Source organism: Cinclus cinclus, chromosome 4 (assembly GCF_963662255.1).
Source record: "Cinclus cinclus chromosome 4, bCinCin1.1, whole genome shotgun sequence".
NCBI lineage: Eukaryota > Metazoa > Chordata > Aves > Passeriformes > Cinclidae > Cinclus > Cinclus cinclus.
Window position 1 is genome coordinate 45,958,171 of NC_085049.1, and position 247,204 is coordinate 46,205,374.

Sequence of the window (247,204 nt, forward strand, 5' to 3'; positions counted from 1 at the left end):
AGCTGCAGTCTGTAAAAGTCACAGCCATTCATAAAATGTAGTACACAAGGTTGTTAGAAAGAGCTAAGATAAAGTCCTTTCCAAAACAAATGTACAAAGTCAAAAATTAAACAAAGATTAGTGGAAGGTAAGAGAAAGCAGAATAGAAAGCATTAATTATTTTGTGGAAGACAAAAATGTAACAACAGAAGGGAAATGAGAAGCAACATTTTGCCAGGAAAGCCATCATTTGAGCTTTTAGAAGCAGCTGTTCATAGAAATTGGCAGGGAAGGGACTTCCACGTCCATAACTCCAAGTCAGAGGTGAATGGGGTTTCAACCTTATATTTCCGAGAAAATATTTGTAAAGAGACAAGAAAGAGTTATATCCAGGGCCAAAATGAGATGAGGAAAAACATATGAGACAATATAAATCGGTTTCTTTATGATAAAACAGAAAATAACTGAACTCCTCCTTCTCGGGTGGTGCTGTACCTTAGACCCAAATAGCAGGAACATAAATTGAAAGCTGTCACAGTTATCTTTGTTTAAATTCGAGCAGCAAATGCCTCACAGAGTATATGTGTAAATATAGGTTGTAGCTGAGGTTTTCTCAAAAGATGAAAACATTACTTAGAATCTGGTAAGAAAAGAAATGCAGCAGAATGCCATTACAGAACCTGGATGCTGTGTGATAGCTGGCAGTATGGTGGATGGATACAGCAGAAACTAAACAATGTCCTGTTTATTTATGCAAAATATTTTCAAATATTAATAATACACCCAGCTACAACAGGGCCTAATTTTTTTTTGTTTGTTTGTTTGTTGGTTTTTTTTTTTGGGGGGGGGGGTTTTTTCTTTGGTGAGGAAGAAAAACATCTGAGCATCTCCAGGAGTGTGCAGCCATCTACTAACACTGTGAAAGTAGGTGGTTTCTTGCCCTCTTCTTTGAATGCCCTCTTGGTTGTCTTGCAAAAATGCTGGACATCTTACCTCATTGGGATGGATGAAGGTCCTTCCTCTACTGGAGCTAGCACCACCAGGTCAAGGTGATAAAAAAACCCAGAAAAAAACCCATTTTCTTATATAAGTGAGCTATTCTCTTTAATGCATGTATTCAGACAGGGTTGCCTAAAAGCACTTTACAGCATCTCTCCCATGAAGCATAATTACTATTGTAAACAGGTTATTTCTGACTATTTCCTGATGTATGACTGTGGTCGGATCATCTAACCTTGATCAACAGCCCACGTCCTGCTGCCGCAGACCAAAGACCTGCGCATGAGGCTGAGCTGCTCGTTCCCAGCTCGCAGTACTGCGAAGGGGCAGGAGATGGCAGAAGGAAGCCCTGAACTGGCATCCCACCGGGCCAGGTTTGGGAAAGCCCAGCAGGGAGCTACTCAGCAGAGGACAAAACAGCCGCGTCTGAACCTCCTTGTGAGGGTGGCTTTTCTTCTCGGCTTTTTTTACAGTATTTTCTTTGTGTATTACCCTTCAGCAGCTGATGGAAGGAAGAGGAAAACCCGTGTTATCAATGAGTGGCTTAAGGGCTGGTGCAATCAGCTGAGGTTTTGGGTTTTTTGATCGTAAGACAAGCTGAAAACTGAGTGGGAACATAAAGCACTTAATCCAGTAATAGACTGAGTGTGATTTTCTCTTTTTGCCCCGTCATTTCACTCTGCTTTTGTAGCTTTTGGTGAGATTAGAATCTGGCCTTTTATGGCAACCTTTGGAGAGTCATGTTCCAAAGGACAGGAGTCCGCTGAAATCTTAAAAATAGATGAAACATCAGATTTGGATCTCTTGCACAGCTTATTTTGTATGATTTTTTCCAAGTACTTAGTTTAATGAGACCTTCATACACTTTCTACTTGCAAGGGTTCATTTGCAAAGTGGTCCAAACACACCAGCAGAGAGAACACAAGCGCAGGGCCAATGCCAGTTCTGGTTACCTTCATTCAATGTAAAGCAAGCTGTCAAAGGCAATGCTCCTCCCTTTAGAGTGAAAATTTAGTGTTTCTACAAAACTCTTTCATCTATGTGGAACTTTAAAGGGGAGTTTTTGGATTTCGACAAAGCTGCAGAGATGAAGACAGAAACGTTATTGGATCCTTGAACAATGGCTGCTTTCTTGCTAGTCTCCTCACTTGATCAAAGCTTAAAATGGGAGTCAGCAGCTAAACTACTCTGTTCTGGAACAGGTCCTACAGGCAATGCCCAAGTGAGTAATGCCCACAGATAAATTTCCAAAGATCGCTGTAGGTCACAGGACAGACCTAGTGCAGAGTGGATTGACTAGGAAAATCTTTCTCTGCTTCTCTGCTCTTTTCTTTCTCCCCACTTCAATCTACCTGGAAAGCTCAGTACTCTGAATAACTAATTGCCATCACTACTTTCCTGGCAAGCTCTTCTTTGCACCCTTTTTGCCCCACATATGGAGAGGGCAAGGAGCAGGGGACTTTTACTGGGTGACTCCTATGGTGTGCCTGCTGCCTGCAGCATCCCGAGGTGATGGAAAGCCTCTGCCCCCAGGGCTCTTCATGGAGATCTGCATCACTGCAAACAGACCCATGCTCATAACAGCAGCAAGAATTGAAAACAGAAGTGCTCAAACTCAGCAGCACTTATACCATATCCCTTTACACAATCAGATTGTTCAAGAAAGAGCAGCAAGTGGCTGCTCACATTTTTAGAGGAACTGAACCTCTTTAATGAGTCTGTCCTTCCTCACAGGTCCAGGTGACCAAAACAGGAACTGCATTGCCTTGGTGCCCTCTCAAAGGCCAGCCTGAGTACAGCACCACGAAGCAGCACTGCCCTAGTGTGCCCACCCAGCATTCTGTCTGCTGACGCTCTTGTCCTTGCTCTCACTGCCTTGATAGTGTGGTAAAATTGGAGTTGTTTGGGTTGTTAAATAAGACCAGCTGTGTTAATTTTATCTCTACTCAAAACAAAGCAAAACAAACACACACAGAAAGGGTTTGACAAGGGGAAAGAGAAGAAGGAAATCAATAGGGAAATAAATAATGGGTTTTAAGCTTCTAAGAGGGTATTAATGCAGATTAAAGAGCAAACAAAAACTCCAAATCAAGCTGACGGTGTTCTTTTAAGTGAACATGTGTGGGTTTATACATTCACATATGCCCTACAGGTGCACTTGCCAGCTATCCAACCAGATTGCATAGAAAATATACATGATTTTCCCTCCTCTACCTCAACCCTCCAGACATGTTTACTGTAAAAGATGCTGAGCAAGTTTGGTCTCTTCCTAAAGAAACCTGTTAATAATTACTTCAGGTATACAAAGACTTGACTCTTTTCATTTTCTTTTAAGCCAAAAATTTTGCTAAGATGTTCTTTTTATCAGTCTTAGCACTCCAGCTATCACTCTGATTTTTAGACACTGTCAACTAGCCCCCCAATCAGTATCTGGCATATGGATATCAGCATCTGGCAGTGGAGTCAATTGGCCATGTAACTAATGCACAACCTGTTGTAGAAGTGAGAAAAACTTAACAAAATTTAGCAAATTATGTTTTTAGTAAGAAAATACTTGGTGCTGCCCATCCAGCTGGTGACTTTTCCAGCTGCCTAGACAACAGGAGAAGTCAAGAGGCAGAAAGATTTCTTTAAAGATCTTAGCTCTAATCCCATTTGTAGGTGCCCATCTCCTAAATATTTACCTCTGCAAATTCTCTCTCTTCCTCTATGTAATCCTCATTCTAAAAGTTCACTTCTATATCTCTGACAATCATTAATGTCTAAAATTAAATCTATGGTAAGTTTTTCCCAATTTTTTTTACTGCTTTTAACGTCATACTTTCTGCAGCCCATGATCAGGCAAAATTATAGATTCTCTTCCCTCTTTCAGTCACTGTATGAGCCAAGTCAGTTTGCCTTCTCTTACATAATAGTTCACAGATTCATCTTTTCTTGCAGCAGCCAGCTAAAGCTCATAGCAGCATTGCTTCTTCTTGCCTTTTGTCTGTAATAATCTGGTCTCCAGCCATGTTCCAGTACTACTGATGCCTTCCCTTCCATCTAAAATAGCAGGATTAGAACTCTGTTCCCAGCTCATTGCTTTGGCTGCATCACCACTCTCCTTGTGTCCTTGCAGTGGTTTCACATTTTTGAACACAAGCAACTTACCTTAGCCTTTAAGATCCTTCACTTTTAGCCTCACCCTATCTGTCAAATATATTAGTATATCAAGCTGTCACCTTCTGCCTGTGATCTGACAAAGATGACAGCCTTGATCACCATTTCTACCTCTTCCTTACTCACCTCTGTGCTTTCATGTGTCCATCCCCTATGCAAAAGGAATAGTTCTAAGGAAAATACTTAATTTCTCCTCTCCTGCAGGCTTCTCCATATGGGGACAGAGAAATAAACTCCATAACTCCCTTCCTGAACTGGTCGAGCAAAAACAAGGCTGGGATTTAAGCATACCTGCTAAAAACTGTTCAGTTTGTACTTTTCGTATACTTTCATCTAACTCACACTGAGGTCGTCCACCATGACTGACCTTGAGAAGAGTTGTAGCTTTTGCTACCTGCCTCTGACCTGCACATCACACGGGAGCCCTTGCTACTTCTAGAAGTGTTAGCAGAGACTCTGAGGAATCTCTCTTTGGAATTGTTAATAATGAATCCAAATAATCTTATTTTTTTAAGATAGGGGGAGGATAGGGGGCTATGTCCATGAAAGGTATTAAGTGCCTAAGCTAATGTTTACATGCCTAATCTACGGAAATCAGTAACAAATGATGGACTTCATAGAAAACAGACAGACTCCTCCCCCCAGCTCTGCAGATATGTTTTTGAGGCCTCAAGCCTCAAATGGCTTCAGCAGAGAGTGTGGGTGGTTAGCTCTGCCTACACTGAACTACAGTGCAAAGGTTTCCCTATAACTACACCTCTGCCCAGAAGGGCAGACTCAGTTTCTGGGTCAGTCCTGTGTTAGCCTCTGCTGCTTCATCCATTTTGTCTGTCTTACATATATTGTCTTTGTTTTCTCATTCCTTCTCCTGACAGTTAGTAAACACAAGCCCTAGATAATGGCAGTATCTTATAGTCATAGCAGTATTCCTTCCTACACCACTGACATGCTGGCCAGTTCCAGCTCAGATTTTCACTCATAAGGTCTTCCTTCCTTGGCCTAGTTATGAGCTAGGAAAGAATAGCTTCATGCCCTCGCATATGAGTGTTTTCATCATGGTTGCTCAGCTAACACATCGAGACCTGCCTTTAAAGTAATGACCTGGTCACAGGCTCTACCATTGCAACGATTCATTTTACTGAACAAAGGTGTTTATTCTCAGCTATCGTTATTATTCTGCTTGCTTAGGTCTTGGGAACCTCTTTGGGCTGTTGACTTGATTCACTTTAGGAGAGGTTATGGCATTGGATTCCTCAGGACTTTGAGACAGCTAAAATGGATATTAATGACAAAACTCATTGTTACGTAATTGCATAATATCAGGAGGCTGTTACACTCAAGTAGTTTTGGCCACCTCCCTGCTCTCACAGAAGCCAAAATCTTGTACCTGGACTGTTCTGCCTAACAAAACTCTGCTCTTTCTGGCCATTTTTCATTTGCTGCTTCTACTACTATGAATTCTTGGCAATGAACCATAGTGTAACAAGAGTTATGATATGGAGCTAAATGACACAATTTGGAAGAGGTTTTAACTTTATTAACTCTTAGCCACCAAAGTGGAATGCTGTTATGTTGGGACTTTTTATTCTTTTGATGTTTCTAGAAATCCCACTGAAACTTTGTTGACTAAAGTTCAGTCACTCATAAAACTTTATAGATCACTAAAATTTGTGTTTATTCCAGCTCTGAGGGAGATGTAGGTTGCACTATTTTAGATGTTGCTAACTTTTACTCCTTAATGACCAACAAAAACCAGGTCCAAATTAAATCCCAGAGATTTAGTTTAGTAGTTAATTTTGCCAGAGGACAGCCTGGAAAATAAAATTTTGTCTCAAAGAAATAATATTAATTTATTTTTAATAACACCTCCCTGGAAGTGGAAAATGGACCAAAAGTGAAATAGATGGGAATCCTTGTGTTATTCTCAATTTCTTATAGAGGAGATACTTCTTAGTCTAAAACACTGAGTTGAATTCACTTACTTCACTTTCCATTTCACAGGACTTTGTACCCTGATTGCTCACTTTAAACACACACAGGCTTACTCTGGTCCCATTTTCGAAGAACCAAGTCCCTGAAAATCAAAACCTTGGAAATTTCTGTATTACAAGTATTGTTCAAATAAATGTATAAACTGTGTTGTGCTGTTATGGCAAAAAGATCTGTCACATGCCTTGTGGGTTCTTTGGACAACCCCAAAAACGTTTCTCAGTCTAGCAAACATTTTTCAGTAGAATATCCTGAGGAGAAAAATCTGACCTCAACAAAGGGATCCATCGTAAGACAGTGAATATAATCATTGTGATTTCTCTTGCATTTTATTTTGTTTATCTTGCCTTTTTACTTCCTATCCATAATTATATGTCAGTTTGTTAGCTTCTATTTCCCATACTCCTCTGGTATACTGGCTACCATATTTATGCAGACCTTTTCCAGGACAGCACTTTCACATTAATCTTCCGCCTGTGAACTTCCTCAGCAGACTTTAGCTTGTGCTTAACTGTAATGAATCAGGATATTCAAATACTGAAATGCTGGAATATATTCAGATAGAAGTATCAGGTAATTTTCCTCAGGCTGCTGCTCTCTTGGTACAAGTGTTTCAGGGTAGTTATTTTTAGGTGCTGTCTGCATGTAAAACTGAAAAATACCAATGGTTTTCCCATGTTAAATCATCTTCGTGGTCAGTGTGCTCCTTTCTTGTTTCAGGTTTCAGTCACGACTGAGATCATAAAGAAATCTTCAGCTACTCTGAGGTCAAAAAGATCTAAATTAGAATCTCTAACATTTAGCATGCTCTGTTGATGCTGCACTTCTCTATAGAAAGCTTTCTAAAGCTTTGCATAGTAAATGAGAGATTTACACTGTCTGTAATTCACCAGTTTCAAAGGATCTCCTTCTCAGTTCAAGAGCTGCATAAATACGTGTTTTTCCTTTTTATAGGATTACTTTAGAACAAACACATTGTGTTATGATCAGTAATTAAATCAATAAATCTCTGAAACAATTCACAGCTTTTTGATTTATTTCAATGGTCAGTGCAACATCTTGTGTTCACATTGAGCTCTTTGAAAATTATATATGGCTATGCTGACAAGTTAATTTTTTCCATTCCATCTCTTTCTCACTTTGTAATGAGACTGAAGACTGCATATAGCTCAACTCTTTTTCCATAATGCACTTTCTGGAGTACTTAGCACTTATGTTTCATATCAACCTTTGTTTTGAGTAATGAATTAGCACTTCAACCCCAAAATCCCTCTGACAAGAACTTGAACGTACATGTATTTTCCCAAGTATCACAAATAATACATCCAAATGTGCACACAATATAAATGTGTGCTCATCAAGGAGAGGAAGGAAGGTCTATAAAAACATTTGGATCTTCATTTCAGGCAGGCATGCTAAAATTTGGATGATTGTTCAAAGTCTATCCAAATGTGTCTGAATCTTTTGGCTTTAGAAATCAATCGGAAATCTTGCAAGGTCAAACTTTCTCATGAGATTACCTCTAATACCTCTTCAGCTTCAGTCAGGCCAGTAAAAATACCACAAAATGCTCTCTTGTCCCCTTTTTCTCCCAGCTGAAAATGGAAAAGATGAGGAATGTGAAAATTAAACAATTAATCAAATTTTTTCCAACCCTCAGGAAAAGGCTTGGTTCAGTTCAAGTTTGGTTAGTTTTTTGTTGTTGCTTTTTTTTTTTTTTTTTTAATGAGGTTTCAGGTTTGCTCTTGTTTTATGCAAACTTATTCAGAGAACCCAAGTCTGTATGTGAATTGCATTAATTCTCATGGTCAGAATTTCTCCTGTTTGCTTTAATAGGCTTAATAACTGCTCCACAGTCTTTCAGTTTCAGAGTAAGTGTTTACTAGAGGTTTCTATCCTTACATGCAACCACATTCCCAGTTTTTTTCCCACTTCCTGATATTATAGGGTACTTTTTTCAACAATTCGCCTGACACATAAGGAAAACACTGATGCACAAATCTATTTTAACTGTGCAGAGGCTTAGTCAAGCCTATACATCATACACTTTGTACTGGGCTAATGTGGAACTTAATGTGATACAGACACACTTTTCAGGGATGTTGTATATCAATGTACCATACATGTTTTTGACCCAGTGATGATTTCCTGAAACACTATCTTCTGCTGAGAAGGAATTCCAAGAACACTTTTGCTTTGATCTTTATACAGCAAAGATCTTCTTCAAAACTGGTGAGTTCCTAAAGTTCTTTTCAGTTTCTAAAGCCTATATCTCATGCAGATTAGGAGCAGTTTTAGATGATTCATCAAACAAAATGTCTTAGAATAACTGTGAACTGTTACCTCAAAGTTGCATGTAAACATAACATAACATAACATAACATAACATAACATAACATAACATAACATAACATAACATATTTTATTAACATGCAAATATCATTCTCTCTTGTAACTGAGGAAGATTTTGAATAGCTGCTGGCTGCCACAGAATAATGAAAGTGTTTCATCAAAGAAAATGTTTCCAGGTGGAAATTCTTCTTTGCCCCTCTTCATTCTTCTTTACAATGCTAAGTGAGATGTCAAGGAAGCTATTCCAAAATTAAGTTTTTGCCAAAATGTTCTGTAATGAAAACAGAATAAACAGGCTCTTTTTGACCACTTCACAAGAAAGGAAGTTAAAAGCATGAAATTACACAAATTTTATTATTGGATTGTTTGCTTTTCTCTGTAAAAAAGTTCATGATACAATAGATGAAAGGTCTGAAATAATTAAGAAAAAATAATACATTTACAAGTATAAATTTGGATTTTCTCTTTGTTTCAACAAATGCGAGAATGCCAAACTTGCACTTGTGAAGGTGACCATGTAGCAATATGCAAAATATAATTACTTTTCTTTTGGGTTTTAATGACATTAGTTCATTTTTCCACTGGGACTGAAAATTAATTATGAAGAGTTGCATGTTTTCCAGTCTTCTTACTTTTTTCTGAACACTACTGTTAATGTAGTCTGGAGTTTGATGATTAAGTTCTTTTTAAGTCCTCACACACTGTAATAAAGAAAAAAATAAAAAGGATTTATCCAAAAAAGAAGCCTTCAATTTTCCAAGAGGTCTGCTGTATAGAAGGTGCTTTGGACACTCATGATGCAATTAAAATTACTCATTGTACTGAAGTCAATAGCTGGCATGAGGCAAGCAACTTTACTGGGATTAGTCCCAGTTGCATTTCAATTCAGCTCCCAAATTTCAGCTGTACTGAATTATTCCTGGTTAGACAAAGGAATAAAGTTATGGGAAAAAATTGAGGGATAATATTATTTCAGCAGTCTTGAGAGATGTCTATCATTTGTTTTTAAAGCTACATAGATACATTTATTCAACATTTTCAAAGGCTTGAGTTAATTTCTTAATGCTGTTCTTCCTTGTCATCACCATTTTTCCTCTGTTCCCAAACTACCACTAACTGGCAATATTGAGTGAGACCTCAGTTTAAGTCAGAAAGACCAATGAGAACTCAGATCACACTAACATTTGTGCTTGGCATACAAACCCATTCAAGTGTACTCCTTGTGTTCCGTGTTTAATGGGGTTGATTTGAGATATTTTGGAATATGTTTATACCAGTAAAACAATTACAGTCAGGACACCAGTTTGAACAATTTCCCAGGATGATCTGTTAAATGTAATTGCTATAATCCTTCCCAATTTTGACATGAGACAATTAATACTCTCCCAAATAATGTGAAGGGGTTAACACAGAGAAGAAACTTTTCCCAGGAGGAGTATAGACAAGGTTGTCTTTTCCTGAGAAGGAAACATCATCAGCGGTCACAAAGTCTGCCATGACACTTGTCCCTGAGATTGACATCTGTCCCATTTTCTCCACTGTAGGGGTCAACTGTCCATATGCAAGGCAGGGAGTCCATGTGCTTGCCCAGGATACAGTGGTGAGTGTAGCCAAAGAGGAAACTTGAGTTGCCATGAAGAGAGCAAAATCTTGAACTGCATTCTCTACCAGCAAAGATCAAGATGCATCTGAATTGGACATGTTTGGAAGAGTAGTGGCAGGTCCTTTACATGTCAGTTGTTTGAAAAGTGATCTAAGTATCTTTCCTTATGCCCAAGAACACAAATTCAATCATAGCAATTAATCTTGAACTGATGGAAATGGGATTTCTTGCATATGAAAAACAAATCTGATACTACTTTTATACTTTAAACAGTATCTATATAGAAGAGAATGAAATTACATAAGACAGCAAGTAAGAAGCTGAATTCCACATGGGGGTATTTTTTTCATCTTGAAGACTGGCATAACCTCTCTGTTACATTGTGTTAAACAGTTATGAAATTCTTCTTCCTGTAGTTTGAGCATTCCTTGGCCACAATAAATAATTCTTTTTCTTTCTTATTTTTCTTTAAGGGAATTTAATCATTATGAGTGGTTCCAGACTTATAACACTGGAAAAGGAAGATTTCAGCTTTATGGAAGGTAAGCCAGTGGGTAGTAAAAATGCAAATATATTCATGGTGCACTTCCACTTTTTAGCTTCACAAGGAAAACTGCTCTCTGGGGTATTCTGTTTTTCACACTTCATTAAGAGCTTCTACTATGCTCTAAATACATATCTTTATGTGAATAAGTGTGTGACAGAGTAGAGGATGGAAATATTTATGCAACCTTTTCTTAGGGTTTCCTTTTATTTCTTCAGACAGAATGAGTGGTTGGACAGCAGAGGAGTTGTCTCCCCAAACCAATGGCTCTCTCTCTTGGTGTTTGGGGGGTTGCACCAAAATCAAAATATTAAGCTAGAGAAACCATGGGAACTTAACATTTTTTCCCCAGTCAGATTGCAGGGAGGCTTTCTGCCACCAGGAAAGTCTCTCTGTTCTTCTCTGGAGCTTCCCTTCCTGGTTCTTCCTGGGAACCTGCACCACAAAGGTGGGAGGCAAATCTATGAGCCATGGCTATTTCAGCATCAAGCAGCTCTAAGGGTTTAAGCAATGGTTCAAATGGATCAACTAACAACCTTTATTTCATAGTCATCTGTCCTGAAACCACCTGCACAGAAGGACAGGAGGGAGGGCTGAAGACAAAGGACAGGACAGCACAGCTGACCCTCTTGTCTCTGCACATGCAGTATAACTTGTATGGCAGCCTATATCTTACACCGGGAACCATACCAAACTGCACCAGAAAAACTGAAATTTATGTGATGGGAACAAAATACAACAAATTTAAGAGCTGGACTAGAACCAGTTACATATTCTCTGGGTAATGTCAATGATAAATTACCAGATTTGGTAACTAGATTTTACAGAAGTATGAATCTTGTGTGTGTCCAGAAGAGAAGATTTAAAGTGAAATGGGATACAGTGTGGTAGGAAAGAATTCCAAATGGCTGCCACTAGTAAAAACAGAGTTTGAATCTGTTGTCTGAACAGAAACATGCAATTTTCCAGGGTATAAAGAGAGTTGGTGAATTTCTGTGTCAACAAAAGGACAAAAATGGTTTAACGTAAGTTAATAGAAAGGCTATAGTTCAGTGCCAATCATTTTAAGTCAGAGTCCTTTGACTACATATCAAATGTATACAGACTGCTCTAGTTTCAAGCTAATTGGTTTGGGATTTTCCAGTGCTCTGTACTGCTTGATCGGGAACACATGAGACTATAGAAGTGTCAAAGGATATCACTGGCAATACCCCAGTAGCAGATCTTTCCTCTTTTCTTGCATGGTCCATTTAATTGAACACTCATATCAGTGGCAGATTCATTGCAAAACACATTTTTCATTTTTATGCCTTTTTTTATGAAAGCTGTAAAGTTATATGCTTAAAAGACTTTGGCTAAAAAAAACATGTGAAAATGGATAACATTTACTTTTCCTAAGCTTGGGGTAGAGTAAGCGGTTCACATTTATGAATATTCCTGAATGTGATGCATTTTTATTAACATTTCAACTTACAAGCTATTACCATACGTCTGATTTAAAATGCATTTTGAAAGATTCAAATAAAAATACCTGCTATCTCTATGCATATGAGGAGGTCCAACAATTCATAAAATATGCATTAGGGAAGACTGAAAAAGGTCTGCTGATGACTTGTTTTCTTATTTTGCCTCTTTATGCAATCTGAGGATATCTTAAATACATTGCAGAGGCATTCTGCCCACCAATGTGTGCTTAGAATAATGGCATTATCTGAAGCAGTCCAAGCTGACAAAACAATCAGAGCCAAACCTGAGCCCCCATTTTTTTATGGAAGGAAAATTCCCATTGACGTCAATGGGAGTTTTGCCTGACTACAAAATAAGGAAATTGGCCCCAAATGATATCTCTAAAGGGGGCTTTACTCACAGCACAGCAGCTGTATCTCATGAGCCAAATCTCCAGGTTTCCATTATTTTTCTCTCAGTCATAAGTGAAATTACTAAGAGAGCCAAAGTAAGAATAATACCTCTGCTCTGGGAAGTGAGGCTAAAGCATGCACCACATATTCTGCATGTACACACACAGCTTACAGTCATGTCACTCTTCTCAGAAAGTTACAGTAACAGGCCACCATGCTTGGTACAGTAAAATGAAGGGAATTCACTGCAAGGACATCAAAGAGATAGAGCACCATGAAAGTTAGCAATGAAAAGACCTATGGTTAGATTCAAAAATACTTAGGCCCCTAAAAAGGAGGGGGTTGTTTTTTTCAATTCAGTTCTTCTTATGTAGTAACTTCTTGATATAATAAGCAGGAATAGTTATCTAGAAGTACAGATCAAAAGTCCAGGAGTCCCTCCTTCAGGAAATTGCTCAATCTCACTATTTTTCTCTGGCCTTAGCTCTCTTTTTTGCATTTACTTTGACAAAATTAACTAAGTTCATGTCCTTTTGCTTCCCCATAGCCGGGGTTAAAGGCATTCAAGTGGGAGATCTGAATCTTCATGTCTTTAATATGAAGAGGGTCTGAATCCAGATTTCCTACACCTCAAAGCTGAAGGCTTGCACCATTGCATTTCTCTGCAGAGGAGGATGTGAAGGGTGTCTTCATGCTCTAGCTTTATAATGAGGGTGGCACACACAAAAATTTTGTGAGGAATGCCTTTGTTCATATATTTTGGTTACCAGATGAAGTGTCTCAGTATGCTTTGGGTGAGGAAGTGGCTAAGTTCTGAACCCCAGGCAACCTTATGCACATCATCTGTCCAAGGCTACTTAGTTTGCTGAAGTAGTCTTCTCTCATATACTCCATTTCTGTCTCTTAGTACCCCAGACCCATGTAGCAATGTGGAGTGCCAAATGCTCAACAAGAAAATTCAAAGAGGAGTCCTTTGTCCCCAGTACAAAGCCATGAAGCCTTGGTGAATTAGCTTATTTACATGCACTCTGTTTATTAAATTGTGCTCCACAAATGGAACAAGCTAAGCCACCATACCTGCTACATGAGGTCTTCTTATCCAATATCCCCCTGACAGACCCTATAATGCAACATGTGCTCTGGACTATGCAACCTGCACACTTGTATTTCAGTAAGCAAAGTATTTAATGCAGTTTATGGGGAATGCAGCCCAGCTGAGCAACAAGTTTGCTGAGTAATGACATATGGGGTTTTTCCTGATCTTCACATCTTCTGGTATCACCAGCTAGAATAACATTAAAATAAAAGTATGGAAAAAAATGGAGAGGCAAGACTTCTTTTCAAAGGTCATCAAAAATAGCTTGTCACCATGAGTCAAAAATCCTGTAAGGAGCAGAACCCTAGTAATCCCTTTTTATGTTCCTTTGCTGTCTCCAGAAATCACTGTTGATATTTGCTGAGCACTTCTCAAGCTGTGTGTAATAAAGGTCTGACAGTCTAGTGACATGCTGACTGCATGGTCCATCCATGTACCAGCTACCTGGGAGCTAGCAGCTTGATGGCCTCTACACCTCCTTTTTAGTAACCAGGAGATGTCATCATGGATTAAAGTGCAGCATTCTATTCATTTCAGCAGCTGAATGGGCTGTACCCACAGCCATGCTGGCACTTTCCTGGTCAGGAAGTAGGCCATATGGGCACAATCCAAAGAGAAAACACTTATGTCCCACACAGACATGTTCAGCATTACTGTCAGGCCATCCTTGTAGAGAAGTCCAGTAAGCCTGGTGTATCAGTCACTCCTCCTACTGTTATGCCACGGGTGAACTTGAAGGATGCACTCTATCCCATCATCCAGATCTCCAAAGAAGTTCTCTTCATAGGGTGAAAAAACCCTGTAGTTTTTCAAACTGTGATCCAATTTTCATATTCTATTGATGAGTTCTCAACTATGGCATAAGTTTAAAATAAGTTTCTAGTCAAAGTTAGGTATCTGCCAAAGAGAAAAAGCAATTAGTATATAGAGTTATGCTTTTAAAATTGATGCAGAAATTTCCCTGACATTGAAATGAACATCAGAAGTGCTGTGATCAAATCTTAAAGACAAAGTAACAACACATGTTTCACCTTCACTAGGCTTCTTTCACAACATGCTTCTTGCAGGAAAACAACTTTTGTCAGCTTTCTGGAGTCAATGAGCCTATACTGCAGCAGGCCTGGGTGACAGCCAGAAAGTGATTGTCTTCAGGGGATCATGGGTAATGCCTTACTAATTAAATATAATGGCAACCTGTTAATGTTTAATAGTGGGTTAGGCAGTGCTTTCCCCTCCTCAGATGTTATCCGTTCAAGGAGAAAAAATATTTGTAAGGTGATTTCACTTACGGTTTCAACATATTCTAAATGAACTATCTTTGTTCTACCACAAATGGTATTGTGTTGGATAACACAGTTGACAAGTTTTCATAAATCCTTTTCCAAGTTCAGCTTAATTGCAATTCAATATTCTTTTGTTTCTATTAACCCAGGTAAATAAATAGAGTGAACTGGCAATTTTGAACTGTGATCTATGGCACAGTCCCCAGTGTACTGGCACACACTGAATTCTTGCAGATCACAAATCTGCAAGAAACATGTTTGTGTCTTCCAACAAAATGTCATCAAACCTCTAAAGGAATCCATATTTACACTTCACATGGTGTGTTACAGCTTCACATTAGAAGCAGGCAAGCAGACTCTAAAGCAGCAGGCTTGAAACAGGGAGAGGAAAGATTCTTCCTTTGAACCTTGCTCTTTCAAGTACTAGTACTGTAACATATTTAAACTAATTTATTGTATAATGAAAACAATTATCTTTTTTCCCATTCTTTCCCCTTTCCACACAATTCCTCTATTATTTATTATAAGATGATCCGTGTTTTTTCCCACTACCTAAAGCCCCAGTTTTCTGATAAAACAATGTATATTTTACAATTCATTTTATCCCTTCGTAGTAAAACCCCTTCCAGTCCCTAACTAGCAAATACTCACCATAAAATTTAACAGACTATGATGAGGTCCTCTCTTAAAGAATTTCTACAAAACCTCAGCTGTTGTAGAATAAACAACTGTTTAAAATACAAAAAGCAAGGATTGAGGCTAAGAGGTCATTTTTCATAGAAGTATATCTCTGTTTTCCTATATTAAACTGTTCTGGAATCTGTCCTGTTTAATATATTTATACAGGAACTGGATGAAGAAGAATGCAGGCAGAAATATTTGAAGACCATATAAAATAGACCAGAGTAGTCATAATCAAGATAAGTGCAAAGAAGTGCAAAAAAATTTTCTAGGGCTGAGAGAACAACTAGAAGTTGGAGTTTATTCAACAAGTGTAAATCAATGCACATAGGCAAAAAATACCTTATGGTTCATTTATTTATTAATTGCAACTATTAAGGAACCCAGTTCTGGAGTAATGGTGGATAATTACCTACAAAAATAGTGTAAAACCACAGTAGTGGTCAGAAAGACAGCTAGACCATTAGGAAATATCAGGAAAGAAACTAAGAATAAAATACATAAATATGATCCATGCTGCACATATGTGTTGAATACAATAATAGAAATAGACAAAGTACAGAGGGATTCGACTGAAACAGTTTCTGTATGTGGGCAGATGAAGAGTAGTAAAACACTTTCAATCCTGGATGAGAATTCTAGAGCCTCAGAGGACAGTTTTATGGGGAGGGCCAGTGGCATACATTAATTCACTGGTCTAAACAAATGCATAGAGGCATCATAATAAGCAGTTATTCAGAGGGAAACCTCTGGCACATGGAGACTGTAATCTGCTGACTACCAGAAGCTGGGAGAGGATAACAAAGAAAGAGAATACTTGCCTTGGTCTTGCATCATTCTTTAAGTATCTTGTCTCAGGCATCAGGCTCTGGTGGTACTAAGCTAGATGTTCTGGCCTTATGTGGTACTTTATCTCTTCTTAGCATCTCCTTATGTGAGATTCACTTCATCTCCCCTTGGATAAGGATTTCTAAAGTGAAGAAACCTACACCTGAAGTTGTCATCAGAGGCTCCTATTATGCTGAGAATCAGGCATTTTTAGGACGATTCATGCAAACTAGTTTAAACACTGTTGTGACTTAACCCCAACCAGCAGACAGCCCCACACCATCACTCCAAAGATCTCCTCATTCTTCTTCCCCCCACTTTATGCACTGAGCATGATGTCATATGGTCTGGAAATATCCCTTTGGTTGACTGGAATCACTTTTCCTGGATGTGTATCCTCCCATGCTCCCACTCATCCCCAATCTCCTTACCTGTGCAGCAGTACAAAAGGAGAAAGAAAAGGCCTTGGCTCTGTGTAAGCCCTGCTCAACAATAGCAAAAACTTCTCTCTGTTATCAGTCGTGGGTTCAGCATAAATCCAAAACACAGCCCCACACCAGCCACTGTGAAGAAAATTAACTCTACCCCACCCAAGAGCAGCACAGACACCTACCTCAGAATGAGATGAATCATACTTTATAAATATTTGTTTCTCTCCATTGACTACAAAGGCAGCCAGAAGTGATTATTTTATTGTAGATATTTATATTTAGTCAGATTAATCTCATCCATTCTTTTTCATTCTTTTTTTTCTCTCCACTGCTACTAGAATAATACTGGTTAGGAGTGCAGCAGAGCAGAAACAAGGCAAATTAAGCACTGTAGATGCACATTCATGACAATTACCCAAGCCACATTCTGATCTATGATTTCCAGGAATTCAGGAGAAGTAAATGAGCTTATATGGCAGTTCAATTCTTGTTATAGCTTAACCATGATAGGCAGCTAAGTACCATGCAGTCACTCTCTCATGCCCTCACAGCAAGGTGGAAGGAGAATCAGAAGGGTAAAGGTGAGAAAATACATGTTGAGATAGACAGTTTAATTATCTGAAAAACTGGAGGGGAAAATTGACAACTAAAAAAAATATGACACAAAAGAAAAATATTTGCACACCACCAACCTAAAAATGCCAGCTAATATCTTAGTATTGACAGCTCTCATGAAATTTTCACCCCCCCAGCTTTTATTGCTGAGGGTGATACCATATGGTCTGGAATATACCTTTGGTTGTCTGTGCTGGCTGTGTCCTTTCTCAGCTTCTTGTACTTTCCCAGTCTACTCACTAGTGGGACAGTCTGAGAAGCAGAAAAGGCCTTGACCTTGTGTAATCACTCAACAGTAACCAAAATATCCCGATGTTTTCAACACCATTTTCATCAGAAATCCAAAATAGACCCCCCCCACCCATCCTCTGTGAATAAATGTAACTCCCTCCTAACCAAACCCAGTACCAATCACAATAAGGAAAACCTCTCATAGATAACCAGTAAGCATCATCTATGTAATGCTCCAGAGAAATTTTGTAGCTGCATTTCTGATCAGGATATCTACAGTATAAGGAAGCCCTTCTTAGGATTCCAACAACAGCTGCTGGGGAAAGGATGAGAGCAGTCCGTTTTGGCAAAGCCTGTCAGCTAGCATTGGTGGAAAGCTGAGTTTTGTGACTGTCTGTCTGTCTGTCTGTCTATCTATCTATCTATCTATCTACCTACCTACCTACCTACCTATCTATTGATTCATACTATACATAAAATGCACAGAAGTGAGAAGACTTTCTTGCTGTGGACAGGTTCAAGCAGAATTTGTTTTTCACAAGGAACAAGTAATACCTGCACATACGCTGTCAACACACAGGCAAAGAGCTGTCAAAATATTTTGTCATGCAAATTTAAATGCAAACAACCAAAACTTCCCAAGTGCTGAACAGTCCTCTGTTTTAAGCAAAATACTTCACTAAAACCATTGTGTTTCTGCTAAAAAGCATGACAATAAGGTCAGGTATGTAGAATTTCCACCTTCACTGGTGGTCCAAATTTCTCTTGTGCTTGAATTTAAGGCAAAAAAGATGTGGTGCTGTTTATTCTGGTTTTGATTAAAAAATGAAAAATAAATATTTTTCATGGAGTCTTACAGGGCTTTTGGCCTTCCTGAATGACATTGCATCTAGATTTCTCCACCCTTTATTTGGGTGGGAGACCCAAATGTAACTCACAAGCACAACCTCTGGCATCTCCAAAGTCTTGGCAAACTGTTTAAATTAAACTAAATAGGTCAACAGGGTGGAGATAGCTCTTAAAGCTTCAAACTGTTCTTGAAAGTTAAAATGTTACCAGCTATTTCTTTTAACATGTAGGTTGAAATCACAACCACATGAAGCATAAGAAAAACCTTGTTTGCCAATCTACAAAGAGGTCAGCAACTCCAAATTAGAGAGAGGCTGGGGAAAGATGGCCTGTTGAAGCCTCAAAACAAACTTTAAAGGGTTTAAAAGAAGGAACTAGGAATGATAAGGAGAGTGTTCTGGACTGTAGTGTTGGCTGCACCACTAGAGGCAGGCAGGCAAAGGCAGAAGAGGTGTGGCTGAGCCCTGTAGACGTGTATGATGTGACTCCAATGTTTATGGAAAGAGAGCTGCAGCCAAATATTTGGAACCTGGTGAGCATTCTCAGCTGCAAATAGCAGTTATTTCAACAGGCAAGGGGCTTTATTCTAGACTTTCTGGACTTCAGGGTTCTCTATGCCCTGTCTTACTTCCTCATTCAGAAAATTTTCTTCCAACACTTACACTTTGTTAAACACATGCCACATACTATTGATATATGAAATTAAGGAATTTCCAGATGCAAAGGGGTAGGAGTACAACAGATAGCCTACTCTTTCCTCCATCTTTAATGTTATTCTTGCATTAATCCTGCAAGAAAAACTATTTTCTGTGCAAATTACAATTTCAGTATTTACATGTTAAAGGAAGCAATAATCCAAATCATCATGTATGCCAGTAAAATAACAACTGAGGGTAAATCACATCTGAGTATACTTCCTCCTGTAGTATTATCTTTCATCCCAAATGTCTCTTAGTTTTAATGAGTAGAATAAGGACAAGGCTACTCCAAAATTCCTCAGACCATCACAAAAACTCTTTGTACATTCATCCACAATCTTTGTTCATCAGAAAAGTGTGGTCACATGATTTATAAGTTTCATACAGCTTCTTAGAAGCTACAGCATACAGATATTTGAGCAGCAAACTATTTTAACAAAGGAGACAAATGCAGATGAATTTGGATTCTTATATTTTAAATTACTAGCAAAATTAAAAACACAGGTCATTGATATCTCTCTACATATAAATGCAAGTGTGTGCTTGAGAAAACATATTAATAGAAAAAATGAGAAATTACGGGATGGCAATTTTGTTTTAAAATGGCATATGGCTAGATATAGAAAATTTGGGATGTTCATGGGCACTATAGAATGAAGGAACTGACATTGCTGGTATTGCTTATACTTTCAATATCATCCAACATAAACATTTCCATTTTTATTTTAAAGTCTCTGGTGGTTTTTGTCCAGAATCCTGCTGAGTTTATACACTCTTAGACTTAACTTTGTTCATCTCACTTGGTTAACTCATTGTTTCAGCGCTGTCACATGTACAGAATTTGGTATTGGCTGCACATGTTTATATAAATGGATTTATATTTTTAAACTAGCAGTATGAGCTTGCATACCCCTAAATTATGTGAGAAATCCCAGCCCATAAATAACTGTCTGAGTGCATGTGTCTAGAAGTCCCAGTAGGGCATGAAAAGTGGTTAACCTACCAATATATAGGCACATACCAATTTTGTGTACTCAATACATTTGCACTAAGAGTTAGATTTTCCACTCTAACTGATCTATATTTGGAGATGGTGGAGAAAAGGGTGGAAAAAAATAAAAAATCTTATTTTAATTCCTTAATCCCAGGAGATCTGGATTTAGAAGTAGGTCCTTTTATTTTCCACTGTATGAAGAGCCTCAGCAAATATACCTAAGTGTTAGCCTGCTCTACTGTTCACATATGGCAAATGGCTTTTGTTTATTTCAGGGGTGAAAACATGACTAAGGCACAAAATGCTTCCATAATGCCATGATCTTTCTGTAGGCATTCTATTGCAACAGCAAAAGTTTTGCTGGTTACTCCAGCAATTTTAAATCACTTTGTACTCTATAAGAGGCAGAAGGATTTAGCCAAGCCTGTTCTAGATAAAACACTGAATACTAGAGTGAGCTGAGGTTAGGTGTTGCTAAGAGAGGTGGAGGCATACCCTCAGCTGACACAGACCATTTCAAAAGCTACACTTATTTAAATTATAGAAGAATCTGATATTCAGTTCATTTTAAAAATGGAAAACTGAATCAAGTGAATCCTTGTACAGGTAGTTGTGATCAGATTTTTTTAAAAATTGTAATTCAGGGAATGTACTCCCCAACACTGAGTCATACTGCCAGGGAAGCATCAACAAGAACATTAATGCTTGTAGCTCTTACTTTTAAATGCATGCAAGACACAGATGATAAGCTGTGTTGTGCAACAGGATCGATGCCTGGTTCCCATCACATGTTCTGATGGAGGTTTTGACAGTCCTTCATTACAGCACTGGAAATGAGTTTATTTCCCGAGTGCAGTGGACAGGAAAAAGTGTTACCTTCAGGAAAATGCAAAAGATATAAGCATTCTAAGGAGTTTCAGCTAAACACAGGGAATAGATTCTTTTTCTGAGACCATATAGACCAATTTGGCCATTAGCACAATGACTTATTTTTCTAAACTTTCTAAAAGATATTTTCAGTACTATAACTAGCACAAGTGTTATTATTCTTCCAATCTAGGCATTGCCATAAAAAATGGTAATCTTTTAAACTTAAATCTGATGTCACTGACAGGTTATTTAGCATGTTAGGTCCTGGACAAAGCATCAACACAGTCTTCAGATCTGGTTTTCCCACTCAAAAAAGCTACCCTGAGAAATGGAGTCTTTCTCTCAAGGCCTCTCTAAGCAGATGTTGAACAGACCCTCAGATAAGCTCCTCAGAAGGAGCTCCCTTCTGGTCCAGTTTCTTTCCCCACTTTGCTGGGTGGCTTTTGAGTTCCTGGCTGCTGTTTCTCCAACAAGAAAATATGAACATTGATACTGATCTCTTTAGAATGGCCATGAAGCCAGTGAAGTAATTATAACCAGGGCATTAGAGAAAATGCTAGCACAACCAACAGTGAATAATTCTTAATTGTCACTTTGATAAGGATTTTAAGACCTGGATCAATATTTTCATAGGCTCTGTAATACTCTTTGGGTTACATGACCACCATAGTTCTGCCTTGTTCTAGGAGTGCCCCAGAGGGTGGAATTGCCAGGGAGTAGTTGAGTGCCCACTCAAGTGAGTCAGGAGCTGCATCCACCCTGCAGGCACAGTCCAGGCAGGTGTCTTCTGCTGGGTCTTCTGCAGGTCTGCAGCCCCCAGGCAGGTTGGTGGTGGTGGCAGGGTCAGCACTGCCTCCCCCTTGACCATCACTGACCATGACGCTTCACCCTGACAGCCCCACCAGGCTGTCCAGGGCCTGGGCTGGCCACAGGGCTGCTGGCAACAGGGTGGCAGTCAGACTTGGGTCCCAGGTGGTGGACCTGGGGTGCTGGCTGGCCGCTGGGAGACAGGAATGTCTGGGTCACTGAGTCCCCTACATGACAGACATGTTTCATTCATTAAGCTCCTCTTAAAACTGTTAGCATCTTGTCTGTTGCACTAGCAGGGCTACTCCACAATCTTGCATTTTTGTGACTAAAATGCTTCTTTTTCCTTCCCAGTTTGATTTGAACACAGTGGATTTACCATGACAGTTTCTTTCAGTCTTCTTCCCCTTTATAATTTTTTAAAAATTTTCTTCTAAGCCAAATCTTGATTCCTCATCAATAAAATGTCTTCTTTTTTGGGGCAGCTCACTTCCACAGGCATGGGTGATGGCAGTTGCTCAGCCAAGGATTGCCTTGCTTCCCTTCTCAAAAAATAGCATAACCTATGTTCACATGTGTCTTCTCCAACATTTGCCTGCATTTCAGGGCAGTCCTATGATCAGACAGTTTTCCTGATTCTTCTCCGCCCTAAGGTAGCACTTCCACATCTTTGGATGTGTTTATTGCCTTCAGCTAAATGAATCCCTGGTTCATTTAAAAAATGCTTGCACGTTTCCCTTGTAACATCCACCCATTTCTATCTATCACTCTAATTCTCAAAGTATTTCAATCCTTCTCATACGATAGTCTGATCATGCTGAATATTGGCAATACCTCTTCTCTTTATAGCCTCACAAAACCTCATCCTCCAGACTTTTGTATCACTTTCTGCACAAAAACTGCAAAATAAAATCTGTCCTCAAATGTGCTGCATTGTTCCCTTCTCAGCACAACTGGTGGCCTTACAATTGCCAATAGCATTTGCTCTCCAATTTGCGTCAAGGAAATTAATGTCTCCCAACACAATGTCTAGCAAAATTATTTCTACATTAAAGTTAAAGGGAACACTTGCAACATATAAAACTGATCTTCAAGATCTGTTCATAAAATAATTTTCTTAATTTTTTCCCCAGACTGAATATCTAATGTGTGCTAATGAATATCTAGCGTATGTCTTCTACTTATGCTCCTTTATCTCATTATTTTTCAGCATGCTAAATCTCAACATGTGTCATGCCTGCCCAGTGCATTTGCTTTCTTCTCTGAGTACTGCAAATCCTCCAATAGGTATTTCTCAGTCTTTTTTGCTCTTCTATTACACTTTTTTTTCCTTAATACTTAAATTCATGTAATGTATCCATTGTTCACGTTCCTTCACTTTGATTTTTGGGCTCTTTACCTTATTTCTTTCAGTCTTTACCTGTTTCAATTCTTTCTTTCTGATTTCATTCAATTCTCTGGCTAAATTACATGACTTTAGCTGCATTGTCCATTTGACTGTGACTCTACTTATTAATAATTTCTCTTCATTCCTAAGCTTTCAACCCTTTAGTTGTATTTTTTCTGTCTTTACCTAATTTCACTACTGCTGTTAAATGAAACATGAATTTTCTTTGGAGATTAGGTAAGTGTCTCTCAATATTATCTCTGCAACATTTGTTAAAACTTTTGTTATGAATTACCAACTTATTTCCATAAACTGGTACCCAGAAACCATCTCAGTAGCCCAATTCTTTATATTATTATTGCTTCTTTCTCACTAAGAAAGATAGAACTGCTATTGAGGTTGAGGTTCCCTGGTATGCTTCTCCTAACATGCTACCTCCTCTGGCCTAGTGCAAATATAGCAGTGCTGTATTTTTCTCACAATAAAGACTTTTTGTCAATTTGTCTCTACTTCTATGCATCCCAGAGCCTAAAACCCAATATTTCTTTTTGTCCTCTGGGCCTGTTCAGGAGACAAGCCCATTGAATCTTCTTAGTGGGGAATATCAATCACACAATCCATTTTCCATGAGGGCCTAAAGAGTGTTCTTCTATTTGTTTGAACTCATTTCATCTCATCTTTAATTCTCTTTCAAATCAGATCTTTATTGTCTATTTTCTCCACTGAGTTCTAATCCACAGCCATCCCTCATACTCATATTTTATTTTCTGGCATCTCTTCCTCTCTTCTCCCTTTCTGTTCTGCCTTTGATGTTTTCTTTTCTGTAGCAGCTGAATTCTGTTGCCCTATATCTCTTGTGATATCCTGTTTTACTTCTGCTACTTGTTGTTGGATGTTTCTTGGGATCTTCCTCTCCACCAAGGTCTGTTTTTGGATCTTCCTCTCCACCAAACTCACATCTTCATTATCAGAAGTTACCTGCACCTTTGCAATTACTTGTGCCATATTCTCCTGTTCTATCGTGTCCCGTCTCTGATGTAGGACTTGATTTACAGTTGCTTTTCTAGTAGTCCCAAGTTCATTTCTAGGAGTGTGAGTAACCTTTTGGCCAAAAGTGCCTTATGCCATAAATGCTCTGGAAGATTAAATACTCATCCCACAAAATCTGCAGATGGTTATCTTTGCCCCCTCTCTTACTTGAGGCACTAACATCTTTCATTCCTAATCCCTAGCATTAGCAAAATATTAGGGCAAAATGCAGACCTCACCACATAATCTCTTCCTCTATCTTCTTTAATATTTTTGCACATTTTCCATTAGCTAAAAGAGTAAGGACATAGAGTGGTCTGTCTGCATAAATCAAAATCTGTTATTAATTTGGTCAAAGATTTCAAAAAGAGGAATTTAAACTCCCAAGCCTGTATTTAGACAATGGCTTGAATTATCCAAATGCATGGCTGTCCACATTTCCCAGTGACTGAGCTGGAACAAAATGGAAACTTCAGGGCTTCACTTTAGGCACCTCAAAATAAAACTTGACCAAAGATTATGTACTAAAATCCTTATAATTTAAAAGAACAAAAGTTGTCCATATAAAATGTGAAAGTGAGGAAGTACCTACAACAATGGACAGGTAATGACTTAGAAAATATCTGTAGATAAATCCAGATCAAAAAAAAAAAATGCAAAATTCACTTCTCTGATGTTACTGGGAAGCTTTGCATTTACAAGGACTGCAAATTAATTATGCAGTCTAGCAGTAGTTGAAACTGCAGTTATATAGGGAAATGGAATAGGATACAAACCTGATTATCACTGTTTCCTTGTGATCCTTGACCAGACAAAGGTAGAAGTGATAAATTGAGACAAACAGTGTTATATTAACAGTACCTCATTATGATGTGAAGAAGCAGTGACATTTTCAGGTGGAAGTTTACCCAATATTGGAACAGCCACCTTCAGGAATTCTCCAAGTGTAATTGGGAAGGAAGCAGTGCCAAAAAGATCATGAACACCATGATACAGATGTGAGATGTCTATGTTATATAGAGCATCCTACTAGGAAAAGAGGATAATCCTTGCTGCAGAGGTATATAGACATGGTATTTTTAGCATGTCTGGAGTTCCCAAGAAAGTTAGTGGAAATTTCCACCCAATAAGAAGACCTACTAGCTCCTTCCCCCAAAGAAAACTTAAGAATGACTTGGTAATGAGTAAATGTGTTTAAAAAATTCATTCTTAGTATTATTTTCTTTTCCCTAGTAAAGCAAAAGTTATAATTACTTGGTGAGAAATCATAGCTGCGAATAGCTAGTTATTGTTGGCATCACACCCAAGCACCACCACATTTTTCCCACCTACTGTGTAGCATAGCTGGCAAGTCCCTGAAAATTAATGACCTACTCAGAAACAGATATTTGGATAATATTTTGTGAAGGCTGGAATGGTCTTTCCTGCTAATATTGAGGTGTAAGCACCATTGCAGAACCAGGAGAACTCCAGGAAAGACTACGTAAGTGTAACAATCAATCCTTTCCATCTGTCCTTGTCCCCAGCATAGAGGAAGCAGTCAGTCATTAATTCCTGACTTCCAATGAGAGTCACTAAACTCCAGTATAAAGCTAATATTATAGTAAAACAAAACACACTTAAAATCAGATTTCTGGTGAAAAGTGGTGAAAAAGAAGCCTAAAGGCCTTTTTTTTTTTTTAGTTTTATCTGCCCACTTCTTTGTCTTTTTCTCTAACTATATCCAGAATATTTATTATTATTATTATTATTATTATTATTATTATTATTGCACACACACAGATCCTGAGAGTAAAAAATACTATTTAGCAGGGCATAATTTTTTTTTTTCTGGACAACCTATGTTCAGGAATTTGTGCTGGTTATAGCACAATGCATTAATATTGCACAATATTGCACAATAGTGTTAACCTGTCCAACATTCTTTGTGTGAATAGAATATGTGCCTTCAGTTACAAAACTCTTCACAGGAACTGTAGTGGCACAGAAACTGAGCAGAGGGATCTCCCTAAAGACAGAGTGAAACCAAGAAATTACCTTCTTTCAAGGGAAATTGTTGCCATTAACATCACCACGTCGAACATTTACTGAAAAACTATGTTAGATAGTAATGATCATGGAAAAGAACTTCACTGGAAATTCAAGTCTTCAGGTCTCATATCCAGGTAAAAATATTTCAAATTCAGTGTAACAGAGGGCCTGTGCAACTCAGAATCTGTTTGTTTACCTAATACACCCCCTTACTCCTGCGAAGCTGTAAATTACTTCATCAGTTAGCAGGAAGAGAGGACCTAGGCCCAAAAATTAAATGCAGGAACATATGAGAGTATATGCATAATCTGAAAAACTTTCAAATTTTCTGAAATCTAAGGAGTTCAAATAATTATGGTCTTGGGAAACAAATTATCAATCTGTTTTCTATCAGGAAGACAATTGCATCAAGAAGATTTTCTTGGAGACCAATGCTGAGTAATAAACCACCCATGCAGTTTCCATTTTTGACTTCTTGCTTTTGGAGGGGTGTGTGAAATAAGCTGCAGATGACAGTCAAAAGCACAGACTTTGGTAGCTTCTTTCCAATGAATGTATTTTCCTGGACACTTGCTGTTCTGGATTTTTACAGTGTGAAAGTAAAAAGAAACAGTTGTGCAGTTTAATTGAGATTTCACTTGAAGGAATTGCATGATGGTTTCATTACTGAGATGGCAAGTACAGCTCAATCTAGTCAATATGGAATTTCCTTTTTCCATTCTTTGGATATAACAGGATACAACAGGCAGTGAAATAGGCACTTAGTCACTGGCTTTTTTTACAAATCTTTTTAATTCCCTTATTGCTCAATCTTGCAGTTGTGAACTTGCCAACATTTTTCTTGACATAATTCCTGCAAAAACAGGCCCTTAAATGTGAATTATAATTAAAATAACCTTTAGCTGCTATCCACGGATTGCCAACCATAAAAGTAGAAATTATATACGTGCATGCATACATACATACATACATATATATATATATATGTATAAAGTGTCTATATATGTGCATATATATATATATATATATATATATATATATACAGAAATAATGCGACATTTTTAAAGACACCATCTAATAGGCTAACTAAATATGATAACTCTCAGCCTGGTTCATGACATTACATCATTCTATTCCTCACAAGTCTTACCACCACAAGAAAGTGCCATTGACAGAATGTGCTTTCCTATATCCAACATATGCTTTAAGTACTGCAGGAACTAACTTTTGAATACTCTCTGAAGGGTAATCAGAAATCTGGTCATAATTTCCAAGGAAATGCAGAAGCGATGAGATTTGCAGCCATAAGCTTAACTCTGGCTGCATAGAGATCATTATATGGAATTTGATTCAGTCTTGGAGTTACCTTCTTAGTGACTGGACATCTACTGTGCATAGTCAGGTCCATACACCTGTGTCCTAGGAATGGATATCTGTCTCAACTTTTCCCTTCTTCCCTGAAGAAATCTTACATTTTTTACTTGGCCTTTCACAGGTACTTTCCCACCCTCTCTTTGGAATATAAGTCTACTGAGGTTTTTGTCTTAGGTGTTTTGTCTTTTTACTTAGGTCTTTCCTGACCTTATGTAAATGTACATTTGGATGAACCCCTAACTACTACTTTTATGAGTAATAAACGCTGACGATGAATAATAGGATGAAAGAGAAATATAAATACTTAAGAAAAGACTGCAGAATTACTATATACAAATTTTCTATTGGTTATTTTGCAACATTTTCTAATATTGTGGAAACAGAATAGACCAAAGACAACTGGGGGTGGGGGGGAGCAGTTATTTTTCTCAAGTAGAACTAGCAGAATTTCACTGGTAGCATTCAAACATGAGCAATATCAATTATATTGTATGAAATTAGTAATTTGTATTTGAAATAGTGTGGCCAGTAGAACTAGGCAAGTGATAATCTCCCTGTACTCAGCACTGGTGAGGTTGCAGCTTAAGTTCTGTGTTCAGTTTTGGGCATCTCACTGCAGGAAAGAAATTGAGGTGCTGGAGGGAGTCCAGAGAAGGGCAACAGAGCTGGCAAAGGGTCTGGAGCACAAGTCTGATGAGGAGTAGGTGAGGAAGATGGGGTTGTTTAGTGTGAAGAAAAGGAGGCTGACGTAAGACCATATTGCCCTCTACACATGCTGAAAAGGAGCTTGTGTGACATGGGAGTTGGTCTCTGCTCCCAGGTAAGAAGTGACAGGATGAGAAGAAATGGTCTCAGGTTGCACAAGGAGAGGTTTATATTAGATATTAGGAAAACGCACTTCATGGAAAAGGTTTTCAAGCATTGGAACAGGTTTTCTGAGGAACTGGTTGAGTCACCATTCCTGGAAGAGCTCAAAAAACATGTGGATATGGCATTTGAGGTCTTGATTTAGTGGTGAACATGGTGGTGGTGCTAGATGACCTTATAGGTCTTTTTTAACCTTAAGAATTTTAAAATTCTAATTTTTTCCCGGAAAAAAACCCAGTTATCCCTTCAAGTTATTGGGAAATTTCATTGTGTGACTGGTACTGGATCCACAATGAGATACAATTACAATTTTTTTTAATAGGTAATATAGACTGTAATTAATTTTGTCACCAGTGTCTAGATCTTTATTTCTTATTAAAGCTTCCATCCAGTTTACTTAGTACTGCTCCATGCCTGTCCTCCTTGATGATTTGACTATCTTTTGAATCCTCTGAGGATGAAAAAAATAGGAAAGAGATTCCTCATGCAAGAAGAAACAAGACCTCATCTCTGATTGTTCCAGATCGTTCCCCCTTCCATATGTCTTTATGCTGTACTGTACCTTCTCAGGAACTTGTGTTAGTTCACTTAATGATCTACCAAAATCTGCATATTCAATGAAATCTGTACAAACACATTGCTTCCATTACTTATTCTTTTCACCCCAATGTTAATGATCAGCAAGAGCTTCATCAAGATTGCAAAAGTACTGATTCATTCTCCAAATCGAAAGCAGTATTCAATGTTTATATACTTTTAGGCCATTCTTTTTACCAGTGGCAAGTTTTCGTATGTTTGATTCTAAAGACAGATAATGTATGTGAGGATTCAAACATGTTTTGCACACTCCAAATGCAATCTAAAACATTGAGTACAGAATTGTTTCCTCTTTCACTTGCTGCAGCCCCCTCCTCTCAACCTCTTGCCTTCATACACTTTTTATTAGTGCTGTATTTTAAATATAAAATAATCATACTATTACCATTGCACTAGGCTATCAGATGTGACTACATATGAGTGCTTTTTGGGAATATGCCCTGCATGAGGACATTTGCTAACTCCCTGAGGTCATAACTTTACTGTTGAGGTTTATGATCAGGAAGACAAATCAGTTTTGTGATGCAGACTTCAGGATTTCATTATTATGTGAACAAGTTTTTTTCCTCCAGCTGTTGAAAGAAGCTAGAAGTACAACTCACTGTTTTATAACCATTTGATGGATTTTTTAATATTTGTTTTTCCTTACTCTACTTTAGGAACCAGAACTGTGTTCTAAGAAAAGAAAGAAGAAAATATTTAAAAGATTTTACAGAGTGTAGAAAGTGCTCCAGCCTTTTTAATTGTGCAACACACATGTAAGACAAGAGCATAAGCCCACAAAATTTCACAATGGTAGCACACAAGAATCCTGAAAAGTACATTAAGTGGGACAGTTTCTTGCCTGGCTACATTCTCAGGTGACCTACATGGAGAAATACTTGAAGAATCAAGTTCTTTTCAAGATACCTGACGTCCAGAGATTTCATTCATTAACTCAGATGCACAGTTTTGGAAAGAGGGAGCAAACAGCTTGCATTTTCTTTCCATACACAGTGGTTGGTCTCAATCTTCCTGAAAAATATATTTCCCTTTGTTATCATGAGTCCAGTGTCCTCTTTCTCCATCTTTTACAGTGAAAAATATACTTACTGCATAAGGTCTTGAGAGTAAAGGGCCTGAATTGATTGTACACTTTCACATCCTAGAATTTTAATGGCTTTTAAGTATAGGAAGACCTCATGGCAGTGAAGTTCTGAAATTATGCTTACTTTTAAGCAGATGTCTGATGATATAGCTTAGCACAACACATAACTATGCACTGAAACATATATTGGACTGGTTCCTAGCAATGACATGTTTTACATGCTTGAAGTGCAGTCTGCTCACATGCCTTGCTAAATCTCATTTACTCATTTTTGGGGAAAAAATATACCATGTCAGGGTGCTACCTGAAGCATCACTGGCAAAGAAAAGTAAGATATTTAGCATATGTAAGTATATGTGGTGTATCTTCTCAGGAAGTAGAATGCATGAAAAGGTTCCACTTACATTAACTTAAGTAGGAGCCGTAGCCATGGATCATGTCTGTAGAACACAACTGAAATACATTCTCTCCTCCAAAAACCTTACTCTAAAAGAATGAGAAAAATGATAGAGATTTTAAAAAGGCTTGCAAATATTTCAGTTGGTGATAAGAAGTGAAATTAATCTTTGTCTGCTACACAGTTATGGTTGTACCCTAGCAGTCTACCCACTGATGTTTTTTGCAGGCATCTTTTTGAAGAGAGTTGTGAAAGAGAAAATACAAAGTGGCTTATCTTAGCAAGTTTTACAGGGAGCTTTTCCCGATTGTATCTTGCAGCATCACTTCACAAATTTTTATTAGAAACAATAACAACTGAAAACGCCCTTTGCAGTGAAATTATGTAGGATGACTGTCAGGGATTCTTCCTTTCCTGATTAGCTATTGGTGCTGATATTCAGCACTATACAAGACTTAAATTTATTACAGTAATGAGGGAAATCAACAGAGAGGAAATAATAATTTATAAGATCCACATTACCACTGGGAAATTTCTTTCTTTTTTTTTCCTGAATCTTTCAGTAACTTCCCTAGCATTTTCCTCATTTGATATTTTTTATTTACCTTTCCTCTGTAGACTCAAGTAAAAAATCTTGAGTACTACTTCTAATCAAGTGAACAATCTAGCATTTATTTTTTTCAGTATTTTTAAGTGCAACTCAGCATGAGGTTCTTGTATAAAAATTCACAGAAGCTGTCTATAGAACATTTATTCTTCAATATTCAAATAGTTTAGCAGAAAAAAAAATGTTTCTTTCTGGGCCTAATAATACAGGCTGAATTCAGTGGCAGAAAGCAAACAGCTAAAATTGACTTCAATATATGAAATAAGTACAGTAAATGTAGCACTCTTTGTTAGTTCCAGAAATAATAATAAAATCTTTGTTCATACACATTTTTTAATTACAAACTGGTATCTCGTTCTAAAAAATATTTCAATTCCAGGCATCTCTATTTGAAATATCTCTAGGTTTATATTATGAAACACAGCTTGGCAGGTTTTTTTCTTTGGTACCTACGATTTACAGATATGTCACATCAGCTTCACACTCCTTGTTTTAAAGTTATTTGTAGTTTTACAGCTTGTACTTGCAATGCTATGCCAGTAGAAATGGCTTACACCAAAAGGCTTAATCCTCTCCATACTTATTAAGAGCTCAATGGTTCCTTGTATTTATGTATGTAAAGGCATTGAATATGTAAGTGTTCCTCACTTGAAAAGTGTTGCATAAAATTACTTGACAGAAAAGATATGTAACAGGTCGCTGTTTTGTTCCTCTCTTGGTCAGATCTGTAGTCTGTGGTGTCATGTCCAGAAGCTTTATTTGATTTGAGTGCGATTCATGTGCATGTAAGTATTAATTTTGATAATACCAGGGCTTATTCCAAAACGTTCAATTGGATTTTGCTTCAATAAGAAATATGGAGGAAAAAAATCAGGGATATCAAGAGCTGGTGCAAGAAGCCAACTTTGTATATGCAAAGCTACAAGTATAATTGAAAGTCTGGATTCAAGCTCTTTTGAGCAGCAGAGCAGCTTAATCTGGAGGAATCTTGATCACATAGTGGCAACTAATTAAAAAATGCATTCACTCCTAAGGGTTATGGTAGAGGAAATTATCTGGGGCCAAGGATCTTATAGTGTGAGATTTTATCATCATTAGTACCTATTATCTTCAGTAAGAAAAGAAGGATTTAGCAAAATACAAAGAGTCTCTCACAATGTTTTCTTAGCCAAGTTGTGGTACTTTTTAAAGGGAAAAAAGAAAAAAGTTTTGGGTACCCAAGCAGTTTTGGACAGTAATCCCCATCCCAAACTCAATTCTTAAAGTACATGGAAAGATGGACCACAGAGGCTGACAGAAAAGATTTAGACGTTCGAAGAGGAAGGTAAATTAAGCAGTTCAAGGAAAGCAAAACATTTTCCACTGACTGATCACCATATTCTAATTAGAGCAGCAGCATTGTACCCAGTTCCCTCACCTAACAGCCACTGAGGCATAACGACATTAAAGAAATACCTGAGAGAGTAGGAAAGCAGCAAGCAGTGGAAAGTTCCATGAAGTGTTCCTGATGCAGATGGCTTACAGGGATGCTCAGAAATGCACACTTCACATATATTTTGTCATAAATACATCACTCAGGAGATCTGAATTAGAGTCAATGACATCTTTATTGAATGACTTTGATAGTAATGAACTGCTTTGTATTTTTACCTTTAACATAGAAAATGATTTCCAAAGTAGTTTTTGGACACTAGCTCAAAACCTTTTAAATTGTCTGACTAAGGTATACATCTTACTGTGCATAATGCCAGTAAAACTGTTTTTCTGAAGTCAAGTCTTTGTTGCAACTGTTTCCCATTTTAATAACACGGAAAAGTTGGATTGTTTTCCAAGAATCTGTTGCTTGGCATAAGAGAGAGTAAGTTACTCAATCGTGCATTACATTTCTAAAAATGAAGGGCCTAACCCACATCATGACTTATAGCTCCAATTTGGTGTCCTAAAGAGTATCATATTTTATTAGCCTAACCTTGTCATGGTCATTCATGGTGATGGAATGTGACATTTTTAGAAGTGTATAGATACTAAACCACAGACACAGACCATACAGTGGCATTTGGCTTACAGGGAGTTGGTTAGCTGTGCCTCCTTGTCCACTGTGAAACACGAGCCCTTCATTCTCACTTCCATGTGACAATCTTTGGTTCCCCATCTGTCCTTTTAATTATTATTTTCCCCTCTTTTTTTTTTTTAATAACTATCATATCTCTGGTTTGAGTTGATGCTGCTTGCCTAGGAAAGATGTTGGGCTTAGGCACAATCATGTAGGTTGCTGTACATGGCATGAGTTGCAGGGAGTGGAAGGACAGTGTCAGGCTTACTCTTCACCTTCTCTGTATTCTTGGGAGGAGATGGGGCACTAAGAAATATCTGGGCAGAGAAAACCACCTTATTTCCTCTGTCAGCAAGGAGACCTGTAAAAAGTCAATAGCTCAATGGCTCTACCACTACTACTTGGCCCAGGTCACTTCCACTCCCCTTTGGAGCAGCAAACAGCAAAGGTGTCTGCTTTCCAGGGGCACTCTGGTCAGTGTGGTAAAAGGTATTTCAAGCCAATTCTTTCCTTGTTATGATGTTAATAGTGTTTCAGCTTCCTCTCATTTTCCATTTCATCTGTCTCCAGAGCCTTCCATTTGTGATTAGTTTTTGGGCACTGGTCTAAATGTGCCTGCCCATACAGAGCCAGCCTTGAGCTATGGTTTATAAAGAGGTGTAGTTTAGGCAGAAGCAGCTTTCATGCGATTTCTAGTTGCACTGCTGTACAGTAAAACAGATTTTAAAATGGTAGAAGTAGATAGGATTTAAATTTGAAGGCAAGATTTCTGTTTCTGCATAGCATATAGTTCTTGCTATTCTAGTTTTAACATCAGTTCATAATAACTTACTCTATTTTTAAAATTAATGTAGAATTAACTTACTGGACTTCTTTTTTAAGAAGCAATTAATTTCATTATTGAGGCTTATCATATTTAATACTAGGAATTTGCTGATATCAAGATCAAAATCTCTTAATTTTGGTGCTTTATAATGGGAGTATCTATGAAGACTTACACACATCAACACTGTTTGTTAATTATGTAAGCATAAAATATATAAAGACATTGATTGCCATGCATGTCTTCCACATATAACAAAAGGCACTGAAATATATATATGACTAATTGGTACACAAAGATATCAACAATTTTGGATCCTTACTTTGTCACCAGTAGGGTCAATTTTTAACAAAGCCAAGGAAAATACCTTTGTATCTAAGATGGCATTTTATTTTCACAACTTATTGCAAATAAACTTCCACTTAGTACAGGAATAACATTTAAGAGTAGGGTCAAACCCTCTCTCAAGGTTGATCTTTATTGCTTCATAAATAAACGAGTTGTTTAATGTGACTAAATACAAAGAAAGAGATATGAGGAATGCAGCAAGTCAAATTGAAAAGAACAAGGTTATTATCCTAAACCACAGCATCACTGGAAAATTTTTCAAAATCGTTGATTATTGACTGATGTCTGTTTCCAGTGTGGTGTAGACAGAGAATACAGTCCTTGAATAGAAGGATGTATGACAGTGTCAGGAGTGGTAATCTTTGAGTAATACAGTATTAATTAGATCATGGCTGAAACACACTGCTGCCTGCACTTCTAAAGGAATCTTGGTGGCAGGGTCTCAGAAAAGAACTACAAGAATAGTAAATGGTCTGGGAATAGTTTATTTGCAATGAGAGAGTGACAGAATCTCTATGCATTTAGTTAATGAAGAAAGTAACTGGATTATATTCTATGAATATCCATGTGGGGAAGAGATTTTTGATAACAAATCAATTTTTAGCACTGCAAAGGAAAATATATTGAAAATGGTGAATGGAGTTTTTCAGCCATCTAGTATTTTGATAAACAGAAATCAGGCTTCTCATAATCTCCATTTCTAGCTGATGACTTCTCAGCTTACAACATTTTATATTTTCTCTATAGTACCTCTCTGAAATGCTTTGCAGCTCTTACAGCTGAATCTCCTGTGTAGTTCCCTGGGTTCTCAAGGCAATGCAGTTATTTTCATTTGCTATCCCGATTATCTAAGCTCCCCAGTATTATACTATCAGGATACTCCATTCCCACTTTTCTTTTATGACTATCAGGGAAAAAATTTCTCTTAATACAGATGGGTCCTTTGCAATATTGTCCTAATTCACCCACCATGGTCATCTCACAGCTGTGCTCTTAAATTCTGCTTTCTCCAAGCAAGTAAGCAGTTTTTTTTCAGCAGCATAATGAGTGCATTGTAAAAGGGCAGAGAGAATATGCCTCCTTTATTTCCTTTCTCTAGAAAATGAAGTCGTTTTATTTAAAAGAAAAAAAGAAAAAGAAAAAAAAGGGAAAAAAGAAAGGAGAAAAATAACAGAATAGAACAGATTAAGTTAGTTTGGCATATCTTGCTTTGGAAAACCAATACTCCACTTCCCTTTTATCTGTAACTTTAATGGTCTTCCCCTTCAAAACGTGTTTTAAAACTACATGCATTACGGAGCCAGACTGACAAATTTGCAGTTGCACAAAGCAGCTTCCTCTTCTTACACACACGCAAAGATCTTGTCTTTAGACCTAGTACCATCACTAATTCAGTAATTTTGATTTAGAATAGTTATCACTAGGTCTGTATTTTGGTGCAAATTCTCTAAAAGGACAGCCACTACCATGTTTGTTGCCCTCTTATTAAAATCATCTGTGATATATTTTTTTATGTTTGTTATAGTTCTTTCCATTATTTCAATCCCATTTTTACTTCTTTTTTTTCTCCTGTTATCAGTAATCATCAACTTACTGAAAAGCAGAGCAAATTACTCTTTTCTTTTGTGTCAATAGCTATGGTTTCTTTAACCTTTTTATCATTCAGCTAATTATTTTAGGTTTTTGCTTTTCTTCATCCCTAGGTGTCTCTAGCCTTCTGTTCAGTGCATGAAAAAAGGGAAGAATTGCTGTAAAATAATCATATTTTTAACCTGTAGTTTGTCCGCTGCTTCTCTGCGGTCATCTATGCCCATCTGGTGGTTAAATGCAAGGCAACTGATTACTTCCAGTGAGGCTTGAGCTAGCATGTTTTACATGACTGAGGTGTGTTTACAGATTATTTCTGTGCTTCAGATGACAGGTGGTCACTTGTAGAGCTGTTGCTATTCACAAAAGGCATGTTCTGTACCCACAACTTACCAGACTCTGGCCTTTTGAAATACTAAATCCACCTAAAGGTCTAAATCTCTGCATCCTTCTAACGAATTTTCCAATTGCCCAGCCTAAAGCTATTTTTTATAATGCCTTCCTTAAATGCAAACTGCTCCAATTACTTGTAACTGTATTAACTCCTTCAAATGCCCTCCAGCTGTGTCAGAAATGGTTGGTGAAGGAATATGTGTGCTGTAACAGCACAGAGATGTAACTCTGTCTTCAGAGCGGTATCTTCTAAAATACAACTAAATGAAATGTAAAATGAAAGTCTCTGTCATAATGACATATCCTCACCAAAATGTCTTTCTCTAGTATCAGCAACAAACCAGATTATTTGAGAAAGCGATTATATTTTTCTACAAGTAAGAGTGATAAAAACCATGATTCCTTGCACTTTTATTTAAAACTATGGGAATTACAAAAAACCCCCTCAGACTGTTGGGGAAATGATTGGTTTACATTCAGTTTTCTAAATGTTTTGACCCCAGCAGTATTCAGGAGGTATCACAATGCACTGAATGAAGAACACAAATTATAATCCAGTCTAGGAACCTCCTCCTTTTAGTAAATACTTCCTTTTGTCACCTTTTCAGGCTTATGTGTGGAGTCTGTGGAACCCAAAACTATGAAGGTTTGAACTAAAATTCCTTGTGATCTCCTCTTGTGATCTCTCCCCACCTTTTATCTAAGTGAAGTGATTTCAGAACAAAAGCCAACCAAACGTTCCACGCTTTTCGATGGCAGAAGGTGAAACATACTTTGGGCTGCAATTTTTAAGCATGACCTTGATACCAGCTCCTGTTTATTTCCATAACTAAAAGAACTTCTAAGAAGATTAACTATAAAACTTTATTAGTTGCCTCTCAGCTATTGACTAATACTGTCCCCAGGCATACATTTTTTCATACTTTGACAAAAGTACCTACCTGAGTGAAACCATGGCCCTTTTGATGTCAAAGGCAAAGCTCAATTTCATGACTGGATTTTAGCCTCTGGTTATATTTTCAAAATACACACTTCAACAGTATAAAATGTCCTGTATATCCCATGCCAACACAACCAGCACCCCACATAGCAGGACATTTTTACATTGGCATGTATATTCCTGGCACCTCCCTTCCTGTGGGTTTGCTTTTTCTGTACATAGGCATTTAGTTTTAAATTTTTGGAGGAAATTTTATTTTTACTTCTATCTACATAATGTCTGCATCAGTACAAACAGCACCAGTAATAAATAACAACACAATTATGCTTGGTTTGCTTTTTACTTTGCCTTTATGTTAGCCCTAACCAATGCTGTATTGATTCTACATTTGTTAAGTGCTTTTCTCTTTTAAAGTCCTCTGCAGTGTGGGCCTCTCTTACAGCAGAGTGGTTCTTGACCCTCATCATAACGGGTATGCTCTCAATGCCAGCAGCCTTTCCGGCACTCTCACTGGAGTGGAGAGCTCATGATACATTCACTGTAGTGTCATGAGTAATACACATTTAGAATTTGGCTTACTCCATTATATTTCACATCACTGTAAAACCCACCAGAAATAAGTAAAGTACTTTTTAATGGGCAGCGTTGTTTCTATAATGTACATCCTCCTTGAGAAAAGATTGTTTATTTTCCCTATTAGACTGAAAAGTTCCCTTCGATCACAGTTCGCTCTTGATTTGACTGACTGCAGACTCCTACTTACCAAAAATTCTCATGGGCTTCGCTCATGATATCAGAGAACACAAGCCTTCTTCAACACATTAAAGATATAGTAACCAAAGAATAATAAAATGCAACTCAGAGGGGGAAAATTACAGGTTTTAACACAAGTATCCCATAAAGATAGACCCAGAGAATCAGGGATGATAGACCTGTGCTCTTTTTCCAGTCTTTTTTTTTTTTGACAGAATCCTTCTACTTAGCAACAGCAATACACATTTTATGAAAACAAACAAAAAAAAGCTTTTATTCTATCAGAAGGATTTATTTTCATAAATGTAAGTTGAATAACAGGCAACTATGCTTCTTAAAGAAGAAACAACATTTGAAAATTATTCTAAACTAACCTCCTGTGGTAAAAGACCCTCGTAAAACTAGACATGAAGCACAGGCATGAGAGCTTTTGCCATGGAACATACTTATAGGAATAGCAATAAAAGGGTTAGTTGGCTTTTGGGAAAACTTGTCCCTTGCAAAAACAGGTAATCCTCACCAGATTTGAATAATAGAAAATTTTATTTAATGTGCAATTGATAATTTTTGTGCTTAGAGATGTTATCTTTTTTTACAGCGTGAGCATGAATATATGGGAATTATAGATAGAAAATGTAAAAACTGAAATGGAAGATCAGACTCATCCAGTTTTTATAACAAGCAAACAAATAAATGAGCAAAAATTATGCATGAGATTTCAACATGTCTTACATGTGGAGACTGCTTGCATTTTTCCACTCCCTACAGTGTTTCTGTATGTAGTTATACTGCATTATATACATTTCTAAAATGCCAGAAAACTGTCATACACTACTCTTGTTTTCATTAGGTGAACAACCTATGCCAGAGCTCCTTGATCAAACACCATTCAACAGCCACACAAAATTCTATTAAACAGAACAGAAAAAAACTTTGCTATCAACACTCACACTTACTATAAATATTATCTTCTTACTCAACTGATCTGTTTCCTCTCTCATTATTAGGTTTGTATCAACTGACTTTATTGACATAAAAACCTTTGTTTAACTTTATTTTTATAAGCCCCACAAACCTAAAATGTGCTTATCACTACATTTACTCACATTTGTGCAAAACTAAATAGTTGCTTTTTTGCTCTAATCAGACTCATGTTTTTCAATCCTATTAAGAAAATAGAATTAAATTGAAACCACCAAGAGAGTAACTTATCCACATTTTCATAACTAGTGAGAAAATGTAGTCAAGAAATATCCCATTTTCATTGTTTGCTCTCGCAATTTGCAGTTTTGGCAGTTTACACAAGTTTGGGTTTTTTTACTTTATAAACTGAGCTCTTTTATTTTTGGACTGTTGAGACTCAGCAAACATGAAACATAAGGATATCAGCTTATTCACTTTTCAAATGAAAAGTGAGCTTTAACTGTTCTTGAAAAGCCATTCCCAGTCCTATGGTTCATGAAGTACAAACGGCCCCACCATGTGAGCTGTGCCTTCCTGCACACCTGACCTGCTCCAGTTTCCTGGCCTATCTTCACAGCTCAAAGAGAATTACAGAAGATAAGTTCTGATGCAGTAGAGTGGCTACAGAGTACTGAAAGCAACCTTAAATAAATGAACTATTGTTAGATATCAGTTTGACTCGCTGCCAACCAGCTAAATTAATCACTTTGAAAAATTAAACAAAAAGAGGTTTAATTTGACATGACTGTTGTTTGACTTTCCGCTTTTTTGTTTTAGTGGGCACCCAAGGCTGATGCCATGCTATGCTAGGGAGGGAATAAGTACCACATATTTGTGCATTACCAACCCATAACTAATGTGTTATACCCTCTTATTTTTCACTTCTATTGTTTGCTATTAGAAATCTGTAGTGCAGACACATAAGTCTACAATAAAGCCCCTAGATATTTTTTCAATTAAAACTTCACTATCCTCTTAAAATATTTAGGTGGTTTTCTTTGGCCTTAATGTAGTAAATAAGCCTGTAGGGATGCTGAATAGAGATAGCTAAACATTTCTGGGTCTTTTAGCAGTTAATGTGTGCCCTTCAATCTCTTAGAAAAGGCAAAGGGCAGGAAAGGCAATAAAATGTTCTACACAGTGAATTTGGCTTGGTTGCATAAAATGTTAATGCTGGAGTAAACCACCAGTTTGGCATATAAAGTTAGCATGAGGCCTGTTGTCTGGCCATTTACAGTTTTGTGTTTCTTCTCTTCAGTAGGTTTCTTTTCCTTGTTGCTACTTACAATAAACACTCTGGGCCAAATTTTCCACCCTTCTACAGCATGTGACCACATTGGCACTAATGCAGTAACACTGGTGTAACCAAGACAGAAGAATTTGCTCTTCACATTTATAGTTTCCCTTTCATCTGAGGATATCAAAGAACAATCCTAACCAAAATCAGGTTCCAAGATCTCAACCCTCCAAAGCTTTGTGAGAGTGTAGAGCCAGCCTTTGCAGCCAGACCCATTTCTGATCCATATTTAAGGTAATTCTGCCTTGATCTGAGAGATGTGATTAGTTACAACACACCCTACAGAATGGGAACCTGAATGGAACATTGAGAATTATTAAAACCTGTGGCTTATTTCAAAATCAACTTCTTGTTTGGAGACATAATTGTGGTTCTAGAGGGCATAAGCCCAAAACAGCTCTGAATATTTTATTTTCTGCTTAGTGAAAACCCAATTGCATGAATAGTTTTGCCTGAAAGAAAAAGAAATGCCTATCTGAGGAATTTGAAAACTTAGTTCAAGTTGCCTTGCAGAAAGAATTAAACAAAATAAACTGTTACTATGAGATACATTATTCCATGCCCTCTAATCAAAACAGCAGAAAACCATTTCAGTTCCTTCAGTCAATCAATCAATTCAGTCAATGTGATACATTTCCTGCAAGGTTCATAAGCTAAAAAGCAAAAAAATACAGAAGTATCATCACTATGGAAGAGAAATTATTCATAATTTAAAATTTATTTTTTAATTTTTTTTAATTTATCCATTATTCAAAATTTAAACCTGCAGTAGGGTTCATTTTGATTGAGTTGGCTTCCATTACAGGGGTTTCTTTAAAATATGCCCTGTACTGCTTAGCAACCCTGGTTCTGCCAGGTACACAATTCACCTGAGCAGATGGCTGAGCTGATCTGAAGACAGCACAGCTTGTCTGAGCTCGTGAGGATGGAAGTAACAGGCATAAGGAAGTAACAGGCATTTCTCTCTCCTTGCAGAGGAAACCAAGGAGGTCAGTGAAGTTTCCTATGACCTTGTTAATGAGAAGAGATTGAACTCACAATTTTTTTAGGCTACTAAAATTTGCATTTATTTTAAAAAAAGAAAAAATAAAAGGGAATTGAAAAGATGAACATAGGCCGAGGAATGATTTGGTGGAAGTAAATCTTGAACTGAATTAATGGCCTTTAATTTTTCTCACTGATTTCTAAAAGCTGGGGGGAGGGGGGGGGGGGGGAAGAACAGGGGGCAGGGGGAGGGGAAGGGAAGAAATAATTGCTAGAAAATACACAGCTAAGAAATTTAAATACCCCAGCCTTAGCATGGCATGACACCCCCTCTCTACAGAGAATTCAGCTGTGGGGCAGATGAGAGCAAAACATTTTTAAAAGCTGTAAGTCTGCTTATGTTGTTCTAAAGTATGACCAGAATGCTAATGGGGCAGAGCCAGGCTCTGTTTCATGGACCTCCCACTGAGTTTATGCTTCATGCACTACACAAAAAGACAAGCTTTGCGTGTTAGACTAAAATTAACTCTTCCTTTTCCTCCCTCCAAAATGAAGAAAAGCAGCACTATGCATGATGCTGCTGTGGGCCTGGGAATCCAGTTCCTTCATCTGCTCCCAGCACCACCAGCCAGACTGCCAGGAGCAGCGCGGCTATCAACAGCAGCTTCTCTGCCATCAGTGTTGCAAGCTGGGCAGTCCTTCCAGCAAAAGGATTTCCAGTCATAGGATTTCTATCTGCCTAGATCACTCCTGTGAACTGCTGGAAAGCCATGTCAGGGATGACTTCTCTGGCACAGGTTTTTATGGACATATAACAGGCAAGTCGACTCTTAATTCACATTGAAGTGAATTTTAATTTTGGGTTAGAAATGAATAGATGTAAACCAACATAAGTACCAGACACACTCTTCTCTCAGAATGGGTGACTAAAAAAGGTGCCAACCTATCTTTTTGCAGTCTCTTCTATGACTCAAATATCTTTTCCTATACTAATTGTATTTTACAAGCTGAAATTTTTCACTGAATAATTGCCAACAGGCAACAGCTACCTTTTTATTATCTGTGTTTTATAAAATGGCCCTGAGCTGTAAACTCTTAAACCCAAATCAGTTACTTTCACAATTTCAGCATTTAGAATTTGAGAGCAACCTAAAAGGTTGATGATAGCTGTCTAATGCTTTAGTGCTTCTGACAGAATAACTGCAAGTTCTCTGCTTTGAAAGGTGGGAGAGATTTAAAGGAAGTTTTAGAAGCAAGGATATTGTTTTCAAGTTACTGGATGTAACACATTTTCCGTTTTAGTATATATGCAGATAATTTTAAATAGTAGTAATAGAATTGTTACTTGAACTTTTCCCTGAGAAAGTACAGAACTATTGTATTCACTGTTTAGAACATTTCTACTAACAAAAGAAATACGTGTACACAGCTTCTAGGTCAACATTATTCAAAAGAGGGTCCCTGTGTATTTTTGTAACAACTGCCCTTTCTTTTAATTTCATTTGCTCTACAAATCTCAGGTTAGTAAATTCTAAGAAGTGAGGATTTTTTTGGTATTTGAGATTAGATTAATTAGCTCTGACAAATAAAATTTACATGCACAGAACACATATACTCTTCTAACTTCTACCTTGCTTCACAAAAGCAATAATGAGACCTCAGCTAAATCATATTGGAGAAACCAAAGACCTCCAAACACTTTATTTGGAGTAGCTGAGCCCTAAGCATGGAGAAAGGAGAAAACGAATTACATTTGAGATCTGCGCAGAGCACCTTGAACCTATCAGGCTTTTTTACTCAAAAATTAAAAAGAGAAAACACATACCATAGTACAGAGCCTGAGGAACACTAAAAAATATCATCTTTTCCTCAGGGCCTCCATGCAAAAACACACTTGAACAGAGGCACTAGTGTTCTCTAAAGCCTATGTGTTGTATCCAGGAAGGATGCAGACACTTACAGAAAGACTGAAGTTGGAACTGAGACCCTGAGGCTAAAATTGGAATCCAAATAAGACTCATCAACTTTTGCCTAATCTTGAAGTTGCCTAAATTTACCCAGTATACATATACATATACATATATATATATATATATACGATTGATTCCATGCTTTTTCTGATGTTTCCAGCCTATATATGGTCAGGATCCAGAAAAAACATGTTCCACTAGCTTAAAACTTTTGAGTAACTAAATTCAGAGAGATGTTTAACACATATTCATGGAACTGGGCTTTCTAGAGGCAGGAGTTGTGAGACATGACATTTATTCTTTTTTAACAACCAGAGGAGGGTGCACTCCTTTTTAAAGAAGATATTACACCATTTACCCAGGAAGGTAGAAATGCAAATTCAACAACATAAGGACATAATTGGAGAGTGCTCAGATTGTGCCCCTGGAGCTGTTGGCTAATACAGAGGCTAGCATGCAGACATAGATCAGTTGTGATACTGCAATTTACAGCATGGAGTATGTTTCTGAGGGGTAGCAATACAGACCATTTGCCAACCAGATCGAGTATTCTGGGTTCTGGTATTTGCTCCTGAGGCTGGAATAATGACAAAAATCCAGAATCATCACTGTGCCATATGTAAACAGGAAGGATGCAAACAGGTTTTGTCCTGGCTTTTTTGGATCAAATACCATGAATACTTTTCAATGATGGTGTCACAACTTCAATAGCATAGGCAGGGTGTAGTTTAAAGGCATTTTGTGGGAAGTAAGAAATTATTGTTTCCTGCCCTTGGTTATATGGAACTCTTGACTCTGAGTAAATGCCCGCCCCCCATCAACAACCCAAAGCGGAACTGCAACTCTACACCTCCATGTGCCCCTGGCAGAAAGAAACTGATGAGTACAGCCTGAACTCAAAGCCTCTGTGTGTTATGGCCAAATTCCTTATGAGATCACAAGGAGACCAAGACTGTAATGTTCATTTCAGAGTCCACTTGCCTGCATGCAGATTTGCCCCTCAAAACAATGGCTGTGATCTCAACCTTTTAAGTCCTCAGATTAGTAGTCTTTAAACTGTCAGCCAATTAAGAGAAGCAGATGACTGTCACACTATCAATAAATGTGTAATCAAATAGGCTTTTCATGAAAAGGGTTCTAGACGGGCATCCAAAGTTACAAATATAAACCCTTTGAAGCTGCAAGTCAGATTTGTTCCTTCAGCAGAAAATCAAGATGCCTAATGTTTATTTCTTGGCCCTCTGCAGAAAGCTGCCTGTGCAGGTCTCTTGCAAATGTTTTTTTGGTTTATCTTCTCGCCCCATGTTTAGCACAGCTAACCCTAGCACTTAGCATAGGATGTGGGATACAGTCTAGAGTGCCTCATTAAAAAGTGCCTACGTTTTAAGCAAGATTTAAAAGCTAGCCCTTAGTCTTTGAACTGAACCAATTATTAACTCTTATGAAAGTACAAGTGTGTTCAAAGATGCTCTTTAAATATCAGTCTATGAACAAATTCCATGCTCTTCTGTTTTGGCTCAGCTGGATAGTGTCTGCAGTACTCTGTGAGACTTCTTATGTAAAAAGCTCTGAAAACCTTGCTATTTCAGGTCAGTAAGTCAGGAACCTATCTAATACTTAAACTAAGGGAAACATCCTTACAGAGTGCTTAACTGAAATCTATTTAAAAATTTAAGTTAAACCAATGCAACTAGTTTCTACAAGCTCAGGGCATGCTGCCCTGCATTTATTCTGCATATACAGACTTCTCCAAAGGGAGCACAGGGCATAAGATCCCAGGTTTGAGAACAGTCTATTCCATATAATCCTGAATTAACTTGCAAAAAGGCCAGCCAGTGTTGGTTAATGGCATTCTGGCTGTGGGTTTAGTACATGCTGTTCCTTCTAATACCTCATTGCACTACATTCTTAATTCACTCGAGCACTGTGCGGGCTCAGTTCTGGTGCAACATCCATATTTCACCTATCATGCAAAATTCCCCCTGCCATCACTAACAGGCCTACCAGGAGATCTGGAGATATTATAACCCTTATTCATAGCTGCAACAAAAGGCAGCTTGGTATATTGTCCTGACCCTATCAAAGTTTTACATTCAATTATTCAATATAATATTATGTGCCAGAAAGCAGGTACAAAGTGGACTGTCTTTATTTCTCATGGCTGCTAAAAATCAAAGAATAGGTGGCTATATGAGAAGGGAACTAAGGTAGATATAGCAAAGGATACATCCTCTTCTATGTGTCACCAGTTGTCACTGTATGCTTGCATGATCTGAAGCCCAAATTTTAAGAAGGATGGAAGTCTAGAAATAAAAAATCTGCTCACTTTTTAACTGAAACTAAACTCAAGTTTCATGCATGGAATTAGGAGACTTTCATAAAACCTCGTCTGGCCTTGGATGATTCTGAGGTATTTTTGTTGGGCCCCAAACTCTATAAACTAGCCACTACTAACAGCTTCCTTCTGTGAAAGGCTCTGGTTCAAACTACAGTAAAACTCAGAGGCAAAGTCCAAAATAAACAGTTCCTGTAAAAGTAAATTGATAAATAGCTCCCCTGTAATCATATAATTAGTGGTACAATGTGCTAACCACTTTTGTGAAAGCAATTTTAATGCTTGCCATTCACATTGTCAAAAATATCATTGACCCAGTTGCTTAAAAACAATTGCTGAAATGAATGTTGGTCTCTACTGTGGTTGTTAATGCTGGGGCAGATCTTGCTGTATACAGACAGCAACAGATCCTTCACTGGTACACATCCATGCTAGTTTTTTTTTCTTATTTCCCAAGAAAATGTGAAATTTAGGCAGGGTGGCAAGGATCCACATCTGGCCTGCTCATTATCCCCAGTCATTGGATCCACTGGCCAAACTTCCTACATACTGAGGATCAGTACCTGGTAGGAAAAATTTTGCGACAACACATTCAAAACTTTTAATATCTAAAGCTTCAGTTATCCAATCATACTTCATAGGACATAGATGTGATCCCCTCCCTAAAGGGGATCATAGGGATAGATTCCTACACCTGCAAATCAGGTAAAACCCAGAGTAACAAGAGGGACTTTAAGGAAATTTTGTGCCCCTTACTGGGAAATAGACATCAAGATGTTTATAGCTATGTACAATCAGGTCTAAATAAATGTTGGAATTCAATCAATAGAAGCAAATACCCTCCTTTTAACTTTATCCAAGTTCATCATCAAGACTGCAAAACTTCTGCAGTCTGTAAAATGTTTCATCTTTGTAAAATCTCTAGTCCTTATGTGTGAGAAGAGTTTTCCACTTGCTTACCATTAAGTCAATAATTATAGAACAACATTTCTCAAGATGTAGACCTTTCCTTAGGAAACATGCTAACTTTGGTGGGCAACTGTCCTAACAGAGGCTAAAAAGCCATTATTAAAAATCAAAGCTCTAACTTTTGTGGTTGCTACAGGTGCCTGCAAAAAAAGGGCAATTGGCTCAGAAGGGTCTTCATACAGCTCTTACTCCTAGACATGCACTAAATCCACCAAATGCAAGAGGTGCTAATGCCAGCACTGCTCACTATTTCACTACTAATGCAAGTAAAAACAAAAAAGTGCCTTAGGTGGAATTCTTAACCTGGTGATTCTGAGTGTAAACAGTAAAATATGGCATATAATAAGGGAAAACCAGAATATACACATGCTAAAGTGTTTGAAGTAAAAAGCTCATGAAAAATCAATGTGTTCGATTGATTTGACTTTGGAAATGAGCTCAGCTTTTAAAAGACCAAGAAGTACTGTTACAGGAAGATGTAAAGATTTTACAGTAACAGCAGATCCCAAATAGCAACAAAGCACTACACACAAAAGTCCTGACTTGCAAGTAAACAGCTGTGCAGCCCATGTCTATTATTTTCAACTCTCAATTTTCAACTCCTTGCCTCCTGAGCTTAAAAGAAAATTCTTTAGCAATAAACCAATTAACCTAACTATAAATATTATCTTCCATTCAAATGTCATTTAACCATAGTTTGACCCAGATTAGTGACTCCCAAGCTTTTTTTATCAGCACACCTAGTTTCAAGACAATAAACCCAATTCTGGCTGATCACTCCCCATGAATGATACAGCTTCCCTGCCTGGGAAACATTAACCTTGATTGTAAGACTTAGAGAAGAATGACCAGAAGTGTCACCACCTTCAGAAATAGGTGTATAGTCAATATACTTTTCAATTTGAGTTCTCAGTATAAATACAGACACGCTCAATCTCATACACAGGTACACAAGGGTTCATTCAGCCAATCTATGCAATAAGGACCTTTTTCCTGGACCATGTAGAAGGAAAAAAGGAGAAACTGGTATTGTTACAGATATTTTTATTTCTAAATACTCAGGAAGAACTTTGATACTTCAGTCATGGGCTAGATGGACTGTAGAAATATTTGCGAAAAAAAAATAATATCCAGGGCAACAGCATCAGGGTTTGATGTCTAAATAAAATAGTATTCTGGCATGTGCAGCTCCTGTGATGGACTTGGAAGAAGACAAACCAAATTTCAAAGGAATAGCAAGCCAAACCTATTAAATATAAACATGGGGTGAAGCCAGTCATTCAGTCCTCACTAGTTCAAATGTTCTTCCATACTGATGGGGCTTGGAACTCAAGTCATGGCAAAGAAAGCCATTTAGCATCAGTGGTGGAAATAAGGAAAATTAAGACTGGAGCTGTAAAAGCAAATGGAAATATGTGATGTAGGATCAGGATTGTCACGTGCAGTTTGTTGTGCAAAATACCTTGAAAGTAACTTTGTCTATAAAATGGACAGCACATAAACCCTTGCAAGAAAGACACCAAAAAAATTAGCTCTAAATCAACATGAAACACTAAGAAAGGAGGAATTTGGATTAGTTTTCAGCCCTTCAATGAGTTCCATTCTTCAATTATTCTTGTTCAGAACAACTGCTTTTCTACACATCCATACTATTAAAAAGCACAATGACTTCCAAAGACCATCACCTGGAGGCTGGGTATCAGCTCCACTCACAGATCATACCATGCAAACACTATAATTCCCACCCAGTCTCAATAAATGCAGCTCAGCACAGATCTAGGAATATATGCTAAAGGCAAAACCAACACACTGCTACATAACCAGGCTTGTTTTCGTTCTACTCCTTTTCTCACTTTGAGCACATACTGCCTTCTAAAAAAGTAGAATTAGATCTACTCAAACTTCATATTTTTGTACTTTTAACAGAAAACAAGAGTTAAATCCTTTCATGACGTGGCTGTGCAGAACAGAGTAGAGGAAAACTTGATCATGTTGGGGAAGGCATGGGGGGAAGAGGAGGCAATAGACTTTCATTGCTTTGTTCCGGACATGCAGGAAGAAAGACAAGATGCAAGGGATGTGGTTTATTTTGGCTGCAGCTTTATTAACTCAGCTCCTCTGGGAAGTACCATCAATAACTTGTACAGTACAGGTCGTCATTCTTTCCATAATCATTCCCACCTGCTGGGGAGCTACAGTTGGCCTTCTTTCTACCATCACTCCTCCCCTCAATCCTCTCACCCCCACCTCCACAGCTGGCCACCAGCTCACTACTGGCCACCATATCCCCCCAAAAGAGAGTAAAGGGGCTGGAAGAGACAATTGATTCCTTGCTGTTACAGACTTTAGCAATTCTTACTCTCTCTCAGCTTTTCACCTTTCTCCAATTCTTCCTTCAGTACCATTTTATCACAGATTCAAATCTTCCTGGAACAAACACCTATTTTGCACATCTGCCTTATGGAGGAGGCAGCAACTAGCTTGGCTGAGCTTGTCCACCCTTCCATCCTATTTCCCAGAGAGTTAACAGTGCAGATTTGTCACTAAGCATAAAGCTGCTATCACACTCTGTGTATACAGAGTCAGCAGAGTGCTTCAAATAGTAGTAAATGCCTTTTATCCAGAATTCTGATTATCATGACATTTACAAATTCTGTAACAATTTGAAAATACCACTTTAAATAGCAAAGGAAGTGGGGTTTTGCACTGGTCAGAGAAAGTGAGAAGCAAAGAACAATCTAATTTCCATTATTTTTCTATACGCATCAGAAGAGCTCTTTCACTTGCACATAGTCTTTGGCTGTAAGAATGGATATGATACTTGCAAAAGGAGACCGTAGGGCTTGGAATGAGAGGGAGAATGTGTTTCACAAGTGTCAAGACTGCATCTAAGGGGGGATGTGCCTACTGACTATCTGTACACACAATCAATCCCTTGGGCTGTTCACACATCAAGTTTGTATGAAATGTGTGTCTGCATATAGACCTGCTCCCTGCGTCTCTTGGCAGGAAGATGGGCCCAGGGTGTGCAAATTCTGTGTGGAGGAATGAAGGATGAACAAATGCAGCAAGAATTACACTCACACCAAAAGTCTGTCTTTTAAGAAAATAGCAAATATACAATCAAAAGCACACACAGAAAAGGTTTTTTGATACAATGCCAACCATTTATCAGGTAAAAGCCACAAAAGTGTCTATGGAAAATTCCATCTGGTGTTCCAGTGTTATGACTGCTGCATCTTAAAAAGCAATCAGTCTATTTTTGTACTTCTGTTCGTCTCAGATTTTTTTGTTTTGGCAATGTATCTACATTTTCTATGAATTATCAGTGAATGTGGGAAAGAAAAGCTTTCTAGGACCTTCAGTGCAACAAATGTGTTTGGAAATACTTATATTTCTTAATCCATTAAAATGCAGTTGTAAGCAGTAGCTATGCTATCACTGCCATGTCATTTTAGACAGTTATCTCCCTTCTACAAATAACAGCTAGTGAAGACCCACTGACCTCCCTTCTGAACTAATTTTGTTTTCTTCTCTCTTACTGCTTCAGTAACCAAACTGAAATAATTAAAAGCTATACCAGTTTCAGAGGTAGTGTAAGACCAGAAATGGATCTATTCCCATTGACTTTAGGAAAAAAATGGGACAACAGCATGCATGACACTGGCTCCAGGAAGAAAAAATTAAAAGGACTTTGCATTTCTGCTTTCATATTCATTTATTTTTCACACAAAATTCCTTAGGCAACTGCATAAAGAAAAAAATGTATTAATAAAAATGAAATAAAACCACATTTTCATCTGGGTTTTATGTTTTCTAAATCAATTCCCTTGAAAATGAAATACATAATTGAAACAGAAATTATATATTTATTGCTCACAAAAATATATCATGCACAAGATGTTGAATGTTGAACTACTTAGAGTAATTTACTCCTTTGCATTTTTCACAGGAAATTGCATTATGGGAACTGATGGATCCTTTCTGGAATCAAGGACGTTTGTCTCTGTTCCCAAATGCAGAAGGATGGAAATATAGTATTCTATCATTATGCTGCGCTTGGTCCAGGTCCATTCAATTCTTTTCCTCATGTTTTGGAAACATACAGACATGAAAACCAATGTCTGCTTGGCCCAGCAGGAGATAGTAAAATGCTTCACAAACACCAGATGGGATTTTAACAATGTTTGTAAAACATAAAACACTTGAAGCATTCTCTGCAAACTGAAAAACTGGGCATGTTTCATCTCATAAGTCTTTTTTTTTCACCTTGTGCATTTTTAAATGTTTTTATTATAAGACTAACACTAACGAATCTGTGATATTTAAAAGAGACCCAAAAATCAATTACTTTGTAAACTAATATTGATACATATACTTGTACGATGTCATCAGTGTAAATTTAATCTCTAAAATATGACTGCATGGTCTCAATGCTGGAAAAAGAAAACAAACTATATTTTTCTTTCATTCTTCTATTAAACAACAAAGGCATTTGTGGGTTTCAAGATACTGTATTATATTTATGTTTCTAACCATCAGATAACATTTTAAAAGTACAAAAGTAGACTGCCTATCCATCATCACATCGGAAGAAATAATAATGAACTCTTACTCCTCCAGGATTAGGAATGCTGCTGAATGGAAAATTTAAGAAAGCTGCTTTTACCACAAGATAGAAAATGATTTAAACTGAAATTGTCTGGGGGAGATGAGCCAAAGGCACTAAATTTCTTATTAAAAAAGGAAAACATTTAGAAAGTACTGAGAATAGTTATTTAGACTGTTTTCTAACTAATTTTCTGTTAGTTCAGTTTTCCTTTCAAAGCTATCATTTTAAAATGTAAGGCAGCAATAGCTGAAACAATACCCTTTAAGATGGAATTAAATACTTAGAAACAACCAAAGGAACAACTCATGTCAAAGTAAAAGTTAAGTTCACAACCATTCTGTAATTTCAGCATAGTGCCCAAATAATGGATGAACAGAACCATCAAAACCTTGAAAGTCTTCCCAGGATGGAAAATCATTTTAAGCGTATGAAACTATTAAGTTAATTTTCATGCAATATAATATAATATAATATAATATAATATAATATAATATAACTCTCTAAAAGGAGAGACTAATTGTTCTCTTAAATCCAAACATAATCTGAATTAACTGAGTATCTGAAAGCATACTGTACAAAAGTATTCTTATTCTTTCTAAACATTTCTGCTTATAGATAATAATACCTGCTCTTTGCCAAACAAAGGATATGCAGCTCTTGTATAATCTGACAATTTGCTGCCTCTATCAGACAAAGCAGTTATTCCAAGCCTAGATCAATCCCTAGCATTAATCAGTGTGTGCTCTCCTGATCAAGGAGACCTGGTCTCCCGAGCTTGGTAAAAGGCAAAGTCCCACTTTATCGTTCCCCTTGGATGCATTCTCTTGCATCCCCAGCATCATAGCAATCTGGGTTTAACCAAAGACTTCTCCTTTTGTCATTCACTGAAGATGGAGCTGCTGCACTCCCAGGAGAAGTGACAGCCAATGACTCCAGAGAGCCTGGAGTTCCTCTTTCTCACCTCCTGGCAGAATACTGTGAGCAAACAGAACAGAAGCACAGGCAATGCTCTAGGAGACAAGAGGTCAGGGTGTGACCATTGAATGTAAATGGAAGGGTGGCTTTATATGAGGCAGGAATTTCAAAGTCCTGCAAGCCAGCAGAGCTCAGGTGGGGCAAACTCTTACCCACCCTGGGGGCATTTCTGCAATGGGCCTGGTGGCAACTTCAAGGGCAATCAGGGTCACTGAAGAAGTATTAAGCAGCACAAGATGTAATGGCGATAATGGTGGAAAATAGCTTTTTTGGCTGCTTCTTCTGGAACTTGACACCTCATTTAATGCAGTTTCAGCAATCTTCAGCTTAGGGAACTAAGTGGTGGCAGTGCAAAATAGCTTAGCTTAGAAAGTTTTAATTCCTGAAATGCCTATTGCCACCCGAAGGTACTTAGGAGAGTGTGGCAGTCCAGATATTTTTGCATCAGGTTTACCAGATCCTGTCAGTTGAAATGTATATTTATCATATAATTTTAAAGAGGTGTCAAAGGAATTGTGGCCCCCTAGAATATGTCCCTTTTAGTTGTGACTCTTGGATGACTTTATGCATAAAAAGGCAGGGTGTTGAATGAAGTAAAGCCACAAATGAGTTATACATGGTCATCTTTAAACCAGAATAGTATTTAGTGCCTTTAAGTTTCCCTATCCCTTTGCACTGCAGGCCAGATTTTCATAAGGTGAAGCTTGATAGCCATATATTTTATGACTCTAACTTTTGCATCAGAAAACGCCACAATTGCATCCTTAAACACGGCTTTACTTTGAGAAAACACATGGATATTTGTGTGACTGAAGTCTTATTGAAGTCAGTGAGGTCTTGCTGAATTCAGTATGAATCTTTCCACCAACTTCAGTGGGATTAATGTAAACAGTAAAATCATATTTTTATTAAGAAATGAAAGATTTCTGTACACAATTGTATAAAACAACAAAAGGATGGAGTCAGATATGTCATGATGTCTGGTTTGCTCTGTGAAAAATTCTACACTCAAGGTCATCCAAAAATGATTTCAGGACAGGCAGTGCTGGCATAACATTATCATTATATTTTTGTAGAGTTAGTTGTTCTACTAATTTCATAGCAGATGCAGCTATAGCAGCTGAAATGTTATAAATTATTAATAGATTATTTTCATTCTCTTTTCCTGTGGTGCATTATTGTATTTTCTGAGGGTTTCATGTGAAGTGCAGTTTGTGTATTTTGGTTAAATATTTTTAAACCAGTCACACTATCAGGTTAAAGAAAAGCCAAAATAAATTCTACTCACGAAAATTTTGTTTTGGTTAAGTAATGTGTATATATGTACACATGCTACACATTTGGCTGCATCCATTTACAGACAAAATCTGCCTTCATAGAAATTTATGTGCTGAAACAAGGGACAAGCTTTAAAAGCTGGAACACTTCAATAGAGATATTTTTATAACAATCCTATAATTTGAGTTACTCAGTTCCACATGTGGCACCCCCTTAACAACTACAGCAATTGTGAGTCTACAGTCACAGAATTAGGGATATAGTATATATTCCTTAGTGATAAAGATATAAACAGTCAGGGTCCTGAAGGAATTCACAGGATAAAACATATCTCACTATTCAGTCTTTACTAAAATACTCCCTGTAAAACTCTGGTCTTTGAGTGCTTTTATTTCACTCAGTGCTTTATTTTAAGACCTCATAGATTTTGTATCAATTTTATTCAGTTTACAAGTTAAAATATGTTTGTAAATGGCACCCTTTTTGTAGATGGCACCCCTCCAAATGAGGACTGAAATGTAAAAGTCAAAATACGTTTTCTCAAGTTTATACTCATGAGTATCACCAGTAGAAGATGCTTCACAGCTGAAGCTCCATTAGAAATGCTATTGTGCAAGACTGAAAATAAATCCCTCTCAATAAATTTGTTGGCTCTACGAAGAAAAAAAAAAGCAGCTAAAAGATACTGGCAAGGGCTGTGCTACCTCTGGAACAGCTGCAAGCATCTCTGCTCACACATGGCTGTGAAAGGATCTGCTACAGGCTGCTTACCAGAGCCTGCCTGGTGGTGCCTCAGCCTGTATTCTGCCCTGCTCTGGCTTGCCTTCTGTGTCACTTTAAGCTTCGGGGTTCCTTAGTTGGTGCTTCCATGCCTTCACAAACCCTGAAGAAGCCCATCACTACAGAGCATAAGTGTTGTGGCCCTCTGGCTTACATGAGAAGACCCTCTAGGAGCCACACTCATCCTTAAGGTCAGCACAGCAAGCTGGCAACACAGGCAAACAATCGGAGGAAAAATCAATATTTTTTAGTGCACAATTACTGTGAATTTGAGTTTATTCACAGTAATTTTCCTCAGAATTGCTTACATGCAGAGAATTAGGCTCTGAATTTCAGTGGGAAATGGGACACTGTGTCTCCCTTTCACTCCTTTGAAAATGGTTCTCTGTACATTAATTTTGATTCAGCAAGAAGTCAGCTTGAAAGAATATTTTTCTTCCAATTTCTTTTTGGCCTTAGAAGAGAACTGTCAATTACTTTTGCTGTGTGTGTATATGTATCCAGATGCTGCTTTTCAAGTAACACATCCTACCCAAGCTCCACATTATGACTCCATCCATGCCTAGAGCCTTCAGCTGTACTAAATTCTCATTCCCGCCTTCCCTTTCTCATCCAAAAGAGAGTATGAGGCTGCATGAGTCCTGAACTATATCACTTCTAATGAACCCAAATGCTAACTGCCCTTTCTGCATTTAAAATTTTTCATCTGGAAACAATAATAAAGTAACTTTGCCTGTAAGTAACTCTATCCATACTACTTACAACTTAAAGAACATTTTATTTGTATTTCTATTCAAACAGTTTGAGTAAGCTATCTCTGAGTTGCTGGCTGGTTCTCCTTGTCTTGGCTGAAGGATGCAGTGCGCCCTTTCAACCTCCAAATGTGGTCTTTCTGTCTCTTCTGAAAGAAGTTACTAAGGAAAGCCAGTGGTGTTGGTTCACCTGCCTTCTTCCCTAAAAGCTATTATTCATAATTTGGAGTACCTACTTGATGATTGTAAAGGCACAAGCTGCTGGCTGGGATTCAGTACATTTCAGCAAACATTATCCCATGTTATTATTACAGCAGACAAACATAATGTGCAGAAGAAATTATTTCAAAAGAATTTATGATTGCAAAGCAGATACACCTAATATAAAATGAAGCTAGAAGAAAACCTGAATTTCATAGAATGTATTCTGTATTTTAATGAACAGTACATGCTTCTCACAGGATTTTTTCAGGCAGCATATGGAATACCTTTTTCTTTTGAATTTTGTGATAGGATCAAATATGCTAAAACACAGATAGAACTGAGACTAGTGTAATTATATTCATATTTTTTACAACACATCTTGAAAATCCAGGCATTCATGTCAACAGAGTATTGTATTCTCCAGTACTTCAAAAACGTGCTAGAAAATAAAAAGTCGAATAAACCTAATGGCTAAAGCTGTGGTCCTTTTTTGTTTCAGATAGCAATGTCTTTGATTCTTCAAGTGCATGTCTACTCTGCAGAACTATTTCACACAGCCACTTGGCAATTTGCACAACTTGTAAATGTGATGTTTAGGAACATGGTTTAGTGGGACTTGGCAGTGTTAGGTTAATGGTTAGAGTCAAAGATTTTAAGAGTGTTTTGCAATCTAAATGATTCTATGATTCTATGGCATGAGCTAGCTCAGCTTTGCATTTTTCCTAAAAGATTTATCTGCTCAAAGCCAGCTCGGGTATTTCAATATAGAAATACAGAGGCATGTAAACAACCCTATTCCTCATCATAATATAGCTCTTGAGAGTTAAAATTTCCACTAACTTAAATTAAAATTACCATAATACAGTATGGCCTGAAAGATTGGCACCTACAACTATAGAGTTAAGACAACTACAAAAGGAAATTATTCCCTGAATTTATCTTTTTCTCAGTGTGAGCTCTACAATTCATAACTATATCCCACCTCAATTATTAGATTTCTTTTTCCTTTGGTGACAGAAAAACCAGACCTTGAAACCTCACCCTTCAAATTCCAGTATTTTCCATCGTGTATCTCAAAGCCAGGTATAATGGCAGAGGAGTACCTAAGGTGTGGGTGCTTTTGAGTCAGTTTTTTTTTCTCCATTCACTGCCTGCGTAGAGCATAAATGGTGCCTAAAAGTTTTAATATAAGTGAATTGTGAACAGCTATCTAATAAATGCTGCTTATAGTTTATATGGGAAGCTATATATGTATATATGTATAATATATAGACTATAGCTATATTCTGTTTTCCTGGCAACATCTGGGTGACTGCTGAAATACTGAAGATGCAGGTGGATCATTAACCTGATGAGTATTGTCTGGTTCCCGTGTACTATCTACTGCTATCATGCCAATTTAAGTATCAAAAGGACAAAAAAGCTACAGATGTGCTATTGTAACTAAAATTATTTTAAGTCCATTTACATTATACTACAAAGTGAATCTAAGAATTATATTGTGGCAGGAGTTCCAACAGTATCTGGAAATGGTTATATCAGCTGCACACCTTTCTTCACTCTTCTGATAGGCTCCATTAGGGGCCAGTACTACCATTAATCCCATGGACTACATTGTAGGTTCAGTATTTTCAACAATTATCTCTGAACAAAGCAACCTGTAAAAGGTACACTGACTTCAAAGCCAGTTTTACAAATGACATTTGTAATGGCGGATCCTACAGGTAAATAGAGGGACAACTTGCAAAAATAATCTCATGAGGTTTCTCCAAGTTACCTCTGTAGCTTCTGTTTGTGATTTTTTAAATATATTTTCTGAAAAATTATCTAGTAAATCAAGGGTATTGTGACCAGGCTATCTGAGGATACAGAGTTCTCATTAGGACTGTCCTCATAGAACTATCAGAGTGTTTTTTAACCTTCCTTCTCATATCTGCTTATAGTTGGGTTCATCACTGCTAATATGTGACAGATTTAATCACCCCATTTTTTCAAAAGTTCAGAGGGTTCCTTCAGTGTTCCCCCTTGTAGAATAGGCTTTAGTAACTCTCCAAAAAACCCATCTTGAAATATATCTCATAATAATTCTGGCAACATGTTTGTAAAGGAAGTTTTCCAGAAGATCAGTAGAAAAAGCATTTCCTTTCTTTGACAGTTACCCTTAATGGAAATCACAACACAGGCCCAAACATACCTGTAACCTGACATGTCCATGGCAGAATGATGGGAATCTGTTGCGTCAACGTGATCTCACTGCTCTTTCACATATAATTCAATGTCATCAGGTGAAAAACAAACTCCATATTCATTCATGGCCTAAAGAAATGAGAAAATCACACTTAACACTGGAGTGAGAGAAGGGAAGGAAACATTCACAAAGGTTAAGTTCAGCCTTCAAAGACCAGACTTTCAAACTAATTCCATGGTCAATAGAATGAGGCAACCTGTACTGGAGGGAAATATCAATAATACCTAAGTAATGGCTTCTACTCTGTACCATCTTCTCACTCTTGGTGTATTCTGTGTTGCCGTGCTTTCCTCTGACACTGGACACTTCTCTTTCAAACAGAAGTGCTTCTGTTAACTATTTTGGGGAAGTAAGGAGAGTTCACATTCATCTTCTCTCTCTCCCATGCAGTGAATGGTTGTGCCAAGCAGCTCTTTGATAACCGTTGCTCACAATGAAGAGAGTTAAAACCATTCCCTGTCATCTAGACTGTGATGCCTTTGCTCAGTGCAGAGTCATGTCAGAGACTACTACCTGACTTCTCTGTCTACGAGATGATGTGCAAGATTTCTTTTGAAATGAGCTGTATGTGGTTTCCCACAGCTTTATTAACATGGTAGTTAGTACAAGGGATGTGCAGCCATTTTCCTTAATGTCCAGGGAGGTGCCCGATCTGCAGCCTTGTCCTCTGCACCTGTATCACAGCTTTCCTCTAGCAAATGCCTGCTGGTACCTAAAGGGTCAAAACACAGAAAGGGACCCAGGATTCTCTCTTTACACAAGCAGAATACCTTTTTCCACCTTGGAATGTAAGAGGCCTTTCAAGATGAACATGGGGTTAAAGGCTATATTATACAAAATCTTTTTCAAAAGTTTGTTCCTTCTCTCACATATAGAACAGAAACTCCAATGTATGCTGGAAGGACTTCGAGACGTTACCTTTTTTAATTTCCAGCTCAAGGACCAACTTTAGATTAGGTGTCTCATGGCTTATTCAGCTGAGATCTAAAAAAAACCAATGGATCTTGAGACAAATTCTGACCAGAATTTGGGGGTAGCTAAGAAGAAGTGAGGGAGAGAAAATTAGTTCACTGCTGAGTTTTACAAAAGAACTACGCTTTGTTAATATGCATCTTCACTTCTCCACTTCTCGTTCCTCTCTTTTAGCACCTAAAATCGCAGAAAGTGAAAACTTGTTACTGTGTATTATTTTCTTTTCTGGTCTATCTGATGCTCTTTCACCATAAAACTACAGTTACTTCAGAGTGCCTGAGCATTTCTAATGAAATTTTTATACTTCTGATGGATTTTGAAGATTATATCTAATCTATTTTAATTCACGCTTGATTACATTTTTGCCTCGAAGTGTAATTGGTTGAAATAAGCTGCAACCCTTGTCTTCTCAATTCTACTGCCCGGAACGCCCGGAGGCGAAGGGCTCAGAGCTCCAGCAGCCACCAGGAGAGGGAGCTCATGCTTTTGGCTTGATCCTGTCTCACTGACGGCGGGAGCCGTGCGAAAAGGCAACATCCAGCATGCAGATTTTGTACAGATAAACTCAAGTTTTGATAAGAGCTGGTAGCCAAATCGCTTTTTAATTCAAGCAGAAGTATCTGTCTCTGGGGTGTGCATTCTTTTGGCAAAGCGATAAATAAAATCCGCACCTTCCAGTAATAGGCAGTTAAAAAAATTAATTGGTATGAATACACAAATATATGGGAAGCCATTAAACTTCACAGATAAGCTTGTGGATATGGTTGGAATCTATTAATTAGCCCTTGGCCTCATATGCCTTTTCATCTGTCACTTCTTTTTCAAAAGGCAAACTAATGACTTCAGCTACTGCTGCAACTTCCTCAATTCAACAACTCCAGTGCTACAAGCAAATCTGTGCACTTATTTTGTCCATATAAGGATTCCCAAAGAAGTCATAAATGTACAAGAAATAGATTTATAATATATACCTGTGACTTTCCCAAAAAACTAGTTCGTTCTTTTAATGTGTTACTGAAATCTAATTGCTTGTGTTGTTTAGTTATAAGTTGTTGAGTTCTTTTTTTTCCAAATACCTCTTTTGCAACACAGTTTTTGTGTGCAAGCAACAATAAACATTATTCATGTATTATGGGTATGCTTTTGCAAACATTTCTCTGAACAGTTTCAATTCATTTAAACACAATTCTAAACTTGCTAGGTTTTACTCTGGCAAGGTACTGAGATAGAAATAGAAAGAATAGCTTTGCACGCCAAATGTTATGGCACTACCACAAAAGCCTCTTTAATTTAGACAGACCACAGTAAATAGTAAATTGTGCTTGAGAAACATCTTGTTATAACATTTTCTTTGTATCTGTCAATTCAAAGCGATAAGAGATAACTCATTCTCACCACATTACTCCAAACTTTTACACATCATAATAATTTGATGATAAAATTAACTTACTGTTAAATTTAATGCTGTCCCTTAGACACATACTCTCAAAAAATATAAATTAAAGAGTTCTTACTGCAAAGACGAATCTTCTCTGTAAAAATGCTGTGGGAAAAACTTTGCTGATTTACTGCTGGACAACTGTAAAACAGGAGGAAATTCTAAACATTAACACTCCAAAGTAAAATATGTCATAAATAATCTAATTTAATCGGTGCAGTAAATCTGAATTTAGGATTTCAAAATACCTTCACTTAGTCTAACTTTTGAAACACTTTTTAAGTTGTTCTCAATTTGTAATTAAGCTGTTCAAAGTTAGAAAGCAAAAAGTGCTTGTGTCAAAATTAGCAGTTAGATTTTAAAAGTGCAATTAAATAGAAATAACACATTCTAAAGATTTCTGAGCAGAAATGAGCATTACTAAAGAATGGTGTCTGATTTGACACCTGTATTCACCTGCAAATTCACCTGTAAATAATATGCTTCTGCCCTAAATAAAGTTTAATACAATGTTAATATATATACATATTATAATGCATAACTGGACAATTTATCCTTGACCTCTGTGTGACCCTGTATAAAAGAAGCACATTTTGCTCTCTGTTTCAAACAAGTCAAGCTGTAAGCTGTTGAAGGATAGAAGTCTGAAGCAAAATAATAGGACAGTTGAGTTCTGTTGCAAGGCCACAAGCAACACAACATCCCTTCTGCAATCTTCCTCTCTTTCCAAATAATTTCAGTTGAGGTAAGTACCCATGTCATAAGAAATAATCCCTAAGATCATTAGCCAACAGACCTGGCATTTCTTGTTTTTTCTGTAATAAGATTTCCAAAATTGTGGATGAGGAGGAGTAGTGGTGGTGGTAGTAGTAGTAGTAGTGTTAGTAGTAGTAGTTGTTCTTGCTGTTGTTGTTGCTGTTATCATTATCATTATTATCATTAAGTGCATTAAGTGTGTGTTTGTTTTACAGATGAAGATGTGTTTCCTGAAAAGGAAAACTTATAATGGAAGTGAAAGTGGAAACATACAAATACATTGCTTTTGACTTGTTGCATTCAAAATCCATTACAAGGGGCCAAAGTGAAAAGTAATTATTTTTTCAATACCATATATTGCTCTCTTCTTTTGTAATTTTCTTTCTCTTTTTAGATTTTCAATTCCATCTGCTTTTACCATAGTCCATAGAAATATTTCAGAAAAAAATTAAACTTGACCAACTGCTCCTTTCTATACCACTGCTGCTCCTACCAGATTCCAAGTGGCATTAGACCAAATTGATAAGTACTGATTTACTTTCAGTTTTCTGTATCACCAGACTCAGGGGCTCATATATTGAGCCAAATTCAGATCAAAAAATGTACATAAACAGAACATACTAAACCAACGCTTTTCATATTAGTCCTTGTTTGCTAGTGCTTCCTGTATATAACTTCTCAGGTTCTGATCTATTGCAGCAGTAACACTAACTGTAATCAATGCCAGGATACTTTTGCATAGTGATTTAACTATCCACAAATACATGAAATCATTAATGTAGGTGCTTTGAACCACTTTCTGGAGGAGTCTATTACACTTAATCAGCTTCGGAAAGATGCCTGGGAGACTAAACTTGGGTGGTACAAACATTTTCTCCTCATATCCTACTGTCTCCATTAATTGCTAAAGAAATGTAGCCAAACCCTTAGAGGCCCAAGCTTTTAACAGAAATAAATACACTGGCTTCTATGGCCCAGGTCCATATAAATTTGGATTTCTTTCAGGCAGTCTTTTAAAACAAAACTCCTGCAACAATTAGGCATTTGGAAATTTGAGTTCTCATAACAGCAACTGGAGGGATATCTGAACCATCCAGCATGGGAAACTGTAACTGCCTTCAAGAGGCTCTAAGGTTCCCTGGGAGATCTCAATGGACAGAGAACAGGGCTATCCCAGCTCGAACCAGAAGCCAGGAACTGCCTCAAGCAGGTACCTCTTTGTCTTCAGTGATGACAGATGAAGCTGAATGAAGCCACATCCTGCTCCCTGTCTTGTAAAGGTGTTAGTGTCATGGGTCTGTGCTGGCGCTCTGTTGAGATAGGTTTTATAAATAGAGAACTCTCTCAAATCAGTAGCTTGCTTCAGAGACAAACACATCCCAAAACAAATGTGCCTGCCCTAGAGTCAGCTAAAAAACCTTGCCAAGGAACAGAACAACAACGAAATGCAATGCATGTTATAAGCATATTGATGTTGTGTAAGGCCCTATTTCTGACTTTCAAAAAAGTTTAGCACAAATACATAGCAATTCACAGAGTATTAACACTATTAAAAACTATAGTTTTTGTAGAAGAAAGAGCATAGACACTTGAGAATTGTGTATTTCAGCTGAATTTATTGCATGTGCCAAGGCCTCTTGTCTCTTTGCCTTGAAATTTTTTTGTAGGCCACCTTCCCTTCTCTTCTCTGTAAAGACCTCCCTGTCATTCCCCTGCTCTAAAACTCCAGTTTGCTCTGTGTGTCCCCATTCTCTTTTTTCCAAATACAAGGGACCATCCAACTCACTCTCATCTTTCTATAAAAATCTGTGCTGCAATCATTCTTCCTCCCTTTGCTTCATGTCCCCCTGCACAAGACTTCTTCTCTCTTCAGTTCCTTGGCTGCTGTAGCAATCCCATTTTTCCTTTCTGATGGCTCATCTATCCAAATTCTTCTGACCGGTTCCCTTCCTCCACCTACAACAAGGGCTTTGCATGATTGCCAGCCATGCAGAAGAAATAGCATTTCTTGTACATTCATGTATCTCTGGCAGGCACTGGTGGAGGCTTTGTGGATGTGTTGAAGGTCACAGATATATTTTGCTCCTTCCCTCCCTTTGTGTCATTTTACATTACTGCAGATGGGGCTGGATCAACTTCAGAGACTTGGCAGAAGTGGATAATGTATCCTGACAGTTTATCACCAGGGCACAAAGTGTGGATGAAGCACATGAGCCGCAGAAACAAGGACACTTCAACAGTTGTTCTGGTTAACTTTAAAGATTTGAGAATTAATTTTGCACTAGGCAGTATGCAAATAGTTTTCGAAAACTCCTTGGAAAATCGAGTCACATAAGGCATTTCCCATCCAATTTATTCCAGAGTTCCAGTCAATGATAGAAAAAACTCTGCGGTCAAGAGTACAGAGATGTTTGAAATCTTTTGGTCTTACTCATCAACAAAAAAATCTTGACTTCCCTCTCTGCAAAGAAGTTTGCTTTTCCTGTGCTTACACCTCAGATGACAAATACACAGAGAAAGAAATAAAAATACGGGCCTCTCCCTCCTTCTGGAGGGGAATTTACAGGAAAACATGGTATTACACCACATCTAAAGCTTTCTGACAATTTGTCACAATTAGATGATTTTTTCTTCCATACATTTCTTCCTTTTGCATAGCAGTTGATCACAGAATGACTAAAGCTATTATAACCACAATAAAAAAGAAAAAGCACAAAAAAATATTATTGTGACCTCCTTCAAGCAACTACAAAACAATGTAATCACTCATTATACAGTATCATGCAAATACACTTTAAAACCACAAGAACCCCAGGGTGTTTGCCACACAGACACAGTGGGAGAAGGAGGAAAGAATTGGATGGAATTTCTATAGGTGCTGCTAAATTTAAAAATTACTCTATTCATGTAGATGTACTTAGATGTACTCTTGTCTTTCACCCAGAACATAATGCAGATTAACACATCACATACAGAGCACAGAAATACATCATGCCTTTCCACATGCACACATATTCAAAGGTTTGACATTTTACAAGTGTTTAAGGAAAACAAAAACAACCCTGCAACCCTCTGTGAACTGGAGTTAACTTCCTCACAGAAAGTGGAGGTACTGACTTTCCATGGGAGTGATGAACTTTTGTTGCATTAAGTGAGCACTAAATAAGATTTAGTGATCCAAAAAGGGAGGTCTTGCTTGTTTTCAAAGATTAGTTGCTCTGGTAAAAATCTTGTTCCTCATTTAATGCCTGCCATTATTCATGCATCTTTAGACGTAGGTTGCATGTTCTCCTTTCTTCTTCTGGCTTTACCTGAGACATACAAGCATAAGGCAGCAGACCAGTAGGTGTTAGAGTTTAAAAGCTTCATTTAAAGTAAAGACTAAAGCACATTGTTTCTGTGTTGGTGAAATATTCATTTAATGCTTTTGTAGTCTGGCTGTGGTTCTCTGAATGATGTCACATCCACCCCAAATCAAAATAATAGGAGGTTCTCTTCATATAACACCTTATTTTCACATTTTCACCTTAACACACAGATTCTATTTTCTAAATAGAAATAGAGAGTTACTGTAACAACCAGCTTTCATTTCATTCAAAAAAAAAAAATCAGTAAATCTTCAGCCTACATATTTACATTTTTCCCTTGTTTCTTTCCCAAATTTCTAATTATTAAAATGTGCCTGGGTAATACTGACTTTTGCACTAACATTGCAAACCTTACTATCAGATATTTTCAGACTAAAAATAATGTTCATTACAGCATTTGCTTAAAACTTATACATATAAGTCAACTGTCACCACATGAATTGTAACAGTAATAATATCTTTTTTCTAGTTTTGTCCCTTCTTCCCATTAGAAACTTGACTATTGAAGCATATTTCAGATGAATCCATGTAAATCTTAGCTGTCAGATGTTTCACCTCAGTCCTACCACCACACAGACTACAGAACTGCTGAGGGAAGTGTGCAGCTAGATGGCAGTGTGCCAAACTAAAGAATCATTATGAAATGGATTATTTCTAATAAGGCGTGACATAATATGCCTTAAATAGCATGAAAATCTAAAAAACTAAATCCATAATGATAAAATAAAACCATCCATAATTTTATTGTGGCTGAAAAGCTGTAGCCAGGTGGTAAATTGATCCAGGGCAATTAAAAATCCTGTATTTCGTTCTGGTTCAAAGAGTGACTCTACCCTAACCACCTTATATTTCAGGCACCAGCTCTTATCACTATGTAAAACAGAAACAGTGCCATCTGCCTTGGTTTGAAGAACGCTTTATGGTTTAATAAAGGGATGTAAATACTTGTGTTTGTTCAAGGTCCTCCACGAAATGGGACAGACAACGTGATGCAAATGAGCAGGAACATGGTCCAACAGGTAAATACGGAACCAAGTGAACACAACTCACAAATAGTCTTCTGCTGCATGTATAAAATGCCTATATAGCAATAAATCTTAAGGCATGCTCCATTCTCCAAGGCTAGCTGGGATAAAATGACAAATGAGGTGTCCTGCAAGGAGGAAAGGATGTTTCTGCTCAGATCACAGGGCAATTGCTGTACTGTTCTCCAGCAGAGCAGCCTCAGGGCTGTGGAGCTGCACACTTGCTCACTGAACCCTTTCAGTGTAAGGATTTCAACACATTCAATGAAGAATTTCTTATCCTAATAGGCAGAAAAAGAATTCCCACCCTGCACAGGACCTTTGTTATCTCCACAGACTAAACACACAGTTGTACTTACTGCCTTCTAGGAACCTACCCTTCATCCATAGGCAGAAAACAAAAAAAAACATGCTACAGTCAGCTATAAACTGTTGTGTTCTCTGCTGTTGTGCTTTTTACTTTGGCTCTGTATTGGACCTGCCTTAATGTTTAAACAAGCTGCTACCTTTGCTAGTGCACGATCTGTTAACACTTCTGCTTTAAACTCCATTTTGGCTGGGACAACTGATCATTTCAGGATTAAGCATAATTTTACATTGTCAAATGTTTTATCCACACTTCTAAAAAATAACTTTATTGAATTTAAGTTTACAAAATGGAAATAGCTGTGAATAATTTAGACAGACAATTTTCTTTTTACAGTCCTATATTTTAAACCCAAATTCCACATAAAGTCTAAAATCTGTCATGCTGTAAGTAATGATGTTAAATATATATACACATTATATATATATATATATATATATATATGCTGTGCATTCTTAACATATGAATTGTTAGACATTTTGCATGCTAAGAATATATAACACAATATATAATTTTGTTTACTTGTAGGTAATATCTCAGAAATACATCTTTTATACTGGTAAACCTTAGGCTGAAGTATTATCACCATTTCATATCATATTCAAAAGATCAGGGTTTTTGCCTGAGTATCTGGAAGACAGATTCAAGAGAACATTCTGCTGAGATCCCTGTGGGATTTTGCCATGATGAAAGCTGAAGACCATTGATGGCTGTACCATGGATGTCACTTCAAGTGACCAGGACATTATGGTGAGGTGTTAGAACCTGCAGGAAATCTTACAGTCGCAATGGCCTTTTGAAGCAGTAACAGCACCTCCCAGAGATGTCACCAAACAGACACTTGTTTTTCTTTTTCCCTTTATGAAGAACCAGAGACCTGTGAGAAGCATGAAAAGGAAAAAACTGTACAGTCTAGTTTAAATGTACAAAGGTAGGAATCATTCATATCCATTCCTAAAAAATCCTTTTAATCATCAAGATACTTTACTTTCAAAAAATCTTTAAGCAAAATTTGTATAAAAGTACATTAAGTATTTTAAAGAAAGCCACTGGCTCAACAAATCTATATATGCAAAATAACATACAGAGGATAACTTTTACAGTTGAGCCCTCACTACTAATTAATCTATGTCTGTCTAACTTCAGATATGTTGTACAAGCTGATAAATCCTCAATAGAAAATGAAAAAACTATGGCTTTCTAGAAAACAAAACAAAACACCAAAACAAAAAAAAAAAACACACACAAAAAAACCAAAACCAAAAACAAACAAAAAAAAGCCTCAAGTTACGTAAGTACTGTTTCACTACACTCATGAAAAATATAAACTTATAGACATGGGCAAAAGACAGAACTTTTGGGGAAAGAGATCACCTGGACACATATCATGACATAGAATAAAAAATCCTATTCCTGGAGAATTTGTCTCTTCAGGCATTTCTCACATGCACTTTATGTTTTCAGCCACTGTTGTGATTATCTTAGGACAAGGTGATGGTTGGGGAAAAGTTTCAAAGCAGTCCCATAGGTCAAAAATATCTATCTAAAATGTCTAACTAGCCAGACAGAAGATTCCTTTTTTATTATTTCAAATAAAACTCTTGAGTTCCAGTACAAGATCATTCTGCTGCTCAGATTATACCAAATTATGGTCCAGAGGTGAAAACAGGTGTTATAAACTGAGTAGAATATAAAAGCATATATTTTGCTGGCCTTTTCATTAGGCTTTCATTTCAGACTTAATTGTAGATCCAAAGAGACTGTAGCCGAAAACCTTTAACTAATGTTCTCCAACCCATATTGAGTAGACTGACCAACAATTTAGTTACCAGTCTAAACAGGAATTGGGCTGGGACTGGGTTCTTAAACTCACAGCTAGTCTCAAATTTGGAATTTGTGGCCAACTTTGGCACACTGAAAACTGATTTGGAGGGAAAAGGTTTTAAAAGCCTCGCCATGCTCACCTTTGCTTCACTCACAGACATGGAGCACAAAGGCAAGTTTGTGCTTGAGAACCTGATGAGAACCTCTGGCAAGAAGCTGGGTGAGGGATATCTCGAGAGCTTTCAATGGCAGCCTCTCTGTGCACTCAGTTTCCCTCAGCAGGGAGTTTCCTTCAGAAACTTGTTGCCTGTTGGCAAGCCTGTGATTTAACCATGTGGTGAGAGAAGAGAGTGGATCCCCATCATTGACCTGGACCATGGTCAGCAGCTGGGATTGCTGACCAGATAAATAAGGCCTTAGAGGTTAGATGGCCCTATCATCACCCCAGAGACCCACTCCTCACCCCATGGCCTCAGGACCACACCCCTCCTTCCACAACTGCCTGTTCTCCCACCTTCTAGAAATGTCCACCATGTGCAACCCTACCCTGAGGGGGGATTCCCCCTCAAGAAGAAAGGACTGAGAGGGCACCTCATAAATGTGTGTCAATACACAATGGGCATGAGGGAGTGCCAAGAAATCAAAGGCAGGCTTTCCTCCGTAGCGCCTACCGCTAGGACACAAGGCAAGGGACAGAAATTGGACAACACTCTCATGCACTGGGTGATTCTTGGGGTGTCTTGTGCAAGGTCAGATTTTGGCCTCAGTGACCCTGATGGGTCCTTCCAACTCATCTTATTCTGTGGTTCTGTGATTGTATGATGCACGGGAAGTTCCACCTGACGATGAAGAAGAGCTTCTTTACTGAGCAGGTGACTACTCATTAGAACAGGTTGTGATACCTCGCTGGAGGTATCCAGGAGCTGCCTGGATGCGATCCTGCGCCACGTACTCTGGGATGACTGCTTGGGCACGGAGGTTGGCCCAGAAGACCCACGGCCGTCCCCTCCATCCTGACCCGCTCTGCGAACAGGGGATGCCGGCCCCAGGCGAGCGCCGAGGCGCGGCGGGCCCGGCGGGCAGGCGGAGGGAGGGCAGGCGGAGGGAGGGCAGGCGGAGGGAGGGCGGCATTCCCCCGCTCCCTCCTCCCGCCTGCCCGCCGGGCCCGCGGCCGCCCCCGCCCGCCCGCTCTCTCGCACGGCGGCGCGGGCAGGGCCCGCTGCGCTGCGGCGGGCAAGGCTGGGGCGGCGTCAGCGGGCGCGCGGTGCCGGCTCCAGGGCTTTAAAGCAGCGTGTAAGCTGAGATGCTACCACAGACAGCGGCGCGGCGGCGGCGGCCGCAGGAGCTCCTCGAGCCCGGACGGGCGCCCGCCTTTCGCCCCCGCCGCGCCCCGGGGCATGAGAGCGGCCGCCCCGCGGCTCTAGGTACCCCTCGGGCCCCATGGCGACGACCCGCGCTGCCCGTGCCCTCCTGCTGCCGCTCCTCCTGCTGCTGCTGTGCCCGCCGGGGCTGCGGCGGGGGGCGCGGGGCGGCGGGCAGCGCCCGCGGGGCTGTCCGGCTCCGTGCCGCTGCGAGCTGGACGGAGTGCTGCTCCGCGCCGACTGCTCCGACCGCGGGCTCACCTCCGTGCCCGCCAACCTCAGCGTCTTCACCTCCTACCTGTAAGTGCGGGCGGACCGGGCAGGGCGCGCTGGAGGCGGCGGGAGGGCTCGGGCCGGCCCCGGCTCTGACAGGAGGCGCTCCGTGCCCGGAGAGAACGCCCGACTTCAAATAAGTTTCTAATCGCTTTTTAATCAGCGGGCGCGCTGTAAAGTGTTTGTAGGTGTCTGGCTATCGCGGTGGCCGGTCGGGCGCCCGGAGGATCTCTGTGTGATGTGCCGTTTGGAGGGTAATTAAAGGCGATTGCAACAGCAGAAACTGGATGCGATCCGCCGGGACGTTATCTTCACCTTTGCTTCCCGGGACAGGGCTTTGAACTGCGGCCGCTGCTGATTTAATCGTTAACAGATCTCTCCTCGGGTGGAGCAAAGGCAGAGAATAAAGCGCGCTCCCGGGAGGCGGGCAGCGCTCGGGGACCGGAGTGCCTGTGCCCAGACACAGGTGCCTGTGTCCAGATGGGGCTCGGGCCGGCGCACCCCGCCCCTCGGGAGGCTCCCCCGGGCCCCGCAGTGCCCGCCTGACGGGGCATCCCCGCCCGCCCGGGCTGCGCTGCTTGCGAGCCGCGCCGCATCTCCGGCGCGCTCAGTTACAGCGTGTAGAGGCAGAGCCGGCGAGAACGCAGACACCTCGTATGAGCGAAAAACCCACCCAAAACTGTGGAGAAACTTTCTTTGTTCCCTTAGTTTTGGCTCAATGTTCGCCGTTTAGCCTCTTGTGGTTTCGTGTGTTGAAAGCGCTGGTGCCCTAAGTGTTCCTTTGGTGTTCTGCTTACTGGTTCCATAAGGTTTTTTTGTGGTTGCATGACCAGTAGGTTGTTAATTTACTGCTTATTCTTCATGTCCAGCATAAAGTATGTCTGTTTTTGAACGTGTTTGTCCGGTCTCTGTATTTTGATGTGCTGTTAGCATGCTTGCTACTATAGTTACTGTGAAGATGCTTTCACAGCGTTATGTCTAGGGTACTAAAGTAATCAATCATTCTTTGTGCACTTCTCTGTTAATGCAATACATCAATGGGCATAAAACATATCTTACATCTGAAACAATTGAATAAAGTAATCTAGAAATTGATTTCTATGAGAAGTATAAACATGACAACATAGACAAGGTGGAAATTAAGTGCAACCAACCAAATCTAAGTATATATTAGGGGAAAGCCTAATTTAAAGAAAATAGCATACATTTATAAAGAGGGTCACCAACTGAAAGACTTTTTTAATATATTATGCATGTAAATACTATTCTGGAATTTTTCTTAAGATCACTTTTAACTTATCAGAAACATTTCAAAGTCAAAGATATTGATAATGTTAGGAGGCAGGAGTCAGCAGTCAGAAGGACCACTTATAGTAGAGCAAAACTTTGGCTATGTGTAATAAAGATACAGTCCTTATGACATATACAAGGTCTGCCGCTAGTTCCAAAAGTAGCAGGCCAGTATTTGGGTATACATAAGATACAATGTTTCCTGGTGCTTTGGGAAGCCATAAGCAGAAAGGTAGATAGTGATGGTAATAAAGGCATACTTAAGGTGTACATATCCTGTGCTAAGAAATAGAGACCCTAAATTCCTCACTGCTTGGAGGAATGCTAAAACCAGAAAAACATGAGAGAAACTACTGTTTGACCGTTTTATGAAGAAAAAGAGACCATATGTGTGACAGTGTCAAAATGCCATTGCTGGGGTTCTGCTTCTGGTAACCTGCTTCTTGGGAGGACTGTGATCTAGTTTGCCCTTTTGTTTTTACATCCTTCTGTCCTTCAGAAGGAATGTCTTTCTCCAGTCAAAAATCCTCTGTTGTTCAGTGACATACACCCTGAAGTGAAAAACTGTTATTTGGACAGGCAGACATTTAAATGACCAGAACTGCATGCAGGCAGAATAAAGTATAGAATACTAGTTCATACACGCAAGCCGCTACACTTACAGTTTTCCAAATTTGCAAGGCTGCTATCCTTGGATTGATTAATTATTTCCTAATTATGCAGAATTGTAGCTCCTGCCTGCCCTCCGTAAAGAACTGTCAAGTCTCATTGTCTGTAGATGGCTAAGCAATGGCAAATTTTAAAATATGCCTGCTTGTTCTAGGCATGTTTGCCTCCCTGAATTTGGTAATGGCCAACCAGCTGCTTCTTGAATATTCTCCTTTCTGTTTTGCTTTTTCCCCCTCAAAACCCCAAAAATGTCTTTTTCTGCTGTGACAGTTTTTACCTCAGATAAAAGCAAGAGATTAAAATTGTGTACTCACATTTAATCTCTTTCCAGAAAAAAAATCTTCTTCAGTCAATTCTGTTCTTGCACCGTAGATATATCTGACCAAAACCAGTGTGTAGTACTACCTTGGATTAAGTTTAAGCTTTTAAAGCTTTGGCATTTTTTCTAAATTTCTGAACTTTTTATCTTAGTTTAACACTCAACATAGGAGAAAAAGGTAACTGTTTTCTTGGTGTGCACTGGAGGTGGTGTGAAAAGCTGAAATGCTGAAGCCATTAAAGGTTTGTTTTATTTTGAGACAAATGTCTATAGAGCATGATATATTATGGTGAGGGAATTTTGCATGTACCATCATTTTTTTATGATGGTGCTCTTGCAGAAGAGCTAAATGTAGTCTACAGATGGACCTGCTACAATTTTCTCCACTCTCATTTATAATTCCAGGCAGCAATTCTTGCCTCCCATCAAAAATATTTTTATTTATTATTATGTGTCTGCTGCCATGAACTGTTAGACTTTTTAAGAGCAGGCAAGGAAACTCAACCCATGAATATATTTCCATTCGTTTTTCTTCGTTTACTTTTAGGCTAAGTAATGTATTTGGTGTATTCACTGCAACTCCTGTTGACATAAATGAGAATTCCATGTGCTGATGAAGGGCAGCACTGAGTCTCTGTTTCAAATTAAGAACAGGTCACTTTCCTATCAGTTCACAGTGGAAAGAAGAAGCCAGAATCTACAGGTCTTTTGCACATGGGACCCTCATTAATTCTAAAACTAAACCCATGAGTTAGTGAAATATTGTTACCATTTGCTGTGATGTGGAAAACTGAAGTGGAGAAAGGCTTGCTCAAAGTTAGAGCTAAAGTTTATGACAAAGCCAGCCATTAGCAAAATCCTAATTCTATTGTTTAACCACAGGCTTGTCCTACTTTACCTAAATAATTACCCCTTAAAATGGTGTAAAATCTGGAAACTCCTGTTCAAGAATATTTATCATGACAAGTAATGAAAACAGATTTTCTTTTCAATTTCATGTGATGACAATATAGAAGAGATAACTTATAGATTTTTAGGTTCTTTGTTTAGGGCCTTGACAATACAAAAAAATAAATTTATTATAACTGCCAGGGCTGTCTAACAATTTGTATGCTGTGTTTTTGACCAAAACCTGTCAATGTTAAGCAAAATGTTTGCAAAATATTAACATCATAGATTGACAGAGACACGCATGAATGCAAATATAAATATTGCAGCATGTTGCCTTTTACATCATAGTTTACTTTAAAAGTTTAAATATAAGTACATTGTAAATATGTGTGCTACACTTGGTGAAATATAATTCATATAGTTTTATTTTTTCATAGAAATAATTTATTAAGAAAAATTATTTCTCAAAACTTTGATAACATTGATATTATTACAGTAGAACCTATGAAGAAGAAATCCGTATATGTACAAGATTTCAATCTTATAATCCTATCAATTTTCAAGTAAATTTTGACCTTCCACTTAATTCATTGATGATAACTGTTCCTGTAGAGCACAGCCAAAAAAGATCCTGAAAGTGTTTAAGACTGTTAGGCATAAAAAATGAGAAACAAAACAAAAAAAGTATGATGAACCTGGATGAAAAGACTGCTTGCTATTTTGAAAGTAAAGTAGCACGTTCCCAGAAATTAACAATGCTTCTGGAATAAGAAATATACTAATTTCTGTGTCAGGAATAGCCAAAATCATTAAGACCGATCCTTTTGGGTAAATTTGCATCCTTTTAGTCTTTCTGATCTCACAGTTCAAATTCAGGTCTTGTCTGTGTCTTCATCATAGGTATTTTGGGAATGACCATGGTTTTTCAAAGAGGTCAAACAGCAGCGTATCTTCTCATGAAGAAGTGAGCTTTATAAAATCTCTTGCACCTTTCAGATCCCTTGGCAAGATTTAGGAGTTAGGGATTTCATAGAATGTCTGTCTTTTCTTAGAAAGTACTTCTTTACATAACTACAAACTTTATAGACCTTAAATTAACTGATTGTCATGTGGTTTCAGTTAGTCATCTGAATCTTGTCCTGATTGAGGATGAAGGTGAATCCAGAGTCTGGATTTAGAATTTAGTGCTAAATCTCTCTTTTGAAAAGAAAACTTAACATTTCCTCTCTGCTTGTGGTAATAGCCCGTATGCAAAGGTGAAATATACCAGTAGATAAATTAGAAGTAAACAAAAATTGAAGAAGTAAAAGACTATGTACCATATCATGTTTGGCAGTTTTCAAGACATTTGCTTTGAATTTCAAAACATAGTGTATCAAGTCAGTTTCTTTGAGAAAAAATTGGATTGAAAATGTATTTCTAAATATTATTCTTCTCACTTGAGAATACAGTGTTAAAAATAACTCTTTGCACTGCTTCCTAAAGAGCCTTTCGCTGCTCAGAAAGGAAAAAATGTCTCTCACACATTGCCTCTTTCCTTTAGCATTTGCTCTGTGGAAACACTGCATAAATTGTCAGGGAAAAGGAATCTGTCTTTAAACTGGGAGAATATAAGGCACTGACAGAGTGAAGGCACCTTCACTTTGGTTGGTATCTCAAGTGCATAGGACAATTGGCTGGGCAGAAGGAGCCTGACTCCAGCTGAGAACACGTGCACTGGGCTGACCTTCCAGTCAGCATGCCAGCAGAGATTAGACTTCTCTCAAGTGCTCCCTTGTTAACCCAGTCTTTTCTGCAATGTCATTTGTCTTTCAAATGATTAAAATTGCTACCAATCTTTCAGTAGTCCAGATCACTTTCTTTTATTCTGTTTGTTGGCCAAGATAATATTTCATCTGCATGCACTGCTTTCTTAATTCTCTGTTGGCTATTTAAATGGTTGTGATTAATAAAATTTATGGTGTTTTCCCTGACTTCCTTACTTGAACTGTCCAGCAGATCTGATTCTTTTCCCAGTAAAAATCATGGTAAATAAGGTGTGGTTCCTTTGGCTCCGAGTAAACTGATTGAAGGCAGAACATGATGTGGTGTTTTTGACGTACCAGAACAGCTTTAGACTTCAGTTAGAAGAAAATACCCTAACATCTCAAAAAAAAAAAAATAAGATGTGATCAAAGCATGCTTACTCCTCAGAGATTTAGCAATTCATGTGGCAAGTCCATATGCTATATGTTCTGTACTGTTTGCTGAGGAAAACCTGAGAATCTCCTGTACAATTTTACTGATCTGATGTGAGAAATTTATTGCCTGGAGAACAATTAAAGAAATAAATGTGGTTAGGGAGGGCTAGAGCCTGAAATGTTGCTGACACTTGTTGAAGGAGTGCTACATTCTTCTACCTCTCAGAATTGAGGTTTAAATAAAAAATGTACCAAGATAGTGAACTGCTTCAACTGTATAGGGCGGCAACTCATGGTAGCCCTGATTTAGTCCGAGTGCTTTTTTTTTTCCTGAAAGTCTACCAGCAATATCTGGTAATTTTTGAATTAGAGACCTTAGAATGAGTATTAAAGAAGCAGCAGCACCCAAATGGAAATAACTGTCCTGGAATGTCTTCACCATTTAGGTAAAAAAGACCCCCAGCCAGTTCGTATTATACAAGCACCAGCAATCCTTGGATCTCTAATCAGTAATGAAATGGGTTTGCAATGTGAGTTCCCAGAAACTGGTGCAGTTTTATCCGGCTTTGCTCAGACAGTACATTCTGTATCACCTTCCAGTTTTATTATTTTGCTGCGTTTTACTAATTTTAACTATGAACTTTGGGTTTTAGGGACTGTGGCCACAGCACTGAGGTCATTCCCTGAAAGGACAAGTTATATTTTCATGACTAGTCACTGCTGCAAAAAATAATTAATCTGAAGTGTAGTGTTATCCAACAAAGATTATTATAATAATCAGCCACTCCCAAACTGGGATTTTATTGGTAACAAATGGGCTCTTAGTTTGGGTCCAATTGTATGATTTGGCTTCAGTCCTGCAAATACTTGTCCAGATACTTAACTTTAGTGTCAGGAATGGTTCCACTGGAATCATATGTGCAAATGTTTGTTGATCAAGACCTTTAGTAATTCTAAAACAATTATCCCTTTCCCAAGTATCAGCTCATTTGTGGGGAATAGTTTCATTAGGCTGATCTGCAGCACTCTCTCATTCCACAGTCTAAAGCATTATGTATATCATAAATCATTTAATACCATTGTTTTTCAAAAATTTTCAAAATCTTAGACTGATTTGAATATTTAGTTTTGTCTGGAATGCACCATCTTACAACAGTATTAAATTATGTAGTTGCAGTGAAATAATTTTAAGAACGTACTTTGATGAAAAATTGCTAAAACTTTTTGCATTACATTTCAGAAGTATAGTTGGTTTTGTACAGGTGATATAATATTGTGTGCATGGAGATGTCTGTGTATAGACAGATGTTGGACAAATTTTTAAAAGTATCTATCAGTCTAAAGCAGCACAAACAACTATAACTCCCACCACACAAAATCCTTCTCCTCTTTTGATGACACTTGATTAAATGTTTTCTTTTTTTATTGAGAGTAACCGTGCTTAATGAAATTATTAAACTTAAGCATTAATTACTTAAGTAATGCAGAAGTATTTTTTGGATTGGAATTTAATGTGCATAATGATTGTGAAGAAACTTAGCCCTTTTTTGGTACTTGTCTCATACAGATTTTCCCATGAAAAGTGTAATAATTTGATGCTGGTATTTATGAAGGGGAGGTAGGAGATAGAAGAGTAAAGCTGGTGTTTGGTACTACTACTTGTCTTTTAATTTTTTTTTCCCTGTTAGTTTCTTTACCTAACACCTCAGCCTGCTTTGTTTGAGGATAGAACAGTTAAAGCACTGATATTACACAAAATAGGACTTTCCTAGCCCTCGTTTCTGCAACAGTAGGCACCTTATGATGCCAGTTGTACCATGTCTTCTGGGTCCTGTAGCTAAATAAGATGCTAGTGTAAGTGAATGGAAGAACAGATGTGAGATGATGTCAGCATCAAGGCAAGTGTAGCTGCACTGATTTGGCATTCAGTGAGTTTGTAAATGAGTCTCTGTGTACCCTGAGGGGAGGAGAAGGTCATAGCTGGCAAAGGAAACAAGTAAGATAAGACAAAGCTCTCCCTCACCCATGATTGAAAGTTACCTGTGCTGAGCCACCTTGATGAGTTACTTGCCTTTGAGCTTGATCCTTAATCAGTTTGGTGTGGAGGCTGCCTCAGAAATTAAATATTTCATCTGTTGGTCTTACATATGATGAGGCTGCATTTATGTTTGTAGTGAAGGGTGAGACCAAGTTGTCCACTGTCCAGAAATAGGATTCATCCTTATGAAAGCATAGAAACCAAAGTTTCTTAAACACCCTAATTCAGAGACTGTCATTTTGGAAGCATGAGAAAAGGGCAGAAACTGCTTCTGGGAACAGGGGCTACAATCAGCCATAACTGGGATTCAGGTAGAGGCACGTCTAAGTTCTGCTCTAGGATATAGTAATTTATGGATTCAAGTAAATCACGCAGCTTTTCTCTAGTCTTGCTCCATATATGCGGTGGCTGGGACAGCTACTTACATCTAAATTTGACTAATTTGGTGGTGGCTGAAAAAAGCTGGAGATCTGTAGAGTAATACTTAATTAGGTGCTAATTATTAGTGTGACACATTAAAATAAGTGAGGTCCCAGGGATTTTTCTTCTCTTCATAAGGATGTATGTCTGCCTTTCAGTTTTGCTCCTGGCTGTCTATGTGACCTGAACTCTGTGATATATAAGATTCTTATTGTAAAGTCTATGCAGGCATCTGAGAGTAATATTTGACCTGCTGACAAGGAAATACAGGATCCATACGGTTGGTGTAATATGGAAGTATGGCCTGCACTTGTGCTGAAGTTGTGCAAAGACAAGGATTTGGAAGCAGTCCAAAAGAGGTGCAGGTTCAACCTGGTAACCTGACAAGGGTCTCAGGGAGTACATTCTTGTCCTAGAGTGTCCCTGCATAAAGCTTCACTGTATTGACTGCAACCTGCAACAGGCACACACTACTACAGAAAGGTTAATAGAGCAACAAGAAGTACACAAACACAGCAGGTTGCTTGGGATTCTGCCTGTATCGGTTCCATAGAGTAGTGACGTGTACCTCTCATCAGGCAGCTCAACTAATTTTAGACATTTTAAACCCTCGGGAGAAGTGGCACTCTAGTCTAGCACTAAAATCTAAATTCATGATTCGCATTTGTGCCATGTATATGCAGTAAGACTTTGTAGCGTACAGTTACTGTAGCAGAGTTATTACCAGAAACATTTTTTCTTTAGTGGAGGTAAGACCTGAAGATATAGTTATAGTGAGGTGGAGAGTAAGGATGTGCAGTACTGCTCTCGTTGTTTTTAAAACTTGAATGTGAGACACTGTGGAAGAGTAATCAGTAGCAGGAAAAGGGTCTCATGTGGTCTTTTCCAGGCCTAGCACTGAAAACCGACAATGTGAAAGCTCTTGATCAGAGAACAGCATCTGGGTAGACTGTAAGTTCCTCAGCATATGGAGGCTTCACTTCTTCTCATACCTGTTGCCTGCACATATGTAAAGTAGTGTGAACTGTCAAGTGCCAGAACTTTATTTCCTTCTGGCCAAGACAGAAGATGTGAAAAGAAGACTGGGACAACCCCTTTGGAGCATCCTAAGTGAAGGCCAGAGATAGTGAAGAACATTGTTAAACGCATTCTTGAAATCTTGAGGTACATATTTTTAGAATAAAAAAATGTTTACTGAATATGCACTATGATCCCAGAAATGCTTAACCTTGATGAACAGCACCTGGGCTAACCTCCTGCTTTTCTGACCAGAAACCCTGTCTGCTCCCAGGAACTAGTTCTGTCTAATGAGCTCCCATTTTTTAATGAACAGCCTTGGAAATTTATTTTTGTTGCTTGAATAATAATCCGAGTGAAACAACATTTTTGCTATTAAACTTTCAAAGAAAGTTAAATTGTGACCATGATGGAAAATTACTGTGACTAAATCCAACTCCCTTGTGGCCCTATAAACAGCAGTTCTAAGTGAGACCCTTTGAGCTCTCCTGGTTCACAGCAGGTTGTGACCAGGAATCTCCCTCTGTGTGGGGCATCCCTCAGAGCCAGTAAATTCTCAAATTTGTTTGTACTTGAAGAATCACTGCCAAATGCCACCCATGTAACCTGGGTCAATCCCCACTCCTTGAGGCTCAAACCTTCACCCATAACAAAGATGCAAAGGTATCTGATATGAGCCCTGCCCTTAAACAGGAATTTTTCACAGATCTATACCTTGTGCATACTCCTTTAGGTGTTTGTGTGAGTGTGACTATGCTATAGCAAATATGCTGCAAATGTTTCTCTCTTCGATTTTTAAGCAGGTTAGATTCATAAGATAGGTCTGTAAATTAGTTGCTATTGCACTTATAGCAAAATTCTATTGAATCTTTCAACAAATTGTTTGAATTAGACTATTAAGTGCTGCTAAATTTAAATGTGGTGGAAATCTTTAGGAGTAGGCCATTGGTCAAGTCTAGGACTAAGTTTGGCAGGCAGGTTTACTCTAAACTTTCTTGACTAAGAGGAGGAGTCTCTCTTACTCTTTTTAATCCTTACTCTTTTTTTCCTCCTCAACCTCCACAGAGATAATTTTTGTGTATTTTTAGATTTTAGTCTGATTTTTCTCTGTGTGCTTTAACCATGTAGTTAGCAATAGAGTGAACCTTGCCAATGAGCTTTGTCATGCTTTCACTTTAATATTAAACCTGCTTTTGCCAGTGTATCTTTGAACAACCTAAGACATCTACTTGTGACACAGATTTCTGTGTGCCATTCCATATAGATAAATTAATAGATTTATGCCAAGGAAGACTTCATGTGGTTTCTGCTATGCTTATACCAATGGAACTAACTTAATTGTGTGGAATTGGTGCTGCTAAAATTAATTGAATTTTAAAATTTTGAAGATTTTTGGAAAGCATTAATTAAATGTAAGCATTTGGTTTCATTTTCAAGTGTCAACTTTTGGCAGAAAAGCTTCTGTTGTATCACTGGTATGCACAATGTCTGTCTTTTTGAAATAAACAAAAGTCAGTTTTTTCTTTAAAAAAAAGTACTTTAGGCATACCATTGAGTGATCATCATTATTGCCTTGTTTACATCAGGATGCAGACTCTGGAAGGTGACTTGCGTTGTGTCAGGGAGTTGTGTCAACTGTACAGATTTTGCAGGAGTTTCAGGAAGGAAATGTTTTGGTTTTCAGTCCTTTTGTGGCCACTGTTGATAGCACTCAGTGAACAGAGCAACAGTTTTTGTGGGTTTTTTTTTTTTTTTGGAGGATGCTTACACATTTCTGTGGTATATTCATTCCACTTATAGGCAGAAACAACTGTCATACCAAATAGAGTTATCAAAATCACATTTCTGTACATGTTGGTGCCTCAGCTGTTCTTCCTTCAATGTCTGTCTCTGGACAATTTGTGAAGAATGCCATAAACCTGAATCCAGATGTGGTCTGTTTTCTGCATTTATCATCAGTCATGGCTACGGCATCTTGTAGTCATGCAGCTCTCCATTCCTGCCTGTCTTTACATAAAGCAGTGCTGGAAGAGCATCAGATTTCACAAGGAATTTGTAATATCCAGATTTACTGGATGGTATTATTTGCAGTGTTGTATCTCTGTGTGGGAAGTCTATAAAGGAAGTGCTGCCTGCTCTCAGTGTGCTGCTGGTTTAATCCCTTCTGATAAGAGTTTGTGAAAACTAATTATGAGCCAGTTTGGTCCCCAGTGAAGCTGGAACTGAAACTCCTTTCAGTGATGTGGATGGAACCCCTGGTATATCACAGTTAGTTTTATTGTAGAGGAGTCTGTTGGGATATGATAAGTCTAATCTAAGGGAAATTACTCACTCTTTATCTAAACATCTCCATATGTTGAGTACACAAGCAGATTTTCTTTTTAGTATTTAGTGAATGAGTAATTACTGAAGTATCAATAATAGTAATTGATTGTTAATGACATTCATTAGTGGTTTGGATTTTCATAGCATAGACAGCTTCCATTAAGTTGTGTTCACAGTTTTTATAAAGCACTATTAAAGTGGTTGTTCACTAATGACCAAATGAAAATAAGAAATCTGTGTATCATCATTTAACAATATGAATTTGGTAAATGGATGGATGTCCCAGCCACACGAGAATTATAATAGAAGATATAAAGTAAGAAAAATACACCTTACCAGCAAAGAATTATGTCTATGTTCTTTCAGTTATGAGTATCAATACTAGTATAAAAGATAAATGTTTTTTCTCTATCTGTAAAATGGTGTTACTTATCAGAAGAAATTCCAGAAATAAGAAGACTGAGTAATTTAACCTTTATTAGCAGGCTTAGACATTTAACTGAGTGTTCCTCTATGCTGCTAAGTCTGTTTACAATGAAATGGCTTGGGCCAGCACTAACCAATAGGACACTTTAGAAGACGGGTTTAAGGAGTGGACCAAGTATCTGGTGTATTTTATTTGCACACTGTTTAACTCTCAGAGCTGCTCCTGGCTCATTGGGCAAACTGAAATCTTCAAGCAGAGTGACAAGCAAATGCCCAAGTCAGTCCTCTCAGGTGCAATTAGAGCAGGCCTGTTGCTCCTGCAGTGACCCTGGGTGCACCTGGGAATGCACGGTCCAAGGCTGTGCAAGCTCACCTGAAACAAGCAGGGCTGCACCAAGTGGAAGAGTGACAGAGGACAAAGGGAGTTCAAAATTTTTCTTTACACACTATGGCACAATTATTGATGATGATTAAATATGAGGTGGAATTTCTCAGTAGAGTATGAGATAGAAACTTTGAATTTGCATCATGAGATGATTCGGCAGTGCTGCTTCAGAGCATAAAATTCTTGAGTTTGTATTTTAATGGTGTACTATATGTTTATTTTCACTTCTAGTTAAAAAAGACGTATTGAATATTTTGTTCTGTGTCAGGGGAAGTATAAAGAAAGAACTACAGAGACTGATTTCAGTAACAAAGGGTTTTAAAAGTATAGACAGAAAACCCAACACATTCAGATCTTTATGTTCCCTTTTATGTCATCCACCAAAATAGATAATGCAGATCATGTAAAACCAAATTTCATTTCCTATGAATATTTGATTTATTTCTTTCTTTGTCATGATGGTCTTGTTCATGCAGTTGTCTCTGACTGCCAGTTTCAGTAAAAATACAGAATTAAATGTTTTGGTAGGCAAGATAATGGTTATATTTACTGATGGTATGACATCATAAACTAACTTTAAAATTATTATCAAGCACTCAGAGAATAAATTTTATTAACATAATAGTCTGAGTATTAACATATTAATTAACATGAGACACAATATTAATGGGTAGAAATTCAGACTGGACAAATTAAATTGCACGTTAGACCAATGGAATAATACCTTCAAACATATGACATTAAATAGATGTGCAGTTTTCCATGAATAAATTAATAAAATGCAAGATTCCTGCTGTGCAGAAACAAGTCTGGGATGTCACTGGGTAAATATATACATAAGGCTGGTGATATTAAAATGCATAAAAGGTTGATTACCAGTTTGAATACCTGTTCTGTCCCTCATGCGACTCTATCAGTATTTCACAGAGCATGCGATGCCATTGACTGCGCTACTTAGGAATGTTGCAGTAGAGTTTATGCTGCTTCTAAAATTCTGGAGCAGGGGTGGCTAGAGGTATATTTTGCTATTTTAAAATATTTTCCTTTGTAGGTTACTTAAGACAGCAACACAGCTCACAACTAAAGGCCTTACCCTGCTTCTTAGAAAAGTAGTCAGATCACGTATGGAAAGGGAATTGTTGCACTAGTCAGAACTGTCAAGCAGAGAATGTAAAATGTCTGTTTGGCTTCTGAGGAGGTTTGTCATATACCACTGTCTCATCCCAAGAGAGCTAGTGGCAGATGAGGACTGTTCAGACTGATCCACTCTTCCTCAATTCTGTTAAAACTTATGTCAGAACTGTAAGTTTAGTTCAGCAGTTCAAGTCATTGGCTGTTCTTGGATCTTAAAAAAATTACATCTGTTTTAAACTATCACATGCAGAAGACATGACAATATAACTACAAGCTTTGCTAGCTCTAAGTAAAACTCACTAGTAAAATGATTTATTATAAATACTATGTTTTCTGGAGACATAAACCGGTGTAGGCTAATGCCAACGTGCATCTTCATGGTAATGATTTCAGCTGCAGTGCTCCTCTATAGTGCAGTGCTTCCACACACCCTTTAAGTCCTATCTTTCAAGCGTAAAATATGTTAAGATACAAAAATTAGTGTATTTTTTCTCGGTATCTGCATCCTTCATTCTGTCAAAGTGGAAATACTGCTCAGTTATACATTAAATTTTTCCTTGGATACAAAGATTGCTATGTTCATGGGAGTCTGGCAGTTACATTATTTTGGATACAGCTGTTAACCTAGCTGGTTTGTGTCTGTTAGGAAAGATGGATTGTGCTGTGTCTGGGGTGACATCAGACAATCAGCTGTAGAGACTATTACCTCCATATCTTCTGCTTAATGTCTGGTCCCTTCCTAGTATGTCTGTTTGCCCTTTGCATCTCTAAGTGCCTATACAGATTTTATGGCCTTTATCCTTACAATCTTTAATGACTTAAACTAGAAAACAAAGCATTTTCAAGCTTATTAGATTACTATTCCAGGTCTAGGAAGAGACTTTTCCTAAGATTTTTGTAGCTATTGGATGTCTCAATTTTTTTAGACGTTACCTGATAAGATTAAGAAAACTATTTCCTTTCTAAGTTGCAGTTGATGGAATACATAGAGATATTGTGTCTGCCTGTAAACAGGCTGGAAAAGAGCTTCTTGGCATATGTTTGAGTCTTACAATATTTATTTTGTTTCATATTCTTATGGTAAATTGTTTGGGCTTCTTAAAATTCCTTTAAATTAAGTTCTCAAAATAGTAGATGTCTAGTGAATACAATTTAAAAAATATTATTTACTTACCAAAATGAAAATATACAGAGTAATCAAAATCAGTGCTACCATTGCAGAAGCTACCTTTGAGAGCCAGTTAATTCTTTGCTCTAATTACTCTACCTGAGAGAACAAAAGAATTAAGATATTGTGGACATGTAGGCTTCAGTCCAAAGATTATACTTGAGGGTGTATAATGAAATCTTACAGCATTAGTGCTTTAGTGAAAGATATGAGAAAGAGGGTAGGAAAATCATGATTTGTATTCTTCATTTTCTGATATGTGTAATCTATACACTTTCACTTTTGGTCCCACAAGCACAGAATTTCATCATTCAAAAGCATAAGAAACCAAAATGGGCTCTTTCTGCAAGCTTTGAGAGGAAACAGATTTAGGACTGGTGAGATCTGTGAGAAGAAACAACTCAGTAGACCACCAAAAGTGATCTTCCAAGGTGCCAGCATGTATGCTGACTCCTGAGAGTCCTGGCTCAAGTGCAATTGATGATTTTGCTTAGCCGAGCAGGGCACTGGGAAAAGAATTTGCTTTAGGCAGCAGAATTCCCTGTGTAGGAGTTACTTGTCTTTGCTAGTTAAGTTTCTGGATTCACAGAATTGGAAGAAGATAGTGCTCAAAATTTTCTGGAAAATGGGAGTTGGAAGAGGAAGCTCGGGAAAAAAATGTGCTTCCATACTAAGAGTTCCTCTGAAAAAGAGACATGTTTAGATGTTCATACTGGCCTTCCCCTCCCCTTGGAGCCAGTTGTTCCCACATGCCTGCTCTAGGCTCCATCTCTTTCAGCTGTGCTGACTCAGCCCTTTGTTGGACTGTGCTCCTAAACAGTTCTGTGAAATCATCTAGTTTAAAAAGAAACACATTTCTGGTTGAAAAGCGTGTATCTCATGTCACTGATACACATTAAAATGTAGCCACAGAAACAGCCAAACCAGCAGAGCAGAATGGACAGGGACAACCCACTGGGAATTCAGTGAGCAGATGAAGGGGATCCGAAACCTTTCCAAGTACCCTTGCACCATTGCAGATTCATTCCTATGCAAAAATGACCCTACAGAAAACCGTAAGGACAGAATTTTCTTCTCTTGGATTTAGTTGTAGTCATGTGCTCATTAGCAAAAGGCTTTTCCCTTGATTAATTTGATATAGCTAATGAACAGTATTTTATAAAGATTTCATTGATGATGCTTATAACTGACACAATATAAATGTTTCAGAATATTCCAGATGAGTCTAGAATTCAGCAAACTGAGCAGCCAAACAATCTCAGAGAATGAGAGTTCATTTATAGTGCTTCGATTCAGCTGTCAACCAAGAGAAAAATTTTCACCCAGACATAGCTCTAAAAGTGACAGTTCTTGAATTTGTGAGTACAGTAAATATGAAGTATATACACCAAATTTCAGATATATGCACACAGATAATTTCAAAATGATGACCGGGGGTAAAGCTTTTTCCTTAAATAAGAATAAAAATCCTCTTTATTCAATATTGAAGTATGGGGAAATATTTTTGTCTGCCAAGTGGCGAACTTCATCCCAGATATATATAGCAATAGCTTATAGAGCACACAAGGCCACGTTTAAGAAAGATCCATCAGATATGACCTTACTGTTGAAAATGTCAGCTTACTCTGAAAAAGCCAATAAATATATAATTCAGAACAAATTATTAACATTGATAATAACTATTAACCTTATAGAAAGAAGTATGGCTTATGTGTTTGTACTCGACATTTTGTTAGAAAAATAATTCCATTCCTTTGAATACCATAGCACTATTATGATGCATTAACTGAACAAAAGCATTGTAAGGAGTGATTGCATCAGCCAATCTCAAATATATTTGCTGTTTTTACCATATTCCATATGCAGAAAGGCCATATTCTCTTCTGTCTTCCAGCTGCCATTGCTTGCTGTGAAAATCAGCAAAGTTCTGCATCCACAATCAATGTTCAACAAGTAAAACAGATAAAATTACAACTATCAATGAAATTAATAGGTTATCATCTTATATTATTCCCTTACCAATAAGAAAACAAAACAAAACAAAAAAACCTACATCTTCACATTTTATGTTTTTTTGATACTTTTGGGACACTAAAGAAAATGTACATTTATAACTGAATCATCTCATTATGAGTCTCTTAGAGTAGCCAGAAACTGCACTTTACATGAGACATACAACATGATAACATTCATCAGAACTTCTTTATGTTGCAAAGATTTGTATTTTAACGTCTTCAAGGCAGTTCTTTATTTCTGGATTATCAAATATCAAAACCCTCAGGTATGTTTTAAAATCACCACCCTCCATATATACTTAACATTATAAGAAGCTATATTAAATGTATAACCAGGTAAGTATAGCTGTATATTAGACTATCATTTCTCTTATGTGGTGTTTAAGGCAAAAAAACCCTTCTATATACTTCTGCAAAAAGTGTTTATTAAAATTGACTTTGTTTAACCGTTTAGCAAACTCTGCAGGTAGCCTTAAGAGCCTGCTCAACTCATTATCATTAAATCAACAACCAGATCTTCTTTCTGCCATTCCCTGGCAGGATTAATGGATTTTGGCATGATTTGTGTATTTAACAGTGAAAGCTCTTGCTGGGTAAGCTAGAAAGCTTGACTAATTGTCAGTTGTGCTAACTTCATAAACCTATTTTAAGGTTTTAACTATAACTGAAGATAGTGACACATGCTACCTTTGAATGTAAATTTAACATGATTATGGTTAAGTGTAACTAAAGTGTAACTAAAACATTGAATATAAATGCGAATATATGTATGTTACAGATATTTTTCAGCATTTTGGAGTTTAAAGTGATATTCCACAAAAGAATTTATGCACTAATATTAAAACACCTGCATATATATTAGTGCTTGAAATACTAAATGATACTTTTTAATTACAGAATTACTAAACTCTGTAACAGAAACAGATAATTTGTATTTCAAAATAACTTATACCTGAATAAGAAAAATGAGCAATTATTTTATTAGATCTAAAGCTGGTTTTCTCAGCAAACCCATTTTAACCCATCAAGCATTCCAGTTTCTATCATTTTTGTCACCTTTCCAGACAATCCTAGCATCAGTATTCAGAAAAACCTGAAGAGAAAGGAGAGGAAAAAATATTTTCAGCCTGTCTGACAAGCCTACATAAAAAGCTTGTGATCAAAGGATCTTAAATACACGTTACTGGTGTGACAAACAACATTTTTGTCCTTTTATTAGATTTATTTTCCTTCTGAAAACTGGAATGGCCAGAGTATAGTTTGTGAAAGAAAGCTGGCAGGGTTGTATTCTTTGATTCCTAATTAACACCTTCAGTTTCAAAAGAGAACTAACAGAAATACCATAAAATGTTGCAGCTGCATTGTTATTCCGCTTGGTTGGTTTGTTAAAAGTCGGCTGGGCATTGGCAGCTGCAATAAAGGAAAAGCTCAATGGATGTTTTGTATTGTGCCCGCTGAAGTGAAAGAAGGCAACCATTTTATTTTCAAATGGGCAGCTGCATAGTGATGTTTAAATGGAGCTAAATGTGAGATTTACTGTTAATTTATAGTAATTGGTTATAAATAAAGTGGCCGTATAGCTTGGCTTTCATCTATTAAAGCCACAGAGCACAAACTGAAGGGGAATGAGTTATGAAGGGTAAAAAGTGAAGGGTAAAATACTAGAGTGATAGAAAATTTAGTTAGTTAGAGGGAGTAATGGTATTCAGTTTTGCAACGAGATGCAGCAGCCACCTTAGAAGCAAATAGTCAAACCTTCTTTCGACAGTGCTTTGAGAAAGTAAAGGTAGACATCTCTTTGTCCCAGTGTAGAGAGAGGAAAGCAACGTTTTAATGCCAGGATTAGAACCCAGCACAACTCTGCCTGGAGAGCATAGGTTTGTATTTTCAGTAGTATAATAAAGGAGGCATTTAACTCTAGTCAGATAAATCTCACATTCAAAAAATGCAATTAGGGAAATATGTAAATCTAGATGTTTCATCAAATGCTAGCTAAGGGGTTACCAGTTCTTTCCTTGCACAATGACTGAACTATAGAACTTCAGTGTCTGTGTAAGAACCATTGTCCCAGCCCCAGAGCCCGTTGGAAACCGAGTCCAGACTGGTCGTGGGAAATACCTACATATTTGACACAGGCCCCATTTCTGAGAGAAAAGGGGGTGGAATAGAAAGTATGGAGATTTTACTGTTGCATTCTAATCAGCCATGATCTGCCTAATTTGCTTTGATCAGGAAGATAAACTAATTTTCCTATTGGCTAGATAAAAGTAATTAGCAATCCAATGCTTTCATGCTTTTGTAAAGGGTAAAGAAAAGAATAATAGAAATTATAATGGTAGGAGCGAAGTACCCCTTTTGGGCTCATCTGAAAACACTGTTAATTGAAAATAGGATGGTGCCATAGGAGAGAGGCTCTGAATAAGGTGTATTTTGGAGCTGGGATATCATTGTTCACCATGATCAATAATGTTGTGCAGCTACATGTTTCTGAAGACTAATTCCATGTGAGTTTTAGTGTATTTAGCTTCTGTTCTCTTTTATGGGAAAAAAACATCGTCCATGTAAACAGTGCTGTTCTGAAAGGATGCTGTTTGATTTCACAGGGGACTTTAACATCTTTTTCCACAATGGCATTAGAATAGTTCAGTGGTTCATTAACATCTGGATTTGCTGCTACCATAAGGTAAAGGTTTCTGAGGCCTTAATAGTGAAATCAAAAGCTCTGTAGCCATAGCCAAAGCCAAATTACTGGAAATCCCAGTCTCCTGATTCTGTTAGGTAACAATTGTGTTGTTCTGTGGGCCTGGACTGCAATAGTTAACCTGACACATGTGTTATGGTGTAGTATGCCTCAACTGAGTTTCCTGGGAACTGTCACTCCTCCTTGGCTTTGGCCATTCTACTTCAATATGAATCAACATGTCTTGCAGAAGTTTCACAGAAAACCCCTTAATATACAGACATGATGGAATGCCGTATTTATGCAGGCAAACTACTCATTCAGATCTTACTGAATTCCATAGGCTGCAGAATACCTCATTTTTAATATCTGTCTTCCCCTACATTCCCACATCTTTATATGAATTGATTAGTTCAGCAGGCAGTTGCAACCAGCTTGCTTAATAATTCCATCCACCTACCTCTTTGTATTTTCAAAATTTTATTTAAAAAGTCAGATAAGCCTAAGGACTCTATTTGTCATCTGTGTCACAGTTGTATTGCAGTCCACAACCATAATGGAACTGTGGATCCACTACGTGAGGAACAGCTAAAATATAGGGCCAGGCTCTATAAAAGCTTTCATAGGAAAAAAAAAAGACGGCTATTGGTGATGAATGGGAAAAACATTTTATGGTGTGGATAGAGAAACAGGGGCATGTGTTCTATCTCAAAGACGCGCCTATTAAAAAAATAATATCCTTTAAAGACAGAGTTTGGAAAATTAATTTCCCCTGCCAGCAAGATGCATTGAACAGTATTTGGAGGAAAAATAAAAGCTCTGTTCCTGTATGATAGCAGTTCTAGACTGAAGTATATAACAAAATTTTCAGTTGTCTTTTCACATCCTAAAATACGTTGACATTGTGATAATCTGCAGTGTTTGCATTCCAACATATGATGGCAAAAGCTATGTTAGTTTCAGCATGAGAACATGGTAACAAAAATAAAATCTGATGTAAGAGTTATAAAAAAAGTAGAAGCATTCATTGAAATAACACAGAGAATTTGTGTTTAGCCTGGGAATATTTGTTTTGCTTAAGGAGGCAGTACCACCTCATAGATAAAGCATTGATTTGATATTAAAACATGTTTTCATTTCCTTATTGCATTACTTAATGCCACAGCAAAATTATCTCCCAGTCTGCAATCTCCTACTTAGCAGTTTACTCTTTATGTTGTTCCTGGAATAGTATGGCATAATTGAATATTGCTGTACAAAACGTGCAGGAGGGAAAAGACAGCAAGCATGTAACTCCCCCCACCTGTTGGCAATAAACATCCTTCTTGCATATGGGTGGGCAGAAGTTGCTCCCCTGGCCCTCTCAAGAGAAGACATAGCAATTCTGTTTATGGCTTTTGAATTACATCACTTTTTCTGCAGAATGTGAGCTAGAGTTTAGATTCCTACAGCTTTTATTCACAAACCTGAGGAAGGACTGGAGATTACTCTTGTGCCTCTTTTTCAGTTGCACAGAAATTAGTTTCCTAAATCCTTAGAGTTTTTTGACATGAAAAGCATGAGGAAATCAGACTACCTGTGACTCTTATAGGAGGAAAACACTGACTGTAATATGAATGTTATCCTTCTTCCGTAGTGTTCTGTTCATTATGAGGCTGAGCTATTACCACTTTCTTGTGATAATATGGAAATACACAATGGTCAAAATGGTGCAGAAAAACAGTTTTAAAAGTTTCAGAATTTTGTAGTATCACTCATTTCTAGTCCTAAATAGTTCAACACACGTATGAAGTCAGATCTACGTAGACTTTTTAAGGAAGATACGTGTAAGCTCTACCCTTGTTCTGAGCCATCTGGAAACCATCAGTAAAGCACTGAGCCTGACCTTACCTGAGCACTAACCTTACCAAAAAGGATGGTTTTTATCTGGAGACACCTAAGAAACTGCATAAGAGAGAAACTTGTTCCACCTCATTGATCCTAAAGGAGTCTGACTACAAGATTGAAACCTATATGAAACTGAGCTCTCTAAGGAAACATATTCTGATCTACACAGATGAAATATTTCAGAAGTGTTTTAATTGTTGGTCAGCCTAAATTGCATTTGCTTTCATTAGGGGTTACTAATTTTTATTAAGTCCTCCTTACCAAGTTTTCTGTATTTCTAGGGAGATCTACCTATTTATATTTTACAAAAAAAGGCCCAACAATCAAGTCACAAATCTTAATATGTACTGACAAAAATAAAGACAGCTTCTCACTTTTCCATGTAAGAAGACTAGTTTCTTTCACTATAAGAAAACCTTGAATAACCAACCAGGCATTACAGTATACTTTTGATGTAGGAAAATGTGTATTGGTGAAGATTAGAAATCAGATTTACTTTTCTTGTTCTACACTAGTATAAATATTGTGCATACGTTTTGTCTTCTAATTTAGTTGCTCACCCATACCTGCCTTATACCATTTAAGACACTGCAGGTTATCGGAGGTGGCTCCATGGGATACATGTGAAATGGAGTCTACAGCAAGCACATCCTCTACTGTGTGAACAGCTTTGGTTGGGAGCCAGGCAAGTGATCTCGAGAAGTGATGAACCACAGCTAAAATCATTCTGGCAGTTTAGTTTACTTTTAGTCAGCCCAGAGCCATGGCATGGTTCCCCCAGAAATCTTAAAAGCACAAAGAGAATTGCAGCACTGTTAACACGGTAACTTGTGTGAAGGGGGAGATTTGGAGTAGAAAACACCTTTTTCAATTTGTGTGACAGGTTTCATATAAGGTTTACAGTGAGTTGGGCTGAGTATGGATGATCTGTTATGTCATATCCAAGCTGCAGGGAGTTTTCAAATTTAAATTACGAGGTTTCTTCCTTTGATAGCAAAAATAGTGTGGGACGTTATAACACCCTACCCCTGAGGGAAAGGGAGCACTCAATATTTGTAGGTGCGCATAGCTGAAGAAGTGACAAAAGTCAGAGGGTCTGCAAAAACTTACAAGGTTTTATTAGTAAATTATACACTTGGCATGGAAATTACATAAATTAGTCTTTTATCTTACTATATAATCTGCATGGTTGTTGATTTTTGAATCAGGAGTAGACAGGAAGGAAGGAAGGAAGGAAGGAAGGAAGGAAGGAAGGAAGGAAGGAAGGAAGGAAGGAAGGAAGGAAGGAAGGAAGGAAGGAAGGAAGGAAGGAAGGAAGGGACAGACTTGACTAAGTTTCTCCCTTTCAAAAGCAATAGTGGGAAGGATAATCTTTGTATATCCTTGAGGTGAGGGTTGTCCAGTGAACTTTGGTGATCCTCAGGCTATGTTTCTTGACATTCACAGTAAATTTTCTAATACGGTGGAAAGGTTGATTTGTTCAAACAATGAGATCTGTTTAGACTGGGGGAAATTTGAGAGGGACCTGATTTTTTTTTTCTTTTAATACCAAAAAATTTGACTGGCATTTCATCTCTGGCATCTCAAACTACATCTAAGCTCTCCAGTGTGTGATGTTTTTCTGTTTTTCTTCTTTTCTGTGGTGCCTAAACATTTTTTACCATATTATTTCAATAATAATAATAATAATGCCTTGTTCCTGTCAAAGTAGCTTATGCTACTTAGGCTCTGGTTTAAGCTACTGGATACAAACAAACAAACAAACAAAAAACCTTAAGAAAGAAGAGAATAAAAGTGTTCCTGGGATGAAAGAACAGCCTAAAAAAAGTTTGTGCGTGTAAGGGGCACAGGTTTTGAGGGTTTAAAGCCTGTCCATTAACTTTATTTGGAAAAAAAGTTGAATTAAAGTGGTATTGTCCTAAAAAAGCAAAGAAAAAGTATAACATAATGTGTTAGAAATTGTTAAACCTTGCAAGTATATAAAGTTTTTATGAAATATCATAAATTAGGAACATTGAATAAAGATTAATATAAATTTGTCTGTCCTTTAAATACAAAACAAACAAAAACTTCTGACATCCGATTAAGGGAAATTTTAGACTATTTCATTAGATAAAGCAATCAGGTCTTGCTTTAATCAGTTTCTTTGTTGAATTAGAAGAAACATACCTTCCAGTCTTAAAATAGTAACATAATTGTAAAGTTGTCAGTCTAAGGTTTCTGTTTGAACTGATTACACTTGATAAAAATAACAAACCATGATAAATAGTGGGGCTAGGTTTCAGTAATTCACTGAAGAATGTCTCTACCAAGTCTTTGTGGCAAAATGTCTTGTTTGCAGGACAAATGCAGAGTTGAAATAACAACCCATGAATACCACTGTTGAAATGGCTATGTACACAAGGTGAATGCTAAAGTTTTCCCTTCTGAATGGACCTTTTAATCCAGGCATTATCTAGCCTCTGAAAAAGTCTTCAGTGGCCTTACGTACAGATTAATGAGAAAATCTGAGACTTAGAGTTGGGCTATTTGCAGAAACAGTTTTCAAGATTTACTGATGGTTGACAAATGCCATTTAAGATTTCAAAGCCATCAATATGCAATTGAAAGGGATTTAGAGGGAAATCCTCCCACTATAGAGAAAGAGGACTTTGAAGGATCTCGGTGGAAGCCCTTGGTCTCCCCACCCCTTCAAACCTTTCATTGGCTTCCTTCGGCTTATAGAGCCCTGAAACGCGTGGCTATGGGAAAGGGGGGTGGCCCCTTTGAAAGGCATTTGTATATAACTGAATGTGCCAATCTGCTTTTGTTCAGGCATGAGAACTGAATAGAATTGTTTCCAGAAAAATCTCTTGTGCTCATGATCACTATTTCAATGGACTTTCTGCTAATGGACTTTTAATATGGGAGCTGGAAATGGCAAAATACGAGTTTGAAAATTCCAGTGAATTGAAAAATTCCCCAAGGAAGACAATCTGTCCTATAGCATTTGTTAACCATGCTACCATATCCTTCTCTAATAGTGGCTTTCAGAGAAAAGGAACTTCATACATTTTACATGTGACAAGACAAATCACCTGGGTTTAATTTTTTTAAATAATGTCCTTTATTCCACAAACATTTTAAAACCTGTTTCTATGTTATTTCTTTTCTTTGGTTATTTAAAAACTTATATCCAAACTATATGCTTTTATGAAAAAATATCCATTATGGGATTGAGTTAGGGAAAAAATATGATGAACTTTAGATGATCATGTTTTAGTTAAAGGGGTTTTAATTTAAGATCAGGATGGGTTGAAGTTCTTGCCTTTGCCCGTGTTGTTCAGAATCAGCAGGATTCACAAGATGAAAATTCTGAAGAGCTTAATAAAATTGTACAAATGAAGAAGTGGCAGAACCTGCTGCACAGTTCTGGGAAAAGGAATCTCTGGAACCTCTAGTGGATTAAGCAAGGATATACTAGGGCTTTATTCGTGAAGTTCCTGAGAGATTTGTGGTATTCAATCAGACCAAATGCCCACAAAATCTCCTCTGTGTTCCTTTTAATAGCAAGAATATTTATGCATGTAAAACCATGTGGTGCTGTCTTCCAGTCTGTCACAAGTATGTGAAAGTTGAGATTCAAATGCCAAGGCCATGACTGAGGAGGCAATCTTCACCTCTAATCTTCACTCCCCACATGGGACAGGAGAACAAAGCCAGAATGTGGACTGCTATAGTCTCTATACCTGGTGCGTGGTGTGAAGAAGAACATAATTGTGCATCCCACTAACTCCAAACTCCTCATGAAAGGAAAGGAAGGATGGCTGGGTTCTGCAGAATGTGGAAAATAGGACAACACATCTCAGCAGAAGACCTGCTTCTGCTTAGTGAACTCTTTGTCTTTACTTCTGTCCCATGTTTCATTTCTATGTGCACCGTTTTCATGCTGGCATCCATTTTGCCACCATTTGGGGAAGGAAAGCAGCAGAAACAGTGTGACAGGTGCTGTCTCGTGTGAGGTGACCAGTGGTCATAAGAAGCCAATGTCACATAGCAGTTGGGTGTTGTGGTGTTCATCTGTGCTACTTGTTCATTGCAAAGCAAATGAAGCCTATAGGAAAACTCACAGATTGTGTAAAATTTCTAGTTCTTAAAAAAGGATGGTGCATCTTCACCCAGAAAGAACCAACTGTTATGCCCCAATCCTCTCCATGGGTTTAGGGGAATGTTGTTTGATTTGCTCTAGGTGATGAGTGGGAGAAAATAAAATTCTCAGGATGTTCAGTACCAAGCTTTTACTTGCAAACTTTAGAACATTAAGGTAGAATAAGGTACTTGGCAAACTTTAAATAAACGTAGGCAACTTTAACTTATCCAGACATACAGAGGCACTTACATGGCATTGACTGGATCTTTTTTGTCTAGCTTACAATATAATTTGAGACAAAGTTAGAAAGAGAAAGAGATAAAAAAAAAGGAAAAAAAAGGTAAGAGTAGAAAGATATTACCACCCGTGGATACAGCAATGAAACTTGATTGTTATGACATAGATGTCTGCTGATCCAAGTGATGGTCACAGTCTTGTTCTGCCATGGCGAAGCCCATGGAACACAAAGTTCAGTGAGTTAAGATACGGTGAGGTTCAAGTGGGAGTGCCCAGGTACCTCCTCTGGGACTGGGTGGGTGGAATCTTACACCGTCAGATGCAATACGGTGGATCATGTGCAGTCTTCCAGTGGGTGGACCTAGAAATGGGTCTGGGGGTGCTTCAGGGGTCTTTTATGGTTTATGACACCTAAGACATGACAGTTGCCTCTCATTACAGTAGTTGAGCCAATTATGCCCCATCAGAGAAGATGAGCACCTTCACACCTACATGTCAATGTCCCAGTATCTCCCCCAGAGAAACAGCCTGAGCCAGTTGCATAAGGAAGGACATGATAAAAAGCACTATCCCAGCTCCCAGGATCTGCTTCTTATCAGCCTCTTCCCTTACCTGGCTCAAATCCCAGCTTCTTGCTAAACAAAATTTGATTTGTGGTGGTCATCCTCTAGTGCTCACACCCACTGCACATGGGCTGTTACCTTGCACACTGTCAGCAAAACAGCCACTGCTTTTGCAAATGGTAAGTTCTTTGAGCCTTTAATGTTAACATTTCAGTCTCTCACTCCATCATAATGTACATTGTTCTGAGTTATCCTTTTGGGTTTCTGATGGAGCTGACTGGAAACCTGAACTTGATGTTAAATTAAAATTGAGCAAAGACTATGGAAAAGAGGGTGCAAAAGGAAAAATGAGCAAATCAGCTCATCACTTTGAAGAAACACCAGGAATGGAAAAGTAAAATGCCAAAAAAAAAATTGACTCAGGCATGACAACCAAACAGAAAACAAAAAAAACCCAGTAGAAAATGTCACACTTTCCACTACTTAGTGACGCACGTGACATCTTGCCTTTAACTCAACAAATTTTAGAAATTGTAAAACGGCTGACAAAAATACATAGAAAATTTCCCTGTGAACCCATGAGTACTACATGCACTATTTCAGGCAAGCCAGTGAGTTGTTGCATAATTTCCACAACCATGAAATACTGTATATTGGGTAGAACCTGGCATTAGGAACTTGTAGGCCTGGGATGATGTCTTCCATCCATGGGAGTCTCTGGAAGTTTTGCTACCAGAATCAGTGGAGCCAGGTGTTTACCCCCAGGCACTGTTCTAGTGCTGACATTGACTTGCTGTATTAGAGGTTTTAAGACTTGTAAATAATAGGGCAACTGATTGTTTCCAACATTTTTATAGCAATTGGAATAGAAAAAGAGATCTTGGAAAGTTCATTTTGTGAGCAAAATAGGCAGACCAGACAGGTGCAGTGTTAGGACACACTATTTCACATATGCACACAGATGCAATACAGTTGGCAGCAGGGGTTTACATTTGGTGAATATTTATTTTGGCTACTGATGTTTTGTGATACTGTTCAGCATTGTCTCCATGAAGATCTAAAACTTGTATTTGAAGCCTGAATCAGAGACAGGGCAGAGGATTTGGCTGAACAGTACCAGTTAATTGCTTATGCTGAAGAGATTTTCTGTTGATCATCATAACAATCACAAGAAGTGTGGGTCATTGCCCTCAAAATGAGGTTGCCAAGCAGTGGGCTATGTAAATTCTCTGAATAAAAGGAAGGAAATAGGGGTCATTTTTTCTGGATCAGATTGCTGCCTCTGCTCCTACTAAATACTGGCTTATCCTCTGAACAGTGCAGCTGAGCTCAATAGAAATAGTTCTGAAGTATTTTGCCTCCACATAGTAATTGTAAAGCTCTGATCCCATTAATGTAAGTTGTAAAAGGAAATAATTTCTCGGAAGAGAGCACATTTTTATACTAGAAATAATTTCTCAAAAGAGACAACATTTTTATACTATACATTTTATGCTAGAAAGCTCTTTCTGGCATGATTATGCTGGTATAGGCACAGGAAAATATGTGCCAGCCCAATACAACACATGAAATCTCTCTACTGGGTATTTCCCCTTGGTAGGGTGACTTGGAATGTCTCAACCCTGCTCCTTCACCTGAATTGTTTAAAGCTAGCTCAACTGTTTTGGTAGTCTGCCTATCTGAAGGGCAGCTGATCAGTTATGAGCAAATAAAATGTGTGGAGACTGGATACAAGTAATGTCAGTATAAGATTAAGGGCCTGGTATTTATGTATATTAAGACTATTTTATACCAGTCCATGTGAAGGTATCTCATGATGAAAGTGACTTTTGATAACTTAAATAAAAATAAATCATTGCCTGATGGAGAAATACAGTGTTTTCAAGTGCATTATCTTTGTAAGAATCAAGGTATATTTCTTGGCACTTACTGTTGCAGAAATGTTCAACTACTCAGAGAAAGATCCATCAGCTTTGTCATTCCTCTAAGCTCTGTAGGAAATGTTGGAAGAGGCTGTCAGCCAGCCAGGAGCTGGCAGATCTAGAGACCTATTGTGTTTCAGCAAACAAGCTCTGTCAGACATGAAGGGAAGATGTGCATATTTTTAAAAATCTGCAACTTCCTATAGCTGAAGAATGTTTACAATATTTACATCCTAGGTATAACATCAGCCTGCATCAGTCCAAGCCAAAACTGCCAACTGAAATAAACCAGCTCTGCTTCACCTTTCTTATGTGTTTCTCCTCTGTATTTGGGCCTGTGGAGGTACAAGTACCAAGGTAGTGAACCAATTCAGGGAACTGCTTTCAATTAAAACCAATTTTTTTTCCTGCTGAATATTTTTTAAAATACAGATCAATTTCAAACTGTGGCTAAACAGCATCTTTACAAGGTATGAGCAGATATGGATTAGGGGAGAAATCAGGAAAAATTCTTTTGGTCGCAATACTGAATGAAACTGAGTGTTTTGATAATATGACATCCGTTGGGTTGTCCACGCAATAAAGAAAATAGTCTGTAAATAATTATTTCAGCTAAGCAACAGCACAAAAATAATCAAATAGTACTTCAAAGTAGAACTCTGGTAGGTTTAATGTAGCATAACATCATTTTCTTTGCTGAAACTCTTCAATTACTGTTCAACAGGACAAGGTACAATTAAATGTTAATAAAAGCAGAAGTGACAGTGGTCTGCTGAAATGATTGCACATGATAATATTAATGGTGTTTTCCAGCCTAAACAGTTCTATGATTCTGATCCTATGATTCAGCACCAATGCATAGGCAAATGGAAACTTATAGAGTAAGAGTAGTGAAGAAACTTACCAGCATTTTACTGCTAAATCATCTGACAAAAGACAAAAAAAATCATCTGAGCTTAAAGGCATGGATTCTTGTCTTTGTCTTTGCTGAATTTTATTTTTGTAATTTCCTTTACCAAACCAGAATTTCACCCAGAGTATGTGTATTTTGAAGTGAACTGTTTTGGGAACACCCAGTCTGTATATTCATGACACCTGCTACATCACGCAAAGTAGGATTGTGCAGAGATCCTGTGTTGTGAAATTGGAACAGTCATAGCATCATCCTGCTGTACCTGGGATAGTTAGTCTCTCTGAGGATACTTAACGTGGTAATGTATCTTCTAACTCTGGACCCAGCTCACTCATCTGTATACCTTGGGGACCTTTGCACTGTGTAATGAAGGAGATGTATTTCCTGCCCTGAATACAGGTCTGCTACGTACAGATCTCCAGATACTCATGCTTCCACCGCCACTGTTGAAATGTGCTTATACTAGATGCTTTCTGAGCTGTTTGGGTTTAAATTCGTCAAATCTGTGCTGTGGAGTTGATTTGAGGCAAATTAAGATGCACAAAATAAATTGCTTACAGTGCATCTTGTTACGAATGAAATCAGGCTAATCATGATTAATTTTCACCCTCAGAAGCCTCACAGAAGTAATCTTCAGTATTTTGGTGAAGATGAGTTTTAAAATTGGTTTGTGTAGCATATAATCTGTGCTGTACATAATTTATGGTTAGGTATTCAGTCCAATTCACTGCTGGTGAGCCATAATAGTTAATTTATAACTTTAGGGTTATATTTTGAATCTTCATTCACGTTCAGATATATTTTGGATTAGTTTCCACTGTAGAGAAGGTGTAGCATGTCAATAAAAAAACTATGCTGTGTTTTTTGTACATTCTCCTTTCGTATAAATAACCATAATTTAGAAACAGCCTCATTGAAACCAGAAGGATGAAATTATAGGCAGGGAATTAGAAGAAAATTGGACCCCCAGTTTCTAGAATGGATGAATGTGTCCAATCATTCAGGGGAAGAAAAAAACGTATTTTTGTCATTTATGTAGCAAATAGTTGTAAAAATAAGCAACATCTGGAGTGGCAGAAAATATTCTAAAACCAAGGGTTTCTTTTTCTCAGATTTGCTTGATAAACAAGTAATGAAAAACACAGTAAACATGCTGGTAGTTGTCTTCATAAATTACAATAAAAACTGATATTCTTTTCCTGTTGTATATTGTTTCAGTATTTGAACAAGATTAATCATGTATGCAGTACTCATATAATCTGTTTGAACTAGTGCAGCAGAAACAAGTAGTAACTCACAAAGTAAAAATGTACTAATACAATCTGGAGGCATAGGCGGAAGAGGAATTCCATTCAGTCCTCTATTAACTGCCTCTGCTGGCTTCTGTATTATAAAATACTCCTTTAGTTATTTAAGTTTTTTAATATGTGAGTTAATTACAGCAGATGCTCAACATGTTGGAATGTTTTTGTAACTTACCCTGGCAATGATTCCTTAGGAAACTGAGTCTTCAGCATCAAATGAGCAGCCATGAATCAGCTTTGAAAGGAAATGGTTAATGTCATCTGGTGAGCATCATTAATATGATATTAAAAAAAAAAAAAAAGAAAAAAAGAGCAGAGAGCCAGAATCTTTTTACCTAGAATGGTATGTCGGATACTTGTCAGATTAATTCAGCACTGGGTGTGCTTGATCTGATCTTTGATCTTTGCTTTTTTTTTTTTTTGACCCTAATTGTTTGCTCTGACCTGCTCCCTCTGCTGGAGTCTTGGATAAACTGAATGGCAAAATTGTTTCCTGAAAAGATTAATCATGCACGTACTGTTTGCTTTACAAATGTTCTGCAGTCCAGATATAAGACCTTGATGGTTGTTTATATGGCAGAATTGCCTATGTTCAGGAGTAAGGCATGGTGTTTATAATCACTCTGTTACAGAGCTTCTGCAGTGATAAGCCAAATTTTGCTGTCTGTGACATCAGAGGAGCTCAGTGACAGGTGTTGGGAGTGGAAGAGTCTGGCCAAAGCATTTTGTTACTTTGTGTTGAATCCAGATGTGTCTTATCAGCCTGGTTTACCAGGATCCAGTGTTATATGGGCCAATACATAACAGCACAGAAGAGATATAGACAGAGCCCTCCTGACCTTACTGGATCACCTCTGAGGTTTCCCTAAGTTCAAGGTGTTTGATCCTTACCATAGCTTATCTATTTACAATTGCAATGGCTGGCACAAGCACCACTGGTGTGACATGGGAAGGTGTGAGGGGGACAGAGGGAGTACTGTCCATTTATTGGAATAAAAATCTCTGTGAGGTGTGCAGGCACACAGGCTCACTGCTCACTGTTCTCATGTGACCATACAACAGCATTTGCTTTTTGCAGGGCATGTTTTAATACAAAGGAGTTGAGTGTCTGGAAAAAGTGAGTTTTAATGTCAAGTAACAAAAATTTTCTGTAACAAATGTGCAACAAGCGATCCTCTTTTAGCCTTACACCCCTTCCATGTAAACTTGTTTCATGGGATCTCTTGCTGTTAATTTGCTATTGTAAATAATATTTCATAGGATAATGAATTTTTAAATATTTAATAATAGCATATTTCATTATCAATATGCAGAAGGGTGGAAATATACATGCTATTGCCACTTGTTAGTTACCTTGAATACCTTGAAAGTGAGATTTCCTTATCTGTATAATGGCTGTCTCTGCTGCTTCTTCCTGCTAATCTACTACTTCTTCCAGAAGATTTTTCCAAATACAAAGATGTACTCTTCAAATGTAAATAATTTAGTGGAAATTCATATCTTAATCATACTTTACTATAGGATCCTTCAAAGAATCACAGATGAAGTTTGACGCTAATTATGAAAAGAAGTGCTATGGTTTAATTTTACGAAAACATTTGCAATGATTATTTATGCATGCTCATACTCTGCCCTGTGCTGCTCTGCATGGGTGTATTAAACATGCAAATACACGACTAGTAATTTTCATGTTAATTTTGAAAGACATTGTAATCTAGGAACATTAAAATGAAAATATGATCTTTTTTCTTAGTCTATTGATAGCTTATGCACTGTACTTTAGTAAATTGGTGTAAATGCCATGACTGGACAGTGTGATCTAATGAGAAGGGTGTTGGACCACTCATCATCAGTGTCATTTTTCTCTGTATATATAAACATCTGTTTGTCTGTGAACATGTCACTTAGCTATTCAGTGTCTTAGTTTCCTTTCTGTAAAATGACGGTAATTATTATTTTATTTATTGATACCCTCAAATGAAAACATCTATAGCAATTTATTTGTAAGAAAGGAGAACTTCTATTACTGCAGTGTTGGCAAATAGATTTATCTCCTTAATGTAGCTGTAGCATAAGATACTTTTCATAAAGAATGAAGCACTTGCATTAGTAGATGGCATGCGGTTAATAGCCAGCATTTTCTTCCATTGTACAGTGGAGCTAATACCAGCTGTGTTCTGCCAGTACTAGAAACAAGAGAGCTGTGTTAAAAGGATAGGCAGAGCAAGGTAAGAGCAGAAGTAGGATTCACCTGTTTTCATTATTTTGTGTTGCTACATGTAGGCTAGTGTCAAATTTTACTGTAAATAATTATGGAAATTGTCTTGGTTTAGAAACTGTTCTCATCTGTTGACAACTAAAGGACTGCATTCAGTCTATTTTGACAATATTTTATGAGAGTGCTTTATCTTTCAAAGACTTCAGTTAGAAGAATTGTTAATATATCTTGGATAAGGCAAGCTTAGAAGAATCAAAATTAATAATCCTAATAATGAGTGTTGATAATCTTTTAAAAATCAAACAAGTAGGCTACAAAATTAATTGTCCTTAACATTGGATTATTGTATTAGACCAGGAATGGATAGACAGGTTTGTACCATTCAGTATAATAAACATTTAGCCTAGTAGAAGTTTTGCAATATCCCTAGGCATACTTGTGTTCTCCTTTAAAAGACATAAATACAATGTGAAAAAACTGATCTTCCAAGATGAATAGTCACTGAAACATCTCTTGTAATAACAGCTAATAAAAGATCAGTAATGTGGCCTGCGGACTCATCTATTTTATGTTAAGAACTACTTCACTGAACTTGTTTTACTGGCTTTCTGGAATTCATTGTGAAGTACTCACTTTTAAGATGGTAACTGAATGTTTTTTCAGTGTGTTTATGCCTGGACAATAAAACTGGGGGAAACAAAGACCTGTCATATTTACCTTCTTGAATGCTGTTTTGCAAATGCTCAGAATTTGCTCATCAACTCACCCAGAGAAAACAACAGATGGATGTATGGTGCAGTTTTCAATATTTTCTGGTCTTCAAATATTTAATCAGATTCTTTTAACAAGCTATCAGAGACACTGCATGGTGATTGATTGGCACAGAGTATAAATAAGATATCATTATAGTGAGCCATATTGCCAATGCAGTCACTAAAGCAAAGCTTCTTATCTTTTGAAAATATGAACGTTTCATTTGCTGGTATGTTGCTTTTATAGTCAGCAGCTGGAAACAGGCTGCGGGAATGCTGATGGAAGAAGGAACAATGTGTTCATATCACTGTTCAAAATAGCATATTACCTTTTCAGTACAGTATGACAGTTCATGGTGGTTTTCACCAACGTAGATGTGGGACTATGGCTGTCTCTATTCAGAGCATTTTTCAGTTAGGATATACACTTACCATATTGCTCCTACTGTCATCAGTGGAGTTTGTAGGCACTGTGATTCTGGGAGATGGGAGTAGTTCAGTTACACTGAGTTGTTTAAAGCTTTTCAGTATTCAAATAATTCTAAGTTTTTCATCACTGTAGTTTGTAAGAGTCTACCAAGATTTGATACAAAAACAAAACCATTCCACTGAGGATAGTTAAAGTTCCAATACCTTGATTTTAATATTTTTAAGCACTACATTGCAAATGCTGATGTGGAAGCCAGCTTTCATCTTCTTCTCTTTCCTGGAGAGAGCAAATTGCTAATTTTTACAGACCAGCACTGAAAGGAGAAATCAGAAAACCCATTTGAAGGAAAGAACCCATCTTACGTGCAGGACATAAGACATACCCACTGCAATTGTGATTTGTTTTCACAGTAATTATTATATATAACCCTAGAGTTTATCCCCTAGTTGTTTCTGGCTGTTAGTTGTGCTTGATCTAGCTAATGGCTGTAAATCTCATCCTAGCCATGTCTTCTTGGCAGGATGGTCCAAAATGGTAGCAAACCAAATTGCTAAGAATCTCCCTTATTTGTCTCTAGAGCACTGTGAGGAATTTCTGCTCAGAAGCCCAAATTTTGCAGTATTGCTCACATGAGACCCAGTGATTATTGCATTGCATTAACTCTTTTTGTTTGTCTCACCTCTCTGAACATCCCCTTAGAAGTAACTTTGTGTCATGGCACTTCTCTCTCTTAGTCATTCCAGTGAACAAAAATTTTATTAAATGCATCCATGGTAATTCTGAAACAAAAGAGAATATTCTGGATCTAAAAACCATGAGCACAGATGAACTACTGCTTTGCCAGTGTAAAGGATGTGTGGTTTTTTAGGGAGAAATAATGTCACCTATTTAGCCAACTGATCCAGCTGGAAGAAGTAGAGAGTTTTGATTTCTGTGCCTGAAAGTTTCTCAGATTTTCCAGCTGTGTCAGCTAGGCTCATCGAATACATTACCTCTCACTAGCATTGTCTGCCTTATATTCTTAAATCCTTAGAGCTACAGCACAAGAATAGCACATTGCCAACATTGCCCTTTGTGTACATAGATATATGTAAAGATAAGAGAAAGAAAAAATATCACAAGAAAAACCAGCAGTGTATTAGTTGCTGGTATGTTAAAAGCTAATTTAAAAAGAGATTATTGAGACAGCTTGGAGAATAATTTCTGTTACCTCCACCATCCCTGGAAGTATTTAAAAGATGCATAGATGTGGCACTCAGGGACATGGTTTAGTGATGAACACATGGTATGGCTGGGTTAATGATTGGACTGGATGATCTGAAGGGTCTTTTCCAAGCCAGATAATTCCATGATACTGTGAAATATGCATAGGTAATATTTAGTAGTTCAGTTGCATGAAGACACCTTTGCATGTTATGTTCCAAAAAAAGAATCATGTGGGGAAAAAAGCAACCTTTCTAAAAGAAGGAAATTATTTAACTGGTAGGTTTAAAAAAGTTAGAAATTGCTGTGGTGTACACTGGGAAAAAGGAGAGGTTCTCCTCCATCATATGATGTGGTACACATACTTTACCATGTGAGTGGAGTCCAAACAGGAGACTAGGACGTAGCAGTTTACTGTTGGCAAATCTGCCTCTGGGGTCTAAAGATGCTATTAAGGAAAATGCACTTATTGTTGATTTTCTCCTTGGGCATCAAAGCACATAACGAAAGCCACCTTCTCTTGTTCTAATCCTCTTAAGACATTAGGGTCTGGTCAGTAGACTGCTTCTGACTGGTTAGTCATGGGGTTCTGTGGGTGGTACAAGCAGACAAGTACTGCCTACTACTAGTAGAAGTTAATATACTAGAAAAGCAGACTTCAGGTTTGTCTCATCATCCAGAGCATTGGTTAATGCTAGGTTCATAGAATGCCCTAAATACATGTGTATCTGAAGAGGAATCATTCCCATCTTCCACCAGGGCTGACTTTTTAAGTCTAAAATGTGATTTGGCATACTTTCAGAAACCCATTAAGACATGTGTTGAAAAATATCATAATCAAAATGAACTTGTTAAAATATTTGGTTTATCTTAATATTCAGTAGTATATAATTCACTACCTGGATGAGTTTTTCTTTTGCCAAATAAATCCATGTTTTTGTTTCTTTGCCAGAATAAATCCTTTGAGCCTTTATCAAAGTGAAAGGGCAATAACCTGCTAAACAGTATGAAAGAATTAGGTAATAAAGGGTTACAGGAAAAAATGAATTTTATAAGTACACATTTCTCAAATTATACTTTGATTTTGAAGTGAATGCAGAAACCTTACTGAACAGTGATTTGATAATTGTTGTAAAGTATTAACACATTTCCTTTATTTCAAAATCTCTATGTGAAGTATGTTTTTAAATTATACATTTTAAAATTCACCAGAAGATCAAACATCTAAATTAACTATGCTGACTAAAAGCATATATTCTGTAATGTGAAACAGACTGTGAGTAATAAGAACTAGATGGAGTAGGAATAGGATGCCTATCCACCAAAGTACAGATAACTTATTCACCTTGTAAGTTCTCAACAGCTGGAAGAAATAAACTTATCTAAATAGTACCCAAAGTAGCTGGAAACTATAAGCACTGCTGCAAATGCATAGATATGTCTAAGTAGTGGGGAGTTTTAAATTACTGTATAAATTACTGTTTAAATTGCTGTAGACTGTACTGCATAAAATATGCAGGTCACTCCTAATTTTATTTCAAGAATCAACAGAAATTTTGATACAGTGGGTATCTTCCACACCAAATTTTATTATGCAATTTGTTTGCACTCTTGGTGCTCAGTGAAAAGCAATTACAATGATACTGTAGGCATAGGGAAGACAGTGGAAAACAATGAAAAGGCAAGTTAAGAATAAAAGGGTATTATATAAAATTTAGTCTAAAACATATCATGAATGAGCTCTGACAGAGCTGATATGGCTGGTAGTTTCCTGTACCAGGAACTACCATGGAACCCCACCAGGAAGTATGTTACAGAGCAGGATCACATTACACCCTTGTTTTATGGTTCATTTCACTTATTTAATGCAATTTGAGTACCTGTAACAAAAGAGCACTCAAAAAGGGAATGTTTATTATTTGAAAATATGTCTTTTTTGTAAGTGAAGTTGGGTTTTGGGGACACCTGATGTGCGCAGATCAGTATGACCATGCAACAGGCTGTATGGCAAATGCAAAGCGTTTCCATATTCATTAAATGTTAAGGATTATGCAGATAGTTAGTGTCGGTTTGCTTTTGCCAGTCCACTTTAGTAAACCGTGTGTACTACAGTGCTGCAACAACAAAAATCATAGTAATTTTCCTTTACTACTCCAAGTAAATTTTAATATAGTACAGTGGTTTATTAAAATTATGTCAACTAAAAGTGTTGTTTAGTGTTCCAGCTGATTTATAGAGCGTGATAAAGCATTCCAAAATCTCTGGAAATGAGGAAGGAACATGCTACAGCCTGTATTGGTTCAACAAAGCTGTGTTCATATGAAAAGGGAATGTTTAATGTGCTAAGTAGATAATGATTCATCAATTCTGGCAGATGAACTAATTTTTATTAATGTAGTACTTAAAAATGTGTGGAATGAACAGCTGGATGCCACAGCTGTGGCATGCTGTATTAAGTCTCTGTCTGTTTTCCCCTACAGTGATCTCAGTATGAACAACATTACTAAGCTGCCCTCAAACCCTGTGCACAATCTCCGCTTCCTGGAAGAGCTGTAAGTATCATTGTATCCTTGATGGGCATAGTCAGCACTAGACACATTCCTGTGTTTGTCTCTCATACTTACTGTGGGAACCAGATAAAACGGTGCAGGAAAGCTGTCAGCCTGACACTTTTGGCACATGCGGAAACACTTAGCTGAAAAAAAAACCAATTGCTTGTGATTCTGGAAATGAACTTATAAAAGAGTTACCATGAGGCTACAACTTCTCTAAGCAGACACAGAGCCAAACAAATTAAAATTTTTAAACAAGGACTGTTTAAAAGAGCTGGATTGCTTTTTGGAAATAGTTAAGCAGCAGGATATTAAAAGTTTGAATACTGGCTCATGTTTATTAAAATCCCAAGTAAAGCTGTAATCAAAACCAAAACCTGCTGCCTTGTTCTGCCAGTGTCAAGGACAATTGAGTCCACATTTCATAGCATGGAGGCTTCTTGTCCTAATCACTTTTAATTACTGTTTCCTTGCTCTTAAAGTTAACATCCCTGAAGGCTGGCTGTAGAGTGCAGAATCCTGAAAAAGCTTAGTTACGCTATCTACTACATTCACCATGGGGAAAAAGTGCATTGCAAAAACTAGCTGATCAAGCACAACATCAAAAGAGGAATGTTGGCTTGAAGTGATGGTGAACTAACCAAAAGTGAAAAGTACTGTGCATTCATGAGACCTGGATTTGGCAGTGACTCTAGTTAAAATGGCCCAGGCTTAAAAGAAAATTTAGGTTTCTGAGGAGTGATGGAGACTCTATAACTGATGCACCATAGATCTTGTGGAAAAAAGCTGGCACCTGTATTTGCATAAGTACCTCTAAGTATTGATTAAAAGCCTTTTATGAAATGTGGCTTTTAAGTTTTTAGAACTGAAAACCTGATTTGTTTTATTAGCATGCTTAGTTGATAACATGCCATAAAACCCATATAAGATGTGCAAAGTCATGGTGCTACCCTTCTTGCAAAGATATGGTTTGTTTTAAGCTGTGAAATATGTGAAGTCCTCTGCAATTTAGGTGGGTATTGCACTTAAAATTGACGGTCCTTGCTAACAGTCAGTTGAATTTTGCCACCTGGTCTTTCTAGCCAGCATGTACAAAAAAAAAAAATTAAAACCATTTTGTATGCTAACTTTGGACAATATTCAATTTTCAAGCAGGTTTTCCTTTCCTGTCTTATTTTTATTATTCTCTGCACTTTTATTTGGAAAGTTTTATTTTATTGTATTCTTTCTCTCTTCCTTTACTTACTCCTTTTCTTTGGTTATCAATATCTGTCTTGCCATTACTGCAATAATGTAACAAACAGTTACATAAAACAGAGGGATGTCACACACCAAGTTTTAACAATATTCAGTGCATATGGGGTGAATCGTGCCTCAAAGCCCCTGCTTGTGAAGATCTTCATCATGTTCATCATGTTCATATTTACTTGTCCAATCTCCTGTCAGTTGTAATAACCCTATTAAAACCTTCCAACCCAACTGCTCTTCAGCTATTAAAAGAAAGAATTTAAAGAAAATTTTGGGCTTTTTCTGGAAGAAAATTCTAATACAGCCAGGTTACCTCCACTCTTTCATTTTATTATTAGATTACAGAATCACAGAATCAGTGGGGTTGGAAAAGACCTTTGAGATCATCAAGTCCAACCTACGACCTGATACCACCTTATCAACTAAACCATGGCACTAAGTGCCACATCCAGTATTTTTTTAAACACCTCCAGAGATGGTGACTCCACCTCCTTAGGCACCTAAATGCCCCAAATTGTAAGACTTAAGTCAGTGCCTGAGAAACTGTTCTGTGGTGCATGTCATCTTCCTGATCAAGACCTTTCAAAGTGTTCTTGCCTTGTGCTGGGCCTACCTTTTTCACTGGAAATATTATACCTTTATTCTTACAAGCCTCTGCTCCAAATTAAATAATTCCAGTCTTTCATTGCTGGAAGCACCAGCAAGATATTTATTTTTTTTACTATGTTTTGTTCTACATATGTATAATCAACTCTTCCATTTGTTTCACACACTTCTAGAAGTATGAAATAGAAATAGAAATAAATAGAAATAGAAATAGAAATAGAAATAGGCCAATCACTTCTATTTCTCATTAATTTAATCTGTTTCACAGCATTATCTAGTTTGTAAATCCTTCTACTTTGTATTCACTTTTAAAATAAGCTAAAAAATTGAAGCCTTGGAAGATGTGAGGCAGATTATTGTGCTGAGAGACTGTTTCGTGTTCAGAGGCATGCAATACTATTCAGCCTAGTATTACATAGAAAAAGGTATAGACAATGGAAAGGAATTCTTCATTTTATTCAGTTTTAAAGTAAGGGAGAAGAGGCACTGTAGTTCTCATGCTCCCCTGTATTAAGTTTTGAGCAGTGATGATACATATGAATATTATTTTTCAAATCCAGGCATTGCAACTTGATTTTTTTTCTAGTTTACCTGAGGAATCTGTGGTTTTTGTTTGTGTGGCTCAGTTAAAAAGGTATTCTTGAAAAAAATAACTTAGCCCATAATTCAGACATTTTTAGAATATGATTTTATCAGATCTTTACTAAAGCAATGTTTCATAAAATTAAAATCCATCTTAAAATTATCTCTCTGATCTTTGAAGTACACAACAGCAGGAGCTTGAAATGCAGCTTTTAGGGTTTTTCTAGGGTTGAAAAAAGTCTTACTAATCCCTTTATTAGAGATCTGGCTTAAACATCTGATAAAAGCTCAAGTCTGAGCCACTGAATTTTAGCTTAGATGTTATGTCCTCAATGCCTGATTTGGCAATACTATTAAGTGATTACCCTAAAAGAACTGAGGTTTTGTTAAAACAGTTAAACTAATTGATTTGATTCCAAAGCAGTGGCGTGTAAGACAGGTCTGTTCAACCAGTTCTGACCTTCTAGACTGAATCTGATCCACTTTTATAGCCAAGGTTAGACACCTCTGAGACACGCAGCAAACCTGATGATCATGACTGGTACTTGCTCTTAACCAAAGGCTATGATCACTGAAGTAAAGCATATTGAAAGTGTGTTTGAGGTGCATGTTCCTCTGAAAATTTTGGAAAACGTTGAAGACTTGGGAGTTTCTAACTCTCAAAAAAATTAATTCTGAGCAAAATCTTTTATTTGTGAAAATGATGGGCCTTTCAGATTTAATTTTCTCTTGGAGCACATATGACAGAACTCCCACCAAGAAAGAAGTGTTTCAGCTGCTTGATTATCAGCAAGTTGCTCTGCATGAACTTGTACAACACTGTTAAGTCAAATTCTTCATTATAAATTCAAAATAACTGCAGATATTTATCAGTCTGACCAAATCCAAGACTCACTCTAATGTGGATTATTTCTAGACATATGTCATTATACAGGATGTGTAGAATGCCTGTTCTAATAGCACAGTGAATTAGAGTAATGCATGGAAAAATAGTTTTTTTAAAAAATCTAAAGGGTGGGACTCAGTTTTAGAGGCAACTACATCTGAGTGCAGACCTAACATTTTGTGATTAGTTACACTTCAAAGCAGTGCCTGAAACTATTTTATTTTATAAATTAACGTCTCAGTGAAATGTGAGGAAGAAAGCCAATAATAATTTAAAACTGTTTGAATCAGACCTACCTACAAAATCTCTCCAACTAGATATATATGCACATATACATATATATGCATAAATATATATGCACAGACACCCACACAGGCACATATATAAGGCATTCCTTTTAATTTTAAACACAGGAACATTCCATAGATAAGTTAAGCTTCAAGTGATATTTAGTAAATTGCTATTTTTCAGCAACTAAATTGGGTGTTTTAGTAAAACAGAGACAAAAGATCTTTCTTTTACAATTATTTTAATACAGAGCAGGACAGTCCAAAATAACCTCTTTTCTACAAAATCAAGCAATAAAGTCATCCCAAATTATTTGCACTCTACATACAAGTGCAAGAATGTTTTCTGACACATGTGGCTATTTTAAAATAATTTTTAAATCAAATAAATATATCTACAAAGATTTTTAGATTTATCTTGGCATTATTGTTGTGGTCTTTGGGGCGAAAGCGCCTTTAAAAGTACAATTTACTGTAATACGGAAGTGGAAAATTGCAGATACAATATATAAGAGATGCATTATGTGAATCTTACCATGATTTGTGTTGAAATCCCTTTACGCTCCAGAAGTGGTCAAGAAGCCACTGTATATGTGAAAATGAAGTCCTAAATTACCAGGCATGATCCATTATGGGCTGGTTTTTTTGTTTTTTTCTTTTCACTTATCCCTCTGTTTTGCTTTTTCTTGCTGCTAAGAGGTTTTCAATGGGAATTTGGTTATGGGCTAATGGGAATTAGGTGTTCTTTTCCCCACTGACTCTGAGTTGTGGGACTGAGATCTGTAGTCATGCACATTTTTGAAAACTGAGAGCATTTGCTCTTGGGGTCCTGTACAGTCTTTATTTTTGTACTGGTGTAGGAATATTGTGACTAGCATTGAAAACAGATTGTGTACTTTTAGCTAAAACATAAGCTGGTAGAAAACATGAAAATGCTGCAACTATGGTCCAAAACTTTTTAAGAAAGTGGGGGTTTAATGTAATTTACTTCAACAATCTTGGAACATTATCATTAAATACTGAAATATTTCCTAAGGGTTAATCTGCATAAATTTAAAAATCTCTAAGGCAAGAGTAAAAATGCTGGCAAGTGACATGCAGAACTACAATAAAAACAGCGTATCATCTAGTGCTCTCAAACTGTCCACACATTCCAAGTCACTTCAATACCAGTTTTACAGTTCTTGCACAGCAGGATTCAGTGGAGCTGGTCCTGGTGGAAATTGGTTTGTGTCACCTCTGTCAGCTAAATTTTCAAGAACTGTCATTGTTAAATGACTTGTGATCCCCTAGATAATTTCAGAGTGGTGCACGATCTACCACCTGAGCTGCGAATTCAATTTCTTCATATAAATTGCAAATTTGGTTTCTTCACTTCATGTGTGCATCCACGTGGATCAGACTGTGTCACTGTGTTCAATACATGGTGTTTGTCAGTGAGAAGTATCTGTCACCAGCACACTGTCAATTCTGTTGCTGCAAGACAGATTTCATTGATACCTGAGGACTGTGGTTTCCCAACTTTGCTTTAATATAGAGCTGCACACAAAGTCCTGACAGGGGGAAGTGCACCAGTTGCCTTGAAATATGTTAGTCAAAACAGTAAGGGTTACCTAACTAGTTTACCTAGTTAATCAGCATGAAACAACGACAATGGTTTTCTCCCCTAGTTTTTGCATGGACAGTTTAGGTTTTCTAGAAAAGAACAAACCCAAGCACAGAAGATTCTTACTGTATGAGCTAACAGCTTGTAACCTTTACTTCCACAAAACAAGGGCCCTGGTGTTCTGGAGCTCTCATTGGCTTTGATGCCATCCCTTTGATGCCCCCAAAGTGAGTAACAACAAAGAACTCGCCCATGTGGATGTGTCAGCCTGACATCCTGCAAACTGCTCTTTTGGCCATGTTATCAAGAATAACAAGATGAGGAACAGAAAAAAAGGAAAAGAGGGAGAGAGAAATACAACAGAGCAAATGCCTCACTAAATCAGGGCTGCTTGCATTGCTTGTTGAATAGTTTGTGCTGACAGATAATTATTCTGGAAATGTTAATGCAAATTGCACGGAGTAGCCTTGACACTGGAACTGCTGTGGATCTGAGGGGTAAAGGGGAAGAAGGGGAGATGGTGGGGTAGGAAAAAAAAAAGAAAACTTAATATATTCAGATATGCTTGCAAGCAAAAGCAATAAATGTTCCAGGTTGAGATCCAAGAGACCTTGTCAGTGCTGCTGCATTACTCTTATTGAGTGTTGAAGTTTGGTTTTGGCTTGTAGCTTATAAATGCTTTCTGGTACTTGTAATTTATTATCCAGCAAAATTCATTAGGAACTGGTTTAGAACATCAAAAAGAGTCATTGGAAGTGCTTTTTGTGTTTTGCGATCAATACAGATAGTGACATTACACTTAATTAAACTAGGGTGAAGTGTGCTATCTATAGATCCTGAGGCAGGATTTTAATTTAAGTCTTACACATTCTGTGTGTACTGCAGTAGCAAGTATGCAGAAATAATTTCCTTTTTTTTGTCAGTGGAAGTTCAGCCTGTTTGTAGACTGCTTGATTTCACTGCAGTGAGAACTTTTTGTACCTACATGGGTCAATTTTTTTCACTTGCTTAGGATGGATAGGTTTCAGACCACATCACATTTATATCAAATAGGTTCTCAAGCACAGTAGAACCAAATCCTTCCCTCTGAGTAGTTTTTTGAATTTCCAAAAAGGAGTAGCCGTAATTATTCCAGTAATTAATTGCTGTTGCCTCATTGAACCATGCAGAAAAGAGCAGCAATCTCAAAACCTGGATCTACACAATTTGTGTTATTTGCCTATCACACTGAAGTGGCTAAACAGCTAACACATTTTTTATTATTTTCAGTTTGATCATACTGTGTGGTGTTGCAGTACACTTCAGCCAGTTCCTGCTATTAATGATTATTATCCTGCCTTTTCTGATGATACTGACACTACTGGGATTAAACCAAAACCAGCATCAGAAGTGTAAATGACACTTAGGAGACTCATTGTAGGAAATATTATGTATATGATCTGCTGTTTATTGCTCCATCTTGCTGTAACATTTAAATACTGAGAAAGAAATTTTAACAATTTTAAGACCATTCTAAGAGTTGTGATTTGGTGGCAACATTCTTCAAACACAGAAGTAAGCACTCTTAATGATTGTATCCAAGGGATCCACTGTTGGGAATCAGTGTGGGATGTCTTGGCTAATGCTGGAGTCCCTCTGAGAGTTGTCCTTGCTGCAATTGGAAGGCAGGATACCCGTTCAGCAGAAGGACCCCCTTGTCAGCACTGGCTAGGGACAGCTTCACAAAGGAAGAGATCAGTTGTCTTTAACAGTGATTGAATCACAGCCATGCCAGATGCCGAAAGAGTCTGTGCCTTTTATAAGTGGAGAAAGAAACAGCATGTTTTGAACCGTATTCTAAACTGACAAAAATCTATGATCTGTTTCATCAAAGCCAGTTCAAGATCAAATACACACTGATTTCATTCCAACTGCTTTAGGTCTGTTGGAGTTATTCTAGTTTACACCCTATGAGAATTTGGCACAAGCATTTTAAAAGACAATTAGGCCCTAAAGCAAGAGCAGACTGTGTTATATTTGTATTTCCAACTAAACTGTAAGTAGCAATAAATGTAACATACAGCACAATTATGACTTGCACATTCTCCTCCCCTTATTTAAAGAAAGGAGAATATTTTCTTCTTTGATCTCTCTAAGCATCAGATTTTTTAACAGATCATTTGACTCACATTTCTTTTTATATTACTGTAATTTTATAGTTTTAATTAACATGACAGATTGAAATATAAAAATATAATTAAAATACAGACTAACGTTTAAATTCTTATGCTAGCAAAGTAATTCTTTAAAAACTTTTTGAAATATGTGCTATCATCTGTGAATTATTAACACTGTAATTAATCACCCATTAATTTGTACATTTCTATTCCATTGGCCTGAGAATAATCACTAATACATATAAAATTAAAGAATCTTATCTGAAAACTTTAGATTACTTTGATTAAGTGCTGTATGAATATCCATATTGTCAAAGCTTTTTGATGTAAGTAGCATATCATGTTACCTATTTATGTAAGCTGAAGAAAATTAGCTGAAAATATATAAAAAATAATGAAAATATATAAATTCTATATTGGCTGTATATAAGTGGAGTAAATATATGTGTAGTTGTATGCTTGTGTACCTTTAACAAGATTTGACAGGAAACAAAATTGAGACAAGAAGATTCAAGAGTGGTAAATTCTTCCTTGAACAAAGGCAATTTTTTATACCAGAACAAGTTGTTCAATAAAAATATTTGGTTTTTGTTATACTTCCATGTTGTTCCTCCCCAAATAGCTATTTCATCTATTATAAATTGGGGTAGTAGGTTTAGGATTCATAGTAGTGTTATTGGTGCAGCTCCTCAGAGATAAGTCAGTTACTGGCAAATATGATACTGTGGCAGAATGCAAATGAGAGCCCCATTTCTATTTGTGTCAGCAGAAATTTTTCCCCAGACTTCAATGAGACTGATATTTCACCATGGATCTTTATCAGGTATCCAGAACAATTATGGCAGTTGGAGGAGGCAGATCAGGCTTTTAAGAAAGAAGTTTCAAATAACAAAAGAGAGTTTCTTATCTGTACACAAGGTATAAAGGACACAGTCCATGATTGTGTTAATTTTTATGGAATTTTCTACATACTAGTGTTTTAGCAGTAAATTCAGGAAGGTACCACACACAACAGAACAGTCCCATCTTTTGGGGTTTTTCACTGTCTCGGGCCTTCTGAAGTTTCAATTTGTATTCACAAAAAGAAGATTCTTCTACGTGATTTCTTTTCCATTTTGTGTCTGGAGAGGTTTTTAGCTGCAGCATATAATGGAGTAAATGATGAATAGAATATCTGTTTTCTAAGAAAATATACAAATCTAAAATTGGCTGGATTGTGACTCTTGATATTGACCTAGTCATATATATAGATATAGATATAGAAACAGATATATATATATATAAACATATCTATTATAAGATTGTCTTAGCATGTGCAGTCTTGGCTCTTATTCCTTTAATAAAATCTGCAAACCAATTAGTGAACAGGAGTAAAATGCAGAGTCAGAGACCTACAGAAAGGATTCTAGTTCACAGAATTGTTCTTGTAGAAATCCCTCTGTACCTCTGCACAGTTGAAGAATGATTTCAGATTGCAGTCACAATTCCATTCTGTATGGGATATTACGCTACATGGGAACTGATTAAATATAATGCAACACAAGTGATGCAATGATATATAACCTAATCTGTATTAAAGGGCATGCACTGACATTAGTCTAGAAACACTGAGTCAGTCTGGTATTCATACAATAGTTTACTGGCAAATGCTAAGAGTCAAATATGTTTATCAGAAATTTCAGTGTAATGAATTTCTCCTTACTTGTATCTGTTCTGATATACAATTATAACAGTTTCAACTGCATTTTCACTTTTAGTAGTGAAGCTTGACTCCTTTTACTTTGTTTATTCCCATTATATGTTGAGCCACACTGAGATCCAGTGTCATTTATTCTCCTATGTTTCAGCACCTTGCAATATTTGATAAGTAACGTGTCCCAGAAAATTCCATTGTGCTAATCCTGTTAGAACATAGCATGAATATTGATCATTGTAAACATATTCTTTTTACCAAGGGGACAGTCACCTCCCTTTCCCTTTTCTTTAGTTTTGATAATACTTGATTTGGAAATACACTTCGCAGATGCTTGATCAGCATTTGCAGAACTGTATCTCACTTAAGCAGAGAAGGAAAGCAGCCACTACTAATATTGTACTGTCACTGTCTTCTAAAGACTAAGAAGTAGCTGGGTTAGATTTCCTATGGGTTCTTTCTACTGTTAGTGGAAACATGTTTTCTTTATTCATTGCCACAGTTTTTTATCTGTAGAGAAGACTTTTTAGTATTTCAAGTTCACCTTTATCCCAGCAGTTATAGAGGAGATGCTTGGTACCAGGTAAGGTTTGTACTGGTGCAAAAAATATCCACACAAAAAGCTGTTTTGAGTTGGCAAAGAAAAATTATTGTACTAGAAATGTAAAGTTGACTGTTCTCATTCACAACTCATACTTATTTTCTTCTTTCTGATGAATGAAATTTTTCTTTTCAGACAATCAAAGGAAAACAAGAAAAAGGTTTCTGATAATTTTTGGAGCTTTACTTCTCTTGTCTGGACATGTTCTTTTGACTGGATGACTATCATTTCTCAGAACTATGACACTGCAGGAGAGGTCAGAAATGTCAAAGGGGTCAACAGGTGTAGCACTCAAAGGAGAGCCAGACACACCTTGTTTTAGATCTGACCATAGGCCATGAACATGACCTGCAGCACTACAACTATTCCAACAGTGAGCACTGATTGCCAGTGCAGCTCAGTGAAAATGAAAGATACTTTATAAATGACTGCCATTTAAAAGTATAGAGGCCACTTGCTTTTCCCTCTGCCCATTTATTTTACATCTTTTAGAAAGAAACTTGCAGTAGTATCAAAACTATGCCTAAGGCAAAAGTATCCTGACTCCAAGCATAACAAGTAAGAAGTGCTGAAGGAGATATATAGTGGCTCTTCTCTGTAAACTTTTCCAGCCTCCATTAATTTGCTAGATTATTAAAAGCAGTGCAAGTAAAATATAAAGCAACATATGGCAAAAAATAGGCTCCTTTTTGATTACTTTTTCATTAAAGAGTTGTGATATATTTAAGCCTGAATGTGCTTAATGGGATATCTCTAATACAAGAGGTTTTTAAGCTAATACCAGAAATGCTTAAAATAAAAGAACTTTTAAAAATGGATATTCAAAATTGTCTGAACATTAGAAGTCTGCTACTTGGTTATGTTAGTTCAAAAAGCAAACAATTTCATTCCTGCTCTCAGAAATTAGTAACTACTCAGCTATAGAGACAGTGTCCATTTTCATTTGTTTAGGGAAAATCAGACTTACCCATTCAGACTAAAATTATTATTGAAAGTACATCTAAAATTCAGTAAAACACTAGGCAGCTTCCTTCAGATAATTTGGGTAATGGAAAACAAAATCCCTGAAGTGGACAGGAATAAACCCTGGTAGATACTTGATACATACTCTAGTGTCAGCAAAGGGATGAATTTTCCCTTGTGCCAAGGCTGAGAATAGAAACACTGTAATAGCAAGAAAATGCTGCAAGGAAGACATTAAAAATAATCAGGAATAAATAAACCTCATTTCCTGAGCTTTGCAGCATGCCATGAGGGACTGATGTGCCAACTTTTATCCAAGAATACTAAAAGATCTAGACAACCATCCAAATGAATAATTTTTGCTGATTTTTACCAAATACTACAGTGCTGGGGGATACTAATGGGCTGGGAAGGTGCTACTATTGTGCCAGAAGTGGTTTCATAGGGGTGTCTTTGGAAAAGATAGGTGCTTTTGCTGAGCTTGTTCCAGAGAAAATCATGAAAAGTGCATTATGAAAAGAGCATGTTCTGCTGCTGCATCAGCAGAGGAATATCATCTACTTCTAAGTACTGTCTGTAAAATTAGTGAGAGCACTTTTCAAATTGTAAAAATATTTAAAGCAGAACTTCAAGAATGACCTGAGGCTGAAAAAACCTCGTTAGGAATAAATACAGAAGTTGTGCCTACCAAAAAAAATTAACGTGTTATTTCTACATCTATCTGAAGTGTTTGTACAAGGCACTTTTAATAATTAAGAAGTTGTGTTCTGTAAGGAAAAGCAATTGTTTTTTAAAAAGCGTTGGAAACTGAAAAAACCCCAAGAATTTAAAATTACATTTCAGTTTAACGGTTCAGGTAACTACAACTCAGAACAGCTGAGGAATACAGCTGTACAATTTCAAAAAATGCCAAACATCAAGGCTTGCTGCAGAGAGCCACAAAGATGCTCCAAAGCTGGAAAAAGTGAGTATTTAGACATTACAATAAAACTTTAAAACTGCGCAATGTCCCAATCGCATTGTGGCATTGCGTTTACAGCCAGGTGATGCATGCTTGGTAATTGCCACAGCCTTCTCCAGGAGCTCTTAAATAGATCTGATTTTCTCAGCTAGCCCACTTTATGAAGAGTGTTAAGTTCAAACAGGGGGTATTAACATGTGGTGCATTCTGCATTTTGCATTGCCTCGATTATGAGTGAAGAAGGGGTGGCGACCTGAAAGAGAACACTCCTGAGTCTTCAGACATGTTCTGAGGTTTAGCTCTCTGCTCTTTATTGTTTTCCATATGACAGTCACAGCACTAACTGAATTGAAAATCTCAACACCTGCACCTTCCTTTTTTTTCCAGTAAGATTTCACAAACTCATAACTTTCTGGTTAATGCCAAGCTTATGTCCAGAATTGTGTGCAGCCATGTCATTAAAATGGCAGAGCAAAAAGGTGTTGTGAGGGTGAGGTAGTCTTTAGGCTGTATTTTAAACAATCCTATCAGAAAAACTGAAATCAGGATTAGGCAGGTCTCAGTGTCTACTGGTTAGTGATCCACACAAGGCATTTACTTTCAGAAACACAATCTGTTGTGCCTAACCTAGCACATGCCTGCTTGATCCAGGAACAACCCTAAAGTCACTGCCACTTGTGCTCAGAATGAAAGCTGAAGATTGCAAAGGGCCCTCACACATCTGAAAAAAGGCCCTCACATCTGAGCCTATGAGTGCCTCATCTTGGAACAAGAGCGAGACAGGTTTGGTTTGCACATCTGCCTGCAGGAATTCAGCTGCGTGTGCCCAGTTCTCAGATGTCTGGAGATCAGAGCACTACTCTGCAGTGAGAGACAAGCCCAGCAGCTCTGTCTGATGCTGACTGTCATTGCAGAGCACAATTATCTTCATCTGACAGAGAGAGCTAGCTCAGCGTTGCAGGTTACATAGCACAGCAGGGAAGAGCCTTTTCCACTAACTGAAAATTCCTGAAAAGTCTCTGAAGCTAAGATGTAGATGTTTTCTTTTTCTTTTCTTTTTCTTTCTTTTTTTTTAACATATAGCCAAATGTATTTTTTTATTTTCTGTATGAAAGCACTGACTGAAAACAAGGCGTGCACAGAACCCTGTAGTTAGCTAGGGAAAACTCAACCCCAAAAGAAGACTGCATTTAAGGGCCAGTCAGTGCTGGATCTTTGGGACTCCAGTCAGAAGTACTTGGCCTTTTCAATGAACAGTATTGGCAAATCTGGTGCCTGTTTCAGTGGTGTAGGTTCCTTTCTGGCAGCTTGGTACCCAAGGAACTTTCTGGAACTAGTCCTGTGCTCTTTCCTAAGGGGCCAGAGGCTGATTCAAATGTCAGTTCTGATTTCACATCAGCTGGGCTATGGGCACTGCAGTTCTGGTGTGCAATATCTTGGCTGATGGGTTGTACAATTCCACTTGGCTTAACTTGTTCTGCAGAGGGGGTTACATCATAACAATTTGTGGTTTTTGTCAGATGGGAGCACGCACTGGGCCCTACTGACTCAAACTGACTTTACTGGGAAGCTGTCCCTTAGCAGTCAGATTTCCAGGTAGGGTACAGGTGTCACAGCAAATTCAAGCTGAGTTGCAATGTCAGAAGGCTGGACACAAGATTATAGAGCGGGTTGGGTAGGGAGGGGCTTTAAAGACCAGCTAATTCCAGCCCTCTTCCATGGGCAGGGACACCTTCCACTATACCATGTTGCTCAATGCCCCATCCAACTTGGCCTTGAGCATTTCCAGGATCCTCTGGAGTTGCACTGATTTGGAACATGGAAATGCCATTATTTTATATCAAATAGATTCTTTCCTGGACACAAGCCTTACAGTATGATGCAGTCTTTTAATTCTTTTTTTTTTTTTTTTTTTTTTTGTCAGAGTAACATGCTTTACAGAAGTATTTGGTGTGCTTACCTCCATCTGTAAAATACCTGCAGGCAATCTGAGAGCAAGATGCAGTAGAAGAAGGGGAAAAAATTGCCCTACAAATTTTAATTTCAAAATTAACTCTAACCATTGCTATGTAGATATATTTTTATATTTGTGAAAATGAGTGAAATGTTCACGGAAATCATACATGCACAATTCCAGAAGTGCACGCCTGTAAATCCTATGATGATACTGGTTGTCACTACGTCTGTATTTTAGTTGCTGGGATTTTTCTAAACCCTGAAAAGAATATGAAGAATTCAATTTACATTCTAAACCATAAGCCAAATTTGCAATGAAATTGAATTTTTTTTCTCTACAGTCCAGCTCTTAGTGGATCAACTGTGCAGTTACAGGCTTCTATTTTTTTCCGTTTGTTTGTTTGTTCTGATTTTGTTTTTAAAAGTGTATTAATGACAAAACCAAGCTCTTAAGCTACTGCCTCTGGCATCAGTTGCTCAAACATAGCTATGTTGCACTTTTTAGCAACCAAATTAATTCCATATGAAGAGAAAAGCTATTCACTTTTTTCCTTTTTCAAACTTTGCAGACGTCTTGCAGGAAATGGCTTGACATACATTCCTAAGGGAGCATTTGCTGGCCTTTTCAGTCTTAAAGTGCTGTAAGTAAACTGTGTGTTGTTTGATATATTTCTGATTTCCTAAATGCTCTAGGGAACTAATTAACCAGTAAAGTTTTGATCAAGTAAATTACATATTTTGATCAGCTCGTTTTGAACAATTCAATTGAAGATACATATGAACATCATTAAATCTTTGTTTTTTCACATAGAAAGTATCCTAAACAAAAGTTGGAAAACATTAATAGCATTCTAAAAACAACTTGCTCATCAAGTAGATGTCTCTGTACAATATCAAAGGTAAAAATTGGTTCAGTTAATAGTTTTTCTAATTATCTCAAAAGTCCTGATTTCAGCTGAACTTTTCATGATCACACAAAACTGGGAGTTTCCTTTTCTTGAGAGACATGGGAGGGAAACGTTGTATACAACACAATGTAATTTAGAACAGTTCACATTTCATATATTGTTCTTTGCAATGTAATAACTATTACATAAATTATTAAAATATTATAGAAGTGTATTATTTTGAGTAAAAACATAGTGCATATATTTACTAAAAATCCTAGCAGGCTACATCTCACAGTGTTTACACTAGAGGGGAGTTTTGCCTGTAAAGTTCACAGAAGCTTTTAGCAAGAGCACCAGCCTCCTAGCAGTTTCAAGCCGGGCCTGATGCTACTGTGCAATTCTCTACTCAAAAAATACTGAGCAGGAAAAGAAGTATGAAGAGATTCCCACTCCATCTACTTCTAAGTTGGCAGGCTCTAGCTCTTGTTGGCCCAAGCAGATGTAGGCCTGCCAGAAATTATTTCATTTACAATGTCCCGTTGAATATACCTCCTTTTGAAGGCAGCACGTACTACTTCAGATTTAACCACATAGGATATTTATATGTGTAGGAGCTGGTCCAAACAAGGATGTTAGGTAGTATGAATGAAACTATATTCAAAAGGAGGATAATATTCTTTAGGAGTGGAAAGTGATTTTTCAATCTTTGCAAGGTAAATGATGGGATACTTCAGAAAAAGATTTTTCAAGTTTTTTTCAAGATTTTTCTTTAGTTTGAGCAAATTTATTTCACTGAAAAAAAATCAGCAACTTATTTATAGAGATAAAATTTTATTCAAACTAAATCATAAGGGCCTCACATAGTTAAGAGTTGATTTGTCATTGATGCGTTTTCCAGAGTAAGGATTTCAAGACTCAGTCCTTCACAGCTTTATCAGAATAGAATCACTTCAGAACATGTATCAGTATATCTTCTTCACTTCAGAAATATCAGTACATGAGAATGAAAATTTCAGAATCACTGGAGGTAATTGGGAGGTCATAAGCCCTATTGCAAGCGAATCAGATTTATTCTTTTGACTTCCTTAGCTGCTTTGAAAACCCTGCTCAAAGCTGATGTCTAGCTGTTAACAAAGCTAATGTGCTACAGGTATTTGTTTGCTTTGAAGAGAGTGGACCTTTGACAGGAGCAGGGGAATGGACTGTTTGTATAACTTTCTTTGTAACTTTGAAGTAGGACCAATACAAAGAAGGTAAGCTTGGAAGAAAACTTTCTGTAGAAAGAGATTATCTTTACTGTGTTGATTCTGGCTTTTGTGCCAAATGTAGGATGCTGCAGAATAACCAGCTACGCCAGGTTCCTACCGAAGCACTCCAGAACCTGCGCAGCCTGCAGTCTCTGTGAGTATTCCTGATTAATCAATTTGCAACATTGCATGAACAGTAGTATATGATTACCTAATAATCATCTTTTAATATTACTTTGTAAAGTGCTGCATCAGCTTTTTTCTTTTAATTATCTTCGAGCTGCTTTTCAAGAGAATTGTACTCTCAATTAAACATTAAAAGTGATTGATTTCATTCCAGTAATTTCATGACACTGGCAGCTTCTTTGCAACGTTATAGACTGTTTCAACATCTGAGAAGACACTCCTTGGCCTGCAATGCTTTCTGTCAAGAACATGGTTTCTTGTTCGTACTCTTTACCAGGGAAGAGAAGGAATCCCAAATTACACCCCCACCCCCCTTTTTTTTTTCATTTGGTGTAATTTTTTTCTTTTAAGCACTGTGGAAAACACTAATAACTCATGAAACAAAGTGTACTCGAAGATACTTAATTGTACTCTGTGCTTCAGGCAGGCCTCTGTATTTATAGTTCTTGACTGTCCATGCTGACTCAGTCCATGAGCTTCAGTATAACAGAACTCATGCCAGAACTTCTAGACCAAGAGTGAAGATTGGCTGCTTCGTGGTAGGAATGAAATTATTTTGGTGTGCTTCTGACCTGTGAGAATGGTTGTACCAGGTTGTGCTAAAAGCTAACCTAGCCCAGCATCCAGCTTGCAATACCAGACAAAGGAAAACAAGCAAAGAGTACAATACTGCTTTGGTAAACTGTTCCAGCAGCCAGAGATTTGCACTCAGGGACTCACTGACTCTATCGTGGCTTTGATAACTGAAGGGTTTTCTTCTATGAGTTTGTACAATTGTATGTTGAGCCAATGAAACACTCATGATTTTTTGTGGCAGCGTGTCTGCTGATCAGCTAATATATGCAGCATGGTGAGGAACCTTCTAATATTTACTTGGGACTTTTCACCACATTTGATGTTCTCTGCAGCATCAGGAGAAAGTGGAAGCAGTGGTTCTGTGTTCATGTACACCAGATTTATATACCACTCTTGTATCTGCATTAGTCAATTTTTCAGATGTAATCTGCTAGGATTGTCTCTCCTGTGGGAGTTATTCCATTCCTCTGTCATCCTTGTCATGTTACTGAACTTTTTTCAGTTCTCATGTATTTGATCTGAGACAAGTGAAGGATGCATAAGCCCTGTACAGCATGTTTAAAGTGCTTGTGTACTATGCGTTTATAGTAGGCAAAAAAATGAATGATTTTTTGTTTGCTTCCCTACTAATTCAAAACTTTGTTTGGTTCATTTTTTTTAACCTTTACTGAATGTTGACCTGTTATTTTCTTATATATTCTTATTGCAACTGCAGGTCCTCTTTCTAGCATGTTACTAGCTACTCAAGAACTTATCCTGTAAAGTTTGAATTGCCTTTTCCCTCAGTGCCTCTATTGACACCTATCTATACTGAACTTCACCTGTCATTTTCTTGTTTAGGCACGTTGGCATCAGGAATTTCTTCTGCTGCATTTGCAGTTCATATTTTGAAACCACAAAGACAATTTTGCTGTCTAAACACAGGATGCAGTAAATTGAGTTAGTTTCTGAACTACCCACAAAATTGTATTGTCACCTGATACAAAAAAAAAATTACAAAATTTTCTAAAGGAGCTACTGGTTTTGAATCTGCAGCATGAAATATCTAGATGATTGAAAACACAGAAGCAGTTCTTTGCTCAGAGGAAAATGTCAAATTACTTTTCTCTGTGCTTTAGTTGACCACCTTATATTGTCACAAAATTACTCTCAAATAAAATTATTTTCCTAAAATGTTACAAGATCCAAATAGAGAATTCAACCTGGAAGTTCAAATAGCTTTCACAAGACATGTTTCTACAGCGTGCACTGGTCACCAACATCACAGGTAAAAGTCTAACATTGTCAAGGATAGGATGAGCATCTGTACCAATCTGGTTAGAGTTGTGTTGGTTGAGAAATGTGCTATGTTGAACATACTATTCTTTTTTGTGTAGGTAAAGAAGTTCCAGCAGAAGGTTAACATATTTTGTATACATTTTGTTCAACCAAACTCTGAAGACCAGAATTAATTAAATTAGTTTATTTTCAGAAAAAAATCATGTCATCTGTGTATAACTTAGAGCTACGTGGACACACATTGTGCTGTAATAGCTCCTGTGTTCTTATGCCTGTCTTGAACTACATTTGCCTCCTTAATATACAAAGCATTTGTTAAGGTTTCTAAAGGTGAAACAGCCCTAAGAATTAATTATCTTATAATTGTTATTTGGTCAGTGCCTTTTTTCTTTATTGACCAGACACAGACAGAAATATCTTAGCCATATACTTTTGAGGTTACAGTTCTTTCCTTTGATCTTTGGGAAAGTCATGAGAAAATGCTGGTCTAGTGACTATATTAGGTTTTTGTTTCTGCTAAACAAACAAAAAATCTTGCTGAGATCACATCACTCTATACACATTCTGGACCAAAACATGATAAGCCAAGCCAACAAGAGTTCTTTTGTTACTCTGAAAGAGATTGTTGAATTTTCAGTACAGTTTCTAAACAAAATGACAGTCTGACTCTGGCTTTGTTGCAAATATTTTTTTCCTTGGGTGAAGAAGTTGAAGAAGTAAACTGGAGCTCGTGCAATATATTTAAAGGACTGAATTAAAACAGAGGGAGAATAGGAATGATCAGTAGAAACCTTTAGACAGCTGCCTAGCAGCCCCAAGATGAAATGATATGGGGTTTGTACAGAAAAACTACTATCACCTGAAAAACGATCACTGGCAAAAGAGACCTCTTTGAGGAAAAGAAAACTATTATTCTTTTGTTTGCTTTAAAGGGGTTGTGCCTGCCAGATAAAGGTGTGCACAGATTCAATTTCTTGTTTCATATAGCCTAGGAATTTTCTGTTCACAAGGTTTTTTTGCATTGGTTTCTGATTTACAATAGGAATTATTTCTTGAAGCCTTTGAAATAGCAGGATTCTTTTCAAGAGTGTAATTAAGAGGTTAAAAGCCTTCTCAACAGCATTTTCTATAAGATAATAACTTCTTTTTATTATGTTTAGGTCTGCAGGTGGCATGATTTCTCAAAGCCTCATTAACCCTTTGCTTTAGGTTAGCATATATGCAGTAAAAAAAAAAAGCTGGTGATGGGACTCAAATCTCTTCCTTTTGTGGTTTTACTCAAGAAAGGCAGTCATGCAAAGAGGCAAACCATAGCAACTGCCTTGATACCTTAATCAATGTGAAAAAGATTATGTTAAAATCCTTTTCATAGAAGTTTCCATGTCTAATTGTGCATGTGTGCACAATATGTACATATGCACACACTACTATTCCACATCTACTCATAAAGCAAATTCATCACAAATTTTTGCATCCAGGATATTTCTGGATTATATGCTCTTCCTATTATCCAGTTCCAGGCTAAAAAATGACAGTATATGTTTCAATATTGATAGAACCATTAATTGATGTTAAATGGTCTGTGGTATGGAAAGCAAGAGCTGATGTGTTGCAGGAACAAGCAACAATTCCTTTCACTTTATTGTCGAAGTTGTACTATTGCCAGTATGTAGAATGGTATGACAAGTTTGAGTGACAAATATTCATAAATTTCTTAAGGCTTGACTTCCCTCTAGAACAGATCAATCTTATTCAGACAGCAGATATTGCTCAATAATTACTATAAAAAGAGAAATAGGCACAAAAGTTAACCAAACGTGTAAGATTTGTGAAGTTCACCTTTGACAGGAAAAATCTATGAGAAAACCTTAAGAAATGAATGGCAATTTTTTTCTGCCACTGAAGCAAAAAAAAAAGATTGAACAATATTAAAATATTCTCCAATTTTATAAAAGTCTTTGTGGTTCAGTAGTGAAAACCAGCGATGTGCTGCTTTGATTAATAAATGAGTTGAGCTACCAGAGCTTAGGCAATGTTTGCATGGGACTCTAGTTCCCTGTGTGGCAGGAGGATTAAGGAAGTAACAAGCACATGCTGATTTTGAGATATGGTTTTGAGCAGAAGGGTATCTCTATTATTGTATAGGCTATAATTCTCCTCTGAAATCTAGTGTGAACACAAATTATCTGGATTCCTAGTCCTAACAATTCAAATGGCATTTATTTCTGTCAAGCCCAAAGGAGTGTGCAGATACCTTGATTGAAAGGGAGGAATACAATCTCTGGTGTGTCACAACTTAGTACTTGGGAGCAGGGTTCAAAGAGTCACTTGGATGCTCTCATCCCTATTAGTCACCTTGAGCAAATTTATTTTTTCTTAGAACAGACTATAAGCAGGAAATCTCTGGATTTTGTGTTTCGCACATCATTGGTATCTCCATTCTGTGTTTAAATCAAGAAAACTTTTAGTAATTTTTAATATATATGTATAGTTCAAAAACTTTTTGCATATGTATATTGATATGCTTTTCAAGTGTCATTTTTAATTAGCAGCTTATTTTCTGTCAAACTTTTTTTTCATTTAATTGCAGGTATTTTAAAATAGTTATACTTTTTCCTTGAGTACAATCATCTTATTTTTAATTACACACTTTTTATACTAGAATTGACGTATAATCTCAGTATTTTTGAACAAGCAGGGATTGGTCAAAAACTGGCAATGACATATCAGTAACCTTATTTCACTTTTTTCCAGAACATGTTCATATATATATTTTAGCCACTGAAAAGTTGCAGATCTCCATTTTCAAATGTTGCTAAATAAAGGAGGAAAAGGTAACTGGCATTACAGGTGGAAAAACAAAGTTTCTGCTATTCTTTTATTGGAACTATTGTAACACAACCCTTTGCAGTGAATACTATAGATGAAACTTCATTCCATTTATTTTCTTGTTTCGACATCATTGTTAATAAACAGCTCTTCCTGCTGCATTGTCAGACACACAAATAGTCACAGCTAAGAACAGGACAGGTGCTATCTCACTGCCCATGCCACACTAGTCATGAAGAACATTTCAAAGCAAGCATTATTTACCTGCTCCCATTCTTGTGAAACTTAAAGGACTTTTACTTTGATAGTGAAAAATAGGGCAGAATACAATATAGTCCACAAAGCACTTTAAAGAGTTGATAGATGGAAAAAATAAACCATCTTTTCTCCCTTAACAAGCTGCAAAGCTGCAGTTTAGTGAAACAAATTAATTGGACATTAGAAGTAACAGCAAAGTAGTATAAGTGATTTTTTTTTAGAATTTTCCAACATAATTTGTAGATTTCTTAGATTTTATTTATAAGGTATTTCAGTATTTATAGACCACCTGATGGTGACACCAGTTTTTACACAAAAATATTATCTAGAATTAATCTCAGATGTTCTCAGCAGTTGCCTGTCTGGAACAGGTCAGCAAATGGATTTTTCATCGTCTCCCTACCCCCCCAAATATTTGATATTTCAAGAAAAGTTTCCATGCTTAGCCCAAAGAAGCACTGGAAGACTTTGAGGGCACACAATTCTGAAATTCTTCCACTTAGGGTTTAAAATTAAAGAGCCACCTTTTTAATTTTTTTCCCCTGGAAATGTTAAATTTGAACAATTATTTACCAGCTTGATGATTCTGCTAATAATCCTGATTTTTAGTTGAAAGACCAAACAACTTTGATGAAGTTACATTCTCTCCAGAGAACTGTTTTCATGAATAGACGGGAACCTTAGTTGTGGTTTTGCATGTCACACCTCATAATAATGAAAGCTGCAGGAGGTATTATCCTTCTTTAGAAAGCTTCAACAGGTACCCACAAACTCCCAGAGAAGGAATTTCCCACATTTGAAACTGGGGTTGTTTGTGCCCATGCAGATGTCTACACTTACACAAGGATATCTCAAAACTCACTGTTGCAGCCTCCATTTATTGCTTACCTTCATCATCCAGGCTGCTACAGCCCCGGGGCACTGGGCAACAGAAGAGTGACTGCAACATCAAGGAGTAGCACAGTGTCAGACCACCCCTCTCAGATATTCTTCTGGATTGATAACCAAAGGAAGGAAGGTAGAGGTGCAAGGTTACCTAAAATGCATTTGGTACTGTTTTTTGTGGTTTTTTAATGTGCAGTCCTTAACTCAACCAGCCAATTGCTCTCAAAGTGGAGTGCAAGAACACTGTATTAGATCAGAAATTCCAGGCCACCAGGTGATGCTTTCTTTCATCCAATAGAAGGTACCAGACATCTGACTCTTTCCTGTCTTATGAGAAATCTCAAAAGAGGGGAGTTTATCACATCTCTAAAACAGAAAAATTTCTCAACCTCAGAACTGCTAGCCAGAAATTACCCTGCGTGGCTGAAGGCTGCCAGCATGTGTGGGAGGCAAGAAGCTGCTGTTGGAGTGTTTGGCAGTGCAAGGGCTTGCACCAGGTTTCCAGTCAGGTGCTGGGGGCCATGCAGTGGCACACTGGTAATCACAACCAGCCGAGCAAAGCAGGCAGTGCTTCAGAGCACTCCCAGGCTCTGGCCATGGCTGCACAGTTAACAGGATCCTTGGCACATGCCAAATATCATTGCCCTGAACTGGGGAATGTATTCCTGGGGTTCATCTGGTAGATTACATGCCCCTGGGACTGTCCCCAGCAGGTGACACCTTGCTTGGGAGGCTAGGACAGCTCACTCTGAGCCACTAGGCTGAAGACTTGTGAGTGTTCCCAGACACATCAAACATGCCTATCTATCTGTGGGGTCATGATCTCAGTCTGCAGCCAGATTCCTTGAGAGGGTCTCTGTGTTGATACGCTAACAAAGATGGTGGGCTTCAAGTCACCCTCTCCTGGCCTTTATGGCCTCCCCAGCCAGGCCTTGTCCACAACCCCTGTCCATCATTGCTCCATACTTCCTGGAGAGACTTGGCTGAGGCTCCCTGCATAACAGAGCTGAGTCAGGAGAAGAGGGAGGTGATACAGGAGGGAGAAACGCACACCTTTTATCCACCATGCCTAAAATCAGTCCTCCTGTGCTCCCACTTCTCTGCCTCCCCTATCTGTTAAGTACAGTCTATTTTCCTTTGGCTTTACCTCTCCTACATTAAACTTAAACATCAAAAGAAACATTTAATCCTTGACTTCTCTATCCATCTTTGTGGCTTCCCTCTTCTCCAGGTCTTTCATTGTGTTCTGGCCCTCATCCATTCAAGATGAGGCAGTCCATATAATAGCTGTTCATTTCAGAGGGAAAAATGGCTTGGAAGAAATCTCCTTTCTGATCTCCTATCTAGCATTTTATTTAAACCTGAATGAATGAGCAAGGCACTCCAACAAGATATTAAGAAATTGCTTGATCATGAGATATACCCAGGTTGTAGCTGTTTTTGAGAGAAGATACAGAAAATGGAGAAAAGTTGTGTATATATTCCCTTAGAAACCTACCAGATATATATATATATATAAATTCCCTTAGAAACCTACCATATATATATATATATAAATTCCCTTAGAAACCTACCACTGGCATGAAACTTAGCATACATTCATATTAAATTGATAAAACAAAAGCAAATCAAATGTTTTTCAAGCAACTGCCTTTGTCTGTTCCAGTAAATGAGGTTTTCATTCTACATGAACAATATCTTTTCATAATTTGTGCACATGGTCACGGAACTCACGTTGTGTCACAGAAAACACTAGTGGGTTACAGTCCACATAGCTCGAGCATTTACTTTGAAAGTTTTAGACATTTTAAGTGAGCTCATGGTGAATTTCATAGTGGCTGCTTTATTTACATGCTGCCTATCAGAAGAGATCACGTATTTCTGTTTCCCTAAATTAGCTCTCTCTGGAATATAATAGCAGCTTTCAAACTCACCACATGTTATCTACATATATTTTCAGTTATAAATAGGGTCAAGTTTGTAAGTTAATGGGTTTAGTTCTGAAAGTGCCAAAACTTTGATCAACACATGTAAAACAATTGGCTGAAAAGGGTGATTTTGATCAGTCCTTTATACATCAGTGTGCATTACCTACAGTATGACAGGAAACATAACCACTACTGAAACCTTTTAATATCTGCAAGAGGGAAAACGGTACTTGGAAATTTAAAAAAGATTAGATAACAAAAGAGCACTTGAAGCAGTACTTCTTCCAAGCACTTGCAGGATATGTAATCCTGTTACAGAACCTGAAGCACAAATCATTGCAGCTTTTTTTTTATTCTTCCAATCTTTAATTAAACAATAATTCAGCTGTCTAGAATTTCACTTACAGTACAGCAGTTCTGTTTTTCTTTCTGTTCTATGGGTTTTTGTTTACATAGCAATTGGTGGGTTTATATTTGGAAACTTCAGTTACTATAGAAAAAAATCAGTTCCTTGATTTGCTACAAAATATTGGTAAGATAAAAATCCTGGTCTCACTGAGGACAGCAGAAATGTTGCCATTTCAGCCACAGGGTCACATACAAACAATAACTGTTGGCTTCTCCACACAGCCAGGTATCCTGTGAGTGGCTCATGTGGAGTGAGCAGGGACATCAGGGCTGCACGGGCAGGCTTCCTATTGAACGAGATGTGAGCTGCAATGTGCTGCAGCACATGTCGTTTGAATAAAGGCTCCATTCTTTAATCAGTGAAACTGTCAAACTAAGGCAACTGTAACTTCTTAGTTTACATACCAGCATCACCCAGGGAAGAAGTTTACTTCTGACTGAACACAAAGAAACCTCATCTACTCATTCATATTATACCTTATTTGAAAACACAGGCATAAAATGGTTGTTGACTGGAGAAAGGAAGAAGAACAACATGAGTATTTCTAAACATTTCTAGCCTTACCCATTTGTTGACAGACCACTGAGTTATTTTGGAAGCTCTGTCTCTGCTGCCTGACTTGTCAGTTATTATACTGAAAATTTAATTGTACAAGGGCTTTGACACTGAACCTTATAAATTTGTTCCAACTGACCTTGTCTCAGTTATTTGCCAGCCTGGCATGGAGCCTTAGCAGTCATTATTTGTTCTCATGCAGTAGGTAAGGTTAGCATGGAACAGGAGATAGAATGGACCTGACATTTTACATGACTGTAAATGAGGAAGCAGCTTTAAATAAAGAGATTAGTATGTCCACCACAAAGAGTAATGCATTTCTCTCAAAGAGACCAAATTTAGGTTGTACAGAACTACTTCTTTGTACCCCAGGTGTGGCTGTTTGTTCTGTAGTATTTTCAAATGTATATTTAAATTTGCTTCTGTTTTACCATTCACTTAATTACTCCTCTCTAAACATTTCATGAAAATTTTTAGAGCACAGCTTTCATGTTGTGGAAAAGGTATAAGTCACTGCAGCACATTAAAAGCAGAAAAAGTTTATCAGGGCCCACATCCCCAGCTGGGAGTTTCACAAAGTTTCTTAAATCTGAAATGCACTTTTAAATCTTTACCTGAAAGAATCATAGTGAAAAAGCAAAACACAGCCAAAATAAAAGCCAGTGAATAGATGACATTATATTTGAAGCACCGCATCTGGAAAGGTTCACTAGATTTAATCCTTAATCACACCAAGTGTGAGAACAAAGCATCACCTGCAAAGGTACAATGTGCAGTTGAACTCCCTCTGTTGGCTCTGCAACAGCTGAAGTGCATTTAGTAACTTCTTTTTCAACACAAATACATCACATTGGCAATACTGATCTCAAGGTAAAAAACATTATGTTCCACTACCAAAAAAAAGTGAATTTCAGTTATCATTAGAATCATTAGGATAAACAATATTTGTGCTGGAACAAGCTCCCCAGGGAAGTGTTCACAGCAGCAAGCCTGACAGAGTTCAAGAAGCATTTGGACAATGCCCTTGGACACATGATGTGACTCTTGGGGATGGTCCTGTGCAGGGCCAGGAGTGGGACTCGATGGGTCCCTTCCAACACAGCTTATTATGTGATTCTGTAACTCTGTAATATTCTGTAATATTTCTTCATAATATTTAAGAAAAGGTAAAGCAGGAACTTCCAGAAACTCCTGTTTATGGGTCTTGGAATGAGTGTTTAGCATATGGAAATCTAAATTATCTTGCAGCTCTTTGTTTTGTAGGTTCTGAAAGAGAATCTCTGGGTGAGTTTCTTGCACTATTTTGTTCCATGGTTTTGAACAACTGGGAAAGGAAACAAAGTCATACCTGCTCTGTAGAGAGACTCTGCTCAAAAACGATCAGTGTGTGCTCTCAGTGAGTTGATGGCTTCAAAGAAGAGCAGTCCCTGCAGAGCCAGCTGACAAGCAGATGGGTAAACATGATTTGAGAACTCAAGGATGAGGCTGCAAGCCAGAGAGGAATGGAGAATCTCCAGGAAATGAAAACTGGAAGTGGCAACCCATGTCCATCCTTTGGGTTTATGTTCATAGTGATATTCTTATAGCCATTGTGCAAAGCCACTTTTACTTTCTTGAAGTCAATTTTCTCTGTTTCTTTTTCTCCTAGACGTCTGGATGCCAATCACATCAACTATGTACCCCCCAACTGCTTCAATGGCTTGGTCTCCCTTAGACACCTGTGGCTAGATGATAATTCCTTGACAGAAATTCCCGTACAAGCTTTTAGGAGTTTACCAGCACTTCAGGCAATGACATTGGCACTGAATAAAATTCATTACATTCCAGACTATGCCTTTGGAAACCTCTCCAGTTTGGTAGTTCTGTAAGTTTTATTGATTGCTTTTTATACACAATGTCTTCTTGCAGGGCTTTAGCCTCTTGGAGAAACAGATTTTATTTCAGTTTGACTGGCATTTGCTAAACCAGTTGTTTTGATCCATCTTAAAAGTTTCCATCTCAATAAAAAAAGTGTTCAAGGGAATTAATAATCACCCTATCTGGTCAGCAAAATAAACAGGAAGGGGTGCATTGTGTGCTGTCTAAGATTGAAAGAGGGAAGATTAGAAACAGGAAATGAACAGAAATCTTCCTGGGGGACTTTGAAAGAATGCCATCCAGTAGAAAAAATGTGGATTTCCTGTCATAGAAAGTATACGTAGTTTTGTATTTGGTTAAGTTTGCATACCAGTTCAACCAACTGAAACATGCATGGCTGGCACCAAAATCTGGAAGGCATATTATGAATCATGATTTCAGCTTCTTCTCTTCTGGGAATGTACCAAGTGGAAAAAATCTAGACTGGCTGGAGAAACTTAAGTGAAGAAGTAATTTCAGGATGCTTTGGAAGACATTAGCATTATTAAAGAGAATTATGTAGTCAAGCTTTACAGACTGTCAGAAACCATGGTCTTATATAAGACACTTAGCATGCTGTAGCATACTCTAGCCCCAGTGTAAGCATTGAACCTGGCACACATCAGGGTTCTTCACTGACAGCTATAGTCACTATCTCTGCCTCCATGAGGCCCCAAAAATGGGGATTGACAGCTGACTCGTGCTGCAAAGCCTTTGCCTTCTCTTTACATTAAATATCTTGAACACTGTTCTCTAGACCCCTACCAGAAATGTACTGGTAAGAGGACAGTTAAGAAATGCAGGAGAAAATAATTTCTTTTCATGCCATGCTTGCTTTTGCCCACTTAGGTTTCCTTATTTAACCTCTGCCTTGCTTATTTTTAATCTTCTGGTCTTTATAGTGATTAATAATTGAATCATTCCTCATGACCTACAACAGCTGATCCTTTTGGCTCATCAAAATCTTTGACTGCTTTCATTGGGTTGGTACTATATACAGTATGGCAAATTTTCAACATGGTGAAAAAGTGCATGGTCAACTGGAGCAGGTCAAAACATTTCTAATTAAAGATCCAAACATAATTGGAATTTGAAGATGCACTCTTCATGCTAACTAAAGCATAAAGGTCAGGGTAGTCATTAAAAATATGATTAGGTTTCTTCCTAGAGATGGAAAAGCCCACAGAACTCTCTTATTTTGCTGTCAGAATCCTTGCCTTTGATGGACAGGTAGACTGGAATTCTCTAGGTTCTGCTGGTACATTCAGAGAGCCTCTGATCTTTAACAATATTTTCAGAGGATATTGAAGGGCCTGGCAGCCACTCATTCACAGCCTTTCTTTTCTCTTAAAGCCTTTCTCCCTAAGTTTCCCTCCACTGCAGGGGTAGGATTTTGAGGACAAAAATAAAAGGAAAAATCTGGGGAAAAGGCATTCTTTTTAAATTAAATGACCTGAAGTAGCTACAAGTTGAATCTACTCACATTAATAAGCTTCACTCAGAGTGTTTTTTTTCATGTCAATGTAAAAGACAGAAATAGGCAGAACTTGGTCTTGAGATGGGAAGGGTTGGGCAGGAAGGGTTGAACTGCTTAAAATATATAAAAACTACTTTCAGTTGCTAAATATTTTAGGAAGGAGTTACTGATTTTCATAATTTCAAAGAAAGTCAAGTTACAGCACTTCTAAGATTTCTTAGTTTACTCATCTCAGGGAAGCTACAACTTTTTGTGTCATGGCTTTGTGTCTTTTTGCATTCTGCAAGCCTAATGCCCCTTACCTGTCTGCTGTGTTATCCATCTCCTCAATAGCTACTCTTTTGGGTCACACCCTCTGACACCCTCTGAATATACATCTTCCAAATATACACCACACACCCCACACAGAGTTTTTAAGATGTGTTACTTAACTAGTTAGCTATCATTGAGAATAAGTCTGTTCATTATGCAAACCCCAGCCTGGAATCACAGGATAGAACACTTTTGAACAATCTAGGTGGTTTTAAAACAGATCCCCTCTGTGAAACCAAGTGGAGAGGTATTGGGAGAATGGGTGGAGGGTGGTGGAGGTGCCTCCTATGCAGGCTCTTGCAAAAACATGATTGCATATAATCAAGAAACGCCTGGAAATAAATTAATTTTGATTTAACCATCAAAATGTTTTGCTATAGTCCACTGTGTGCAGTGTGCTTTCCTGACTGCATGCTTAATATTCCCCTGCAGACATCTCCATAACAATAGAATCTATTCCCTGGGAAAGAAATGCTTTGATGGGCTCCACAGCCTAGAGACATTGTGAGTTGACCTCTTATTTGTTTCTTTTTTTTAGAATGTTTTCATTAATATTCCAAAAGAATAAAAATAGCCCAAAAGCCAAATGTGGGTTTTAGCTTGCGTAATCGCTACAGGATCTAAGTGATAGTTCACAATGACTCTATGTAGTAAATCCTATTTTTGACTATAAAAGCAGTTTCCCTTTTTAATAAGCATTGTCAATTGATAAATTGTTTGAAAGACAGTTGAAAACTATGTTGAGCATAGAAAAAGAAGTGACTATTCCTGAACTTATGGTTGCCTAGTTTAGTACTATTTATTTGTCTTGTTCAATCAATAAAGCTAATAGCTAGATTGGGAAATTGTCACAGTGAAAAGCTTCAACATTAAGAAACTGTCTTAGCATAGAGGAGTATTATAAAATTAGATGGGTTTATTTTTTTGTATCTGGAAAAAGCAAAAGTTCTAGGTAGTCAAATTATGTATGTGCTTTACAAGTGGGAGAAATTAGGTTGCATTCAAATTTTTGTCTTTGGAGAGCTCTGATAAAGAATAACACTGGTAAAGACTGAAACTCCCTCAAGTTTTCACTGTAGTTCTGTTTAGACCAATTCAAATTTTCTTGAGTTTTCTAGCAAAAAAATATTCTACATAAAATACCAAACAGGAATACAGTGCTAATGGTTAGCAGAAATTATTTTGCTAGAGTTAGTCGAATACAGATGTCTGCTGGAGTCACTCAGACCCCAGAAATGCCACAGGGACAGTAAAACTTTCCATGCGCTTCCTCCCGCACCTGCTGCAGTCAGCTGCATCATTTTCAGTGATTTTGGATGTTTTACCCAACCAGGACAGAGGTTAAAAACCCAGTTATGAGAAACAAGTAATTTCAGACATGGATATTGCTAGTCTAAAGGTGACTATTTGCTTCCCTATCCACAAATCTGTGTCCTGCCCGCTTTCATCTTTCATTAAGATTTGGAAGCCAGAAGGTTTGGGCTTCTTGGTGTTTTTTGTCACCAGTTTGATTGCATTGATCCCTTGCCACTGAATTGCAATTTTACAATTTGGGCTTTGAGCCGCCTGTGAGTTGAGAGGAAGTCCCTTAGTGTAGCACCGGAAAGGGGGACGGGAAAGGAAGAAGGAAAATGTAATGGTTTGGTTTGTTTGTTTAAGTGATATTCACATGGCACTGGGTCATAAATGGGGAAAAACGGAACAATGGAATAAGTAATTGCAAACCCAGTCCCAGCCACCTGGCATGAGGGAGATGAAAACACAGAGGACAGTCACAAACCAGGGAATAAACATAGATGCAGCCAGTTCCCTGCAACAGGACAGTGTAGCACTTGCCTCAAGCACAGTAATTGCAAAACGTATAGACCAGTTCCCAGATGGTCTCAAGATAATCTGAAGAGATCTTGGTGTAAATGATGGATGCCAGATTTAAGATAATTTTTTTGCATTGAGGCATAGGTCTGGAAATCACATATCACTAGAGGGCAAAACCAAACCGTACACGCCTGTAATCTCTTTTTGTCAATAAGCAGGAGAGATTTACAAGCAGGAAGGAAAGTCTTGTTGAATTCAGACAGCAGTTTCCTGCCTGCATTACTTCAGCCTGATACTATTTCAATTTCAATCTATTGTAAACTGTGGCTTGGTTTTTGCCTGTCGAAAAAGGCTTTTGCTCCAGTTTTTTATACTGTTTTCCTCAGAAAGCATTGCCAGAGAGCATCACAGTAAACTGGCATACCTCAGTTTTAGTTTCAGCCATCTCCTAAATGCTAAAGAATACATATGTCATGCTGAGGGCAGAAGTAGGATTATAATCCATTCAGCCTACCAGAATAAAGTCAAATTACTGCTGTAGCATGAGCACTTCTTAAAGCAGAGGTCACTACCATAGCTACAGTATCATTTTTACAATTTGTGTGGTTAGAAGTAGTTTCTTGACTGTTGTCAAGTCTTAAAATTAACAATACAGTTAGAAATCTTTATAGAGAATGTAAAGAAATCGCAGCTCACCAAAGTCATTGTATATTGTTTTGAAAGATTTTTTCCCTGTTAATACTTTAATGTAAGGCAAAGCATGGGCAACTTACAAAAAAGCAAATCCCTTAGTAATAGTTGAATTCACTTATATTTTCTTTATTACAGAATTGCTAAAATGCAACCAAAAATAGAATTCTGATAAAACATAGGAACAATAATGTGCTCTAAATAGACTTTATTGGAAAATATCCATACACTTTTGAGGATTTCCTGTCTTTTTGCTGTATGTATTTATTCAATGCATAGAAGATGATAGTTCATTACAAATGCCAGCAATGCTATTTTATCTGTTATGCAGTGCATAACCAAAATTATAAAATATATTTTCACAGAGATTTAAATTACAACAGTCTGGACGAGTTCCCCACTGCTATCAGGACATTAACAAACCTAAAAGAACTGTAAGTACAGAGCTCATATTAGGAAGAAGGATGTTTTGTCTAGTGTGCGATTTTTTTTTTTAATGCTGGTGATTTTATCACTAATCCTTAAAAATTTGCATGCCAACATACGTAAAAAATAATTTTCAATGTTCAGTTTAGAACATTCAAGTTCCGACAACTTTTAATTTTATATTGCCTTGTCCTGTGGATCTTTTCCAGGAACTTCCGCTTTGGAATACTGTAAATAACAAATGCAATTATTTCACTTTTAGTCCCAAACACAAGAGTTAGATTTTGCAAACTATCCAATATATTAATCTTCTAACTAAGAGGGCATGGCATCTTTATTAGTACATCAGATTTAATGAAATTTTAGCTACTTCCCTCCCTCACCTCTATTAAATTATAGAAATTTCTTTTCAATATATCTATAGTCAGTTCTTTGTAATGTTTTGGATAAAACACTTTTGTGTGCACAGGTATAGTTTGCATCAAGAAAATCAACAATAAAATTAAATTATTCAAATTTATTTTGAAAAGTTGTTGAATTATTTTTAAAAACGTAATGTTGACACATCATACACACAATGTACACATTAATGCATATGTTCAGAATTCTTTCCATTTGACCTATTTACCATGTTAGTGGTACTATCAACACAGATTTTTGACAAAAATGAGTAATCACATACTAGTTGGACATGGTTGTTACCCCTGCTACATTACAAACTGATCTAAAAACCTATTTTAAGTAGCCACCTGAGATTTTTTGCAGAGCAGGTACCCCCACATACTGTGGACTCCTGCTCAGCACCTCCAGTGTTGCCAGAATGCAGCTCTGGAAGAAGCAGCCGGGTTATGAATTTCCCAGCCCAAACGTTCTCAGCTGCTGTTTATATGCCATAAAATAATTGGAATTAAATCCAGTGATCTCAAAGGATTGCCTTTTTGATGACCTCTGGAGTCAGTAGCCAAAAATGCAAGCTCAGTTTGCACCAAATGCACCAGCAAACTGTCTCATGTGCCTGAGGTTGCGTACTGGCCCCCACAGGATTTCACCTCCGAGTAATCAGCTATGTGCAAGAAACATTTGGGGTCTGACATCGCAACCTGACATCCCAAATCCAGCACAACCATGAGACTGTGTGGTTCCATGCTTTGTGTGGGCCCTGGAGCTGATCTTACAAGGACAGGATGTGTTCCAGAGACCCAGGTGGGAGCCCAGCCCCACAGAGACCCAGCTCATTGCAGGGCCACTTTAGTAAGGGCATTTCTGGATCAGACCTCGTGTCTCTCTCAGAGTTTGTGCCTGGGCTGAAAACACAAACTGTGACCTTTTTGTGCACAGCTAGTAGCAGATATGCTGTGGGAGGTAGTCATGCCATTTCCTTGGTTTTTTCTGCCATGCAAGGCATCCCATTCAAAACCAGTCTGTTTACTGGTTCCAGATAAGATGCTTATTCTGCTTAGAGTCTGCATGCAAAGCAAGCAGGGATGTAAAGCCTTGCTCTGTAGCTCATCACCAGTAGCACAATGCCTAAACAACTCAAACCAATAATGTGGGACCTGTTCAAGTAATGGCCAAGTATGCTTGCATCAGTGAACAATTGGAGGCTTAGTAATGCATAAATTTAAGCTGGGAAGCCTTCTTCATACCCGACTGAGCTAATGGGAGTTTCCCACACAAATCATCATTGTTCTTTTGAAATCTTAGTTGTTCCTTTTGTTTTTCACAATAGAGAATTGCTCATATGAATAAAATCTACTAATTAATGATGAGACAAAGATTTGGCTCTCTGTCCAGCAGGCACAACTACCTCTTGTTTGTGTCCACATGTAAAATATCTCAACAAAAAGGTGGTTGTGGGAGGATCAACGTTATAATATAGTGTATAAAATAATTTCCTTGATAAACTTTTGCCATCCAGCAAAAGAAATAGTTGCTGTTTAACAAGCATAGGGGGAAATATATTATTAGTGAATTGATTATTCATATCTATAACTATTGATGTTCTTAGTTAATATACATGTGTATATTTACATTATATCTATATATATATATGCTCTGAATTTTAAAATGCCATTTTGAAATTTACTTCATCTGAATGGTTTTGTTCATTTAGAGAAGTGCAGAATTTCAGCAATTTTGCTGTCTCTTCTCTTCTCTTCTCTTCTCTTCTCTTCTCTTCTCTTCTCTTCTCTTCTCTTCTCTTCTCTTCTCTTCTCTTCTCTTCTCCTTTTCTTTTGTTTTTTTCAGTTCAGTCTTGTTCCAGAAAATAACTATAAACCTTTAAATACAGACACTTTTCTTACTACAAACAAAAAAACATCACTATACATTGTGAATACAGACTGAGTCTTCACTATTTTTTCCTTTACCATATAAATGTTTTTTTCTTTGTAGGGGATTTCATAGCAATAACATCAAGTCAATACCTGAGCATGCATTTGTGGGTAATCCTTCACTTATTACAATGTAAGTGATAAGAATCTTTTCAATGATTCTTTGTATTAGAGAATGTGGAGCTAAGTGTCATATTTGTGGCTAATTGCCAAATAGCATTTTTTGTGAGTACCCTTTGTAGCATGTCACCATACAAGCAAACACGCTCATATCTTTCCAGCTTCATGGAAAGCATGGCAGTTTTCAAGCCCTGTTTAAGGGAAGCAAGTTGTGGTCTCTGGCCTTTGACCTTTTATTTGAATGGTTACTTCTAGGTCTCTTAGCATTGCTGGCAACATAAGAGCTGGTAAAAATTGCTCTTGATGGACTCCAGTCTGAATTCCCATCATATTACATGAAAATACACTTAATGAACAGCTTGAAGTTAAGAAATTGCAAAATAAGTGTAAGAAAAATAATGACTCATATTGAGTAATATTCCATGAGCAAAAACAGCATGACTTCAAAAGGGCAAGGGAACCTCTTGTGAATAGGGGAAGTTCTGACTTCTTCATGTGCTATCCTTAAATTTGACTCAGGTCATAACAAAATTCTTCATATGTGAAATTTTGTCTTTGCAAACTTGGAAAGAAGAGAGAATATTTTTTGACTGGCTTCTGGCATTAGAACAGGAAAACAGTGACTACCTGAATGTTCAAAATGTGACAGGTGGCTGGTGAATATAGATTAGAGGGTGAGAAAAGCCCAGAAATTCACCTCTGCTACAGTCAAATGTGATTCATCGTAGAGAGTTAACTCATTTGTTTATAGTATAATAATAGATTTGGAATATTTTAAAGTCTTTTTCATCATTTGTCTTTTTATTCTTTTTTTCAGACATTTTTATGATAACCCTATCCAGCTTGTTGGAAAATCTGCTTTTCAACACTTACCAGAGCTAAGAACTCTGTATGTGTTTACTTTTTATTTTAGTTTTCTTTTCATATTGAAGTACTAGATCTGTCCCATACTTCCATCACAGCAATTTTATTGAAATTGATTTTTTAAAATTGTAGGACTTTAAACGGTGCTTCACAGTTAACAGAGTTTCCTGATCTGACAGGGACTACAAGTCTGGAGAGTTTGTAAGTGCTAGAGAAATATTTTTGCTTTGTTTTATTTTCTTGTATACTGACTTATTGTAAAGAATGTCCTAAAAAAATTTGTTTTTCAATCTTCAAGAAGTAATTTTTTTTCAAAAATTCTTTCAACAGGACGCTCACAGGAGCACAGATCACCTCTCTCCCCAAATCAGCTTGTGACCAGCTACCTAATCTCCAAGTGCTGTACGTTTCACTAAGATTATTAACATGACATTAATACAAGAGATTAATAGACAAATGAAACTATTATGATTTCAAAATTACCCAATTACTGCTATTTCTGTGTATCATGTTACTTCTTTGGAATTCAGCTCAGGGAGTTGGCCCCTGTGTTATTTAAATAGTTTACAACACACCAATCAGGATTTCCCATACATTGCTGAGAAAGATAATTACTTAGCATATTTTTAGGAAAAGATAAAAAGGTTCTTGATTTTGCTTTTAAAAAGACAGAACTACCTTATTTTCATTCATTCCATCTCTCTTACAGCAGTTTGGTATTTTTTTCTCACTTAGGCAAATAAGTCATGAAGTGAATAGAAAATATAAGTAAGGATGGCAGTTTTGAGTCCTTGTTATGCTCCCCTTTTCATTTCTTTCCCAATCAGACATAAGTAGATGACTGAAATTTTAACAGACTATTCCTTGACATAACTGGGCATATTTGGTATACTAAATATACAATATTATTTTAACTTGGAAATTTCCTTGGAGTTTGCTTAATCACTAACGAAAGTAATCATTGCGTCCACTTCTTTGAGAATGAGCCAAGAGCACTTTCCTCTATGTATTACATCACTAGGAATCTATTTGGTATTAATTTTCTGGCCAACATTGAAATAATACTAATTATAATGCATTATTTGAATACCAGAGTGAATGTCAAGAACATTTCCAGAAAAAAATTTAGTTAATGGATGCAATATAATCATTTCCAGAATGATGAAAGACAGTCTGCTGCCAGAAAAAAGTCTGCACGCAGAATTAAGTTTAAGTATGTCCAGTTACATTCAAAAACAGTAAATTATCTCAAAACAGAGGTCAAACAAATAATACAGCAATTAATAACTTACAGAGATCATAGTAGAGTGGGACTGTCCATTGGAAATTCACCTTTTTTATTTCTGAGTATTACCCTATATGATTAGAGCTGATACTTAAAAGAGGAGGGAACAATTTCAAGTACTCAGGAGCTGGCTGCTCTTTCCCCATTGCTGCCAGATTGGAACAAGCCTGCTGAGTCTCCATTTGGGTTTGCACATCAGCCCTGGCTGTACCATGGGACATAATGGTGCACTGAACCCACGCACGCCTTACAGGAGACTGGGACCTTGCAGAGCTCTCTGGCTCACATACACACACAAAAAATACAAGTGCAAACACTGCTTTGAAAGGCAATTTGTGCATCCTACCGAGCCACCACCAGTACATCGGGATGTGGATTAAAGTGCCCGAGGCTGGCTGGATGTGTGCACACCTGCAGTGAAGGTGTGTGTGAGAGCATGGGCTCAGCTCAGCTGAAAGGCTCAGCACAGTTGGGGATGCAACTCAACTCAAGAAACAAAACCACCTGCCCTCTGCTGTGCCAAAAGCCTCCTGCATTAAGAAAGTGGGAAAAAAGAACTTAAAATTAAACAAGTAAAATATTTCCTGGAGTAGCTCTGACAGAAACTGTGGGGAGAAGGGTCACAAGTTCAGGGTTTTTTTCCATGAGAGGAGGGAGTGTCCGTATGTACAAAATTCAAGCTGGTAACATATTTCTAAGAAGACCTAAGTGATAAACCTGTAGATGACAGAATAGCCAGTGTCTGCCAGACATACAGAACATCCTTTACATTGGCCTAAAAGCCTCTAGCTCACTTGAACCCTCCTCTGTAATGTCTGATTTGGGCCACGGTGTACCTTTGTACAGAGTAAAATCAGAGTAGAATTCCTTAAAGACACAGACAGTCATTACTTGCACTACTTCCACTAATCAAATATAAAATAGTCCGGATGCCCCTCTTGGAACAATAACAGTGAAAATACAGTTTTACCAGGGGATTAAATAGGTGGAGATGTACCAATTCTAGAGAATTTGAGAAATGAGAATTTCACTAAGTAAAAAGCGAATCTCTTTCATTTGATAATACTGGATAACTGTGAAAAAAGGACTTTTTTTCTAATTCTAGGCATAAGATTTTTTATCTATTCTTTTCACATGCAAAATTGCCATTTAGTTTTCCCTGAGCAACACTCACACACACATATATATATGTACATACAGATATATATATGTATGATTAGACTCTTGGGTGGTGGGAGCTGGTGTTTGGTTCCTCTTTTTTTTTCCCTTCAGTTTCTGCAAATTGCCTGGGCTTGGTTTTGATTAGTTATATTATACTGTAAATCAGTCCAGATGTTTCAGTTATTCTGTAATTTGTTGAGTTTTGGCTCAAGTCTTTTTAAGGCTTTTTTCCCCCATGTAGTGATTGATTTCAAAGTTAGTTCCAATATTTTTTGACCATTTCCCTCAGTTATAAGACGTAGCAGTCTAAGGATCAGAGGTAATACTGCTTAATAAAAAGTGTAGGGTGGGAAGCTGATTGTGACTCTTATCAGAAAAATACAGGATCTTCTCTGAAGGAATATGAGTATACATGCTTAGTAGATTATTTTAAATTGTTAAAATACTTATCAGAATTTAAACATGATAAATATGAGGTCTCTGATATAAATCCAGATGGCCAATATCATTGCTGTAAAACACTCAGCAGAAGTCTACGCTTCAGGCAGGAAATCTTTAGACAATGCAAGGAATTTGGAAATGTGGATATGGAGTTAATATGTCTTGCCTTTTGCCCTCCTCTCTCCTCTTCAGCTAGAAATCAAAATGTGACAGATGAGAAATAAGTGAGTTTGTACACTTCTATTCTTCTGTGACTGTGCATAAAAAAAAAATATTTTTAATTGAGCATGAAGGTACACAATGAAAGCTATTTTTCTTCTAACATTCCTTTGATGTTAATCTGTTTTTTTCTTGTATAATTCAGGGATCTGTCTTATAACCTCCTGGAGGATTTACCCTGTTTTACTGCATGTAAAAAACTCCAAAAAATGTAAGTGTTAAGCCATTCTAAAAATCTTAAAACGAAGCATATATGTGTGTTTGAGTATAATTAATTTGGTTATTGCTGCCCCATTTGACATACCCCAGATACACTTTATTGAAGTGGATTATAAGCATGTTCCAAAACACCCCAAAGTGCCTTTCAAGTGTTTTTGAAACTGAGGAGATCCTTATTGCTATTCCAGTGACTTGCATCACAATGAAATTGCTGAAATCAAAGCAGACACATTTCGGCAGCTGGCTGCTCTTCGGTCTCTGTGAGTACCCCCAAACAAACATTCACACAGGTTCTCAGAAATATGGGCTCTATAATGTCTGCTCATGATGTACCCCAAAAGATCCTTATTTCAGTTTTTCCTCACTATGATCTTTCACCATGAGTTCATAACAGTGAAAGGAGAGAAAATGTTGTGAAGTTTAGCATCTGCAGTAATTAATAAAAATATATAAGCTTATAGCCATAAAAACTGTCATTTCTAAATGTTTCTAATGGAAGCAGAGAGACTTACTGAGCCAGAGCTGGTATGTGTTGGGACATGCATGTTATAATCAGCACTAGGGAGTGGGAAATCTTTTTACAGAGAACAGCATCTTAAGATGTGGAGTCCAGTCATGTGCAGGTTTCCAGATTTCTCACAGATTACTCGTGGTTGTAATTTTTTGCAGAATTTAAGACACACATTTTTTTAAGAGTTGCTTTCAGTCTTTTTGACTTTTCAGGGATGGCGAAAATTCAGATTAGGAAGTTAAGCCTATTGACCATGGGTTTGCTGTTCTTAGTCATATGAGAACATTTTAGAAGATTTAGTCCATATAACCCACCCTTCCTTCTGCTGCCTCAGGAGACTGTGATGCAGACAGAAATGCCAGGCATTGAGACATTTTAAGTTGTCAGTTTAATAATACCACAACTAACAAAAAATGAAAAAATACTTTGCACTATGAGATATGCAGAAGCTTATTGAAAATATTGGCATGTAATTGATACCTTTTTTACATTTAGGCCTCCTAATCAAGTGTTTGAAAACTTCTATATTCACTCAGTGGGTGTGTAATTTTCTACTCACTTTTCTTGTAGGGATTTAGCTTGGAACAAAATTAAAATTATTCACCCCAATGCCTTCTCCTCTTTACCATCTCTGATCAAACTGTAAGTATTTGAGTATCTTATACATTCATTTTTTTCATCTTTCTTGCAAGAGCATACAAAAATTTAGTAACTTGGTGCCCCAGCAGAAATTGAGGGTTTCTCTGATCTAATCATCTGATCTGTTGAATCCATATCTAAATGTCTGCTTTCCTGTACTTCCCCAAGTCACACAGGAATTAAAGCAAAGCTGCATGCAACACTGTTTTATGATTTGGGGTCCATGAAGATTATCAGTGTATCTGTCTCTTTTCATTCGATTTATTAGCAGCTAATCTGTTGTGGCAGTGGTAAATATTTCATGTTAGTTGTGTTTCAGGCCTCAGGAATTGTATTAAAAATTAAATAAGAAACATTTTCCAGAATGCATCTTTATTTCATTGTTCCCCTTTTGATGAAATAGTTCTTCTTCTTCAGTAAGTTCAGCCAGAGCAGTTAGTGGTCAAAACATCAGCAGCCAGTTTTACAGGCCTTGTTCACAAGCACTTCTCAGTGCTCACTAATTTCTTTTTCCTACTCCCAACTGTCACTGTAATGTTTTTTTCAATATTAATCCCTAATGCATTGCCTTTATGGGGAAGATGTGAAAAAAAATTCCTCTGGAGCCATCTTGCTGCATGATTGTCACAAAAATATGATGCTGGGCATTTGCTCACAAACAATCCAGTAGGTGCTAAACATAAATTTGGAGAGGTATTGATTTTTGTTGATGTGCAAAGCCCTCTGAATGGTGCACTGACAAATGCCCACACAGACAATTCTGTCCATAATATCCCCTTTTGGGACCCTTCTCAGAACTTAACTACTTTGTGAGGTGAGCAGTAAATTGTAGCTTTGGACAATAACATACAACTGTCAGAGTGAGTTAAAGAAAAAAGCCCTTAACACACAAACAGTGTACCTGTGTTTCCTGAAATGGTAGTCTCTAACCTTGGTCCACCTCAACAGTGGTTATCTTTACCATTGCAGTAGGACCTGAATTTCACCTTTGGTATTTAATGGTGCTGTGTGCAAGAAAACACACACTAAACCAGATTAGTAGAAGCCTTGGACATAAAAGCATTTCAAGTGCATCAGATTCTACTTCTTCCCTTCTTCCTCCTTGACTGCTGACCATCAGAAGCATTGCAGAGTAAATAATTGTGAGAAGGGCTTAAAAAACTCATTGAATAAATGAGAGAGAGAGAGAGAGACGGAGAGAGCAAAATGGAAAACAGTACCCCTGGACTTCCCCTCTTTTCACTACTTTCCCATATCTCCTTTATCACTTACCACTTTTTCATTCACCTGTTTTACTTTCCCCAAGTTACCGTGTTCATCTGCACCGCTCTGTCTTCCCTCAGCCACTCAGACAAACTTCAGCTTGGAAATGTCATCTCCCTCTGCTCCAGCCCAGACCTGTCCTTTCCTGAAACACTCAGCTTCCCCACACACCTGACCTGCTCCTTGGGGAGCTGTCTGTGCAGCCATGCCCTGTAGCATCCCACTGAATCTTTTAAACTGTGGGAGGCTGTTCTGGCTCTTTTGAATTCAAACAGTCTAGGGAGAAGATTTTAAATTAATTTGCTAGTCTTAAAACTGGCACTATGAATGTTTTGAGTCAAAATTTGGGAACACAGACCCAGCTAACTATTAGATGTTACTGTCAGCTTTCTGCTAGACATACAGGTGAGTACTCCTGGGCAGTGCTGCTGCTTTGCTGTGTTCACTGGCGCCTCTGTTTAATACAGTCATTTTTTATTGAGTTTGAAACCTTTTACCTATTTTTTCAATGTGACACTTCTAGTGCTGAAAAAAAAATTAAAACCATAAGCTGATTTTTATTTGCTGTTGTGCAGGGATGTGTCATCCAACCTTTTGTCCTCTTTTCCTGTGACGGGGCTACATGGTTTAACTCATTTAAAATTAACAGGAAATCATGCCCTGCAAAGTTTGATAACATCTGAAAATTTTCCAGAACTCAAGTGAGTATATCATTAAAACTAATAAGCCACATTTGTGTTCATGTGCAATGGAAGGTGTGTCAGTGTGTAACGCATGTTACTTCGTATTGTCAGTCTTTGATCTGTGCCATTAAAACTAAAGCAAATATGATAAAAATGATAGACTTCTTTTATTATGCTCACTTTCAACTGAAGAAACTATGAAGGTTTTGAAATATTAACCCCAGTACTTGCTTAGTACAAGCCACATCTGCTTCCTGGTGATATGTTTCAAAAGCTGTTAAAACAATATCACTGGCAGCTTAGTGATATGTCCTTCTACTGGACTGTGCTTACAGAACTCCCAGTATATGTAGTGAGAACACAGCAAATGCAAGGGAAGAATATACTGCTGAAAGTCCGAAAGATTTCACCTCTTTTGTTTGAACATGATTTTTCTGTAATCTTTTGATTAAGATTCAGGTAATACTTTGCCAGTATTACTAACACACTTTGATACTAATAATTTCTGCGGATCCTCTTTGATACAGGAAGGAAGTGTCCTCTAAAGATCATCTGCAGCTCTGCCAGTCACTGGATGACCATGGCCTGTATGGAGCTTGAACCCCAACCTTGGCATTATTAGCACCATGCTATAACCAACTAAACTAATTTCACTAAGGGTCACAGCAAAGAGGGTTTTGGCTCTGACTTCAGGATATTTGGGAGTTTCCACTAACTCTCCTTTCATTTTTATATTTTAATTAGAAGATGCCAAGTACGACTTATACCTCATCATGTTTTTTCTGTAAAAATGTTGGTATCAGAAAATATGAAACAACTATACAGTGTGCACATAGTTAAAAAAATCACAGAAAGGTCAAGGTTGCCAGCGACCTTTGAGGCTGTCTTGTCTAACCACCTGCTCAGGCAGGGGCACCTGGAGCCCATTGCCCAGGACCAGACAGCTTTTGAGTATCTCCAAAGACAGAGAGTCCATCCTTATGTTTGCACTAGATTTGCCTTTTGCACTGAAAAAGACCCAAGAGACCTAGCAGGCAGACAGCTCAATATGTGACCATTAGCACAAAGGACTGGAGTGTTTGGAGTTATCAGTAAAGGAATGTTGAATGGAAGTGTGGAGCTGATTAAGGCTCTATGAACAGCACTGGAGGGATCCACCCTAGAACAATTCTGTGATGGCATATTAATATGAACTGAGATAAGAGCTGCAAAAAGTGGTTCCAATGTTAGGAAACAATGCCTTAAAGGTCTTAATAAACCCAAAAATGGTAATTTGTCACAGAGATCAGGCAGTGACTTCATCAAGTGCGTGAAACTGTAACATTAATATTCAAAGTACTAGAGGCCTTAAACCTCTTTTACTTTAGAGATCTTGAGACAGGTCTCAGAGGCCAAGGAGCAAGTGCCATAAAAATCATGACTGGTTGAGACTGAGCTTATACCATTCTCTTTCTTCTCTCACAGGCTTTGCCCAAATGCTGAGGCTGGTGACAATTCTGAAATAATTGAACTTTCTTTAAAAGAATGTAAATGCCAGAAAACTGATTACTGCAACCTGGCAAATATATAATGATGCATATACCATGACCTAGAGGCATAAGAGGTGCTTCAGTAGTGCAAGAATAATCCATGTTTCAACTGAATTATGTATAAATAAGATTTTTTTAAATTCTTTTCTCAAAATTATATTAATTTCCCTTCAGCAAAATTGTGTGCATTGGTCAAATGAAAGTACAGTGTATTTCATCTGGGCAAATTGTAAACAAGGATGTATCAAATTAACTTAATTCTTTTTTAAAAATTTATTCAAAGTATGATGTCTAGAGTTAATTAACATGTGTAGGAACAAATTATACTCAGTCAGGAGAGAATAGGGTAAAATCCTGACCTACAGTCTGCATGACTTTTCCCATAAATCAAATGAGGTCAGGGTTTCACACAGGATCACTGCACAGATAATGCACAAAGCACCAAATTTGAACAGAGATCTAAAACAAAATGAAATTTCACCCTTTGCAATTGTTGTAACTAGCCAGTGGTTACATTAAAGACAAATTCCCGTATAAAAACTTCCTGCTCATCTAAATTCATCAAAACAGACACATCAAAAAGCTGTGCATCCCCTTCCCCATCATCAGCAGTAGCACTGGTACACTCTGCAGAGCTGAGCCCAGCCTGTTACAGCAAGCCTTGAGGAAGCAAAGTCAGGCTGCCAGCCACTCCTTCCTTCTTTATCTGATGCTTTGATTCAGGGCTGAAAAGAACTCAGTGCTTTGCTCCATTCATCATTACTGTGCCTTCCTGTTCACCATTAACTCCACACCTTTGTGAGGGAGAAAATGACCTTGTGTTCTCTGCTGCTTAATCTAAAAACAAAAAAAGAGGCATTCCTTGCTAGAGGAAAAAAAGTTATCAAGGATACAGATATCATTAGTAAGATAAGGAGTATATAAAAATAAAGTTAGCCAGTGTTTCTAAGAGAGTTTAATTTGACAAAGTCCAAATCTAATCACTCACATCAAATAAGCACCAGCCATAAAAAGGACTGCCTCCAGCAATGTACCCCTGAAAGTTCCTTCTTTTTTATCTTTTTTTGTGTGTGTGTGTGTTAAATGTAGCTTTTGTGAAAAGAAAAACACCTCTGTCACCAAGAAGATCTGAGACCTATTTCCCTGCTTTGTAAAGTATGTTTTGTCCTCTTTATTCTGAGTTGCAGCCATTGTGTGCAGTTGGGCTTTGCACACCGATTAAGCAGCATTTGCTAATTTAAGGATTATGTGTATATCCTAATAACACAGGCTTGGGGGAAAAACAAACATAAATTGTTCAGATTTAAGAATGGATGCTAGAAATACCAACAGAGAGCATGAGAAATGAGCAAGAGTCTTGCTCTTTAAATATAATTTAAAAACCATGGATGTTTTTGGATATATCATCAATATAGTGGACCACTGCTATTTTGAAATTTACATTTCCAGTATATGACAGGTCAGCAGGCTGGGAGAAGCACAAGATCTGGTAATCTGTCGTAGAGCTCTTTGAATAATCAGAGAATAGAATACATCTCTGTCAGTCTCTTGTGCCTAAAATATCCACTAACTGTTCATTCCCCCAGCTGTATCAACGTTCTTCCAAAGGTCTGAAGCCACAAGTTGCCAGGGATCACCTTGCAGAAGTTTCAGTGTTACTTTTGATAATTACTATTTTGTAATAGTAATTTAAAAAGGGAATTTCTGTCTGGGGATTGGGATTGTTTTTATTCCAGATTATTAGCTATGGCTTAGCCTAGTAATCAATGGGTTTAATAATAGTTTATTTGAAAAGGGCTTCTGGGAAATGTGTTCAAAAATATTTAATCAAGATAATCTCCTTATGTTAAAAAATGGCATGCAGATGAATGGGTTAGAAATTAATTATTTAAATCTGCTGGCCTGTGGTTGCTTGACAGTTAGATCTTGGTTATCTTGAACTTTTATTGAGTACCCTAAAAATTTTGTATTGGGTACAAGGGTACAGATTATTACTGTTTGTTAATTTCCAACAGAAATGTAAGGTTGTAGAATCTAAATGCTCTAATTTAAAAAATAACTTTAGAACTTAAGATTCTGTTTGTTCCCCTTTGTACCAAGATTTTTGGCTAACGCACAAGTTTAAGTCCTGTTGGCACTGGGCCCAATTCAGCTTGATTTCTCTGCAGATTTCCCAGGGGGTTAGAGGTTGCTTATTACACCCATTATGTTAATTTACATGATTAACCTGTTGAAAGTAATCTGATAGGAGGATCTAATTCTACTTTATTCCTTTTAAGTCAATTCAGAATAAATTCTAATTACTTCTTTATCTTTGAACTTTTTGGTATATTGGGCTTTTGGAATTAAGGTGAGTTGTTAGGTTTTTCTGTGTGCTATTGGTGAACTGTGCAAATAAAATATGCTTCCAAAGCACAAAATATATCTATGGAATAGAAGTAGTCTACAGAACTCAGATAGTAGTTCTTCTGTGCTCTCCCAGAATTTGCACATGCCCAAAGGAGTTAAATTCACAGTGTACCAGAAATGTGCAATTTTCTGACTGCAGGAGCCTTCACAATCATTGGAAGTCACTGACATATATTTTTATATGTTAGGAATAACAGTGATCTTCAAACAATTAAGAATTAGTATCCTGTGTCCTGCAATGACTCTTCTCATTTTTAAGATAATTAATGAAGTAAAACCTTTCTCTCAGTGACAGTTCACACATAGTGTCTGATTCACTCACCTTTTGGTTTAGAATACTGCTTTCTTGATCTTCTGCACAAGAAACAATCTCCTTTTTACCATCTTACTGTGAAATGAGTTGAATGTGGAAAGAGGTGAATAAAGTTTGATTTACAAAAGATCTCATTCTCCCTAAAGTGGAGAAATTCAATGTGGTGTTTTGTTTGAAGTGTTTTGTTTTAGCCTGGTAGGCAGGTTGTGATCTTCAAATGTGCTTTTTTTAAAAAAAATAAACCATTAAGAAAGTAACTGTTGGAGAAACTGTTGATTTACACTGTAAAATCACTGAAAATCATAAAACCAGAAAATACAGCTCTGATTAAAATTCACTTAACAGCAAGACATAGATCTCCCACTATCTTGTCTCCTATGAAAATACATAAGAAAACTTCAGTATGCCTTTTCTAAAATTAGCCTAGAAACCATCTGCATTTCCAGTGAGGAATTTTATTTCTGAATCCTCATTTTGTATTATTGTGACTGATTTTTACCCAGAGATGTTTTTACTTTCTGTTGTGGATATTTGAACTCTTTGCTTTGTGGTAACTGTAGAGGAGCAGTACAATCCAGTAACTCTGGTGCTTTATCAGTATCATGGCATGCTGCCTTGTTCTTCTGCAGGGTCATGGAAATGCCTTATGCCTATCAGTGCTGTGCCTTTGGGGCTTGTGAGAACCACTACAGAATCTCCAGCCAATGGAACAAAGATGATAATAGCAGCATTGATGACTTTCATAGAAAGGATGCTGGACTGTTACAAATTCAAGGTAACCATCATCATAAGCTTTTAAGTCTACCTGAAGGCTGTAAGCAACCTGTGATTTTAAATAAATCAAATACTCCTTACAGTCAGAGAGGTGGCCTCTCCCTGTCTCTTCCTCAATAATATGTGATTTAAGTATTCCTGTTCTTAGCAAACTCATTCTGCCATACAAAAATCTCACTCACACACTCATCTTTTCATCCAAATAATGGTTACAGCAATGTGGTAAATTAAATATTCCCTTTATATGAGAGACAGGATAGATCAGCTGCTATATAACTCCATACAAAAGCAGTCCAGAAAAGATGTAATTTCTTGCCAGCCTCAGAATGGAGCACATCCTAGGCTTACTCACACACTTCAAGATGAGCCATAGCCAAAATATGTAGCTACTTCGGCATATTTTTTCATAGAATAATAGAATCACAGAATATGCTGAGTTAGAAGGGACCCACAAGGATCAAGTTCAACTGCTGATCCTGCACAGGGCAGCCCCAAGAATCACTCCATATGCCTGAGACCATTGTCCAAATACTTCTTGATCTCTGCCAGGTTTGGTGCTGTGACCACTTTCCTGTGAAGCCTGTTCGAGTGCCGAACCACCCTCTGGGTGAAGAACCTTTTCTTGATATCCAACCTAAACCTCTCCTGGCTCAGCCTCATGCCATTTCCTCGAGTCCTGTTCCTGGTCATGAGAGGAAGAGATTGGTACCTGCCCCTCTGCCTCCCCTTGTGAGGATGTTGAAGACTTGAATGAGGTGTCCCCTCAGTTTCCTCTTCTTCAGGCTGAACAAACCATGTAACCTCAGCTCCTCATACAGCTTCCCCTCAAGGCCCTTCACCATCCTCCTGGCCATTCTTTGGGAGCTCTCTAATATCTTTAGCTTTGCATCTTTCTTACCTTGTGGCACCTGAACCTGTCCCCAGCACTGGAGGTGGGGCTGCCCCAGCTCAGAGCAGAGCAGGACAATCCCCTCCCTTGCCCAGCTGTGATGCTGTCCCTGATGCCCCCCAGGACAGGGTTGTCCCTCCTGGCTGCCAGGGCACTGCTGACTCTGTTCAACTTGCCACTGACCAGGAACCCCAGGTCCCTTTCCATGGCACTGCTCTCCAGCATCTCATTCCCCAGTCTATGCACATAAACAGGGTTGCCAGAGAGTGCATTTGTTCTTCAGAACACAAGACTACTGCATTTTTCTTCCCCTTCAGCACTAGGTCTATTATTTGATCTGTTATGTAGGTGCACATATATATTTACACCACCCTGTTCCTTTCTGTTCTGCCTCTGCTCCTGCAAACCAGTAGGTATCAGAGTTCAGCAAGAGCCAAGAATATGTGCTAGTGATGACATAAGAAACACAGAAAACTTGTTTAACTCTTAGTAGTATGGCACTAAAGCAGAATTCATATTTTAAACTCCTTCCTGCACAGTCATCACGCTGCAAATTAGGCAATAGATAATGTACCTGTAAGTGTTTATTTTCAGAGAAGCAAAGATGCCAACTTTCAGAATAATCCCAAGTACAATACTTCAAAACCAAGTAGGCATATGTCTGCTTCTGCTCACTGTTTAGCAGACAAAGGGACAAAACCCAGCCTTAAATACCACAGGCATTTTTGCAACTTTTACTAAAAAATAATTTCCTGAAAATTGCAGTAACAGTTCTGGGTTTTCTTCCTGACAGATGAACGTGATTTTGAGGACTTTTTTCTTGACTTTGAAGAAGATTTGAAATCTCATCATTCAGTGCAATGCTCACCTTCTCCAGGTAGGAAACTGCCAGGCAGATAGGAATTCAAGGACAGTGTTAGCAGATATTCAAGATACAGAACAAACTGTGAATCAGATACTAGGAAAGCAACATGATGTGCTGTAATTTGATGAGTTTAATTCCAATACATTGCATGATAATAGACAGTTTTGCATTGAATTCTAGGAAAGTACTGAGACACTATATTCCTCTATGAGTGTAACAAAAGCTTTGCCCAGTCATCAAGTAGATCCTTACTCTGGGCCCCTTTTCACCAGAACTGACACCCAATCAAGAAAATGAGAGAGGAAAGACTCTTCTACTAAGATACAGATGATAAAGGCAACAGAATCTTTACTCTCTCAGTCTTTTGCAAAGCTAAAGTAATTCTTCTGTATGTCACAGAGTTATTTTATATGTGAGCAGCTTGAACAACACACAATTTAGTTCTGTGTCTAGGAAATACCAAACACTACTGCATTGATGTCCTCACAAAGGACACCCAGCACTGTCATGTTCTTTGTATAATGTAGCCAGCCATGGCCATAAGTCTTGATTGTTTGATTCAGCAAATATTTTCACTACCCATTCTTTCATTGTGAAACAAGAACCAAAAAATGCCGAGTGACAACTTGTACTTCAGCATTCATTTTAAGCCGTGATTCTTGTTTGCAACAGCAACTAATTGTAAATTTTTAAAAGTTATATAAAGAGGAATAGAAAAGGCAGGAAGCTAAAGAATAGAGTTATTTGACTGCCACACATTCTCCAATGGCCTAAATAATAAGTTCTGAGTTCTATGGCCTAATGGCCTAAATAACTTCTGAGTTCATTAAAACATTGCTCTCTTCAAGGTAAGTTATTACCAGACGTAAGGGAAATTTTAGTTTGGATTTTTCATATAGTATCTTAGAAAAACTTGCAAACTGACACAATAGATCCTTAATGCTTACTTAATGGCAACAGCCATAGTTATAGGGAGGTAATTTCAGCTGCAGGGTTTATGTCTTCATGGAAAAGCACAGGCTGCTGTGAGGGGCTTGCTTTGCTGACTCCTACCAAGACACGTAATGCTTCTCTGATTGCATTTAGTCAGAGCAGTTGAGCATTCAGCTTCAACTGCACAGCATATGCACCTCAATTCTCTGAGAATGTATAGCAAGCTTCAGTCATAATGACCTGACTTCAGGCACAGGAGGTCCAAAAAGGCAGCACTCCCAAATGCAAAGAGAGAAAATTTTCTTGGACTGTGTAATGACATGTTATAAGGTAGACACAGTACATTCATATCCATTACATCACACTTCACCAGGACTCATTAGGAACCCATTAGGAACCTGTTTTAATTTAGTGAGAGGTAACATTTTCAGCTTTTTTCACACACTGACAAATATCACAGCATTTCTTGAAACTACAAGAGTTGACATTCACATTGCAGTAGTGCTGCCAGGCACAAAAATAAACCCATAGACTACTTGTGATGAAGGACAAAAACTCATGTGCACCACTAATGCAACATGCATCACAGATCTAGCAGCATGTTATCAAGGTCTCAGATTACTCCAAAGAAAGAGCAAGTTTCCAGATCCCTTTTTAGATTAAAATTCACTCTTTGGCTGTGCTAAGAATCAGCAAGAAGCCTATACTTTAATATCTTAGAAAGCACAAGGGCTTTTGTTGTTTACATGGGCTTCCCTTACCCTTTTTATTTTGGCATTTCAGGTCCCTTCAAACCATGTGACCATCTGTTTGGTAGCTGGCTGATCAGAATCGGAGTGTGGACCGTAGTGGGTTTGACCTTTATTTGCAATGCACTGGTGTCTGCCACAGTTTTCAGATCTCCATTGTATATGTCCTCCATAAAACTTTTGATTGGTTTAATAGCCATTGTAAATGCCCTGATGGGTCTGGCCAGTGGAGTACTGGCTAGTGTGGATGCATCCACTTTTGGCAGCTTTGCTCAGTACGGAGCACAGTGGGAAAGTGGAACTGGTTGCCAGGTAACTGGCCTTCTCTCCATTTTTGCTTCAGAGGCTTCCATATTCCTCCTTACCCTAGCTGCACTCGAACGTGCATTCTCAGTAAAGCATGCTATGAAGTTTGAAACAAAATCCTCCACTGCTAGTGTAAAAATTGCCATTTCCTTTTGCTTTATGTTGGCACTAATCATTGCAGTGATACCCCTCCTCACTGGCAGTGAGTATGGGGTTTCTCCTCTTTGTTTGCCTCTCCCATTTGGGGAGTCCACAGCTATGGGCTACATGGTAGCACTGGTATTGCTGAACTCCCTTTGCTTTCTGGTAATGACTGTTGCTTATACAAAGCTTTACTGTAATTTAGAAAAGGGAGAGCTAGACAGCATTTGGGATTGCTCTATGGTCAAACATATAGCCTTGCTACTTTTTACTAATTGCATTCTTTATTGCCCTGTGGCCTTCTTATCTTTTTCCTCCTTACTAAATCTCACTTTTATCAGCCCAGAAGTGATTAAGTCAATACTTCTAGTGATTGTCCCACTGCCAGCATGTCTAAACCCTCTGCTTTATATACTTTTCAATCCACATTTTAAGGAGGATTTGGGAAGTCTGAGAAAGCAAACTTTGATATGGAGGAGATCAAAACATGCTAGTCTGATCTCTGTGAATTCAGAAGACATAGAAAAACAATCTTGTGACTCAACACAGGCATTGGTAACCTTCACGAGTGCCAGCATATCGTATGATATGCCCCCCAGCAGTTCACTAATGGCACCCTCTTATCAAATGACAGAAGGCTGCAATCTTTCATCAGTCGCATTTGTTCCCTGTCGCTAGTTGCAGAAACAGTACAGAAATTACCTCTGTTTACAAAATTTTTAACCCCAAAAGTAAGTGTGGATGTGTGCATACGAGTGTAGAGAGTGCCTCTAAATTATTATGACACACCTTGGAAAACAGAAAATGACAAAACTTTTGGCAGGCTGAGAATCCAATACTTGACTCTGCCCAGCTTGCTTCTGAAATGCTGGGATGAAGAGAGGAAATGAAAGCTGCTGAAGTTTGTGCAGTTGTATCAGATGCTCTCTTTTAAAGTAGCACTACTCAGAAAGGGCATCAGTTCGTCAAGAACAAAAATAGCATATTAAATTGGTAATATTTTTCAAAGGATCACCTGATGTTTCCAGGGGTTGAGGTATTTTTTTCCTGTTTATTTTAATTTGGTTTTACTAATAGTTTTTCAGTGACATGATTGTTTTTTATAAGCATCTGTTTATAGCGTTTATTCAGCAAGGTATCTGAATGGAAGAGTAGTCCTTTTCAAGTTCTAGAGGTTTCTGCAGAACACCTTTTGATGAAGTTCTGTGTTTGATAAAGCTGATTAAATGGTTTAACTGATATTTGGTTTGTATTTTGGAAGTCATCTAACTTGACAACACATTTTTAATTGTCAGTAAATTAACATTATGTGAAAGAAGTTAATCAAAATCCTGTTAAGCGTTTAAAATATAATTTTAAATGGCAAGGCATTGTCACATAGGTATTTTTCTACTGAGGTTCTGTACAGTTTGGTCCTGAATTGCTTTCATGCCAGTAGAACTACACCCAGAATTGCTGATGATAAAATTGGCAGATGACTTGTTTAATTTGAAGGTGAAAAATACTACATAGAAAGTCATCAATAAAAAAAATTGGTATGCTGAGAACTATTAAAGGACACCAAAGGCACTCAGACAGGTACATTCATTTAAGGCAATTTGTCTAGGAACAAAAACTGTAATCCTTCTCATGGCATGATCTCTGTCTCATGAAACGGTGATTCTAGAAAGCTGCTAGCCCATAGTCACTAGTCAGTTGAAGATTTAGAGGTCACTGCATCCTTTTGGATAAGGATAGCCAATATCCTTAGCTAAGGCAATATTAAGTAGGAGTGAAGAGGTTGTGTGATCTGAGTTCTTAGCATTGATGCAAGCACTCCTGGGGTATTTCAAACACTTATGGCATTCACGTGCTGTAAATAACATTGTGAAATTGGAAAGGATATGAACATCATAAATTTAAAAAAACTGAAGAAAGAAATTATTTGATCACATTTTATAAGTAGCTGCTTCTTGGATACAGAAGTTTGAAGGCAGAGGACTACTCATCTGAGAGAAGAATCTGGTGTAGTCAACTGGAAATTGACATTAGGGATATGCAGCATAGAAATAAGGTGGAAATTGTTGATAGCGAAGGTCATTATCTAGTGATATTACTGTCACCAAAAAAATTGTATTTTATATATATTGGATATATTGCCAAAAAAGATACTGGAGCAGCTGTTGAAATTCAGGGACTTCTGATGGCTTTAGTTTAGGAAAAGACTTGATTAGGTTAACAGAGTTCTCTGACTTTAAATCTGTTAATACTTTGCTGAATGAAGGCATGTATGTTTACATATCAGAAGCATCCTAATTAGAAAGAATAGACTTCAGATCCTCGCCAAGTTGACTGTTAAAATATCTCAGACAACAGAGCCACATAGAATATAGTTCTTTGACCTCATCCAAGCCATCAGGGGGATATTCCAGTATTCTTTTCTAAGAGCTGGCACCTTTTGCTCAAGTAAGCTGATCATTTAAGACAGAAAAATGCACAAATTTACCTATTTTTGTTGTTGTTAAAAAGAGCTTCCTGAGGAGTAACATTTAATAGCTCAGTATTCACTGCTCAGTTAATGGCCACTCAACCTCCAGGTGAATGAGACTAATTTTTTAACATTAGGAAGGTTAGGCTAGGCCCAGCAATTAAGGTAATCTGTTACAGATGATCTCTGTTGTTCATCTGTTCCTGTGTATAAAACTTTCTGGGACACAAGGATGGATTTTCACAATGAAGAATTTGCTGCCAACAATGCATATGCCTTAATTTTCTTGTCCATTCACACTGGCATATTTTTAGTTTTGCAGTTACAGATGGCATCAGTTGACTTTGGCTGACATGTTCATCCTTCAGGGAAAAAAAATGAACCAATTCTGAAATTATGTATGATAAAGTCAGCTGGGTACTTATCTTAATCCTTTATCTGTTGTGGCTTTTGAAGCAGTGCAGCACACAGCTGCAGAAACAATGCCTGAAACCACTTTGGATTAAACAGAGGATCAGTCAACCATTGCACAATACCTATTACCATGTTTACTTAGCTTTAATTTAACTGGGGTCCATCTGTGCTGCTCTGCTTAATGTCTGTAAGGTTCCTTTCAGCTTGCTATATTTAAGAAGTTTGTAAAGAAATTTGAGAAGCAAAATAATGTTATAATTCAAAAGACTAGCTAAAGAAAGCTTCTTTTATCAGAACTTTTTTAGTTTGCAGAAGGTCCTAAAGGCTTTGAGTCTTATTTTTATAAGCATGTTTGAAATATTTTGATCAGATATTTTTAACTTGAAATTGTTAAAATTCATTTAATAGATTTTTAAAGTAAAATGTGTAAATATAGAACTGTATTTATTATTACAGTGAAATGCAACTACAGTAAAGAACATGAGATTAAGCCCTGTACAGTTTCACATTGATATTTGCTATATTTTCTGCTCATATATGTTACTAAATTCATTATCTGTAAATAATATAATGTAAATGTGTAGTGATTGTAAATAGGTGACATTCTTTCTTTTCTATAAGTGTTCCAAACATATGTAAGTTGTAATAAAATGTAACTACAGTAAAGAGCGTTTAATCATGGCCTAACACCTCACAAAATGGTGTGCATTCTCAATTAATCATTTCCAAGTTATTGTAATACTTTCAAGTAACCTCCCTAGGTGTCTGAAATTCTTGACAAAATATAAGTTACAGATTGCGTGCCTTAAAAAGGAGAAAAATGGTGGGGGAAAAAAATAGAATAATAGTGTTTCATTTCAACACAAACTAACTTTTTTACCAAAACTTCACTTGCGGACCCTTATGAACAGATCTTGCTCCCTGTGCACACTGCTGTGTCTCGCTGATGACCTCTCACAATTTCCACAGGTGACACCAGCACCTCCAGCTGTGTGACAAGGATGTGCATTGAGGCACGAGTTACCCACAGCCTGCAGACCATACACCAGAGAGGTGCAATTCAGCTGCACTGGGCTGCTGCTTCTAATAAGACAGCAAATTCTCCCACATCATTCCTTATTTTCTCTCCCACCCCCAACCTGGCAGGTGAAGCAGGTGAGGGGAAATCCAAACAGCTGGCAGAGTTCATCTGATACGTGGCAGAGGGGCAGCAGGACCATCAGGTATGAAATGGATGAAGGTGCTAAGGGCTAATGAAAGGTGGGGCTTAAAAGAGAACTTGGCAAGAACCAAGTTGCTCAGGCTGCACCAGAACTTCCAGCTCAGTTGGATTAAAGGCAGGCAGCAGCTAAACACAGCCGTGTCATTTTGTAGGCAACAAGAACAGGTGAAAGAGTGCATGCATTCTTGTTAAGAGAGACTGCAGCATAGGACATTTACACGTACTTGGTTTTTCAGAGATGGTGATTGTAGGTCATTTCTATGAAGTACTTGAAAGAAAGAGGTAAAGCACCAATGAAGCAAAAAACTCTCAGAAAACAATTGTTTAGTCAAGAATTCTTATGGCAAGTAATGAATTACAAAGACTTTTTAAAAAAGAAAATAGAATTGTCCTATATTTAAATGGAATTTAGAATAGCATGCAGGTTTTCAGGATAGATGAGGCTACTTTGTCATTTCAGCCAGAAGGGCCTCTGCAGAAGAAGTAAGTTTGTTGGGTGAGTTTTAGAATAGTCTTATTGGGGTAGGACAGGACCAGCAGAGAATGTGAATAAGAAAGTCATTAATTATCTTTAGGAGCAAAAAAACAGAGGTATGACAAAGAGCATAGAGGAGTGCATAACTCAGGGAGGACAGAGGCCTTCAAGAGACAGGATACAAATGGGAGGAGTTCTATGAGATGTTAAGATGCATGGTGGAGTTTTGTGAAGGATGGGGAGCTCAAAGTGGATACAAAAAGATGGAAGTGTTGTGATGGCTAAGGACATTGAAACTGTGAGAAAACAAGCAAGTAAAGATGATTTCCTATGCATGTATGCATCAGACAGTGTAAGCAATATTAAAGCCAGGAACCATAAGGAAGAAGAATGAAATTATTTTAGGAGAAAAATAGTACAACTTGAGTTGTGAAAGGAAAGAGAATACCTACAAAGGAAGAATGAGCTTGTTGGTGAAAGCCTCGATGCAGAAGGGAAAGACAGGAACCAAGGTTATACATCTTAATACATGGAAGAAAGGCTTTTATTAATTTTATGTACCAAATAGTGAGCAGTAGTGCCTGAGGTCACAACTTCAGTGTTCTGGGCAATGATAGCACACATGCACAGGGAATTTCTCTCTGAAAGCACTCATGACACAGACGTGTAGTGTTCTCTGCAGTTGCAACTGAAGGAGAGTTTACTGCAGGTTTGCAACAGGTTATTTAGGGAGACCAGACAGAGCATGCCACCACTCTGGATCACTAGATACATTATTGAGTTTTATTTGGGAACTCAGTCCTCAGAGAAATTGCAGATGGCCAAGAAAAAAGAGCTAGTCAGAGATACAGTGAAAGTCATAAAGAAGATGGGATCACCTGTAAAATAATGTAAAATAATGGATGGGGATAAGGGCCAAACCTTATCAGATACTAGCAGAGAAGCACAGAGAACACCACAAAGGCAATGCTGTACCAGGTGGGCACACAGCTTCAGTCTCTGCCACCAAAAGAAGGGAGAACATCACTGACTAACCTGGTGATTGTTATTGATCTCAAATGGAGACCAGCCACTTATTTAGGCCTTGCTGTTGCTGCTGCTCCATATTTGCTTCCTATCTCTGTGATCTACATGCATTAGAGAGTAGCAATGTCCTATATATACTAGACAGTGAGAAAGCTATCAAACTATCAAACTAGCCAAATCAACTGCAATAGGAATTTCAGCTTATCAGGGACACCAGTTAATTCCTCTGACTTTCATATTAAACACTGTAATAAAAATATCATAATCAGACATTTCTCTGTCATAGTTTAGGTTGCAATATGAAAGGTAAGGTGCTGAAAATTTCATTGATCAATCACTTAAGAAGGCTTAAATAATTTAAAATGCAGTAAAGGTAATGTTTTCCTTAGGAAAACACTGGAAGACAAGGGAGTGCAGACAGAAGAGTAAGAACATGGATACATAACAACAGCAGCAGCAGCAGCAATGTCAGAAGATTCTTTCCAGATCAGTGAAGCACAGTAATGGTGCAGATGCTCAGGTGCTGCAGAAGACAGCCCTCAAACTCCAGGAGAGCTGCACTGCTTCCACCAGCAAGGGAGGGACCAGTATCTCCACCAGCCATAATAAGCACCTCATGTTTTCTTTCATTAGCAAGTGCCAAACAAGGGACAAGTCTGTCCTTCTGCCACAATGTTATTGTGAAAAATAATGTGAAGCTAAGCCTGGAAAACTGATTGAACTCTTTGTATGTCTTTGCTTGAACAGAATCCCAGCTACAGGTGATTAGAAATTTTAAGGGAAAATGCAAATTTACCCATGCTAATATATAAAGCAGAAGAACTTCCATGTGTTATACCTAACCCTGGCAAATATACTGGAAAGAAAAGGCAGTATCAACATTAGGAACATCTTGTTCATATAATGAGAATCACAGACTTGGGCTCCAATGACTCTGGAGACAAAGGAAACATGAGTATGTTCTCTCCATAAGAAAAAAAAAATTGTTGTGGCATTGTCAAAATTATCTAAAGATCCGATCTCAGTCATAAGAAAAAACAAACATTAAGAATATTCCTCTTGAGAGCTGGCCCATAGCCAGGATTTCTAAAAAACTTAGTCACAGACAAAGGGTCCACTCAAAATCCCTATTTAAATTTTTCACAGGTGGCAACACTTCCACTTGTCAAGTAAAAAATATGCTTTGTTTGCAAGAGGAAAACTGTCCATCTGTGAATCTGAATACTTCCACTAAGTTTTATGCATGCACATACCAGAGTCTTCTGCAGCCAGCCTTAAAGGTCTCAGGACTCCAAAACTAATTCTTGAAGGAAGTTTCAAACATCTCCTGCATCTGGTGTCATTCTCTATACACAATCACTGTTTTAACAGGTGTCTGCAGTAATTAATTTGGTTCTATACATAACAACAGCTTCTCGGGACTATCTATAGAGATCACTGCAGTTATTATCAGCATTTCCCATTTATGAACTAACCTATTCCTGGAGGAAGGAGTTCTCTCAGCCTTCGAAGAAAAAAGTAATAGGGGAGATTGTCCTACTCAAGACAAATGTTTCATGTCCCATAGGAAGTACCACAGACTTCTGAGAAGTCCTTCTAGGTCTCTTTACTGGTTGACTATGAAAATGAACTCCAGAGAGCTTTCTGTGGCCAGAGAATGAATTCTAGAATATGAAATCAGTGCTTCAGTGTGAGACACTGAAGTGCTAATGGTGCAAGGCTCAAACAATTGGCTATTCACAAAAGCAGAGAGTGTTTTGCTGACCATCACGTGCAAGGGAACAGCCCAGATACAGAGGGGGTGCACACCCTCTAGCAGAGGCTACAAACAGGGGTTTGAGCCAGATAAGGGAAGAGGCCTATAAGAAGCAGATCCTGGGAGATGGGATCCTGGGAGATGGCATAGTGCTTTTTATCATACCAGTGTCCTACATTACATAACTGGCTCAGGTGTAAATCTTCCCTCTGAGGGAAATACTGGGAACTTTGCAGGTAGGTGTGAAGGTTCATCCCTTGTGATGGGGTATAATTGGCTCAACTGTGCTGATGTGAGAGGCAGCTGTCATGTCTTAGAAAGTCATAAACCATCAAAGACCCCTCAAGTGCCGCGTGATCCACGGTGTTGCATCACACAGTGTAAAACCGCCCCATCAGAGGAGGCACCTGGGTGTTCCCACTGAGCCTGAGCATATATTAGCACATTGGACTTTGTGTTTTATGGGCTTCCCTCACCCCTGGCAGATCATCACTTCAACATACAGACATATAATTTGCAAGAATCAAGTTTCATCACTGCATCCAAGGATGGTGACTGTATACCTTTCTCCCTCCTTTTCCTTCCTCTCTACTTTCTCTTTTTCTCTCCTCCTAACTTCTTCTCAAAACATACGGTAAGCCAAACTAAAAACTTCTAGTCAGTGCCTTAGTAAGTGCCTTGGTATGTCTGGATAAGTTAAAGATGGCTATGTTTAATTTTGCGAAGCTTAAATTTGTGAAGTTCATTACTTTGTCTGGATTTAGTTTTAAAATGTGACAAGTACCTTAGTCTACCTTATTGCTTTAAAGTTTTCAAGCAAATGCTTGTTATTGAACCTCCTGAGAATTTTCTTTTTTCTCCTGTGCACCATCCAGAGTGAATCAAGCAACATTCCCCTAAACCTGTGGAGTGGATTGTGGCATAAAATTTTAATGCATGAAGTGGGAAAACAGTTTCCTGACATAACTGAATGCCTTACTGTGAATGCAAAGTATGAGGAGATTTGCTTTATTTGATCTATATATTTGTCCCAGTATACAGGTAAATCTCAAAATTGTTGGAATTTTCCATGTTTTGTTTGCTTGGGTTTGTGTTTTTTCTGGGTTTTTTGGTAGGTTTGGACAACAGGACATATTCTGGAAAAGCCTCTACTCCCCTGGATACCCAGTCCTGCTCAACCTGGCCACTCAGGAGGCCTTCTCCATTCTATTCTGGAGGACTTGGAGAGCTAAAGACAGCAAGTCCTAAGACATTGAAGAATATGTCTCTAAGGGACAATGACATTCTTGCTGAGATGAAATACTGCAATAAAGCACACAGGATGGAATCTAGGAATACTGACAGCAGAGTTTGGCATGTGTTCATTATCACAAAGACAAAGAGTCAATGTGCTCTGTCAGAGGAAAATACACTTTTACTTGGCAGGGAGGTAAAGTCAGAGCAGACTGGAAACTGTAGGATCGCCATGGGCCAGAAAGCTTGTGCAATTACCTTAGAAAAAATAGAGACTACATATCAGAAAAATAGTCTTTTGGAGTTTCCTTCAGAGAAAGTGCCCCAGCTCTCCAGCCCAAGCCCTCGAGTAGGAGAGTTTTGTCTGTGAAGTGAGTGGTGCAAAAATATCTGCATCAGGAAATGCCACCTCTGGAATTGAAAGCAGCCTCCGTGGCTTCCTGAAAAAAGCCACTTTGCAACCGAAAGTCATGAGCCCTCTTTGTTTTTGGCTTAAAAGTACCACAAGCAAAAGCATTTAACATAAGTTTGCCCATCTCTAAGAGAGCAAACATAGAGAGGTTGTACAGAGATGGAGTTTCTTTTTGATGGGAAAAAAAAACCACAAGAAAATACAAGCGTTGAAGATACTGGAGCAAAAGCACTTAAAAAATCTCATAAAGTTTCTCATTCAACAGAACAGCAAAAAGAAACCAAAATTACAGTGGGCAAACCGTGTATGGCTCCATATGCTGGACACACAGGAGGATTGTACTGTACCTTTTATTGGTATTACAGAAATGGTAGAAAACAAGCAAAACAATAAATGTGTTTTATTGGTTTCATTGAGTGTTAAGTTTGGTCAACTGGCAGACTATTCAAAATTCAGATAGCTTTACACTTCTATTCACTCCACTTAAATAGCAATAAGTAATACTAGCTTGGACAGAAATTAAATACAGGTCAAAGTAAAATATCAGTATTTATAATTTAGTTTCTATCCATGAATACTGCTTTTCTACCTACAAAAACTGTTTGTCTCTCCCTTGAAAAAATTATCTTTTTCCCATTCTCTTGACACTATTCTTTACACAAGACTGTGGATGTATGTAGGACTTTCCAGATCTTTTAGCAATTTTCCCCTACCCCCCAGAGAATTTAACTACATTAAGAAATCCATTTTGTCAGCCATAGGTGAACTGTTCTCAATATCAATTTCTCTCTACTTTTATTATAATAAGTGTTAGGAGAGCATTTTGGAACTTTGGTATCAGACCAGAATCTGATTGCTCTAAGCATTGCAAAAACATGGAAAGAAAAAGCCTATCCTGAACACAAGTGAGCTTAAAGAGAAAGGAGAAAAATGGGTAAAAAAGCCCACAGACCTTTGCAGTGTAGAATTCAGAAGCTTTCCAAGGGCCTTGTTCACTTCAGTGGATTTCAGCAAGTGTTTATTCCCATACCAATTATTCCTATTTCCACAGTGGAATTTCTCACATTTGTGGGCAGTGAACTACAGCATAGTCCTAAAATCTGTTGCTTTATGGTAGAGTGAAGCATTTCCCATCAAATCTGGGCCCTCATAAATAAAACATAAGGTCTGATTTTTATTTTTTTTAAATAAATTACAAACAATAGAGCTATTGCCCACTAAGTACCATTCTTACACCAAGAGCCTTTCATAATGACAGCAGCACCTTAAAAGTGCTTTGATCTATGACGGATCAAATATCTTTGTTTCCTATTAACATAGCTCTCTTTCCCAATAGAGCACAGAGCATTTCTGATAATAGCACTCTTATTACGATAATTAGAAAAAGATTGTTCGGCTCTATTTCCCCCTTAGAGCTCCCTGGCAAATTTCTCCTCTCGTGTCATTCAGATTTTCTACCCCAAATACCTCTGTCATAAGGAAGAAATTTTAAAGTTTCACATTTTATGGCTCAGAAGTTTAGGCTGCCAATGTGATGTTAAACAGTCATTAAAAGATTCAGAAGAAGGATCCAGACTAAAATGCAAGCCATCACCTTTTAAAAATAATGTTGTTTTTTTTTTAATGTGAGTGACATTTTCAATAAATGTCATAGGTCTTTTAATAAGAGAGCAGAAAAGTAGCCTGGCTTTATTTGCAAGGTAGACATGAGAAAACACTCCAAGAAAAGTCTGCCCCAGGGATTTGAGGGTGTAATATGACCAGAAACAAAATTTACAGGACAGATGACAGAGGAAGATACTTGCTAAGAGACTATTCCCAGACATACTATTGGAAGCTTAGAATTCTTACTTCGTGTTGCCCTGCAATATTCAGCCTTTTGCCTCTTCCATCAGGGATGTAGCTCTGAGATCGCAGGCAGTCAGGGCTAGATGGAGAAAGTTGGTCTCTTTTTGCCAGGCACTTAGTGCCACCATGTGCCCAAGTGTGCCTCACTGCTTCTGGGAAATACTCCTTTTCCTTTAGAGTTTCTGGTTCAGTGAGTCCTCCCTTTTCTGAAAGGCTCAGAGGGACAGTTTGAGAAAACTCCCTGTGCAAATTTGAGGAATTCTGTCAGGATGCATGTTTCTAGCCTCTCCCACCTTGGTGGTGGTGGTGGTGATGGACAAAAGGCTGGCAACATAAACCCTTTGGCTTCAACGGTTTTCCAATCTGAAATAGAGCATCCTTGATCAGCAAGGTGGTTGCAAGTCACAGCAAACCTTTTATATGCAGAAGGGAAACAATCAAAGAATAGATCAACTGATAAACTTAAGTCTGTGTCTTACCCGGTTGCATTAATACAACCAATGTTTCTGGAGTCTGTGGCACAAATCCAATTGTTGAGAGGGATGGAGTCCAGGGTGTAGGTTTAGTGTTCTATCAGTGTGTCTAGCAGAACTGGATGCAGTATATCCAAGGAAAGTAGGTGTATTCCTTGACTCGCCTTAGAGACTTTCCAGTCCACTCCATTGTCCAGCTACCTGCTATCTAAGAAACACAAAACCTAGTGCTGGATGAGGCCCATTAGCCAGCTTCATCAGTGGGTGCTTTGGGACTGGATCAAGGGTTCTTGACTCCAGGTTTCTATGGATGATTGCGCAGCCATTTCTGCATATTACAACTTAGGACTTCCTTTACATCAAAAATCAATGTTCAGTACACAGAGTGAACTCAGGTCCTGCCTGGCATTGTACCTGCATGTTCTGTGCCCCTCTAAGTGCTAGTTGAGAAGGTCAGGCTGAAACAGTTTTTATTGCTCCATTTCCACAAAAGCTTTTCATTACATAAAGCCTCTGGACTGCTTAGTAGAATTGGGCAGGAAAAGAGGCAGAAAGACACACAAAAATAATAATCAAGCCTAACCTTTGATCTCAGTTCATCTGATAAAGCCCTGGCACAAGGCCTGCAAAAATAACTCCGTATAGAACTATAGAAGGATTATGCTGAACAAGTGATAAAAGCATATGCTTTATTTTCATTGGCACTTTACAGACCCTGACCCTCTTGTGTGCTTGATTTCAGACAAAAAACATTTACTTTTTGCCTCCCAGATGAATTCCATTTCATTTCCTTATCATGTAATCATAAATCCACTTACATTATATATGGTATGCCATCTTTTTCTCTCAACAATAATCTCCAGACAATCCATCAGATTATGCTGAGTCTTTACAGCCAGAAAACATATGGAAGCAGAACTTCCTACTCTAGAGTCAAAACTGCTCCACTGAACTGGTGCACGAGCACCACATGCCAGTCTTCCTCAGCATTTCTCAGCTGAAACAAACAGATGTACTCTAAAATTAAGTTCTTTGCAGCCTGAACAAGACTGTTACCCGTAATTCAGTCTTTGGCTTTATTCAAGTCTCCTGCATTTGGCTTCTGACAACACAGCACCGTAGTATGCAGCTGCCACAAGACTTGGTCTTGCTATACACCATCTCCTGCCTCCATCACTAAACCCTCTGCACAGACTGCATGGCTGTCTTTACGCATAGCCTCAGCTATCTTAAGACCTTTGTGATAATAATATTTTTAACCATGGAGTTTGTCCTCTGAGTAGAGAGAGTCTTAGTTGATCTTCACTCAATCACTTCAGAAATGATCATTGTCACACCTGCAATTGCAGTTTGGAACCACTGCCCTTTGGAAAGCATTCTTCAGTATTCTTGGTCTGTGTCAGGTGATGTCAAGAATGTACTGCCACTCTTTCCTGCTGTCCCAAAAGAGTTTACAGACAAAGTTTGACTTTTCTTGACTGTACACTCTTGAACAGTGCAGCTCATGGTGTTAATCTTCCTCTTGAAATCTATCCAATCTATCCTGGCAGGAAAAGGTGCCTTAAAATCTCTTCTAGAAGACAAAGGAAGTTCACAGAATGTTTCAAAGTCCTGATTTTTGCTGGGGTACAGATAATTTTCTTCCTAATAGCCGGTATGGTGCTGGTTTGGGTGTAGTATGAGAATAACATTGGTAACACACTGGTGTTTGGGTTGTTACAAAGTAATGCTTATACAAAGTCAAGGACTTTTCAGCTTCTCATGGTCAGCCTGGACAGCTGATACAAACTGGCCAAATGGCTATTCCAGACCATATAGTGTTGGGCTGAACAATAAAACTGTAACTGGTCAGGCTAAGGGGATCCCTGCTCAGAGATGGGCTGCACATCCATCAGTGGATGATGAGCAACTGCACTGTACATCACTTGGGAGTTTGGGTGGGGGGGTTTTGGGGGAAGTGGGTTATTTCTCTCTTTGCTTCCTCCCTTTTCATTATAACTGTATCATTTTAACTTCTAGCATATTGTACTTTAATTATTAAAGTTACTATGTTCCTAAACTTAAACTGTTCTTTTATGCATTTCACCTTCTTCCTCATTCTCCTACCCTTTGCATCAGGGAGGGAGGGGGTGTGAGTGAGAAGTTGTGTGGTACTGGGTTGCTGGCTGGTGTTAAACCACGACAGTCCCTTTTTTTTGGTGCCTGACATGGGGCAATGAAGGGTTGAGATAACGACAAATACAATTAGAACATGTTACAACAAGCCTGTTATAAACATTCATTATTAATAGTCACTGATCACAATGGTGATTTACTTGTTCTCAGAGCTGTTGTGCTTGTTAACTGAGTTGCATCATGTTGTACTTTAATGCTGGCTTATGAAATGACAGAATTGCTGGTTATGAAACCAGTCCGTTATTTGTACTCAGCTCTGCTGTCATCTTTGTACTTTGTGAGCCATCTATTGGAAACTACTCCTAATGATACATTTTACCTTTTCTCCTCAGAGACCCAATCCATGAGAGAGACATCTCCATTCATCTTCCTCTTCTCCACCAGGCTAGTTACCACAGCTCTTGCAAATTTCAAATATCCTTGGGATGTTCAAACCAGCACAGTTTTATTGCTGTGTCTCCTGACTGTGTTCCAGGTCTTGTTGAACAACTACTTAAAAAGCCACCCAGAGATCTGTGCTGAGATTGGACAGGGGGCTCTGAGTGGACAGGGGTATGGGATAGTGTAGGCAAGTGCCTAGGACAGTGGGCACTTCCAGCATTCTGGAATTTCCCCCTAAACAAGTGCAGGATCCAGAAAAACTAGGAAAATACTTGGGAAAAGGTTGCCATCAGCCTGGCAATTCCAGAGACACAAATCACTGCAATATGCTGGGTCTTGGCCCAGCCCTACCGAGCCCAGTTCAACACTATTCAGGACCCTCAAGGAAAAAGGATGTCATCAAATCCAGGGAGAAAGTGACAGGCACTGCAGCTACTCCAACCCTGGCCCCAGGCCCTGCAGATGAACCAGAGCACCAACTCCTGGCAGTGTCAGTCACCCCTTTGCATCAGAAGAAGTGGGCACAAGAGTGCTTGTTTAGTAAAGGAGAACAAAGCAGGGCCATCACAAGAACAGGAGGAAAAGGCAGAACAAGAGGGAAGCACTCAATCCCTACCCCTGAGAGACCTGTGGGATATGCAAAAGATTTCAGCCATCAGCCAGGTGAGCAGGTGATAACTGATTGCTCAGATGCTGGGTAACAGGGCTAGGAGCCTGGAATTAGAGGGTAGGGAAACCAAGCACCTGGGATCACCTTCTAAGCCCTGCAACACCTGCAATATATTGATGATGTCATTATGTGAGACACTAAGCAGCAGAATCTTTTGAGAAAGGAAGGAAAATACTAAAAACTGTTATTAAACTCTTCTTATCTCAACCCATGGATTTTACCTTTTTTCCAATTATTCTCCCCAATCCAAAGGAGCAGGAAAGGGAGCAGTATTAGCAAGTGGCTGTGTGGTACCGGATTGCTGACTGGGGTTAAACCACAACACAGAGGGTGAAGAAAGCCTCAGGAGGGAAAGGTAAGAGCTGATGTGATTTCAGAAAAGTAGGTGCTGAAAAACTTCCACATCATGTAAGACCACAACTAAAACTTTCTCATGGAAGGTAGTATAAGGAGTTCTTCTGTATTGCTACTCATGCTTTATTAAATCTGGTCAATGTAATACAAAATATCAAAAGTTCCCCAACCAGCTTTCCTCAGCCACACAGTTTTCTCAAACAGACCAGAAAACCTAACTCCAAGGTTTTTTCACTCACAAATTAAAGTAGATTGACAGCTGTCATGAAAATAAAGACAGAAATCCATAAGAATTATCATCTCACCTATGGCCATCACATGTGGTGGCAGAAGTGAGAAATTACTTTAAAATCATTACCTTTTCCAAAGACGCAGTTTTTCCAGCTCACTCTGAAGTAACTTATACAACATCATCACTGTATTTTCTGTGTTATTTTTTGCACTATTTTTTGCTAGATCAGGCCTTTCTGACTGCACTGAAAGGCTTCCTCCCATTTCATCTTTGTCAACATTTTAATGAGCCATCACAGTCACTGCTGCCAGTACCCCAGGTGCAGCAGTGCAAAGTTTATAGTAGCGTTTTATGCTCCCTTTAACAGAGAACAAACAGACACATTGGTAATTCATTGCTAACAGCTTTACAAGGTTTAAGTTTCAGTTACAGGCCATACTCTGCTTTATCATCTGCTACTCTGGTAGGACAATAACAAATAGTTGCATGCAATAAAAAAGTAGCAGTTAACATTTATATCCTCTTTTAAGCCAAATTTTGATCTTGGGCTCCTTGCAAACATTAAGCCACCTTACAGATAAGGATAAGCTGACACTCCTAATCTGTTCTGGAAAACAAACCTTTCCTGCTCTTGCGTCCTTTTTGACCACTCCTTAAAAATCAGTGATACTTCCCAGTCTCAGGTGAAATGGCAGGTCATGTAAGGACACAGTCTAGACTCTCCATGTAAGATGTAGCTCACTGCCCTGTAATTCTGAATGACATTTAATGGGATGTGAATTGAAATTACCTGTGAGGAGGAAGGGGCTTAGTCAAGGTTTGACCAGCATAAAGAGATTCAGGCTCCCTGAAGAAGTGGTGGAGACACCATTCCTGGAAGTGTTCAAAAATATGAGTGGATTTGGCACTTTGTGATACAGTTTAGTGGGCATGCTGGTATGAGGGCTAAGGTTGAACCTGATTTTGCAGTCTTTTCCAACCTTAACGATTCCATGTGAGCACTCTGGAGCCTCGCAGACACAAACATCTCACAGAACATTTATAGCAAAATCCAGGAGAAAAGGGAGACAAGGAAAAACACCCTGTCTTTCATTATCTACACAATCTTGACCTTGGGTGCATTGTCAAATTGGATCCAAGCATCCAGCTGGGCACAGTATATACGTAGGACAGTAACACAGACCAGTGAATGTATGGGGGTTTGGGCTGTATTAGGCTCTTCAGGAAAACTGCAGGATGGGGAAGTTTTCACAGCTCCTTTTCACTTAGCTTGTCTGAGGATTATGTGAGTTTTTGATGTTTGGTGAGATATTGCCACTTTGAGAAGTTGGCTACCCCTTTGAGTAATAGTTACTGAGCACAGCAGTAGCAGTACAGGTGCACAAGGGATATGCCTGAAGGATTTTGAAAGTAAGCCCATTCTACATCTTCTGCTCTCAGAGATGAGGCAAGCTCTCAAACACCTGCTGCACAAGACCAACACATCTCTTTCATCCTCACAATTTAAACCATTCATTTCTCTGTTTCTGACAATCACCTTAACAAAAACTTACATAAAGTTAAAGAAAAAAAACACCAACCTAAAATACAACTTCCATCCAGAATTAATAAAGCCAGGCAGGAAGTCTCGATCAATAACTGCAATCAGTGCACTGACTATATAAAACAAAAGGTGCAGGGGGGGAACATCTTAAAAAGAAAAAAAAAACAAACAAAAAACCACATTAAAGACACTATGAAGCCCATAGCCAGTTCTTCAGCTCCGTATATACTAAGTTAAGAAGTACTTACAAAGTTAGACAAGTGCAAAAGACCACAGGTTCACCGCTCTGCCTTGGCCAGAGATGATCAGAAAGGACCAACACTGCTGGCCTGGCCTTGGGCTTTTTGCCCTTGACTAAAGGAGCATAGAGACAACCAGGGTGGGAAGCGAACATGGTAAGACAAAAGTGGTGAAAGCATACAGGTTTATTTACACCAGGAATGTGACATTATCACAAAATCATTAAAGCTGGAAGGGATCTCTGGAAATCACCTGCCCCAAATCCCTGCTCAAGCAGACATCTAGAGCCTGTTATCCAGAACCACATCCATGCAGCTTTTTAATGTCTCCACTACCTCTCTGGTCACTTGTGCCAGTGCTCACTTTCACAGGAGGGAGAGAAAAAAAAAAAAAAAAAAGAAAAAAAAAGCATCTCCTGACATCTACCCAAAACTTCCCACAGTTCAGTTTAAGCCCAATGGTTCTAGCCCTGCCACTGGGCACACTCAGAGCTTAAGAGTTTGACTCTTTACATCCTCCTTCTGTATGCAGTGAGACGCTCTTCCCCTGAGATTTCTTCAGGCTGAAAAGTCCCAGGTCTTGAAATATTTCCATATATGTTGGATGTTCATCCATTCATTTATCTGTGTGGCCACTCAGTGGGCTTTCTTCACTAACTCTCTTACCTTCTTTTGAACTGGTAATCCAGACTAGGATGCATGGCTGCAGGAATGGATTCGCCAGTGCTGATGAGAAGGCTCACATGCCTGGACCTGCTGGTCATGTTTTCCCTAATGGAATACAGAAGTGGGGCAATGGCCTTTGCCACATCTGAATGTAAGAGTACCAGCTGTCTCATGTGAACTAGCAAGCACTAAAATAACCAGCACCAAATGAAAGTAGTAGATTCAATGCAGATTTACATTAAGATAAACAAAACACCAACTCCCATTTATTCTTCCTAATAAATGCAGCTGAATATTTTGCTCATGCTGGTGTGCCTTTGCAAGAGCCTGAAAATTAAAAATACTGTAGTGGGAGTAGTTTGGTGCAGTAATATTAAAGATCTAAACTTCATTTCCACAGAGATTTACAACTAAAGACCAAATAATCAAACCACCCTCCATAAACTAGTTGTTCTGAGCACAGAACAAGTAGCAGCCTAACTTTATGGTATAAATTACTGTGTTTTCCCCTTATTTTATCACTTAAGCAGCTAGGTACTTTGCTTGATTGACTGGAATTATCCATTATTCACAGTTCCTCACCACCAGTGCCTGTAAGTAGAAATTGCTTGTAGAACAGAAGTTCTTAAGAAAAATCACTAATTTGAAAGACAAGCATGTAGATTAAATTAATACCCTTGGTAAATTTATGGCTTCCTGGTAAATAATTAATGAAATTTGCAAATGATAGCTAGAAATCCCCTACTTTCTAGAACAAAAAGCCCTCTTACTAGAGTATCAGAGCCTGGAGAGGATTCCATGCTAAGCGCAGATCTGTGGAAGCACTAACTCTGTCCTGCAACTTCTACATTACAGAGCAGTGCATTTTTGTTCTTTCTTGGCAAAAAAAAACAAACAAAAAAAAAAAACAAAAAAAACCATACAGTTTTCTTCACACTTAATTTCAGTTCCTAAATTAACAATTCCCATTATGATCAGCCACTTTCATATATACAACAAGCTAGACTTCCGATGGGAATCACAACACTGTGGGCTTTTAGCCTCCCCTTCCCTACCTCCAAGTATGTTGAGAAGCCCTTAAGTTAGAGTATACATGATTAATCCTTGATGAAAAGGTAAAGCTTAATGTCTCCTTTATAAAGGTCTTTTGCTATAAAGTCACTGTACATCAAAGCAAGAAAGGTCAGGAAGTAACAGCCCTAAGTACAATACGAGACTAACGTAAGGGTCATACAGGGCAGCATTACAAGTACTCTATCCCTTGACAGCTTTTCCATTTTTAATAGTGAAATAGGTAAAATGGTATCCAACTTAAAAAAAAAAACAAAAACAACCAAAACAAAACAAAACAAAAAAAAAGAACAAGAAAAACCACCAAAAAACAATAAACAAAGCACTGCTGCAGAAAAATATCAACTGCTTATCTGGAAAATTTTAAAGACAAACTATGAAAAAATATTTGGCTAATCTATGTTAAGACGGCATTCATCACACTTAAGGGGGTTTTTAATAGAAAAACTGAATACTGCACCTGTGTGGTATGCACCACACTAAGTAAATGTGAAAAAAAACTCAGGAGACCTCCACCTCCAGTAAAGAACAGTTTTAAGTCAGTTTTTCCAATACTGGTTGTGTAGTCTGCAGGAAAACATGGCCATTAAAGTGAGTATTTGAAGTTTTGTACTTAAGCATGAATTATAAAATTAAATATGAGTTGTTTAGAAGGTCTTAAGCAGCAGAAAGACTCTCCATTCCCCTGAATGAAAACCACTATTTCCCACTTATTCCTCCCTTAATAGAGCTGCTTCATGTTTAGCTTTAGATAAAGTAAGGGGTTTGAAAGTTACTAGAAACAGTATGTCACAAACTACTTAGCCTCACTCTCTACCATGAAGGCAACTCATTTACTGGCATCTTAATCAAACACCTATGCAACAGGTACTACAGCCACTTTTTCATATGACCTGGCACATTTCATCTCTCTATAATGTACATGTAGCAACTTTGGAAAGTGTGTCTCACTTCATTTAGGGCAAAAAGGACAATATAAAATGCATTTTCCTTTACTGAAGTAGTATTATTGATAGGAATAATTGTTATGGGACAAACAACTGTGTACCTGAGGCAAGGGGATGAAAAAAACCCAAGGGGTTTTCTATAGGTTATTCTATAACCACAATAGGCAGCTCAACCACATTTGCATATCTCTTGATCAAAATAACAAAAGAGGTGGTTTTTTTTAAAAGGTTAGCCTGTATTGAGAATCGCTGTAAAAACACCTGCAATAGAAGTAGTACCAAAACAAAACAGATAAATGTATTTCTTTAAACTGTTAAACTTTATTATAAATTAAAATTTCTTTACAAAAAATTGCACATAATTGACCACTCTTAGGTTCTGATGCACTGGCATTTGCAAAAGTTTCTTTAATCTTCAAGTTTAATAAGTCTCTGCCATGAGTCCAATGCAGAAAAGGGCAGTAAGCAACCCTCTTAGAGCCTTCAAGTGCAAGAAGCATACTTGTGGCCACGGCAGTTACACTTTCCTTAAGAGCGGCTGCTTTTGTTTTAAATCCTGTAATGAAAAAGTCTCAAAAAAGGTTTAAAAAAGAAAAAACCCAAAATGGACTAGTTGCTTTTTACTGTAAACACAGCCCAGTAAATTAATCCCAAACACAGATCTCTCAGGCATCAGCGAGAGTGTCAAGTGAATCAGGAACAGCAAAACAAAGAAAACAGTAAATAAAAAGAAAACATAAAAAAATAAAGTCTGTCATTTTGATTAACTATACTTACGTAGATGACGTTATGAGAATCTGGCAGGGCCCAGAAGCAAGGCCAGACAGGGAGTTCATGTTTCCAGAGGAAGGTCATGTTAATTGTTTCCAGGTTCAAGGAAAGCAGACTGGAGACTTGATATGCTCAGCAATACTCATCTGCCTTACATAGATCTTAGGGCATGGATCAGCCTGAAGAACCATTCAACTGATTTTGGCATTTTATAGGACTTATGGCTGACCATACCCAGTGTTCAGTGATTCTTGTTTTCTGTTCTGTAAGTGTTTAAATTTAAAAGCTCATCTAGGCTGACTCCAACCTCTTGGCACTTGGAAACTAGTTTTCTCAGGTTATCAGTTTTACCTCCTCCTGATGCTTCAAACAAGAGTTGCTGAAAGAGATGGGGAAGCAGATATAAGATTTAGCCAGAGCCTGAGCATCACCACATCTATGGATATGGGATATGCAGAGAATTTATATGAAACCTCAAACTTAATCATAAGGAGAAAACATTACATCTTTCCACAGTGTTGCACATAGAGGTAACTTCTGAAGGGCTCTCTGATATAAATGATGGACCTGTAAAATAAAGGCAAGAATTAAGCATCAGCAGAATTTCATGCACTCAAAATTGATTATCTGAAGCACAAAAATATCTTGCAATAATTTTTAAAATAGCTTTGAAGTCAAGCATTAAATTGGTACTAAAAGCAAAGGCAAGTTTATCTCTGACCTTAATTCTGACCCTTGTATGAACATGATTAGTTACATGAGGACCTGCTATTTTTCTTCACAAGATTCTTGCCTCATTCATTGCACAGGATGGAACACATTCAGGGAATGAAGCATCTTAATGAGTATTTCTTTCACCACTCAATATGTAGTCTCAAGTCTTGTTTATTGCATATCATCACAATCCTGCAATGAAAATAACTGTTTCATGGGCTTTTTTCCTTCAGCATCTATCTTTGCTTTAACAATCAGTATGAATATTCGCCACTCTCAAAAAAAAAAAAAAAAAAAAAAAGATTTTATTATTTTATGGTTCAAAATAGAGGACCAAAATATTTAATACTAGTACTTACTCAAGTGTCCTTCAACTACTGGTAGCTTAAGTCCCAACTTCAATCAGAATCACTAGGGGAGGTGTTTCGTGGCATTTTAAATATTTGTACCCATTTTCATATTCTTTTAACAAACCTTTACATGACTTCTGAAGGAAATAAATGACAGGTTCTCCAGGAACAGGAAATCCAGAATCTGAATCACAATTCAACTTTAAACCAATATCGTACTTGTTCACTAGAAAATCCTGTTATCTGGAACAATCACTGATTTGTGTAAACAGTTTTAAGTGCTTACTACATCCCAGACCAAAAGCCCAACTGCGTTGTGTGTGACTACTTAATCGATTTTACCACATACCCTATAATTAGTGAGGTGGTTGCAGAAGAAAACCACAAGATTTCTTCTGGGTGTAATCCAGCTACAATGTTTCACATATGCCTTCATTTTAATTGGTTCATTTTCTTCAAGGGCCCTCTTTTTTATGCATCTGACATAAGACTTTTCTAGCCAGAGTTCTTTTCAGTCACCAGCCTTACTATAGGCAGTGTCTTAAGATGTAGTCCATCTAATACAATGACTGAAGCAGGGATCTGTGACTAATTCAGATTACACCAAACCATCAACACAGAGACAGAATTAAGGTTGAATAGGCAATCCAGCCTTTGATATCTCCTGACTTTGAGCTATTTGATCTAACAAATCACGTAATTCTGCTTAGGGGATGTTCTTTTTAAATATTTTAGGAGACCATAAAAAAAGGAAAGAAAGTTTCATATGTGAGTCTAATAACATGCTACCCTTTATGGATCAGTTAAAGTTTCAATATTGATTCAGAAGACCGCTGACAAAAAAGAAGGATGCTAAGAAAAAGTCACTACAAGATAACAGAAAAACAGATACAGCAGAGAAGTAGCTCAAATACCACAAGTAAGTGATGAGTCACAAATCCAGGGCCTCATGACAGCCCCCACCCACAAATACAGAGCATCTTTTCACAGGTGGAAGAGTATTTTGAAGGTGACAGCAACAAAACCAGGAAAATCATTCTGTTTGAAAAGCAATGCAGTTGCTGTGCCAAAACAACTCTTCTGTTTTTTTTACATGGAGTGGTATTTCCCTACCCTAAGTACTAATAGGTAAACCTATTATTTTTGGAAAAAACGAACTCAGGTATTTTGTGCGGTCAGGAACTATGGAAACTCTTTCCATACACTGGTTTGGCAGACCCACCCTTCCAACTACTTCACAGAATCAAGGAATAGTCTGGGTTGGAAGGGACCATACAGATCATCTACATAATAAAACCCTTGTCATGGGGCTTTCCTGGGGGTTCTCTTCTGTCATGGGAAGAGATAACTTCCATAAACTAGACCAGGTTGCTCAAAACCCCACCCAGTCTGGCCTAGAAACCTCATCCCTGGAAGCAATCTACAACTTCTCTGGGTAACCTGTTTGTGTCTCACCACTTCAGAGCAAAGATGTTTTTCCTAATATCCAATCTAAACCTCCTCTCAATTTGAAGCTATTCCCTCTTGTCCTAGTATGACATGCTTTTGCAAAAAGTTTCTCTCCAGCTCTCTTGTCCACTTCTAAAGATAGCCATTAGCACAAGTCTTCCAACATGAGTCTTGCTTCCCTCTGCTAGAACTTAAAATACAACAATCACCTCCAGGTAAAAAAAAAAATAAAATGGGAGAAAAATATAGCCTTCCCAGTATGGGAAAGTTACACAGAAAGCATGCACTCATTATAGAATCCATTCTACTTCTGATTGTCAAAAACATTTCTCACAATTGAGGCACATGTTCTGGTGTTTATAAACAAGAGCATTCCAACTAACTAGAAATCTTGGATTTACAAGATTACCACTGCTTTGGATAAAGCCAAGGTATGAGAAGTTTTACAGAATTTCATAATTATTCATTTTAGTACACTGTGTTGACTTACTTCTCTTTGTCCCATTAGAAAGCATTCGGCAGCAATGGCTCTGAGGAAAAGAAATATATAAAAATATTTATTCTTGAATTATTTTAAATGCCATTAATGGCAGAATACTGACTGTGGAATGGAATAACTTAATTCCTTGAGAAGAAATTAACTTCCAATGAGGTTAATCTATTGTGAAAAGATAAAAATAGCCATTTTTTAAAAACAACCTTACATGAGCAAGACATTTCAGTGGTTCCCCATTATGAACAAACACTGAAGAAAAAGATCAGTTCAGCACCACTGGATAATGGAGAATACTGCTATTGTGATATATAAAGGGGAGGGGTAGAGAAGGGGAGACAGAAGTCAATAGTTGAATTTTAAAAGGCAACTTGTAAACACATCATTCATATTTATCTGCATAATATCCATTCACTTAAGTTTCCCCAATAGGGAAATTTCATTTTTCATTTTAAAGAAGTGACAGTATCTCTGTCTGCTGTAATGAACAGTTACCCTCTATAATATAATAAGCTAACAAAAGAGAAGCTTCCAGTGCAAGCCCAATTGGAAGGACATTTCAGATTTACCTTTGTGAAGTAAACCTTACAAACAAAAGCAATAGCTATGAAAACAGATGTATGACTGTTGCATTACATTTTCCAGATGGCCAGGCATGTAGGGATATTATATGTAAACATCTTGGCTTGTAGTTTCAGAATCTGAACATTGCTCTCCTCCCAGTATCTCAGAAGCAGTCTGTAAAAGGCATTCATGAGAAAGGAACACTGCTCTAATCACTTGGAACCGTAAAGATATCCAAAGATACAAACACATTACACAAAATACACGATGCCTAATCTGAGTCAAGAGTTGCAAGCAGGAAAAAGCCCAAGCCACCATATATAATAGTGATTTGATCATGCTCTCAGAACAAAACAAATTAAGATCCACTTTCAGAGAACAACTAACAAGTGTGAAATCAGAGACAAAACATGATCTTGGCATGTTACAAGATTACAAGTGGATTCACTTTTAGCATGCACAAGGTAACTGCACATTTGAAAAGAGACAAATTAGTTTTATAGTAATGGGGCTAGGCATACTGTTCTGTCAGTTCTCACCCATTTCATGCAGTACAACATTGTCTAAGGGATCTGCAAGTTCCATCTAGACAGAATCGCAACTTGCTTTAAAATGAAGCCATTCAACTTCATGTGCCAAAGGCAGGTGTGTCACACTCTCCCCATGCCCACAACTACACATGAGGCTTGCTTTGAGTTCTTTGGGGTCACTGTTGATAATGAACAGTGTTTTGGGACTCTTCAATATTACTTAAATATTCAAGTGTTCAGTGCACCTGAACACAGTAAAACATGGACTCTAATCCTGGCAGACCACACTCTGAAATACTGTTTGAGTAAGAGCCAGTGCAATGTTTACATAAACTGGTTGCTTCCCATCAGATTCCCTTTAAATTATGATTTATCACTGCTAAATAAATGTCAAGTTAAGCCTTAAGCTAGCACTGTTATATCCATTCTTATCTGTTCTGGAACTGTACTTGTAATAGATCATCAAGTAGAAACAAGAATTTAATAAATATCTGACATTTCTCTACCCACTTGAAATTTTGACCATTTGTAGTCATCACGAGCAATGCAGAGTTAATTTCTGTATAATTATAACCTGTCTGTAGTTAGAACAGAACATTGTTAAATCTAAGATGGAGATATCAGAAGGCACAATATGCCTTGAGGAACATGCAGTAATAGAGGAATAGTTTTACTTCTGTAGTAGAAAGCAAATCATGCATATCTTGCACAAATAAACAACAGTTAACTGCCTGCCTTAATTAAAAGTATTTTTACATACCTCAGTGCAAGTCCAGGATTAGTAGGCATGGTAGAACAAAACCGTTCCAAAGTTTTGGAATGCTGAGATTTTGGAATGCAGCTCAAATAAAAAAGAATTACCTGCAGAATTTGAATTATAAACATTAATCCACTTTATAGGTATTATTTTCCTAAGAACAATGGTATGACCAACTACAAACACTATGACTGAGTTCCACCTTCAAACCTTATCCCTCAAGGGTACAGAAATCAATTTGTATAATATGAATTTAATGTCAAGTTGCTAGCACCACCTATTTCAGGCTTTTCTAGCCTGCATTTAGTGCATAAAGATAAAAGCACTTCTTGTTAGCAAAATGGAATCCAAGATTTCTATAAGCTTCATTCTGTCTGTAAAAGTGCTCGAATTTTTCCTACTACTTTATTTCTTCTGTTTCTCAACCATTATAATTTCTATGATTGAATCTGTTTCCATCTGCCAGTGGTACAGCTCTGCAGACCCCTCTTGTGTAACCGTATCTTCCTTCCCTTAGCTATTTTCTCTTTTCTCTAGAAAAGAAGTAACTTTTCTTTACCATGCCGTGAAGTTTCTCTTTGCATTACAGGACCTTTATTTGAAAAGGTCACTTCTAGATACTCTTCTGCTCAAAACACTACTACACTTCATTCTTTTTCTAGCTCTCAGTGTTCATATACTAGTGCTGTACTTGAACAAATAGATACCTGCCAACAGGTCATCAGCCTCTGTTTAACTGAAACTGTCCACAAGACACATTTTTACCTTATTATGAAACTCATAATTGGTCCAATAATCAGCAGTACTAAATGGAATTGGGTATCGTGTGGGGACTGTCACCAGACATCTATTCACTAGATCAGTAAAAAGCTTGAATTCTTGAACTTTGTTGGTGGATTCAACAACTTTGCTATTGAGAAAAACAAGGTAACTGGAAGAAAAAAAAAAAAGAAAAAAGATGGTTCTGGTAGCATTCACTTAACAGCTGAGATTAAGTAACTTTCTTCCCTTAAGAACTTACTCCAACCAAATGCTTTGAACAGTTTCCTGCTGCATCACTGCCCCCAGAGCTGCTTCATAAGCATCCAGTGCTTCACCAACACTTGCATGAAGAGACTGGCACAAACTGTTTATATAAAAAGAAAAACTGTTGTATGTCATAAACAATACTCTTAATGTGTAATTACACGTAAGACACAATTAAGAATTTCCCTTTCTCAGATACAACAAAAAAAAATAGTATTTTCAGTTTAACAGTATCATGGACTAATTTATCACTCATTTTATTAGAATGGGTAAGTCTCAAAAGCAGGTAACAAGGAATAATAAAACAACCATTTAGTCTGAAATGCAACCTTGAAAGATAAACAGAACGGAAACTTTTGTAAAGTAAAACTATTGTAAAATGAAAGGAGGACAACTGAAAGCAAAGAGAAAGAAAAATACTACTAGTAGCAGCAACTTAAAACAGAAGTAAAACAAACAAAAGAGTCATTTTGAGATGAACACACCTATTACCATTCCCATAGGTCAGAATTTCTCAACTGGAAAACTTAAGCTGACGTGCAACTGAGTTTCATAAAATTATCTCCACTGTGCAGCAGGCCAGTAGGTTCTCTAAGGACTGGCCAATCATTTATTCAGATAATACGAAGTGAAATACCCTTAGGCAAGCAATGAATACTCTGCTTTTGAAAATGCAATTTACTCAGATACAATAGCAGCTTCTCAGAAATTCTGGGGAAAATCTCACCAGTAGATCTGCCAGAGATATGGGATTTGCTGGTTAACAACATCATCTGTAAGGTGTTCTTTATAGAGAGGTGACGTAAATTCAATTGGCATTGGAAAATTCAAGAGATATCTACAAGAAAAAAGGAGTAGTAAACAAGAATAGCCTTCTACATGGAAGAATCCTATACAGGTGTAATGTTCAGTTATGAAGTTCAGTTCTTGAAAATTACTAATGCGCTTTTCCTAGATCTCTACCCAAACAAAATCTGTACAGAAGGCATTACACAGAAATACAGAAGTAATAAATATAGAAGGCATTTACACTCTCATTATGTACAAAGTTACATGCTGCTTTATATGACACTCTTCCCTTCCTTTATAAAATACATCAAGTACATAAACAAACGTAAGCAAGAGACTTAACCTAACTTAAGAGATCACATTTCAAAAGCACATCTGAATGAGCTTCAGCATGAAAGCCTTTTGCTTAGAAGACCTTCAGAGGCATCTGTTTCAACCGTAGGGAAATGTGGAGATTTCAAAACTTTGGTGTTTCAACTAGGTGCTAAAATTCAAGGGGGAAATCATCAGGCTATGTAATAAACCTGTATCTTTTCATCAACAATAATCTAATTAATAACATGCTGGACGTCTTTTTCAAATCCCTAAACAGCGTATTTTAGACATGCAATTTTAGGCTCCTAGCTTTAAGGGGGGGAAAATAAACAAAACCAAATTTAGTATATAATGATTGATTTTCATTGCCCTAATCCAGACATGCAACTTGCGTGCTGCTTTGTTTTTAGATGCTCATGACTTTATAAATTAGCGTCTATGCAAAAACAAGTGTAAACCTTACACCAAATCATCATTCGCTGAAGTTTTGGCAAAACATGCCATGCTAAAACACAAGAGGTTAAAAGTTCTAGATTATTATGTAATTCACAAAAATGCCAATATTGCCAAAACTTAAATTAAAAAATTTTTCTAAACATACCTTAAGAGATCCATGGGACCATGCTGTTGGCATGTATTCTCAAAGAAAGCTGCCACGAAATCTTGTAACAGTGGAAGAATACTGCTTGACTTCTCCTGTTTTGTTTTTTGGGGTTTTTTTTAATGGAAAAAAATTAAAATCAAACATCAATCTGAATATGGTGATGCCTTAAGTTTTAGCTTTCATATTTTCCAGATTCTCTGCTGCATTAGTATACAACTCTGAACTTCATAAAGTTTTGCAACTTCTCCTCACAGTTTAGTGAGACAAAGCAATCCTTTTCCAGCCTGAGAAACAAGGACGGCATTGCAGCTTCAGGCCCAAAAAGTGTAAACAACAACGAACTGAGGAGAGCAATCTGGGAGGATGGGGCCTCATAACCTGAAGCTGTGATTGGACAGTTAACCCAAATATGTGAATGGACCAAAACTTATAAAAGGGATAAACTCGTGACTTGGGAATCCATTTTGGATAGAGCCATGGCTGGGCTCATGTACTGCCCAAGGTGTATCCTTTGAAGGCCTTTTAATAAATACCTACTGCATTCCTTTAACACTGTCTAGCCTCTGTTCTACATCAGCCTCTCAAAGCACCAATGGTAAGGCTAATTTAAGCAAAATAAATAACAAGTAGGGTGTCTATCTCTGCAATGCTCCATTGTCTTCATTCTCTCACAAATGAAATTTAAATGGGGCAATCAGCAGTAGAAAGAAGCTGAAAAAATATAACAGGTTGCACTTTTACTTTCTGTTATTCTTGCTTAAGGATATTATTTAACATTGAATTAGAACAACCCAAACTATAAAGCTATGATTTTATGTAATTGCTAAGATTATCTTTTATCATGTCACCTGTCTTGCCTATTATACTTTTCCTATTTACAGGAAGGAGACATTACAAAAATACCACTAAGTTGAGTCAACTTAGTAAGATTTTTAAACAACTCACTAACCCCAAACTTTGCAGAGCTAGCAGACCAGCAAATAAGTTTTGAAGTAGAGTATTACCTGTGAAACAAGAAATTTACACAAGCGATAAAAAATTTCTGCGTTCTGAGGATTCTTCTCAAAAGCTCCAAACCACACATTGTGGGCATTTTCGCTCTGCTCCATCTGCAAATACAAGGTGGCCAAACTCTCCAAAAGCTGACAGTTGTTAGGGCAGAGCTCCAATAAAGATCTACAAAGTTCTGCAGCAGACTCCCACCTTAAAGAAAAGTCAAGGTTAAGTTTAACAAGAAAAAAAGGAAAACAAAACAAGAGTGAGTACTCCAGTTAAGAATGTCTTGAAATAACTTACCTTCCAAGAAGTTTCAGCAAAGCTATCATGTTTCTGTAGAGAGGAAAGCAGATAGCTATTCTCTTGTCAGCCTGAAGGCTTTCATCAGTACATGTTTTGACTGCATCTACAAAACAAAAGTAAAAAATAAATCCTTTAACACCGTAAACAGTGTCAAAGACATGTGAAGCCTTAGCATAATAAAATGTCTCCTTGTACATAAGGAAGACACGTTATGTGTGAAAAGGTATTTCAGAGAGCATTGTTTTTGCAAATTATTAGAAACAGATAATTCTCTTTGGAAAAGCTCTCTTAACTTATCACCACAGTACAAAGACAAGTCTTTGCTTCATCTCTTACTCATTTTAGAAATAGGAAACAACCTACCAATGAAACATTAAACCAATGTTATAGACAGCAGCATATCCCTAGATTTAAAATCATATTCCAGGATTTTCAATGTAGCTGCTGAAAGCTATTGAGGCAAAAGCTAATACAGGATATTATTTTTCTCCTCAGTATAATAAAACACCATCCAACAATGAACACCCCATTACTATAGCTAGACAGCCTTCTCTCACACAGCTGGACTACTCCATTGATCCTTCAGTATTTCAACACTGCATTACCACCAGCAGCACAAATATATTTCTCAGTGGCAACTCAATGCTGCTGCTGGCTAACCACTAAACACTGACATTTATAAATACTATAGAACAGCATTTGTCTACTGCTATGAAGTCTACCTCTGGCAGCATCACCATAAGCTAATAACTCAATTTCTTCTAATATCTTGATTTTTTACATTTTTAAAAAATTATTCAATTCACTTATAAACATATGCATTGTTCTGCCTCTTTTAAGGAAATAGACTAATATTCCAAGAAAGTAACTTTCCAATAAAAATGTCCTACTGAGGTGAGAAAGGGTAAGAAAGAATGACAGCTGAAGCCTAGCTTTATGACTGCACAAGCCCCCCAGAAAATTGCAATGTCATACAATGACAAGCCACTGACTGGTCTTTTTCTCTGAATTATCATATTCTACCAAGATAAAGCTGTGGGTTGAAACCACAGATGAAAAACTGTGTGCTGGTTAAGGCCCCAAGAACGTGGATTTTCCTCATTACTCTGTTCAAAACAAAATGCAATATTCACTTGATTAATTCAATGGCATAACATAGTCATCAGCACTGCCTTGAAAATCCAAAGATGAATAACACTTCTTAATACATTCCTCACATGTTGTAATTCAAGTATTTACTACCTTAATCTTACCTTCAAACATAGCTAAAAGTGTATCAGGATCAGTCTTCACATCTTGAACTGTCTGCCATGGTATTAAAAATGCCTCTTTGTGCACAATCCTTGAAGGGCTGACATTAGCTGGATCATAGAACTTAACTGGGAGAACACCAAATTCAATTAGATGTATGTAAGCCAGCCAAGCCAAGCAGCGGTCGCTTGCAGTAAGGTGTTCTGATATTATTTTTTCATTTGCTGATTTTAAAGCATTCTGTCAACATTAAAAGAAATGCATTACATTTCAACCACAAAGCCTTTAAGATTTAAGTATGGAAAAAGAAAACAGGAAGAGTAGGTTTTAATATTCTCAAAACTTTTCCAGAGAGAGACAAAAACTAATTCTTAATGCAAATCAGGATCATATTCAGCTTATGTGAATGCATCATTATTCAAATTACACAGTTTCTAGTAAAAAGTTCAGAAAAACCCCAGAAGATTGTTATTGCAAAAAGTGAAGAGAAAGGCACTTTGAAAACACATATCTCCCAACATGTGTTTGTTCCATTTTCCTGCTTTATTCTCCTATTACTTCCAGTTGAAGTAATACAGTAGCTCCAGATAGAACTCATCTACAACCTAGAATCAGCTTACTGTATCCTACTAGGGTTTGTTTGTTTGGCTTGGGGTTTTTATTTATTAAATTCTAGTTATAAAACTACCAAGTTATACCTATTCAAATCTACCGAAAGGGCCACCACCATCTCTACATATGTTTTTAAAAATGCTTTGGAAACCTTACTGAGAACAAGGATATTATTTCAGAGTTATATTTCTCAGTACATCTGGGGAAAGCCAGCACAGCATTGCACTTTCCCATTCCAACTGGAACCAGACAAAAGGCTGAAGTTCTCAAATTCTGTCTGAAGGCAGTAACAACCTGCAGGAAGCAACAGGTGGCACCTGCTGGCAGGAATGAAACAACCTGCAACTCAAAGGACAGAGCTCCCACTTCAGGAGAGGGTGATGTCCATTCCTCACCCTCAGCCAGCACTTTTATCATCTACTCAACAGTTACCTGTCACCTAAATTACATCTATAGTCATAGTTCTGGCCTGAGATAACTCAATGACTTCAGAGTTGATAGAAGCAATAAAATCTAATTTAACAGTCTGCAGATTTGAGAGTAGGGCAATAGTGTTAGATAAGTACTATGTTTGTTCACAAGAACTATTGGTTTGGTAATTTTTGAAGTAACTTTGAATACCTGAGGCAATACTCACAGGCTTTTCACTGCAAAAACCTGATCTATGGTTTACAAGAAACCAAAAAATAAAGTATGTCCCTGGGAATTATTTTGAGATATAGCAGTCCAAGCTATTAGCTACACAAACAAAAGTAGGCGACAGAACCCCCAAAGATATATCCAGCTTTTATAATGGCATCACAGCTCAAAGCAGAAGCCTCTATTTGTTGAAGAAATTCGCCTAAAGGAAGGCACAGTTCCATTAAAGTTCAAACTACCACAGTCACATGCATTAAAGAGGTGAAGCTATGAAAACACTCCTGGGGTGGTAACTTGGAAGTTACCTGCAGCAGAACCAGAGCATTCTGATGTCTTCCTGTAAACAGGCTTAAATGAACCCTGTAGAGGAGAGTCTCCAGCAGCTGAAAGGACACAAGGCTTGGGTTTTCTCCTCCTCCTGTCATTTCCATTAGGAACTGTAGCATCCTCCCACATACATAGTCTTTTCCATCGAAGGAATTCTCCAAATTCAAAAACTAGAGAAATAAATCATAGTAACAACAATCACAATACAAGTAAAGCTTCTAGGTTAAAGTTTAAAAAAAATCACACATTTCACAAACTTTGCATAATGTCTTTTGCTATCTTATGAACTGTGTTTCCCTCCAAATCACACAAATGTTAATATTAAACCTCAAAAGATACCACTTTAAATATGTACAAGAACACCCAAATTTTACAATCAATATAACATATTGATTTTACGTAACTTTTACTACCTGAGGAAAACTAATGATTTCTACAAATAACCAGCAAAAACTTGAATAATTTCATTTTCAACTTTTGAGTTTTCAAAAAAGCTATAGTGCTTTTTATTGGACACTTTCCCTGCCACACATGCTGACTTTATACAATAGAAAACACACTTACAGGAAAACATAGACTTCAAAATTTTTACTTACTGTCCACCAGATTTGGTAAGAGGGAGCATATTCCACTGCTGTTTCACACATTTCCTGTATCTCCTCCTTGGTTCCTCTTTTTGAGAAAAGTCTCAGGTAATGACACCAAATTTCAGGATTCTCTTTGTTGTTCTCAAGGGCTCGAGCCAAAACATTTAAAGTAGAATCTAAACACTCAGATGATGAGCTATAAAAATTAAATATTGAAAAAAGCACTCACATTGACTGTGTCAGTATTATGACTTAGTATCAAATATAAAAATAGATGCTTTTAAATAAAATGGAAGTCACACAAAGTGTATGCCATCTTTTTTTTACATGTTGTCCTTTACTATCAAGGTTTCAAAGCTTCAGCAAGTTTTCAACTTTCAGAGGTTATTAGGTACAATTATCATAGTGCATAGAAATAAGTTTTCTATAAAGATAGCCAATTCAAACAAAAGAGTCCCTATTAATTGAAAATATGTAAAATTGATCTGTAAGCAAAGTTCTCAAGCTGCAAGGATATAAAGGCACTTATATCATACAGGTTTAAGAACCTAAGCAGATATTTAAAAGGTGTAGTAAAATGAGTTATGTTTTTGTATTTAATTTACTTACTACAGTTATTAAATATAAGCTTTTATTTCAGCATGTCATACAGGTTCTGTCTCTAGGACATTTAAAATAAAAGAAATTTTCTTTTTTTGAAATAACAAATCGTGAGATTATACCCACCAACTAATATAAGAGTGGCTGAAATAACTGATTATATTGCAAACCACAGAGCTGAGCTTTAATTCATAAATACATTTTCCATGAAACCACAGAATACTTCTGAGGTCCCACTTATCTTGAAACATCTTTAGAAATTATTTTGCATGGACATTTATGAGAAGAAATACACAAGTCTCAAGAAAAACTTAACAGTTAACCACGTGTAAGTCTGAAGCTTTCCCAAGCCCACTGCTTTCACCTTCTACAGCAGTCAAATTTCTTCAGAGTACTGAGAATGGGGAATGGGAGAGGTGGCTGTTTTAAGAAAAAGAAGCTTATCTTCCACTAGGTTTTCTCCCTTCTTTTCTTGGTTGTTTCCCAAGTACACTTATATTTAGAAGGCATGCTCTTCTCACGCTGCCACTTGCTGGTAATACTTTGATTACTGGCCTTTGCAGTTCTACACCTTCTGTTGTTCAGGCATTTACTGATACAGTTGAATTAATTATTTTTCCTGTATTTTCCATTACGCAGATTTTCAACAAGGCTTCTAAAGTAGCGCTGCTCCTCACCATTCCCCCTGCTTCCTGCTACTGTTGCTCAGCTGTACCTATTAAAATTGAGGTCCATCATCATAATGGATGAAACCATCGTGACAGAATTCCCTTGAAATGATCTGATTACCAACAGAAACACAGTACCCTGCAGCATAATTTTAAAGAAGAGAAGCTAGAGAAATTTAGGAAATTAAAGTTTAAAAAAATCAGAAAATAAGAAACCAAATGCTCAACTGGATTATTTCTACAGGGATAAAACCAACTAGCAGAACTGTACTTGTAAGAAAGTTGGCTTGATGAAAGTAATTTCAAACCTTATTCCAACCATTTACCCTGTAGAGGAGAATGACTTGAGTTCATTGGTCTACTTTTACTGCTGGAAGTAGAACATTCCACTGTAATCTAACACAGAGCACTTTTCAAGCATGAACAATTACTTCTCCTTACTTCCCTACTTTCCATCAACTTCCGTTCTGAATCAGTATCTACCCGAAGATAAACTATGAGTGTAATTTATTACTCATACACCATACTAAATACAGTAGGAAATATAATCTGATCTATTTTTTAACCTGCTTTAAAGTAATGAATTATTTGTGGCATTGTTGAATAAAGTTAGCATCAAATACGAAACTTGATCATAGCAGCAAGGGCAAATATATCAAGGCCTCAAATGTAGTAGACATACCCTTCATTTTGATTCAAATACTTATATGCAAGTTTAATCCAAAGCTGTACATCACAGGGGTTTTCTTGGACACTTGCTTCCAAGTTGGAAATGTCATCAGTCTCACTTGTGAAATACCGGACATCATCTGGAGTCACCACAGTATCAAGCACTGGAACTCTTTTTTTATATTCTGTGGGATGAGCTGTAAATAATATACATTTTTTTTTAAAAAAAAGGGAATTTCCTTTTCAAAACAGTAGTGACCTGAAACTCTCACAAGAGGTGGCATTTATATATTTCAAGTACACACATTAAATATTTAATGCTAATAAATAGTGTTCTCTCAGCACCCTTCAAATTGTATTGCCTGTAGAGAACTGGTTATAACTGGTTATATTTCAGACATGAAAGAATGAAAGAATTAGCAGTAAAGGCTGCCTTGATCAACAAACACCAAATAAGGCTGTTCATCAGGCAGCATTAGGAACTAGACACATTTGACCAAAAAAAATTATCGCAATTCTGAGTCTCAAAAAATCCTTTTTAGAGATTTGCTAACAAATCCTATAGCACCTCCTACTTGGAGGAGTCATAAGTGAAACACTGTCAGGTTACTCATGCTCTAGGCAGCTTCCAAGTCTCAAATGCTGCTTAACCACAGCTTTTTTCAGCTCCTGACCTCACACCAAGTACCAACTCCGTACAAATTTAAGGTAACTGAACACTGATGTTTTACTATTTCAAGTTCAAGGGGAGGGGGAAGGAGAAAGCAGGGCTGTTGAAGGAAAATAGATTTTTTTAAAAATCCTAAGGGTGTATGGGCAAGCCTGAAACATTCTAGGGAAACAGTTCCTTATACTCCTTTTAAGATTAGGTAATTAGAAATTCCACCCTAATTTCCAGTCCCATTAAATTAAAAAATCTGATAGAATTACAAGTGTAGGTCAACCTTTAGCCAAATATTTAAGCAAAATAAAGTTTGCATACAGGAAGTATAAAGTCAAGAAAACTATTAAAAGCACTGGTTTTCTCAAGGAGCACTTTAAAAATCAAGTGTTGGGAAGAGGTCGGTGGGTTTTCTCCTCCAGTACTTATTTAAAGAGTGCCACACATCCAGATTACCATATTTAATAGGTCCAACAAACTGGTCCTCTTCACTGCTGCTACTTTCCAACAGAGGTTTTCTCCAGTACCTGGGTCTCCATTTCCTTTTCTCTTTCCAAGTTGTATGTGGAGGTGCTGTAAATAAATAAAAGTAGTAAAAATTTAACTTTCCTGTACTCAAGAGTAAAATATTTTTCCAAATAAAAGACTTTAGATAAAAAGAGTCTGTGAGTTCAACAGAAATGTATATATTTCGATAATACTTACTTAAAATTTATTGTGCTTAAGTGTATAAATAAATTCTACAAATGGAACCCCAAAACTATTGTATTATTGCCTTAAACACCACTGACTTTGTTTTACCATAATCAGAATTTATAATGCTGAGAAAAATAAATTATATAAAATATATCCTTGGTTTACAAAATCATCAAGTTATTTAAATATTTTTTTAAATTTTATACATATTGCATTTAATCTACCAAGTTACTTACTGTGACTTTTACTCTCATTGACATTGCTGGCCAGAAGAACAGCCATCTGATCCACTGACATACGATCTCTGTTTATACCAAAAAGTTTTTCAACATATTTTTCTGAAACAGCAATGTGTACACCTTAGGTAAGCATTTAGATTAAAACAGGTCATTAACTTAACAGCAATTTAACACAATCTGAGGTAAATTTATGAAATATCACTGCTTTAAGAGGCAGGGTGATTTAACACGCTAGCACAAAGAAATGAAAAAGAAGGAAGTTCTCTTTGGCAACTTGCCTGTATGGCAAAGGCACTGTTATAAAATTTCAGATTCACTGAAACAGGTCAGTTCAGTAGTTACAGAAAGAACTGAGGAAGGAGAGAGGTAAAGATTCCATGGTCACTGCTCCCCAACACCCTGAATCCCAGCAATACTTTTTTTGAGTGAAATGTTCCTCAGATCACTGACTTTTCTTTAAGACACCAAGATAAATATCCACTACAAAGGACTGAAATGGACAACCAAAGAAACTTCATATAGCTGTATCTTACATACTGCTTCACATTTAAGTCCTTGCACTTAGAGCCTTTAATGAAACCCATTCCCTTCAGAAATCAAGTTTTAGATACAAAAGAACAAAAGACTCAGTAACCTGTGGCAGCGCTGATTTCCTCATCGGTGCTTTTTTCTGAACAGCCAATCAGTTCCAAATTGTAAGACAGAATATCCTGAAAGAGCTGCTTACGGCTAAGAGTGCAATCTTTCATGTGTTGCCTAAAACAAATAAATAAGCAATTAATACATTTATCATAGCAACAAAATATTAAGCAAGTTTCAGTACACACTTTGGTGAGGCAAAAAAGAAACAACGCCCAAAATACTATTCTTTACTTTGAAATTTGGTCAAACATATCTGGGCTTTTTCTAAACTTAAGTCTACATCACAGTATTTAGAACTTTCCAGTTCAAATAAGGTAATTATAAAGAATTAGATACCAGTTTGTACATTGAAGAGTCAAACAATGGTGTGATGACAACAGCTAAAACCTGATCCAGAATAAAGTTCACTCCTGTTTTACCAGTAGTTAAGTTTGCATATTGAGTTCTTTCCTAACCAATTCACATCCACTTTTAAATATACTGCACAACATTGGTAAACAAATTATTTTTAATACAATTAAACACCAGCCTTTAAGGAAACAAACTTAGCCAGTACTTTTCCAGGAAACTAGAATTATGCTACAATATTATTATTTTTTACACTTAATCATTTATGTGGTATACATTTTTCATATAAGTGTGCTTAACAGCATCAACCACTATGTTGAGGCTCTACAATGAGTTGAAGTCATATGTAACCAGTTCCATTTGAATTACTACAACAACGTGAAATATTCTCTATCAGGCCATTCTATTTTTCTAAATTTACATCTAAAGAGCATCCTCGTTCTTCATGGCTTAGATGAAAAGGTATTTTCTTCCAACAAAATAGAGCATTAAAATAACCTTGTCTAGAACTTGTGCATAGGATCACATATACAGATCTTCCAAAGAAAAGAAAACCATACTTATTTCAGGCTAACTTACCACTGACAGTCATCATCATTACACGTGCCTGTTAAATCAAAGCGGCAGAAACACTGTTTTGGCTCAATCATATTGCTATATGTTATTGAACTGAGGTACAGCTTCTCCTTGGTACGAAAATAAGGACTAAACCTAAAAAGAAACAGTGAATTATTGTCATAAAAGTACATGAAGCTAGACATCAGTTTTCTAAAAAAGGTAATTAAAAATCACGGTCTATATTAAATCTTATTATTTCCAAAGCCCTACTACTAACCAAAAGCATCATTAACCTAGAGGCTAAGACCAAGGTAAAAACAAGAGTGAGAGGAAGGAAACAAAGGAATACTACTCAACCTAATTAAGTTTTCCTCTAACACTCTTCTCCTTTAGGTGCAGAACTCCATAAATATGAAAACAGGAAGTGTAGTAAACACTCAGCATGGAAAGCAAACAGCTGTTAAGTGCATTCCAGTAATTTATAGAAAATCTCATGCTCTAGTCAGCATTAAGACCAATATCAAACAGAAGTGTAAAGAGAACTATTAAAGATTAACTTGAAGAAACGGTGGGGAAAAAAATATAACAGTCTTAGAATGCATAAAGAAACATAACCAGTCTTAGTCTAGCAGACTAACGCTTTAAATTTGTTTTACATCTTTAGCTGAAGTTTGACTACATCAATTTTAGTTTTCTAGCTCCTTCAGGTTGTTGACATCATAACCCACAAGTTAAAATGAATACTCCTGTAAATATGGCATCTTCCATCTTCTACTACTTAAGACCATAGCAATAAAAAACCTGAAGCACATGGTAGAATACAACTTTTCCAGTTTAAATTCCAGACTTCTGTTTTCTAAAATTTGATGTGTAGGAACAAAGTTCTCTTCAGTCCAAAGACAGATGCACCCAATTGATTACACTTGCAGATGTTACTGTCAAGTCAAGAGGAATCACTGATTATGCATCTTTCCACTAAGGAGGAATCCAAAAAATACATGACTGAGCCAATGTTGACTCAGATAATGTAAATCCTAGCCAAGCTGAAGACTGCATAAATGAAATATGCTTCTTGGATTTACATTGCTTCATACTAGATACAAAACTCCTGTTTTCAAACACTTAACCACTTTTTTAGTTTAGTTGTATCAAACAACATGCACCATGTAAAAGCAGCATATTGCATAAAACCAAGGGACATGTGCATAGCAGAAAAAAAAATAACTGAAAAACACTAGGTTCCCTAAACCAGACAACATTGTTTAGGGATAGTCAAGTTTCTCACTAGGACCTGTCTTTCTGTCCACACCTGGGTATCAAGGAAGAGCACTGAAGAACCTTTGAACAAGGACGCACACCTAAGTGTAAGTCAAAGAGCTGCTACAGCCTTCATACCTGTATGATTTAAATAGTAGAAGAGGACTACGATACGGTCCAAACGGAAACGGTTTCACTTCAGCTTGTTTACTTTGTGATGCAAAAACATCCATATCCACTGAAATTTCCTAGGAAACAGACAAACATATATGCAGCAGTTCGGATACCACCTAGTAAAGACAAGCTTCACGTTTAGTTGTAAAACATTTACCTGACCACACAAGAGATCTTCCTTAGGTACAATAAAGGCAGTACTTTTCATTAGTAGCTCTTTCAAGCTATCAGCTTTAGTGTGAAGTTTTTTCAGTTCATCAATATTCAACCCAAGGAACAGCTCAGGCTCCTCTGAAGCCTTTTTAGAAAGTTTGTTTATAGTATCTTGTTTTGGAGTGTCCATGTGTTTAAGATTTGGTTTTGTAAAAGAATTGGATTCTCTGAAAGACCTCCTTCGTTCTCTGTTTGAATTAGACGAAACTTCATCATCAAAGTAATTTTCTTCACTGTCCAAAGTCAATTTGTCCTGTGTGAGATCATGAAGAGATGGCTGAGGTAATGCAAATTCAGATTCCTCTTCTACATGAGGTGTCATATTTGATTGTTCCTTGGTTTGAAGTGCACGGGCCTCCTTCAACTTCTGAATCTTCAGAGCATATTCATACTCTAGTTGCTGCAGTCGTTTTTTCTCTAGTGCAATCAATTCTGCTGAAGGCTTTTTTGGACTTGATGCAGAGGTGGTCTCCAATTTCAACATTTTGCTTGGCTAAAAAGAAAAAAAGTCTCTTTATTTCTATTTTCTCATCTACTGACCTACCAACATAAGAGGGAAAAACATAGGAAACATATTTAATTCAGAGTTTATAAAAAACATTTTAAACTCTTGCACAAAGATTTCCACAAACAGCAGAAAAACAACAAAACTCTGCCCCAATTCAAGCGGCAGATTTTCAGGTTTTGCAATAAAAATTACCCTACATCATGGCCATCTTCAACAGAAGTTCTGGCCCCAATTAAAAGTTGAGCTATAAAACAAGTACACACAATGATGCTGGGAGCAGGAGCACTAAAATTTAGAAAAATATTTTACACTTCTATTGGTAAATTTTGTTTTTCAAAACAGTATCAGATCCTCTCTGCAACAACTTAGCTTGATAGTTTAACATTATCATTGGTGCCTAGAGACAGTATTTTCTTCTTTCACAGCCTTATGGCTCCTCTTATTACTTATGAATGCCATTCCTCTAGCATAGAAATGTAAGTTTTGAAGAGTTTTCTTCCTAAAATCATTAGTCTTTTTTTTAATTCTCAAAAAAATGAACAAAACTAATAGGAATACTCCCTACATAGTTTCTGAAATGTTTTCCTGAAATTCCATTTGAACTTTGTTTATCAAAATGGACTCTCTCTTCCAAGTAGTTTGGTTTAAAAGCATGCTGACTTACACCAAGATGATCTTGCTCTAGCTTTCGTTTCCCAATTTCCTTACTTGCTACTGCTTTTGCTCGAGCAAGTTCTTCTCCATATTTTAATGCCAGAGCTTTTTTTACTGTAACTCGTTGTTGAACTTTATGTATCTGAAAAAATAAAAATAAAAACTAAGTACTACAGCAAGATGCAAATTTACAGATATGACCAGATAATAAAATATAATTACATGGAGTTAATGAGATATAACTAGATGGGAATTAGTAAGTAATTCAAAGAAAGCCTATGGCCTCTAAAAATCAGGCAACCCATTTCAGGATTCCCAGCTCTGGGAAACAGAAACATTTCAGAGTGCCAATTACATGTTCCTGAAGCCTCTTAAGAAATGCCTTGTTAGCATTCAAGATCTTCTCTGTCGCTTGTAGCTGTTCAGCCAGTTTGTTAATTTTGTTTTCAGCAATTCGAACATTCTCTCTCTTCCTGGCCTGTTGTTGCAATAAATTTTTCAAGACAGACTCATCCTTCATCAACAGCATTCTGAAACAGAAAAGGAATGTACACAATTTTTCCAAAGATAAGCTGCTTCTCCACAACCCCAGTTAAGAACACAGCTCTCCTCACATATAAAAAGACTACAAATTAAGCTTCTCCAGATGGTCCTAACATCCGTAAGACAGTAAATACTGTCAATATAAACGGCACATTTCAGCATCCCAAGTTCAGCATATAAGCATAATGCACATGAAAACATCCTAGTTACAAGGACAGGGGAAGTTAAGCAAATGCTCTATCTTTAAGACTGTTTTTCAAATACAGACAACCAAAACACAAGCATTCTTGCTTTCTGTTAAGTAACAACCCATCTTAGGGCACATACACACTACCAGATGACAAGCCATAATATTATAGCACAAAAATAAAAGTAGACAAATTACAAAAAGCTATGCATCAAAGGAAGATAAGCACTTAGGTAGACGTGTGTGGATGAAGAGAGAAGGGAAGACTGTTCTTCAGTTGATGACTGACCACAAACTACTTTGTTCACAAGACCATACAGAAATAATCAAGGGGCAAAAGAAGCAGGAAAGAGGACTATACTTCCAACCATAACTTGAAATTAGAGTGAGGAGCATAGAAGAGGCATGCCACAAGAGAAAACGTAGCACAAATTATATTCTAGTCACTGAACATAAACACAGCCAAAAACACTTAGTACAATAAATCATACTTAAAAGTTATCATACACCACACTGGCACTACAACACAATTTCTTTTGCACAGCAACAGAATTAAAGGCTGAATAGTTCAAGACAACAGGAAAAGCCATTCATTGGTCTTTAAATGCTACACAGAACTTAAGCATTTAAAAATATTTCCCCTTTTCATCCTGTTAAGCAAAAGGTAGGACTTTGACAGTGAAATGCATACCTATTTTTCTTGAGCTTTGCTTCTGCTTCTGTGACTTGTTTGGTCACTACTGCTATTCTCCCAATTCCATCAACTTCACCATCAGAATTTGCAGGGGATGAATTGTTCTTCACTGGATCAGACTTAATTAAGCGCTGTTTCTCACGACTGAAACAGAAATGTTAAAAACGAAGATGCTCAGTACCTTCAACACTCATTTTAATGTGTACTCCCAAGTGCTTTTGCATCCTTGAAAAGTGTAGCAAGACAAGATTTCAAGTTAAAACAGGAAGTACCTTTCACAACTGCAATCAGTTACTCTAAGTCAGTGCAAATCCAAGGATTTCTTTTAGACCTCTATGTTTTCTTACCAAAAAACTGCATGGGAGAAAAAGCCTGAAGGTAAGGGCAAGCTTTGTAAACTCACACCTTCCTTCAAGTTGCAAAAGTAGACTAGTAAAGGGCTACAAATAAAACACATTTTACATTAACAATTAAACTAAGGTTACCTGGCAATCTCTTCTTTCAGAAGTCTGTATTCTATTTTCTTATCTTCTGGCAAAGCTTCTGGAGTTCTCATTGGATCATTCTCTTTTTCTGATTTTGGAGGGGCTTTGATTTTGGATGCCTATTACAATCAGACTCAAGTCAGTACCAGTCACACCAATTTAAAACATAGTTATCAAATAGTATTTACATGAGAAATTTCAGCACTTTTAAGCCACTACTTTTTTGCTTAATGATACATTGAATTTTAACTGAAAAAAATCAAACCAAAATATATTAAAAGTTCTATCTTCAGGATGCCATCTTCAACAAAAAAAAAATTATCTTGGGCAATCCAAATTACAATGTAGTTGTCCAGACAGAAGTAATGTACTCACTCTTACCCCTTCTGATTGCAATTCAGTATTTCTTGACCAAATTCTAAAATTTAAATTCTGCATATAAAGAGAATTCATTAAAATTATGAAAATTGACATCATTTACCTCAACATTTCTCCTTGCTTCTTTTATCATAGATTCTAGTCCTCCAAACACACTGCTAGTTGAGTTAGAGGGCTCTCCATCAGACTCACTGTCATCTGAGTCATTTAATGTAACCACAACAGACTTGTGTTTTGGAAGCTAGGGTGAGAATGTAAAAAGTTTTACAGTAAGAAGACAAAGTTAGAGATACAGTGGACATACTTACAAAAAAATAAGAATAAGATTAACTCCTTTTGTTATCACACACACCAATCCCACATTGTAAGGCAAAAATAAGTATTTATGTATCTCCACAAGACAGTAATATAGGTTGCAACCTTTCATGTTTTCAACCTGTTCCCAAGTATCTAGACCATTTACTGGTCCATGGTTATAGCACAAGTATCTCAAACATCTAGATCCGACACTCGATTAATTACTTGAAATGCAATTTAAATTATCATTTTCCATTTGCAAGGAATTTTTTTAAGTAACTGAGAGGTAACAGCCAATCAAAGCTGCATAAGAACTGGTGTGGCAGACATACCAAAATTTCCTCATCTTTCTGCTAGATTTGAAATGTCTCTTGTCCCACAGTTGTATTTATTTGATCTTACACTGAGCTGCTGAGACAGTTTAATTGGTAGAACACAATGTAATGAATAAATGAAATAATGATTAATCACCTTTTGCCAGCACAAATTTAAAAAGCTCACTGAAGATCAGGTGGCTGCCAATTCCAGCACAAAGAAAAATGCAGAAACAAGCAGACAATCTAGATCAACCTCAAATGCTCTGGAGTTAAAGTTTGGGGAAAAAAAGCAACTTATTTCACATTTCCAGACTGCTCTTCTAATCTCCCACTGTAGATCTGGACAACTATATTGTCTACACACACATATAATATTACCCTTTATCTCAGAACAGAGCCTTGTCAAAGCTCTAAGTGTCTTTAAAACACTACCCCATCAAGAAAACAACATTTTTAAAAATGAAAAATACTCAAATTTCTACAATCAACTGATTTTGATACTCTGCGCAATTCTCAAGATATGGGTTCTATATGCTACATCTGATTGTACTCCAGCTGCGTAATTTTTTCACCACAACAGGATAAACAGGTAAAATTCCAGTTTACGTTGGTGCAAGGCACTGGTCCTCTCCTCACAAATACTCTCTTCCAGACACACTCAGACATGCTAACGCTAACATGCAAACTATTCATTGAAAAAAATTCAACTCCTCCTACAATGAAAAGTACTGTCCCCCCCCTCCCCAGAAAAATAGTTTTCTAACCAATTTAGCATGTTAAGTAAGTTCAGCAATGGGACTGATGTTCCAGACATCTTAAAAGGAAGAGAAACACCTGGCCAGGTGCAGGAGGAAGAGCAAGAGTGCCTCTGTTTTGGCACTGGTGTCTGTGCTAGCCTGGATAAGAGAATAATGGAGCTATATTTACAATCTCTTAGTTCACTGTATGTCAGCATATTTTGATGCTCTCTTCAGCTATAAATTCTTGCTTCCATGTTTATTCCTTCCACAAGAGCATATGGACTGTCAAAGTGATTAATAATTCAAATGCTTAACTGAAGCTTCACTCTTCTGTGCTGCATCACTAGGAAACCTAAGTCTAAGTCTGCTCTTCACTTAAACTGAGCTCAGTTTCAACTCATATTTAGTAGGAAGCACCAGTATTTCCTTACTGTGATCACTGCTCGTGGAAGCCTCGGAACTCTAACAAACTTTGTATTTTGCACCCGTGGCTGAGACACGGTATTAATACTGACAGCAGACAGATTGCTTCTTGGCACAGGCTGCAAGTTGTCTGGAACAGGAGGGGAAGGTGGACCACTGTTACTTGATGTTTCCTAAAAAACAGAACGAAAATATGGTCTTAAAAAATACACACTGTACACAGCTATTTCAAAAAGCGTCAGTATAAATGAAACTTTCATATATGCCTTGGAACTTGAAATTGTGATTTAGGCAGACTATTGAAATGTATGCATTTCACTGCATCGACAAATGTTGCATTTCTGCAGTAATATCAAAAAGGCACACAAGAGCAGGGCCAGTTTTTCACAGGTCAACTGCAAAAGACCATTTAAGTAATGTCAAAACCAATATATTCTTTCAAAACGTCAAGCTTAGATCCCCACTCCAACAGAAACTCTCAAAACAGCAAAAAAAAAAAAAAGTTAACCTCTTCCAACTCCTTTTCCCAGAAGTCTGAAACAAAGTTAGTTGTCTTACTTTCTAACGAGAAGTTCAAAAATAAACATTTTCTATCAGAAAATCCCCATTCCTTTTACTTACTCCATTTTCAGTACCCTGAAGTTTCATATTACTTCAGAAATAACAGGAAAGGTGCAATTTACAATTCCAGAGTGGTTCTTGTTGATTTTACATCTCCAGAAATGCAGCATAAAACCCCCTATAAGCCTCACTTATAGCAGGTTGCATTGAAATTTTGGTCAAGATTGCCATCTAGAGGCTTACATTCAATAAACAATAGAGTACCTCAGCTCTGAAAGCACGCTTGTTGGCTAGAGACTTGAGTAATTCTTCTCTTAAGAGCATCTCCTCCTCCTCTTCCTCATCAGCAAATGGAGGTTTTGGTGGCTGTTCAGGCTCTTCAGGGGGAAGAGGTGGAAGAGGTGGAGGTGGCTCAAGAGAAACACAAGGAATACCCTCCATGTAAAGATGGCTCAAAGATGGTACAGGCTGAGAAAAAAAAAACATAAAACAAAGGTTTGAAATGTGAAAATTACTACTCCTTCATGATTACCTAGCAGAGGTTTAGAACTAGATTATTCCATGGTTTAAAAGTAACTGAACTGTATCAGTTTAATTAACATTCAAACTACATTTGCATCCCTGTCAAAGGCTGTCACTGAACAGTTATTTATTTCTCAGAGATTAATGGAACCAATAAAGTTAGATTTGGACAGTGGAAGCTGTGGAGTAATACAAACTAAATCTAAATGAGAATCTGAACCAGAGGTAGTCTAGCCAGAGAAATGCAGTTGACCTGCAGCCTTCTAACAGTTTTATGAAACTGTCTTAGCTAGCAAAATTACAATTTCCCTTAGTCTTGAGAGAAAGTAGTACCTTTCTATTGCTTTTCTGAGAAGACTAACAATTATTCACTGAAAAAAAACTGGTAGCGAAAAAAGGCCACATTAAATCAATTTCCATGCACACTCTTAGGTAAGAAGACAGGAAACATAGTCAAAAGGCACAAAGTTTGAATGACTGATGAGCTACATGTCTTGGCTTTCACCCATCAAGGTAGTAAATCAGATCAAGCTTATCCACCTACATATGTGGCCTAGAGATGAGAGGGAAAGTTGCCTTGTGCCAACAATTCCAATTTATTCTTATTCCTTATATGCTTCAGACAATTTTTGCTTTCTGTATGAAAAAACACAGCTCCTAACAAAAGAATTTCAATTCAAGAGGGAAAATCCCCATTAGCCAACAACTGCATCAGCCAAGAGACAGCTGAAATAAAGAGTTTTTTAAAAGCAGCCACAAGTCTAACACATTATTTCAAAGGAATCATTAAACAGAGTAGTACCAAAACCAGAATCTAAATGTAATCCTAGCTTTAGCATTAGAAATCAGATACACAACGAGACTTGTCCACGTTACTTACTGGAATTGGAGGAGGTAGTGGCAATGAAATTGGTGGTACTGGAGGTGGAAAATATCCTACTGGACACTCAAAGAAAGGAGGCTGCACTGGGGAAGAAGCTGTAATTAAAATACTGAATGTAAGATATTTGACAGGTATTTGTTAAATGACAACTCATGCTTTATGCTTCAACTGATTTAATGTAGCAGAAGGAGCCCAACTGCTTTCTAGCGATGCACTAGTTTCAGAGGTAACACCAGACACAGCACAGTGTCTTTTTTTACATGTATGTATACTTTTAAAAAGAGTAGTTACATTTTCTTTTTCTGTTTTACATACAAAATGTAAGTACAGCCAACCAGTGTTGGTAGGTAATGCAAGACACAAACCAAATTTAATGTGTAAGAATTTACTCGCTAAAACAAGGTATCTCAGTACCCTGATTACAGGGTACCAAAAATGCAACACAAGTAGGACAGAAGCAGACCCAAAGTACAGCTGATAAATTCTGAAACATTAAACAAGAGACTGAGATGCTTTATCAAGAGATTTGTGTAGCTTACACATAGAAAATAGCAGGTGTAGTATTTTAACAAAGTAATGTATAAGGATGGCTGACAAGAAAGGAGAAAAAATAACCAAGAGTGGAAGACGAAAATCAAGAGAAAAAAGCAGCCAATCAAATAGTATGCTCAATGAATTTTTCTCAATATGTTGAGATGGAACACAGAAACCCAACTACCTTAAATGCACCTCAGACTCAAGAGTCAATAAATCATTTAGGTTGGAAGGGACTTCTAGAAGATGTATGACCCAGCACAAGTGCCCAAACCAGGGCTGTCCCCAAAGTCACGTTATTGAGCTCCAGATATATTTGACAATGGAGATTACACAACACTTAAACCTGCTCTAGTGTTTGACCATCTTCTATATAAGCAGAATTTGTTTTGTTACAATTTCAGTGTTGCTGGTTGTCCTTCTGTTGCCCACTTCACTGAAGAGCTTGGTTCTGTCTTGTCTGCAACTGCCCATTAAACAGATGAAAACAAGAGCAAAATCCTTCCTTAGCCTCCTCAACACAAATGCAGTTTTCTCAGTCTCTTTTTCCGTAAGCCAAGTGCTTCAGTCTTCCAATGAACTTTATGAAAGACAGACCTGAAACAGTTTCCCTCTGTCAACAAGTTATTTTGCCAGGTTTATTCTAGAATGCCACTCTCTCCTACTGTGAAACCAGAAAACTGGCAATCTCATAAGTGATTAACAGGCCCCTCCAGCCACTGACCCCCAACAGTCAGAGTGCCACAACCCAGGCTATGGTTTACCTGTCACCCAAAGCCACACTGCTGACCCACATGTCACTCAATGTCCACTGGGATCCCCAGGCCCTTTCTTTGCAAAGCTGCTGTCTGTCCAGTCAACACCCTGCACATCTGATTGGGAATATACAAGCATAAAACCTACAGTACTGCAATGAGAAAAATATACCCTGATGACCTTAAAAATACCACTACAGCAGAGATAGAAAGAGTCAGCATTTACACAATTAGCTCACCTTAAAATGTTCATTCTATAATTCAGACAGCTCAGAACACTTTCTTTCTAGAACAGCGGCTTATTTCCTACATTTTACCTATTTTTAGCAATCACCATGTAAGAAAACTGTAACTAAGTCTTACCTGGTGAGTTAGTTTCACTGTCTGTATCCATAGCAACTTCATCATAATTATCATACTGATATATGCCTCCTGCACTCTCTGTAGACGGCTTATCCAAAGACCATCTCAAGTCTGTATCTGATGACTGAACACACAAAAAAGTCTTATTTAGCTGCTCTTATGTCATTATTTCATAGTAAACCCACTAAGAAATAAATTTTGTAAGAAGGCCCTTAGGATTTTTTCTTCTAATTGATTTATAAGTACAATTTACTTATCTTGTGCAATAAGAAGAAACTCAATATTACCTTTTAATCAAATCCACTGCACATAGCAACTAGACAAATCAACAGGCTGTTTTAAAACTGTATCTCTTCCAGGATGATTGGTTAGTATTAAATTACAGGTTGCTCTTTGATCACCGTGTTCAAAATGTCTTTTGGAGAAAAATGCTTTACCATTGACTTGCAAATGTTCGACTCCTACAAAACTGATTTTGCAAATCAAGGGGAATGCTTGTCTAAGAATTGGATCAAAACACTGTAAATACTGAATTATATTGAGCTTTTCTTTCACTGCTATATTTTGATTATCCTAGGGGTGGGGAAAGCAGGGAAAAGAACAGGGGAATTCAGACAGGATGGTGACACAAACCAGGTGGGGCAAGACAGAAATCATTAATGAATCCTAAATGTAATGCCATAACGCCACGTACGAAATTTGTTACCCTGCTTCTTGATCTCCTCTTTCCTCCAACTAGCTTCATAAATCGATTGTACTGCTCTTCTTGATTTGAGAGGTCCCTAATTTTTCTTATTTCTTCTTCTCTCCTTCTTCTCTCCTCCTCTTCCTCTTGTTTCCTCTGGTCTTCCTCTTTCTGCCACCTGTCCAGTTCCTTTTGCTGCTGCATCTTCTTTGATGTCTTTGTCTGCTGTCTTCTCAAAGCTTGCTTACCTTTAAATAAAAAAAAAGTACGTGATTAACTCCATCTTACCTAATTGGTTCCACCTAATGGTAGATTCTTCAAGAGCTTTAAGTAAATGTGAAAGAGTTTAGAATGACTAAAAGCTCATTGCTCACATAACTTTTTTTTATTCTGAGGTCGCACCACTGACAGCCATTTCAGTAACATTAACTTATTACCTGTAGTACTAGGTTTTTTGGTTGAATGTGCTTTTGTACTGGCTTTGATCTTCTGTGTTACACCTTTCGTTTTTGTTAATTTTTCCTTACTTTCCTTCATCACCTGTTGTTCTTTTTGCTGCCATTTTTTACTAGCAGACTGAAGTGCAAGTAGCCTAAGTTGCAATTCAGACATCTCCTCCTCATCATCAAGCAGCTTCTTGAGAAGAAAACAGAAGAAAGGACAAGACAAAGTCAAGAAACATAATTTAACAACTTTTTCTTTACAATGTCTTTTGAAATCTTTCCCCAGTATTTTTACTAACAAAAAGCTCAAATTCCTACTTTACTGGTAAGTGTTATTTATTACAAAATTGACAGATCCTATTACCAGAATGTTTCTGGACTGTCATTTGGAAAAAGCCATCAGACTATCACAATGCAATCATGCCTCATCTATGGAGGAACGTCTTCTTACCTTTTCAGATGCAACATCCAAACTGCTAACCTTTCGCACTGATGTTTGCTCTTTGTCTTCTGTACCTTCCAAGAGGAAAAAATACCATATTTTTGAACAAGCTGTTTTTCACAAGACAGAGCTACATTAAAATGATACATGAATTTTAATCTATACAACCACATCAGAATCACTGATACAAAATATAAAACAACAGCAATGGTACATGCAAGATCACATGAACAAACATTAATATAAATTTGGCATGTCTGATAAAATCATCGTGACTACATAAGCCTAAAGCAAGAATTGTCATTTCTTAGTAACTCTGTCTTATGGTTCATACGTACTTTCTCAAGAAACAGAACAAAACAGACTTGTAGGCAAGGGGAAAAGAAGACTTCTTGTCATGTGTTTTATACTACCACCATCTCATATCAGCTGCTGTCCTGAGCATCTCATATATCACTGGTAGCTATTTTGAGTAACTGATCATTCTTTTGCATAACTAAATATAAAGGCCCAAACCTACAGTAAGAACATACTTGCTTCAATTCACACCAAAGGAAAACAGAAAAAAGTTATCTTATGGAAATTAATAGTACAGCACTGTTTTCCCACTGAACATTTAGATTTTAAAATATTAATTTCTTAGACTTCCCAAAATAGAGCCAAATCTCATAATGTATATATATAGACACATATTGACACATCATATTTTACACATGGTACACATATAGCAGTATTAAGTAATTATAGCAAATGATTAGTCATAATTGGCTGTCAAAAATAATTACACATTTCTTCTATAACAATACATTTATATGTTTGTATACATCAGACAAAAGAAGGAAACACCTAGAGAAGCTTGGAGTTCTTTTGCTATATTAGACTCTCTTCAATTCCTTTCTACAATTCAAAATTGTGGAAAATAAGTTCAGATTCTGTACAGCTCTAGCTCTTCTCTAGCATTTCATAAAAATTACATCCAGAAAGGCACTGTTTAAAGTACACCAAAACCTTATATGTAAAAAAAAAAAACTTAAAACATGCTGAAGGTCTTGCTCCTTTACACAAAGATGCATTTTTTTTAAAAAAATGCACAAAAAAAGAAGAGCAATACCTAATACCCATATGAAGTATAGAAAAAAATTCAAAAAAGTCAGTATACTATGTCAAGTTCCTAACCATCCAGTTCACAGAATGAAAATAGGAAGATAGATGGTATAGTACATTTTTTTTTTTGATGCAGGCACATGAAGGGACCTTCTATTCAAGTACAAATGCTCTTTCAAACCAGAGGGGACAACATGGACACAACAGGCTAATGTACAACATGGGAAGTAGGGAATACTGTCAAGCCCATCAGAGCAGCTGAGCCACAGAGAATTCATCTGAGAGAGACTAAAATCTTCCTGGGTTTTAAGACAAGCTCCTCAACTTTTACAGGTCTGCAAAAACATCCAGTACACTGTTTAAAAACAAATAAAATGGGAAAATCAAATCTTGCTGATTTCCCAATACATGCAGCATGTATTGCGGCAGTAAGGAGATGAATGTAGTTTATAGTCACTTAACACACATGAATCTGCAATAACTCCAATCAGATGAATTTTTCTTGGAAGCTTGCCTAACATTGTTAAAAACAGTCATTCATACAATCTGTCCGCTTTCAGATCATTCATTTATCATAGATTTGGAGTATCATATAAAAATAAAATGCTCTTAATATGCGTATTACAGCATCCATTTTTCACTGTCATATGAACTGTATTGTCAACTTCACTGTTTTTAAGTTTGGAAGCTGGATTTTTGAGACTATTTTGCTTTTTAAATAGCTGCTTTACTCCTGCTATGTTCTCTTCCCACATACTACTAGTATTTCTTTTATCACCAAATTTTTTTTGTTTTCTTAATGTCTGTCCATAAAACCTGTATGACCTCTTAAAAAACACAAAAAAATCTATTATTAATAGGGAACGCACAAGGGTGAGAAATTAGAATGAAGTGGTTTGACTACTAATTATCAGTTTTCTTTACAGGATCTGTTGCTTCTTGCTCTGAAGTCATACACAAATCATTCTGACTTTCAGTGCTTTAGTCATATTTCTTCATATTCCTGCCAATTACTCACCTGCACTCTTATTCAATCCATTAACTACTTTGTCTCTTCCCACTCAAATTGGTAGTTTACACACTAGCAAATTAGGGAACATCAGATGACAAGCAGATAGCCTCCAGCACCACCCTCAACCACAGCAATCACTGACTAGAGTGACAAGAAGCCTTAGAGAAGGAAGCTCAAGTCAGCTGTCTTATTTTGCTGCAGACTTAGAAGTAAACTCAAGTGCTTTTACCACAGGCCAGGTGGACATGATCACTTGTTTTCAGTAACTGGCTAATGCATCTCAGCAATTACCCTTAGTTAGCAGTCCCAAACTATCTTTGACAAAACAGTTATTCTACCCTTCTGCTGAATTTCTTCTACAAATCCTTTCAATTTTTGGCCTACGATTTCTTAAATATTCGTGAATATCAACAATGATCAAAATAATTCTTATGAAAACATCTTATGGTGTTAATAACACCAAGGTCATGGGTTTGATCCCCATATGAGACATGAAGTTTAAAGAGTAAGATTTGATGATCCTTGTGGGTGCCTTCCAACTCAGAATATTCCATTATCCTGATCTTATACTTAAGAAAACACACAATGAAATGCAGAAAAAGGGGTCTCCAAATATTCTCTTTTTAGCTATAAAAATCCCACTTTGCTTCTGCAGAAAAGAACAAGTCAAAGGCAGAAATAAAACTTCCAGTGGAAAGTCAATGATTTCTGCTGTGAACAGCAACTAAAACATTCAAGTCTTGTCCTCGTGCTTTCTGCCAAACAATTGGTCTAAGAAAACACATTATTTAAAATACAAATACAAAGCAAAAACATGCTTCCAAACATGTTCATGTAATTCAAGGAATTACAAAACACAGGAGTTAAGTACATTAAATCTTGAACTTGGAACTTCATTACAGTAATATTATAAATTTTATATAGAAAATATAATTTTTTTTAAAATTTATAAAATATCATGAAAAATACAGAAAATACATACAGTAATAAATACAGGAAATTAATTACAGTAAAGTTTTCCCCAACACCTAATAAATACAATAGACAATAGCAAGCAAATACAACTTCCCAAGCTAAAATAAGTATACAAGTATTTCTTTACCTTGGCCAGATTCTGTTACTTCAGATTTTTGCGAGGACTGCTTCATTCCTTCTTTGCCTTTTTTCAATCTGCTCCTCTCAGCTGGAGTAGGCAGTTTTTGTCTGAGAGGTTTCAGTTCAAACGCCTGAAAGCCCATAACTGGATTTTTCTCCTCAGGAGGTACTTCTTTCACAGCATTCGTTTTAATACTGTCATTTTCTACAGTTTTTTGGTCCTCAGTGTCCACTACTTTATCATCATCTTGTTTCTCAGTTTCTTCCTTGTTGCTCAAAGCCAGTCTTTCATCTTTATTAATGTGTTCAAGTTCTAATTGTATCTGCTTATACTTCAAGAGCAGATCCTCAAAACTTTCTTCCACAGAGCTTTCGTTTTTAGAAGAGTAGTTCTGCTTTCTAGATGGGGATCTTCCAAAAGTTTTAGCTGAATTACTGGTCAAGAAATTTAACACAAGAACTTGTATAATCTTAAAACAGTGGCAATATTACCACTGAAGACCAAATTAAGATAAACATAACTTATGACCATTCTCATATACTAGGCTAGTTTGAAAAATACCCTTAATAAATACAAGCAGCATGCAAAAGCTGTAGCCATTATCACATATTGACAAACATTTTCTCAAACCAACAATTACAAATATTCTACTTATGACAAGAAGGTCCTGAATTGCTGAGAAGTCTCACCTCTTACTCACACCATTCACGTGGAAACAAGAGCTATTATGTTGAGATGGTTCTCTTATCATGGAAAGTCAGACTTCCAGACCTCATTACTCCAGTACTGACTTCCCATCTGACAGGTTAAATTCTTTCTCACTCACTCCAGCCCTTCATAAAATGCCACTTCTAGCCAATACTAAGTCTACCCACAGCACAACTACACACTGAAGTAAAGGCAATTCAGCAAACGAGCTAAGGCACAGAAGAATCAATGAACAACAGAAGGGAATAAAAAAAAAGCAACAAAGACTTGCAATCAGAACATTCAGAGATGCTGAAGACAACTGGGAATTACAAATTACTCAGAAAAGGTTGCTTATGAATGTCCAAGGCAAGCAGTGGAAATATTCTTAGGCACCTCTACCCAGAACAAAAGTTGTCACTATTAGAGTTTCAACTCCTCTTACCTTAACCTGACCCTTGAAAACGATCCTGTAAAATAATTATGCTCAAGGTGAAATCTTTCAGGATATCAAGTCAGGTTTTACTCATTTGACTCACAGTATGAACCTCACTGTGATAGCAGCTGACTCACACACCCAGTTATGCAAAATGCTTTTTCAACAATATCATCTCTTAAAACAATAAACAGAGTAAAACCAGAACCTAAAATGTAAGTGTCCTCAGAATGCAGACATACTGAATCCAGAGAAAAACACATTTGTCTTCTGCTCACAACAAGCATCGACTACTTGGATGTTTCACTATGTTAAGTTCTAACTTTAGTATGAAGCATCTCATACATACCCTGCAAAAGCTACTTCCGTAATACCAGGAAATGTTTTGCTATACAGTGCTTTCTCAAGAGTCAGCATAAAAAGCAGAAACTAGCAAAGATAAACTACATAAAATCCAAAAAGCAATCAGTCAATAAATATGCTGAAAATACAACAAGCTGAATACAGTGTAACATCAAACTATACAATAAGCGTATTTACAAAATTACTTTCCAACACATTTCTACTTCCAAAGAACCGACTATGTTCATAATTTCCTAAGTCATAGGGAACTCTGAAACTGACTGACTTACCATTATTTATAGAAGTCTAACTGCTATTTGCTATTGGAATACTTCAATAGCTTCTAAAGTCGTCTGAAGATGGATAACAAGACAGTTCTGAGATGCTTTTTGTGCTCAAGATAATACAATTGCTTGAAGCTCCCACAATGAAGTTAACCAGAAATTCTATGGTTCACATTTGTAAATTTTTTTTTTTGGTTCTACACATAGAATGCAAGACCACATAAAGTGCTGTGAAAGACAGACAGGCATGTACGTATAAAAATGACAACTGTGCTTCAACCAGCTCAAGAGAAACTTCAGTCAAGAATCAAAAAGAAATTGGGAGTTAGAAAATAAAAAAAATGTACACTGTGAAGAGTACAAAATTTAATGGAAACAGAAAGTCCCATAATGGTTCTGTATTTCAGACTCAAATTCCACAATTCTCTATGCAAGAATTCCTGGAGAATTACTATAGAACAGCTTCACTTTAAGGTTGCCAAGACTTCAAAGACATATAAAAAGCTAACACCCAAAAAAAAGTAACAAAAATTATTTAAGTGTTCCACCATGTCCTTTACTCCATACATACATGTGCACCTCCTCACTGGCAGAGCATGGGACGCCAGAAGTCCATGACTTAGTGTAGGCACTTCTCAGCAACAACTAAAACATCAGTGTGTTATCAACATTATTCTCATACTAAATTCAAAACACAGCACTGTACCAGCTACTAAGAAGCCAAAATCAGGACCCAAGACACTTAAAGAATTTATTTTCCAGCGGGAACTTCAAATACCATTCCAGGCCACAAGCCTCCTTGTACCAGTTGATATGAAAGTCTCCTCTGAAGTCACATACCAATGAACCACACTGGAACTCCACTAATGTTAGCAACATGGAAGTACCTTATTTATGAATTCTCTAATATTGACTGCATTAGGTGGCAAGGATGTGAAAAACACAGAAAGTAACTCATACTGAGGCAACATCATGGACTTTCCTTAACTATACATTCCATAAACATCTGAATGTTCACTTATTAAAGAGCAAGAGTAATAGAACATGCTCCATCTACCATGTTTCAACCAATGAGTGAATTTTAAATGCCAGGAATAAAAACACTTTCAACATCCTCATTTTCTGTTTTTGGTTTGAAAACTGAATTATTAGTTTCTGAATACTCTTTTAATTAAAAGGCAGAAGGAGATTCTGCATCAGTCCCATTAAGAAACGTTGCAAGGTCTGTTTAGGACAATCTCTACATTTACCCTGCAAATTACTCCTTACACAGAAAGTAACCACTTTTACGTACTCAGAACAACACTGCAAAGAAACAGACTTGACAACTATTTTCAGCATTAGAATTGTCTTACTGTGAAACTTTGGGCAAATCACATCTTCACTTGCTGCCTCTCAAGATAAAACCCTGGAATGAAGGGCTCTAATGAAGCCTTCAGTAATGTTACAACTTTACCACAGAAGACTAAATACAAGCATCTCTATTGCTAATTTACATATTCCATCCACATTTAAACAAGTAAAAATGTTAATGACATAAATAATAATCTTTTATCTAAAACAAGATCCAGGAGTTCCAGGAAATCAACCTGCACAGTCTAGGAAAAACCCACCCTTTGACTACTGATATGAAGGACAATGAAACACTGTACAATTCTGGAGAAATTGATTTAACCACTATCTCTCTTGCTCAGTGTTTTTCACACTCATCTACATTTTCAGTTAAGCAACAATACAGTTACATCAAGTAACCAGGCTGCCCCAAGCTACACTCAGCGTCAGTTCTTTATGTCGCTTCCTATGGCAAATACAAAAAATTAGGGAAGATTTTCCCACCACTTTGACAATTCCTGCTCCTAAAAGAACGAAATATCAGAACTCTCAGAACTAATCACCTTAACAACTCCTAAGAGCAATCAGTGGAGAACATCCTACAAGAAACGGTGAGCATGGCCTTCATCTGAATGACTGCATAAACTATAATTTGTGCGTGGAGACCTAGTCCAGTTTAGCTAAAACTGACTAAAGCTAAACCTATGCGTAATAGCCTCTGAAGGGATGAAAGTGAAAATGAAAAAAATAGTAGGTCCTTCATTGCCCAATACAGTAAATTAAAAAGCTTGGGGTTTCAGCTTTACAACTGTGACACTAATTACACATATTAAAACTGCCGCACCAAAGACTGATCCCACTTTATCATGTTCGCACTTGGGGCTAGAAAAGCAGCCGCCCGGAATCCAAACGACAAAAGCTTCCTTTCAGGCTATGCTTTTTCTTTTTCCCTACACCCGACGGATCGGCCAAGCCGCAAGCCAGGTCACGCCAGTAATCCGACTTCCCAGCAGCCTCTCCTTAAGCAGGGCCAGCTGACCCGGCCAACCCCCAGAATTAGCTTGGGTGCCTGCCTCTCCGTTATCACCGCAGGAATCCCACTGCCACAGCGGCAGAGAAACGTGTCCCCTCCCAGGGCTTTCGGCCACGTAGCGCGGCACAGCCACACCCAGGCCCACCGCCCCAGCACGGGCCGCCCGCCCCCGCTCACGTCTCAAGGATACATTTCCGAGGCGAGGGCTCCCTCCAGCCCTGGCTGCTACTGAACCCGGCGCCGCCTCCCCCTCCGGGCGGCCTTCCTGGAGGGTTGCCGGGCCGATCGCTGCAGCCTCGGCTCCGGCCCCAGCGTCCACCGCCCCGGTAGGGCCGGCCTCGGAAGCGGAACCGGTCCAGGGCGTTGTGGCTGCGCTCCCAGAAGGAGAGCCGGGGCCCCGTGTCGGAGTGCGAGCCCGGCGGCATCCGCGGCGCCGGCGGGTGAGAGCGGAACGAGTCCTTAGGCCGGTACCCGCCGTGGCCATGCACGTGTCCCGTGTCGGGCGGAGGCTGGTGCCGCGAGCGCGGGAAGGGCCGCCCGGGGGAGGACATGGAGCCGCTCCCGTGGAGCCCGGGGGGCGGCCGGCGCCTCGAGTACGGCCTGCTGCTGCTGCTGCTACTACTACCGCTACCGAGGCAGCCGGCAGGCTCGGAGCCGCCGCCACAGGGCCCGAAGCCGTTGTTGTCATCGTCGCTGATCTCGCCATCTTCCAACTCCCCTTCTTCCTTCGGGGAGAGCCCGCTGGGGTCGGGCGCGGCCGCCGCCTCCGCGGCCGCCATGGGCCCACGACAACGGTCTCGGCGCGCTCTGCGCCCCCTCCGCCGGCCCGCGCGGACTCTCGCGAGACCACGCCCCGTGCCTCCCGCCCGGGAGATGATGGAGCCGCGATGCGTAAGAAAAGACGAAGCACGGGGCAACGCCCCTAGTGCGGGGTATGCTGGATAATGTAGTTCTCCGCTCGGGGGAGGCCGCGCGAAGTGCGGCCGGGGAAGCCGGCTCCTCAGCCTATCGGGCGGCGGCGGCGGGCGCCAATGGGCGCGCGGCCCCCATGTTGGTAGAGGAGGTGAGGGAGGAGGCCGCCATCTTATCGAAGGGCACTGCGTTGTGTGGGTAGGCTGCTGTGGTGTTGTGGCGGCGGGTTGCCCTGCCCTGCCCTGCCCTCTGCCGCGGCACGATCGGTGGCAGCTCCCTTTAGCGCCGTTCAGGCTGCAGGGGCTTGGGCCTCCTGGGTGCTCATTGCGGATGCTGGCTACCATTTCTCTGTTGGTGGGGCCCGTGCCCTGCTGCGCTCCCCCAACAGTGCACAGGCTGCTCAGGAAGGGAAAGCAGTGAGTGTTCAGGCATTAACCCCCAGAACCCTCCTAGTAGCTAAACTAACGTTAAAGTCTTTAAGCAGAAGGTTTCTCCAAAGCTTTCCAGAACTGTAATCGCCTAGAAGTTTATATTGGCCCTAATGCCTTCAGTGATGTAAGTGACAAGTGAGCATCAGAGAGTGTGAAGCAACTGCATAAACGCCTTCAATCATTTGTTTTATTTTCATATTTGTTTTAAATGAGAAACAAAAAGTCTCTAGTAAAATTTAGATTGCTTTATTTGATATAGACGAGCGAGCAGCGCTGGGGAACGTGAGGGGTCACCGCCCACTCCACACTCCACTGAACCTTGGTTTGCAGCTCCTTTTTATAATGTGGTTTTCCTTGTAGTCTCCGGAGAGTTTGTCAGGTAACTATCTGGTCTTGGTAGCGAGGAACAGTACAAGTGGGAGGTCTGGTCTTAACAGATAGGTTGCAATCGATTACACAAAGGCAGGAAATCTGGTATTGCAAAATCTTTCAGGCCATGGGAAACCCTCGTTTTACAAACTGGTATCAAATACAATTTACTTAAAAAACACAATATTCATAACAGGGGTATTTAAACAGAATGATTTAATCATATATTTTTCTCTATCTAATGTCCATGCTTCATTTCAGACCTTAGTATTCTGGTTTATACAAACTCCCAATACTTTTATGATGAACACAAATCTTTTATCAATTATCACATATCTCTAAGTAGCATTCTGTTGCTACCTCTTTGGTTGTTAAGGGATGCAGCATCCTACCAAGACTGCTGGCTGGAGAGCAGTGATGACTTGCTTGTGCAGAAAAAAAACCGCATCATTTTAAGTAAAAGCCTTTTTAAGTCAGGTTGGTGTCTCTTGTAAAACTCACAAACCCTGACTTTGAAAACTGAGAAACTGGAGAGATTATTTTCAATTATGTGTGCTAAATGCCTTTGAAGATTTGCCATGATTTTCAAACTTGGAGAAAGATGGCTGCATCTTCATGCTTTTCCTGAGAGTGAATTATTAAGATGTTTGTTGGGTATTTTTTTAGTGAGTAGCATACTATGAAATCACAAGCATCAAAATAAAACTCAGTATCAAGTTACTGTTTATTTTCCTTGGCCTTCCTCTCTAGACTTTGTTTAAATCCAACAGGAATAGAGAATAGACAATGCATATACTTTGTAAAGTCCAAAATATTGTGCCAAACAAGCTTGCTTTTCTTTGCTCAAAAAATTTTTCACCCTTTTTTTTGATCTAATGGGACAAACTATATGACTCAAAATAGATACCATTGCAGTGACTTCATACAAAACAGGGTAATGGAAGGTACATATCATACCCTACATTTCTCTAATATTTTTCTGTTTAAAACAGTATGCATTCTTCTAAGATGTTTACAGGGAAGCAAGTTAGAGGTTTGCTTTTTCACTCCCCCTCCTCACCCCACATATACATCATTCTACATTAGTGTGTTATTTAATGTTTCAGTACTTCTGTTCAAATTGTTGATACCTCTAGGAATCAGGCTTACTTTATTTTACATATCCCACAGTACTAAAAACATGCAAATATGACAGAGGACATGCTGAAAACTTTCTCAAGTAGCAGCTGGAGCTCCAGCAGGTTTGTTAAACATTGCTAGGTGCCTATGTCCATGTCTGAAGCAGTTTCAGTATCACTACATGTAAGCTGCAAAAATTTCCCTCCCAGCACATGTCCCTACTTTGGCATCCCAGAGCTTTGCATTATATCTGATTCCAGTTGCCTTTGTAGAGTTACCTATCTTTGTGAGTGTTTTCAAGCACCAGTAGGAAATTAGTATCTTTTAGACAGGAAAGGAAAATATTTATAGAATGATAAGGTATTGGCAGAACATCAGCTTTTTTAATGGGAAATTACCCTGATGTGGGTATTCCCACTCTATTGATTGTTATTGTATATTTGCTTACTGTTCATTCAACAGGTGTGCTGAATTTATTAAAAAATACTGTATGATCTCTACTATAAATTTCTAGCTAAGAGAAAACTTTAACATCTGCACTTAACCATCTGTAAAACAATACCCTGAGAACCTTCCAGTGGTTTTGTATATCCTGTGGTATCGTATGTCCCTTCTTTTGTCATCTGATATTCCTAGCATTTCACTATCATCTAGGATTATCATGTGAGTAATTTTATATTTTCAGAAAGAAGCAGATTCACCACAGTTAATAAATAGAGAAATTAATACTGTTAAATTATTTTCTGTAAAGGGAATAAAAAGGCATGTGTAAAAAGAATGTGGTTTTTGGATGGTTTTCTACCTACACATTTGAACAAAGGCCATAAACATTTGAAAACTGCAAGAGAGCTACCATTCAAATAGAAAACATGAGGAAACTTCCTTGCTTATGACATGAGTAATAGATAAAGAATTTTTTGTGAGATTTCGTTGCAATGTGTGAACTTAAGAGAAAAAATTAAATTTTTTTCAGCTGCATTTGACTTCATGCCTTTGAAACATTATATTGCTGCTGCAGAAAAAAAAATGTATTAAATAGTGAATATATTTTAAGTAAAGGACAAAGAGAATAATTTAAAAGACAGAAGACCATATATTTTTGTACAGGAGCACAGAATTTGACTTGTTTCAAAGTTTGAAGCAGGAAATTAGTAACATGTTTACCATGTAAATTAAATTCAATGATAAAAAGTAAAGTGAGTTTTGTTTTTACAGAAGCACAGTCTGAGTTACAAGGACTTGGCTGGATTTCACAATATAAAAGACATTCAATATGTTTTGTACTATAATATTTGGCTCGGGCTAAAATTATTTTTGTTCTTCTTGCTTTGCAAGTGTCAGTTACTGTCATAGGTTCAGGGTGGATTAGGGGGTTGTTGAGGTAACAAACATAAATGTATTCTTCACATTTCCCTGCATTCTGCTGGTGCCAGCTGACACAATGTCCACTTGATCCATAATTTGACACTGTTGCACAATTCCATGTAATTTTGTTGTCTGTTTCTTAACAAATTACTTCTGGATTTTTTTTCATTCTTTTTTTGTTTATTTAACAGAAAGCTGTGTGAAATCTTCCAAAGATGAAAGCAGTTTCTATCCAAGCAGGAACATCCAACTTCAAAATAAACACTAAGTGTAAGTTTTTACTGAACATAGTCTGAACACAGTGTTTTGAACACAATGCCTTCAAAATACATATGAAAGTAAAAAGAAGTAAAAATTAGAGGACACCTTAAGTTTGAAAAAAAAGATCAAAGAATCACGTTCAAATATCAGGCAGAGCTGCATAATGATAGAATTAAATACTTGCCTCATGATATGCTTAAAGTTAAGTAATATTTCACCAAGAGGTACAGCTGAGCAAATTATATTAAATACCTAAAGGAATCTTCCCTTGGATGAAGTAAAAGTATGAGATATTTATATGAGATATTTAATACAAGATTACTTATAAAAGTTTTTTAAATGAAAAAGCAGTCTGTAATCTTTATTTTGGTATTTACGGTGAGTTAATGCTAAAATACAAATCAGTCATATTGTTATTTAGTAGTATAAATATATAATCAAAGTCTTCTCTCTTAGTTAATGCAGAAAGAAAAGTTTCTTTACTGGTTGTTTCAGTTCCCCTAATGTAAAGTGACTTCAGAGGGGAGATACGTTGCAGGAATCTCCTGGTGTTAATTAGTAGGACAGTGACACCCATAGGCTCAAATTGACTATGTATATGCCAGTGTCCTAAGACAATTCTAGTACATCATGCCATGAGCCATTTCTGTGAAAGTTTCATTACCTTATGTCAGCCAGCAGCTACTGATCATTGTACAGAAAACTTTTCATTACTAGTTATATTTGCATGTGAACCTTTTCTAGTAAAACTGTAAGATCAGTTTTCAGGAAAAAAAACAAATTCAGAAACTCTCTGTGTGGCAGTTCTGACTCTGGAAGTGTTCTTGAGTTTCTTGTTTTCACAGCCTTTGACAAATGATCTTTTGGATTTGAATCTTTAGGGAAGGAAAAAAAAAAAAAAACAGCTCTAGCATGCCTAAGGCTTACACATAAATCAGTGTCTGACATAGGAGAAATTAAACATATAAGATGAATTCCAGATAGTTGGACATATTTACAGGTGGGGGTCTCAAATAATTAACATAAAAGCAGGCTGGTAAAGTCTCAAGACAAAAGGCTGCAAAATATATTTTTAAAAAGTCATGAGCCATTCTACTAAAATAATCATGGATATTAAAAATTATCACTTTTTACTTATTTATTGAGATTTTTTTCTGAGAAGATTTTGTTTGATTCCTAGTCATTGTCATTTCTGCATCCATATTACCAAATGTCAACATTATCAAGAAAAAATAATTTACTTGCAAGACTTGGCAGCTGGGAGATAACCTCCTGTTTTTATAGTGATGTCCTAGACTTCACAAAACGGAAGAATTTCATATCCTGAAAAGCAGACCACCAAGTTTTGTTTATGTTTGTTATGAGAAAGGCATAAGTAAGGCATGAATGCAGATTTCTTTCACAGATGAAGAAGATGCTTCCACTCCACACCTTCCACCTTCCCCCCCCCCCCCCCTTAGCTAGTCCAAACTTGCTTTTCAGATATTAAAACTTTAGTGCTACCTCAGAGTGTTATGTACAGTGATGGGATGTTCTGGGACTTCAATACCAATTTCTGACACTGGGTGGATCTCTGAAGTCAGGAGAACAAGAAAATAAATCTTTAATTGACAGTGTTTTGGCACGAGAAGATTGGGCTCCACCCTTTTTGTTAGCATTTTGATTTCTCCATTTTTAATCTGCTTCAGGACAGAATGATTTCCTGTGGCATCGCTTTACTGTTGTTGACTGAAAGAATGGGAATAAATTATCACGACAAAGCAGCAGAATAGGCAGTGCAATAGTCTTTCTGGTGAGAAACTTCAGTTGCTGAAAACACTGGGAATCTGCAACTCTTTGTCATAGGACTTAAACTCATCTTACTTTTGAAATACTTCTTCTGCACCAGTTCTGCTGAATCTGGACTGAAGAGAATAAGGTAAGGGATATTTCTGCTTAACTTTTGAACACATGTTGTTACAGCCACCTCTTTTCCTTCCTTTTTCTGTAGTTTCAGTTTTCCAGGATATTTTCACGTTTCGGGCTTAATTATCCAGTTTCTAAACTGAAAAAGTCTTCAGTTCTGTAGCAGAGTTTGAAGTTGGATGTGTGGGTATTTGCCCTAAGAGAGCCAGGACCAAAATTCTCTACTGCCAATGTCAAAATTACTGTATTTGCACGACTTAATTTTCTGATTTAGTACGTATTCAATTATACAAAACTCACTCTTTTTAAAAAGTAAATTTCCCAAAATCCAGCTTTTGTGTATCTGCAAAATACAGCTAAATCTTAGTTCATTTGGCAAGTGCATTATCCTCTAATATTTATCTCTTGGAGGAAATAATATTTATCTGGTTTAACAAAAAACTGAACATTTGCCCAGGTAAGACACAATATATAATTTTTCAGATACAACCCTGCAAACACAAATCTACAATCTACAGTAAATCTAAGAATTATGAGGTATTATTTATATTATAAACTTCATAAGAATTGCTGCGGTGTATATACGAAAAATAATTCTCTTCAAAAACGTAAGACACCACTGCTGTCCATAGTAGTTTATAATAGGCTACTACTAAAGTGTAGGGTCTTCTGTGGCACAAGACCAAATCAATAAAGATTTCTACATTGTATTAAATGTGGAAGGTCCCATCGTGCTGTGGATTTGAATTTGTCTTCTTCAACCCACAGCTGGATATTTCCCTTATGAACTTTCCTTATAACTTCTTTTGTAGTTTTATGGGTAACAATTGAAGAATCATTTTATAATTTATCTTATTACAGGATCCAGAGCCTCTGATTAGAGCTCAAGGCAACTTTTACAAATATTTAATAAAATGTTTAATAAAATGTTTCACTGTGTATAATAAAAAGGCAGATAATGTGGGTTTATGTTGTTATATTTTTCATGTGATCTGGAACAAGGCATTGACCAATATTACTTTCCTTCCTTAAAATTTCCCCATTTGTGAAGTTTTTTTAATTGCTATAAAAACATGAAGTACTTGTTGCTAATTCAGAGAGACATAATATCCTCAGTATTTAAGCTGTGTCTTCATAGCTGATGCTTCTGCTTCTCATCTGTATATAACACCGAGCCATAATGTAATACTAATAGTGCCTTTAGTCAGTTCTAATATTCATATTAATTTTGATACTTCACTTTCAACTATTCTATGCTTTTAGTAGCATAAAAAGATGAAATAAATTTGAAGGTGATTTAAGAGGCATTTTGCATGCTTTAGTAGATTGTGTATAATGGATTATAATTGTAAACTAAGAAATACGACTGCAAAAAAGAGATGTGACAACTTTTTTTTTATACTTGCCCAGTCAGAACTGAATTAAGTACATATGCAGTAACCTCTACTGTGCCTCCAATCTTAATTAACTGAAACAGACATAAATGAGGACTACATTCAATAGTGGATGAAGTGAAGAGATGGTTACTGTATTTCTCATATCAGAACTATCAGGAGCCCATGAGTATTCATCATATGGTTCCATTTATCCATTCAATGATGTTGATATCATCTCCCTTGAGTTTTTGGGTCAATCTTCACACCTTGCAGCATCATACATAGCCACAAAGAGTTCACACCAGAATGCATGAAGTCTGTTTTGTTACAGAAGCATCCCTCTCTCTTCACATGGAAACGGTAGAGAACTGGAGTCACTATAGCTTAGAGCAACTGAAAACAATGTTGGCAAAAGGCAATGGGGAAGATACAAGGTCATATCCTGACTGGAAACCCAACAGATGAAACGCTATCACCCTTAGGTTACAGCAGAGTTTACCCTTCAAACATCCATGGTGCATTTTAGCGCCCTTTTATTTCAGATGCAGATAAAGACGTTATGAGCAACTGCTTGAAGTATCAGTCAAAAACTATTTACATAGAGACAGCATTTTGGTACTTGAGCCATTGTTCAAAGAAAGCGTAATTTACCCTGCCATTAAGGAGATTATTTTTGAAATGAGCCACGTTTCCATTGCTCTTCATCTTGCAGTGACTCACTGTGTGGTCTACGTTTTGAACCTGTACAATGAAACATAAATTCACAAATAGTTCGACTTGACAGCCTGTTTGTGTGGTTTCTCTATTAGGAAGAAATGCTTAGGAATGCTACAATTTTTTTTTCCTTTTGCTAATTGCTGTTGACCTAATATCAAAACATATCAGTTGTAACTGATTTTTTGGGGGTTTGTTTGGTTTGGTTTGGTTTTGGGTTTTTTTTGCTTTTTTAAGATTTTATTTGTTTTGGTTTTCTTCTGTGGGAAAGCTTCAAAAATCAGTACAGAATGCAAACAAAACTCTTGTAATACAGATATCCCCTAGAAAATCTATTAGTCTGCTGGTTGGAATAGTCAGTTAAAAATAGTAAATCAAATTTCCATCCTTGTTCTGCTTAGTTCTGGCAAGCCAAGACTAGTAAGCATTGGTCTTCTACATCCCCAGTGATTTCCAAGTCATTGATAAAACTGTCATGTCTGCAGTCAGACATCTCTTTTTGAGCTCATTACATGCAATCTTAATGACAAGAAGTCACAAAAAAAAAAAAAACCAAACTTGTAAAAATTCAAGCCTGCTCACTAACAACCTGGAGGCAAAATTTTTTAATTAAGATTTTATTCCATATCTAGATGTATCTTTGGTTGATCCCTGACCTCCCAGTATCTCTTACAAATTATTTTAAGCACAATGAAAGTTGACCGTCTTAAATCTTTAGCAGTATTTACCAGAATTGTCTGCTAAACAACCTAAAGGTAAATGTGACAGAGTTCTTGAGCCTAAGATCTGTCCTGGTTCAGGCTGGGATAGAGTTAATTTCTTCTTGGTAGCTGCTACATTGCTGTGTTTTGGATTCAGGTACGAGAATAATGTTGATAACACCCTGGTGTTTTGGTTGTTGCTAAGTTGTGTTTATCCAAGGACTTTCTTAGTCTCCTGCTCTGACAGGTGGTACACAACCAAAAACAAAACCAAACCAAAACAAAACAAAAACCTCACAAACAAAAAAATTACAACAAAAACCTCCCACCAAAACAAAAACCAAACCAAATAACAAACAAATGAAAACCCCACCAAAAAAAAAAAAAAAAAAAACACGACATCAAGAAAACCCAAAACAGCTGTGAGGGAGCATAGCTTGGACAACTTACCTGAACTGCAAAAAGGATATTCCGCACTATAGACCATCCTGCCCTGTTGCATAAACAGAGGGAGTTACCTGTTTACCATAAGGGGGGCTAACTGGGGTTCAGGGATGGTGTCTGGCATTGGTCAGCAGATGATGAGCAATTTCTTTGTTCATCACTTCTTCTTCCTTTTTATTGTAATTTACTTCTTCTTCATTACTTACTTTTTTCCCCTTTATTTCAATTATTAAACTGTTCTTATCTCAACCTACAAGTTTTGCTTTTGATTCTCCTCCCCATTCCACCAAGGTGAGGAGGAGGTGAGTAACTGTGGGGTTCTTAATTGCCAACTGGGTTTAAATCCCAACAAGACCCTAAAATCTAACTACAGCCAGTGTGGGGAAGATATATGTGCATAGTTCCATCACTACTTCTCAGTCTGCCTAAACAACTTAAACTACTGATTTGAATCATTATGTATGTCAAGTTACACCTACTTGCTATGGGCAGATATGGAGGACGTGAGTTTTCACAGGAAAAGAATGTATGTAACTTAATGATTCTGAATAATTGAAAAGTTATCTCAATCTAAAAGCCAGACAATCCTGTTCCCTGCATAGCTATAATTCTGCACAGACTATGCCCTACATCATACAGCAGAGATGCAGCTCTGATGCCAGTCAGTGGTAGTCTATCAAGCAGACCCTTGAAGAGACCAGTCTCCTCTCCTGAAGTCTAGGGAAGTGAGCTTGCTGTGCACCCTCTCGCTGCCCTAAGTATCTTGAAAGCCACCATATCATGGTCACTCACAGCCAAAGCTGCCCTTGAGTATCACAGGAGCAGCAGCCCCTTCTTATTGGTGAGAAGGCCCAGCAAAGAACCTCTCCTTGTTGGCTTCTATGTCACCTGGAGAAGGAAACATCAACACACTTCAGGAACCTCCTGTATTGCTTATGGCCTGCTGTGTTGTCCTTCCAATATGTATTGTTCTGGAAGTCCCTTGGGAAGGTGAGGGCTTGTGAACGTGAGGGCGCTCCTATCTGTCACTGAAGGGATGCATCCTTCTGGTACGTCTGAGTCCGTATCCTTCCAGTCTAACACCAGTCACAGAAGCCATCCCACCATATCTCCATGGTTCCAGTAAGAGTGTGGCCCTGCAGGCATGTGCACATCTCTAACTCTGGTTGTTTATTCCCCATGCTGTGTGCATTTGCATAGAGCCATTTAAGTTGGACCTCCCTATGAAGCCAGCTCACTGGCTAGAGTGGCTGGAATGCCTTTCTGCTGCTCTCCTGCTAACCTATTGTTGCCTAAAATCAGAAGAAAAACTTTCCTAACAATATTACAGTGGATAACATAAAGATCAGTCTTCTAATGAAAGCCTCCAGGTGCACAGATTATCCCTATATGCACATGCAGTATCAAATTTTCACAATTTTTATAAGTTTAACTAATTAGTATATCTACCTAGTATCATCCAATGGAAAACTGGTTGTCCCTGGTAACCGACCCTTGGACTTGCCCCAGTGGAGTCCCTCCAAGGGGTTTGTAGCCCTGTATCTTGTTATGTCTCCCAGGTGCTGGTGCAAAACAAGATGTCCATGCTGGAAATTCTTTACCTTGAAAATAAGACCAAACAGCATTTCAAGAATGTGACATAATGTGTGAGAAAGGGTAAATACTGTTCTAAATTGTAAGAAAGTTCTAGAAACTATACAGCTATATATTAAAATCTGCAAAGCTACAAATATATAAAGAAGCTAAAAATCTTTAGGCATCCCTATGATACTCCTCCAGGTTCTGGGCATCTCTCACAGGGGCACTGGCATCAAAACAGTGGGACTGGGAAGAAAGGAGGTTCTCCTTCCCTGGCAACTTTAGTTTAAAGCCTCTTTACCATCTTAGCAAGTCTATGACTGAAGATGGTCATTCCTTGTGCACAGTCCTCTTAGATCTTTGCCTGCCTTGCTTACTGTTACCCTTCCCTGTTACTGAATTACCCACTGTCGAACTTTCCTTTTTTTTTTTAATTAACTTATTTTTGCACTCTAATTTAATTCTTTAACTTCTATCTCTGTAAAATGCAAATATACTAGAGATATCACAATCTTGAACACATACTTCTTTCAATACATTGGCTCTTTCCTGAATTACTTGATAAAGTAGGCAAGCACAGCATAAACACATAGTAAAAAGGTGGGTTATTTAAAATAAGTGACCAGAAAAAGAACAGTTAAGCTACTACGAATAAATTTATTTGATGTCATTGTCCTTGGATAAATTAATTTAACACAAAGTGAAAGCCTATCCACACATATTTAATAAACTTAAAAGTTTCATTCTAGGTTCTGTTCTTTTTTGGTAAGCAATTTGGATATTTATTCTTCATTTGCTGCTCTATAGTCCACAAGTCAAATCCTGGTATGAATAGTTTTGCTATAGCGTTAAGCACTGACATTTTTAACTGCCTCAAAAATGTTAGGAATTCATCTGTACAGCAACTCCTTCAGTATGAAAATTACTGTTTGCAATTTGGTTGGTATCACAGGCGACTACTAATTATGAATGCTCTACTTAAGGTGAATATTTATCTGAAGTATTACTTTTCCCTTCCTGCAGTATAACTTTTTCCCTTCTGTTTTCTGTAGCTATCTAAATACATTATCAGCATAACATTTTACAGTCTTACCATGCTGTCTTTTATAAGAGTGTGAATATTATCCAAGGCCTTTGTGAACAGCTATACTTAATACAATGTTAACAATGTTTACAGATTTTTAATTTCATTTATTGAACAGTTGTCTTCAATAAGTTTATGGTTATTGAGAAAACAAGATTAACAGTGGAGAACAGAAGATGTTTAAATTTCAAGCTATATTATTCATAATGCATTCTATCGAGCATAAATATGAATAATGTTTTAAGCAGTGAAGAGAAATGGAAAGTTCTATCTCAGAGATACAAAAAAGTAAGGCAGAAAGTCTACTTCTAAAATCATTATAAAAGTCTAGAAATGTTATGCTGTATTATGGCAGATCTACTAAATTCCTAGGAAAAGAATGAGTGTAAAAGAGTTATTAGCATGCTGTGTACAGTAGCATTTTATTATCTTCTTTCTGTTTTGCTGCTTTTAATCATCTCACATTCCTGCCTCTTATTAAATCATACTGTGTGTTTTTTCTTTCCTAGACTCTGCACTGGCTGTGCTTTGCATCCTATCCATTTACGTAAAAGGTAAAAAGAAACTCTTCTTCTAAATACTGGGTGGCTTATAATTCCTATTTTTTAGAATTTAAACTTCTCATATTTTTCTTATTCCATACATGAATTTGGATGGGAAGATGTGAGGAAAAGCTTTCAGGTCTATTTGTCGTAAGCAACTGTTACTTGCTGTTTTTTTAATTCTCAAGCTTTATCAGTACTGTTAGGTGTGAATAAGGAATGGGGGGAGGGTTACAAGTAAAAACTGATGATGAAATGAATGTATGGCATGTATTAAATATACCTAATGTTTTTATGACTGATTCAGGATGGCTTTTTAAATACATTCATTCTAGAATGGCATCTAGATGGTAATTTAAGTTTTTAAAACCCTAGCTTTTACTAATTGAAAGTGGTGTTGGTGTTGTAGATATTATTACAGAACTTAGTGAAAAAAGGGTAACATCTAAAAAGAGGAGTTTAAACACAATATATGGGGCGATCACAGGACTGTTGTAGACTTACTTTCAAAACTGTAGCTACTTCTTTCAGCTTCCCAATGTAGAAAGAAGTCTAATTTTGCATGCCTTTCTTTCTTGTTTTCTAATCTATTTGTAACAATTAATGTGTACCAAGCTACTGCAGGAAAATTTGATGGCAATCAGAAACACTGGAAGAGGGATGTATGATGCCACATTTATAAAAACAGAGTTTAAAAAGGAGCCAAAGCCAACATTATTCATGTACTGATTGTTACACATTTCCTGGGCAGAACCACCTTTCTCATACCTGGGGTGGAGAGCCATGCTCCCTTTTGATGTTCCTGCTCAGGTAAACTCCAGCAGCAGCAGCATCTTTGGCTTTCAGCCAAGATGCAAGGCCTGTTGATAAACCAGTGCAATAGTCTGCTGGTATGTCCCTAAGTCAGTGCTAAGTGCTACTTCACATGGGTATGGGATCTGTGAAGGAAGCTGAAGAATCCTTTAGAGCTCCACAAACCTGCCCCCTCTTCACACCAGGTTGTGTGTTACCATTAGTCCCACTGTTTTACAGAACCACAGATAACAGCCTTTAGGATTCCTGCAGGAACATTTGTTTCTCTACCAGAAATTCCAGTATCAGTCTTACAGTTTAAAAAGTAAGCAATAAATTAAACAAAACAATTTATTACAGTTAAGGATGTACTTGAATGAGTAAGTTTATGGGAGTTGGTTATACCAGAACAAGCAGCTGCTTGTTCAGCCACCAGTTTAAGTAGAGTTGATCTCCTTGTTGAAAATGTCAGCTAGTCAGATTTTGGTAGAAGAAGCTATGCAATGTCATATCAGTTCTATTCTTGAAAGGTGTCCTGTTCTTACAAAGCAGCCCAGCTACTCAGTCCCTGATTCTTAGATCTCAAATTCAGACCTCAGATGGATGTTTAAGGAAAATTTGGGAGGTAAGAAGGGAGACTACATATACCAAAATCAGTACTCTACATTAGTATTACTGTTTTAGGTATCTCTACCTGAGATAAATTGTGTGACCAGAATTTGTTACCAATAAATATAGCAGAAAATAAGATAAAGCCTTGTTTAAGGCACCTGTTCCAAGTTTTGTCTCTAACTGCCTGGAGAAAATACCTTGCAAACATCCAAGTATTAACTTTAGCCTCTGGAATAGGCCTACTTTCTTCAACTAAAACCAGGTATCTGTAGATCTTTAAGGAGTAAGTTTTTCATCTTAGACAACATCTGAAGAAGCAGCTCTGAGTCATAATTGAGTATTTCTTTCATGGCAACACGAAAACATATCCAAGTTTATGAGAAGAACAGTGTTCTTTTTCTGAGTGAAAAAGAACACATGGATGGTGTTCACATCTTGATCAAAACCTACTCTAGATGCTGAATGAAAAATAAGAGAACATGCCTCAAAAGTAGATTGGTGCCACAAGCCAGAAATATTCCTAAATTCAGTAAGGAAATTATCATCTCTTAAATTAAGATTGCTCACTTAAATTTTGTAGCTTTAAAACTACTTCTGTTGTATATCAAAGATCTTTTACTGTCCTTTCTTGTATTACTCTGCCTCTCACTGAATACTTAAATAAATATTCTGTTCTGCTGCTGCTGCTACAAGTCCATGAGAAGAAGGCACCTGAGGTTATTGATGTTCATGAGGTCACTCAACTGGAAGGTTTTGGTCTACGTTCCATTGAACAAGTGCTGAATAATAAATGCTTTTTCGGCATTATCTCCTGGGATGCCTAAAGTCTTATTTATTTCATTTCTTTCTAGTTTATTTTGAGGCTGCGGCCTCAAAACAATGGTTTTTTGAAAAGTTGTGAAGTTTCACCTTTTTCTGTGCTTTGCTGACAAAGTGTCTGATGTGTGAAAGCGGGAGCTGCGCAGTCCGTCCCGTAGCTAATGTCAGCTTATTTACAACTCGAGTGTTTCGGGAGTCATTCTGACGTGCCCCGAGAAAAGCCACCAGGCAGGTTTTGCACGTTTTCATCCCAAGTCAATTTTAGGAAACGTTTCAAGTCTCTTTCTTCTGCTGTTAATGAACTTCGAAGTGCTCCAACAAGTTTCAAACCTCATCCACGTACTCACCGGCCTCACTAATTATCCACAGACTTCATGCCTTTCACAGGCGTGTCGGTCCCGGTTTTATTTCGCAAACTGGCTCTCCAGCGTCTGCCGCAGGGAGGGAGGGCGCCCTATGGCAGCCCCGGGGCAGCGAGCGCCCCTGCCGGAGCGGGGCCCGGGCCCGGCCGCAGCCGCAGCGCCCCCTGGCCGTGGCGCAGGCGCGGGCGGGCCCGGGCAGCTGCCGGCGGAGCATGCGCGGGGAGGCCGCGGGGCGGGATGGTGGCGGCGCTAGCGGCCGCGGGGAGCAGGTCGGTGACGGGGCCGGGCGGTGCGAGCGCCTCCCGCCACCCAGAGCGCAGCGCAGCCCGGAGTGGGCCGGCCGGGGTGGCCGCGGCAGCCTCTCCATGAGCGCCTCGGTGACTCCCGGCAGCGCCCCGGGGGCGGTGCGGGCCGGGCCCGGCCGCGGCTCCGGCCGGGCGGGGGGAAAAAGAGAAGAAGGAGGTGGTAGCGGTATCGCTGATGCCCTGCGCCTTGTGTTTTCCCATCAGGTGTTGTCCTTCTTGCTTCCCATGTCCTATTACCAGGAGGATTTCTTCAGAGAATACCTCAAGATGATGGCGAATATGGTCATCCTGAACTTGCTGATTTGTATTTCGCTAGTGTTCTGGATCGTGTCCATGACTGCAAGTACGTACTACGGTGAGTCCAAAGGCCGGGGAGAGGCTGGCATGGCACGGCCACGGGCGACCCGACCCCCCCCCCCCCCTCCGGCCCCTCCAGGCAGGAGACAGAAATGAGGAGTGCAGCCCCTTCTTTCTTCAGTAGAGCTGATAACCTCACCTCTTACAGTAGGTGATAGTGGTTTAAAAGATGCTGACAGCCGCTTACTTGCAGCTCCGCCCAGGGATCACGAACAGTTTAAAATGTTGTGTCCTTTGTGATTTCTTTATCCGAAAGAAAGAAAATAAACATTAAGAAGTGAAAAGAAAGACCGAGCTGACAGAGGTCTTTGTATATCAGGGAAAGTACGTGATAGCACGGGAGGAAATGCGCCAGCTTTCAAAACTGTTTTAGGAATCAGCAACATCTGCAACGTGCAGAACAGGGCTTGCAGGAAGACTTCCGTAGTCGAGGAACAGAGAAACGGGAAATGGTATAAGAAGATAGGGATGTATGCATGTAGTGGCTGACTTGGGTATGTGCAGTCGGCTCAGTGTTCTCAGGCAGCTCAGGCTGGCTGTGAGTTAGTTGTGTGTAGTTGCAGTGACACAAGTCCTCTCTGTAGTCTATCTTTTCAGCTCTAGGACCATTCTTACAGCAGTGAGCAAAAGCAGCTGATAATGCCTGCAATATCGGTTTAAGCCTAGAAGAATTTAACTGCTTTTCCAAGACAGGTAAAGACTTAGCATTCATACCCCAGCCGGTTTGATGCAGGAAAAGTTCCAGTGTCACTGCAGTATTGCTGGAAGTGCCTAGGGATGGCAGTATTGAATGCCTTCAACTGCCCCGTGTCACCCTGGATCCAGAAGAAGCTGTAGTAAATACCCCACCAGTATAAGTTGACTTTTGTAGAGGCAGTTGCATGTCTCTTCTCAGTGTTTTTAAGTGCTTCAGGTTTTAAGATGGGGTATTAGTTCTGGTAGAGCATTAAATCTGTGTTGTCTGGATCCTTTATTTTGGCTTTTAGTGAGATGGCAGACATGTAAAAGGTATGCAGAAGCAGGCTTCACAAGCAGCTTTTATTTGTATCATTTGTAGCTAACCAAGTCAGATTTAAAAATGCAACTTCATTTATGTGTCTGCTCTCTAAAGGTACAGCTTTTCTGACAGTTCGGGTATTGTAGTCCATACATATCCATAGATCTTTATGCATTCTTAAACCTTCCCATAAACTAGTTTACATTTTCAAGAACTGTTTAGCATGGCCACTCCTTGGGTCCGCCTTTTTAGAGCATGCATGTTTCTTGGTTGTGGTTTGAATACATCTTCTTTATCAACTTTAATTTGGGGTTTGGCTCATTCTTTCCACAGACCGTGAGCGTTGATAATTGGCATGTCAGCAGCAGGGTCCTCATCATCTGTTCACTGGATGTTATCCCAACCAAGCAGGCAGTTCAAGCTTACTATCAACTGTTAATGCTATGTCTAACTTTTGCTAATAGCAGAAAATAAAAACTATATCCATACAGCAAAGCTGTTTTAATATTATACATATAGCATTCCTTTTAATACTTGTGAAAAGCCAATAATAAAATATGCACTTCTAACATTTGTGATAAGCAATACCAGGCTACAGCACTGGAGGGCTCTTCATGCACAGATGGTGCTTATCTTGTGAATTTCTGACTTGGCCCTGGGCTGCAAGACCCCCTTGTTCTCATGCTGTGGCTTTTCAGTAGACAGAAGAGAATTTTTTTCTTGTGAATCTTTGCAACGGGTGTTTTACTGTGACTTCACAGACATGTTTGTCCTGCTTTGCACCAGGGAGTCTGTGTTTGTGCAAACGTTGGGTACTGATGACACAAAAGTTCTTGTTGAAAACCATCATGTTTATCTTTCCAGCAACACAAGCCTGTGTGCCTGTGTGAAATCTTTTACAACTTTGAGATTTATTTTAATGCAAGATTTGTGGTGTCTTGTATTTGTATAGGAGATGTAATAAATAACTTCTCAATATTTTATTGTTTTAAAACCTACATTTACTATTGTATTTAGCTTTTAGAATTTTGTGGGGTTTTCATACTAAAACTGTCACTTCAATTCTTGCTGAGATAGTCATCAGCTCAAAGTATATTTTAAAGAGCCTTACATCAAGGTCAGAAGAACTGAAAGGGCTGATGTTTTATAAAGTGGCCACACTACTTTAACCTAGCAGACTATCTTGCTTGGCTTTTTTTGGTAGTGGAATTTTATCACAGTAAATTCAGATGTTACTTTTTGAAGTTCATAAATTCCTTTCAGAATGAAAAATATCACGTATTTATTTCTTGTCACATTTTGCTCATTTTTGGCAATTAATTGTAGTTCATGAAATACATTTTCTTTTGATAGCTGAATAGAAAAAATGAGTCGATAATTGCAGATACATTGTCCTTCTGTCCATATGAATATCTTTATTCTGAAGGATAAAATGATTTAATCTCTTATAAGGTTAAGTATATATCAGGAAGTAATGACTTTTCAGACATGAAGACATAAAAAGGCTTTATGATGATTATCTGTAACCCTTTTATTTGATTTATCAGGTACTTTACGACCCATTTCTCCATGGCGCTGGCTTTTTTCAATCTTCGTTCCACTAATTATTGCTACACAGGGTTTTAAGAAGAAGAGTCTTGATCACAGTGGTGCATTGGGAGGTATGTTTGTTCTGAGACTTAAGCAAAACATTTAGTTAATTAAATGTCCTTTTTATTGTTTGCAGTTTAAGACTTTACCTAGTTCTATTATAATTAAGTATAAATGTAAGCATACATATCCCAAATTCATACTGGGTGTTTTTTTCTCTTGCCTGTTTATAAGCAGTCAAGTTAATCCTGTGCTACTGTTTGTAATTTATTTGATTAATATTATCATATTTATATAAACCTAGAAGATTCTTTAAAACTTCAGTACAGTATGCAGTTAAATCACATTGTTTGGTTTAACGTATAGAAAGATTCACAGAGAAGCAAAGAAGTGGCAGAGGTAGTGGTAAAGTAAGACCCTAAACTGATCATGTCAGCAGTCTTCCTGCTTGGTAGGAAATCAGTTCTTCTTTCTGTGTGGTTCTCCTTTCTGTAATAAAAGCATTTCTACATATTTTTGGCCTGGCAAAAGTAAGAAAATTAAATCTGTACTTCACTAAGAACAAATGACTGTTTCTGCAAAGTTTTTCTAGACCACATGCTAAAACGTCCAGTGTAGTGTACAATAGTGTTTATTGAAATCTGATGCAAGGTTTCTGGGTGAGGTGATTCACACTTGTCTTCTGACATTTTCTGAATTCATGTTCAGTGGAGTGAAACAGGGCTTCAAATCCTTCCTTCACATTTCACCCATTTGCAAATCTTCTGTCTGTGGGAGTTAAGGGGAAGCATTTTCTACGCTGGCAAAAATCTTTTTGATTTTTATATTCTGACCTCTTAACAGGTCTGCTAGGCAATTTATAGTGGAATTTGCTCTCAAATGCGACCATTTTTCTTTCAGTCTTTTAGAATTGTGATCTCATGGTGAGGAGTGAAATTAAGCCTTCCCTGTGAAAGGGGAGATAAAAATGAATTGTGTCAAGGAGATCAAATATTTTTAAAAATTACAGAAATAGAGAGGTGGAATAAAAATCAGAAACTAAAACAGAAAATAAAGAATAAAGAAGTAGCATCTGCTAATATATGGAGGAAGGTTTTACAGGTTATCTTTGAGACCTGGGATATGGGATTTGATAGCCAAACTGATGATAAGCTTGCTAGAGGCACAGCCACTGCTATATGTCTTCTCCTTGTAAAAACCATAATATTTTCAGGCAGAGTACTTGAATTTCAATTATATATTCTTTGGATTCTGAGGGTTTTATTGCTTCTCTTTTATTTTTGCTCAGTATTACTGATTTTGATGAAACATCTTAAAAATCACATGCTTTAGCAGTTACAATAAAATTTAAAATTTGGCAATAGAATCTCTTATTGCATGATTGTCTTAGGTTTATCAGGAATATACTCTTCATATTAAGAAAGTTTGAAATACTTAATTGCTTTGCAAAGCAACCATTGTTACATGGAAGAACTTTATATACTTCTCTTTTCCTCATAGGACTGGTAGTTGGATTTATCCTTACAGTCGCAAATTACAGTTTCTTCTCTTCTTTGTTTGTATTTTTTGTTACTTCTTCAAAACTTACTAAGTGGAAAAAAGATAAAAAGAAGCAAATAGATTCAGAATACAAAGAAGGTAAGCCAAAGTACTTTTAATTCTTTCAGATCCCTTGTGGAGAATAAATACTGCATGTTCTTGTTCCCTTCAAAGGGCCAGATGAGGTGTAACATGTAGAATAGGTAACACTGTTGAGACTCCCCTCGACTCTATCCCTGTGAATATTAGCAGGCCACTTTGCTTTTGCTTCTGTTCTGTTTAATAAATTGCCATATAGTTTCTGTTTTGAATGTGTGTCTTTTTAAATTTAACTATATATGTGTTATTTTGCTTTTGCCTCATGCTGTTGTCTGAAATTACTAAAATTCAGTTTTTATACTTCAGGTGGACAGAGGAATTGGGTTCAGGTTTTCTGTAATGGTGGTGTTGCTACAGAGCTGGCTCTCTTGTATATGATAGAAAATGGACCGGGTGAAATTCCTATTGACTTTTCAAAGGAATACACAGCATCATGGATGTGCTTATCCCTTTTGGGAGCTTTGGCATGCTCTGCTGGTGATACGTGGGCTTCAGAGATTGGTAGTGTTATGAGTAAAACCAAACCAAGATTGATAACAACCTGGGAACAGGTTCCAGTAGGTAAGGTGTTACCTCTTCTACATACTCCTAATATTTTGTTAATCTGTTTTGAATTATGCATCCAACTTGAAAAGTTCCAAGAACAACATAGAAAAATAAATATCAGAAATCTGGGGTTAGAAAAGGTTACCAGGAATGCATTCTCTGAAATGGAATATTGTGAGCTGTGTTTGTTCTGCATCTTGTTGATGAGATGCATGAGCATAGCAACCACGAAGCTAAAATCATTCTGAATGCTGCCACTTCTAATCTCTGGCAATAGCAAAAGAGTTTATATTGCTAATATGAAGAATACAAGTTATCAACTGATGTTTTTCAGGCATTATTTTAATACATAGAATACATATATATTCAACAGAGACACTACAGAAAATTCACTTATTAACCAAATCACTCATTTCATGTAATATATCCTACCAAGGGTGAATAAAGTGAACCTTCTGTCTGTCAAACTTTGTCTCCATGGTGGATATCTTTGCTGCTTTAAAGCAGTATGTCTTTTTTGAGTCTTGTTGGCCAATTGATCAGAGGTACAGGTCTTGTGGGATAAGAGTTAAATGCACGGGTATTATTTTTTCCTTTATATGCATTCTTCAGATTTTTATTCAATGAGCCATCAAACATCTCCATCTATGGATTTGGTTCTTTTATTTTTTTTGATGTGTTGGTGAAACATGTCTTACTATACTACTTCTGAAAGAGTGCATTGCTTTAATGTGCACATCTCAAGGTCTTTTTGTGAGCAAATCTTTTATTAGCCCACCACCACCTAGAACAGACAAATACCAGGGGGCATTGAGAGATGTGCTGCAGTTTTATTTAATTTAATGCTGGTGAATATTTCTGGAGAACTAGCCCTAGAGACAGGAAAGGAGTAGTAACAGGCATTAATGATACAGGTTAAGCTGCTCAACAGCATAATGGGAATTGTAAAAAGCTGCAGTAGCAGAGCCTTGTGTATGTAAGCGGAAAAGATTGCTGTGGACAGTTTTCATTTCATATAAAACATTTTGATTAATACAAGTCTTTTTAAAAAGTTTGTAAATCAGCTACATTTTACTTGTTGTAGGTACTAATGGAGCAGTTACTTTAGTGGGCCTGATCTCAAGTTTGCTTGGAGGCATGACAGTAGGTATAGCCTACTTTATAACTCAACTCATTTTTGTGACTGATCTGGAAATATCTGCTCCGCAATGGCCCATTGTTGTGTTTGGTGCAGCAGCTGGCCTACTGGGATCAATTGTTGATTCCTATTTGGGAGCTACGATGCAATACAGTGGTAAGTCTTCTTTTTTTCTATCCCCTCCCCCCCCCCGCCCAGTGGACCTAAAATTGGACTTGAACTTCAAGAAGGGCTGAGGATATGATTTTTAAATGGAAAGGATACAGAAATAGCAGCATAAAGAACAAGGGAGCAAAAGTAGTGGACATAGTAATGAAAAGGAGCAAGGGTGATTGATCCTTTTCTACATTTTGATTTGTTTATTGTAGCTTATTGTCTTGTTGATGACTGAAGAAGACAGATACCCAAAAAGTTACTTTAGAAGAAGTAATTGCTGCCCTTTCCTTTTTGCATGTCTAATTACATTAACATTTTATAAGAAAAAATGTCAGCTTAATTTTATCCATTTACTTGGATGAAGTTGTCGCTGCAGAAGCTCCATTCCTAAGTCTGAAGTCTTAGCAGTAGGCTCAAACTCAAGAATTAAATAAGAAAATGTGAACAGTAGTTTACCTTCTGGGCTTTTTTACTGCTTCCTGCAGAGGCTTTATAAAACAGAGCACTGCTTCCTGTAAATTAAGCTTGTCCCAGACTAGCTGTGACTTTAAATAAAAAGACAATATGCATTTTTTAATGCATAAAAAGAATTAGCAATTTAAAAATTGTTGACTGGCTGGTTCTAAATTATTTCAGTGTTTACTCATTGCCCTGAAGGATCATTGCCTGTGAATAAACACTATAGAAAGCCTCTAGGCTAAGCTGTAAACTTATCCTATGTTTCAAAATTGTTTAGAAACCATATCTGACACTGTTGTGTTTACCAGCTTGTTTACGGAGTGAACTTAAGTTTCCAGGTTTCATTGTTGGTATACTTACTATTTGGAAGTCAAGGTGTACAGATGAACTTCCTGAGAGACACCTGCCTTTAGGTCTGCAATTACAGTGATCTGCAAACTGTTGTTAATGCTCTGGATTTGGCTATGCAGCATGTTTTATGCTCTATTCCTTGTTATTCCATGAAAGTTCAAAATACAATGGAGTATTTAACTATTTGATGAATTTTTAGATACTTCTGTCCTAAACAAGAAAGATCTAAGCACTCAGACAGTGTTTCAAGCTCCTAATGAGGCAGATGGATTAAGGGAATGGAGTAAACTTAGCTAATGCATGCCTGCATTTATCAGCATCTATTTCTTCTTCATTTCATGTACGTTTTCTATGCTCGGCAACCTACCTTTTTAACTGCAGCAGGGACAGTATGTAAGTTCCACAGTTTCTTTCACAAATTCATAAGCATTGTGGAGTATGTATGCTATGTTGTACACGTACATGCTGAGGTATATATGTGATGTGATGTGATATAGGCAAAACTGCTGCTCATTTGTGTCTCTCCTTCAGCCCAAATTTTTATTCCCTTTTCAGAGTAGACTGAGAGGGAATATTCCAGTCTCTTCAGCATCTTGAAAACAATAAATATGGCAGTGGAAATAAAAAATTATGTTTCTTTTTTTGAAAACACTATCCTGCTAATCCTTTGTCAGTTTTTTTCCTTTTGATAATATTCCCAGATGTGGTATATCCAATATTCTGTGATACCCACTGTTTCTGAAAGAAAATCCACCCCTGCCTGCACAGTTATGAATTAAAACTTTGAATAGCTGTGCGGAATACGATTCAAATTTGCCCATGTTATCAGTCTATACCTATTCTGTAAATAACAAAGCTAAGGGAAGGACTGTTACTTTACCTACTTGTTCATGCTCAGATTGTATACTTTATGTACAATTGAGGATGTATTTAGAACAAATGATTTCCAGTTTTTCCTCAAAAAGTACTACGCTATAAAACAGCAAGTGTTGAGAGTTAAACTGTTAGACTTTGAAGTTTGATTTTGCTGTGGCTCTTTTGCATTATTTAAATATATGTTTCAAAACAGTATTGCCAAGTATGTACCTGCCAAAGGGGTTTGTAGTAGAGGTTTTTTTAAGTTTTGTCTGAGGTGCAGATTTTTTTTAATAAAGCAGCAGCTTTCTTTGAAATTTCCAGGTTGTGAGTGTTGACAGATAGTAAAATCTAAGAAGAAAAAAAATTAATATAAAATATACTGATTTGATTTGGAATGTTCCAGCTTTAAATGCATGCCTGTGCATGTACCCAGTTGTACTTCACTACAGTGTGAGTCAAAATCAAGCGTTCTAGACTGTTGTGCCTTTGTCAGCATACAGAATGGTGCAGCTGGACAAAACATAGGATAATGGTGTCTGTACAGTAACACCTAGTAAATATTATGGTATTGATAATACAGTTGCAGACCATGAAATTACCTAAGTACTACAGAAAAATCTCCAGCTGCTGATAGTATAAAATTGCTGTGCAAATAGAATTTATAAATTCAGCCTTTGTAAGGAGGTTGTTTTCTGTCAGATTAAGTAATACAGTTGTTTCCATAATTTTCCTTTTAAAACAGATGCATCTGCCTGCCAGAAAACATGTTGCTAATAAGTTGTTTCTGTTCAAAACAGCATCCTTTGCTTTAGTGTGACTCTTGGGACAGCTTTTTCCTCTACTGATTTAGCTTGTTTCATTCCTTTCTTTGCTGTGAAACTAGGTAAAGAGAGATTTGACAGAAGTGTAACTTCTCAAAAGAAGTAACTTTTAATGTAAAGTGTTGCATTTATATCACATTCTTTGAAGGTACCAAATTAAACCGACTGTAATTTAGTTTAGTCTGATGATGTCTTCTTACAGAGATGTAACTGTATTAGAGTAAATTAAATTTCGGAGGGTGTATATACTTGGTTACTAAGTTTCTCTTCATCTTGGTTGGCTTTGTAAAATGAAGTTTCTATCTTTTTCCAGGTTTTGACCAGACAATTGGCATGGTTGTTAACCACGAAACAAAAGACTCCAAGCACATATCTGGAAAACCTATATTAGACAACAATGCTGTAAATCTTTTTTCTTCTGTAATCATTGCTCTTGTGCTTCCAGGCACAGCATGGTTTTTCTGGCCAAGGGGTTGAAATTGTTTGAGGTTTTCTGCATGCAATTCATTTATGTTCAGTCTTGCTCAGAGATTCCAAAGAGTTCCAGTTGAACTCTCCTTAAGAAATGGATCTGAAACATTCAGAGAGCTGAAGGACTTTCCATCTCAGCTTGTTAAGGCTATAAACCTTCTGTGGCACTCAGCATCTCTCAGGAAGGTGCTTTGTCAATAATGCTCTTGCTACTCCTCAGGTGGATGTAGGTCATTGCCAAGTGAGGTGAAGCACCTGATTCATTTATTCTCCATTTATGGAGCTGAAGTGCTGGTGTCTATTCTCTCCAGTTTCCAGCATCTGGAAGAGCAAGAAGCTGGAAATAGAATCAATCAGTGTGATGATTCATGAAATCCATCAATCAGTGTGATGGATCCTTGTGGCTATTGTCCAAGCTAGACACAAAATACACTGCAGCTTTATATAGGCAAAGGTAACATGGGTGAAGTGGGTGAATTCTGGTATTTCCCATTATCTGCAGTTTGTGACATCTATTGGAAGTATTTGGGCAGGGAAGAGAGAATTCAGCCTTGTCACCTGTTCTCTGTCCTGATGCTATCTCCACTCCCCTGAGAATAGGTTTGATAAAAATCATGATCTATACATAATATTTGAAGCAAAAAGTTAAAGTAGAAACTCACTGGCTGTTCCAGTAATAATTATAATTTTTTCTATGTTTTTTGACATCTTTATTTCCAAACTAATGATATTTATGAAGATTTGTCAGTATTGTGGTACTTATCAAATAATTTAAAATTAAAGATGACAGTTGTGGATTCACATTCATGTCTTTAGAAAGAGAATGCTTTTTTCTGTAAGCATAGAATTGCTCCATAATATTTGGCATTCTAACCAAACTATATTCCTTGGTTATTTCTCAACAGTGGAAATATTTCCCATTTTATTTGGGGCTTCTGTTTAGAAATTATGGCCTCAGCCAAATAAGCTACAGATTTCATCCTTGTAGCAAATGAGAGAAGTCACAGTTATAAACCATTTAAAAATAGAAATTTAATTTTTGATGCTCAGGCTCCTGTGTTAGGTAATTCTGTCTTCTGTCATTAATTTATAAAAGTTGTGGAAGTAATGTAGCCAGTACAGGTTGTATATAAACTTTAGAGATACCCTCATAATAACCTCTCGGTGTTGATATTCAGAAGCGTGGGCCCATGCTTTTAACTTATGAAAAGCTTTTTTTTTTCTTGTGAGAGATAGATGAATATTTTGTATTGAACATCTCTTTGGGTTTTTTTACAAGTTTCTTGTGTATATTTCCTGTCTTGATTAAATTGATTTTTTATTTTGTCACCTTTTATGGGAATATTAAAAAACTTTGAAACCTTCCATACTGAGTTTACTGCTCTGAAATCTAGTCTATATAAATCTGGAATTCATCACTGGAACTACTTCACTGTATTATCCAGTTATTAAGATGAGGTTTCAAAGTAGTAAAAGCATTCTGAAAAGAACAAGTCTGTTCCTGTGGAAGGGCACAAAATTATGGAAGTAATATATGCACTTAAACTGTAACAATAAACACTTGGGAATTTCACACTGTTTGGCCTTATGCTGCTTCTAAATAAACACTGTATTAGTTGTCTTTTAAGATTTTATTAATACTGTTGTGGTTTCTAGAATTGAGCAAGATAAAAAAAATTCGTAAGGTGCTTTTTTTTTTTTTTAATTAAATGTCTCATTCTTACATTGTTTTGTTTCCTGAAGTGAAGTGTACTTTCAGCCACTGAAGTGGACATGGTCAGCTTTTTCACTATTTTTATTTGGAAATCAGTTTACCATAGTGAGAAGACATCTGATTTCATATTCATAGCAGCATGAAATGCTTTGATCTGTGATCATATGAAAATACTAACTACAGGAATTCAGTCAGATCACATTTGTTCAAAGGCCATTATTTTGGATATTTTTATTTTGGTCATGTCTTAGTGATGACACTTGAGTTGCTTTTGAAATTCCCACTCGTAGGTTTCCTGTATACAGAAAGTTCTGAGCATACTTAAACTCTGAAAAGGACTGCCTTAACTTCAGGTATATAGAGCATAGTTTAGGCAAATACTGTTACATTTAATTTAGTAGCTGTAATCTGACAAGCTTTGGGAGAAGGTGGAGGTGGAAGTAAGGGATACAGGGGAGAAGTTACAGAATGTGGCAAACTGCCTGTAAATTGGTGTGGGTCACTAAGAGCAGTTCCTGGGCTCACGAGGCATCAGACATAGCTACCACCTGTCCAAGTGCTACTTGGAGAGACAGAAAATGCAGGAAGTAAAAAGAAAAAGGGGGAGTTAAGAGAAACCCAGGAATTTGATAGATTTGCAATTGCAAAGTAGGCTACTGCAGTTAAGAAATTTAATTCCATTCTTTATACACTTGAATTCTTTTTTAGCTTCAGAACCCTTGGTGCCCCTAATATATACCTTTGTCACTGATTCTGCATTCATAATTAAGTGGCATCAGTGTTTCTGCAGTATCAAGGCAATACACTCAAAAACTTTTTAGTTGAAGTGGTTACAATTGTGAGTTACAGATCCTCATGCTTGGCTTGATTGGTGGATCTGATGGATGTTTAAGTAAAATCTTGACATAATTAGATGCAAGAAATTTTTAGTCAGGTCTCATCCAGACTTGGTCCTGTGATTGTTGAAGTATACTGGTATCAGAGTAATCAGTATCTGTCTTTTAGTTTCTATTTTGTTGTTACAGCTGCAGATTGTCTTGAGCCTGCACATGCTGTATTTGAGTGATCCATCATTACACAGTTTCCTGGGACAGCAAAATAAAGTGGTGTAAAAAAGCAAAGGTGGTATACCACCTCTCTTGGGTATTAAGGACAAGCTGTTTTGCAGACTGACTTTTTCTGACAATGAAGGGCTGAAATGTCATCAAATACTGTTGGTATTTTACAGAAGCAGCTGGGGCACTATTCACATTACAGTCTGTTGGAACTAAGCATCTCAGATTTGCAAGTAGGATTTGTTTTGTGTGCATTTCTCTGAGCAGTACTTTGGTCCCCATGCAGCCTTTTGTTTACATTTCATTATCTATTTTAAATTGCTCTTAAGTTGCTTTTTTTTTCAAACAGGAGTTAACCTGTTTCACAGGAAATTTATTCCCTTAAAGCTTCGTAGGTATGTTACAGTCTGTGCTTCTGGCTATTGCTATAACTGATAATAATTTTCAATTTAAATACTGCTTCTTTTAGGGGATAAGGTGCAGCTCTGGAATACAATTATGGGCCTGTTGTAAGGCATAAATCAGAGAAGGTGCATGAATTCACTCAAACTATGTGGATCCCTGCAGCACTCCCAAGCCTGTAGCCACCCTCAGTAAATAATACCAAATGAGGATGAATACAGAAATGTGGAAACAAAGCTTCTAAGCAAATGGCAGCTTGTACATGGGTACTCCTAAGTCTGTAAAACTTGATTCTAAGTGAAGAAATTCCACCAGGAATATTCAGTAGCTTTTCTTCAACATTCAACCCACAAAGTAAATTTCAATATCTTCCCACTGCAACCACTAATTAAATCATAAAATCACAGAACAGGTTGGAAGGAACTTTTGAGAGATCATCTGGTCCAACCTTTTGTGGGAATGGGATCTTTGGTGAGATTATCTAGTAATAATCAATCTGTCCAATCACATTTTGAAAACCTTGGATGATGGACACTCTACCACATCCTTATATGTTAGAGTTTTCCTTGAAACACAGTAAGGCGGATGCACAGGAGAGTAGATGACCACCATTAGGATTTTTGATCAGGAAACATTTTGTGACTGGCTGATGGTATGAAGCAAGTGCCATACACTTTTTCACTTTAATAAATATCTTCCTAATAAATGTATCCTCCTATAGCAGACCACCCAGCAGCATTGCTTGCTCTGTGCTGTTCTGGGATTTGCTGTTTTAGAGCAAGAACAAGTCTTTGCTAATCCAGGTGAGATTCGAGAAGTGAAGACTGGATTAACTGAAATGTGGAAGAACCAGTCTGCCCCATGCTGAGGAAAGGAGAATACCACGAGTGTGGAAACAGCTGCCTGTTTGCAGGGAGCTACCTGGCTGGACCTGCTGAGTCACCTATGAAGCCTTGCATAACTTGTTTGCACCTCTCTGGTCTGGTGGCTGCTTTTCTGTGGCTTTGTTCAAACAAGTGTAAAGCAGAATTAAATACTTCAATGTGATCACTGTCCAAATTGATCTTGGAGGTTCAAACCTATACCATTAGCAAGGATGACAGTGGTTTAAAAAAAACAGAATGCATCCTGTAATTAGAGGAAACCTCAGTAGAAAGCAGTAAGAAGTCTTCTGGTGCTCATTTATTAATACCCTTTAGTATCTTCAGTAACTATTTTTGTAAGGTCTTTGCAGCTGCAGCCCTAGCTGCAAAGCTGGGAAGATAGAAGGACACCATAAAAATTGTGTGACTGTGCTCTGATGGTTTCTTGGTAAAGGGTTCCTGTTGTGCTGGTTTATGCAGAGCTCAGGCCAGTGCTAGAAAAGCAATGACTTCTGTCATCCTACTCTACTTGTCACTATTCCTTGTTTTCCTGATACTTCGTTATTTCACTTGTTGACTTCCTAAGTTCTGAAATCATTCCACTGTCAAAAGCTGCTACCGTCAAGTGCTCCTCGGAAGCAGCAGCAGTTTCAGTCTGCCTTTAACTGCCAAATGCCCTGGTTATGGTGCTCCCAACAGGTGCACATCATCTCATTTCAGTAAGTGACTCATCCTGCTATAATTTAAAATGAAAAAGTGATAGGAACTGATTCATTATGCATTGGGATGAGAATCATGAGTGTTACCCACCTCTGAATTCTGGAAACTGGCTTTTGGGAGGTGCCGTAAGAAAACAAAGACATGGGTATCAGCATCTGACATTGCACTTGATGGCGTCTACTCAAGGAGCTCTAGTAGATTTAGCTTGTGCAAAGCTATGCCAGAAAAAAAAAAAGCATCCACCATCAACCAAACTATAAAAAGTGCCTAAAGCCCTTATCACAAGACAAAAAGGAAGTGTAATATAATTTACTGTTCTTTAGAGTTTGCAAGTTAAATGAACAAAAATATTCTCACATTTTTTGCCTGTAGATTTTAATAATACACCACTTATAGGTAGGTTTGTTTGGAGTAGATTAACAAATACTTTGCTTGGGTTCAGAACTCACCTGAAATAAGAATGTAATCTAGATGTTAAACTGATATGCCTTACCTTGCATTTTCTTTCCTCTCTCTAATAAAGACAGTTTTTTTAATCCTGTATTTTAATCTTTTTCCCCAGTGGCAAAAAAATGGATGCATATGTATCAGTCTGTGCCCATGTCATGGAGTCTGCAAGTCCAAAAATAACTCCTGCACATAACGCCGTTTTGGGATTTTTGTCCCTAGTTCTTTGCAATTGAAATCATTTAAGGTCTTGTACAATTGTTAAATATTTCCTCATGTTTGTTTTCTGCCAATATTTGAAGAAAGCAGGTTGGGTTTAATTCCAGTTTCCTTTATCTCTTTCTCTGTTTTACCACCCCAACTCCTGGAGTCTGCAGCTCGCCTCTGATCTGACTGTGAATAAGAGGAACCACAGAACAAGAACTCTTTTCATAGCAGCAGATACAAAGTCAGTGTCTACTGTTCTGGGCATGACACAGGACTGATTTGTTTTGTGCAATTATTTTTCTTTGTTTGTGCAAATAGTCGTATGAAAGTACTATTTGATGTCCTCTGGGACCTATAATGTCTCCCTTCCCATCCAGGTTTAGGGAAAAGTGAAATATAAATTCACAAAAAGTGGCAACCAGGGCTGAAAGTTGCAGAAATCTGAGCTTCACTTCGGCACTAAGGATTCTGAAGAGTGCTAAGGTACCCTCATATATATGAGAGCTTAATACAGAATTTAGGTTAGAAGGCAGCTATTTTAATAGAAAATATTTCATTGATCAAAGCAGCAAGATGTTGGTTTTAGGTGAAGCATTCTGCACTTGATATGCACTTGACCTTGATAAACGCTTCTTTGCATTTTGTCTATGTGACTTCCTTGAAACTGGGTTACTTAGTGTAATTAAAAGAAGCATTGGCTTTAATTAGAAATTTCTAAGGGAAGAAATTACGAAGGAAATTAATAGGCTAACTGATTCAATTCCATTTGTTCAGTCTCAGAAAGGAAAGCACTCACTTTAGGAGTTTACATGATCATCCTGGTGTCCAGTCACTTGTCCTTTACACAGTATTTTAAAATGCAGGACTGAGCAAGGGTGGTAATTTACAATGTAATTGTTGTTGCTGATTTGTTTACCTGCTTATCACCAGTATCTGCTGAGCAAAACACGTCAAGGAACGTTTCACAAGGGAAGTGTTAGCAAAATTTATGTATTTCAAAAGCACAGCAATAAATTTTATATCAATGGTAGGAGTTGAATGATAATGTTAAAAACAGTTTAAGTCTTTTCCTTGTTGTAAAGGCTACTTTAGGATAAATTGCTTCAATTCTAACCATACAATGTAGTCTTGGGATTTCTCCACTCATTCCCATAAAGTATATGTTTAGAATACAAGTTTTCCTCTAAATTTTAGAAGTCTTGGTTGAAGGCCCTACATTTTAGTGAGATGTGGTTCTCATTTGGGCCATTAATAATTCTGATTGACTTTTTTTTAGAAGTGAATATGATGAACACAATAACAAAAAAATAAATTAAATTTTAAAAATTATTATTAGATGTGAGAGCTAGTAGAGAGTCAGTCTCCTGTGAACTGGGCCTGGGGACTGCCTGAAACACAATCTGTGTCTGGCTTAAACTCATGTCACCAGGCTACCCAACACCCCTCATGCAAAGGTGTTAGAAAATAAGGAATTATTTGCTTCACTTGGTAATTGGTCATGGTATTAAAAACTTGTATTTATTTTGAATGTGAATGTGTCTGGCTTTAGATTCCTGCTGTTAGTTCTTTCCTTGTGCCTGTTACTGCTACAGCACTGATGAGCTGACCAAAGTGAGCCCTTTCCTGCTCTCTGCCCTATTTTTAAACTGTGTGTCAAATTCCAATACAAGTTTTATCCGTGCCATGCACTGAGATAAAAAACTTCATTAGTTCCTTGTTTCATATCCAGAAATTACCTCTGCCCTTTTGCTGCAGTCATATACTTAGATACCTGCTAGGCTTTGACTCTCTGATTTGTGACATTGACTAAGAGGTAACACTTTTATATTCTTTATAATAATACTACTTTTCATTTTCAGATGACACCTTTTTATACAGTTTTTGCTGGATACCCCATTTTTGTCACTGTTTATCACACTGACAGTGCCATATCACTTCAAGTTTGATTAGCATTGGTTTTATATTTACTTTACAGGCCATTTGGGAAACTCAAAAGGCCCTAAAGGAAGCATCAGTTTTCAAATACAACTGTCTCACCAATAACTGCTATGAACCGCTCATCCAGTTCCTGATGGAATGAATTTGTCCTTCATTGCATCAAAAAGTAATTTTTTTCCCATTGTTAGCATGTGGGTGCTAAGTCAAGCTCCTGAAAAATGGAGTACAGCTAGGATCTTGCCTTTGAAAAGTCAAAGACTGTAATGTCATCTTAGGTTTCTCTGATGAGACCTATTTTTCCATTAGATTTTGTTGACTGGCACACATAACATTTGAATTCTTTATTTAATTAATAGTCTTTCTTCTGTGTCATTACTTTTCTTTGTGTCATCATCTGCTCCTCCCCACAGCTGAAGGTGTGACTGCCATGGTGAAGATGGGTGTATCAGGGCTTGTGTGTACAGAAGGCTGTGCAAGCCTGTGTGCAACAGGCAATTACCAAAGAGTAGGTCTGTGGACAGGCTGGTTGCTGTTATAACAGACGATGATTTGGATGAAGATGTATAGCTGATTTAGTAAGTCTTCCATGATCCAAAACAGGCCCATTTTGCTCACAGCAGCTCATTTCTATCCTCACTGCTTAGCTGAAGTTCAGGAGTGCTGATACAGTTAGGTTTTAGGATGTCCCTGAGGAACTTTTTTTGGCACCCATGCTTCCTATGTTCCCATTCCTTTATAGAAGCTCCTGGAAAATCTACTGGCTTATCAGCTAAAATGAAATGAAAACTTCTCTTTTACTGCTATGGCCCACAGTCAGCACACTGAAAGATCTGAGAGATCCACTTGCACATCTCTCTCACCCGGGGCAAAGTTTGAGGAAGCTGACAGTGCCACTGATGGCCCCATCTCCTGCTGTACCACGCAGCAGCAGGTATTCTGGTACAAAGTTCCATTATTTATCCACCTCACGAAGTGAATAAAGCCCTGTGGGTCTATTCTTGAACCTGCCTGCTTCTGTGTTTGAAAACATTGGGATGATTGGTTAAATAAGGTTTGCTAATGAGTGATATTATTCTAGGTAGTTTATGATTGCATGGGTCCCACTTTTGCTTTTTAAATTTTGACCAGTTCTGCCTTCCTCTGGAATTTCCCTGGTCTGCCAGCATGCGTTTAAAATTACAATTTCTGTGCCTTTTTTCCCTCTTCTTTTAATGTTTTCATTCTTAATACTGTTACAGCATACGTCTTGTAAACAGACTTCTGCAGAAGGGGAGTTTTGTCTTTTGTACCTCTGACACATTAAAACTAGTACCTTTATAAGCCATTTGTTTACCCTCTCTTAGAGGGTTAGGGCCTCTCAGTTGGAGTTGGAACTTTGCCTTTGTTCCTGAAAGTTGAAACACCAAGAGGAATGGGTCAGTTAATGGTAGAACAGCATGCTTGCTGTTCTCATCATGCGTCCAGGATGCTGCTTGTCAGGAAGGGGATCTGTCATGATTGCATGGGGATGGTACTCAGCATAGCCATATGTCGACATGGGTGTATGAGAACCATAGCTCAAAGTGGCAGAGAATTCAGAACTGCTTGTCCCAGGGGGGAATGACATTTGCATCGTGGAGAATTGAACTTTTAGAAAATAATACTCATTTTCTTTACAAGAAAAAATAGCACTGTCCCTTACTGGCCTTGTTTCTTATGTAGAAATCAGATTCTATGTTTTACTTATTTCTATAAATCAGAAAAAAAAAAATTCATGCTGCACAAAGCCTCCAAGGACATTACTGAACCTGTCAAGTACATCCCCATGGGTACATGGAGTCTCTCAGCAGTGAC

General features: G+C 37.7%; 3 protein-coding genes across 9 annotated transcripts; 2 read left to right on the forward strand and 1 right to left on the reverse strand.

The window, feature by feature from the left end:
- The first annotated feature begins 68,697 nt into the window (after positions 1 to 68,697).
- On the forward strand, positions 68,698 to 156,484 carry LGR5 (leucine rich repeat containing G protein-coupled receptor 5). The gene is made up of 18 exons (XM_062491200.1): positions 68,698 to 68,918; positions 105,887 to 105,958; positions 120,073 to 120,144; positions 121,723 to 121,794; positions 132,193 to 132,408; positions 134,662 to 134,733; positions 137,100 to 137,168; positions 139,555 to 139,626; positions 140,431 to 140,502; positions 140,610 to 140,678; positions 140,808 to 140,879; positions 143,729 to 143,794; positions 143,991 to 144,062; positions 144,884 to 144,955; positions 146,791 to 146,916; positions 151,779 to 151,924; positions 153,606 to 153,689; positions 155,394 to 156,484. The coding sequence occupies exons 1-18, from the start codon at positions 68,698 to 68,700 to the stop codon at positions 156,482 to 156,484; spliced, it is 2,736 nt and encodes a 911-aa protein (XP_062347184.1).
- Positions 156,485 to 175,720: 19,236 nt separating this feature from the next.
- On the reverse strand, positions 175,721 to 213,766 carry ZFC3H1 (zinc finger C3H1-type containing). Of its 5 annotated transcripts, none has more exons than XM_062492029.1 (35): positions 213,143 to 213,766; positions 208,845 to 209,264; positions 205,636 to 205,694; positions 205,179 to 205,377; positions 204,751 to 204,989; positions 204,057 to 204,180; positions 202,402 to 202,499; positions 201,264 to 201,467; positions 200,447 to 200,611; positions 198,765 to 198,902; positions 198,284 to 198,402; positions 197,796 to 197,942; positions 196,730 to 196,904; positions 196,385 to 196,516; positions 195,157 to 195,705; positions 194,964 to 195,073; positions 193,590 to 193,721; positions 192,655 to 192,776; positions 192,018 to 192,119; positions 191,542 to 191,658; positions 190,438 to 190,621; positions 188,497 to 188,683; positions 187,879 to 188,070; positions 186,325 to 186,562; positions 185,069 to 185,174; positions 184,777 to 184,975; positions 183,770 to 183,864; positions 182,792 to 182,902; positions 182,060 to 182,164; positions 181,804 to 181,969; positions 181,042 to 181,142; positions 179,824 to 179,925; positions 179,185 to 179,224; positions 176,686 to 176,748; positions 175,721 to 176,560 (listed from the first exon to the last, which is right to left on the reverse strand). In XM_062492029.1, exons 1-35 carry the CDS (start codon positions 213,729 to 213,731, stop codon positions 176,423 to 176,425), a joined length of 5,967 nt encoding a protein of 1,988 aa, XP_062348013.1. In that variant the 5' UTR covers positions 213,732 to 213,766; the 3' UTR covers positions 175,721 to 176,422. The 5 variants fall into 5 exon arrangements, with proteins under 5 accessions (XP_062348013.1, XP_062348011.1, XP_062348014.1 ...); XM_062492027.1 differs by having other exon boundaries at positions 205,179 to 205,374; positions 205,636 to 205,700; XM_062492030.1 differs by having other exon boundaries at positions 204,763 to 204,989; positions 205,636 to 205,700.
- Positions 213,767 to 228,586: 14,820 nt separating this feature from the next.
- TMEM19 (transmembrane protein 19) lies at positions 228,587 to 239,652 on the forward strand. Of its 3 annotated transcripts, XM_062492034.1 has the most exons (7): positions 228,587 to 228,607; positions 228,848 to 228,998; positions 231,545 to 231,658; positions 233,088 to 233,225; positions 233,532 to 233,786; positions 234,856 to 235,065; positions 237,868 to 239,652. In XM_062492034.1, exons 2-7 carry the CDS (start codon positions 228,869 to 228,871, stop codon positions 238,029 to 238,031), a joined length of 1,011 nt encoding a protein of 336 aa, XP_062348018.1. In that variant the 5' UTR covers positions 228,587 to 228,607; positions 228,848 to 228,868; the 3' UTR covers positions 238,032 to 239,652. The 3 variants fall into 3 exon arrangements, with proteins under 3 accessions (XP_062348018.1, XP_062348016.1, XP_062348017.1); XM_062492032.1 differs by lacking the exon at positions 228,587 to 228,607 and having other exon boundaries at positions 228,673 to 228,998; XM_062492033.1 differs by lacking the exon at positions 228,587 to 228,607 and having other exon boundaries at positions 228,673 to 228,986.
- Positions 239,653 to 247,204: the final 7,552 nt, after the last annotated feature.

What these genes read in the sequence shown, in the direction of transcription:
- LGR5 (XM_062491200.1), top strand. Translation starts at nt 68,698, where the DNA reads ATGGCGACGACCCGCGCTGCCCGTGCCCTCCTGCTGCCGCTCCTCCTG. An exon ending in TTACCATCTCTGATCAAACT is followed by an intron (nt 144,956 to 146,790) that starts GTAAGTATTTGA and finishes GCTGTTGTGCAG; the next exon opens with GGATGTGTCATCCAACCTTT. An exon ending in TGGACTGTTACAAATTCAAG is followed by an intron (nt 151,925 to 153,605) that starts GTAACCATCATC and finishes TCTTCCTGACAG; the next exon opens with ATGAACGTGATTTTGAGGAC.
- ZFC3H1 (XM_062492026.1), bottom strand. Translation starts at nt 213,731, where the DNA reads ATGGCGGCCGCGGAGGCGGCGGCCGCGCCCGACCCCAGCGGGCTCTCC. An exon ending in CACTACCTCCTCCAATTCCA is followed by an intron (nt 201,468 to 202,401) that starts GTAAGTAACGTG and finishes TTTTTTTCTCAG; the next exon opens with CCTGTACCATCTTTGAGCCA. An exon ending in TTGCTGAAACTTCTTGGAAG is followed by an intron (nt 184,976 to 185,068) that starts GTAAGTTATTTC and finishes CTTTTCTTTAAG; the next exon opens with GTGGGAGTCTGCTGCAGAAC.
- TMEM19 (XM_062492032.1), top strand. Translation starts at nt 228,704, where the DNA reads ATGAGCGCCTCGGTGACTCCCGGCAGCGCCCCGGGGGCGGTGCGGGCC. An exon ending in AGATTCAGAATACAAAGAAG is followed by an intron (nt 233,226 to 233,531) that starts GTAAGCCAAAGT and finishes TTTATACTTCAG; the next exon opens with GTGGACAGAGGAATTGGGTT. An exon ending in CTGGGAACAGGTTCCAGTAG is followed by an intron (nt 233,787 to 234,855) that starts GTAAGGTGTTAC and finishes TACTTGTTGTAG; the next exon opens with GTACTAATGGAGCAGTTACT.